Here is a 243,793-nt window from a genome sequence, read left to right as displayed (position 1 = left end):
TGCCTAGCACCCAGTAAGTATTTGTTGGATGAATTAATTCATTCAAAGGCTATTTTTAGAACCCCTACTATGTGCCACATACTGTTCTAAGTTCTTGATATACATCTGTGAACAAAACAGGACACAGATCCTACCCTCAGAAACCTAATACTTTAGTGGGAGAGATGGGCAATAATCAAGACAAGTAAATCAAGTAAAAATACAGTATGTTTAAAAGTGGTAAGTGCTAGAGAAGGAGAGTTTCTGGGTGCAAACTTAGGATAGTCTCATCTCTTTTTCCCTTTACAGTGGAAAAAACATTTGCTTTGCAGACACTTGAAATCCTGGCTTCTAAGGTAAACCATGGAATTGTGAGTGGTTTACCTCTTTGGGGTTTAGCTCCCTTATCTGTAAAATAGAATAATACCCACCTCACAAATTTGATGTGAGGAATAAATAAGGTAATATACATCAAATATTATCTCGTCCTTCCCAGCCACCCACCCTCACCCTATTATTCCAAGGGGACGAAGCACACGGTATTAGCATGTTCTCCCTCTCTGTAACCTTAATATGCAACCCAACTTTTTTTGCAAATACTCAACACATCCTTAGCGCATAAACATATGAACAAACAAGTGTATGGGTAATTTCAGAGCAAACAATCAAAGCTACTTTTATTCAGAAGCAATGCTTTTTTAAAGACAGTAGGAAACCCTCCCGTTTCTTTAATAATTTTCCCCTTCTCATTTCTTAAGTTAATTCCATTTTTATAGACCCCTATTGACAAAGAAGAAAGGATCTATCCATTTAGTCTTTCTTACCATATACAGGAGTAAAACTAAACAGATAATTATTTTATAGGAGGATAAAACATTTATTTAAATGGAAACACTAATCTTTATTTTCATCATGCTGAAGTGTGTTGTGGTTACAATTTCCAATAGAACGCTATATAATAAGCAAAAAATAAGTTAATACATAGTAAACTTACATACAGTTTCATCAATTAACAGGTTTAGGAACAAACAAGCCATTTTCCGACTCTGGAGCTACATTTAGTAAAAAACTGCGAACACTCAAACCTTATCAACCCCAAGTAAGACACTAAGGAGCTATTCAAGACTTCTTCAAACCAATTACACGAATACAGTTTTATTTTTGGTTACAGTCCCCTGCTGTGCACAAGACCACTGGAATGCTGTAACAATTACACATTTTAAAAGGGCACAAAGCAAAGCAAGGAGCTAACATGCCAGCCTTACAGAAGCTGTCCTGAAAGTGCAAACTCTGCATTTTCTCTTCCTGAACCACTAGGATAAGCACGGGTACCTCGGACGACACGGCAGGGTCAGGAGCATGCTTTCTCTACCACTGGTGGGACATTTAACTTGAACCACGTCTCCATGCCTTTGAAGATACCTCCAGTTTTAAACAGTGAACAGGTGTCAACTAAATATAGTGCAAATCAAATACCGAGGAGCAAAACGACAGACTAGAGACCGCCCCAGGTCGACCCGCTGTCTCCCCGCCGGGCAGCACGCCCCACGGGACAACTTGTCTTCAGGTTTTGCCGCGGGAGGCGCTGCGGCGGAGCGAATGCAGGGCGACCACACAGCAGCCCCGCAGCAGCGCGCCGATGTTGTAGACGGGATCGGTCGCCCCTCTCTGAGTACTGAATGCCCACAGAACCGTGGGCACCACCGGGGCAGCCACGGCCAGGAGATCCACCAGGAAGCTGCTGCTCCAGTACTGCCTCCCGACGGCCCCCCGGGGCAGCGGGCGGACGCCGTCCAGTCTCTCCTCCGTGGAGCCTGCAAAATCCAGCTCTCTCATGAGGCGGTTTGCAGGGGCTTCCGGACCCCCCGCGGCGGACGGGGTCTCCCCGGGAGACAAAAGGATGGCGGAGTTGGGATTTCTTGGCGTTAGATCAACCGGGAATGCGGAGATGCACTCGGGGAAGCTTTGTGTCGAGTCAGCCCCGGGCTCATCAGGGGAGGCTGAGCCCGAGGGACAGGGGTCCTGGAGCTTGAGCACATGCCGAATGAGCTCCGAGACCGCAGGGCTGTAGGGCACCACGTCGGTCTGCACGGCCCGCTCCACCAGCGCTCGGGCCGCTTCCTGGGCCCCGGCCAGGGGGAGGAGCCCGAGGGCCTGGGCCCCGGGGGCTGATCGAAGAAGCTCCGGGTCGGGGGCCTCGGTGGCGGCGGCGGCGGCCGTCACCATGCCATCAAACAGATCCGTGCCGTCGGCCATACCATCTCCCACCAGCAGCTCGCTGCCAGCCCCCTCCTCCATGCCCTGCGCCTCCAGAGACAGCCCATCCGCCATCTTGCCAAAAGGGGCGCTGGGGGGTAAGCTTTTCTGCGGGGAATCGCACGGGAAGTCCAGGCACAGTTCATCCCTCAGAGCGCCGCTGTGCGCCATCTCCATGCTCTGCAGCAGGGACTCCAACTTCTTGTTCTGGATGTTGATGTCCACAAAATACTTCTGAATGCCTTTATCTTTATCAGCCAAGCTGCTCCGCATCGTTTCGATGACCTGTCGGAGCTGTTTGATCTCTTTCCTGGCTTCCTTCAGGGCCAGCTGCGCTTCCACGCGGTGGCACTCTTCCTCAATCCAGTCCTCCCTCATGCGGGCCAGCTGGGACTTGAGCTCCGCGATCTCGCTTTCCCTGCGGCGAGAAGACACGCGCGGCTAAGGGCACGGCTCCTTCGACCGTGCAGACGGCCCTTCGGCCGCGCGGCCCAGAGCCCGTGCTCTTCCCCTTGAAACGCGGAGGCTAAATCACTTCGGAGTTGCCCCTCACACGTATTAGCCAGGAACTGCCCCCCTTAGTTGTAAAATAGCAAAAATGATAATAACTAGACTCAGAATCAAAAATGCGACTGTTTGTTTTCTTCCTGAGTGCTCACTATCTGCCAGGCAGCACGCTAAGTATAGGCATTATCCTCTGTTCAGTACTTAATATTTGAAATTTTGTTACGACATCGCATTAGAGCTTCTTTGCCTGCTTGTACATCCATAGCCTACCCTTTCCTATGTCTACACTTTGTGGAAGGAAAGTTCCTTTCACTTTTAATTACCCATCACAGACAGAAGGCAGGCGGGTTAAGTTATGGCCTGCAGCAGTGTTCTGATCATGTAATAATCTGAATTTTTTTTAAATTAGAAAATGCTGCATGTTGCAAAGACTGTGTGAAAAGTTGATTATTCTGTCTCTTCTCAAGGTAAGAGGATGTGGGATCCATCCTACACTGAAGAAAATCCATCCCACTGTTTTAGATCCCTCACGGGACCCTATCTCAAGATCTTTGTCGAAAAGTTCTTCCTGACATACCATTTCTTCATAGTCGATGTAAATACAAGTCCTCACATTCTCAGTGGATATGAAGACCAGGCAGTGAGGATCCTGATATATATGAAGGGATGGTGTCAGTTTTGCTTCTCTTAGTTTAGATCTGAGTGTTCTCCAGTTCAGTGCCTTCCCATGCTTCCCTGCCATGAGTGCTCAAACCCTCCCGTAGATTCTCAAATCATAAACAAAGACTTCCAGAAAGTAAGGTCTGACTCATGCTATCCTCACCCCGAGTTCACAGCTACCCTGGTCAGAGCTCTGTCCGCTATCCCAGAATGTTCCAGGGGAAAATCATTAAGCAGAAAATCTGGCCTGCCCCAAGATGTCAAAGGTCTTTTCTCTCCTAGATAAGATCTCAGAAGCATGGGCTGTTTTTTGGTTTTTGTTTTTTTACTTTAACACTTAGCCAAGAATAATGAACCTCTTCCTTCAGCACAGAAATAGCTTGCAGGAATCACACAATACACACGGCCATCCACGCTCTCAGAGAGATAAACAGGGCTTAATAGGGCCCCCGTGTGTGACCCTTTCTGCTGGAAGTATGGGATTGTTCCTGTGAGTGTTCCTGCCATTTAAAAATAGCCACGTACACACCCAACACTTCATGTCAAAGCCGTACACACCCAGAAAAAGTAGGCGGCCCGCTCTAACCTGAGAGGGTCCCCTGAACTCCTGAAACACCAAATCATGCAGGAATACGAAAGGGCTCTTTTGAAAGACCGGTTTAGGGAATTTGGCAAAAATTCAAGGAAATCATTTTTCTTCTTTTCTATTTCTCTAGAGTGTGGACTTGTATTTCACTTTATGGAAAAAGAAACCGCCCTAAATCAGGGTGAAAGGAGTGCAGGTTCACCTTTCATAAAGTCGGCGCTCAGATTCCTTCAGCTTGGTCTTCAGGTGCCTCACTGTGACCTCTTTCTGCTGCAGAGGAGTCAAATATTGCTCTGGATTTGGGGGCTTGACACCATGATTTTCACCACAGGACATGTACCTTCCAGAGCGCCTGAAATAATCCAAGCAATGAAATGTTACGTCTTCTGTAAAAAAAAAAAAGTTAAGGCGAAGCTAACAGCTTGAGAAGGGATGGCGGCCGCGCGCTGGGGTCTTACAGCTCGAGAACGCGTGCTTCCCTTGGGAAGGGCGACTGGACTCTACCTGCCATCTCAGGACTGCGCATTACTTGGGAGACTGTGGGGAGGGTGTTTGTGGAGAGGGTGGAGACAGTGGAGAGGGAGAATTTTCTATGGCTTAGGAATGACCTCATACAAAATAATGCACAATTGTGCATGGGCCTGCCTGTGGGTTCAGAGTACAACACTGTTAGATCAGAGGACAATGAGCCGGGCGGGCGCAAAGGAAGGCCAGCAGCGAGACGTCCTGACTTCCCACACAATGTGCCACTGCCTAACATTCTGATTGTTAGGAGCTGGATTCAAAAGGTTCCGAGATCAATCCCCGCTGTGAGGGGGCCCATCTGGAGGAAAGTTTCCTTCTTCCAAAGCGAAAAGGCTACTCCACCGTCACCAGAGTGCCCTGGGTTCGAGAAAACGTCCTGAGCTGGAATGTCAGCCCCGCTCAGGCCTGGCCAAGTGCTGGGCATCCCTGCTGTACGAGGGCTGACAAACGAGAATGGCCACCCAGGAGGAGGAAGACTGAGGAAGGAGGGCTGGCAGCTTCCTCCCTGACTCTGGAGCCAGCCCAGGCCGCTACACTCGCCCTGCTCCCCCATGAGCCTGCGCTCCATCCAAGATGGCCTGTGTCCAGCTCCCAACCTTCTAGTGCTCCTATTGGGCCCCCTTGGTTGCATAGGTCCTTTTTTCCAGAACCTCCCGCCCTTCCCCGCCCCCCACCGCCCCGGGACCAATAATTCCTTGCTTGACCTTCAGATTTTGTTTCAATGTCATTTCCTCACAGAGGCCTCCTCTGATCCCTCCAGACTGAGCTGGATCCCCTCCTGACCTCTTAAATATACATACAGCAACAGGTACTCGCAGAATAACCTGAAATGTGTTTTTGTCATTAGACGAGCAATGTCTTTGGTATCCTCCGGGCAGTAAGCACAGGGACCCTCTCTGCCGTTCACTGTCCCATTCCCAGTGCTCTACACGGTGCCTGGCACAACGTGGTACTCAACACATATCTGATGTTTGAATGAACGGTGAACACGAGAGTGAGTCTTTCCTGTTCTGAGGGAAAGGTGTAGGTCCCTCCTACTGCCCTGTGCCACTTTTCCTCCCTGGCCAGTCACTCCTCGGACTGCCGAGCCTTAGCAGAAACTGCTTTGTGTTCTTTCTGCAGCTGCCCTTGAAGGATTCGCTGAGTGCAGGAAAGGAAAGAGAAGTGACTTACTACAGAGTAAGGCAGGCGCTCGAGAGTTGCATACCTTTTTTTTTTTTTTTAAGTGTTTGAAAGAAAACTTACCGAGGAGGGCAAACTCTGAACTGGGAGCTGGAGATGAGCGGCACTCACCTCATGACTGGGCTGCCGTCGCTTCCTTTGTAGGAGCCGGAGTTGCTACTACTTGGGGAGGAAGGCGCGTAACTGGGATGGATGTTAACGGGACTCAGCTGATTCCTGCACAGCATGGACAGAAAGTCCTTCTCCCGTGGGGAGGGTGGGCTGTTGCCAGACTTGTATGACGAAGCTCCATTACTCCGCCCATGGGGACCTCGGCTGGGAGAAAAGCATGTAAAATGTTCACATGCTTGGGGCGACCAGGGCTCAAATGCTAATACTTGGCTCCGGCGTAAGGCTAGTTACAACTAAGGAAAGCCAATGTACAGAGTTGAAAGGGCAACATAATTACTTATTGCAAACTGTCCTTACCAGCAGCCATCTTCCCACCTGCCTGAGATTTCTTTCCTCTGCCATGAGCACAGGCAGCCTCACCCTCTGCCATTCGTGCACATGGTTTCTGACCATAAAGCTGGTTTTGGATTAATCTCAATGCTTGTTAAGAGCTCAACCCACATTGATTTGGTTGAGGTTCCCTTTGAAGGCTGTTCCAGTACACTTGTTTCAGCTTAAACATGTTTGGGTTCGGTTCATGTTGGGGTCAGAAAACTAGGATGGTTCATTTGGAGTATGAGGAAAAAGGGGTTGTTGCCCACAAAGGAGGAAGAGAAAAGAGGACAGATGAACATAACAAATGTCTCAAGCCTATAGTTTTAACCACCTCTTTTCTTTCCTTTTCTTTCCATGCTCCAATGACTGAACACAACCTTAATCATTTAACTGCTGAAATGTTGTAACAGCCCTCTCCTGGCTCCCTGGCCAGTCATCTTGCCCCCTCAGCAAGGAGGCTGATTTTCTGGCTGGAGTGGCCTTTCTAAAATGAAACCGGATATCACTGTCTTCAAAGCCATTCAATGGCTCCCCAGTGCCTCATGAGGTCCAATCCCACCTCCCAATCCAACCCATCCTTTACCACTCCTCCCTCTGTATTCCAGAATTCCAAACAACTTACAGTTTCCTGATGACTCACGCTCTCCAGCACCTTTATGTTTTTGAACTTATAATTTTCTCTGCCTAGAACATCCTCCTGCTCCCCACCCTAAGCCTTGGGATATTTCCAACTTCGAGACCAATGGGAGCCTACTCCAAGCAGCCTTCTCTGGCTTCTTCCTTCTCTAGGCTTGTGTGCATGTGGCTCCTCGGTGGTCCCTAGTACTCTCTGCAAAAGTCCATTCTGGAATTTATCTCGTGGCATCACAACCCCACACTGTGTGTCCTTCCTGCCAGATGAGGGCATTTCCAGGGCAGGAGCACAGTCTGTTCTGTCCCCACTGCTTCCTGGCACATGCTGGGAGCTCCCGAAACGATGACTAAATGGATAAACTGGGTCTGAGCCCTGGCACCACCACTTACTAGGAACTTAGGCAAGTAAGCTACTTAATACACAGGGACCCATAATAACCTTTCTTGTCTTCCTCACAGAGTTGATATGAATCAAAGAATGCATGTGAGTGCATCTGATAAGATGTGAAAGGCAATTCAGCTGTAGGATATTATTACAGGATCAACTGGTTTGGGCTTCCCTATCCATCTAGGTCCCGAGATTTGACACCCACTATGTAAGGAAGCCACCTGAGAATGTTGAAATTACTTAAATAGGATAAAAGTTCGGTGTCAGGAATATTTCTTGATGACATTACAAGAAAATAAAAGAGAACAAGATACGTGTCATACAGAAACACTGCTTTTTGACCATCCCCTCTTCGCAATTTCGATGACAGCTGCATCCGACAGACAATCTCAAGGAGAAACGCATGCAAATGTGAGCGTGCGTGTGGTATAGATGTACTTGGCTCCGAAACCGCACTCACTTAAAACCAAATGCAATTTCAACTAGCTGTCAACCCAGGAAATCACATATAAATGAAACATCACCAAATTCTAAAGTTAAAAAGTTCTTTCCTTTTGAAGTCACCCAGATAGACTCTGCCTCCTTTTTGTGAGAAGGGGACACTTTATATGGAACAGATGGGCTGATGGCTTTGTGACAGACCAACTCCAGCAGCCAGTGGTGCTGGGCTGAGCAGCAGAAAAGAACACGGGCTCTGGCTTCGATCTGCTTCTCCACACTTCACTTCTGAGCCTACTCCAGCCGGCCTCCCTATTTCTGAATGTGACAGTGAGACGTATGCAGGGTTAACCACCACAAGTCAGGACGGAGAGTAAAGAGCTAGCCCTGAGTTTGACCTGGGCAATTCTCTTCTGAGTCGACCTTCACCAACGACCTTCTGAGACCCCAGCCCTGTTCCAGATGCTTTAGGGGCACATACTTCATTTTGACCATCATGCTATAAAGCTGGTACAATTATTACCTCTCATTTACATTACGTGGACTAGTCAGTTATGTGACGTAACTGAGGTTCAGGGAAAAATCTGGTCCAAGAACACACAGCCGAACGAAGATCTAAATACAGAGGTTTTAATTCTACAGAAATGTCTCCTTCCTACTTTACACAAATAGGAGATATTATTCGGGGCTTGTAAACAGGTATGTTAGGTGCTGGCTATGGATGTGGTTATTACCTGAAGAATTCACCACTGACTTTTACTGCAGTGCAGTCACTAAGATACAAATGAAATTAGATGGGTATTTTGAAGAACTCATCTGCTATACTGAATAAAGCAAAATCTCTTCAAGTATTAAACATTACTAAAGTACAGTCAAATCTTCAAATATATTTCAGGAAATGAGTGGTTAGACCATAATAACTGACTTTTAAAAAAGAAACTACATGCTTAAAAGTATCAGTCCTGTTCCTTACATTTAGTTCAGTTCGAATGCTAGCACATAGGGGTAAAAAGTCATTGCAAAACATTTTCAAGAAGAGGCCAGGGTTCCATGTTTGCTGTGGCCATGGCCAGGCAAACCCCATGCTACCTTCCTCAGCCCACCCTAAACCCCTTGGTCTGGTGGACAAGAAGAATGCAGTCCACAAAGAAGAGACAGAATTCTGCTGACCCTGTCCCTTCCTGCACACTTGAACACAGTAAATGGAAATGAAGAGAAAGAGAAGGGAACCTTACAAGGGGTCCAGGTGAATTTCTATCTGCCCCCCCCCCCCCGCCCCCGACGTTGTCCTTTACTTCAAGGCAACATTACTATCATTGTCATCACCATGATTACTGTTATGGGCTCAATGGTGCCCCCCCCCAATTCATAATGTGGAAGTCCCAACCCCCAGTCCCTAAGAATGTGACTGTATTTGGAAACATGGCTTTTAAGAAAGGTAATTAAATCCAATTAAATCCTATTCCAATTTGACTAGTGTCCTTACAAGAAGAGGAAACGTGGACAGAGGCCCAGAGAAAGGTTCTGTTGTAGAAGCAGAGATAAGATGGCCATCACTAAGCCAAGGAGAGAGGCTTCCAAAGAAGCCAATCCTGCTGACACCTGGATCTTGGACTTCTAGCCTCCAGAATTGTGAGAAGGTGAATTCCTGCTGTGTGAGCCCCCCAGCCTGTGATATTTTGTGATGGCAGCCTGAGCAAACTAAGATGATCATCATCACCACAGTCATCATCTTCATTATTATGTCCATCGGTATTATTTTTATCAGTACTAATGAAAATATTCATTTATGACCCTTTTACAAAATTCTGGGCACCATGTTAAGCACTCATACATTAGCTCATTTAACTCAGTGAGGTGGATGACACTATAACCCCCATTTTCCAGAACAATAAGGCTCGGGGCTCTGGCTCATGTACATAATAAGTAATGGAGGATAAACTCAAGCCCATGTCTGACTCCACATTCCAAATTTTTTTTTTTCCTTCTCACTTCTATCTGCCCTTGGTCAGATTAGGATTTTAGTTTAAGAAAGAGAATTCCTCAGGGGTGCCTGGATGGCGCATTCGGTTAAGTGTCCAGCTCTTGGTTTTGGCTCAGGTCATGAACTCAGGGTATTGGGATTGAGCCCTCAGCTCAGTCTGGAGTCTGCTTAAGACTCTCCTTCCTCTGTCCCTCCCCTCTCTCTCTCTCTCTCTCTCTAAAATAAATAAATAAATCTTTAAAAAAGAGAGAGAGAGAGAATTCCTCAGAAATGTCAGCAGAGTTGGTCTTCTGTAAGAAGAGATCATTTGCAAATCTTTAAGTTTTGTTTTTAAAATCCAATCAAAAATATTCTCACCAACTCCACCTGTCATTTATTTTTCCCACCCCTTCACCAAATGTTCCTGCTCGCCTTCCTCCCAGGAGCTAATTCTCCACAGAGAAAATTCATTTATTATAGGAGGAGCAAGCCATTTAAAAGGATCAGAAGCTATTATACAGTTTGGCAAGGATACCCGACCCATCTCGAGGAGTCGCCCTCAATGCATCATCCTGTAGAACAAAAATTATGTGAAACGCCTGAGATATCCCATCACAGAAATCTACTGACTGTGCTCTGTGCCTGGGCCAGATTAAAAAAAAAAAAAGTGAGGATAATGGATAGAACACTGCCAATTCCAATTTTCCATCTATTATGCATGTATCTGATTTGCACATAATTCTATTTAGCTATTTTATGTTTAACATCAATTTTTAGTCACTTGGAGAAACCACGGATTCCAGACTAGATGATTTTCTCTAAGTCACTCAGTATTGTTGACATTACCTTGGAATTTAACCACAAACACAAATCCTTTTGAGATGCTTAATAAAATTGGCTTCTTTGACAGGCCATTTCTTTTTTCTCTTGCTCTCTGTTCTTTGGTACTTGTACTATAGGTATGTGCCAATTTTCTTGAATGGGTTAGAAAAATGGTTTATTCTCAGAGCAAGCCACAACTGATTTACACAGAAAATGTTTATATTCATATTCTGTGATCCCAGAGGTACTTTATATCCAAAGTAGATTGTGTTTGGGGATAGAAAAACTGTGCTTTTTCATTGTGGACTTCACTCTTTTGTCACAGGTTTGTCTGGCTTCAGCTTTATTTTTAACAATAAAACTGTGCACTAGGGTGTCTCAGAGGTCCCTTTATAAACATCAGCTGAATGTTCTGCTTATTGAAGAGACATGGAAAATATTTGCTTGTTGAATCCTGGGAATCCAAGTTTTTAGAAACTCATCAGTTTTTCTCCATGAAGGGACCTTAAAAATTATGTGGTCCAACCCTCTTTTTACAAACTTGGACACTGTGGCCCAGGAAAGTCAAGTGATTTGCCCAAAATCTAAAGACAAATCATCCTCAGAGGTCTTGCTTCTCACTCCTTTGAATTGTTCGGGTCCCTGGCTCAGAGCTCACTGTATCACACACGTCTCCTGGAACCACCCCATCCAAAACATACCGTACATCCCATTACTCTCAATATCCTTTCTCTCTGTGCTTTTGAAAGTAATTATATTATGTATTTATTGTCTTTCTTTTCCTGCTAGAATGAATATAATTTCCACGAAGTTTTGTTTACTGCCATATCTCCAGAACCTCATAGTAGATGCTCAATAAATACCTGTTGAATGAATAAAGTCACGGATAGCAGGAGAGAATCCTGGGCTTACCACCTTTCCCATCAAATGTGAATGACAGCTTATGATTTCCCACAGTCCCTCTCTTCTCCCAACCCAAATCCATGGTGAACATCTGTTGATACTTGCTAAGCTCCAAGCACGGACCCACACTTTATGCGTATTAGCTAATTTAATCCTAACAATAAACTCTCTGAAGTGGGTATGACTATAGCCCTATTTTAGAAATGAGGAAACTGAGGCACAGAGAAGTTAAGCAACTTGCTCAGGGCCACACAGCCTGTCGATGATAGAGCTGGCATTCACACCCAGGCAGCCGGGCTCTGGCATCTGCATCCGTAGCTATTCTGCTCTAATGCCTCCTATGGCCGTGGCCACCCGTCTATGAGCTTTATTCTCTTTTCACCCCTTCCCCAAGTGAATGCTGGGAGGAGTCAGGGCTCACTATCTCTTTCACGAGGATAAAAGGCAAACTCAGCTAGAGGAAAGAAATGGTGAAGTCAGAGGCTTCACGGCTAAGAGATGATAGATTCATGAAGGGGAGGCAGGTAGGAAGTGCAGACTGCTAGCCTGATACCAGGTGAGTACACAGGTGAGTGAGGGAAGGGGAAGGGAGAGAGGGATGACTGGCCACACAGCCAAGGACCGGATGAGAGAGGCCGGGCGGGCACACCCTGGCCAAGCGCTGTGAGCACCTTGGTAAGACAGTGAAAAGTTCCGATTGCAAATCATTACGAAAAGCAGAACCTGCTCACTGAATAATAACAAAATATGAACTGACAGACATCCAGGTGGTTCCGCAGAAGCATAGAGTACAGGTAAGTCACCTGTGTAAAGCCTCTGACTCATTACAGAGCAGGAAACGGTGCCTACTTGCGTGAAAAAGAGGACCGCTTGCTTCCCGCCGCAGACATATGGACCTCAGGGGCCGAAATGCTGCCCGTGCTGCTCGAGGAGCTAAAGTCCGCTTCACTACCTGAAAAACAAGGGGGGTGGGGGGAGAAAGGCATGAGGGAAAGGAACGTGACAACACGCTGGCCACTTCCCTGCCTGGCCGGGCCCCCCTTCCCGGCTCCCGCACGGGCACACTCTAGCTCGGCAAGTGGCAGGATTCCAGAGCCTCCTGGCTCTCAGCCCTGTCCTCAAAGCAAACAAGAGAAGGGGCGAGAACGACGACATCATTTCATAAACACAGCGCAGAAGCACAGCGAGGCTGATTTCATAAAGACCGATCCTCCGGCGGACAATCCACACGGGCCTCGGTGGGGGCAGAAGCGCGCGCCTCGCCCTGTGCGTCCGCGTCCGGGGCCCTCCCTCGGCGACAGGCGCGCGGCGACCCAAACTTCAGGCAGAAGGAAAAGCATGCTTGTCCGTCCCAAAGCCAGTCTTCCGGGAAAGCTTATCCTGGGGCTCCTGCAGTCGGCTCGCCGTGCTTGAATCTGGCCCGTTAGGGACGGGAGAGAATCAGCCAGTGAGAAGCGGGGGGGAAGAGCGCCTGGGCCCCAGGTAAGGGCTTGCACCCGCGCGGTCTGGTGAGCGGCTCTGACTGCGGCCGGTTTCTCTAGTAAGAACACAACCTTCACGAAGAGCCGGAATTGAACATTTCCAAACAGGCAGCGACAGAGATGGAAACTGCGGGTTATCCTGATATGTGACATTTTAGTTGCAGGGATGGGGAGGGAGGTTGTTCATTAGTTTACAAAAATCACATTACATTTTGAGTACAGACTACAGATTGTTATGTAATTAGAAACATGCTGTGTGGCAGAATAATTAATACAAATTCATTTCTAACAAAAAAATACATCGTTCTGAAATGGTAGTAACAGAACTATTCCATGGATTGCCTGGGGGAGTGAAGGAGTGTGGAAGAGGCCAAAGAGAACAAGTGGGAAGAAGGAAGAGAGGATTTTTTAAAAACGTAGAAGTCCATATGCTTTTGGAAAACTAATCTAGGTATACGATTTTATTTGACCTTCTCTCCCAACTCCTACAACAGTTTGTGACTTTTCTGGTCTAGAACCCAGAGCCAGCTCACATTTCTGGGTTGAGGGAAATAGGAACAATCTAAATCCTTTGAGTTTCTAACAAGCAGTGAACAATAATTATCATCACAATAATAACTATTTATTGAGTGCCTACTAGGCACCAGGCCCTCTAGGACATATTTTCTATTCTTTGTATCTGTTAATCTTGACAACTCTGTAAGGCAGACATTAATCTCGCTATTCTACTACTGAAGAAATCAAAACCAAGATGATAGATGTCCAAGGCTTGTGGGGGACAAATCCTGGTCAGGACCAAGTCTCCACGCCACTTCTCCCCGTACCATGCTGCATCCTCCGGAAAGCAGTGGGAAGAAAGAAGGGCACCAAGGAGGTTCCTGGATACACTATATACTCCCATCTCCCTAACGGCCAAGATGACCCATTGGTACAAGATGCAGCCAGACTGGCCCACTGGTGAACAGATCCTCTCACTGACAGGTTTTATTAGTTTTGCTAGAAGAAAAGACAATGGCGAGGCAGAGAGAGAAAAATCCCTTCCCCGGCTCCCAGGACCTCTCTGGAAGTTCAGCCTCTTCTGGGAAAGACACCAAAAATGACCCCTTAGCACATGACAGCAGTGAATCCTAATTCCCAGAAGAATTCCGGAAGAATTAGGGCGGCAGTTTATCAGGACTGAGAGTGGCTATTCCTTCTGGATTTCAGAGACTCTGTCTAATGTTGTAATGAACTCCCCAATTGTAATTAGTTGCCTCTGAGTAATGCACTGGCTAAACTTTAGTATTTTACAATCACAAGGATTCAAGATTGGTAGTGCTATCCAGCAATATGCTAGTCCTGACAGCCTAATTCCACCAGCCTCGTCTGTTAGTAAATTATCAGGTTGGTTATTAAGTGATAAAGGCAGCCAATTTTCAAAAAATAGATGCAGTGGTTGCAGCCACCAGGTTTGAGATATTATTTTCTAGCGTAAGATTATGACTCTGAAACACTCAATTTTCATTCCTTAAAAGAAACGCAAAACCCTGTCAATTATAACTTAACTGCCTGAATAAAAACAGAAATTCTAGAACAGAAACAGACCAGACAACTGCTGAAAATCCATCGTTTCCTCAGGACGCCTTTGATCTGTGCTAATTACGTACCCTGAACTGAAGGGACAAGTTTGCTCTACACTTTATTGCTACTGGAACTCGACGTATTGACTCTTACGTATGGGCTGGGCCCAAGTTTGTTCCTATACTTCTCCAACTCACCTTCTGAAAGAGGTTAGGAGACTCATTCAGGGTACCCAGCAGCGGCAATCAGGACTGAGTCATAGGAGAGAGAAAAACATCTGTGCTACTTAGGCCATTTCACTTTGCTATGTTTTATTTATTTTTTATTTTTTATTTTTTTAAGATTTTATTTCTTTATTTGAGAGAGAGACACAGAGAGAGAGGGAACACAAGCAGGGGGGGTGGGAGAGGGAGAAGCAGGCTTCCCGCGGAGCAGGGAGCCCAATGCGGGGCTCGATCCCAGGACCCTGGGATCATGACCTGAGCCAAAGGCAGACGCTTAACGACTGAGCCACCCAGGCCCCCCTCACTTTGCTATGTTTTAAAATATATTTCCAGTTTGGTTAATGCAAGGTAAAGTCAATACACTCTTTTTAGGGGATACACAGAAATGTCAATTGTACTACATCATCTGATATACATACTCTTACCATTTTTTTTTAAAGATTTTATTTATTTATTTGAGACAGAGAGAATGAGAGACAGAGAGCATGAGACGGAGGAGGGTGAGAGGGAGAAGCAGGCTTCCCGCCAAGCAGGGAGCCCGATGCGGGACTCGATCCCGGGACTCCAGGATCATGACCTGAGCCGAAGGCAGTCGCTTAACCAACTGAGCCACCCAGGCGCCCCTATCTATCTTTTTTTTTTTTTTTAAAGATTTTATTTATTTATTTGAGACAGAGAGAATGAGAGACAGAGAGCATGAGAGGGAGGAGGGTCAGAGGGAGAAGCAGACTCCCCGCCGAGCAGGGAGCCCGATGCGGGACTCGATCCCTGGACTCCAGGATCATGACCTGAGCCGAAGGCAGTCGCTTAACCAACTGAGCCACCCAGGCGCCCATACTCTTACCATTTACTAAGCATGGTAACTAAGAGGAAGACTGGAGGTCTGAAAGCCCCCCGTTCATCAGCTGGCAACAAAGACTCAAGGACGAAGAGGCACTCTCTATTCATCACCTTTAAACCGTGTGTGCAACTGGGTTATTGCTGTGGGGGCTGTAGCTCAACGCTCATCGGTATTATTCAAATCATACAAAGACAGTACCTAACCTAAAAACCTAAAAACACAGGCCCTGCATCAGACAGCACGGGTTCAAATCCCACCACTACCACTCACTAGATGGGGGGGGGGCCTTTAGGCAAGTTACTTCACCTTTCTGCACTTCTGTTTCTAAATCTGTTACATGGAGATGATAATCATGGATTCTGCCTCTTAACGTTATTGTAAGCAAGGAACGTGTGTGTGTGTGTGTGTGTACAAACACATGCATACACACACACAGACAAACATAAAGTACTTGATCCCTTGTAAGGTCTCAATAAATGTTAGCCATTACTCTTCTTCTGCAGGGGTTAAAAAGACTGTTATTACACATTTCCTTTGTAGAAAATTTAGAAAATAGCAGTGATCCGTAGGACAAAATGTAGTCTATTATTTCATAACCAAAAAATAACTAAAGTTAACCTTTTGGTATATAATTACTCAGCATTCCTAGTTAATACATTACTATGTAACTTAATTGCTTTTCTTTTAATATGTGAATATCTTCAAAAATATAGTACATTTGGGGTTTTTTTAGACATATATATTTTTAAGATTTATTTATTTGAGAGAGAGAGAGAGCAAGGGGAGGGGCAGAGGGAGAGGGAGAGAGAAACTCAAGCAGACTCTGCACTGAGTGTGGAGTATGAAGCAGAGCTGGATCTCACAACCCTGAGATCATGACCTGAGAGGAAACCAAGAGTTGGATGCTTAACCGACTGAGCCACCCAGGTGCCCCTACGTTGTGTTTTATTAAATCAATGAGTATATAGGCTATGTTCAATTTTTCTATTATTAGTAACAAACAGCATGTGCCAGAAAACATCCTAAGCATATTTACATATTAACTCATTTATTTCTTACGATAGTACAGACCCTGTGAGGTTGGGACAATTATCAGTCCCTGTTAGAGATGAGGCAGAGAAGTTGAGTGACATGCACAAGGTGATACAACTATCAAGAAGTGGAGGCAAGACTTGTACCAAGGCCAAGAAGACTCCCCGCTGACGGGAGCCCAACGCAGGGCTCGATGCAGGGCTCGATCCCAGGCCCCTGAGATCATGACCTGAGCCGAAGGCAGACGCTTAACGACTGAGCCACCCACGTGCCCCCTTGTCTGCTATTCTTTAGAATAAATGCCTCAAAGACTGTTTAAGCCAAAGGATATGCTCAATTTCAAGAAATTTAATATATATTGCATCATACATATTTTCGGATGGCATTAGCCTAAAACAGTTTTTGTGCTAAAGAACGTGTTTGCCTCTGTGTGCTGTGTGTAGATACCCGAATGCAAATCTCTGATGTCACCGAGAATATTCCGAAAGAGCACAGGACACGATATTTGGCCGTTGTAGACTTGTGTTTGAACAGCTGAAGGGAGTTTTAAATGCCTAAGTTATCCTCATCGATACTGTCTCCGATTAGCTGCTGGAGTTGGTGGAGCAGGATTCCAGGACTGAAAGGGGTGGATGAACTTGCTGACCTTTACCTCATGATGCCCATGTCTTGGTGACTACACGTCCTACAGCAAAAGGCATTCTCCAGCCAGTGAGCTCTGATCCCTGGCCTCCAGAAGCTCTGATGGCTTTTGTTTGTAGTACTGCTGGATTCTCTGGAGAGGCATGACTTTTTCATAACATTAGGGTAATAAGCATTCTGTGCATGTGATCGTAAGGCCAGGAATTAGAGAAGGAAGGAAAATTGGAAAGAACAAGGGTATGTGCAAAAACTGATAACTAGACTTATTTTTTTGAAACACTGCCTGCGATCTGGTCTCTTAGGACATTATTATTTTTTGCTTTCAGGAGACTATGGAGTCCTCAGACATCAGAACATGACAAGCCTCTGAAAACAAAGTCTACTAAGCTGTGTTAAGCCATTCTAAACCACTGACTGAAGCAACCCCAAACTTTCCTTTATTCTTTGTCACCACAAAGCTATCAAATTAATTCAGGCCGGCCACCTACATCCCCACCTCAAATAGAGGCAGCAAATTAAAAAAGGAAAAAACAAAAACAAAAACATAGTTCCCTATCCCTTCATCCTCCCCCCCTCCCCCAACACACACACACACACAGATACACAGATCTTTTATTTAAAGGCCTCTAGGGAGGAGAGGAGCCATTTCCACTGAAGCCAAGCAGAGCTATTAAGGAGCAGCTGGGGCAATGGACACATGTAATTACAGAAGACACTATTTACCAAAAAAAAAAAAAAAAAAAGCTTCTCTAAAGTAGATTTGGTGGAACAGACTCTTAGCTGCGAAGCTCTGGAGCACCCAGCCAGTGAATCCAATACATGCTTCACAAACTAAACAGGATTTTTGTTTTAGTTTCTGCAAACTATTCTCTAAAACCCCTATAGGTATTTATCTTAGAAAAGGAATATTTGATCAAAAGATCAATAAACTGATGGAAAATATATACACAGGTTTTCTCGCATTTCAGAACAGAGGTCTTTCTGAAAAACTGTAAATATCATTTTCATTTGTTTCGTAATTTCAGAAAGGATTTATCTTCATTATGATTGATGCTCAATGGATGGAGAACCACCATAAGCTTAAGAGCATATATATATATATATATATATATATATACACACACACACACACACACACAATTAAAAACAAAAGGAAGTTCATATTTAAAGTATTTGGAGAACAGTTTTGTATTGAAAAATCTGACTACATAACGGCAAAACTGCTTATGGGAAAATAGCAGTCAAAGAAAATAATAAACTGAAAGAAAATATTTATAACATATGACACACAAAGGGCCAATCTCCTTAATTTACCAAAAACTCATACAAATTAGAAAAAAAAAAAAACCTAACAGAAAAATGGGCAAAGGACATGAACAGGCAGATAAAGAAAAATAAATGACCAATACATATGAATAGCCATTCAATCTCATATATAGCACTAAAAATGTAAATGTAAACAAGGAGATTTTTTCAGTTACCAGATTGGCAAAAAATTTAAAAATCTAAGTTTGAGAATACTAGTTCTGTTGAAGGTTTGAGAAAAACACTCTGATAAAAGTCAGCAAGAGTGTGAGGAGAAATTTCTCCTGCACATGAGCATCGAACAAACAACCTAAATGCCCATCAACGACAACTGCTGAAGTCAGGTGGTACAGTCCACCTAGGAGAATACCTATCATGACAAGGAGTGACATTAACCTGTACGTGCTGGAGTGAAAACATCTCGAAGCCCTGTTGCTAGATAAGAAAAACAAGATGCAGGGGCGCCTGGGTGGCTCAGTTGGTTGGGCAACTGCCTTTGGCTCGGGTCGTGATCCTGGAGTCCCGGGATCGAGTCCTGCGTCGGGCTCCCTGCTCAGCAGGGAGTCTGCTTCTCTCTCTGACCCTCCCCCCTCTCATGCTCTCTCTCTCTATCTCATTCTCTCTCTCAAATAAATAAATAAAATCTTTAAAAAAAAAAAGAAAAACAAGATGCAGAATAGTGGGGTGTGGCATGTCGGCTTCTTCATAAATAAATCTTTAAATAATATATAACTGGCTCCATGCATAGGACACTTTTTATTGAGAGATAAAAAAAGATCTGTTAATAGTAGTTTCCGTTGGGAATGGGACAGTGGGGATCTAAAGAGACTCTCATCTTCATTTTATATCTTTCTGAGCCATTTGGCTTTTCTAACCATGTGCATATTACTCTTCTTATTAAAAAGTAATAGGATACACTAAAATTATGGACAATTGATTTTTTCTTTGAAAAAGATCTAAATTTTTTAAAGAAAAAGCATTTTATAGTAAAAGCAATCACATCATTTAATGTAGTATTAAGAGGGCTTTGGAGTCCAATCACTTGGGTTTGAATCATGCCTCTTCTACTAACTCTGTAAAGGCTTAGGCAAATTATTTACCCTCCCTCTGCCTTAGTTTCCATATCTGTGAAATGGAGATGAAGATATTAATAGTAAGTATTGTTAAGGGATGGCAGGAATTAGATGAAGCATGCAAAGAAGTTAGAACAGTGCTTGGCACATCGCAAGCACTCAGTCTATGTTAGCTGTTATAATTTCTAGTTAGAACTGCTGGTACAGTGGCTTGAAGGCCAGAGGAGAGCTTTTAAACATCCTTCCCTTAAAAAGCCCCACAATACAAAATGCCTTATCCTACGTCAAGTCAATCCTAAGTCAAACATTTTTACAAACACTCTTTACAAAAGAGTTTTCCTTCAGCCATTTGTCAGTGGAGAGTATGTTTCTATTTTTTACTCTGTGTGTGTGTGTGTGTGTGTGTGTACAACAGACTATGTCTAAAAAAAATCTGTGGTCCTAAAACAAACTCTCCACGGCCTCCTCCAAAAATCTCTTCTTACCAAAGGACACTCCCCTGAGCCAGGTAGCTTTGAAGGTCTGAGACAGGAAGGGAAGGAACATGGGAGAGGAGGCCCAAGAGGACTGAGAGGGTCAAAGATATCTCCATCTGTTCACTCCTTTATCTTGGGCTGGCTCAACTACCTGTCTTGGTAGAAATACAGGGAATACACCTGCCGACCAAGAAAGTAGATGAAAGAAATGATAAAGCAGGCATAAAGAAACTTCAAGAAAGCAGGGGGAAGTGAATGTATCTGACAGGAACCCAGGATACATCTAGTCTCCCTTTGCATCACCCCCAGGGAAAATTAAGACTATGCATTGGCCAACCTGAGTAGAGTACAGGAAAGACAACGGGTGCTGTTTGGTTTTGTGAATGACCACCCAACTTCCCTGGGCCTGTTCTTTTGAGCAGTAATAAATAAATACGTGTCCCTGTTAATTTACCAGAGATGGCCAAGAAGAGAACGCTAGACAAGAGATCTGTCAATTCAACCCAAGGCCAATCAGGTGCCTCTGGGATCTTCTATCACTGTTGCCACGCACTACCCAGCATCACCAGAAGGAGACGCCAGCCTGCAAAGTCACACACCAACAAGCTCTACCTAAAGAAGGCACTATAAACTCTGGCTTCATCTCTCAGCAGCTATGTGTTCTTGTCCAGGTGATTTTAACCTCGCTAAGCCTTAGTTTTCTTATTTATGTATATATGTATGTACATGTATATATGTTATGTGTGTGTGTGTATATATATATATATATATATTTAAATGATTAATTTGTTTAACAAAAATTTATTGAGCATCTGCCATGTGTTATGTGTCAGGCCCCGCTCTAGGTGGATAGCAGTTCCTATCTTGGAGGGTTGTTGTGAAGTTGAAATAAATAAAAAGTGAAATGCTTGGGAAGTGCTTGACCGGCTCATAAATACTCATTTTATAATTATTATTAACAACGCAATGATTCCTAAGCCTTACTGTGCCTAAAGATCATCAGGAAAGTTAAGTACTAGTGCAGATTTCTGGGTAACGCTCACAAAAATTCCAGTTCAGAAGGTGTGGGGGTAATCCAGGAATCTGCATTTTCAATAATTACCACAGATGACTATGTGGCCTGTGGTCACAGACCACACTAAGGAGGAGAGCGCCAAAGATAAAGAGCGCATGGAATCTTTCTCCAGGTCCAGTCAGATTGCAAGGACTTTTGTCAACGGGAAGTTGAAGGTGAGTGAGCAGAAGTTGAGGTGGACCAGCCATCACCTTTGTCAAGGACCAAGCACTCAGAAGAGAAGAGTCTAACTTTCAGAGTGGCTTGCCCCCTCACAGCTCTCCCTTCCTGGGCTAAATCCATCTTCAAAGCATTGGAAGGGGAGACAGGGACATAGAGAAGACAGGGACATAGAGAAGACACACGTTGTTTGAAAACTGGCCCAGGTCCCGCCAAACTCGGGCACACATGTTGTTTGTAAAGCTAGTGGGATACTTAGCATTTGGTCCATGGTTTGAAGTCCTCATAATCCCGTTTTAAAGAGGAGGGACTGGGGCGTCGGGGTGGCTCAGCTGGTTAAGCGTCTGCCTTCGGCTCAGATCATGATCCTGACGTTCTGGGATGGAGCCCCACGTCGGGCTCTCTGCTCAGCAGGGAGTCTCCTTCTCCCTCTCCCTCTGCCCTTCTCCCCAGCTTGTGCTCTCCCTCTTAAATAAATTAAATCTTAAAAAATATTAAAAAAAAAATAAAGAGGGGGGCCTGACCAATTTGAAGCCCGGGGTGTCAAATACCATTCAGCGGAAAGAATCACCTCACAATCTAGCACACTCCCCATCTAAGTTATCCCATCAGCCCTAACTTGCTGCTTTCAGTGTGGTCGATGTATCTCCATGGCTGACATGCTGAACGGCACCAAACAAACCACATAGGCATGCACCATCCCCCACGCGGAATCAGCATTGAGCACCCACCCTTTGGCAGGTGGGCTCAGGGACAACCGTCTCCCGTTGCCTCCCACTGAACAGGTCTGGGGAGGGTTACATCCATCGTGGCCGTGAACTTCATCCTAATTGATTGTTTTGGGAGCCTGGTAATAACAAAAGCAAATCCTCCCTGAAGAATTTTCCAGACTCTTACATATTCCTTATCTTTAATTTCTTGTCAAGTTCACTGAACTGAATTGACTTTCTGCCCCTTTAAAAAATCTAGCTGGAGAGCCTGCCATTTCTATTTAAGGAGAAGTGTTTATCCTGTGTTTACCAAAATGAAGTGCCTGCCCTCTGCTTCTGGCAGGAAAACCTAAATCAGGGAAAAGCAGCCCTCGAGGTGGCGGGGTGGGATCAGAGCAGGGGTGTCACTGTGTGGGAGTTAACAGGGGAGGAAGGAGGTGATGAAGTGGTGGGAGAGAGAAATGGGGACTGACAAGCCGCCAACACTAAAACGTCAGAGCAGGGCTAGCCCTGAGGTCTGTGACTTTAAGTCCAGAGGGTAAGAGAAAAGGAAAGGATGAGTCTTTTTTGAAGTCACCTCATCTTCCACTCCCAGTGAAGTGGTGTTGTCTGCAGGCAGTTCCAGACCACGAATGGAACAAAAACATCCACTTGCTAGGAAGAGATGACATAATCTACTACTTGCTGCAGAGACCTGCAACAATACTCTAAAACAGCATGGTTTTTCGTTTTTTTTTTTTTTTTTTTTTTTTTTTTTAAGATTTTGTTTATTTATTTGAGAGAGACAGAGAGAGGGAGAGAGTTCAACGGTGGGAGGGGCAGAGGGAGAGAATCTCAAGCAGACTCCAGGCTGAGCGCAGAACCCAACGGGGCGCTTGATCCCCGGACCCTGAGATCAAGAGTCGGACGCTTAACCGACTGAGCCACCCGGGGGCCCCTTGTTTTGTTTTTTTTTAAACCTCACTTCGGTCAGAAGCACCATTTTCCTAATTGACTCGAAGACCTAACAGCCTTGGCTGCCCCCCTCGTCCTCCCCACCCTGTGTGCCAGCCTCCAGTGCACACCACACGGCGTGTGTTCTCCACCCCCAGGCTCCCCCACCCAGGGCTGTGGCGACTGGGGTGCCACAATCCACATCTACACTGAAGCAGCGTCTCGCACTCGGACCCGCTCCCTTGACCTTCTCAGCAGCACTGACCTTCCCCTTTCCTGTACTGGAACAATCTGCCAGGGAGTTACATCACTGGACCTTGTCAGCACTCAGCCACGCTCCACTTCTAATATCTTGATGTCCTTTCCCCTTGGTTCATGGATGATGTATCCCCTCTCCGTTTCTCTCTTACATTTTCAATCTCTGTGAAGTTGTTTCTCTTTGCTTTTTATGAGGTGATATGTTTAGTAGCCTCGGTTACAGCTGTGTGACCTTGGCAAAGGCACATAACCTCTCTGTGCCTCGCTTTCTTCTAAAAAAGGGAAAAGATAATGGTGTCTATCTCATAGAGTTGTTGAAAAGATTATATAAGTTAATATATGAAAAAGTAGTGCCTGGCACTCAGTTAACACTTTAAAATACTGCCTTTATTTTTATTTTTCTTCTTATGACCACCCTCTCTGAACCACTTCTGGGTCCCAACACATGTGCGGCCAAAATCAGGGAAAAGGACTTGGAGCAGGAACGAGGAGCGAGGGAGAGGCTGTCATCTGGGATGTGAGCAACAGAACTAGCATGAAAATAGAAGATGGTTCTGAGAGAGGGTGGTAAGGGTTCTTCCTCCTCCCTTGAGATTATAAATTAACGAGTAAATCCTCAGCTCTGGGCTATGTTGACTGAACTCTCCTATTTCACAGGAAAGCCTGAATGAAGCACACTACATCATAGAGAGCTTCTCATACCGGACCTTCTCATAGAGGCTGTGGGCCACATACACAGTGGAAGACAAGTTCCACAAGGGCAAGATTTCATCTGTTCCTATTTGAATGCCCCGAAGCTCCTTGCACCCCTAGCAGATGTCCAGTTGAGATACTGATCCTGCCATGAGAAAGGGGCAAATGCCTTGGAGGGGGGGCGTACAAAACTTGGGTTCTAAAAGACATCAACAAAGGGAAATATTATTTCCTGTTGGAAGGATTAAGATTCCATGGAAGAGGCTCACAGAACTAGCTAGCTTTCAAAACTACCCATGACTATTCAAGCCCGTAGACGAGGAGCAGTGGAGACAGTCGTCCAGGGAGGGAGAAGTGACAGCAGGGAATGAGGCAATGAAGGCAGCTCAGGGGCCAGTTAATCGCACTTCCTTTTCTTTTTTATTTTTTTATTTGAGAGAGAGAGAGAACGTGAGCATAGGGGGAGGGGCAGAGGAAGAGGGAGATAGAGTCTCATGCAGACTCCCCGCTGAGTGTGGAGCCTGACTTGGGACTCGATCTCATGACCTGAGATCACGACCTGAGCGGAAATCAAGATCCAACACTTGCCCGACTGCGCCACCTAGGCTCCCCTAGTCGAACATCCCTCTAAGCCACGGGCCCCAAAGTTTGTGTCTAGCAACAAGTTTCTCATACTGGACACAGCCTTTTTTATTTTCTAAAATTCCTACCTTAGCTTCTCTGAGAAAACATGTCAACATGTTCCCTTCCTCAGAGAGGTGGAGATCAGAGAAGAGGAACCACACGTTTTTCCTACCCCAGGGATACCACAGCCATGGTTTCTTCTGAAGTGACTCTGCTGCGATCTTCAGCGGCCTACTGATACCCTCCCTCAGTGATCTTCGTGTATAAAGAACCAACTGGACCAATGGAGATGAGAGCTGGGAAAAGTGGCAAAGACTTCAGGTCACACTGCTGTGTGGGAACCAAGCAGGGGCCCAGAGAGTCACTTTTCATTATTTTCTCTGCAGAAAATCTATGAGTCACAGGTGCACTGAATTGGATTAATCAAATTCCTTGGTTCTTGACACACTCTCATCGTTGGTCCATGCAAGACTACCTTTATTTTAGTTCTTAACTGACTGGTTTGTATGAGCCAGTAGTCATGTTTATTTCGGATTTATTTATTGTACTTATGCTTTTGTTTATTTCCTTACATTTAAGCATAGAGTAAATGAAGAAACCACTACCCATTACAAAAACGAAAACGTCGACACTAATATCTACCTCCTCATTCTATTCTGTTTACCATTTCCTTGCTTTCATTTTTATGAAGAATGTTCACATCTATAAGTATTCCTAAAAAGTAGATTCTTTTTTTTCTGTTTTGTCTTTCATTTTTTAATAAGCAGGCTACCATGATATCTATAATCTTTTGGGATGATTTACATTCAAAATCATTTTGCTAAGATTCTCCACGTATCTGAAGTGCATTCATTTGACTGCTATATAATATTCCCTTGTATGACTTAATGCATAATTTATTTCTTCATTCTCCTGATGATGGAAAATGAACTGGGTTTATTCCAGTTACTCATCGAGCCAGAGTTTCCATTCTGATAAGCAACTATTTGTATTTCCAGAGGCACAAGTCTCCTTAGGGGAAAAAAGCAAAGGAGTAAATCCACTTTTAGGTAATATATTCCACAGACAAAAAGAAATGCTCTACGGATCATTTGTCTTTCCATACCTTTCCCTCTCATTGTCATGGAGAATCAAAAGAGAATCTCTGCTTTATCCTATCCCAGTTTTAGGATCCAACATGCCTAAGGTGATCCTTCATTCTTGGGTCATTCTGATATTTTGGGTTTTGCTTAAGTTACTCCATGACCTTGCCCCTTAGCCTCAACAATGAGACCAGCCCATGAACATGGGAAGCTGGCCCATATTTTATGAATATAACCTCACTAGGGAGAAAATTCTTGCTCCAGGGTGGGGAGTAATGGACACAAGGGGCTTCCTTGACGCAGCCCAGAACTTGGTCAAGTACCTAGTTCTAAAGCCAAATGCTGGGTTTGAGCCATAGGTAAGGGAAATACCTGGGTTTTTAAAAGACCCCACTGTTTTGGAGAAGGGGAAGAGACTGTGTAGGAGTTTCTAAATCAGAAAGCCACCGCCCTGCTTCGGAAATGTTAAGGCTAAAGTAAAGATTTCTATCTTTTGATTTTCATCTAAGTATCTCCATGGTAGAGCTGAAGATTTGGCACTTCCAAGTGTCTTTGTGAAGTTAGTAACTAGGTCTGTGAAGCAGGTCAGGCAATTATAGGGGTAGATTTTAAACCACCCTCTGCTCCCAAATTCACCAATCATCTCATTCCTCTAACATGGTGATTCTCAAAGTGTGGTCCCAAATCAGCAGCATCGGCGTCACCTGGGACCTTGTTAGGAATGCAGATTCTCAGACCACACCCCAGACCCATTGAGTCAGCAACTCTGAGGCAGGGGTGGAGCCCAGTAATCTGGGTTTTTAACAAGCCCTTGAGGTATCTGTACACTCAGGTTGGAGAAGCACTGCTCTAAGAGCCCCCCCGACCGAGATCCCTCCCAGAGTACCCAGTATAATACCTGCATGGCTACTTCGGAGAAACAGAGCACCGGGCTTGACTGTGACTTAAAACAGAGCTGTACAATACCACCGTACACATTTCGGGAATCACTTCCACACATTTCACATTCAAGATGAGTCAATTTCTTAATTTACTTGGCATACAAATGAATGTTCCTAACCATGCTTCACATAACTGACAATACCATATCTCCGAGCGGTGGGTAAGAACAGGGTCTGGCATTGGCAGCTTCTGAGTTCAAATAGCGGATCTTTTTCTTTAATGACAACATGACTGCAGGCAATCCCTTAATCTCTCTGCACCTGAGTTCCTCACTCCAAGAAGGGATTGAGCAAGCCTCGCTGATGGGATCGCTGTGAGAATTAAAGGACCGACTGGGAAAGACTAAGTGCACAAGAAATACTCGTCATTGTTGTGATTGGCCTACTTATCCATGTGTTTGGTATGTACTGCTGAACACTTATGCTGCTCTAAGAATTCTTGCATATGGGCACTATAGATGTGTTGGTTTTTAAAGTACCATGACAAATAAGAAGACAAAGTGTTTATTACATGACTAACTTCTAATACAGGTGACATAAGGTTTTTATAGACTACTGGGCTCCTGTCAGAAATGGTCAGAAATGGCCTACTAAGTTCACATGCTGTGCAAAGTAGTTTACATGCATTCTTTTTTTTTTTTTTTTAAGATTTTATTTATTTATTTGAGAGAGAGAATGAGAGAGCACATGAGAGGGGTGAGGGTCAGAGGGAGAAGCAGACTCCCCGCCGAGCAGGGAGCCCGATGCGGGACTCGATCCTGGGACTCCAGGATCATGACCTGAGCCGAAGGCAGCCGCTTAACCGACTGAGCCACCCAGGTGCCCTACATGCATTCTTATTTAATTCTCACAGCAAGCCCATGAGACAGGTACAGTTTTATTCTCATTTTACAGATGAGAGAAGGAAAGCACAGGTAACTTGCTTGTGGTCACACAGCTCATAAACGGTGCAGCTGGGATTTGAAACCAGGCATACTGGCTTGAGAAATATCACAATAATAAATGCATCAAAATATGCCTTAAACACTAAGAATGCACACCTGCAAGGAACTTCAAGAATTGGGGGAACTATGGTTTTCTCCATAAATGCTTGCTTGCTTACTCTTGCAAAGGGCATGCTGAAACCTTTGAAAATTCATTTACAAGCAATCTGCAGCAGAGGTTTTAACAAGATTATCACCATTCTGCTCTGCTCTGCATCCCTTACAGAGAGCAAACAATTAGTGAACACAGACCACACTAGCAAGGAGACTGCTCTTTTTTTATTTTTTTCCAGCACATTAACCCTTGGGGTGGAGCCATTCATGTATTTTCAACAGAGATAACAGGACTGAATCTTCATTCTTAAATGAAAAGTGAACATAATGTGAATGCACTTAAAAGAAGTATTGCCATTTGAAAACATCTAACAGGAAGGGGTTTTTCGTGGTGTGGTCTGAGGACACCTGCAACCGTGGCACCTAGGCTATTTACTGGAAATACACTTGCGGGCTGAAATTTCTTCACATCATTTCCATAATGATGTCAGGTCAAGGCTGGAGACCTGAAAAACAGGTTTTTCAAACTGTCCGCAGGTGATCTTTTACACACACTAAAGTATGAAAAGCACGATCATAAATGGCTCTTGTTTTTGATATTTAACTATAAACTGCAAGCCATCTGCTCAGAGCTGTTTAGTAACTCCGCGCTCTGTCTCCTTCTTCCCGTCCGGAAGGCTCCACACCAGGCCATCAGCATTTCTCGCCCGGAATTAACTGAAACAGCCCCACACCGTGTCCCAGCTGCTCGGCATGGCCCTGAGCACTCCATCTTCCACAATGCTCCAGAGCATAAATCTCATTAGGTGACTTCCCTGTTGAAACCCTCTAATGGCACCCCACATCCTTAAGATCAAGTCCAAACTCCCCGGCATGATTTACAAGCCCTTCAGAATCTCTTCAGCTGCCACTGCATCCCCCCCGCCCCGGTGCAAACACCACCATTTCCTGAAGGCAGCCCAACACTCTGCAGACTCCCTCTACCTGGATTGTTCTCCTGTCCCTCTGGGCCTGGCTAACTAGTACCTGTTTTTCAGGTCTCCAGCCTTGACCTTTAATTGCTTCGGGAAGAGAATTAGGTGCCCCTCCTTTATGCTCCTCACCCTACCCAGAATTTAAGAAGCATTCATCACATTGCAGTGCGATGCCTGCTTGCTATTTCCCAGCACGGCGTCATCTTCTTGAGGGCTTGTTCATCCTTGTATCCCAGTGTCTAATACAGCCTTTAGCACACAGTAGGTGCAGTAGCCTTGACAGAATTCACACTATTAAAGGTCCTCCACTCTTGTCATTCAGCAATGGTTCCTGGAAAGGCTCTCTGAGTTACCTTCCTCTTTCTCTCCCTTCAGTTGGATTGATGGGACTAGTATTATTTACAAGTAGGCAAAATATTCCCTCCAATCCTATCTCCATCCCACATGCCCAAATCTCTTAAAACCCAAGTTTTCAGCCCAAAACTTGGTATGCAAAAATCATGCAGCCTGGAAAGACCTTTGTCTTATTCATCCCTGTCTCCTCAAGGCCAAGCACAGTGCCTGACATGTATGTAGGCTCAGAAGAGCATTTACTGAACGAGGAGAAAAAAGGTACTGAAAAAACTTGTAGATTTGACTGTGGAAATAACCTCACTAATTTTTGAGAAATTGCAAAGGAAGAGAAGTAGCAGGTTGGAGATGGACAAAAAGTATACACGTGATTCAAAGCAGAGAAAAAGATAAATTCTGAAAATCACAAACTGCCAAGTTTGGTGTTGATCTGCAGTAAAACCGTAGGGGCAAGTAGGAGCCAGCAAGAGTTCATGAAGAACCAGGTACGAAAAATAGTTCTCTCTTCCTTTCCTGACAGAGTTAGGATTGCAGGCTGCCACATGAATCACAGATGTGGAATTCGGTAGGCATGTCGTCAAACACTCAGAGTCTTACGAACAAGGCTGACATGCACACTGGATGATGGCACAGTCCAGCACCCAGAGGATGTTGACTAATGGATTGCCTGTCAACCTCGAGGGAAATCTCCAGTAATGTGTCACCTGACTCCGTCCTTGTCCTTAACCTACTTAACATGCTTTATTAATGACATGAATGAAAACATGAAAGGTATGGCACTGACGGCAGACTACGGATTCCACGGGCCTTGAAGGGATAACTAATACAACAAAGGACAGAGTTGGATACTAACGTTACGAGCGGCTATTTGCCAAAAGCAGCATGTGTTAAAAACTCTATGTCTGCTATTTCGTTGAATTCTTCCTCTCAAAAACACAGGGTGTCGACAAGGAAACTGTCCTGAGCGTGATGAGATTTGCCCCAAGCCGTGAGCTAGCGAACAGCAGAGCTGGCTTGTCTGACTCCAGAGTCTGCTTTCTTTGTCACCCTCTCTGCTTGAATTCCCAAAGATCTAAGAACGGGAAACCAAGATGATAACATTCAATTTAGTCCATTTTGAATATGCGATAAACCTTGCACCTGCTAAGGCCCTGGGGGTGGTGCTGGGGAGGAGGGCCTGGAGAAGGAGAAGTCCACTGCTCAAAGATCCTTTCAGGTGATGAGCTCCACAGACAAACAACTAGGATGTGAGAGGACACGATGAGTGCAAAACAGACAGAGGGGTCCAGAGGGAACACAGAGGAAGAAGACATACTCCCAGCGAGGCCGAGGGGAAGCGGGGAGGGGATATGTCATGGACGAGAGGCTACTCTGGGCAGAATATGAAGAAGGAGCTGCAGAAGGAGCAGACCTCAGGTGAAAGGGATGGTGTGAACTGAAACATGGAGGGAGGAAAACACAAGGAATATTCAGAATATACTGAACCCCTTGTTCGGCAGGAGTACAGTGATCAGATGAGATAAAGCAGCCACAAAGGTGAACTGTACCTGGATGGCAGAAGAATGTGAACACTCTGCCAAGGGCACTTACTCTGAAGGCAAGAGGGAGGCATGAGGAGTTTGGAATGGGGTGTTGATATGAACACAGCGATGTTTTATGTGGCTATTGTGGTAGAGCAGGTGACTATTATAGGTAGGAGGTGGGTCATACGGTGAGTGGGGAGAGAGCCCGGGCGGCGGAGACACTTTCTAGTTCCAAACCGAGTTCTGAGGTCCAGAAAATTAACTGCACTGGGTCAAAATCATTTAAAACTCCAGGTGAATATAGAACAATTTAAAAGAGGAAAAATAGAAAGTAAATGAAATGTTAACAAGCACTTTCACCTTGTGTTCCGTGCTTGACTGCAGTATTACTGACATAAGAGAACAAGTGAATGAAGATATGTATGTTTTCTGCACAGAGTGGAAAAACAAATCAAATAGGAATTATCTCAGTCAAATGAAAGGGAAAAAGAAGTCTCTCATATTGCCTGAGGACTATGTGAAAAATTAAAGAATCTAATCAGAATGGATTGAGATGCTCCAAGACCAACGCTAGATTTTAATCTAGCACTGTGCAATCAATCTTTAATGCAAATACATTTTATTTGCAAGCACGCATGTCAGTAAAATAGAACAAATAAACTGGGTAAATTCTGGCCATTCCTGGCATCTGCACAGTGGTGAAACAGAAGCAAATGGGGGGTTTGTTTTAATTCAGACATGTGTTCAAGGAACTACAGTGAGACTCGGGCAGAGGGAGTAATAATGTCACATGGAAATGTTTCCAGGAGGAAGCCTGGCAGCACAACAGAGGGAATTCTGGATCAGGAGACTGACTTGGAGGAGAGCAGGTGCAGAGCAGGTGGGTAGCTCCCACGCTTCGCCCAGAGAGGGCTGTCCAAGGCCCCTGCTGAGCCGAGAACCTGCCCTGCGGAGGGGACTTCATCTTGGGAGGCAGTGCTCCCACTGTGACCTTTCAGAGCTGGGTGCAGGTTGGGGAGAGAGACAAGGCATTCTGCAAACCAGCTCAGCTTCCAGCCACAAGCTCCAGCATTTCACCTCGCACCATTGTTTATCAGTTAAAAATGATCTGCACTTTCAAGCCTCTGAACAAAATGCTTTTGAACGTCCCCCTGAGAAAGTTCTGTACTGATTCTTGTGTGTTTTTTTAGTACTTAAAAAGAATGAAGCGCACTCACAATTAGATTATGCTCTGCACACAAATTATGTTCTGAATTTCCATGGACTTGTTTAATGGAACCTTCCCCAGGATCTCAACTCAATGTGACATCTGGCACGGAACAGACATTCCCAGGCCAACACTTTGCTTGCCCTGCTATTCTGCCCCACCCCCAGCCCTCCACAAGTTAACTTTTAAATTCAAGTGTACTCAGTGTTCTCTCTTCTCTCCATCCCTTTCCTCCTCACCCCACAATGTTCTTTGAAAAACCAAAATGGAATGGAAAAGCAAAGCAGACTGTTAACAAAAATACTGAGGCCACTCTCTTTGGAACCACTGGAGAATAACTGCTTGCTGGTAAAACGGAGTGTATGATAAGTAGGAAATGGTAGTCTGAAAACATCCCCAAACAATTAAATTAGTATGTAATCAATTTCTGTAGTCTGTATCTATAAGCACCCCAAAGAGGTAAAACTAACAAGGCTCAAAAGGAACAAGCTCACGAAAGTTGAATTCCGGTATCTCCCTGACCTATAGCACCACAGGAATATCCTCTGGGCTCTGGGGCATATCCATTCATTCACAAACATCTAGGGAGGACTAAGTTCTAGGCACTGTGCTAATTATGGAGACCATAAAAGCAAAGAAAACATGGCTCCAGGACTTTTAAACTTTACCCTTGTGTCTCCAACATATTTTTAGGGACACATACTTAAGATGGTAAGGAAGATTGTTTTTAAAGTGCAAGGAAATGACAAAACCCATTTCAATATAGCGGTCACCTCTGGGGGAGGCAGAGAATGGGATGTGGGAGATCACCCAGGCAGCTTTGGGGGTGGTAATTATAAAAGTGGAAGGTGGATCACAAATATTTGCCTTATTATTATTATAGTGAACGGCTTACATGTGTGTAATATATTCTTGTATGCATCACATTGTATACATAATATTGAAAAGAAATAGGGAAGCAGCTAAAATGAATTTAAATAAAAGATAATAAAATAATAAGGAAAGAAAGAAAACATCGTCCATGTTCTAGAAAGGCTCACACCCCAGCAGAAGAAAGAGCCATCTAAAAAATAATTATTAAGTACAACATAACATAACCATAACAATAGAAATTTAAAAACTCTAAGGGAGTATATAGTATTTAAATTAACAGCAATGGCATGTGAAATTCAGATACCAAAGTGTCTTTGCATTTAAGAGCTTGGTTTAACCCTTTGTAAGTGTCAGTACAGTTTCCTGCCCCCCAACCCCATGCCTTCCAGACTCCCAAAGTCTGGGTTCCACAGTCCTCCTCTGCGCACTCATGGGACCCTGCACTTCCCCCGGGAACATGTTACACTTGTTACAGGGGGCACCATGTTTACTGTTACATTCCAGTACCTGGCTCACTTCCTGGCTTATCAATAACTACTTGTTGAAAAAACAAATGAGTGGCATTACTGGTTCAGTTCTGTTAAGTGGTGGCTGAGACTGAAGCGAAAAGGGAAGGGTGGAAATGAGAAGTTGGAGACTCCCATGGAAAATTCAAGAATGCCCCAGCTTCATACAGACAAAACTGCTTTACGATCCCTGGTAAGCGAGGCTTGGCAGGGTACGACACCTACAGATCCTAACCCACTGCTCTGTATGCCCTAGAGCTCCTCAGCCTGTGGCCTGGATCCTTCCCTTCTTCCCTTAACTGAGGGGGAAAGCATTGGATGTCAGGGCTGTATCAGGTTCAGGCACAGCCTTCATCTCTCAAGAACAGTCAAGCCCGCCCACAGTCCCGGCAGAAATCAGATCTTGCTGGCAGGGGCTTGCAGAGCCTGCCTATCTCAGCCACAGGGGTGAGTACAAGAAGCCAAACACTCAGGAAGATCCAGTTTCCCTGAACAGTGTTGCTGCCCCACCAGCCAAGGAAGCATCCCGCTCTCTGAAACCACCACCAACTCCCTCTGCTGAAAAAGGACTCAGCAAACAGAACCGGGAGCTCAAAATGCTCCTCAGAGGTCAACAAAAGGATGGGACCCACGACTCATGCCTGCAGCACCAAGTACCTCCCGAACACTCAACAAACTGTGCATCACAGAGCATGGGACTATATGACCGATAACAATGGAAAAGAAAGTGGGGCATTGTTTTTGTCACAGACCAGCACGGGACAGATAAAAGGTCACCATGTTAGCGGGGATGTTGCTATGGATTTACTGTTTGCCTTGAAGCATTACAACAAAAGGCTTATTCTAGCAACGTTATCTGAGTGATACTGCATATGAAATTGTGTTTAGCATAATATATTTAGCTATCTATTTGGACATACGTTGATTCCCAAGTTCCCAGACTCCAGAGAGCTCATTTTAAATCACATCGTAAAAATGTCTTCCCCTTTTTTCCATTCAAGTGAATTGGTATAGTCCTTGTTCCACACGCCACGTTCTTTCCAGGGCAAACAGATGGAAAGAGAGGATATGCCAGAAAGAAGAAATGGAAAATGAAAATGACATAAAAATAAAAATAAAGTTGCAAAATGTAATTTAGGTCAACTCCTCATGTGTTTTTAAAATCAGCACCAGCAGGCTCTGCGCATAGGGCTTTATATATATATATATATATATATATATATATATATTTTTTTTTTTTTGGCTCAGATGTCACACAGGATTAGTGCAAAAGGAAAAATCCCAGCATGGGGCCTATTTTTATACAGATTAATCAATCATTTCCTCTCCCATCACTCCCCAAACTTTCAACTTAATGAAACTGGTCTCTTTTCAAAGTATGTCATTTGCTGCACTCTGAACGGAAATCCTTTCAGGAAAGGAAGTGAGCTTAAACTTTGAACCTAGATTTTTAACTGTCATCACATTTTTAATTTATTATAAATATTAACTATTTATGCTACGGCTTAATCCCTTTTATCTACCATATCCATTGTGGAATGCCACCATATCCATTAGTGGCAGCAAAATGAATGGGTAAACATTTGATTATATGTATGTGTAACCATTTAACAAAAAAAAGAAAGGCATGCATTGGAAAAGAGAAAACTATTACATACATCTCACATTTTGTTAGGCACATCATTATGTATGCTGAATGCCATAATTCCCATCAGAATACCAAGCACATAGTTAGGTTCTTAGTAGTAAATATTTGATAGAAAATTTGATAGGCTGAATGGAACCTAACTGAAGAACTGTGCAGGCTCTGAGCTGTAGCCTTCCTTAACTACAGAGCATCACAAAAATGGTGCCGATGATGCTCCCAGGAACTGTAATACAACAGCTAGTATTGATTGTTTGCCATGTGCCATTGATTATATCGCTGAATTTTCAAAACAGCCTTATGTCGTAGGTACCATTATTATTCCACTCTACCGATGAGAAAACAGTTTTAGAGAGGGGATTCACCCATTTTGAGGTTGAAAAAAATCCTACATTATGCTGGTTTGCAGAGATGGGCAGGAGAATTTATCGCAGACATATCGAGATGGGGAAATGGGGCCTTACGCTACCAGTTGGCTGAAAAACACTGGGAAAAGTGTCATCAACATTGTTTCCATGTCTCCAAAACCATGATCACAACAGAGTTCATCATGCCCCTTATTTGTCTGTTGTTCCTTTGAAAGTTGGAAATTATATTTATAAAATATTGAGGCAATGACGAAGTCAGATGCAGACTAGTCACACAGTCCATTTCACATTCTAAAAGGGTGGTACCTTTTCACCATTTTGGGCAGTTAAAATTGAGGCATGACTAACAGTTGTCCTTTGCTGAATGGTCAGTCATAAGTATAGAAAAATAAGAGAAACTTACAATCTAGCATGATATTCTGTGCTCACTCTTATATGTGAATGAAACTGAATCTCTCTTATTCCACATAACACGTGTTGTGCTTTTTGTTTAGAGATGCCTGATGCTATCGACTGTGAATAGTCTAAAAATCTAAATTTCACACAATTTCAAAGCTATTGAACTACAGTTAGGCTTTCCATATGTATAGTCTTTCTTTGTTTCCACTAATTAATTTCAATACCACAGGCATTAATCATTTGCCCACCAGATGAAAATCGCTTTAAGATGACTCATATGTTTTACAACATTGCAAACCCAACCCGTATGTTCTTGGAATGTAGAGTAAAGAGGAAGTGTTAGATCAAATCAGTTAATAAAAAAAAAAGAACACTCTTCCACATCCCAATTCCATGAACATGAAGAGTTTCAGAATTTCTACTCGATGCCACGTGAGAAAAGTAAATTAAAACTGGTCAGAGATGTGCTCTGAATAATTTCCATGAACCGGCAGACATGAGCACATGAGCAAGCTCTCTCTTGATAATAAATACATCGCGTCTCGGCCTACACAGAGGCCCATTGCAACTCTGCACAGTGCCAATTAGCATTAATTGTGGTTGCGCTCATCTATTCCCATAGCACAGGACTGAGTAAAGGCCAGGCTTTGCATTTACAAACGCAGCACGCAACGCTCAGAGTTAGATGAGCATTCTAAAATGTAAAAGTCCACGGTCAATTTTTCTCGTTTTGGCTTTAAATTGCACAGACTCACAGGTGACAAGGGGTATTTAAAACAATAGATGTGTGTGTGTGTTTACAAAGTTTAGTTATAGACTTTGCATTCGGAATATCTGAGAGGCAGAGTTGAAAATGTGTTTTCAGTCTACATTTTTAGCCTGCCACAACTAACTTTACACCCGCATCCATACACAAAGAGCATACCCTCTGTGATTCGAGAGAATTATTTACTTACTGTGACTAATGCTACTTACTTAGAAGGTTAGCTCCGTAGACTTTCATGGCAAACACTCCTCTGCAAACAGCCTCCCGCCACAGGCTGGGGTATGTCTTGTGCAGAAATACAGTGTGAGCAGCTCATCTCTCCATGGAGTACAGTCTCAGAGTGGGGTATCCATGGAGACAGAACCTCCTCCATGTGCAGGGCAAGGAAGTTACTCTGCTGGGCACCATAGCAACAGGAGGCAGAGGGATGCCTGGCCTATCAGGGAAGAGCCGAGGAGCTTCTCCCTGAGTGACTGCAGCATTTCAAATGAAACCATCGCCCTCATGAATGGACACAAAGCATTTAAAGAAATACCAAACTGTCAAATAGAAGGAAATGCCTACACAACAGTCAGGGCTAATCCTCTGACAATGTTGGAGCGAAACGCTTAGGCTTTCTACAATGGTAATATCCCAATGGGCAAGGAAGAAATTACAGCAAAACCCCACACATTCCTAAATTTAATGGCAAGCATGTGAAGCTCTGAAAAAAAAAAAAAATGCTTGGTGTAGTCCATGAATTCCAGCTATTTAAATATGCAAGGCACTTCACAGTGCTGCCCGAGAGAGAAGAAGAGGAGAGATCTGTTGTTCTGAAGGGAGAAAAGGGACAACCTTTTCTGGGACAACCCTCAGCACAGTCCTTCCAAATGGGTTTGCTTAGAGTAAACACATTCATTAAGCTTCCACCAAAGCCCTCCATTATATAGAGGGCTTCTTACAAAAGAGGCATCTGTTATAAAACCAGACCAATGCAGAGGAGATGGTGAGTGGACATTCAAATGCCTTAATACGTGCTATATGTCAACTTTCCCCCATTTCTTATTTAATAGCAATGATGCCAGTGATCATTTATGGAGCACATACTGTATACCATGCAAACACCATCACTACAAACGCAGCTTCCTGCCAAATACTGACACCGGTTTTTGCAAAGATACATACATGATGGACATGTTTATCTCTGAAGCTGTGCTACTGGTAAAATTTCCCCACTTCTTATTTAATAGCAATGATGCCAGGGATCATTTATTGAACACGTACTGTCTACCAGGCAAACACCATCACTACAAACACAGTACTAACAATGATTTTTGCAAAGATACATGATGTGCACGTTGGCCTCCTAGTGTGTGCAGTATGCATATGCTCTGCTATCTACCCCACATTTTATGATTCTCACAAAAACCTGCAAAAGCTAAGTATTAATTATTCCTCCATATTACAAAGAAAAAGAAAAGATATTTTCTTATGTTGCAAAAGAAACTCTTCTGCCCACTGACTTCTCTTCCCCCACAGCTCTGCAGGTGGCCTGGTCCACCCTATTTAGTGTCTAAATATAAGGTGATGTAACCCTCCTCCCACAATTACCTCTCAGAAAAGAAGAAACCCCATATATTAGAGTCTTTCCAAAGCCTCTTATTACAGAGCTCTTGCTCATAATTACCTTCTTGGAACAAAAAGTGCCATGTGAAAAAGACACATCAGTCAGAATTGACCTCAATCTGTGCTAGTTTGGGTTGTCTTTGGAGGTCAACTGATGGGATTGTTTAAAATGAAGGAGGCCAAGAAATTAAAAAAAAAAACAGATTTTGTAACTCCTCGGACTCTTCTAGCCTTTAAAAGAACACTTGATATAGCAATATACTTGATGGATAAATTGTACCGGTCACAACAACCTGTATCCCTTGCTAACTGAACTCAAGAACCAAGTAGCTTCGGATAGTGAAGGATATTTATACAGACCCACAGGAAAACAGAAAAATCAGCTGTCCCCATGCTGTACAGCGGATGTTTTGACAACCTGCAGGTTATCCTCCAATGTCTACCTCCATTCTCCCCTTCTTCCGCCGTAACAGGTGCCTATTTGACTAAATGTCCTGGGATATAATTGCAAACGACTTCGTGTCCTGACCTTAAAATGACTGAGTGCCCCTTGGTCCCTTTCCCCCTTCCCACTGCCTGGTGGATGACAGCCGACCTGTCATAGCTGCCTACCAGCCGGGATCACCCAAATACCTAGGTTTTGTTTAGCAGGAGACAAATAAACTTCTGTCTGGTTTTAACCTCTGTATTTTAGAGTCTTTTTTTTTTTTTTTTACAGTAACTTAACTGATACCCTCACAATACTTGTAGGCTTAAGAAAATGTCCAATGAGAGCACCAGGCATGGATTCAAAATTGCTTCATATCAAACAAATTGGATGAAAGTGAAAATGATGTGCTCTAGAAAAGTCAGATGAGTTGAAAAGTAGCTCTACGGGTGAGAACAACTGAATAAAAAAATTTTGTATTAACCATGAATAAAAAAATCAACGTTTGTAGGGGCGCCTGGGTGGCTCAGTCGGTTAAGCGTCCGACTCTTGATTTCGGCTCAGGTCCTGAACTCGGGGTCGTGAGACAGAGCCCCCCATTGGGCTCTGCACTCAGTGGGGAGTCTGCTTGGGATTCTCTCCTCTCCCTCTCCCTCTGCCCCTCCTCCCACCACTCCCAAGCTCTCTATCTCAAATAAATGATTCTTAAAAAACAAATCAATGTCTCTAAATTAACAATATAGTATAAATAAGTACATTTAACTAAGATAACAAACTAAAAAACCCATCAGATACTATTTCATCCATATCGCCAAAGATTTACTCAAGCTAGCAAATGAAACAAAACTTTTTTATTATCATTAGGGAAATGGGGGGACATTATATTCGGTCATATACACTGTATCCCTATACTTTTCTCTGTCTCCGCTGCCTCCTTCTTAGGTTGGCCATCTAAATGCAGTGTACCTGCTTCCTGATAATCCAAGCTCCACAGAGTAGCCAGAAGGATCTTGAATATTTACCTTAAATTATGTCTCTCTTCTTAAAAACCCTCCAATGGCTTTCCAGTACTCTAACAATACAGACCTCATCTGCTACCGCTCTTTACCTTCCCAGCTCACTGCCCTACCCACCCCTTACAACCCTCCCTAAACATGAAGGAATATGCTAAGTTCTCAGCTCAAATGTCATCGCCCCAGGCACTCCCTTGCCCCGTCCCCAGTCACTGTCTATATAGCATTATCTTGCTTTGCTTTTCATTATCTGAACTCATCTTGTTTGTCTGCTTGTGTATCAGCTCTCTCCCCATGTTAAAAGCAGACTCCATAAGAACAGGTATCTTGTCTGTTTCTTCCCTCTATCCTTAATGCCTAGAACAACGGCGTCAGCATAGAGTAAATGCTTCATAACTGTTAGTTGAATGAATGAATGAATGAATGAAAGAAAGCAAGCAAGAAAGCAAGCTAGTCAAGGTACAGCCAGGATTCAAACCTAGGTTTAACAGAAACCTCTTATATGTGATAAAGTGAGGGTTTCCTTCCTTTCCTTTACTTAGACTAGGGCACGGACATCACCTTTCCACAATGCCATAAACATTCTAGTCTGTGCATCTCCAAGTGTAAGCCCACTGCAGCCGTGTTCCTGAAGCGTTACCTCAGTTAACCATGACCTGCATCCTTGGCTGCTATCAGATACAAGCTTAGGGGGTAGAGAATGTTAATGCAGTGAATTACCCAAACGAACACACTATGTGGTTCAACACATAACTTTTTGTCAATAACCCTGCTGTAAACCAAAAGGCCACCCAACAAATTATACCAGCAAAGAAGACAGAGAGGTCAGGGTATTTACCACTCTGGCTCTTTTCCTGTCCGGGGCTTCATTCGTCTACCAAGTGCACAGCTGCTTCGCACATGGCCTCAGAATTTTCTCCCTCTGTGTTCTGGGCAACTCTACCCTCCCCTCGGCCCTTCAGGATATGGGAATGGCTCCAAGCTGTTGCCAGGGCCAAGCATTTCACCATGCCTTGTTGGATCCCCTTTATTATGCCCATTGCATGCAGACAGTCTCTTCGATAAACCCACCTCAATTAGTACAAAAAAAAAGAGGTCCAATCTGAAGCATATGTCTGCATGATTTATAACTCTTGGTTTCCAAGTTTATGTATAAAATAAGTTTCTAGGTTTATTTCTCTTATGTTGGCAGTCGATAAATATGTTTCATGGTGGGTGTGTGGTCTGCTGGAACGTCTGCTGTTTATGGGAGACCAGTAATGCTTCGTTCTCAATACGTTAGAGCACTTAGTAAGCATTTGGCAGGCCCCCAAACCAGTGGCTAGAACACTGTACATGCAATAAATCCTACCAGACCCAGAATTTGGATGGCAGTCACCTGTGGGAAGAAGAGGATTATAATTCACTAATTCTTAGGGAAAAACCATTAACGGACCATTTGGCACCATTACATTGATTGGGTGCACCATGAAAAGCACAGATGGGAGAAAGGCACGGAGTAAATATGTAACCCTGCCTTAAAGGTAAACCCTTCAGTCCACTCATCACATTTAAGCTTTATTTTACTGGTCTGGTGTCTGTTGGGGAGAAGTGATAGATTGTACAATAGTCCACCACAAAATATTTTCTGCAATATCCTCGGTGAACATTCTTTCTCTCAGGGGGAAAGAAAGTTTCAGAGACCCATTTCAGTATAAACACAAAAGCTCTTGTTTAAATTGACAAAGTCTAATGATCTCTGCTTAGGAAACTATTCATGATATGCAGGGTAGCACAATAAACATCTTGACAAGTAGGAAACGACTAGTGTATGATTAAGTGGAGAATACTGAAGACTTTAACATTCCTCTGATGTTCATATCCTCAGAGTTTATTGATCTGCCCCGAAACAGTCTTATGTGTTCAATTCTGTGGACTTTATTGAAGTTACATTGAGGTTCATTGATTTTGTTATCAGCAACAGCCAGCATAATCTACATATGGGCTATATCAGCTAATTTATGAAAATTAATAAGAATTTTTAGGGCTCTACAGACATTAAAGAAAAATAATTTCTGTCTTATTCAACACATCTTTCTCAATTGTCACGCTCCCTTATTGTAATTAAAATTATTCCTTTGAAGGTGGACTTTACAACCAGTGCAATGGTTAAGAGTTAGTAGCAAGACTGCCCTGTTTATTTTTTTATTTTTTTAAAGATTTTATTTATTTATTTGAGAGAGAGAGAATGAGAGACAGAGAGCATGAGAGGGAGGAGGGTCAGAGGGAGAAGCAGACTCCCCGCCGAGCAGGGAGCCCGATGCGGGACTCGATCCCGGGACTCCAGGATCATGACCCGAGCCGCGGGCAGTTGCCCAACTAACTGAGCCACCCAGGCGCCCAAGACTGCCCTGTTTAAAATCTGCTTACAAGCTGTGCCACCTTGGATAAGTTACTTAACTTCTTTGTGCCTGAGGTTCTCCATCTGTAACACAGGGGACAAGGGTATCCTTTTCTCCCATGGATGTTAGGATTAAAGAGTAACATGCTTGGACTTTTGCTGGGGACCGTCAGCACTCCATAAATGTTTGCTAAAAAAGATTTTATTTTTTTAAATAATCTCTATACCCAACGTAGGGCTTGAACTCACAATCCTAAGATCAGTCATGCTCTACCGCGTGAGCCATCCAGGCACCTCTAGCTAAAAAATTTTTAAATCCAATTTCAGAGTTATTTAAGCCCCACAATTACATCCAATATACCCTTCCAGATATTTGCATAAGGTTTTCAGCATCGAAAATAGATTACAGCCTTTATTTGAGGCTGGGCTGTACTGCTGTAAGACCTTTGATTGTAACTATAAGCTGTTAGAAAAATAACACCTTGCCAAGAAGGCCGGAAGTTTCCATAGAACCAAAACCTTTTAGCACTAAAATTTTAATTTTTTCCACTCTATGAAAATATTTCTAAAATGCTTAAGACATTTTTCTGCCCTCAGACACATTGTTTTCTGCCGGCTCCACCATCACAATGACTCAGTCTGTTTCTAGAACATGAAATACTGCACAAAGTGCTACCAAGCACTTAAACGCTTCAGAGGCCGCTGTGCTTTTTGGCGGCCTTTTGTGTGCTCTTTCATATTTTCCCATCTCCTCATTGTCAAGGCATCAGCCGTCACTTCATACTTTCGTCAGTGCCCTCCTGGAGCAATCACTGCTCCCATTTTGTGTGGATTAGGAGCCCAGGACATGCTGGAATACAGTTTCAAATAAACACAGGTTCTGTATGAGAGTTTTAAAGGGCTTCCTTGTAAAGAAAGTGCACGGAATTTGTGATGTATATTTTAGGAGCTACAAATGACCACTACGAACATTTACTGAGGAATTATTCTGAGGTGGGTCTAACAATGGGTACTTTACATTCGTTAGTTTATTTGATCTTCGAAACAACCCATTTTACAGATGCTGCATACGAGGTTTCGGGAAGATAACAAGCAGTTGAAGAACACATGGTTATAAAGTGGCGGCATGAAGATTTGAACCTTGTATGTTCACGGTTCAAGGTACAACACACCGGAGTCTGGTGGTTCTGACACACACTTCTTCCCCCAAGGACAAGCCAAGCTGAGTAACCTGGGGAAGAAGCTGTGCATGTCTCCGCTCTCAACTCCCCTCTAGGTAGCTCAGGTTATTTTAAGAATGGTTTCTCACAGGTAAGTTGTCTAGCTCTCTTTGATCTCACACGACTAACTTTGAAGTGAAAGCAAGCTCGTGATAAGCACAAGAACATCTGCAGTTATCCGCTGTGTGAGAAAGAGCCTCTCTCTACAACGGGAACCCATGTTGATTAATCGCTAACCTGGTCGGTGCCTTCTGAGTCTTCCAGCATGTGCCTTTGAATGTGGGAAATAGTCTTTTTAAAGTAACCAGGCCTCTGTTATTGTTGTGAGGTTATTATAGTTCACCTGGCCAGGTCTCCAATTCCCTTAACCCGGTGGGGTTATGACAAGGGAATACTACCTTAGTTTGAATGCTGATGGCACACAGTGACATCTTTCAAATGCAGATTTCAACATTTCAGTTTCTAAAAGGGGATTTCTTTTAAATTATAGTGACCCTAACCATTTGCTCTTTATCTGTCTCCTCGATCAGCTGGTGTTTTTTTCCCTCCTTTTCTTGTCTTCTGATGATTTGTTTAAGTCACGTAATTGTTTCCCCAGCTCCCCCTCAAGCCTTGTGGAGAAAGGATTTAGTTTTTTTTTCTGTAAAATGATGCCACCAGGTCTTTTTCTTCCTTGGACTAAGCTACACCAAGTGGTAAATCCACATTAAAGGAGGCCCAGGAATGTCATTTAATGTACTGGTGCAGTAATGCGGTCAGGCCTTGCGGTTCTGGGTGGAAATGTCAGGAAGACTGCAGACCAAACCTGAGAGGAGCACCTGGGAGCAGGATTGTTTCCATTGCGGAGTCCTCAGAGCTCCCAGACGGAATGCCTTCATTCCTTTCCTTCTGATAGGCACCATAGGCCAAATTTATCACACGGTATTCTGCTTCAGTTATAAGCTCCCTAAACGCAGGGCTGTCACTGAGGTCTTCTTTGCCCTGTCTCTCCGATGCTCTTCCCATGCCAAACACAATTCCTTGTATATGGTGTACACTGTATTTCTCATTTAAGTATTTACTGGACACCGACTTTATGACAGGCACCGTATTAGGCTCTGGAGATTCTGTCTTGAGTGTTCCCTGAATTGACTGGTAGATAAAAGGAAACCATGAAAATGCAAAGCCATTATCCAGCTGGACCGTAGGGATGTTTTCTTCTGCTCTTTGGTGGCAATTTTTAATTGAATCTGCATAGGCATTAAGTGATGGAAGCCAAAGTGACAGAAGGTTCACCACCTCCGAGAAGCTCCTGAACAAGCCCTGCCTGAGGCCCTGCCTGAGGAAGGAAGATCTGGCAAGCTGTGTGCACACGGTGCCCAGTTGGCAAGGTGCAGGCTTGCTCAGCCCACCTTCCTAAGCTTTTCCCAGCATCCTGTGACAGATCTCCCTTCTCCTTCTGCATCAGATGCTCAGTGAGCATCTTAGCTCTTTATCTGAATGACTAAAGGGGCATTTCAAGAACTCCTTTTTGAGGTGAAGAGCAGTTTTCCAGAATCTAGAACAACAGACCTAAAATTAAATGGGCTTGGGTTATTTAACGTTAAAGAGGCCCAGAACATCCGTATGAGAGACACTAATTACTTGCTATTTTAATAAACTGGTATTGGTTCTAATGAGTTGATTTATTTTAAAAAAGTAGAGCACACACGGAGAGCTGAGGATGGGTTTGGGCTGAGGGGAGCCGGTCACTTGGGGCTGGGGAGGAGGGAGAACATTTTAAACTGAGAGCATTATCTTCTTGTGGCTTAACAGATGATGTCTCTGCATTTTATAAATTGTGGAGTCATCCAGGGGCCTCGTTTCCAGGATTTCCTCTCTTCATATTTATGAGACTGACAGGTCTATTCTGCTGAAAGTTCAGAGAACTATATGTCACAGTACAGATTTTTCTACAAAGAGCTTACTGTACAGAACTGGGTCCCCCTCAAAAGCTCAAGCAACTTTTTCATTGATGACATTCGGAATTTTAGACAACTAAGAAAGAAGCTTTAGGGATCCCTTCGACCTTGATTAAATGAAAATAAATAAAAACACTGTGTGGGAAGGGCTGCTGAGGTGATATGTATGCTTCTGAGCAAGGAAATCAGAATTCTGGTGACAAAAGTTGGTGTATGACAAAAGTGATGTTTCAGGTTCTGCCTCTGGGCAAAGGGTCATTAAGTTAGGATTCATAATTTCTAAGAAAGGAGGTCCAAGAAACCTCAGAAATAGTGATATTTTGTGTGTATGGGTATTTTTCCGGAGCATGGGTTCATGGCCTTCATGATTCTCAAAGGATCCATGAATTAAAACAACACAAAGAACTGTTCTTGTTTTCTCTCATTTGTCCATTCGTCCTTCCTTCTTTCTTCCTTCTTTCCTCCCCTCCCTTCATTTTTTTTCTTTTTTTGTCTACATTTTCTTCAGGATGACCTAAGGCCTTAAACATGCTCAGCAAGACAAGTGGCTGATCCTTAGCAAGTTGAGTACCTACTGTAGGATTAAGGACTTGCTCAGTGTGAATATTCTGCACACACACATAGGGTTTTAAGTCTTATGTTAACATTTGATTATTCCTCTTATGATTATTGAAACAAGGAAGGGCAATGATAGTCTTAACTTCCATTTAATCTTAGTTTGTTCTTGCTGCACCATACCTATCTCCTGTGTCCCTGTTTCCTTTGTATTGTCACCACTGTAAAATGTTTTTGGAATAAGGTGGGAGGTGGGGGGTGGGAAACCAAAATGAAATAATTTTAAGTTGCATTCAAACCCTACAATACCTGCACAGTGAAGTCACTCTTTCTTTGCAATTCATGAAGCTGGCATTCTTTCTTGCACCATTTTATCTTTTCAATCTCATAACCTACCTTTGCTGTCGAGCTGCCACAATGCACCGGACTCTGTGTGGCAGGAATAGAAAGAGGATGACAAGGCTCCTGCTCTTAAATACATCCCATATGTTAGAGAAACAGACTCTACTGGTGAGTACTCTCAGGTTAAAAGAAAACTGAGAAGATTTTTCCAAAGAACATGTACAAATGGCCCATAAGCACACGAAAAGATGCTCATTGTCATCAGCCATCGAGGAAATGTAAATCAAGACACTATGAAATACCACTTCACACTCACAAGAATGGAACCCTCATACGTTGCTGGTGGGAATGTAAAATGGTGCAGTCATTTTGGAAAAGTCTGGCAGTTCCTCAAAGAGTTCAACGTGGTTACCATATGACTCAGCAATCTCTTTCCTAGGCATATACCCAAGAGAACTGAAAGCATATTCACAAAAAACTTTTCCATGGATGCTCATAGCATCATTATTCATAAGAGCCAAGAAGCAGAAACAACAAAAATGTCCATCATCTCTGAATGGATAAACAAAACGGGGGGTATAACCACACCAAGACAAGATGTTAATAAAGAAAAAGTGGAGGTGGCAGTGGCGGAGAGGTACGTGAGAACTCTCTGTACTCTCCATTGTTTTCATGCAAACATAAAATTGCTCAAAAAAAAAAAAAGTCCATTTTAATGTGTGGTACAGCCATACAATGGAATAATATGGAGCCATAAAAATGAATGAAATTCTAATCCATGCTACACTGATGAACTATGAAAACGTTATGCTAAGTGAAAGAAGCCAAATACGAAAGGCCACATACAGTACGATTCCATGTTTATGGGATGTCCAGAATGGACAGGTCCACAGAGACAGAGCAGGTTAGTGGTTGCCAGGGGCTGGGAGGAAGGGAGAGTGGAGAGGGGCTAATGGGCAAGGGGGCTTCTTTGGTGGGATGATAAAAATGTTCTGAAATTAGATTTTTTGAATAAACTACTTTTTCAAAACTATAATTTTGAATATACTACAAACCAGTGAATTGTATACTTTAAAAGGGTAAATTTTATGGTATGTGAATTGTATCTCAATTTAAAAAAGAACCACTGAGCTGAAGAAGGGAGGGAGGCAGTTCTCGTTCTTATGTACACAAGGTAATGGTTTATTTGTTGGCTCTAATCACATGACATTCTTTAACTCACTGTCTCTGTCTTAGGTATTGAAGGTATCCAACACCCTTTTTACAATAACCATCTTTCTCTTTTATATGCTGTCTTCCCCACTGTGTATCATTCCCTTTCTTTTTCATATTATTTCAAAGCAAAGGACTGTTCACAAATTCATCATGACTACCATTTATCAGGAGCCTAGGAAAGAGGAGATTTCCTTCTCACACAGTTTAAGTTTTACTCTGACACTAGTCAACATTATCTTTGGTTGACCAAAAGCAAGATGAAGAATAATCTATTAAGATATGCTGTGCAAATCAATTATTCAGGAAAAACAAAAGCAGACAGAGATGGAAGAGGACATAGGACCAAGCCTTGGCCCCACTGAAAAAAAACATCTATAGCTCCTTGCACAATGATACCATCACCAAAAAAATGAGAAGACAAACGTAAGGAATGAAGACTCATGCAAGTCATTAATCTGTCTTTTCAGGCTCATAAATATGTACAGCATTAACTGTGGGTGTTGAAGAAAATAATGCAATATATAGGCTGTCTCTCAATGTTAACACTCAAGGCCTTTTACTTAGAAGTTATAACTTTAGTTTTATTAAAACTATACTTGTTCATATACTGCACATATTTCTGGGATATAACATATTTATTTATATATTGCAAATTCTGAGAATTGACCTTTTCTGGCGTTCATGGTATCTTATGCAATAAAAATCTCCATTTCGTCTTATATTTTGTAACTGTCGAACATCTATATGTATACATATAACATCATACTCATATTTAATTCTTTAAAAGCAAATAAAGTCACTAGGTTAGTCAGTCTGCTCACCTACAGATTCCCATCAAGATAACTTGTTCTTTTCATAAACTGTGGGCACTTTAGACGGTACCAAGTAATTTCTTAGTAAAATTTATGCTAGAATTACATAGTTTAAATGTCTGTTAGACCATCCACTTTACATGTCTCCAACTTTGCTCCTTTGTCTATGCCTCTATAACGCACACACATCCCTATATTTATTCAATTATTAACCATCAGTACAGAAAACATTCCACTCTCTGCCCTACCTCCCTAAAAAAAGGGAGATGTTTCTGGGTACTGCAACAGCATCAGTACTGTATTTCCCTGTCCTGATACACAGGTGTTTCATTTCAAATGTGAAATCACTCCAGTCCTACTGTTCTGAGAAAAGCATGCAGAGTAAGTGCATTTACCTGGCTTTACAAGGCCTGACTTTGGTTCCTTCTTATATCGAGATGACTGGACGCTTCCTTCACCAACCATTCCAACTGTGCATTTCTTTCTGGAAAAGTCTTCATCACTTCCAGGGCAAAAGCCAACAGGGCTGTTTCCAGTATCAGAGGGCGTCTTTACGGGAGACACCGACTGGCTGCTAGGACAGCCTGTGTCATCTGGAAGACAGGAATCAGCAAGTGTTTAATGAGGAGGAGGAAATCAATGATGGCAAAGAGAAGCCATGCAACACATGTACTCACACAAACGTACTCCGCTTATGAGGACCTGGGTGGACGCCTGCGGATGCCTCGCCTTTTATTTTCCATATTTTGGCCAATTTTGTTAACAAAGAAAATAACAGTTATCATAAAATATATCTTAAAGCAAAACCTTCTAAGCTTTTTGGACCACAAATATTTCTATAACTTTCATGTCAACACTTAAAGGTTTGTCTGTTTTAACACTTTAGGTAGTATATTTTTGGGTCAAAATTGTCCATAGATTTTTTGATGCAGTTAGTAATAAAGAGTTCACCACAGCAACCCAAGGGCATTACTGTGAACTCTTCAGAGTTGTTTGTGTTAGGAAAAAAAGTTACTTGAATATTATTGACCACACCCAGTTTTTGATCACTTGGCCCATCAACTGGTTAACAAAGTTTAATAGATAAGAGATCTGGCTTTTGGAGTTCAAAGGAGCAGGAAAAAAGGTGGGGTTTTTTTTTTGTTTGTTTTTTTTTGAAGTATCCTGTTTTATTAGCATACATACCCACACCAAAATATATCAATCCAGTATCTTGCTGTCTGGGATAAACTGGTAAAATGAAAATGATATTCAAATTGAAATATCCCCTTAGTTTTCAAGTTATAGGTTATTACTATGATCATTATTATAAGCTAATATGCATGATAGGAAGTGACCTGAGTAGATGCTTATGAGGCAAACAGGAAAGTCATACTGCTGACTCCTATAAATGCTTTTCATATTTATTAAATATTCATGATGGTTGGTTAATTCATTTATACTTTGATGAGAATTGTATGGGAATTTAAAGTATGTCTCCTCCAAACAGTCGATTAGTGGTAAATATTCATTACTAAATAATTCTTTATTATACAGAAATATTTTGATGGCAGAGCTACTTTAGTAACTCATTAGACAAAAAAAAAGAGTTTAGTACTAATACCTTTTGGACTATTACACTTTTATGAATATTAAAGGAACAAAAATAATTTGCCATCTGTGAAAGGCTCTCTTCAACTCCACAGCTTTAATAAAGACAGAAACAGAACTAGGCATGAATAAAATATACTGGTTGCCTGAATAAAGATGACTAGAATCCATCTAAAAAAATCAAGCCTTCATTTTTGGCTTTCATTTCAGATTTTATTATGAAATAGCCCCAGTTTCTGGAACAAAGTGAACTTGGCACTGGTAAAATGATTCATTTCTCCGAATATTCTTCTTCTTCTTCTTCTTCTTTTTTTTTTTTTTTGCCTCTTGGACATATTAGTATCCACAGGACCTCACTGGTACATTTCTGGAAGCAAGCAGTTTTTAGTGCCCTGCTCATGCCTTCTGCCTTTGCTGCTCACTTAGAGTCCCCTGTTCTTACCAAACTCTGGAAGAAACTCTGGCCGTGAAGGAGGGGGTTGAGAGCCCCTCCTGGTGGTTACTGCTCAGCTCTTTCATCGCTTATTGTCCCTGCCTTTCTGTGACATTTCCTTGTCCCATGCTGCAACCCTAAGAAAGCCCAGCTCCCCTCTAAAGGGGCAAAGCTGCTAATTACTCAGACAGATTCCAGCACTCTTACAAGGCTCAGCAGGCCTGCACATCGCCTCAGAAGGGGCTCCTTCTTGATTCCGATCCCCAAGCAGATAAACCCAGGCAAATGCAGTCTAATCATTTGAAATTACCCACTGCCTTTAGAATTATTTCCTTATGAGTCACTTCCATAAATTACCTCTTTTGAAAGAGAAATGGTCCAAATAAATAAAAGTCTGTGCTTCAGAGTCTCTAACCTAAAAAGCAATTTTTCTTGAAAACACTCAGACTCAAGGGGACAAAATCAAACAATTTCCAGTATTGAGAAACACTGTCAAGATTATAATTTAACTAAATAGAAAGCAAATGTGCTTTGTTGGTTCTACTATCATTTTGCCAGAGTTAAATGAGAAGGAATATCTATAAGCCAAGTTTTCAGTACTAATAATGTCAAGAATTAAGTGCTAGGGTCTGGTTAAAAATTAGGACCCAGAATTACTTAGAATAGTGGCAGTTTAGGGAAGGTAGCAGAAATTTTTTTTTTTTTACCTGAAATGTGTGTTTCACAAGTCATCAATATTTACAGCTAGTATCTCCAGGGGAAGGGATTGAGAAGATGAAGACCTAAATAAATCTTTAACTTTTGGTACCTTGCACAGCATCTGAATCACTACATAAACTGGTATTCCCCCAACATCTCTTAACTGTCTAGTATCGTGCTTCATATTGAGGGAGAAACAATGGGAAAACAGACATAATCTTTCATTGGTTAAGCTAAGTCTTGGCATTGACCCAGCCCCCAGGCATTATACCCAGCCCCCATACAGATGGAGCTTATAAATAAGCCAAAGGAGTTGGGTAAATATCACTTACAACGCAAACCAGCAAGCCTCTTAAAGCAAATCCATACTCAAGAAAATCGGTGAGTTATCAGAGAAGTTTGGGGTATTCAACTTATTTCGTCTGATGAGATCAACACTAACAAAGGTATCTAGTTTGGAAAGGAAAGGGCATTGATTTTCCTACTAGAGAGAACAAACTTTAACTTATGCAAAGTAAGACCCGAGCAAAGGCAACAAAGGTTCATGGACCAGGGAGTCATCTGGTAGCCTGTGACACCTGAGGTATTTTCCTCCGTGCAGCACTGAAAAAGTGGTCATTTTTCCAGCAAGTCTTGTTTAAGGCTTCTTTCCCCCTTTCCCTCCCCTTCCCTTCTCTTCTCCTCCTCCTTTTCAACTTCATGGTCACAGCTGGAAGCAAACTGCTAATCCAGATGAAAGTAATACTCCTCCCCAAAATTCTATGTAAAATATGTTTCCTTCACATTTACTCTAAGATTCTAAGAAGACTAAAGCCAAGTTGATGCTCCTTGGTTACTCATGTCTAATCTTACTATGTGCCAAACTACATGCGGATCAAGCACATATTAAACAGATTTATTGGGGCGCCTGGATGGCTTAGTCGGTTAAGTGTCTGCCTCCCGCTCAGGTCATGTTCCCAAGGGTCCTGGGATCGAGCCCCGCATCGGGCTCCCTGCTCAGCGGGAAGCCTGCCTCTCCCTCTCCTTCTGCCTGAAGCTCCCCCTGCTTGCTTTTTCTCTCTCTGTCAAATAAAATCTTTAAAAAAACAAAAACAAAAACAGATTTATTTATTAAACCCACTTCGGCTAAACCCTTTGGGTATGCCTTCTGTTTCCTGTCGCTACTAGCTGAATTTGTCCTGTGGGATCCATAGATTTATAACTACAATATTTATAATTATGGCTTTTATGATGTTAGTATAAAGAAATTATCAATTACAAAAAAATCTAATAGGACACCATGAGGAAACTATTTCAGGGCAGGAAATGACAAAAATCCTGAATGATCTACCCAAAAAGTGTGGAGTGTTTCAAATTTCCAGAAAAATGCCTGAGAAAAACATGAACATTTCAGCCTGGTTTTGGCAGAGGGAAGTTTTGCTGCAAGGCTTTAGGAAGAGCATGTGAAGACCGTCAGTCCCTGGAGAGGGAGGAGTTTTTCTTTTAAAATACACACACACACACACACACACACACACCCTCCTTCAGTGCTTACATAATTGAGCTTTTACACTTCTTCACTATTCATGGTCAGTATAACTTCATTAAAAAAAAACATAAAACAGGGGTGCCTGGGTGGCTCAGTCGGCTAAGCATCTACCTTAGGTTCTGGTCAGGATCTTGAGGCCCTGCTCAGCGGGGAGTCCACTTCTCCCTCTCCCTCTGCCCCTCCCCCTGCTTGTGATCTCTATCTCTCTCTCTTTCTCTCAAATAAATAAAAAAATTTTTAAAAAATAAATAAATAAATAAAATAAAAAAGGACCACGTTTCATGTTTTATACATTGTGATCCATCTGAAAATATAGGATAACTTCCTTCTGGGGTCAATAATTTTAAATCCCACTTCAATGGGCCCAGGATGGTCCCTGGTGGAACACGAGTAAAACTGACCCTTATTAAGGCTATTTTTGATCACCATCTATAGGGAAGGAGACTAATTTACATTTCCTCCTTGATTTACACCAAGGAATAGGTTATTTTGTTCTTGTTGTTCATTTGCTTTGAATCTGTCAACACACAGGATGAAGGATACAGAAAGAATATCACAGATCCAGGAAGTCTCAGAAGTTGTGGCCCATCTCAAGTGCTGTAAGAAATGTACCTACTAAATAGTTTCCAAATTGTTGTTAAGGAATAAAATGGTTAAGATCTATAAGGACAGATGAGAGAAATAGGCATCTATTATAACTTTGTAGCCTGGAGGTGGTTAAAAAAATGTTTTTTAATCTATTTTTCCTCTCTCTTTACATTACAAGCTCTTTGAGAATATGGGATATAGTTAATAACTGGACAATTACTCTACTTACAATTCTGAAAAAAGGTAAGTATCTTTTAAAATAATTTGTATCTTATTTTAAATGCACTAAAGAAACTTGCTAAATTAAAGGAAATCTGTTGGGGTTGTTAAAATTTTAACTTAATCTTTGTGATATTATCAGAGTAATAATTCTTAACGCAGAGGATCTAGATAGAGTGCAAAAGAGTATAAAGAAGGAAAGAGAAAATAAAAGGATAACAGTTTCCTAAAACTGTGGTAACCCAGAAAAAATATTGAACAATCTGGCCTATGTCTTATTGAATTTTTAATTATGCATATGGTTTACTTCCTCACTTGCTTTTTGCTTTGCTTCAACATATAGTATATTCAGTTTCATTACTCTGTTACTGAGCACTTTCCTGTGGAACTTGTTAGGCTATAAAGAAAGAAGCTATTAAAGACTGACAGGAGCCAACACAAAAGGGCCCACATTGGCCAAAGATGGAATAATTTGAGCATCAGAGAAAACAAACAATTAATGCAACTGACTGATAACCACTGGATATACAAAAAAAAAAAAAAAAATCTGTGAGCCATGGTCATACAAAAAAGTAAAACTAAAGAGGGAAAGAAAGACCCTTTCCACCTAAAAGAATCCCAAAGCACTGGAGATCATTGGCAGTGGCCCAGGGACCAATTCTTTGTATTGAAATTTGGTAATTAAAAGGAAAGAAAGAACTAGCATAAGTCCTGATTGAAAAACCATTCCTACACAAACTATATTTCCGTATAACTGAAATCCCTCATTGATGTTACAAAGTTCTTCCTTACAGAAGCATCTGGTTAATGAAAATAGATGGAATAATAGAAACAGGAAGTTACTATTTTGTTATTATTTCTAATGAAATAATTGATTTAGAGAACCACATAATGGGTGAAACCATTAGACAATAGTCTGATAGAGAATTTACAGTGAAGGGATCAGGCCTTACCCATCTGCACCCATTCTCAGCATCACCAATGGTGGGATAACAAACATTATGTACCTTCTGATGGGATGCCAGATGAAACACACAGCATTCCCCATGAAGTATTCTTGCCATAAAAATTTCCCCTGCATCTAACCAAGCTTTAAAGACAATGTCCACCTTCTAAAATATATAGAGAATAGAGAGTAATGAGTCAAATCAGGGGCTGGCAAGCTGCAACCTGCAGGAAAATTCTGCTTGCTGCCCACTTTTGTAAATAGAATGTTACTGGAACACAGCCATGCTGAATCCTTTAGATATTGTCCACTGTGGCTATCAAGTTACAATGGCAGAGTTGAATAATTGTGACACAGATCATTGGCTAGCAAAGTCGTAAATATTTACTATTTTGTTCTTTACCGAAAAAGTTTCTTGGCCTCTGGGTTAAATGCTATGAGGAAGCAAATGGACACCTTCAAGACAACTGGGGTTATTTCCATGTTCTCTATCATAACAAGGAATTATGTTAATTGCGTAGTAATGAAAATGGCACTATGATTGTGTAAGAAAATGTCCAGTTTTTAAAGAAATGCAGGCTGAGGTGTGTACGTAGACATGAAATGACATGATGTCTGGAGATGTGCTTTTTAAAATGCTTCAGCAAAGTAAAAAAATAAAAAAGGAATAGATGTAGCAAATATGATGATATCCTGTCATTACTTAATCTGGACAAAGTAGATAAGCAGTATATGGGAATTCATTGTAATATTCTGTTTTTGAGTATGTCTTAAAAAGATTCAAAATGTTTTATTTAATTTCTCAAAAAACATTTTAATGAGTAATTTTTAAAATAGATTATAAACATATCACTTAAAAATCAGTTCCATCTTGTAGCATTTCTTAGGTTGTTTCCAATTTTGTCACTATTATTGAAATTGTTTTAATAACATATTTTAAAAATAAATCTTTAGGTGCCTGGGTGGCTCAGTCAGTTAATTGATTTCAGTGCAGGTCATGATCTCAGTGTCATAAGATCAAGCCCCGGGCGCCTGGGTGGCTCAGTTGGTTAAGCGACTGCCTTCGGCTCAGGTCATGATCCTGGAGTCCCTGGATCGAGTCCCGCATCGGGCTCCCTGCTTGGCAGGGAGTCTGCTTCTCCCTCTCCCACTCCCCCTGCTTGTGTTCCCTCTCTCGCTGTGTCTTTCTCTGTCAAATAAATAAATAAAATCTTAAAAAAAAAAAAAAAAAGATCGAGCCCCACGTTGGTGTGAAGCCTGCTTCACAGCCTGCTTAAGATTCTCTCTCTCCCTTTCCCGCTACACCCCCCCCCGCCCCCGCTTACATGCATGCGAGCTCTCTCTCTCAAAAAATAAAAATAAAAAATAAAAAAACAAATCTTTGGTCAAATTTTTTATTATCTCATGGAATGTATATCAAAGTGGAATTACTAAGCCTTCAAAGAAGTTTGAGACAACTTAAATTCTTATTATTGAATGAGAGTATCCCACTCAGAAAAGTCCTGCCAATATTGAATACTATTTGTTTGCATTTTTGCCAACTTAATAATGAAAAATATATTTTTGATGTTTTAGTTTGCACATATTTAAGTATTAGTGAGGCTTAATGTCTTTCATAGGTTTGCTGGCCTTTTTTGCTTATTCTATGAATTGTTAGTTTGACAATTTTTCTACTAAGATATCTTATAGATAGATAAGAAATCCTTATATATGAAAAGCATTATATTTCACTGAGGTTGTTTTTTAATTTATAATGTTTTGACTTTTTTTATGTTTTTTAATGTTTTGACATTTAAACCTTTTTCTATTTCTAGTTGTCAAATCTCTCCATATTTTCCTTTATGATTTCTTCCAATGTTTTAATACTTAGAATATCCTTCACTCTAAAATCAATTAAATATTTACTTACACTTTCTTCTAGATATTTATAGTTTCACTCTTCATATAAATTTAATCCATCTCAGGCGCCTGGGTGGCTCAAATGGTTAAGTAGCTGCCTTCCGCTCAGGTCATGATCTCCAGGTCCTGGGATCAAGCCCCTCATCAGGCTCCCAGCTCAGCAGGGAGCCTGCTTCTCCCTCTCCCTCTGCCTGCTGCTCCCTCTGCTTGTGCTCTCTCTCTCTCTGTCTCTGTCTCTCTCGCAAATGAATAAATAAATACAATCTAAATAAATAAATAAATTTAATCCATCTGGAATTCATTTTAAAATGCAGTGTGAGGTTAAATACTAACTTTATTATTTTTTTTAATTTTAAGAAATCTATTCTTTCCACATTACTTTGCAATGTTTTGATAAAATTTTGAAAGCAATGAATAGTTTTTGCAAAGTGAATATATATATGCTTTTGTGTATATATACATTAAAAATCCACATTTTAAAATATTAAGGTTGGGGGCGCCTGGGTGGCTCAGATGGTTAAGCGTCTGCCTTCGGCTCGGGTCGTGATCCTGGAGTCCCGGGATCGAGCCCCGCATCAGGCTCCCTGCTCAGCGGGGAGTCTGCTTCTCCTCCCTCTGACCCTCCTCCCTCTCCTGCTCTCTGTCTCTCGTTCTCTCTCTCTCAAATAAATAAATAAAATCTTTAAAATATTAAGGTTGCCCAAAGTGTGTGTGTGTGTGCGTGTGCGTGTGTGTATTACATAATTTCCTTATACTTAAGTGCCTACCAACCAGTGTCATCAAACTTTTGGTGGCAATTATGATGACCAAGTCTCCACTTCAACATCCTTGCACCAATTATATACAAGAATAAAACACGAGGTTCTAAAGATTACAAATACAATATTTCTTCAAAGTCCAAGAAACATTTCTAAAACTTCTGGTTCATTTTTGAATTTAGATCTCAGAGCTCATTTGTTTTCCAAAATGCTGAACTAAACAATTCCAGAAGATGTACTTAAAAATAACATCATGCAGAAGAAAACGTGGTTTTGTGCCATAATGTCTTGAAACATTCAGTTATGGTTTGATGCTGTTCAGTGTTCAGTTGCATAATTTGGAGGACAAAATCATTGCTATTCTAAGGAAACATTACTTTAAACTATAGGGAAATCTAGTTGATTCTCATGAATGACCAAAGCATATACAGACTACTTATTCAACCATTCAACAAATATTTATTATCTACTATGTGCCAAACACTGGTTTGAGAGTGGTGTTCGTATTCTTTCTGCTCCAGATACTGACATGTCTCAAGACAGTCTGATAGAGACATAAAATGTCACAGCTTAAACTCATGGCTAATCTGAGTCCTGTGAAATTCTTACCACAAGCCATTCAAATGCACTGAAAGGATGTAGGTAAAATAGAAAAGTGATGTTTATTAGTAGCTATCGTTAAACACTAATTTTTATTTTTATTTTTTTAAATTTTTAAAAAATTTTATTTTAAAGATGTTATGTATTTATTTGAGAGAGAGGGAGAGAAACAGCATGAGAGGGGAGAAGGTCAGAGGGAGAAGCAGGCTCCCCACTGAGCTGGGAGCCCCAGGCGGGACTCAATCCCAGGACTCTGGGATCATGACCTGAGCCAAAGGCAGTCGCTTAACCAACTGAGCCACCCAGCCGTCCAACACTAATTTTTAATAATATCTTATTTTATAGGTGAGACAACTGAGGCTCAGAGAGGTTAAGGATTCCACAATCACATAGCTACTAAGTAACTGACTCAAGATTCAAACTCAGGTTTGCCTGACTCTAAAGTCCTTTTTTTTCACCACTGCAAGCTAGTTTCTTTCTAAAATTTTCTACCTATGTTTGTTCCAAGAGGAAACACCAGCAATTCTGGAATGGCTCAAATTAAAAACAGACAAAGGAAGCTGTTAGAAAGAAGCCATCCCATAATAAACAGGCCACAAAAATCTGAGGCAAGAAATTCTAGCTGGTTCTAGTTTTCCAATATTCTTGCTTCAACACAGTAACCATATAATGCTTGCCATTTAGAAAATTTTGTATTCTAGGTTTTGAACAGGAAAATTTGAACTTCTTACCCTTTACCTAATTTTAGCATCTTTTTGGAGCGAGAATTTACAAGTCTACAAGGCTCTACACTAATTTTGCTTCAGTATTGTGCAATGTGACACTACCCAATAGCCCATGTTGAAGTGCAAGAAGCCTATCCATCCATCCATCCATCCATCTGTCCATTCATCCAACCATCCATCCATCCATCCACCCCACCTGCCCCCCACCCATCAATTCTTTCCACAAATAATTACTAATTTCTTATTATGTACCAGATAGCCTTCTAGATATTAGGGATATTATGATGATCAAGACTCCCTAAGAGCCTTGTCTTGAAGAAGTTTACATTCTGGTGGTGGAAAGAGACAGTTAATAAGCAAGTAAAACAAGAAATACATACAGAAGATATTTGATTGTGATGTACTATTAATGAAACAAACTGGGTGATATTATATAGACTAGCTAGGTGGGAGGTGGGAAGGTACTTCTTCAGACAGGTTGTCATGGAAGGCCCTAAGGAGGTAATCTGAGCTGAGACCAAAAAAATGAGAAGGAACTGATCATGGAAAAGGCAAGGAAAAGAACTTCAGGCAGAGGGAACAACAAGGAGTTTGGTGCATTGAGGAAACTGAAAGGAGGCTGGGAAGGCTGAGAGGGAGAGAGGACTGATGATGAAGCTGAAGGGACATAGAAGCCCGAGCACATGCAGGACCTTAGACCAGGAATCCTAAGTTTATGTTAAGCATGATGGAAGCCATAATGTGCATTAAGCAGATGACAACAATTTGGTTTGTGGAGAACAGACTGTAGTAGTGACAGTATATCTGGCTAGTATTTACTGAGTGCCTACTGAGTACCAGGCATGTTCTAGACACTTAACACAAGTCTTAATTAACGGAGTCTAATACCCCCTCGGGACGGGCACTAGTATCATCTTGCTTTGCAGAGGGCATATAAAACTAGTACTCACGTTTATGCCACCCGCCTGAGGTGGCAGTAAGTGGTAGAGCCATGATAAGAATCCAAACAGCCTAACTCCAAAGCTTCCTTCTTAACCGCTATGCTGTGGTTTAGGAATGAACGAGCCGAAGCAAATAAATGTGCAGAGGCCCCTGCCATTGTGGAAATCAGAGATGACAGGGGTGTGACAGGGAAAACTGAAGAAAGTAGATGACGGATTTCGGATATATTTCAGAAAAATAATCCAAAGCATTTAACTCATGATAGTGAAAAGTAGGAAGAGATCAAGGATGTCTTTAAGGTTTCTTGCATAAGCAACTGGCCCATGGTGGTCATTTCAGAGTTGGAAAAAAAAGGGTTTATGAGTGTGTAGGGGCTGAAGCCAAGAATTCTGTTTCTGAGGGGCGCCTGGCTGGCTCCGTCAGTTAAGCGACTGACTCTTGACTTTAGTTCAGGTCATGATCTCGGGGTTGTAAGACCAAGCCCCGCATCAGGCTCTGTGCTGAGTGTGGACTCTGCTTGAGATTCTCTCTCTCTCTCTGCCCTTCCCCCACCTCACTCTCTCTAAAAAAATTGTTTTTGATATGTTAAATTTGAAGCACAAATTAACAATGACCTTGAAGATATCAAGTAGGCAGTTGGATATGAGAGATGGAAGCTCAGGGTACAGGCTGGGAACATCACCAACCGACAGCTGAGCAATTTAAAGATGGCTGTCCTTGGGGAGGACAGGAGGAAGAGAGGGTAATGTGACACTGTGGGGACAGGGAGAGCGTGGGAGCCAGCAACGGTGCCCAAGGAGTGACTTCAGAAGCAGGAGGAACGTCTAAGGGTTGGGACCACAGAAGCTGAGGAGGAAAATCCTTCCTAAGGTACGGGCCTGTTCAATTGTGTTGAGTGTGCTGAGAAGTCAAGGAAAATGAGGGCAGACAAGAGAAAGATCTGCCAGTTTGGTCACCCACATGCTTGACAAGGGCAAATGATGGAGTTTTGCCGTGAAGAGAAGCTGAGAAACATGATGGCAGGCACAAGGAGATGAGAGGTCAAAGGCAGCTTATTTTCTTTTAAGGGTATGTATACACGAGTGATTGCATGTGTGATCTGATGGAAATGAGCTGGGGAAGGAATGCAAATGAAGCCCTTCCACCAAGGCTTGTCACCTGCATATATAAAAATGGAGAGAGGAGTAATTATTTAATGAATGTCTCCCTGGTTTCTTGGAGACAAAATAATCATCTCACATGTAAACATTCCCAGGATTTCTGAGCTATTTTGGAGCTTCGAGTGCTCCCGTACGTCATTTTGGCATAGGCCTCAGCAGTAGAGGAAGATGAAGTGAAGGGAGGTAAGTGTCCATTTCTTTTTTATTTTTTTTTTATTTTATTTTTTTTAAAGATTTTATTTATTTATTTGAGAGAGAGAGAATGAGAGACAGAAAGCATGAGAGGGAGGAAGGTCAGAGGGAGAAGCAGACTCCCTGCCGAGCAGGGAGCCCGATGCGGGACTCGATCCCGGGACTCCAGGATCATGACCTGAGCCGAAGGCAGTCGCTTAACCAACTGAGCCACCCAGGCGCCCAAGTCTCCATTTCTTCATAGGACTCATGCTCTCTTGGAAACAAAGGCCTCTATTTGTGGTGTTTTTGTTTGTTTGTTTTTTTACCAAGCTTCAAGTTGTTTGATTTGTGTTAGCAGCCAGAGGGGAAGGAATTTGGAGAGGAAAACATCTTGGTTTACCTAGTGAATGTAGTGTGAGGAAAGAATCTCTGGGGGAGTTCTGGTGAGGGAGGAGCTGGTGTGGAAACTGGGGAAGAGGGTGGCTGTGTCTCTGCCCCAAGACAGGTGCGCCTGGCGGGGGCTGTGGGGAGGGAATCTGTCCTGCAAGCTTCCATTTCTCTTGCTCCATCCTTTGTAAGGTTATGATCTTTCCAAAATAGGCATGATACTAATACATCTGGCCTTCTCTCTCCTTAGCAATATGAGTTTACTTGCAATTTCTAAGCCACGCCTTCTTAAAGACTCAGTTATTTATTTATTTATTTATGAAGTTCCTTGGTTGGAGAAGATGGGAGAGAGGGAGATGGGGAGACAGAAGGAGAACTAGAAGGATCAGAAGGAAAGAGGAGAGAGACAAAGACAGACCAAGAAGCTATCTTGTAATCTCTTGAAAACTTTATAACAAGGACACTGCAAACCACTCTACGGACACTTGAACTAGTTAGCTGTCTTGTAGTAATGTAAATATTTTCCCTTCTGTTCTATTTTTCTCACATTGAGAATTTGAACATAGTGATAGTCAAGAAGGAATAAGGGATACAAATGGAAGAAAGTTAAGGAAAAAACAATACTCATAGTTCCTGCAATTGCTACATTTGGGTTTTTTCTATTTGAAAAAAATAATTGTTTTAGGTAATATATGTGTATCATGGTGTTTACTTTGTTTAAAAAAGGGAACAGAGAGAGAAATATGTTCATCTAACAGTCTAATTCCAGTGATATTCACAAAATAAGATTCTGAATTTTGAAGGTTAGCCCCATAGACAAAACGTCCATCTGCAGAAGAATGGCCAAATACATGATGTCCCTCTCCAGGGTGAACTACGTGCCGTCATCACAACAAGTGAGGGGGCCTCTCTGTGCTGACAAGCAAGGACACGTACAGGTACTACCTGGATACACATTCGTGGAGGGCAAAAGCTCTGTCACGATTGTCCATCTCTCTAGATCAGCTCCTGGGATAGTGCCCTGCCCACAACAGATGTTCAATAAATATTCACTTAAATAAACAGAAGGGATCACAGATCAATACAGCATGATCTCACCTTGGCAAAAAGCAAAACAAAATAAATCCTATAAGTGTGATTACATCCACTCAATGTGTTTGCATATTTTTATTACCTTTGAGTTTAAAAAGATACAATAATCAGCGTTAAAAATATAATCCTCACGGGGCGCCTGGGTGGCTCAGTCGTTAAGCGTCTGCCTTCGGCTCAGGTCATGATCCCAGGGTCCTGGGATCGAGCCCCACATTGGGCTCCCTGCTCCAGAGGAAGTCTGCTTCTCCCTCTCCCACTCCCCCTGCTTGTGTTCCTGTTCTCGCTGTCTCTCTCTGTCATATAAATAAATAAAATCTTTAAAATATATAATCCTCACAAACACCTCAGAATAAATAGAAGGGTGGGTTAGGGTCCACAGACTCAAGAATTCTGAGGGTTAGTTTGGTGTCTTCGAGGAATGCTAACTGTAAGAGCACCCACACAAAAGAAGACAGAATAAAGCCTGAGCCAGCCAGGAAAGAGGAGGAGCCCCAGGAAAATTCACACTGAGCAGGGAAAAACCTGAAGGATGAGTTTCTGCAGGGATGGGGGTGAGTGCTGGATGAGCCCACTGTGAGCACTGGTATGCACTGCAAAGCTTGGTCTGGGTTCCCTAAAAAGAGAGGGCCGTCATTCAGACTTACAAATACAGAGAACAAATTGGCGGTAGCCAGAGGGGAGGGCGTGGGGGGATGGGAAAAATGGGTGAAGGGCAGTGGGAGCTATAGGCTTCCAGTTATGGAATGAACAAGTCATGGGGATAAAAGGTCCGGCACAGGGAATATAATCGGTGGTATTGTAACAGCGCTGCATAGTGACCGATGGTAGCTACACTTGTGAGCATAGCATAAGGTACAGAGTTGCTTAACTACTATGTTGTAGGCCTGAAACCAATGTAACATGATATGTCAACCATATGCAAATAAAGATTAAAAAAAGAGAGCAGTCAGCCAGAGGCTGTAACCCCAGGCAGCGGAACCTGGGGTGCTCTGACTGCCCAGCCGTGTGAGGAGCAGCTGGGGCAGGTGTCTCTCTCCTGCTCTTATCCCCAAAGCAGGAGATGGCCAAGCTGAGCAGCAGGGCACGTGCGGAGCCGTTACTGTACCTGGGGCCCTGCAAAGCCACCTGCCAATACGGGCTTACTCAGCAGCCTTGCATACCTGAAGGGCACCTGGTCTCCCCTGGGTCAGTGGGAGGAGACTGGCGCTTTCTCAATAGCACCCCAGTAGGGTGGGGTGGTGGCTCCTGTCCAGTTGTAGTCCTGGGAAATGTGGGTGTGTGGCTTTGGGCTAAGTTCCTTCTTGACTCCAAACTGGGCAGCTGGTTTTTCTCAGGGCTTGCAAGTGCCAGTTTGTGAGTGGAGCATTTTCTGATTTTCCTAGCAAGAGATCTCTCTTCTAGCTACCCACAGCACTGGAGTCATGGTTCTATTATAGAGATTACTCCTTTTGACATTTAGAGACGCTGAACTCTCAAGGACAGGCATGTTTCTTTCATTTAATAAGCCCGTGAGTATCGGGTACTGTTCTAGTTGCTTTATTCTCCCAACTACTAACACAGTAGCTGCTCTCAATAAATTTTATTAAATGAATGAAAATACTTGTCCTGTTCTCATAATTATGCCTTCTACCAGATTTCAGTGAATACTTATTAAGCAACTGCTATATGTCTGGTATAGTTCAGGGAACTATACTGTTCCTGCCTTCATGAGGCTTACAGTCTACTGGGGATTCAGGTAACTATCAAATTTAAAAACCAGGTTGGTCATCTGGTATGACAGAGGAAGCATCAAGGGGCACCTAACCTAGCTTTGAAATGTATCCTTCAGCTACGTACCCTGACCTGGCACTTACCTATATTCACATCCAGCCTTTCTTTTCTTCCTATACAGGTCTTTTTGGGTCCACCCAAGTCTTGTTAAAAAGTTAACACTTTTCTATTCTCCCTTAATCTCTCTTTCTCTCTCTCCCTTGTGTGTGTGTATGTCCCCCATGTGTGTGTCTGTCGTTTTTCTTTCTTGTCTATTTCCCCTCAGCCTAAAAACTTTATCAAAATACCTGTCATTTGATAAATGCCCTATCTTTATTATAAATGCAACACTTGTTTTTTTTAATTTTTTGGTGTAGTGGTCAAGGATTTGTTAGTTGTGTATAACACCCAGTGCTCATCACATCACATACCCCCCTTAATGCCCATCACCCACTTACCCCATCCCCCTACCCACCTCCCTATCCACAACCCTCAGCTTGTTTCCCGAGTCAAGAGTCTCTTATGGTTTGGCTCCCTCTCTGATTTCTTCCCAGTTTTTCCTCCTTTCCCATATGATTCTCTGCTCTGTTTCTTATATTCCACATATGGGTGAAACCATATGATAATTGTCTTTCTCTGATTGACTTATTTCACTTAGCATAATCCCTTCCAGTTCCATCCATGTTGATGTAAATGGTAGGTATTCATCCTTTCTATTTCCTCTTTCCCACCCCAGTTAAGTTTGTTTTATAAAGTTGTCTACACTCTATTTAGTCACCTCCCATTCACATCTCAGCCTGATACAGTTTGGATTCCATCCCTATGATTTTCTTTTTTTTTTTTTTTAAAGATTTTATTTATTTATTCATGAGAGACAGAGAGAGAGAGAGAGAAGCAGGCTCCCAAGAAGCAGGGAGCCCGATGCGGGACTCGATCCCAGGACCCTGGGATCACGACCTGAGCCGAAGGCAGACGCTTAACCATCTGAGCCACCCAGGCGCCCCATCCCTATGATTTTCTGGTACTGTTTCTGCCTAAGATCACTGATAACCTGTGGTTTTTTCCTTGAACACTTTTTAGTGCACCCCATCCTTAATCTTGCTGTGACATCAGAAGCTGTTGGCTATTTTCGTCTTGAAACTCTTCCCTTAGGATTAGAGACACTGTCATTCCCGACTCTCCTCCTTTCTCTCTGAACTCTTTCTTGGGTGCCTTGGTTTCCTTTTTCTGTCTACTCTTGCTTTATCTTAGAGGTCTAGCCTTGGGCCTCTAATCTTTCTCCAGGCACTGCCCTTGGGTAATATTACCAACTCCCTGGACTTGAGCTACCAAAATCTCTGACTTCTCTTTGGAGCTCCAGACCTTTCTTTTTATCTCAAATGCAACACAGCTTAATCTGAGCTCGTTGACCTGACTCAGTGTCCTTCTCCCCAGCCCTGTTGCTCCATTTGTGTTCATCCAGTGGAGAAATTTAGATATAACTCTTTCCTGCCCCTTCTCCTTGCAACTGGTGACTAAGACCCATATGTTCTAGCCCCCAAATCCCCTCCCATATCATTTTATGGTCTTTAACTAGACTGCCACAATGGCCTTCAAACCAGGCAGGGACCTTGCCATCATGCCTGCTTCCTTCCATCTACTGTCCAACACATAATCAGAAAGATTTTTCTAAATTCTAAATCTAGTCACAACTCCTTGCTGAAAACCCTTCCATGACTCTGCAAGATCTTTAGGAATTGCAAAATGGCAGCCCATGAGCCACATTCGGCTATTTATGCATGGTACTTAGCTGGCAGAGTTAGTAAAAAACCTGAATTTTTAAAATTTTGAATATTGCTAGAAGGAGCACATGCTGTCCAGTTCCAAAGTCCCCTCTTTTGTCATCTATCCAGATGGCCTCACTCTCCATATTACTAGTCTAGTTTCTGTACAGATCCTTGATCTCATGGATTGGGTTAGCACAACATACAAAACCTTTGCTTATGTGGTCTGGCCTACCTTGCTAATCTCATTTCATGCTTTTAACTCAGGTCTCTGATGTCAAGACTCACGTTTATCCACTACACCACACTAATTAATGTTACTTCTTTGAATGCTTGGGTTTATGAAATGTGAGAGGCCAGTGTTGATAATAAATGGAGCAATAAACTCAAACTATAAGGAAGAAGTATGTGTAGTGTGGCCATAGATGAAAGGGACAGGGAGACAAAACAGGTGAGTAAAGGTAGTCGTGTGAGGGCGCCTGGGTGGCTCAGTTGGTTAAGCGACTGCCTTCGGCTCAGGTCATGATCCTGGAGTCCCAGGATCAAGTCCCGCATCGGGCTCCCTGCTTGGCAGGGAGTCTGCTTCTCCCTCTGACCCTCCTCCCTCTCATGCTCTCTGTCTCTCATTCTCTCTCTCTCTCAAATAAATAAATAAAATCTTAAAAAAAAAAAAGGTAGTCGTGTGGGAATCGCATCTAAAGATGTGTTATCCCACTTATTTTTTGGCACCAGGCTTAAGGCAGTAATTGATTTTTCAGTCTCTATGTTTTATTCATTCTCATGGCTTTAGCACAATTCTGATCCTCAGCAGGCATTTAATAAATGCTTACTGGATACTACATTTTTGTGGAAGCTTGCAAAAGGGCGAATTTCCTGTTACTCCCAGGCTACAGTTCCTCTTTTTTCTTTTTCAGTGAGTCCACTGGGTATTCACCAAGAGTGGACCCAGTACACCTGCTTCCAGTGTATCCCGAATCATCCTAATACCAAAGAGAGTAAATGCAAAAGAGAAGTATGCTAGGGATGGTAAATCCAGAGAGAGAGAGGATTATATAGGAAAATAAAGGAAGAAAATACTTTCTCCTCCCCTTTTACTTGTCTACCACTTGGACACAAGTTACATCAATAATGTAGATATAAAGAATATTAATGCTAAGACTAATGACATGGGAATTGTAAATACAGGGTGAGAAGCTATTATTTCCAGGGAATATGGAGGTAATTTCCTTGCCCCAGGCCATGAGTTTAAACACCTTGGCTGGCCATCACTTCTATCATCTTTGATCTTTCTTCATCTTGTGATGCTGCTGGGGCATACCCTTCACAACCCTCATCCCAAATTCCCAAACCCACACAGGCCACTGAGGCTCAGACTTCATGAGGCACAAGAGTCATCTGGAGTGCCTATAAAATACAGATTCCTGGGTCCTCCCATTCTGTGATAATAGGTTAGGTGGGGCCAAGGTATCTGCATTTTACACAAGTTTTCCTGAGGATTCAAAAGTAGACGAACACCATTCTCTGAAATTGAGAAACAATTCAGATTATTTTAGGACAATCTTAGTATTTTAGAACATAAAAGATTTTCATGTTAAGTACCATAATCTGCTCTCAGGCATGGTCCAATTCCATCATGATTACCATTCACTGTCCCTGCTAAGTATTTGTTATTAAATGGCAAAAAATTTTGCTCTTGCCCTCTTAATTGCAGTCACCACATCCTCCACAAAGAAATATTGCCCATGTATCCTTCATTTGTAACCCATATCATTAGGTACTTATTTCTGTGGCTGAGGCAGCTAAGCACTTGAAATATATATTACACAACAGTGCAGGGGTCCCCTACTCATTAAAATGATACTAAAGTCTTAGGGTTTTTTTTTTTTTTTTTCTTCACAGCAGGTTGGCAATCATTCAATTATAGTGTAATTCAGTATTACAGCTCACTTTAGTTGAAGCAGTTCATCTCCATCCTGATTATTATGTTCAAAGGTTTACTCTATCCAGATGCCAAGTTTTCGCAACTGGACAAAAGCAAAGAGGAAATATTTCTGTTTGGCAAGGCCTGGCAAATTTTTGGAGGTATTGTCATGTCGCAGCAGGGCACTGGTCAGGTTGTAATTTGCCTTAATTATTCTTCCCACAAACAGCAACAATGATTACCTCTAGGTCACTGGCACTCTAAGAAGGATTTCTTCCCAGCCACTGTAAAACCCAAAATACTTTCCACAAACACCTTGCTCAGGATTCAACTGAAGAGAATCTTAGAATCTGACCAGTTAGTGTATTGACCCGGTACATGTGTTTAATGGGTTAAGTCACAAACTTGCCTATGTATCTGTGTGTGCACGTTAGCATCATAGAAATAACTCTGAGAAATCACTGGTGTCCCATAAAAGCACCAGTGTTATCTACCCATAATTCATTCCACCTGCCATGTTTACAAGGCACCCCAAGGAGAACTAGAGTAAAACCCGGCAATCCATCTGCCTCGCAGCTGCAACGGGTAATTATTACCTCAGCTAAGGAGGGAGGAATGCACAGCATGCTGCTAACCATGTCAGGTGACTGATGGAGGGGACTGACTGACTTATCCAGGTCCTGGGCTTTTCCAAGAGTGGCTGGAGTCACGGTAGAATGACAAACAGAATTCACTACCAACAAAGAGAGGGGAGAAGAAAGGACAAGAGGACTAATTCAATGGGCCACACCCAGGACACAAATCACAAATATGGGTTTGATCACTTCTCATGGCGTGTTAAAACAAGAAACAAGGGGGCAGGAGGGTTGGGGGAAGGAAGATGCAGTGTTGGTATTCTGAGCCACTGGTTACAAAAACTGTTTAAAAATGAAAGTTGGGGGGGCGCACCTGGGTGCGTCAGTCATTTAAGTGTCCAACTTTCTGAATTCGGTTCAGGTCAGGATCGCAGCGTTGTGGGATGGAGCCCTGTAGTGGGCTCCGCGCTCAGCGGGCAGTCTGCTTGAAATTCTTTCCTTCTCCCTCTGCCCCTCCCCTCTGTTCGCTCTCTCTCTCCCCCTCTCTCTAAAAATAAATAAATAAACTTAAAAAATAAGATAAAGAGGGGACATGAAAGCATGTTTTGTTTCTATTGACTTACTGTTAACTGTACTTCCTTATGTATTATTCTTTTTTTTTAACTTTAGTTAATATTTACCAAGAATATATAATATTTTACTTGCCATGCACACAGAATAGGGCCTGGCTTCCAATACCATATAAACTTAACTGTGCCCAATAAAGGTCACAGTGACTAAGACTAAATACAAACTGTAAAGGATAGACTGTTTTATCAGGAGAATGATGTCAGAGTACAAAATGTACGTGCCGATGAAGTGCACAAAACACAGGGATATCTTCAAAGAAATCTGTTAATAAGAAGCTATTAAAAGAAATGCTCTTTGGGGATACACCCCAAATGAATTGCAAAAGGTCACACACAACTCCTTTCTCTGAAATGAGGGAGATACAACATACAAATTAGCATATAGAATATCAAGTCATTAAATGTTCCTTGTCAAGACTCCCCAGGGAAAATAAGGGGAAGGCAGTGAAGTGGGGGAAGGAATGGAGAGAGTAGGCAAAAATGGACAGGTCACTTTGAAAATACACAATTCCTGGTCTTTTAATTTCACAGATCAGTAAAATTAAAAGAAAAACATAAGGGAGATGTGGAGAACACATAGAATTGTCATTTGTGTTGCTCAAGTTTAACCACCATCCACCATCCTGACTTTTGCTATAACATTATAAGATAAAAATATAATATAAAGGATAAGAAAGCCAGACTCTCAAAGTAAAGGATAATTCTTTATATTACGTAAATTTAATTTCATGTAAACTCACATCCTTCTTCTATTTTTTTTTTTAAAGATTTTATTTATTTATTTGAGAGAGAGAGAATGAGAGAGAGCACTTGAGAGTGGGGAGGGTCAGAGGAAGAAGCAGACTCCCCGCCGAGCAGGGAGCCCGATGCGGGACTCGATCCTGGGACTCGATCCTGGGACTCGATCCCGGGACTCCAGGATCATGACCCGAGCTGAAGGCAGTCGCTTAACCAACTGAGCCACCCAGGCGCCCCTCACATCCTTCTTCTAAAAACTGAGTATCTGAGAACATACGATGCTCTTCACAATTAATGCCTTTGATACAAATTTGGGGAAAGAGTCTCCAGTTTGCAGTTGTGAAAATGTAATATTCAAATTAAATTGCATCATGTTCCTCCATAATTTCACTACCTGATTGTAAGACTCCCCTTAACTCTGCATGTCTCCTTTTGCATTAGTGAACATGATGATTTATAAAGAACACAAGATAGTGCAGAATGATCACTGTAAGGCTATGAAGCTACAGAAGATCTCTAAATTATTTTAGTTTAATCCTAGCAGAGGATGGCATTTTTAATGTGTGCATGTGCCTTGGTCTCTAACTTAAATGCCACGATTAAGCAGCCAACACATACTCTCACCTCAGTGTTAAAGTGGCTGGATTAAAACCAGCTATATCCCCCTGCTGGTTGGACATGTCGTACATTCTCTACCTCACTGCCTACAGCTTTAATGTACCCCATAGTCCCAAACCATTTATTTCCCATCCACCAACTGACCTCCTAAAGCATCATTAACACGCCCCCAAAGGGGGTTCCTGTCAATTTTAGTCAGCGCAGTACTCAAAGCTGTCGTGGGGTCTAGGGGGTGCTCCGTAGGAAAGGAAGGCAAAGAAGGAAAGGCACTGACCCAAACCTTGGGGAAGCACCAACACAGAAAGATGAGGCCTAGGAACAGAGGGACTCCTATCTGGAGACTGGATGCAAGGCTAAAGATGGAAAGACAGGTTTATGGACGTCCATAATTAGATGCTTCTGCCACTCAATTCTTAGCTAGTTAATGGCAGAAGGATCAATATCTACTTTCGATTTTCATGTACAGCATTATGGCCTTAGTGGGAGACAGGTCTCCTGGGAAGGAGAGATCATCCAGGAATGGGTCTTGGAAAGAGTGAGTCATAACCAAAATTAATAATTTTATTGGTTTGCCTAATGTATTTTCTAAAGTATATGTGGAATTTTTCTTTTGTTTTGACCATCTTTTTTTTTTTTTTTTCCTTCTAACACTACTCACCTTGAAGTCAGTCACAGAGAAAATGACTATGTGGAGAAAATATCGGGAATAAATGTGGAATGGAGTTATGTAAACAAAGCATGTCAGTTTGAAATGATATCCCCTGGGTTCATCCACACTCAAACAGAGCGATTCCTGAGCTCCAAAATGGAGTTAAAGCAAACAGCACTGCCTTCAGCAAACATGTTTCCAGGTTCTAGGTATCTTTGTGTTTTCTTCTTGCAAGAGTATCAAGCAAACCATCAGTGGGTCTCCATTTTAAACTAGATTCATATAATCCAAATGGCAAGAAACAAACTTAAAAATATAACATTTTGATAGAATTTTTTTTTTCAGAATCAAGCAGAAAATTTGAGGCTTTACAGAGAAAAATAATTAGCAGCATAGTATTTCTAATGTATAATTTATGCATGGGATAGTTATTCCATGAAATTATGTAAGAAATCCAAAGCTGCACTTAAAAGAACCCTGAAAAATATATTGATACTAAAAATAATGGGATATTGTATCCTGCTAAATTAGGAAATTAATCACAGCATCTTGATTCACATGTCCCTTCGCATACATGCGTTAACCTTCTAATTACATTTTCCCTAAATAAGCCCTAAAAATTATCCACTATGAAACATTCTTCATTACTCACAAGACAGTCACTCTTTTAAATTTTACCCAATTTTCTAATACTTCTCAAAGAATACAAGTCATTCCAAGTCATGTGCTTTAATGGGTTGTAATAGGCTCTGTCTTTGATAATGGTGGCACCTTCAGAAGCTATGAAGAGATTTGTGCCTTTGCCAAATGTCCTCACAACTTTAAGGAAACTTCCTTAATTGTGTGCCAAAACTGACATCCCTAGTTCATTTTTTTAAGAACCATCACGTATTAAGCGCCTCTATAAGTCAGGCACTATACTAGGAGTACCTTTGGGTCTCATTCAACACTACAGCAACTGTATAAGGTAGGTGTTATCATACCATTTTATGGATGTAACAACTGAGGCTGAAGGAGGTTAAGCCACTTGCCCAAGGTCTTTCAGCTTGTAAAGGCGAAAAGGTCAGGGGTTCCACCTCAGGTGTGGCGGATTAGAAAGCCTGTGCTCTTTTCCTCTAAACGACAAGGTCAGGCTTGCCCTGGGAGATAAGCCTCCTTGATCCTGACCTCATTCATTAGGAGTTGTTTTGTCTTTGGGGATTCTATAATCAGAAGTACACAGGTTTATAAAGGTTGCTATTATAAAAATGCAAGCTAACACATTTCCCAGATTTAACAAAGGATTCGTTTTCTAAACAGTCATAGAAACAAAAGTTAGATTTCATGTGGTAAATTATAAACTAGAATAACATAGAAAAACAGGTGCAAATTTCCATTAGGATTGAACCACGTGAAGGTCAAAAGGGCCAAAGAGGTGCAACTTCAGACAATTCATGCTAACAGTAGAAGTGTAGATCTAGGCTCTAAAGGGCACAGCCCAGTCCATTCATAATGCACCAGCAGAGCACGCACTTCGTGACTGTGTGGCTTCCAGGGGTACTTACTATACCTGAGCAGAAGCTGTTGCTGCTTATGGTCCTCGCTGAGCGCCCAGAGCTGCTGGCATTGAACTCTCTGCTCTCTTCCTCAGAGAAGGGAGACTCAGAAGCTGGGGACACTTTGTGCTGTTGCTGGGGCAGATGGGGCCGAAGAATCAAACGGGGAATTCGGCTTCGGGTAATCTCCTTCTCATGATGCTGCACTCTCTGCTCCTTCTCAAAATTGGACATTAAAAAGAAAACAAAAGGAAACGTGTTTCTCCCCTCTTAACTCCTGTTTGTTCCTCTTAACTCCTCCTGTTTGTTCCTCCCTTCCTAAGAAATCACATTTCTGAATATTGAATCTTCACAGAGCAGTCCTTATCTCAGTAGCTTAAATGAACATCGAAACTCTGCCACCAAGCTAATCCTTCCAATCTACTGAAGAGCACATACTTGAGCGTGGGTGAGCGTGTGCGCACACACACACACACACTTCCACCCATTAGCAGGAAAGCCATTCCATTCACCCATGCGATTCCTAACTCACCTTCCCACTCTGGCTTTTTCTATCACATTCAAGCTTCCGATGCTTCTCTTTATTACTCACAGCACACTCTGGCTTATTACTTGATTTCTTCTAGACTTCCATTTTGCTTTCCCTGAATGAGCTGTGACAATCTGATTTCTGCTTTCCGGTCTGCTCACAAAGTAGAACCCTATACCTGGAACAATTCTTTCCTGATAGATCATGCAGACTTATCTTTCAAATCCCTCCTCTTCCGGCCAGGATCTTAATTATTCATTAATATCCTGGTACACAAGGCTTGTTGCCAACAGAAAAGCAAACAAAAATCCAATACCCAGTAAGATGGCTCCACCTTTTACATCATGTTTAGCTTTTGTTTTCCTTACAGGACACCCAGGAGAAGAGAGTTTTCTCTCTCTCCTTAAAAACACAGCATTAAACACAGAGGGCGATGCCGTGGTTTTAAAAATGCATAGAAAATAATATTTTGGCAAGGTTTTCTAATTTTTAAAGTGCTTTCCCAACCATTATCCCATTTGACCTTTACAACCCAGGCCACAGAGAAGACACTAACTTAAATCCCTATTTACAGATGAGGAAACTGAGGCTAAAAGCTTAGGCAACAAGGCATATCGTCTAGAAGCAGAAAAAGCTTAAGTCATGTTTTTCGGGGTCACCACCACCCTGCCTTATTAAAATGGATTCCTAGGAGGAGCTCTTTGCAAAAAACTCACCGCTCCCTCCAACCTCTGCAATTGAAAAAGGCCTTTGGATTGGGTAACAAACACTATTTGGAAACATGACCTCCTGCCCATTTCGACGAGGCTTACCAGGAAGGGCCACTGCCAAAGTAAACACCTCAGGAGGTCTGCACAGTGCAGGAATTGAAGGGAAAGCCTCAGCCGCGGGGAGCTCCTAAGGTCGCCCAGGCATCCACCCCATCCAGGGCGAAAGCCGCACCCAGCCTCGGATTTGTTCTGCACACCAGTCACCCAGCAGGTATCCCACGTCAGCCACTCTCGGCACACTGCAGACCCTGAACCAATGCTGGGTCGCTGACATGCAGGGGGACCTTATTTCTCAGTCACCAGAACACCAAATCCTTTTTATTCACATCACACACTGGACATCATTTGAGAGCCAGATCCCAAATCCCCAACTTCAGGAGATGGATTAACCCTCCAAAGCCAATCTTTTAATCCTCATGTCAACCCCTCAAATCTTTTCCTCCGGTACCATCTTCCCATCTCCTGGGTCTCATCACCTGAGCAAATGCCCCTCTACCCTCCCAGCGTCCCCACCACCTCCCTGTCCCCATTCCCCGCGACTCTGAACGCCACCCCTCCAGCCCTCACCTGGCTCGCCCACTGCCCCGCCGTCTCCCCCCTCACCGTTCTCCCGCGCCCACGGACGCTGCCAGCCGCGCTCGCACGACGTGCCCTCCTTACCTTGGTCTCTCGAAGGGGTCCCATCGCTCTGCTGCCCACCGGGTCCCCGCGCCGCCGCTGCCGCCGTCCAGGAGGAGGCACCTGCGGGCACGAGAGCGAGGACACTGCGCTGAGCCGGCGCGGGCTGCGGGCGGCGGCTGCTGCGGGGCCGACACGCCGCCGCCGCCGCGCCCGCTGCCGCCCTCTCGGCTCCGAGGGCGCGCCCGGCCGCCCCGCCCCGGCCGGACACGTGGTGCCGCCGGCGCGGCCCGCCGCCGCTCCCCGGGCGCCGCCGCCTCCCCGCCACCTCCCTCACCTGCCGGAGCCCCGGGTGACTCGTCGGGCCCGCCCGCCCGGTCTCGCCGCCGGCACTTCCCGCTAGCGCCGCGCGCCCCCCCCCTCTGCTGAGCCCGACCCCGAGGGGGCAGGCCCGGGCTGCGAGCATCTCCAGCCGGCAAGTGCCGGACCCCTTCTCTTTGGCACCTGGGGTCCGATTTGAAGGAGTTGCACGTCTGATAGGAGAGCGGAGAAAAGCAGCGACATCACTGAGGGCCAAAAGGGATAAAGTTTTTCCCCCGCGGCCCCTCCCTGCCATCTCGGTTTTAAGTCAACAGACGGCTCCCCACAATTACCTCGCCTGAGAGAGATGAGGCGGGTTCCCCTGCACCCGGACCCCAGCCAAGCCAATGCTGCAGGACTGACACAGCATCTCGTTCAGGGATCTCAAAGGCCGATTCTCCTTGGGGGATTTGCATCAGAAGGGCCAGGAAAAGAACGATGAGGCTGCTTCCCAAGGGCTTGGGGAAGCCAGGCTGTTTTAAGATCCAGGGCAGCCTTTTCTCCATTTCTGCCCTGCCGCGGCTGGGAATGAGCTCCAGGCACACTGCTAGGGGAAGGGCACTACACTTGAACTCAGAAACCTGGGTACAAGGCAGCACTCTACTCCCTCCCAGCTGAGTGCCTTTACCATAAAGTTCTTGACCTCTGTGAACTTCAAGTTTATGCTTGTTAAACTGAGGGAAAATAATCATATTTACCTCAAGGGTACCTGTGAGGATTAAATGGGGAAAACAAAACACCTGTACCCAGTTTATTGAACAGAACTTTACAAGGGGTCGTTAAGTGACATCCAGGTCACCCCTTCAGTATTTGCTGAGGCCTCTTACGTGACAGGCAGAGAAAGCATTTGTGAGGCAGACAAATTTGTTCAAAAAAAGCTCAAAAACCCATGCAACTGAGAAGTTAAAATAGAGATCATCAGCTGGGTCATAAGGTTACTTATGACACCTGATATAATCTTACCTAATGATGGAACTCAACATATATAACTTAGATGCCCTTCATTCAGAATTGGAAGATATTCTAAGCAGCAATGTGGACAGGAAACAGTCTGATCCTTACACCCAGCGTTGTACGTGGGAGGACTGTAATCCTTGAAAATTGTATTTGAACCACCACCATCCCCATTTGTCCTCCAAACAGCATTTTTCTGCGTCCTCAAATCTCACATCTAGGAATAAGCAGCGTGAGTCAAGAGAGAGCCTGAAATCAGAGGATTAGTGAAATCAATTTGCCTTTTTCCTATATCCCTAAGGAAATTTTATCCCATACATCTTTATGCCTTTTCAATCTACTTAGAATTCTTAGCAGTGAGCTTGGTAATCTTAGAATTCTTTATTTGGAGGGAGGGGTGATTAATTCATATTTTCTATACCCACACCGTCTTAGATAAGGACTTCAGGAAAGTGATGGTCCAGGATGATTCCTACAGTCTATTATTTCTAGAATTATGAACCCAAGGACATATGACACAGGAATGGACTGTTAAGGGCCAAAAGGTGCTTCTGACTTACCTACTGAGAACTGAGAATTGAGTCTGGGGGCCTAAGAATAGAAACACCCAGTCAGAACCTCAGAGTTGGGGTGCCTGGGTGGCTCAGTCGTTAAGCGTCTGCCTTTGGCTCAGGTCATGATCCCAGGGTCCTGGGATCGAGCCCTGCTTGGGGCTCCCTGCTCAGCGGGAAGCCTGCTTCTCCCTCTCCCACTCCCTCTGCTTGTGTTCTCTCTTTCACTGTGTCTCTCTCTGTCAAATAAATAAATAAAACCTTACAAAAAAAAAAAAAAGAACCTCAGAGTCATTCTTGACTTTTTCATCTCCCTCATGTGGCCCCCACATAGCAGAAACCAACAAGTTATCTCCATGCTACTCTAGTAATATCTTGAATCTGATCACTTATGTCCACTGTTCAACAACTCTATGATCTTCCTTTAGAGTCTAAACCACAAACATCCCAGATTATTGCAATAGTGGTTTAACTGGAGTTGTCTTACTTCCAATCTTGCCTCTTCTTCCTTTCTTGCCAGTTTTTTAATTTTTCCACAAGGCCTTTCAGAATGGCCAAATCAAGCCAGGTTTCTTCATTAAAACTCATTAGTGACTTCTCAGTTGTCCTCCAAGTAGTATTCAAACTCCTGCATGTGGCACAGAGGCCTTTCATGATCTGGTCTTGTTTACCTCTCTGAGCTCATTTGTTACCACTCCTTGTCTACCCATCCCTCCCTCCACCCATACCTACCCTCCACCCCTTGGCTACTCTGCCTCCCCATACACATGGATAACACTCAAACTGTAGAACTTTCAGTTCTCTGGAGGTATCATGTTTTCTCTTTTTCCTCTAGACTGTTCACATGCTGGTCCCTCTGTCTAGAGCTTTTCTTGCACCTCACTCCCCTTAATCCTATTCCACTCCTAAAGATACATAAGTTTCATTTTAGAGACAGCTTCTTCCAGGAAACCTCCCTTGATGCCCCAAGGTCAGTCCTTACATATTTCCAGGACACCTGTTTTTAATGTACCCCAGGAGAGCTGTTATGATCTTGTATCAGAATTCCCTATTTATCTGTCTCCACCAGGGATCATAGGCAGCGCCTGGTACAGGTCCTGTCATACAGTAGGCACTCAATATACCACAGTCAAAGGAACGGATGCATGAATGACTGAATTCTATAACCCCATAAGGGGCCCATCAGTACAGGATAAAGGAGACACAACTTCTGTTTTGCAAATGACTCATAAAGCTGCTTCCAATATGTCTTTGTATTTGATGATGGGGTGTGTGCCTAAAAAATCCAACATGTGTTCAGTGAGAGCTTTTACTGCAGAAGTGCAGGCAGGGAGAGGCTGTGTGGTAGCCCTGCTGTCACCATAGCAACCCCTCGAGGGAAAGGCTGATGATTTAGTGCTCTAACGGCTCTTAGCTCTGTACTTTTGGAACCCAAGCCTGTTTTTCTGCTGTTCTAAAAGGCAAGTTTTACAAATGATAATATCTGTGCTGCCTTTAATTTCATTCAAGTGTTTCTCATGTCATTAAGAATAATGTCTTATAACGTTTGGATTATACCATCAAAGAGATATAATCTAATATAGTATATTATATTCATCTTTCATCTGCTTTAAAATATTCTCATGCATCATTTTCCATTTCTACTTACTTATTTTCCTGTCTTGTTTTGTAATTTTGCGGTTTTTCCTTTAGAAATGAATGTAATGCTGGTTTTTAGAGAATATCAACTGCTTTAGAAGGCTAGACCCTTCAAGATTATAAATAACATCCCTGCCCGTGCTTCGGAAGGAATGGGAGATAGGGTGTTATAGATTGGGGGAAAAGGAGTGTGTACAGGTAATTATGCCCCCAAATTTGGGATATATTATCTAATTCTTTGTTTATGTGAAATTTATAATTAAATGAATAATATCTTTCATTTACACAAAACTTTATATTTTCAGAGCTCTTTCACATATATAATTTCATTTGAGCCTCACAAAAATCCTGTGAGGTGCATGTGGCCAGTCCCTGAAATCAGATGTGATAAAGGATAGGTTTTTATCGATAGGAACCCCCCGCCCCCACAGGCAGACTGCAAACTTAACAGAAAAGATAATACATACGAATGCACTGCAAAGAGAAAACGTCTGCACCATACAACCGAGACCCATCACAGCCCCCCACATCCGCTCTCTCTCTCACAGCTCACCTGCGTATGCTGAGGGCTTCTCCCGACTCAGTCAAGGCTGACAAAGCACCATCTCCTAATCCTATCAGCTGTGCAAGCTAGCGCTGCCTTCTGTCTCAGTGACCCGATGTTGGGTGATCTGCACAGCAACAAGGAGCAGCTGACGTGCTTTACCACACGTCATGAGGAGAAGAAACTGCATTCTGGGGCATCCTGGGATTTTTTGTGGTGGGGTGGAGACCCATATTTTTCTTACCAGGGGGAGAGCTGCCCATTTTCCCTTAGAAGCGTGTGTGAGTGATCAATCCTCCTCTTCCTGTATGTGTGTTATTGTTACTATATGGTTAAGGGATTTTGATGTTGTAAAACTGTAATGAGTAGAATTCTGCAAGATCACTCCCCAAGGAGGGGACCCAGAGAGTAGGTGGGACAGAAAGGGGAGTGGGTAACCTGAGGCAAGGCCAGCTGGAACATCCAGTGGGTTCAGAGTGTGTCACTTATCTCTGCTCTCCAAATGAGTCTTCAGTCAGATGCATCTTTCAGGTGAAGAACAGGAATTAAGGGAAAGTCCATGTAAACAGGGAGAGGCTGAGGGTTGGGGCTTTAAAGGATGATATGGATACAGTCTTCCACTTGCCTGATGGGGGAGCAAACATGAAATGCCATCTGCTGTTTGTGGCCTTTTGCTCATTTTTGAGAATAGAGGGAGATACTAGCCGAAGACATAGGGATGGTGATTATATTAACAAGCTGGGAACACGTGGTTGAACAAGTACGTGTATACTTATTGGGACAGTAGATTAGAATGACTGAAACTAAGATACTCTGGAAAGTATGAGTGTAAAGGTTGCCATCTGGATAGGGGAAACTGAGTCTTGACATTTACCTAATGAAAAGCTTCAAATGACTAGACAAGACAGCAAGATGTGTGGGTCTTATGGACTTGTAGAATGGGCAAAGCAAGTTATCTGTAAGGTAGGCATAGGAAGGCCTAAATCTAGAGGCTGAATTCTGGGCTGAGGGCAAATCACCTTCCATTCTTAGGAGACCAAGAGACCAGAAGCATGAGAAGCATAGGGTGGTTGAAAGCTGCCTGACCCCAGTGGGAGAGCTACCTAAAGAGAAGATGAGGCTGAGACTCTTTTCGCATGCAGCAGGGGCACAGCAGTTAGCCCAGGTTAGAGGCTCTGAATGATTCATTCAGCATTCACACCAGTCTCGGTTTAGAAAAGAAATTTATAATGTGTTCCCAGAAAGATCTGTGGCTAGATTTGAGTTACATTAAAAGAATCTATTCTCCATTTTATCATTTATTTCCATGATTTTGTACTTGTTTTCTGATCATCTTTCTAGTAAATGTTCTTCTTATTTATTTATTTTTTGTAATTTCTAGTAAATGTTCTTCTTCTTATTTATTTATTTTTTGTAATTCTGCTTTTATTTCTACTAAAAGATGGGAGGAGGGAGGATTTTGAGATTGTCTACTCAAAGGGCAAGAGCAGTATTGCAAAATGGAACACAGCGCCCCTAGCGGCCAACTGCTATGATGCAGCTGCAGGAGTCCAAGGGAAACCAAGAAGCACCAAGCCCGTTGGACTTTGGGAGTGGGGTGGGGGGAGGGGTTGCTTTATTTCCACCTCCTAGGTCATTGCTGCGAACCCTCTTCCCTCATCACCTGAAATCCTGTGACCTAATGAGTAAATTTAGCCTCTGCTAAATTTCCAATACACTGCAGAAAAATCTGTGTAAGAATAAGTCCAGAATTTGGGATGTTCTTTCATCTGCCTGTGTCGTCTTTAGCTATTTTTAGAATACTGTTTCATCAAAGAAGAAAAAAAGTACTTTTAAAAAAGATAGCTTTAATATTTTCTCTTTAAAGAATACAAAAACCATGTCATCAAAATTTTGGGAAAAAAATACTAGTCATCATCTCATTGCCCTGACATCAATTATCCATACTCCTTCCGTTAGCATCTTTGTGTATTTGCTTTCAGGCTTATCTACTGTGCATCAAAAACAAGACTGTTAAAATGAGAATAAAATTCTCACTTGGGGCCTCTTGATGCCATCACATCTGGCTCTTTCTGGATGGCTGTGGTAAGCTCCCATGCCCATTGTTTTCCCAGAAGTTACCTCTGTTTTCCTCTGATTGGGCAAAGATATGAGGCTCTTGGTCCTCCTTACCACTGTTGACAAACAGCTGCGGCTGCAGCCAGAAACTCAGAAGCTCAAGGGTAGCTTCCCAGGTTCCTGGCCCTAGTGTTTACTGGACCAGCCAAATGTTTCAGAAGAGCTGCCAGTGGTATGCTAGAGAATAGCAAATTCAGTCTTGAGAAATGAGCTCAACTCAGAGGCTGGTAGAAAAACATCTGTGTCCCCTTCAAATAGAAGCTCAGCTAGTGGCCTGCTACAATGTGATGCTGATTCAAGGGACAACAAGAAAGTGAAACGAGTTCCCGGAAGTCTGCAAAGACATCTGTACTAAAAAAAAGTAGTTTAATAAAGAACATGGATTGTCATATCCCATAGGCCTGGTGAGTCCTTATTTGCCTCTTTCTGACTGGGTAGGCTTAGACAAATTTGTTTAATCCCTCTAGGATTCAGCATATGATAAGTGCATGTTAATTAAAAGGAGAAGGAAGGAAGAAAATATGGAAGGAAGGAACGAAGGAAGGAAGGGAGGGAGGGGGAAGGGAGGGAGGTTGGTTGGAAGGTTATTCTGTACCAGTTAATGTCTTTGGGAAAATTAACTTCTCTGATCCTCATTTTCTCACCTATAAAATGTACTTAATAACAGTAATTACCTCATAATACTGTTGTAAGGATTAGATAAGAATATATGCAAAGCCTATCGTTTATGTCGGCACATAGTAGAGCTTAATACATATCTTCTCTTTCTCAGGATCAACCACCATTTCTACCTCCTGCTTGCTTTTTTCATAATCTCCTTATCCCGAAGATTTTTATTTTAACTTTTATTAAAGGAAACATTAAGTTTTTCCCCAGGTGACTTATGAGATAGAAAGAAAGTGATCTTTTCATGGGAAAAGATATTGACAGGAATTTTCTTCCCAAAGTAAGATTAAAAAGGTAGAAGGCATGATAAATAGCCTGATACCTATCATCCATCCATCTATCCACTAGTGTTTATTTTGTTCCTATTCTGAGCCAAGTACCAGCTCAGGCACTGTTTCCAGAATATTAAAAGAGGAAGAGTATTTCCTGTCCTCAAGTATCTCACAGTCCAATATAGACAGGGGCATGGCCACTGCTGTTACACTACTCACTGTGTTAGAATCCTGACAGATGAATGCCCTGAGGGCTTGCCAATGTCCACATTAGTTTGGGGTCTGAGGCTTCCAGGGGTGAATTCTGAAATGAATTTCAAGGGATGAGTAGGTCCTTTTATAATTTTGGCTGCTTTAGAGTTCCTTTCTCTTTTTCTCTTCTCTCCTTCCCTCTCTCCTCTCTTCCCCTTCCCTCCCTTTCCTTGACCTTCTCCCTGCCACCCCCAACCCTTCTTTTTACTTTGAGAGACCTGCTGCCCTACATACTGGCCTATGATGGACTGATACAGAGAGAAGCTTTAGGTTTCCCCTTAAATCTTTACTGTTTGACTGTCACCATCTGGAAGAAAGGGGTTTGTCTCAGAGTTTTGATTACCTAATACAGCATCAAGCACATACCTGGTGCTTCAATCAATATTTTAATTAGCAGTATTATTTAAAATTTCAAGAACACCATGTTATACTGCCACCTATTGGTTCATTAGTGAATTTTTCTCCTGACAGGTAAAGTTCTTGTGGTTTGCAACAGTCAGTCTTCATAAAAAACCTTAACAGTGTCCTTATTCAAATTTTCATCACTTTCAGAAAATTTTCAAAGTTTAAGGCTACACATAACTGAATACCAATGACTAGCCTCAATATTCAATGGGTATGTGATAATATGTATGTGCTTTGTAGTGTGATAGACAATGGTTCAGGGTGCTTTTCTTCTTTTTATCTCCTGAGCCACTGTAGTAGACAAGCAAAGTTAGTCATATTTGTAAGTCATATTCAGATAGTCCCTACTGCCTGTATTTCCAGATCTATTTCTTAAATTATTAGACTCCATATTTTTTGAGTTTTAGGTTTACAGAAAAATTAAGCAGGAAGTATAGAGTTCCTATACCTCTTTCAAAGATAAAAAAATAGATCTTATAATTTTGGACACAACCCATTCCCTGTTTTTTTTTAGTCTTTGGACACAATCCATTCCTAATTAGACTCCAGTTCTGAAGAAGGTGCAAGTAAGTGCCTATCAAATGGATCTACACCCCTCACTTCTTCCCTGCCCTTCTCCATACACTCTACCTGCTTGGTTTGCCTCCAAGATCTTCTAACTTCATGGTGGACTCCAGGCCAAGACTTCTGGACCTTTCTTGGATACTCTGAACAGCACTACCTCTCCTCTGCCCTGAAGCTGAGCTTTAGGTAAGCCTCACATATCCTCAGGTGGATGACACACTAGCACTTGTTCTCCGGCTGGAGGGGGACCTCGGTGCTGTCTGGCAATCATTGTATGCCCCTTTGTTAGCATACTCTCCTATTCTCCACGGGGTCTACTTGAGACCCCCACACCTCCAATCTACCAGCCTACCACCTCCACCCTCATGCAACGCCATGCCCTTATCTCCTGATTGACAGATAAAATAAAAGCTATTAAGAGAACTCAATCTCTTGCCTCCAAACCTACAAATTCATCTGCTTCCAGGACCCCATCCTCTCTATTTCTGGTCCTTTAGAATGGAAGTTATCCCTCTTCTGTACAAGGGTAATTCCTTTACTTGGGCTTTGGATCTCACCCTTTCCACCTCTTAAAGAAAAGTTAAGTTTCTATTTCTTTATCTGTAAAATGGAATAATCACAGTACCTATCTCATAGGGTTATTGTGAACATCAGAAGAGTTAATATATGTGAAGAACTTGGAAGACTGTCTAGTGTATATTAAGCACTTAATAAATGTTCTCTGTGATTATTAGCTATTTCTTTTTTTGTTGTTGTTAATTTTAACTTACTTTTCTATCAGAGAGTTCACATCATCATTTAAACATGCTGAGTCCTTTCCCAACTAAATAAATGACTCTCTTAAACTCTCATATCTCTCTAGTACTACCCAGTTGCTTCTCTCCATTCATCATCAAACTTCTGAAAAAGAATCTATGTTCACATATCTTGCACTCTCCCTGCCCCTTCACCCAACCCAATCCACTCATATATGTGTACCCACCATCCTATCAAAAGCTCAGGCCCAAAGTAAAAAATTACCTTCATATGGTTTAATCTAATGGTTAGTTTTTATCTTAATCTTCACTCATCAACCTTTGAGATAAACATTCCTACACTTCTGAACATTGCTTTCCTTCTGTACCTCAGCCCTTCTGGTTTTTTTCCCCATTTCTCTGTATCCTTTCTGGCCATTCCTTAAATGTTCATGTTCCTCAGTTTCTAGCCTTGACCCTCTCGTGTTTTCATCCTCCCTTCCCTCCCTAGGTAATATCTTTCTTTCAATTGCTTCAATTACTACCTATAGGCAGATCTTCCATAGATTTTAGAAATTCACATCATCTCTATTCCATGACTATGCCATAATCCATTCAGATATCTTGACTTTCATATCCCATAGTGTCCACAAACTCACTATATTCCAAACTGAATCTATCATAGTTCCTCGAAAAGCTAATCTTCCTTCTGTGTTCTCTAAGTTAATAAATGCTATCGTCTTACAGATCTGGGAAGCTGGGTGACACTAGGAGATCGTCTCTCTCCTTCACCTTTACAACTAATTGGAACCTAAGTCAAATCTGTTCTACCTCTTAATTATCTCTAAAACATGTTCATTTCTCGGCATCTCTTCCTGCCTGGATTTCTAATCTGGCCTACAGATTTGTTCCCCTTGAGCACATTTTTAAACAGTAGTCAGAGTGATCTCTTTAAAGTGCAAATTCGACCACCCTCCACCCCATGGTGCAATTCCCTGCCCCAGAAGAAGCCATTCAATGTTCACCATTGCCCTGAAGATAACATTAATAACTAACATATGGTTTACAAGGTCTCTCATGATCGAATCCTTGTATTCTACCTTTGACTTTCACAAATGTTGTTTCTTCTATCTAGAACACTTCCTCATCTCCAACCTCCACCTCCCACCACAAATATCTGGTTCCCACTGCCTTCCAGACAGGCTTATTGGAAAATATAACTTGTAAGAGTCATGAATTTACTCCAGTCTCAAGTGTGAGATAGAAGACAATGAGTTCTGGCTTTGAAAATGCTTTGTGCTCTAACTGTAGGGAGGTATAGTATTAGGGAAAGATAAAGCAATATTAAAGATAAGATGAACACAGAAGCTGTGTAAGCTTTTGGGCTAATAACAGGAATTGAAGAGCTATTCAAAAGAATTTTTTAGTGATCAAGTGAAATAATGACTTCCAAATTGGTGTAAATTGAAAAGCTTCTGCCAGAGAAAATACATATGTTTCATCTTATTTATTATAAAATATTAATCTTAGCTTATTCTAATAGACTCACTTCTCTTGAGTGAGAATTCAAAGAACACTCTTTGAAAAAGTATTCCCATGACTCCTTGTTATAGTTTTTCCTCCTGTTTTCCCCTACCACTTATTTGACTTTTAGTATTAAAATAGAAAATAATTCTAGATGAGGATTTAATTTTTAAAAAGACACCGGCATTTATATTTTTAAATACACATACGGTTGCACTGTTGTATTTTTTGTTATAATAAACTCAGGAAAATGTGTAACTTTTTCAATTGTACATATGACTTCAGCAGATCTATTTTGAAACTTGGAAAATTTATAATAAGTAGTTACTGGGGCAAGATAATATTAGAACATTCCATACTCCTTCTTTTTTTTTTTTTAATATTTTATTTATTTATTTGAGAGAGAGCACAGAGGGAGAGTGAAGGGGAGAATCAGGCTCCTCGCTGAGCAGAGAGCCGGACTCAGGGCTCAATCCCAGGACCCTGAGATCATGACCTGAGCCGAAGGCAGACGCTCAACTGACTGAGCCACCCAGGCGCCCCACTACCAACCCTTTTTAAATACACTTGAGAGCAGCTGATTTCCTAATGCTTGAGATGCTAAGTATAGAAGTGTGAGTTGGTTAAAACCAATATGCTTGCATTTCTCATAGTAAACACCTGTAATTTCTGCATATATAAATTAATATTCTTTTTCTGCCTATGTTAAGGCTGTAGTTCCCTGTATAGAGTTCTGAATTCAGAAACACCTCTATGAAAGGACTACAAAATGTTGCAAATGGGGAATAAATACGGACTTAAGAATCTTCTGTTTTTCATTTTTGGCTCTTAATTATGCAATAACAGATATATGAAATGATATATTTTTTAAATATCACAATGGAGATAAAGCAAATAATAATTAGGCAGTTTCTATAATGCTCACCTAAGAACTGCCTTGCAGAATTATACTTTTATTGCCACAAATCCTATCCTGTGAATTTCAGACTATTTACAAATAACTGATTTTATTTATTCAACAAATATTAACTGAGCCTTTCCTTGGTAGGTACCAAGAACTCTGGTAAATATTAGGGGACATTTAAGTAGTTTGGCTTGGTAGTAGGAATAGGTGGGATTTTTAATTTTACTCTGTGCCCTCAGCAGTGTTTGGACATGTTTTATGGCCATGGGGAATAAAAGCGGAATAATGAACTCCACTCAACTATTAAGCCATGCTGGATCCTTTTGGGCAATTTCTAAATAATAACATAAAATATGGTCATCTTAACACTTACAGGATAATGGCAAGACCTACTTAATATTAATAACATCAAGGGGCACCTGGGTGGCTCAGTCGGTTAAACATCTGACTCTTGGTTTCAGCTCAGGTCAGGATCGCAGGGTCATGAGATTGAGCCCCAAGTTGGGCTCTGTGCTCAGTACAAAGCCCACCTGTCCCTCTACCTCTGCTCCCCCGCACACACACTCTGCTCTCTCGAATACATAAATAAAAAATGTTTTAAAAAATATTAAGTAACTTCAATTTCTTCCTTTAAACTATATTTGAAGATAAAGTGAAAATAAAAATGCAAACATAAACATGACAAAAGAATGCTATTTATTAATACAGGACATATGTGTATTTTTTTCTCCATAATTAAGAAATGTGGTCAAGTGAAAATCAAGCAAGTCTTTCTTTCCCTTGACTGAATTCCCTGAATTCCTTTTCCGTAGAGCACTGCTGTTTCTATAAACATTAAAAACTAAATAGACACACAACAACCCCTTAATGCCAAGAAATGTACTCACTTCTATATTCTATTTTGCCAGAGTAGCTCTATTATTACACTTTACTACAAACCAGTCACTTCTCCATAATTTACAAATAGAGATAATGGTGATTTACAGAGGGAGTTTGAGTGGAAAATTCTGCTTTTTCTTTTTTTTTAATTAGAAGAATATGGTTCTCCTTCAAAACTGAGGTTTTCTGAGGGTCTTTTGCCAAAAGGTAATTTGTTTGTTCTGGTGAGCTTTAGTAAGGAAAGGTTGACAGCAGGTCCATGGTTACATAGTCCTGACTCTCGGCCTTCTGCAGAAATGTGCATTAGATATTCAAGCTCCTTCTCAAGCATTTTAGTTCTGTAACCTGACTTCACCCCTCCTTCTCCACTGTTGCCATTGAAACTGGAAATGACTGCAGAATACAAATCATATGATAAATATTTGGGAATTTGTCTTTGTAGTTTTTCACTGTCACTGCCAAATTTCTGGCCTAGAGAGCTGTGGGAGGCTTTTCAACCTGAAACCTTTGAGCAATCCCGTTCTCTAGCCAACTGGGAAGCATCCACATGATTTAATTGTAGTGGCCCTTCAAAGGGATTAATAAACACTTCAAGTTCTTTGTATATTTAAGGCTTGCTCATTTGTGGGTCAGAGTTTTATATCCAATAATTTTAAACACTGAGGTACAGCTTCTTTATGGAACCCCCCAAAATGTGACACACACAATTTTGAATTGCATTATTATAAAATATTAATCTTTTTAGGGCTCTTTCCCTAAAATTTTTAATCACAATGCTATCCTCCATTTAGTCTGATCCTACTGAAAGATGCTATTTTTGTGTTTCTTACTGCATTCATGAGTAAATCACTGAGTGCACCATATAAGATCCCTTTCTTGATCCTTCTAGTTAAGGCAGCACTTCTCAAGAAATGATGTGACAAAAAGCCAATCACACTGTCCCTGTGGAAGGCAGCACTATTTGGAGAATAGGTCTAATATCTCAATGATAAGTAGAAAATGTAGGACAAATTTTAGACTAGTCAGTATCTTTAGGTAGCCCTGGATTCTCACTTGTAGGACTGGACTTGTGATCTTCTCATGCTTTTAAACTGGGCACAGGGGTGCCTGGGTGGCTCACTTGGTTAAGCATCTAACTCTTGGTTTCAGCTCAGGTCATGATCTCATGGGTCATGAGATCGAGCCCTGCATCAGGCTCAGCCGGGAGTCTGCTTGACATCCTCTCAACCCTCTTGCCCCTCTCCTCACTCACACGTGGGCTGTCTTTCTTTCTCTCAAAATAAATAAATAAATCCTAAAAAAATACAACCCCCCCCCAAAAAAAACCGAGGCACTAACACAGGAAATAAGGGCTCTGCCTGCCTGGTTTTTTATGTTGTAACTAGTGCATCTCATCCTCTTTCTTTAGTGTTGCTAGTCTTCCACAAATTCTGCTGAAGTCTTTAATTCACAAAGACAAACAGGGGCTGTTTGATGTAAGTTATAAAGAGAAGTGTGGCAAAAATGTCAACAAAGCCACTGTTTTCAATGTGTTCACAGCTGCTAGCTCTCTAAGTGGTAAAGACAAGGTATTAGAACTAGGAAAGGCATTTCCTGCTTGAGCAGGTCAGAAACTTCTCTCTTCATTTAGAAATTAGAGCTAATAGCATCACCCATTACATTAATATATTGTTTTTGTATCTACTCCAAGTTTTGAGACTGTGTTAAGAATTATTCTTCAAACCTTCTGTATTCATCTGCTTGGCCTCATTTAAGCTCAATAATTTAATACTTGGCAAGGGAGTCTTACCCATATAGAACATACACTTCATTTCATAGGCATTAACCCTTGTGTTTTCAGACCCATTAATAAGGATGGAAAAGTACTGGGTTTGCTGAACAGTGATCATTAGATCATGTTTGACGGCTTTTCCAATGATGTGGGTGAGCCTTATGTTTACTTTCAGCAGGGGAGTCTTGCCCCAAGTCTGCTCCATGAGGACTTCTAGTTGGACAATGAGAGAAAATTAGCCAAGGGAATTTCCAGTTCAGCTATTGTGTAGGCAACAGCAAACAACGTGACAATGTGCTGCCTCCTGTCTGCCCCAGCACCTGTAAGACTTCTATTCGTGACTGTCGAATTGAAGTTCTCCACTATAACAGGGTAGGGACTTTTCAAAGCTGATAGCTCTTTGTTGCATTTCACTGCCTACGTCCGTCCTTAACGCTGTCCTTTTTCAATGAGGAACTCAGAATGTTGTTGACAAAAGCAGCACTCTACTTCACAGTAGCCCAATTTGAATTTTTTCTTTTGTACACAGAGAACAATACATTTTACCAACCATAGCTCCATTGCCAGGTTCACAGGGGCTCTTGACTTCTGCCTGCCACGTTTAAACTCTTCCCACACACACACATACACACAAAATAAACTCTTCCCACACTAACTACCATTCTGTTGTTCTCTTCTGCTCTTCTTCACTTAGTTTTTCTTCCCCTCTCTTCCAAATCTTATAGCCCTTTTGCAGTTCCCTGTAAACAGGTGCAATCCAGTGACTGTCAGTAAAAGAAAGGAGAAATATATATATTTACTATTATTAAATTGTTTTAGAAACAGAGGTGAGTGTTCTTGTAAAATTGTTTCACAAGTCGGTTTAAAAAATAATACTGCTAAGATCCTAAGTACATCTGTCATGTGAAAATACAAATGCTGCATGGGAAGGACAAAGAAGTTAATTCTGCTCCTATATCAACTTGAATGTTTATGAATCAAGCAGCCAATTAGCCAAATAGCTCTGATGAAATGACTAAAATAGACCTAATTCTGAGCCATCCTGTGGCAATATCCATTTGGCTTCATTTATTTCAATAAGAAATAGGTAGATATCTTTCCACACTGATTTTGAGTTTAAAGTAAAACCAAAACCATATATTTTGTTTGCAAATAAAAAAGTAAAAGCTCTTTTTCTTGTTAGGCTAGGAAGAAATCTGGTCCATAGTTATTTATAAATTCTTTAACTTTCTTCCATTGACAGTTATAATAAATGGCTTCCATCAGAACTATGGTAGAAGTTACAAGTTATTTCAACATCTGTTTAATTATTTATATATATTGGAAAGATGAGTATATCAGACACTTTCTGGACTGTGTACCTTAACTATGTCAGGATTGTGTCTTATTTCAAATAATCCAATTGGGGTTCCCAGCTATTGTCTAACATCTGAATTTTCACACTTACCATTTTTCAATGTTAAGGTTTATTTTTTATGGCTCAAATGAGAATATATTTCCAAGTGTAGCATGGCCAGACTATCTGTGAGATTATCTGCCCAAGCATAGGAAAACCTTTAATTCAAAACTGAAGAAAACAATAAAATGATCAATAAGAAAAAACAGAAATTAAAAATAAGGTAAAAGCAATAACCTAAATAAAAATAAGACATATTAATCGATATTATTTTCTACTCACCTGACAAGGACTAGTAAATATTTTTAACATTATCATTTGACTCTAATCTCCAAATTATTTCTCACTGAGCAAATATTTATTGAGAAGTTCTGACTCTGTTACTACTTGAACTTTTGATAAATAAAGGGGAGGTACTCATTTCACAGTGAATGGAACTGAAAAAGACATGAATTTCTGGGTATTCTCAAAGGAAATTCTGAAAACGTACAAAGACTATAGATCCATCCACATACAAATCTATGGTGGCTTACTCTGAAAATAATTATGAAATTCTTGACATCATATTCCAAGAACCATAAGATAAAACAGAAGAAGGCTGAAGCTAAAGTGATTAAAAGGAGAAAGGGAAACAAAAATGGTAAAAAAAAAAAAAAAAAAAAAGTGAGGATGTTGCATGAAGTGACTAAATCTCCAAGGCCTCTAATTCGGGAAGGAAAAGCCCAAGCGCATTTTGGACAGAAGTGTGCAGTTACAGTGCTCTCATACCCGTCTACTCAGCAGGTGCTAGAAGAAGACTATGGAGGAAGCACCTGACCCTTGAGAAGTTAAGACAAAGTCAGTGGTCTCCAAGGTGCAGAGAAGTTCCCTGGTCAGGTGGAGGACAGCTAAAGAAATTATGGATGTGGAAATGCTAGCGTGGCAATTTGCAAATAAAAAAATAATGATATTTAATATGTGGAATGAAACCAGTGCCCTAATTTAGTTCCTAAATCAGATCTTTGGTGCCAACTATGTAAAAATGCAATATGAGTGAGAGATCTACAATCTAGAGTTGTAACAGAGTGCAGTTCACATGGGCCTGGATGATATAGAATAGTTTTAACTCAACAAAACAAATGGATTTAAAAACTAGTCTGCAGAAGAACTGCAGATTGAAGTTCCTGTTCATAGTGCAAGGAGAAACAAACAAGAAAAGAACACAGCTGCCTCTTCTCCCAGTATAAACTCATCATTAGCTACATTATCAAGTGAAAATAATGGAGAATTCATTACATACATAAGGGCGTAGGCTCAAAAATTGTGTCTTAGCTCTGGTAAGCGCTGTGAATTGTGCAAGACTGTTGAATCTCAGATCTGTACCTCTGAAACAAATAATGCAATATATGTTAAGAAAAAAAAAAAAGAAGAAGAAGAAGAAGAAGGTAGCGGGAGGGGAAGAATGAAGCGGGGGAAATCGGAGGGGTAGACGAACCATGAGAGACGATGGACTCTGAAAAACAAACAGGGTTTTAGAGGGGAGGGGGGTGGGAAGATGGGTTAGCCTGGTGGCGGGTATTGAGGAGGGCACATTCTGCATGGAGCACTGGGTGTTGTGCACAAACAATGAATCATGGAACACTTCAAAAAAATAAATTAATTAATTAATTAATTAATTAAAGGGAATGGAAAAAAAAAAATTGTGTCTTAGGGGTATGTGACCAAAGAAGTTTGTAGAGCACTGGTCTAGGGTCATAGAAAATTAAATAACCAATATGCATGCTTATCAAATTCATTACCTATGAGAAATAATATCTATGCAAAAATGCAGTCTTTGATATCTCTGATGTATTCTCTTATCTAGAGAACTTTTGAAATCTCTGTGACACGTACTGTCAAATTTAGATCTGAAAATTGAGGGCTTTCATCTCCAAATCTTACCTGGACACATCTACTTGCAAATATTGTTGTCCCAAGTCCAAACTTTATTTCAAATATAAGTCATTATTTCTTATTCTCTTCAAGTTAGCTCCTCATCCCAAACTTATCTATGTCACCCTCATTTCTTTAGGACATGAGACAGAGACTAGCCTAGATGTGAAGAGCATGGGATTTGAATCTAGGCTGCCTGGATTAAAATTTCCGCTCAAGTTATATTTCCTATATGAATTTGTTTCCTCACCTATAAAACAGGAGAAATATTAGTACTTACATCAATAAATGCATCACGAAACTCAGGAAAATCCATGCAAAGCACACAAAACACTGGCACAGAGCAAATGCTCAAAAATATTAACTTATTATTTTTTTATGTGTGCTCAAAACCCTGGGGTCATTTTTGACCATCTCACCCACATCTTTAAGTAAGTCACCAAATCCTACCTGTGTTCTTCTCAAAAGCTGCTCCTGGCCTACTTCCATGGTCACTGCCCTAGAAAGACACGCATTCTTCCAACTTAGGCTAAAACCAACAGTCTCTGATGTGGTCTTCCTTCTGCTGCCTCTTCCTGTTCTAATCTGTTCCCAGACTGGGCTGTGTGAGTCTCATCTTACCACAGGACTCATCTTGTGGACTCTCTTCTCAAAACTCCTCATGGGCTCTCTGATGTCTACCAGAACATAATGTAAAACATGCTTCTGGCTTTAACAGGCTTCAAAGTTGGCTTTACTTTGCCAAGTTCCTTGGTTATCAAGGCCTACTTTCAGTTCCCTTTTTCTGAACTGAAGTATATGTCCCACAGAACTTCACACTCATTCTCCATTTGTTTCCTACTACCTGTCTTTTCTTCTCAACCCTCAATTCAAAGGAAGCAGATAGTTTACTTTCTTTTTACCTTCACAAGGCATCTGGCCCCAAACATAGTAAACAGATTATAAATACACACTTGTTGATCAGTTGATTAAAATATTTACAATATAGAAAAAGTCATGGAAGATATTTCTCATGGGTTATTAAGGGAAACTTAGATCTTCACATATGCTCTTGACTTGTGAAGTGGAAATCAAGAAAACAGCAACCCTCTTCTTCAACACATTTAATGCCGATGTCAGGGATTCTGCAAATATTAAGTGAATTGTACCAGGCACCAGAAATATAGAAAGACCTAAGACAGTTTCTTCTCTGTCCCCTTCACTCATATTTTACTGGGGGAGTCAAGTTTAGAAAAGTATATGAATAAAAACAAGGGAATAGGGCAGAGATAGGACTGACTTTTATAGGGACAATAAAGGATGAAATAGGTAGGACTGTCTCTGGGTCAAACTTAACATGACATTTCCTAGGTACCATCTATCACATTTAACCCTTATAACTGGCTTAAATATTATCATTTTGATTTGCATGTACATATCCATTTTTTAATTTATTTTTTATTATATTAATCACCATACATTACATCATTAGTTTTTGATGTAGTGTTCCATGATGCATTGTTTGCATATAACACCCAGTGCTCCATGCAGAATGTGCCCTCTTTAATACCCATCACCAGGCTAACCCATCCTCCCACTCCCCTCCCTTCTAGAGCCCTCAGTTTGTTTTTCAGAGTCCATAGTCTCTAATGGTTCATCTCCCCCTCCGATTTCCCCCCTTTCATTCTTTCCCTCCTGCTATCTTCTTTTTTTTTTTTTTAACATATAATGTATTATTTGCTTCAGAGGTACAGATCTGTGATTCAACAGTCTTGCACACTTCACAGCACTCACCATAGCACATACCCTCCCCAATGTCTATCACCCAGCCACCCCATCCCTCCCACTGCCCACCACTCCAGCAACCCTCAGTTTGTTTCCTGAGATAAAGAATTCCTCATATCAGTGAGGTCATATGATACATGTCTTTTCTCTGATTGACTTATTTTGCTCAGCATAATACCCTCCAGTTCCATCCATGTCGTTGCAAATGGCAAGATTTCATTCTTTTTGATGGCTGCATAATATTCCATTGTGTATATATATATATATATATATATATATACCACATCTTCTTTATCCATTCATCTGTCGATGGACATCTTGGCTCTTTCCACAGTACATATACATTTTTAAAATTTATTTATTTTTGTCAGAGAGAGAGAGAGAGAGAACATGCACAGGGGGAGGGGTAGAGGGAGAAGCAGGCTCCCTGCTGAGCAGGGAGCCCAACTCGGGACTCTGTCTCAGGACCCTGGTATTATGACCTTGAGCCGAAGGCAGACACCTAACTGACTGAGACACCCACGCGCTGGATTTGAATGTACATATAATCGTAATAAATTAATTACACTTTTAGTCACTGAGTGCATATTTTTGAAAAAATAAATTAGAGTTAATATATGACTAAACCAATATTTGATAGAGGTTTTTATTTTTTAAGTGTCATTTAATTAAAATATTTCTGGTGGTACTTTATTATTCAACTTTGTCTTTCCTTCTCCCTAGTACATTTTTAAAATTCTCTTTTTCACTCTTGTTTTCTAGTCTTTCATTTGACTTCCAGTTTATATTTTATAATTTACCCCTTTTGCACTCAAAGAAATAACTGAGGTACTTATTGGCTCTGTTTAGTGTTGCTGATGGTTTTCCCTACTGAATATGTTGCAGATTGTCCTATACTCTTATCACTAATTAGAGTTTAAATTTGAAAGTAAGAACTATAGCATTTGGCTTAGTATAATGTCCACTTAGTATTGCTATTATCACAAACAGGACTAATACTGGACCAACATTAATATATTAAGCTAAATCAACAAGTAATTCATAATTTTGCATAGTGTTGACCAAAATTATTTCCGGCTTTGAAAAATCATATACAGTATATGTTAAGAAACAAGAAATAAAAATTTGAGCACTCAAGTAAAGGTATATAGTTTACATAATGGCTCAAATCAAGAGAAAAAACACAGAAGAGTATGTGCTTTGTCAAATGCTTTTTCTGCATCTGTTGAGAGGATCATATGGTTCTTGTTCTTTCTTTTATTAATATATTGTATCACATTGACTGATCTGCGGATGTTGAACCAACCTTGCAGCCCAGGGATAAATCCCACTTGGTTGTGGTGAATAATCCTTTTAATGTACTGTTGGGTCCTATTGGCTAGTATTTTGGTGAGAATTTTTGCATCCGTGTTCATCAAGGATATTGGTCTGTAATTCTCCTTTTTGATGGGGTCTTTGTCTGGTGTGGGGATCAAGGTAATGCTGGCCTCATAGAACGAGTTTGGAAGTTTTCCTTCCATTTCTATTTTTTGGAACAGTTTCAGAAGAATAGGTATTAATTCTCTTTAAATGTTTGGTAGAATTCCCCTAGGAAGCCATCTGGCCCTGGGCTTTTGTTTTTTGGGAGATTTTTGATGACTGCTTCAATTTCCTTAGTGGTTATAGGTCTGTTCAGGTTTTCTATTTCTTCCTGGTTCAGTTTTGGTAGTTGATGCACCTCTAGGAATGCATCCATTTCTTCCAGATTATCTAATTTGCTGGCATATAGTTGCTCATAATATGTTCTTATAATTGTTTGTATTTCTTTGGTGTTGGTTGTGATCTCTCCTCTTTCATTCATGATTTTATTTATTTGGGTCATTTCTCTTTTCTTTTTGATAAGTCTGGCCAGCGTTTTATCAATCTTGTTAATTCTTTCAAAGAGTCAGCTCCTAGTTTCGTTGATCTGTTCTACTGTTCTTTTGGTTTCTATTTCATTGATTTCTGTTCTGATCTTTATTATTTCTCTTCTCCTGCTGGGTTTAGGCTTTATTTGCTGTTCTTTCTCCAGCTCCTTTAGGTGTAGGGTTAGGTTATGTATTTGAGACCTTTCTTGTTTCTTGAGAAAGGCTTGTACCAGGCACCAGAAATATAGAAAGACCTAAGACAGTTTCTTCTCTGTCCCCTTCACTCATATTTTATTGGGGGAGTCAAGTTTAGAAAAGTATATGAATAAAAACAAGGGAATCCTCTTAGGACTGCCTTTGCTGTATCCCAAAGATTTTGAACAGTTGTGTTTTCATTTTCATTTGTTTCCATGAGTTTTTTAAATTCTCCTTTAATTTCCTGGCTGACCCATTCATTCTTTAGTAGGATGCTCTTTAGCCTCCATGTATTTGAGTTCTTTCTGACTTTCCTCTTGTGATTGAGTTCTAGTTTCAAAGCACTGTGGTCTGGAAATAGGCAGGGAATGATCCCAATCTTTGGTACTGGTTGAGACCTGATTTGTGATCTAGGATGTGATCTATTCTGGACAATGTTCGATGGGCACTAGAGAAGAATGTTTATTCTATTGCTTTGGGATGGAATGTTCTGAATATATCTGTGAAGTCCATTTGGTCCAGTGTGTCATTTAAAGTCTTTATTTCCTTGTTGATCTTTTGCTTAGATGATCTGTCCATTTCAGTGAGGGGGGTGTTAAAGTACCCTACTATTATTGTACTGTTGTCGATGTGTTTCTTTGATTTTGTTATTAATTGCCTTATATAATTGGCTGCTCCTATGTTAGGGGCACAGATATTTACAATTGTTAGATCTTCTTGTTGGATAGACCCTTTAAGTATGATGTAGTGTCCTTCCTCATCTCTTATTATAGTCTTCGGTTTAAAATCTAATTTGTCTGATATAAGGATTGCCACCCCAGCTTTCTTTTGGTGTCCATTAGCATGGTAAATGGTTTTCCACCCCCTCACTTTCAATCTGGAGGTGTCTTTGGGTCTAAAATGAGTCTCTTGCAGACAGCATATTAATGGGTCTTGTTTTTTAATCCAATCTGATAGCCTGTGTCTTTTGATTGGGGCATTTAGCCCATTTACATTCAGGGTAACTATTGAAAGATATGAATTTAGTGCCATCGTATTGCCTGTAAGGTGATTGTTACTGTACATTGTCTGTGTTCCTTTCTGGTCTATGTTACTTTTAGGCTCTCTCTTTGCTTAGAGGACCCCTTTCAATATTTCTTGTAGGGCTGGTTTCGTGTTTGCAAATTACTTTAGTTTTTGTTTGTCCTGGAAGCTTTTTATCTCTCCTTCTATTTTCAATGACAGCCTAGAGACTATGGACTCTGAGAAACAAACTGAGGGTTCTAGAGGGGAGGGGGGTAGGGGGATGGGTTAGCCTGGTGATGGGTATGGAAGAGGGACATATTGAATGGAGCACTGGGTGTTATACACAAACAATGAATCTTGGAACACTACATCAAAAACTAATGATGTAATGTATGGTGATTAACATAACATAATAAAATAAAATAAAAAAAAGAAGAGTATGTGCTGATCAATGGTATATGCATTATTTCTCAAGGTATGTTTCTAGTAACTCAGTCCTGTGAAATGCTTGGAGAAAAAAAATGCACTCCATTGTCAAAAAGGACTGGGAGGGTCAGTCGGTAAAGCGTCTGACTCTTGATCATGATATCAGGGTTGTTAAGATCCAGCCGAGCAGTGTGAGGCTCCATGCTCAGCAGGGAGTCTGCTTGAGATTCCTTCCCTCTGCTCTCTCTCTCTCCCTCTCTCTTTCTCTCTCATAAATAATCTCTAAAAAAAAAAAAGAAAAGAAAAGAAAAAAGGACTGGAAAATGCTATATATCAAGTGGCTCTTTAAAAGTTCTCAATCCAGATTAAACTATTAGGGGCCCCAAGAAATCCTGAAGTAAAGAGAATAATTTGACTGTTTAATTCAGTATTTCCCTAATTCATTTGACCATGGTAACTTTTTTTTCCTCAGAAAACACTACTACGGTAGTCCCAGAGTTAGAAGTAACACACTTCAGGAAAGGCCAGTACAGAGTAAGTGCTGAAGAATTTAGGAATGACACCACTCGCAGTTGGGAAAAACCATTATGAAAATGTAGTATTTTGAGTTAGGTCTTGAAGACTGAGGTGAGGATGAGAAGGGGAGGCATCCCAGACAATGGGCACATTGTGAGAGGAAAAACAGAGGAGAGAGCATTTGAGGTGTTCAAGGGAGGTTTGGAAGAACCTCTTTGCGGGAAGCAGAAGGTTCCTGCAGGGTAGGAATGAGGAAATGAGAGGTCAACACTATGTAAATGATGCTACATAGAATGATTAGCAAATTATGTATACATTTTCTCTCATATAACCATAATTTCTAAAATGCTTATTTGATCATGAAAGTGACTACTTAATTAAAACTTGAAGGGTCTAGGCCAGTGTTGTCCAATAAAAATAATGAGCTACAAACTACCTTTAAATTTTCTAGCAGTAACATTAAAGTAGTAAAAATAGGTTAACTTAACAATATATTTTATTCAACCCAACATACCCAAAATATTGTCATATTAACATATAATCAACATATAAATTATTTGGATTTTTCTCTTTTTGGCCACATATCTAACATTACAATATTGGCTAGAACAGATCTACCTATTAGGATAAATTAGTTGGATAAAACAGTCAATTTGGATAGTTTTCTAATAACACTGACCATGACTGAAAGTTTTAAACTCTTTAAATTAGTAAGACACATTTGCTTTCTTGGTTTTTGAAATTTGTTTTATTTTTTAGCTGGACTTGATATAGGCAATTTAGGTGTAATTATAGATTAAAAGTGAAAAGCTCTATGTTCTCTCCAAATCAGCTAATTAATGTAAATAAATTACCTTCTTGCTCTCTTTTGGCTCTCTTTGAACTATTAATAAGTCAAGAAAAGTTAGTGGATTCATGACAGTTAAATGCAAAGTCTCTACTATACATGCCAGCTGATTTGTAACCATATACATGTTCTATGAAACTATTTTTCAGGTTTTTAGAATTTTAAATGATTCCTCCTGCTGGTACAATTTCTTCACACTTCATCACATTTCTAAATAAGTGATTGTGTAACTTAAGATTTCATGTCCTGAAGGCATTATACCAATACTTCCAAATGCTTCAACTTAAAATACAAAGCAGTGTTATTCACACTTCCCATTTTTGAATCCACTAAGGCCATTTGGGGGAAGAAAAACTAGAAACCTGCTCTTCTGTTTTTGTTTTCTACAAATTCTCTTTACTGAGAGCTTGTACATTTCTTGCTAAGTTTCCAAAAGCACATTTAATCCCCGTCAGACACTGAGTGAATATGGCACATCCTTTAAATGGAAGCTCTGGAAAATCTGCTGCTTTAAAAAGGGAAGATGAGCGCCTAGGCAACTGCTGTGCTTCTGAGCCCAGAGCTCTTCTTTAAACAACCAATGTGGACACGGAAGAGAAATGGAAAATAGCCAACAGCATAGTCTTTGAAAGTTCATGGCTTTATTCCAGGGTTTCTGAGCATCAGCACTATCAACATATTGGGCCGGATAATTCTTTGTTGTGGGGGGCTGTCCTGTGCACTGTGCCCTGCATCTCCAGCCTCCACTCACCAGATGCTAGCAGCACAACCCCACACCTGCCCTCACCCTGGTCTTGACAAATCAAAAATTTCTCCAGACATTGCCAAATGTCCCCTGGGGTACAAAACTATCCCTGATTGAGAACCACTGTGCTCTTCCAAGTCTAAAAATTATAGATTTAAAATTATACTGGAGCTCTAGCTTCAGAGTACAAACCCATTAATATATTATTATCTACATCTGCTTTTCTTAAGAGCTTGCAACTTTGGAAAATAGATTAGTTTCATATACTATTCTCTTGTGTCCCACCTTCTCAATCTCAATGATCTTGTTGTAGCCTACCCTCTAATTTAAATTTAAATACCCAACATCATTTTTACCAGGAATTGGTATATCTTCATAATATCATATTGGTATATATATCATTATGATATGTTGACTTTCATATATAATCAATTGCTATGTGCAACAGTGAAAAAAATGTAGCAGCTTAAAACTCCTTAGATGTATTTCAAGGGTGTATATTGAAATTGTTTTTATAATGACCTGTACTCCTTAAATAAACAAGAAGAGCACTAAAACTTCACTACCATCAATTTGGTATTCTTCAGTAGTACCACAAAGAAGATGCAATAATTCATGTTTTAATTAGTACCTAAAACATTTCCAACTACATAAAATACCATGTATGAATAAAACACTTCAATGCAAGATGTATATTTCTTTTCTTTTTTTTTTTTTAAAGATTTTATTTTATTTATTTGACAGACAGAGAGAGCAGGAACACAAGCAGGGGGAGTGGGAGAGGGAGAAGCAGGCTTTCCGCCGAGCAGGGAGCCCGATGTGGGACGCGATCCCAGGACCCTGGGATCATGACCTGAGCTGAAGGCAGACGCTTAATGACTGAGCCACCCAGGCGCCCAAGATGTATATTTCTCTATCTCCTTTAAAATAGTTCAGGAATGAAGCATCTTAGAGTACAACCTATTCCTTGTCATATGTAAAATTTGGCTATTTAAGATAGTAAAAACATATTTCATGTTTTCAAGCTTTTACATTTACTTTGAAATGACAGAACAGGCAGGCAGATATATTATGAGGACAAGAACACGGTAATTTCATAGCGACAGCACCTGGAACAATGTATACAAACTATTTGCTCTCTACTACCCTCTGCTGGTTTGTTAGGGAAAAAAAAAGTAATAGTTTAAAAAAAACCCCAACCTTAAAGAACCCTCCTAATCACTGATAATATCAATAGCTACGATTTATTGGTAGACATTGTAGTAGGCTTAATTCTTTCATTTAACCCTTAATAGTGGCTTGAGGTGGGTATTATGACCTACAACTGATAATTAAGGAAACTGAAGCTCAAAGTGTTGAAGTAACTTGTCCAAACTGATGTACCTGGTAGAAATGGCATTCAAATTCACCTCTTTTTAATGCCAAAGCTCAAGTTCATTGTGTGTGTGTTGCTGTTTCCTGGGCAACTCTTAATGAGAGCTGGCCTGACACCATAAGCCTTATAATTCCAGAAGGCTAATGGACTTTTTGGCAAAACAGTCAAGTCTTGTCATATTCTCATTTAATCAAATTCAACTATTCGATTTGAGAGAGAGGGAGAGAGGGAGACTTTTAATGTGAAGCATTTTCCAGCTTAGGCCTGGGAGTCAATTTAGGCCTAAAAATATAAACAACATGTTGTTTAATATTACTTGTTTTTGAGCTTTATAAAAATGGTATCAAACTGTAAAAAATTTTTTTTTTAAATAGGAGATGTGAATCTGTTATTTTTCTCATTCTCACATCTCACTGAGCTACATGCATTTCTAGTGTTTAGAGATACAAATACTTCTATACGAGGGTTCTAATTATAAGCCAATAAGTCACCTGGTTTTTAACTAACGGAAAGTGACTTGTTCTGATGTTAGAAGGAAATTGGATGAATAGTGAACTTACGAACATTTTAAAGAATTTTCAAAGATAACTTGAATTTTATTATTATTGTTGTTGCTGTTATTTACCTTGCATGCTTTCTTTCAAACTTCAACCCAGCAGACAGTGTGATCATGCCCCTTTTGTATGTATGTACAAGTGTGAAGAGAATAGGGGGTAAGAGGTGATTTTGAGGGGGTATCACTCCATAATTTTTGACAAGAAAAGTGAAGCCAAAACACATATTCTTCAAGGTATCATTTTAAACAGCAAAATAGTATCCTGGTCTTTCAGACCATTGCTGGGCAAAGATGAATATATTTTAGAGGTTCTCAAGATGACTGAGTCAGGGCAACACTGAATGATAAATGTTGTTTTATTTTCAAATAGGAGAGTCCTTCAAAAGAGTCACAGTGAAAAAGATTGTGCTGGTAGCTCAAGCTCAATAATTTATAACTTGAAATTCCCCTTCATTTTGATTATGTGTATTTTGTGAGGAAATAATAAATCTGTGTATTCAACTCAATTACATTAGATTTTAGGTACAAATGGACTGAGATCCATCTACATGTCAAATATTTGAGTGCCTATAAAAGGGGAGACATTGAAAACAGCAAAATTTTTAGCAGGCAGGAGAAATGCAGGCTTATTTCCCTGACTTATTTAATTTCTCTATAAAGCAACTGGTCTCTGAGATTGATGATAATTATTGGCCCTGGCATAAATACCTGTAAAATCTGATTCAGTCAATTACATTCATAAAGTATTATTATATAAAACATATCAATGTGTTGAATTTCAAGTGGAAAACATCTTATTGTCATTTCTGATTTAATACCATGTGAGGTTTTTATTCAAACACTGTGTTTTAATTTCTGGAGTGCAAGTTAGAAATTCTACCAATGAAAAGTTTCTTTGGTTATTCTCTCCTCATCCCACTCCTCTTCCCCAACCTGTTCAAGAGAATGCAAGGCAGCCAGAGACTATATTATTCATAACAGAGGAGAGTACATCCATTGATTTTAAAGTTTCTTTTTTAAAAAAAAAAAAAGATGTTATTTATTTATCTGAAACAGAGAGAATGAGAGAGACAGAGAGCACATGAGAGGGGGGAGGGTCAGAGGGAGAAGCAGGCTCCCTGCCGAGCAGGGAGCCCGATGCGGGACTCGATCCAGGGACTCCAGGATCATGACCTGAGCCGAAAGCAGTCGCTTAACCAACTGAGCCACCCAGGCACCCAATTTTAAAGTTTCTATACGAAGGACATGCATTTGTTAGCTTAAATCAGTGCTTATGCCTTAATTACAACTGTCTTTTTGTAAGTACTATTGACTGAGCCTGGATTCTAGTTATACATGTAAAACATGGGAAATTCATGCATGCTTATGCTGTCCAAGTCCTTAATAATGATGGACTGTTCATCACAGGTACTTTTATTTGCAGTATAAATGCAGAGAATTAATGGGCTTAGGCCAAATGAAGGAAAGATTAGTGATAATAGAATTTTGAACAGAACCCTAATAAATACATTAATTTCTAAGATGTAGAAATTAGATTGTTATTATCTATGACATATATATGTTTGCACCAATGTACCAATAAAAACATCAAAACTGAACCTGAAAAAGGTAACATTTTGCTTTAAGGAAATTTTAAAATTCAGACTTCATGTTTACAAAAAGAAAATCCCAGAAAAATACAACTTTAAACACATTATCTTATATATCTTAATTAATCTTATATCTTAATTAATTATTTCCATGTATACTGGCTCATTTAATTTCTAAATGCCTTTTGACCCTTATGATGATGTTTTTCCTATAATACTGTTTTAAATGAGCCTATTGTGTATCTTTTGGTTTTGTGAGTACTACTGAATGAGTATATAAATGGTGGTTCACTTCTATCATCAGTGTTTAAATACATCTTTTTTAAAAGATTTATTTATTTGAGAGAGAGAGTGGGGGGGGCAGAGGAAGAGGGAGACAACCAGGCTCCCCTCTGAGTGGGGACCCTGATTTGAGGCTGGATCCCAGACCCTGAGATCATGACCTGAGCCAAAATCAAGAGTCCGATGCTTAACTGACTGAGCCACCAAGGTGCCCCTAAATATATCTTTAAATAATATTTTAAATTAAAAGACATTGGCCTTATCTCTGCCAGGATATCAGTTTTTACCAAACAACACTGATTCCTTCCTTCCTTTTCTTCTCCCTTCCTCCTTCCCTCTCTCCCTTTCTTATATATAATATCATTCTGGGTATAACATAATTTTCTTTGTTTCTATTTTTCTCTAAGGAAATGAGAGACAGAGAGAGAGAGAGACGGGGGGAGAGAGACATAGAGAAAGAGAGAGAGATTGGTTTAGTTTATGTAGGTATCAAAGGGTATCTCAATACAGAATTGTTCTTCTTTGTGTTCTAAGGGATAAAAAAATCTACAGGTTCTTTTTAAAGGACTGACTGAGATAACACCTCTCAAATTATAAATCTTCTAGATGAAGCTACTTGCTCTTTGCAATTCATAGCATAGTAATTAGGCATGAAATTCCTGACTTCAAATATGTAGTGTTGGGTTTTTTCCCCCCATAATAATTCTTTCTGATAGAGTGGATTCAAATTCATATGCAGAAAACCATTCTTTATGGTGAAGTCATATAAGTTCAAGACAAATTTTATCTCAGGTTTCTTAGGTTTTCTCCTCATTATGGATATGGCATAGTATTTTTTTTTAAAAAAGAGAGGAAGTCTATGTGAGTGCATATTTCATAAGCTTCTTATTCATTATTCATAGCATTAGAGATAGAAGGAATATATACACATGGAGAATTCTCTCAGATGTGTCCTCTGAGGAGTACACTCAGCCTAAACCTCAAGGGTCTCTTTCAGTGGGGGCTGGAGGGAAGCTCAAGAAGACAGCAGAGGGCCTTCCTAGATATATTCTTACAGCAATGTTCCGGTGCATTCCTGTTCCACTGGAATTTAATTTTTGGCCACATCGATTAGGCCAACAGCACTTTACCCTAAAATACTTTGAATAATTACAGCATTTGAAAAGTTTCAAACTAGTTTTGTTCTATGTGTTTCAGAAATATGAAAATAAAACAATCTCTCATGTATTTTGGAAGGATTAATGTCATTTATTTTCCTTCTATAAATTGGACTCATTCTTCTTGTTTAGGCCTGTGAGATAATTAATATGCACTGAAGATGGTGTGGGTACTTTATAAATATTTCATCATAAAAATAAGCATACCGTGTTCCTCCTCTGATTGAATTACAAAGGAGTTATTAGTGTAAACCTTTTGAAAAACTCATTTATAAAGTCAAAATGAACTAATAAAGTGGGTGCTAAAATATACTATGTAATTTAAGAAGAGGAATGAAAATTTTTTTCCTTAATATCAGATTATATTTTCCCTGAATCATCTACATAATCTCAGTAATAAATGAAATATTAAAAAGAAAACAAAGAAATAAAAATGAATTTTAGAAGCAACCTTTTCCTGCACCTCACTTCTGCACATACTTGATATAGATTCTCAGTTATTTTCTCAGGAAAACATTTGCTGACATTAATAAATTATCATGTAGTTGATTATCATTATTAGAAAGAACATAACAAACACAAGTAGTTTTAAGGTTGCTGTGCATTTCATAAACTGTAGTTGAGCAACTCAGAATCTGGGGTCTCAATATCAATGGGAATTGCCTAACTCCAAGTTCACGGCACAGCATCAGGTTTTTTACACATAAAATATAAATTAGCAAGAATTCAACTGAAATAGGAAAAGCATAAGTAATTTCTGTATTGAGATTTATAGCTTGATGTCCAGAGGTTGTCTGACTAAAAATGATTTAAATATTTTCTTAATAAATTGAGCTTCGACATGGCACCCAACAGGGAATGGGATTTTTTGTATAATTAAGAATGTGTCAGTTTGGCATTCAGTGGATTGCTTTGGCAGCAGTCAGTTATCAACATTTAAACTGGCTAAGATCCTAGAGTGTACATTGTGGAAAAATCTCTCTCTCTCTCTCTCGTTCTATCTCTCTCTGTTAAGGGAGATAAAAAAAAGAGCAAGAAATATGTATTTGGTTGGAAAGAAGCAAATGGTATACATAAATATGAGTTAAGATTTGAGTTGGAAGCTTTTTAAAGAACTTGAGTCAATAAATGACACCGTTCATAAAACTAAAAGAATTTAAGACACTTTAAAGATACTATCTACAAATTAATCCCTGACAACTTTTCAATTAACAATATGAGACAACTTCATTTTAAATGATTTCTGCAGCATTTAAAAATAAGGATTTTTTTTAGTCATTTCTCCTAACATTTAGGCAAATTAATAAACCTTGCATATTCTGCATGATTTCTTAGTTACTTTGAATTTCTTAAATTATTTTGAAATGAATTACAAAGAAATACACATCATATTCCAGGCAAAGCTCCAAATTAATCCATTTTAAAAAACAAAAGAGGAATTAACATAATATATGGGACATAATAGCTTGTTCATACCCATTGCCTGAAGGTTAACCTGGATTATTTTAATGTTAAAATTAATTAGCTGAAGAAGAAAGGAGAAAACTAACTTAGATCAAGCATTAACTGTGCATCCGGCATCATGCTAGACATCTTAACATGCATTATCCCATTAACCCGTCTCAGGGACAGGAGAAGTGTGATAAGCATTGCTGAATAACTCAAACACTACTTTTTATATTTAGTTATAGATATGTTGAGATATAGAAAAGTAAAATTAAACACCCTTTTACACTTTACTTTTCCATACCTGACTCCATATACATCAGCATTTAGATAAAACATCTTGCTTTACATCTTAAAGCTAAATATGTTTTTTTTAAAGATTTTATTTATTTATTTGACATAGAGGGAGAGTGAGCAAGAGAGAGAGAGAGAAAGAGAGAGAGCATGAGCAGGGGGAGGGGCAGAGGCAGAGGGAGAAGCAGGTTCTCCACTGAGTAGGGAGCCTGATGCAGGCTCCATCCCAGGACCCTGAGATCATGACCTGACCGAAGGCAGATGCTTAACCAACTGAGCCCCAATTGAGCCACCCAGGTGCCCCTAAAGCTAAATATGTTTGCCTACCCCTATGAATTTCATTCATCATTCCCTGCAACTCAAGATTGCTGGATTAATCTTGATACCTCCCTACTTCTCTCCTAAGTAGATAACCCACTCTAGTATCTGATATTGTTGTCTGGGGCAGAGGGGAGAGCAGCTGGAAAGGACTCGTAAAAATTATGCAGGGAAATAATTCTTTCTAAGGCAGTGGTTCTGAACCTTGACTAAACCTTAAAATTACCTGGGAAGCTAAAAAATATTGATGCCTGGGACCCATCATCTGATTGTAATGTGAAGCTCAGGTTAGAAAACATTGCTCTTAGTTTCCATCCACAACAAGGGCACTGTTCTTTTACAATTGCTTTGCTCTTTCACCCATGTGACCTCAAATAAGATGAGTTTGGGGGCACCAGGTGAGTGTGGGGAATTAGGGGCATCTCTCTGTTATTAGTTAGCAATGAGATCCCTCGGCTAGTAACATTAATAACCATCACTTTGGGATAGCTTTCTGAACTTCTGCAAAAACAGTATACACCTTAATGGAGAGAAAACTGCCATAGGGCAGCAGGCAACAACACTTTTCCAACCCTTGCTGAGGTGGGAGTTTAACTGGCATCCACTTAATGGCTCCATCCACTCAACATGGATCAGAGCCCCTAAGAAAGGAGCTACATTTAAACCCAGTTTCACCTGCAAGAGTCTCCATCAGGTTGTAAACTAGACTATTAAGTTCATGGCAGCTACTTTTGAAAATCTTCACACTAGATAGTTTAGCAATAAATAATACAGCACTTCTACTTAACGGCAGACAGGACATTTTAGTCCTAATTTGTGCATGTATAAAGTCTCACAGGCTTCAGAAGCATTCGATTTGAACAACCTCTAAACAACTAACAAATCACTCTCAATTTAATTAAAATGCTTCTAGATCAAGAGCATTATTTTTCAGTTACACTCTAAAGCAAAGCCTGCAGTATAAAATTATCGAGTCTGGAATAAACTCTGGATAGAAACTCACTGACACTCAATTACTCACTCAACAGCTATCTAGTTGGCAAGTGTGGGAATGGCCAAATGCCACTGTAGTTAGCAGTTCTCTCCTTGTCAACCACATCAGAGATACTCGTAGTGAATAACACAGAAGTATGGCTTTATATGGCTTGATAAAAGGAATGCTACCTTCTACCAAAATGACAAATTAAATTTTTATAATACATGATTTGTAATTTTTTTTGCAGTAATCATAAATCAAGATATAAATCTTTGCTGTTTAAATGCTCACTTGGAAACTTAAATTTCCTCCAGATGCCTTCCACCTCCAAAACTAGGCTTTTCTGGAAAAATCAGTGACATTTTATAAAATGTGGTTTAGCTAACCACATCTTCCTTAATTTTTATGACAACTCTCTGACAAAAATATAACCCCTTCGCAAAACCAATATTCCTCCCTCATCACCAAAAGCAAACTTACCTACTGAGAAGGGGAAGTAATAAAAAAAATCACTGGCTCAGGCAAATATAAAGAGCTATATCAGGCTTCAGTTCTGGAGCCAATGGTTGGAGACTTGTTTAAATGAATGCAAGAATTAAAATGACTGTAGCTACCCCCTAAAGGGAAACTAGAGACTGACAGGTGGTGCTTCTGGTCACCTCCCTTTGTTCTAGGCAGATGCTAATGCTAAAGTTGCACTTTATATTCCTGCTTATTCAGGGAATGCCAATGTAGTCTGACAAAGATTCCAGTTTAAATATCCTGAGGAGGAAAAATAAGTCCCAGAGATGGAACCTCCCTTGTGGACTAGTAAATCTGAACAGTTGGAAATCTGGGGTAACATGAACGTTACCTCAGCTCCTTAAAAGATATACTGGGGACATTGAGAAAAGAAATTTTCCACTTTTTGTAAATGTCCACTAAGGAAGCAAAGGATGTGCCTTTGAATTTTTTTACCTCTTTCCTCTCCTTGGTGTGCAAAATTTTTACTGGCAGATAAAAGCAGGTAGTGTAAAAAGAAAAACTCCTTAGGGCAGTGAAATATAGATCAAGGCATAGCATAATGGATAAAAAAAGGTTTTAAGAAAGTTAAGGCCATGAAGAGGAAACAAAACCTAACGATGTAACTTATTCATGAATGTGTTAACATATGTTTAAAGTAAGAAGTTTAATTTCAAATCATTTTTAATGCTGTTTTTCATTTTACTGGAGGAATATAAAGCAAATCAACGAGAAAGCATTATTATTATAATAGGGCCTAAGAAAAGCCAAAATGAAGAGTGTTGGGAAGACAAATAGAAATTGACAACTGTTAAATATTACCGATGTTGGTATATCTTAATGAATAAGGAAGTGTAGGAGCAAAATGATGAAAATTCCCAAGCTGTATTTCAAATGGGTTAAAAACAAATATTTGCTACTTCAGCCTCCACGTTGCACATTATTCAAATACACAAACTTGTCGTGTGTGCAAATTTTCTTGCTAAGCTGATTATAAAGTTGAACAATACATTAATTTCTAATCCTTATTTGTATTCTTATAAGTCATTAATTGGGACAAACATCAATTCCCCCCCCCCCCGCCCCCGCTCTATCTGACCCTGTAGTGGGGCCACAGAGGGAAGAGCCAATTTCAGCACCATGGACAAAGGACCCAAAGCACTCAGCCTTACTCTTGGGACCTACAGGAAACGTTCCCCTTAGGTTAAAATGTAAGAAATAACTTTATAGTAGCCATCTTCCATCTTAATATGTTTTAAGGATCAAATGAATACAAAAGAATGTTCAGCTAGATAATATAAAGTTGATACTTTCAAACCCCTTCTATCTTATGGAAAAACATAATGGCCTTCCTAAAGACATGCATCACTGTGATAAATGCATTTAAGTGTCATTAGGTTTAATGGCTCCTACTCACTCAGACTATTATACTTTACCTTTTAGAGTTAACTTAATGCGTATTAATGGTGTGAAATTGAAGAAATTATGAATTGAGTTTCCCTGGGCACAGGTTAAACCAAGGAAGAAGGGAGAGGACAGGTTAATATTACCTTCTACCCCATTCTTCATTTGTACTACAAAAGATGTCAGCTATGCCCTTGGGAAAGAAATGCTCACTATTAGTAAGTTGAACTTAAATTGACTTTTATGGTTTTAAACTCAGGTAACTGTCTTTGGTTGGGTCACCAACGGTTTGCAGTTTTCTTCAGGGAATAAGAAAATATGTGCACTTCTGCGATTAAGTTAATATTTTATTCCATAGTTTCAGACAAGTAGATAATTTGTCATTTTCTTCCCCTTCTGTATTCATCTTACAAATTCAACTTAGGAGTGTTTTTTCAGGATATTTTTGTATGTATTTTTATATATACATTATTTTGTAATCTCACCATGCATCACACAAAATAATGGTGTTTAATTAATTTAAAACCCGAGTTAGATATTATGATAACAAGTACTATTATTAATGTGAAAAATTGAAAAATCCACAGCTCTGGTCCCAGGAACATCTGATATAGCAAAACTATGGTTCATAATATCAGGAAGATCAGAATCTAATTTTGAACTCTGACTTCCAAAAATATTAAGAATGAAAACAATATTCATCATTTCAATTATGCTTGGAGAAAGAAAAGTATAAAATCACTACTTATTGGAGTTCATTTATTAATAATGGGTGACTAAGAGAAGACAGAACTTTGTACCTACTCTTCTACTTCTCTATCATGCAAAATGATCTCCAAACTAAAAAGGATAGAATAAAACTTGGCAAAGGAGACCAAAGCTCAGGCCAAGTGATGTTACTAGTTTCTCTGAAGGTATTTAGTTCATTTGACAGACAAATTATGTCCTAGGCTTTATAATCTTACTTTTTACAAACAGGATTATGATAACACTATTAATGTCTTTCAAGAATCTTGGAGATAAGGAGAGATGCCAAAAGGGTACAAATCTAGAAAAGAAGCATATAGTTCTGAGTTTCAAAAATTAAAGAGTCTCTAAAACATTGGTGAGACTGAATGAAATATCAGGCAATATTCTGGCAAAAATTAATAAAAAGGTGGTCTGTGAGCTCTTAGGACAGCAAATATATTACTTAGAAATCAGCTTGGGCTCCAAAGTGGGGCAAGCCTAGCTTCATTTTTTTTTGTTTTTGTTTTGTTTTGTTTTGTTTTGATGGGGTTAAGACTAGTAAACCTGAGAAATAGTTAGGACAGAAGTCACAAACTTAGAAGCTTATTTAGTCAAAGTAATTAACATAAATAAACTAAATGGCCCAGTGTACTATCAAGTAGAATGGTAATGGTCACTGTGAAGAAAAGAAATTGTGCTCAGCTACCACTACTCAACTCTAACTTTATTATTTATTTTCCAGGGAAAACAGAAATATGGGATTTCTTTGTACATCCTCTTGATTAAGAAAAATTCTAACTGCAACTTTTTATTAGTGAATACTCCCCTGGTTTTTAAAACAAAACGAAATGTATCTGCAGACTGAATCTGGCCCATAAACTGCCAACTTGGGACACGTGGCAAAACATATGGACCTCAGTGAGGAATCTGGCAAGGTTTTGCATGATATCATTATTAAGAATTTCTGGATGGGTGACAATAAAGACATTCCAATTAGTTGAGTTCAAATTTAATCTCAATATAAGGATAATTAGATCTTCCCAAGGATGAAATGGACGGCCCTTATCCTAGAAGAATTCACCTTAACCACAATTTGGCAATTCACACGATCATATGGAAAAATAACCTAGAGATGAATTTTGAATTTAATGCTAATAATTTCTCATAAATGTAAATATGCTTATGTGTATATATACATGTATTCTTTTATTCACTCATTCGTTTGAAAATATTTATTAAAAACCTAATATTGCCAAGCATTGCTCTAGGTGCTGGGAATACAATAGAAACAAAAATCTCTGTTCTGGGGAGTTTGCATTCTATATTTGTCCCAGTATGGACATTATATTATATAAGCACTCTATAAATGTGTGCTCTTTGTGGACTAACTTTATTTTATTTTATTTTTTAAGATTTTATTTATTTATTTGAGAGAGAGAAAGAGTGAGAGAGAGAGCCCAAGAGGGGATAGGGTCAGAGGGAGAAGCAGACTCCCTGCTGAGCAGGGAGCCTGACGTGGTACTCGATCCCGGAACTCTGGGATCATGACCTGAGCCGAAGGCAGTCGCTTAACCAACTGAGTCACCCAGGCACCCTGTGGGCTAACTTTATACTGGAGTTTTCCTATGCATTCAGCATAGGACATGAAGTTACTTTGGGTGAACAGCACATTACACTGTGACAAATAGGTATTGTTACCTAATGCATTTATTCATTCATTTACATTTTCTTTCTAAAATATTCATTACACAATTGACACTTTGCTGGGGCAAAATGCTAAACCAGATGGAATACAGAGTCAATAGGTATGTATATATACATAGTTGTATTCCACATTCACCAACATGTTGAATACTTTGCTGACTCAGCAGCCCCAACGTCCTACATTATCTTTGATTAGCTTTTCATAAACTTAAATAAGTTAAAGAGGATGAAATCATCTGTCACCTGGCAGTGATTGTTCCAACAACAGTATCATCCTCCTTGAGGAAAAACATCTTGTCTTTGTTTTTAAATCTCTTCATGCTGTGGCCGACTGTAATTCCAAAATGAGGTGGTCTAGTGATAGACCTATGAATGATTCTGTTCTAATCCAACCTCTTGCTTTTCTATTTGTATTGATAAGAGGATAAAGAAAATATTTTTTTAAAGATTTTTCTTTTAAAGTAATCTCTACACCCAATGTGGGGCTTGAACCTACAACCCTGAGATCAAGAGTCACGTGCTCCACCTACTGAGCCAACCAGACACCCCAAGAAAATATTTTTTTAAATTACCATGTATTAAAAATAATCTGATTTGATTTTGTAAATAACTTAGATTTTTTTGAAACAAAGGGTCAGAAATAACTGGGGGATTTAGGTTGTGACTCAGTTAATTTCCCCTTATATCAGTTCAGTCATAGTAAAAAAATGAACTTTTTTTTTCTCTCAAATATGGATTTTGTGGTAGGTAAGGTCTAGGAAGATATTTTTCAACTGTCCATGAGGCATGCTAATATTTCTTGAGAAACAAAGTTAAAAACAAAGCAACCAATCCTTTTAATGCTTGCAAATAGATTCTTTAAATAAAAAGGAATCACAGCTCTGAAGAATGCCTTTGTAAACCACATGTTGTTACAGTAAATGTTTGTCTTTTCCTTTTTTTTCTTTAAGATTTTAGTTTTAAGTAATCTCTACATTCAACGGGGGGCTCAAACCCACAACCCAGAAATCAAGAGCTGCATGCTCCACCAACTCAGCCAGCCAGGCGCTCCTGTCTTCTCTTTTGATGAGTGGATATTCTCACTTAAGTTTGATGGCTGTAAAAGTTCATTTTGGAACCAGCAGAAGCCCAAGGAGTTAAAGCTCCTTGAAAGCATTTTTAGGAATGCTGTTTTGGTCCTTTCATACTCATCCACCCTTCTTTTCTCATATGGTTTTTAGAATTCACTTGAAGAATGCAAAGGTTTTCTCATCCATGATGTTTTTCAAGGGGATTTCTATGCCAAATCAAATGCCTTATAGTTCAAGTAAACTGAGTTAACCTACTCTGAGAGAGACTGAAAAAGCCCACATTCATATGACTTGGTGATTAAGCCTGAGAGACAACTTGTAAAGTCATTACCATAAATTATAGAAAGAAAAACCAAATATTGCTTTTAGTTTCTACAGAGCTTTATAAATATACTTGCTGAGATGCTCCACTCCAATGAAGAATGAGAGTACTTTTAGGAATAGTATATAATTTAAAAAGCTTAATGAAAATTGTTTATTTTCTAGAAGGGATAATAGGCCATTTTTGAAATGGCTCCTAGGATATGGAAGCAACCTAGTTCTCTCTCCATTATACCACTGATCACGAGCTGCTCTGTGGAGCTGGGCTTGCCTCCCTCACTACCACCTGGGCGCCTCCTGAAGCTTTGTCATTGTACAGCACTCCTGCGTCCTGAGGTGTACCACTGGTAGTACCAGGATGATGGCTAGGTCTCTTTCAAATCTTTACATTTATTTGTACGTGTTGGAAGAAATATAACTAACACATAAAACTTGGTATTTCGTGGATATTATTCCCTAGATGAAGGCTAAGTAAAAAAAAAAAAAAATAGTGTGTCAATATAAATTTTGGTAAATTAAGTAAATAGTAGTACAATTTGTATTTAGAAATGGTAGAAATTGTGAAGTGTACTAGAGTAACTGAAGTTCTGGAAATATTTCCTCCTCTCACGGAGAATGATATTTCTTTCTTTTTTTTTTTAAGATTTATTTATTTATTTGAGAGAGAGAGAGCACGAGTGAGCATGCACAGAGGGAGGGGCAGAGGGAGGGACAGAGAGAAAATCTCAAGCACACTCCCCTCTGAGCCCTATGCAGGGCTCGATCTCACCACCTGAGATCATGACCAGAGCTGAAATCAAGAGTCAGTCGCTCAACCAAGTGAGCTACTCAGGCACCTCAGAGAATGATATTTCTTTGGTCGGAAGTGTGTATACAAGAAACTTCCTTTCCTTTGCCATGATCTACAAGGACCTCAGTCTACAGGACCACCAAAGCTTTAGTTTTCCATCTCCTTTGGAATGTGTTCTAGGGCTTCTGCCATTGGTGGCGAACCCCATAAGAGAAACCTCACCCTGGAATTGATGAGGGAGCTCTAAAAATCCACAAAAAAACTTTTCAAATATTTTAATAAATTTACATTCCTAAATTCTCATAAAGAAAAAAGTCATTATGACTAACAGTTTCTTTCTAAAGGAAGCCTATGTCCTCCCATCACTTCTGCGTAGTGATTATCTATCCATTTAATCACCTGAAACACAGAAAACATCCTTCTAAGAAGAGGAAAGACCAACTGTAGACCTAAGACCTCAGTATTTTCATGCAAGGAAAAAAAAAGGAAAGAAAAACACCTGACTGTTATTTTAGCACAATAACTAAAGGAGACACTTTCTTCTATTTTCCAAAATTTTAAATAAATTACCTTAAATTGCTATCTCTTGCTAAGATGCTGTTTCGTATCTCCAGGATATACTGATATCCTAGCATGAGCAGATACACCTTAGGAGTGCACATGTTTTTTAAAATATCAAATGAACAAATATGCAGGCATTAGTTTGTATGACATACTTAAAATAGCATATACAGCAAAGCAAGGTATTTTGTGTACAACTCAGAGTTAGCAAAATAGTCAGCTGGATTTTGAAGTACTTACAAAATTACTTTAAAAAGAGACTTTTTATTTTGAGATAATTATAGATTCATAGGAAGTTGCTAAGATAGTATAGAAGTCCATATATCCTTCACCCAGTTTCCCCCAATGACTGTATTTTACATAACTACAGTATAATATGAAATCTAGTAGGCTGACATTAGTCCAATGTGTGTGCATAACTCTGATATTTTATCACATGTGCAGATTCATATAACTATCATCACAGTCAAGATACACAGCTATTCCATCATCCCAAAGATCTCCTTCATGACACCTCTTTATAATCACAGACCTCTTCACTCCATCTCTAAGACCTGCCAATCACTAGTTTGTAAAATTACTCATTTATGCTTAGCTCTTACATATTTTTACTAAAATATGGGAAAACCACAGGGCTAGGTGTTAGGAGGTGGCTGGTTCTAAGTTTGCCTCTGGCTAATTCATGTCCTTGGACAACTCACTCTCTACAGTCTCAGTAACTCATCTGTAAAAATGAAGGTTTGGACTCTAATTTTTTTTTTTTTTTTAGGGTACCAGCATTTAAGAACTCCTGTAATTGTTGTTCTCAATCATGATATTACTTTAAAGATTATTAAATGCAAAGCAAGTTAAGAAAGTATGATTTAAATATGTGGAGATCAATAAGGATTGAATATATTTAAATGTATTCTGCATTAAAATAGTGTCATTGTCAAACAATTTAAGTAACCAAAAGCTGCATTATGAAAATATATTGCTGCTCTAAAATCTGAAGCAAATAAAAACATGATCTGACTTGGACCCATCTCTCAAGGGCACAGGGGCTACTGTTCTTCCAAATGTACAGGTGGAGAAAACTTGGCACTAAGATTACTTGACTCCCTTTGCTCCCAAGGGCACCCTTTGGAGAAGATGAAGCAAACATCCCTAAAATGTGCTTAGCCATGCATCTGGGTGGGCAGTGCTGCAGCAGAAACTTTAAGTTGAAGATTCTGGACCTTGGGGTTCACATTTGGCCCTTTTCGGAGAAAGGAGATTGAGACACAAGCAGCTCTTTGCTTCTGCTGCCCTGGGTCTGGGGTCAGGGCCAGAAGACCTGCAAAGAACTTAGCAGTGGAGTTTCCTGCTTTCTTAGAGATCACTCCTTCCTTGCTCCACACTATAGAACAGGATAAAAACAACAGGAAAAGCAGTTTTTCCCAAGTGACTCCTTCCATTTAAAGCTTTAAGAATCTCTTCCCATGCACCATTTTAAGCTTACCGATCTCTTTGTCTACAATTTATTCATCTTAAATCGCACCTGTCGATGCCACCCTGTTTGAGGACGTTTTGAGCGCATGAGCTGAGCCCTTCAACAACATACTGAAGAAAATTCGGTCCTCCCTCTTCACCTCGAATAATCTGTATGAAAAATCCCCAAGGAAGCAGAAACTTGAAAAGTGTCGTCTGGGGACTTTGGGCCATCCACGTCTTTGGAGAGATCTACCGAGGCTGGCTTTCTTTTTCGGTAACACCAATTCTTTACCGAACCTTCCTTATCAAAAGGCACCATTTCCAAGCTCAACGCCCGAGGACAATAAGTAAAGGGAGATCCAAACCTATGGCCTGGTCAGCCTTGCCTGCTGTGACAAGGAGTCTAGCCCACCCACCTCAATGACCAATCAACCTGGGACACTGTCACCTCTATTCTTCTGCCGAGAGTCCCCATTTTCCACGACCTCCTTCTGTGGGCCCCCCGAGCATCCTGACACACCACCTCACCCACGCTGGTCTGGAGTATCCTTCTCCGCTCTCCTTGGACCCAGGAGAGCTGGTCGCCCTCCTGTGCCCGCGGGTTCTGACGCTGGACCCCGCACAGACGCCCGCTCTTACCCTCTCTCTCCCAGAAGGGGCCCATCGCGCCATCCAGGAGGAGGCGTCCGCGCGCGCCCGGGAGGCCGGGGCCCGGCTGGGCCGGGGTCGGGTGCGCACGCGACCCGGCTGCGGCGCGGGCGGGCGCTCAGGCTCCGGGAGCCAGGCCCGGCCCGCTCCGCCCGCGCCAGCCCGGGCGGGACACGTGGTGCTCTGGCCGCCCGCGCTCTCTGTGCCCGCGGCCTCCGGGCCTCAGCAGCCCGCTCGGCCGCCGCGGCAGCGGCGCACGTCGCGAGGAGAAGGGCGGGGACCAAAAGGGTGGGCGCCGGGAGGTGGGGCGCCGCGCCGTGAGCGCCGTGAGGGCCGGCGCGGGGGGCGCAGGGGGCCTGCTTCCGGGGTTCGCGGCCTGCGCGCTCCGTCCGGGTCTGCGGAGACGAGCGGATTGCGTCGCACCTCTTTCCCGGAGCCACTTGGGGCGGGCGCGGCGCACTGCAGAGGCCCGGGTTCCCGCGGCTTGAGGGAAACGGCTGAGGGCCGGAGGATCTGCTTGCACAACCCCCTTCTCGCGCCCGCCGGGATCCCAGATCTTCACCCACCCCAGGAAACCATACCCTGTCCCCGTGTGGAGATGCAAACCGCTGAAAACCGCAGCGTGGACCCGAGCTGCCCTTTAGGACAGTCTCTCCCTGGGAAGATCCCTCTCGCGACCACAGCCTGTCGTCTGGGGACAGCTAAGGAGACGCTGCTCAAAACTGGGGACGAAGACTTACCTGAAGCCGCAAGCTCATTCCGACTTCGCCAGTGACCTTGGACGCCTCTTCTGAACAAGGTGTCTCTGTTGAACTTCCTGATTCTGGGGATAAAGGTGGCTATTCACTTTCTAACTCTAAGGAGGTAATAGCGACTGGGTTTAAGAAAAAAAAAAAAATAACACTCCAGACATGTTTAATAACAAGTGCAATATAAATATAATTTGTATTGACTTTAGGTAAGGTTGAAGGAAACCTTAAGACTGGGAAGAAACCCGTTTTAATTTGTTAGTACAAATGCAAAACTAATTCATCAGCCCCTCTACCTGTTTTTCTGGGAAGGTAGGTTTGAAGAAAGTGGTGGGAAGACACTTTCCTCAGAATTGCCAGAGCCCCATGTAGCCCCATCCAGAACGTTCAGTTTACTGAAGAGTCTCCTGATGAAACTGATTTCATCATTCTGTCCTACCATAGCTGAGGGTCAAAGGGCAGCCCCTCAGTTTGGCTAAGGGCTTTTCTTGGTGAGTTTCTTGTTACGTTATGTACTTACTCTTAGATCAGTCTTCCTTTTTACCCCTAAAGGGAGCTTTCTTCACAGAAGAGTGCTTCTGGAGAGTAGCATCCGGCGGTCCTTACCCTGACTGCTCTCTCCTTTCCCGGGCTCCCTTTCTCACCATTTTCACTGGGGTTTAGCACACACAGTTTAAAGTGTAACAGACTTCTATTTAAGCGCAGTCTCACATTACTTGGCAAATGTGAAATGCAGGAAACATTTTATTCAGTTGTCTCAGCTCATTTTCCTTTGGTTTATCTTCTATTTCTGTCTGATCATAAGGCTCAGACTTTAAGATTCCTTCTCTCTTACATTTTCTAAGTCTTGGAAAGCCCCTTCTTCTTGAAAAATGAAGCTTCATAACATAATGGAACCCCATCACAACAGAAATTCTTCTTTTGCCAAATCTTGACTTTACTAGATGGTAGTTTGTACCCTGTGACCCCACCCTCTTCACCTCCATTCAAGGTCCTATCAGTGGTGTAAGCCTCCTTCGACCTTCAACAAAGATAAATCTGCCCCTATGGCTTCTTGTCAAAACTGCTGTCTGTACCAGCATATTCTTCACCTGATGGCTTATGGTCTTTTGGGACAGTATCCTGGAAATTTGTTTTGTTCTCTTCCTTCTCCTCATAATCCAGGCTTCCAGGCCTTCTGCATCAGACATTCCTGCATTCTTCCCATTGAATTCCTCTTAGTTCTTTATAAGATTGTTGTGAAGCTAAAAAGAGAAGTGCCTGGAAAGTGCCATGGAAATATATCTTTGTTTAGAGGCGCCTGGGTGGCTCAGTCCATTAAGCGTCTGCCTTCGGCTTGGGTCATGATCCCAGGGTCCTGGGATCGAGTCCCGCATCAGGCTCCCTGCTCCTTGGGAGCCTGCTTCTCCCTCTGCCTCTCTCTCTCTCTCTCATGAATAAATAAATAAAATCTTAAAAAAAATAGACTAGAGAAAATTCTCCTTTTATTTCTCTAGACCTGAGAATATTAAATAATCAGCTCACAGGTGGGAAAATTCAGTGGGTGCCCAGAAGCCACATGGTCCCATAAGAAACTCCCAAGTTATAGGAAAATAGATTCAGTTAAAGTATTGACAAAGAAATGCAAGCTTTTCTTTTCCGGGGGCTAAAGTGTAATTTTCTTGTGCTAAGAATATTTGAAGTCTAGTTTTTTGCTGCTTTTATCAAAATATGTATAGCTAGTACCTGACTATAATTAATTTAGTCATTTGCAACCTTTACCCAATACTGTATTCTCGACCTATCTTAGTTTTCCTTTTCCTCTTTCCATTTCCTTAAGGCTTGTTTGTGAAAGTGTGATTAGATTGATATGTCACTCCTCCAAGTTCCCAGGATGAGGAGGAGTTCTCATTTGCTGAGTGTATACTGTATACCTGGCACAAATTTACATCATTTAATTTAATTTTACACTTTTCTTAAGAAGTAGTTAATCTTAGTACACTTTACTGATGGAGAAAAGGAGGCCCATGAGTCACAGAGGTGGTAAATGGTATTGAGTACCTACTGCATGTCAGACACTATTTTAGATGCTGGGAATGTAGTGGTGAACAAAACAGATTGCATTCCTGCCCTGGAAGAACTGCTACTCTAATGGAGAGAGTCCGATGAAAGGTGTGTGAACAAACAGGCACTGACAAATGTTTAAAAGAAGTTAAAATAGGCAATGTGGTAATGATGCCAAGGTTTTTAATCTGAATAACTGAGTGGATGGGGGTGGATGGGGCAGGATGTGGTTGTGATGGAGATGGGAGAAATGATTAATTCTGTTTTGGGCATATGAAATGTCAAATAGTGATCAGGCATCCACACGGAGCTGTGGAATGGAAGTCTGAGCTCAAAGGAGAGATCCAAGCTGGAGATAAACATTTGATAGTCTTCACCACATAGACTGCCTCCAAGCCATGGGGTTAAAAAAAAAAAAGTGGATAATTTGTTTTTATATAAAGGGCTTTTTGGTCAGGTTGCTGTGTGAGCAAGGTGATTCAAACATGTCTTAGCTTGTCCACTCAAACTAAAGCCATCCAAAGCTGCTCAGCCACAGGCTAGTGGACTGTTACCATAGCAACAGTGTCCTGTCAAAGGGGATAGGGAATCTTTTCTCATTTTGAGGCTAGAGTCATGTCTACCATTTTAAAATGAAAGTGTTCATGACTACACTGTTACTCCTTTTATTAAGGCCCAAATGTATGCCTCAAATCCGTTTCAGGAACTGTTGTGATGAGACTACCAGCTCCTCTGCAGAAGTGGATTTTCATTAGTGTGTTAGGTATCCAAATAACCCCAACTTCTGAGCTGAACTTAAATGATGATGGCTTCATATTTCTATTTTAAGATATATACATAAAACCATCACTCAGTTTAGATTTTCTTATCAAAATTCTTTTGATAGCCTATTTTTGCTTATTTTAAAATTTTTATGGGGTGTTAGAAAATTTATCTTTCGTTGCTTTCACAATACTCTGTATTTATTATACTGGTAACAGTTGCTATAATGTGCCAAAGGAAGTTGTTTTTGGGTAAAAATTCTTTTAGAGGAGGAAATAATGAGGCTAGAGATGATTGATTTCAGGTAAAGCGTTTCTCAAGGTGAAGTCTGTAATAAGAAAAGGCCCTTAATGCCCCCAAATATCCAGGTTTTACAATGACTTAATGTTCTACCTTTTGAGGATAATTTCTGTTAATCCAGCTCTGGATTTTTTTTGTAGTTCTGTTTTACTTTTAAAAGTAAAACCATACATGCATGTCATAGAAAATTAAAAATGAAGAAAGGCACCAAGAAGAAAAAAATCATTTGTAATCTCTCACTCAAAGATAAGTACTAATAATATTTGTGTGCATGTTATTCCTGCATAACTTTTAAAATAAAATAGAAGCATACTGAATATACTGTCTTGCTAAATAATACCTTTTTCTGATCACAAAGTAACACATTGTAGAAAATTTAGAAAATATATAAATGCAAAAAACCCAGAAAAATAATAATTACTTATTATCTTATTATCTGAGGTAGCCATTATGAGAAATATTCCTACATTTTCAAGGAATACATGTATTTTATTTTTTTATTTTAATTTTTTAAAATGATTTTATTTATTTATTTGAGACAGCACATGTGTGCAACTGGGGTAGGGGGGAGGTCGGGGGTGGAGGGTCAGAGGGAGAGGGAGAAGCAGGCTCCCAACCAAGCAGGGAGCCCGACATGGGGCTCAGTCCCAGGACCTTGAGTGACTTTAACATGATGCTGAGCCATGACAGATGTTTAACAGACTGAGCCACCCAGGTGCCCCTTAAAGAATACATGTATTACATATGTACACATATGTATGATAGATGTATAGATATTTTATGTTAAAGTGGGATTTCTTATTTTGCAACTTAATTTTTCCACAGAATATCATTCATAATTTTGTCTATTATTCTGCTACACAATTATTTTAACAGCTTTATAGTATTACATCATATGGCCACATGATGTAATTGTTTGCTAAAAATATAGATACTTATGCACAGTGCCATGATTTCATGCAAGGGCGTAGGTTCATATCAAATTAAAATGAATGTCTTCAACAATTTTATGCAAGGTAAATCAGGACAGTAGGGTATCAAGATAATTTGTAAGGGGAAAATATGTAGCAAATGAGCAAGTTTCTAAGATATGGGTCTGAAAAGATTAGGGTAGCTCCCCAGCATGCTGATGATGCATTTTTGAGCATAGGGTTGTGATTGGGGCATTTTATTTTCATTCAGCTATACTTAGAAAGGTTATTCAAAAGCTACTGAGCAATGTTAAAGTACCAGTGTGTTTTGCACAGTATGCTTATATACACCTGCATAGATAGAGATACAGGAGCAGATACAGAACATCATCACCAACTTGATGAGGTTTATGGAATTCATGTTTTCAGTGTACAGAATATTTCAAACCGGCACTGAACATGGAGGCCTGGATGGAAGAACACCTCAGGTATTCATTCTTTGGAGACTAGCAGACCAGAAACCAGGTTCCTACATTTTATGCAGCCTCTGTGGCTCTTTGGAAGGGTTAGTAATGAATTTCATAGTGAATAGTACTTGCATCAGGGATATTTTGGGACTTATTAAAAATTCAGGTTCTTGGAGCCCACTCGACAAAAATTCTCCGGTTTAACACATTAACACAGGTGATTTGTACGGAAATCAAATTATTAGAATGATTGGGAATTAATTTAGGGAACTAAGAAAAAAATGCCTGTGAGCTCCTTAGCATTAGGGATTTTTTTTTAAGATTTTATTTATTTATTTATTTGACAGATTGAGAGAGAGAGAACAAGCAGGGGGAGGGGCAGAGAGAGAGAGAGAAGCAGGCTCCCCGATGAGCAGGCAGCCCGATGTGGGGCTCGATCCCAGGGTGCTGGGATCTTGACCTGAGCCGAAGGCAGACGCTTAACCGACTGAGCCATCAAGACATCCCACATTAGGGACTTTTTGGTTCTTATTTGTATCTCTGGCACCTAGCACAGTGCCTGTCCCATGGGAGGTGATAGATATATATTTATTACATTGACTATTTGTTTTAACACTTATAATGTTGTAGTAAGTTCTTGCCTTGTATATAACATTTTTCTTCAGAACAGCTTGTCATAACTTTTCAAACCACTCTCATAATCTTCGTGATTGTGTCCTGCATACAGTAAGAATTTAATTGTTGTTGACTACATGAATGAGTAAAATAATGTGTGGTAACACCTACTCACTCTTACCTCAGAGCAGTGTGCTACCTCCAATTACCTGGGATGCTGCCTTTTGTCCCTGAAAGTATCACAGCTGGGAGTCAAACCTTCTGTGTTAAGTTTCTGCCAAAATTTCCACATGACCATGAATGAGCAACTGCTGAGCTCTACTGACTTGGGCTTTGTAATCTATAAATAAAGAAAATTGCAGAGATTCAATGAGATAGCACCCATGAGGATACTTTGAAATCAGTAAAGTGCTTTGCAGAAGTAAGTTATTATTATTCTTACTTTCTCCATCAAGGTCATCCCCATCAAGAACTTTTCCACCTGCCTCAGTTCTTGGGAGAGCCAGTCACTGTCCATTTACATGTGGTAAGCTTGGGGCAAGAGTATATTTAAGAACTTTATGAATATGACATCCTTAAGTGTCAGGGGTGGCAAATAAGTTGACCCATGTCCACCATTTCACCTCTGGTATCCAAGACCAATGTCACTGAAGAATTATAGTCCTCTACTTCTTATGTGCTCAGAAGTTGCCTCCAAAATTTCTCAACCTAGTGCAGCCTCTGTGATTGTCACTGACCTTTCAGTAGAATCTATTTGCCATCTCTGATGTAGGATAAATTTATATATAAGTATGGATGTATTAGATTTGAGTTCTGCACATATTTTTTTAGAGATATGAGATTCCATTGTATGTATGAAAGATGTGTGGGCTGTGTGTATATATGTATTGTATGTGTATGTGTATAGATACAGATGTATGTATTATTTGTGAAACAATATTGAGTGTAACATAAGACTGTGAGTGTATGTGTATATGTAAAATAAACAGAAACAAGAGGATATTAAGGTCATCTTTTTAGCTAGGCTTTAACATTAAAAAGTCACAATAAAGTCTTGGGAAAGAAGTTGAAAGAACAATATAAAGACTACGTAGGTCTCCCAGCCATTAGCAAGCGTTACAGTCAGCCCCGCAGACTGGACACCAGAATCAGATTTTTTATTTTATTGCTTGGGGGGCCCCAGCTGGAGTCTTACCTCTTTGGAACAGGATACAAGTCTGAAAGATTTGGATAATTTAGGTTTTACAATGTGATAATTGAGAGTTTAGTTCCCTGTAGTAGAAATACCAGTAGTCTTTTGGAAGAGTGTCTCAACTGTATCTCTTAGCATCTTGCTCAAGTATTTCATGTCCTAAATAAATTCTTCCCTTCAACAAAAATCAGTTCACTTATAGAGCATCTACTAGCATGCCAACCAGTGTTAGTGCAAAAACCCTGATCCCCCAAAGTTTAGATTAAAACATAAGTGCTCCAATAGCAATTTTAATTCCTACTATCAAAATACATGTAATATTGCATGATAATTGCTTGTGTCTCCCACTGAAGTATAGATTCCTATGACACAGGGTTAATTTACTATTGTATTTCTATTGGTTAAACCAGGGGCTGGCAAACTTTCTGTAAAGGGTCAGATAATGAACATTTTAGGCTCTGTAGACCATATATTCTCTGTCTCAACTACTCAATTTGCCAATGTAGTGAGAAAGCAGCCATAGACAATATAAAAATGAATGGGTGTGGCTGTGTTCCAATAAAACTTTATTCACAAAAGCAGGTGGGTTGAAATTCGTTCTCTATTGCTTGGCATTTGGTCAGAGATCAATAGATTTTTATTAGTAGTAGTAGTGCTATGTTAATTTTGTTGAATTCATAAATGAAAGTCTAATGTTTGCTTTCATGGATCTTAAATTCTACTGGAGATTAAAACGATTACAACATGTATGAAAAGTCTTGTGATGGACCATGAGTGTGTATTATGGAAGCCCAGAGAATAGGCATCCTATGAAACTAGGGGAGTGGATTAGAAAAGTCTTCCTGGAAGACTTTTTTTTTTTCTATTTTTTTAAGAAAAAATAGAATATAGAGAGGACAAGAGGTAGAAAGGATGTTCTAGGCTAAGGGAATAGCTCCAGTACAAAGGCAGAGCAGCATACAAGTCCATGACACACTTGGAGAACTGCAGGCGGTTCATTATGGGAACCTTAACTATGGAAGATAGCGTTGCAGTTCGGTTCTTCCACTTGTGCTCTAACCTCCTTGTCTATTTTCCTTTGGGACCTACTCCATCCTTTTTTTTTCTTTATTCTCTTTCTCTTACTGCTTCTTTCACCTTCGTGGATAAACATGCTCAAGTATTCTCTTTATTTAAAACTACTGTTTCCATTTCTACAATCACCACTACCACCACCATCACCGCCTGCACCATCACTTAAACTGCCACCTCCCACCAGCATCTTCACCAGCACCTTCGCTGTCTCTGCCACCACTACCATCTTCATCACCTCCGAGACCACCACCACCTTCATATCTGTCATCTGTACCATCCCTTCTGCCACCTCCTCCACTACCCCACCATCATCACCACCATTGCCATAGCCACAATGAAACCTTCTTTCGTCCTCCAGCCCTCTATAGCAGTCATGACACATCCCTATTTCACAGATGACCCTCTTGAGAGAGTAGTATGCACTTGCTTTTTCCTTTTTTTTTTTTTTTAAAGATTTTATTTATTTATTTGAGAGAGAGAGAATGAGAGAGAGCACATGAGAGGGGCGAGGGTCAGAGGGAGAAGCAGACCCCCAGCTGAGCAGGGAGCCTGATGCGGGACTCGATCCCGGGACTCCAGGATCATGACCTGAGCCGAAGGCAGTCGCCTAACCAACTGAGCCACCCAGGCGCCCAGCTTTTTCCTTTTTAACACTCTCATTTGCTGTTCGGCCCACTACAACCTGGTTTCAATTCTTGTCACCCCGTTGAAATTATTTGAGATAAAGTCATTACTTACCATGATCATCGTATTGCCATACTCAGTGGACTTTTTGGCCCTTAACATATTTGACCTCTCAGTGGCCTTTGATTCTGTTCGAATTTCGTAATGCTAAAACCTCTGGTCACCTCCTGATTTTTTTGTCCTCTTCTTTTCAGTCCTCTCTAAGACCATCATCCAGTTACCTCTTAAATGTGGGTGTTTTCTTGCCTGTCCACTGATCTCACAATCGTAAGTCAACTGTGTATGTAACCTCTCCTACTCAGTTCCTACATCCAGTGAGTAGTAACAAGGAAGTTTGTTGCAAGTGAGTGAGAAAACTTAGGCAAAGATGTGTTTGGCATAGCTGCTGAGGGGAGAGAAAGGGAGTTGGCTAAGATGTGCTGGTCAGGGCAGGGAGCCCAGTGGAATTTGCACATCTTAAATTTGTAATGTTTTGAAACCGCTCAGTGGTATATTATTTCCATCACGCTAAGAATAGGAAAAAAATTGATTTAGTGGATATTTGGGAAGAAAAAGGTATAAAATCTCTCTACATAAATTTCCTTAAGGTCTTCACTGGGACTGCTCCCTACACTGACATCATATCCTCAGATGGTTGAGAGTGTATGGTTATCAAAAAACGGGAATCTCTAACCACTTTGTATTTAAATCAACACATCCTTCTTGTTTGATGCGATAACTCTTTATTCTACCCTTCCTTCATTTTCAGAGATGTAAGTTTATATTTATTTTTAAAAAATTCATATGTAATAAAGTTAGATTTGTCTATAGACCTTGATGTAATCTTTATAGACTTTAAGATGATTTTTTAAATACCAAATCCTGGAACAGACACAATAAATTTTGATGTAAACATTTGGAGCTATCCCCCTAAAAAGGGGCTCCCTTGTATTTTTAGAACTGGTCTGAACCAGCTCTTTCTTAACTAGAATCCTTATCTGACAATGCATGGATAATTGCATGTCTGAATTCATATGTGTTATTTGGTTTTCTACTTCATGTTCCATTTTCTGTTGCAGATACTTGAACATATTACATAAAATTATTAGAAGTCAGAGAGAATTATATTTTGGATAAAATCCAAATATTTTACTGTGGCCTTTCATTTAGAGGTCCCCAGTCTGTCTCTCCAGCTGCAGCTTCCCCAGCCTCACAACATATGCTCTAGCCATATTGAATTACTTCTGAATCTTCAAACATGCCTTGCCCTCTCTTGCCAGCTTGTCCTTGCTTGTGCTACTCATTCACAGTAGATTACATTCTCTCTAACTAATTCCTGTGAACTTTTCAAAGCTTCTCCTTGGGATGTCTTTCCTGGCACCCTAATGTTAACTCTATCATAGGACTTCATGCATCACACTGTAATAATTCTATCTTTGTTACTCCTGCTAGACAGTAAGATCCTTGGAGACTGTTTTTGTCCTGATATCCAGTGCCTAGCACAGGGCTTGACAATTGAAGGCATTCAATAATTGATATTCAGCTGAATGAATGAATGAATGGATGAAAGAAGTTACTCTTTGTGTTTCATTTTTCTTTTTAAGTCACATTACTCTTTTTCATATTTTCAGTCATTTGTCACAGTTTTTTGAATATAAAATCATGTTTTAGTAGTACTTAATATAAATATTGTTTGTGAGTGTTTTTGCATTTTTGTAGTTATCTAGTATTATTCACCAGAGATCTTGTGCTATTCCTGCTCCCCTAGGAGCTTCACCTCCTCTGTTTTTATGCATTTACTTGCTTCCACCTGCAGTCCTGGACTGGTTCGTACTGCAGCAGAAAGTATAAAAGCCTTCCTGCCAGGGACTGGAGGTTGCCTTAAAATCAAACTCTCCTTTTTGTTGGTACCTGGCATCTTTTCTTCTCTTCTTACTTGTAGGTCACCTGGTTCCTACTGACCTGCCTGAGCTTTTGCCTTGCCTTCCAGCTTTGGGAATCTTCAGTTCTTCTAAATCTTCTTGTCTCTGCACTCACCTGCTGTTTGCTCTGACCTTCCTTGCAGGCATTGATTTTTCCTTTTCTTCTTGGTTTCTGACTTACTGCAATGTCTGACCTCTGACTTATCTGTGTGTTTGAATTATGGACTAAGCAATATGGTTGCTGTTTTTTTTAATCACTTCACCTGGATCCCTTCATTTGAATATACCTTGGCTTTCCTGGTCTTAGATGAATGCATTATTATCTTTAGGTAAAGTCCTGGCTCTATATAAGAATGCTATTCCTATTTCTTCATATTGTAACTTTGGAAACTGAGGCACAGAGATTTATAAACTCCAAGTTAACTACTATGTTATTTATGATATATAAGCAAAACATATATTCTAATGAACCTGAAAGTAGTGTTTAATCTATGATATACTAAATAAGTATTCTTAATTGTGGCTGTGCATGAGAATTACTTGTGGAACCTACAGTATATGCAGGTGCTTGGGCCCTCCGACTGAATCAGAATCTTGTGTGGTGTGGCCTCAGCATATATACTTTCCAAAGTGTCTTGATTCATTTTGATGGACAACATGGGCTGAAGTTGAGAAGCACTGCCGCACCAATGATTACCCTAGATGTTGTACATTGGATATGACAACGAGGATCTCAAATCTTAGAGGACTAATAAAAACCAACATTATTCATTGCTTACTGTATGCATCTAATTTTTCATTTAATTAACCTTCAAATCAACACTATGAGCTAGGTACTGTCCACATAGACGGTGATTAAACTTAAATTGAAAGATGTTCGGTTACTGGGCCAAGGTTACGTAGTTAACTGCAGAGCAGGTATTTAAACCCAAGTCTTTCTTATGCTTAGATGTTGTGCTGTATAGCATACCAATAACTCATTGATTCTTTGTCATCATAAACAGTATATTGGATCTGTTACTAATCCATCATTTTACTACTAGAGTTAATATGTTCAAAAGAAATCTGATCCTCTTATTACCTTGCTTGAGGATTCCTGTAGTCTCCTAATTGCTGACAAGATAAAGTAAATTTTCCTTGCCATGATATAAAATATCCCTCACAATCTGTTTTCCAACTCCCTCTCCAATTCTATCTTCCCCATCATTTCCTCTATCCATTTCCCACCATTTTTGTTACACATCAAACTCAGAAACAATGAAATACCTTTGTATTGGGATTTGAGAGTCATTTGAAGAGGAAATCAATTCTCCTTTCCAGATTCTGAAACAATTGAAGAGTCATAAGAGGCAAGGATCAATAAATCAACTTTAGTATGAGTAAAGCAGACTAGGAAGAGGCAGCTTGGATCCAGGGTCCTGAGCCTACCTAGTTGGTCATGGATGAAGCAACTGGATAACTGCAGGCCTCCCACAGAGGCCTGGGAAACCTGGAGCTGGCATACCTTGGTGGAATATTCTTGCTGCCTGTGGGAAGTAAGCACAAGAACTGAGGCTTCTCAGTCTTATCAATCCCATCATCTCTGTTTCATCTAGGGTGGAATGAGTGAGAGATCAAAGGAATCTTCCCAAGATCTCTAAGAGGATTGAAGTCCCAATTTATGAATTGAAATATGAACTTGGAAAGAGGGAGTGGATGAGTCTCTCTACACTTTTCATATGTAGTTTCCTTGCCTTCACCACCAACTCACCTATTGCTTCTTTGAAACTCTGATTTTTATAATGCAGAACACGTGGCTTCCTCTCCAGCCATAACATTCAGTTCACACCTCTTTTCGGATATACTTATCCTCCAGCATATGCACTTATATGCTTCTCACTTCCAAGGACTGTGAGCTTTTCTGAGGTAGGAGCCTTGTCTCATTCATTCTTACGACACCTAGTGCTAAGCACAGTGCCTGGAACATTGTGTTCATTCTTCACAGGTATGAGTATTCCAAGGTATGACCACTCCAAGCTGCCCTGCTCGCTCCTATAGAGTGGCCTACGGTTATTCAGCTGCTTTCTCTGTGCGTAGCACAGTGCCTGGAACACAGCACCTGCAACATGACCCAATAAAGTTTGAGTGAATGATTTAGTTACAGCAGATAATTTCATATGGTGAGATTTACTGGCTGCCATTCTGTTTCAAGGTGTTGGACTAAGCCAATAATAAGAGATGTCTGTTTTGAGAATGGACCAAATATGGATAAAGTCAACAAAATGTTACCATGGAACAAATTAAAAAAAAAACAAAAACGTAAAATGTCAAACAAAAGCTACTGAATTGGGAATCTGTAAAATTCCATAGGTTGTACAGGATTAATCCTGTAAGATAGATTCACATGCTCTCAAAAGTGCTATTTATCATGCTATGTCACTGATACGAAGTGTCACATATATTCCTAGACATGAACTCGTGGGAGATTTATTCATTTGTAAAGCCCACATTCTATGAATTGGAAGCATTAAACTTTTCTTGGAAATACTTACGCCAGCTTATCTTTACAGCCCACCATTAAAGCTTTGCTCATATTTCTTTCAGACTGGTACTTTATTTGAAATGTTTAAGCTTCTTAGGTTTCAGGAAATAAATTTAAATTAATACACAGTCCCTCTTAGATGTTGCCATGTAAAATAATCAAAGGAAACAAATATTGGCATGGAATTTGTAGTTATATTTCTGTGCCTGTGAATCAATTTAATTCATCCTCTGGTCCTCTGAACTAGTTGATGAAATCACTGAAGAGAGCAGGTCAGCATGCTTATACTTTACATTTGCCCCTCTAGACATGGACTCTGGGAGCAAATTTCTTTTCTTTTCCCAGAAAATCTCATTATAGTTTCCTTCATACAATACTAAATCTTTACAGAAGAAAATAAATACAATATTAGAATATTTTCTTGAAGTTGTTAAATGTGAGATAATGTAGGTAATACATAGTGCCTAGTATGCAGGAGATGATAAACTATTGCTGCTAATTTTGCCTCACAATGTATTTCTCTTCAAATTTTTAGTCCTGTAAGCTCCCAGAGGCCAATAACCATGTCTTAGTAGCCTCTGTATTGCTTGCACCACCTAGCACAGCCCCTTGCACATATAAGATATAATAAATTTTGGTGAATAAATGAGTCAGTTAATTAAAGAGAGAATTGAGTGGGACAACATGTGAAAACAGCTTGCAAATTATAAAATGCTGTCCTAATAAGAGATTACTATTTTTTTTAGGATTTTATTTATTTATTTATTTTAGAGAGGTAGTGGGGGGAAGAGAGAAAGAGAGTGTGCATGTGCAAGCAGGGGAGGGGCAGATGAGGAGGGAGAGGGACTCTAGAGGAGACTCCACACTGAGCGTGGAGCCCATTGCGGGGCTTGATCCCAGAATCCTGAGATCATGACCTGAGCCGAAACCAAGATTTGGATCCTCAATTGACTGAGCCACCCAGGTACCCCTATTATTTTTGATGTTGAGTAAATTAAAAAATGTTTGAAATGTGACTACAGTCAGAAAGTATAAGATCATTAGTGTGAATTTCCAAAAAGTGAACAAACTCAGGTGACCAGCCCCCAAATAAAAACACCCCAACATCTCAGGAGCCCCTTTATGCTCACTTCCAGTCACTATCTCTCTCCCCAGACGTAACTACTATCCTGACTTCTAACACTGTTGATGCACTTTGCCTGTTTATGCATTTCATAAAATTGAATTATACAGATTATATTCACTTTGTACCTTACTTTGGCTCAACATTGTGAGATGCATTCATATTTTGGGAGGTAGCAATAGTTTTTGCATTCCTGTTGCTATATAGTATCCCTTTGTGTGAATATATTTTAGTTTATTTAGCCTTTCTACTGCTGAGGGACTTGGTTGTTTCCGGTTTTTGACTAGTATGAATAGTAGAATAATATTCTACATGTCTTATGGTGCAGATACGTACATATTTCTTTTGAATGTAGTGTACCTAGAAGAGGAACTGCCTCTGGGTATAGATATATTCAGCTTTAGCTGATGCTGCCAAACCACCTGTCAAAGAATTTATACCTAGTTACACAGCCATCGGCAGCATAGGAGAATTCCAGTTGCTCTTCATCCTAGACAAGACTTGATATTGTCTGGCTTGCTCATGTTAGCCATTATGGTGGGTGTCTGGTGTCTGGTATTACACTGTGTTTAATTTACATTCCTGTGATGACTAATGAAAACAAAGACCCTTTTTTAATTTGTCATTTGGATATTCTCTTTTATGAAGTGCCTGTCCAAGATTTTGCACATTTTTAATGGGGTTTCCTTCTTTAAAAAAAGCCTGTAATCGTTCTTTGTATACTCTCGTTATGTGTTCTTTGTCAGGTATAGGTATTTCAAATGTCTTGTGGGTGAACAGTTTTAACCTGCATTTCATTCAGAGTGACTATCACCAATGACTGGTGGTTGTCAACTTGATCTACAATAAAATCCTTTGAGTAGATTTCACAAGATATCAGCAGTAGAGCCTCATTCTTGAACAACTGAATCAGCATCTCTGGGGGTGGAGACTGGCTCTACAGATTCTTCATCTTCTACATATTCTTCATCTCCAGTGCCTAGTAAACAATATTCTTGATATTAAAACAGATACTTAAGATTTAATCTTCAGTTCAAGATGCATTCTTTTGCAAACTACATACAGTATAACTTGAATGCATTTTTTCACATGATTAAAGTAGATTACATCATTTATACAACTTGATAAATAGGGAAAAATAAAAATTTATCTTTGCATGTTTGCTCTGTATACTTGATTATAATAAAACAAACTTTCTAACAGAATGTTTAATAATATCCTCATATAAAATGGAAGTCATTTAAAATTACTTATTCCTCATTAAGTGATGTCATGATTTAAAACATTTTTAAGGGGGATCATACAATTTTATATTTTAGCAAGGAAGGTTTGTGGTACAAAATCAGATGTTTCTCTGGAGGGGGAAATGGGTAGAAATAAAAATGAAACAAGAGGAAACCGGAGAGGGAGACAAACCATAAGAGACTATTAATCTTAGGAAACAAACTGAGGGTTGCTGGAGCGGAGGGGGATGAGGGATGGGGTAACTGGGTGATGGACATTGGGGAGGGTATGTGTTGTAATGAGCACTGGGTATTATATAAGACTGATGAATCACAGACTTGTACCCCTGAAACAAATAATACATTATATTTTTAATATGAAAAAAATAGAAAAAAAGTCTATAGGTTGTGGCTCATGATTAAGAACTTGGGGAGGGAGCTGCCCAGCAATGCAAAGGATTCCTTTCAGGAGACCTTGAATGACCCAGTATGAAGAGTAATCCCATGGAGTTTGAATTTCCACTTGAATGGAAATTTCCACAGTGGGTCAGATTAGATGACTTTTAACAATGCATTGCAGCTTCATATTCTATATATTTTTGCAACGTAAGGCACTTGATATGGCGCAGACACAAGTCTTCCCAACCCTATTCCTCTTGATACTCTTGCTGTGGATGCAGAGGCACACACTGATCTCAGGGTTTTGGAAGTCACCCTTTGTGGGAGTTTTCACCAAAAAATACCTAACCGTTATTGACTTAGCAGAGAGGTTCTTATTAGACTTCTTCCTTGTGCATTTATTTTTGCTCTATATTTTTAGGGACCTCCCTCAGCTAGATTCAAGATGTTCTGTGAAATGGAAATGTAGCTGGATGGAAAGCAAGATTGACAGTGAGAATCCTCAATCTGCCATTTATGAAGGATAATTTGTTCAACATTAAATATAAAAAGCTCTGCCTGATGGTTGCATTATAACCAGTGGGGTGTCTTGTCAACCAACGTGCTGGGAAACAGGTTTATACAACTCACTCTTTTCAGTAATTATTGCCTTTTAAGAGAGAGCGGCCAAGCATGTTAAATGAGACTTAGTTCATAATTGTCAGATATTAGTATAATGGATTCAACTAAAAGGATTTTAGACATTTGGGCCAATTTGGCCCTCTGTTCTAGAAGCCGCACGTGGCATGGTATGAACCAGCCTCTTGAAATTGGAGAGAGGATGATGTGAGTGACTGAATGCCTGGCTTTCATTTTGAACATTTCCTGACTCATTTGCCACCCAACCCCACATCACTGCATTGAAGCAAGCCTACCTCTAACAAACAGAAACATATGGAGGAAGTTACTGATTCCAGGGTGCACTAGAACCAGAGCTTAATGCTCAGGCTGAAAACCCACAATCAAAAATATTTTCATTTGGCTTCTTGGCTTGCATTTCCAAGTGTTATATGAGATTTGTTAGGCAGTTTTTAGTCTTATGTTAGGAAGTGAGCTGTTCCCGAATTCCCAGGATGTGTCCTGAACTACAGCATATTGTGCCAGTCCTTAGGCTTGTAAACGTTTTGGTATGAAAAAAACCATGACATTTCAATTTACTTTTTTTTTTCAGTCTCTAATATATAGGGTGTGCACCCACAACAGGGAGATCACACCAGTTCTGGTGGTAACTCAATCAGTATGTCAAGGTTGGGCCTCAGTTTTCACACTTTGGCGGGGTTGTCATGTTACTTACAGAGTTAGGAACCATGTGAAGAGCTCTTGTAATACCGTGTCAGGAACATTTTGGGGGATTCCAGGGAAGACACATTATTTTGATAAACACATATCTAAGACCTGTGACCTTCAAGCACTTAGCGGTCTCTGACCTAACCTCAAAGAACATTTTGTTGGGGACAGACCCTCCCTGGTGTGAATATTCATTTTAGAATATCCTTCGGTTATAGTTGTGTCTGGAAATCCTTGAATTTATGATAAAATTTTATTCCACATCCATGTCCAGATCTAATCATAGACCAACCACATTCCCTGCCCCCCGATCTTTTGAAAAGTACTCATTAGTTTACACAGGTAACACATGAATGCATTCCTGTGGGAATATTCCTAACATTGAAGAACTGTGTTCATGATTAAAGAGTTGATCTCTTTTCACTCTTGCCTCTAATCCCACTGACACCCTAGAAATAGTTACCATTAATAGCAGAGTATAATTTTCTGTTTCTTTTAATGCATTTACATTCATATGTAAAGAAAATATACAAGTATATACATTAGCAAATATTAAAGGAATCACAAAGTACACGTTTTTGTGCTATTTGCCTTTTCATTAAAAAAATATAAATTAATCGTGTTTAAACCAGAAATCATCATGATTTGGGAATGCGTCCCTGTTTACAAACCCAGAGTTGGGGTTTTCCAAAGGCCTCCCTCACTTGTGGCCCCGACTATACTATTTCCTTTCACTACCCACCCCCACCCCCGCCATTGTCCTTCCCATTGTCTCACATTCCAGCTGCATCGAGGGAAAACGTTCCATTCAGTGCCTTCAGATTAAAATATACCTAAGATTTTTGAGCCAACAGAGTGAGAAAATGGAAAGACTAACAAAGATTCTAATTAGAGCTAAACAGTATACATAGATAGGCTGCTTAGGCAGCAATAGAATATTTCTCCTAGCCTCAGAGATGGAAATAGGATAATTGCTAAGAAAAATGGGTCCATCCAACCTATTATCCCTTATGTCTGCCAAATTCTAGCAGCTTCCTTAACCCTTCCTTTATGACCACTTGACAACTGAGCAGAAGGCAAGAGCTCTTCCCTGCAACATTGAGCTTGATTGCTTACAATCTTCTGCCCCCAGGGGTTCTTGCGCCCCCCCCCCCCCCCCCCCCCCCCGCCCCACGCCTTGATTAGGAGAAATGGCCCCCTGCTCATCCTGTCAAGGCTCCCCGGCTGCACAGTGAATGAGGGAGAAATCTCATTTTGGAGACAAGCATTTTCTGTGAACTCTATTAAGCAACAAAGCAGCCAGGCTTTCACGGGGGTCACATTTCCAGGATATAATCACCAACTTCTTGGGTGCAATATAAGGCCCCTGCCGGAGTCCACTCTTTCCATGTTCGTCAATGTGATTATTTCACGATAACAGCTTTCTCGAGGGAGTCAGAGATGCTTTCCGCACATTTTAATGAGCCTGTCATCCGGCCTCAATTTTTTTCCCTTACTCTTTATTTCTTTTCTGATTCCTTTCTTTCATGTTGTGAGTCACATGTATTTGGAAGGCAGAGAGGACACAGACATTTTAAATGTCATCCAGCATAGACAAAAATCCATTGTCTTCCCTTCTTGAAATTTAGCAGTATTGCAGGGGTTCTTGGGTTCAGCAGGGTTAAAATATTCTGTATCTGTGTTCTGAGAAAAAATAATGTATAATTAATTAGTCATGGAATTTCAGTATGTTCCTATGTAAAGAATAATCTTATTTTTCATGAAGAATTGAAACATATGTTAAGTACCATTATAGTAAAGAACATTACAACAAATATCCCTGTGTAATAAAAGATTTTAGAGTCCTACCCAAAGACCCAGCAAATTCAAGATTCCATAGTTATGGTTTTACTAGAGTTTATTAAAAGAGCTAGGTGAGACACAGTGGTTTTCATGCTGACACGTTAATTTTTAGGTTTTACTTAACAGCAAATACTGAATTTGGGATACATAAGAATTTGGTTTTTATTTTTAAGAACAGGAAAAAAAAGAATAGATAAAGAGTGGTCAGAATATTTGATTTCATTTCTGTTACTCATACTACTTAATACTTTCTAAACTTATACTTAATTTTCAATATGTTTAATTATTTTTTCCTTCACTAGACTTTGTTTTTTAAAACTAAATCTACCCTGAGATTTTCTGTGAAAGGACAGCAGAATAAGATTTGATTTTATAAATAAATTTACCTTGAGATTTGCTAAGTAACAAGTATGGATCAGAGTATATCTTACTGAATTTCAGCTAGCCATTGATGATTTTTTATTCTAGTTTTTTCAGATGGCTTTTGTTAATGAATGATGTGTGTGACTAATGTTCCCTGTAGCTTTACCTACTTAAATTAATCTGGGTCTTTATCCTTTGTAAACATATGTATGATCTGCTTCAATCAGATTTTCTGAAGACAAAGGCAAGTATTCTCCATCTTTTCTCAGGAGGCTTACAAATGATATGCATTGGACTAATCCAATTGGACTAATATGATTATTTTTGTGTGTATATGCAAAAAGGGCATAGATTGCTCAATAATACATGAGAAAAAAGACGTGATTATTTCCTTGCCAGGTTCGTTGTGTCTGGATCCAGGGGAGAAGGTGTCTGTGGGCCAAGAACCCATGTGGCTGCTAGCTCCAAGACTTTTCCTTAGGAACAGTGTTCTTTCTTCCTCTGGAACCAAGGATACATTCCCCAACTCAGACAAAGAAGATGCACTGGCTCACCTTCACTTACACCGTTTTTCTAGCAGTGATGGGGGGGCTGGTAGGCACAGACTTAGGCTCCCACTTGACCACCAGGGTGACAGAACTGAGGCCTTGGTATCCAGGCCAGTTAGCTGAGGGAAGGACATGCCTTCTGTCTGAGCCTGGGTGTGGGTCCATGAAGTCACCTCTCAAGCACCTCCATGGTGTGTGTCTTGGTCTGTTTGGGCTACTACAATAAAATATCTTAGACTGGGTGGCTTATAAACACAGAAACTTACTTCTCACAGTCCTGGAAGCTAGAGGTCCAAGATCAAGGTGCTGGCATTGTTGCACTCTGTTGAGAGTCTTCTTCCTGATCCATAGCATTTACCTTCTTGCTTTGTCCTCAAATGGTAGAAGACGCTAGGATCTCTGTGGGGTTTCTTATAAGAGTGCTAATTCCATTCAAGAGGGCTCCACCCTCATGACCCAGTCACCTTTCAAAGACCCCACCTCCTAACACCATCACCTTTGGGGGTTAGGATTCAATGTTTGAACTTGGGGGGACACAAATATTCAAACCATAGCAGTGTGCTTCCTTCCTCTGCTCTCCCTTTACTCACTGGTATTCTCAAAGCTCCTGTCTTGGTTCTCCTCTCTTCATGATACATAAATTCCTGGTAATTTCACCAAAGCCAGGTTTTCACCATCTCCTGTTGACTCTGAAAAATATATTATCAGCCTGGATACTCTCCTGAGATCCAGACTCAAATATTCAAAAGTTTTATTGGATATTTTCATTTGAGCATACCATTGGTTCCTCAAAACTATCAGGTCCCAAAATGAACTAATTATCTTTATTCTCAAACATTCTTTTGTGTTTCTTATCTGAGGGAATGATACCACCGAACTGTCCAAAATGGAACAGTAATGTATTCTTTCCTCTTGTTACCTCCCACATACCAGGTCACTAAAATCTATAAATTTATTCTCTTAAATATCTCAGATTTCTCCTCTGTTTTCCCTGACCACCTCCACTACATTAGATCAGTTAGCGGAATTATTATTTTGTGGAGGAGGGAAGTAGTGAGTTGTGTTTTTCATAAATGTGGTACACACTCTATTGGTTGGGTTAGGCACTAAACATATTAACATCCCTGTTCTTCTTCTTCTTTTACAGATTTTGTGAATATAATTTTAAGACTGTAAATTACTTTGAGTAAGACAAGCCATTTACCATTGATGGTATATTCCCTGCATCAGTTTATTGTTCCACATTATATGACATTATATGAAAGTGTTCTTTTATGCACACTCTAACTCTAAATATTATCAGTTTTTAACAATCTGATAGGCAAAATGCTGTACTTCATTCTCTTAAAGTCATATTTTCATGATCATCAATAACTTTCAGTGTTTTCATACATTGGTTAGGCTTTTCTGTTTTTCTGTGAATTAAAACGTGTTTTATGTGAATTACCTATTCTCATGATTTTTTCATGATAATGTAATAAAATTTAAATAATTTCTATTGAGTTGGGGTTGCTCTTTATGTATTAAGCATATGAACTTTTTTGATGGTAAAAGGTTTTCCTTTTACTCTACCACTTGCCTTTTAAGGATGTTTATCTTACCCTTGTCATTCAGAAATATTTTGCATGTAGTTTTTTTTCTTATTGAAGTATAGTTGAAATATGTTGTATTAGTTTCAGGTGTATAGCATACTCGACCTTACTTACACATTACACCATGCTCACCATGACAAATAGTCACCATCTGTCACCACACGGTATTATTTCATTGACTGTATTCCCTTTGCTGTACTTTCTATTCCCGTGACTTGTTTATCTTACAACTGGAATATGGAGTTTGAGTGTGGTCTCCTGGCCTTTTCCTTTATGCCTCCACAGCATTGTCTAACAAATCTCTCTCATGGTCTCCTTGCCTTCCTCTGGCTTCCAAGCTATTCCAGAGCTCTCTTTTACAACACAAATCAGCCTGTACCTTCTCACTTAAAATCCGTCAGTGGATTCCCATTGTCTACATTAATTTTAAAGTGCATATTAATTTTAGTACAGCAAAGTAGGTCTTCTGTGATTTGCTACCTTGCTGCCTCTCTGCCTCACAGGCTTTCATTCATCCCCACCAGCCACATGAACCCACCAGCGCTCACATATACCAAAGGTAGAGCTCATGTCAGGGTCTTTGTACATAGTCCCCTTTTTCTGGAATGCCTTTCCTCTTTCCTTGTCCTCTTAGGGAATTCCCTCGGAGAGAATTCATTTCAGGCTCAAGCACAGTTGATTATTCCTTTCTTTATGCCTCCAAACAGTGTATATTCCTCTTTTGTACCATTTTCCCAGTTTTTGCTGTAACTGTACCTATAATCTTATTTACTTAATAGATTTCTTTCACACATATCCATTCTAAACTTAAATAAAACTATTCAAAAAGGAAATGTTCTATTTCTGCTATAAATGGAGATGCAGTGTTATTTGCAATAGATATGAGAAAAACATAAAAATAAAAATATAACTATTATAAAAATCTAACAATTGCCCATGTAAAATCATCTTGCACATCAGTAACAATACACATGCTACCTTTTGGAGCATGCTGCTCAATTGTACCACTTATCAAATTATCCAAAGATTTATAGACCATAGTACAATTATGGCATATAAAAAAGATATAAATTTAAAAGTGTTTAAACAAATCTTTAAATAATCACATTTATTTCTAGTTATCACCACAGTAAAAAGCATTACTCTTGTGGAAATGGAGTAAGTGTTGGTTGACTATACACTGCCTGAATTCTAAACAGAGTGTGGTGGAAAGCCTTAAAAGTGTTTCTTAGCCCATCTTTCCTATGGCCTTTGTTTTAATTCAGGAGGGAAAGTCTTAAATACAGATAAAAGGAAATGAGATCAGCAGGACAATGAAAACGGGATGTTGGGCCTCAGGGGGGGATGTCGTGCCTCAGCGGGAGATGTCGTTATGGAAAACTCTGTCAGGCTGAATTTGTTAGATTATATGGTAGGATGAATATGAATTTAGAATAAAACACTGAATTATATTTAGATTTGGGAATGGTCAAGGACTATTACTAGGCTAGACTTAATTACATGTGTCATTTGACTTTGTGGCACTCTATATTACAAAAATCTCAAAGGGATCCATTATTTATCTTAAAAGTTTAAATACACAATTCACACGGCTTTTCATTGTTCTCTCTCTTGTTCTTTTCATCGGTAGGTGCTGATTTATACCTTTATTAGAAATGCGGTAGCAATAGTCTACACTTAAATGCTTTTATTATTTGAATTTGTTGAGAATAAGTCAACATAGAAGCTGAATATTTAATCACTGAGAGCTAGACACAAACAAAATTATTATTTAAAACTTTTTGAATTTGTTACACTTTACATCCCAGGATTATGAAGTACCAATTTTTACTAAACGCATAGAAGTGCTGCCAATACAAGAAATTTCAGAGAATAGTAAGCCTTAACTAGTAATGTAAAAATAGAACTTTGTGACCAGTAATGAAAGGGTGTTTATTTCTCTGAAATGTATAATTGTAGTTGTTCCTTCCAAATTACAACCGGATACAAAAACCTCTTTTCATTCAGAAAGGATGTTATTAAGTTTTCCTTAAAAAAAAAAACAAAAACCAAAAAACAAAACCCAAAAGATGAATGCAATAGCTTATTAACATGATTCTATATTTTAATGAGTGAGGTCATACTGTTTAATTCTTTATCCTTTGTACTGATTTTATTACCATTCACCATTCGTGATCTGAGGTTGTTAGAAAGGCATTTAGTTTAGACAGTACTGAATTGCTCTCATGGGTCCATGAGCTTTTGGACTGATAATGGTGTCCTTTTGTTCTATTATTCCATATGTGATTTCAGAGTTTTTCTAGACCTGTAGCTGAAGTTGGAGATACCATGCCAGTGAGATTTCCCTTCCTTCAGTGAAAAGCATCTGACATCCTCAGAAGGGGGCCTTAGACTCTTGTTGAGTCTCCAGTGACTGTGGTGTCATGGAGGTACATAATCCCTGTCCCTCAAATTGTACACAACAGTGTGGTTTTTTTTTTTTTCCTTATGGGTTCCATAGCTTCCAGAAGATTCTTCAAGAGTCCATTAATTTTATTTTATTTTTTAAAGATTTTATTTATTTGACGGAGAGAGACACAGTGAGAGAGGGAACACAAGCAGAGGGAGTGGGAGAGGGAGAAGCAGGCTTCCCACGGAGCAGGGAGCCCGATGTGGGACTCGATCCCAGGACCCTGGGATCATGACCTGAGCCGAAGGCAGACACTTAACGACTGAGCCATCGAGGCGCCCCTCCATTAATTTTAAAACGTTTGAAAACTCCTGTAATACCTCATTTTGTTGTAATTTATAGTCCTAGATTAACTGTCTCCACGTTATATAGACTCTAAATCTTTTTATGGTGATATTGATAAAATTTCTTTTTTAAAACACATTATGGTATAATATATACAATATAATATTTATCACTTTAACCATTTGTAAGTGCATAATTCAGTGGCATTAAATATATTCACAATGTTTTATAACTATCATTACTATCTATATCCAAAACATTTTCATCTTCCTGAATAAAAACTCTGTACCCATTAAACAGTAACTTCTCCACCCCCCAGCCCCTGTTAACTTCCATTATACTTTCTGTCTCTGTGAATTTGCCAGTTCTAGCTAGGCACCTCATATAAAGTGAAATCATGCAATATTTGTCTTTCTGTGTCTGGCGTATTTCACTAAACATGATATTTTTAAGGTCCAGCTATGTTGTAGCATCTATAAAAATTTCATCTTTTTATGGCTGAATAATATCCTATTATGTGTATATACCACATTTTGTAATCCATTCATCCATTGATGGACATTTGGGTTGTTTCCACCTTTTGGCTATTGTGAATAATGCTGCTGTGAACATGGGTGTACAAATATCTGTTCGAGTTTCTGCTTTCAGTTGTTTTGGATTTATTACTAGGAGTGGAATTTCAGGGTAAACCTCTCTGTATTAGATTAAAAATCTAGTTTCTTCTTTTCACCATCAAGAGAGGTTTTTGCCACTGAAGCATTCAAAGTCCATTGTTACTCCCCAGTCAGTTTGCTATATGTAAGTTCTCTGATAGAATCCACCTGGGTGGTCTTCCTGATCACCCCATTGTTGTCTTGTGAAACACTTGGAAACAAAATTCATCAACAAAGAAGATAGTTTCTTTAAAGTTTATAGTTTCCCTTGAGTATAAATTCCATAGATGCTCTTCTCATTCACCATTCATGACACAGAGAACTTATTTCATGAAAAAGATATCCTAGACATATTCCATACAATTTTCAGAATTTATTTTGCAAGTTACTTGGAATGGCACCTGTCACCAATGAACAGGGATGGAAAATAAGGACATGTCATTCCCCTTTGAAAATGATTATTCTGGACACGGTGCTAATTTGCCAACCCTGAAAAAGTCAGTTTTGTTTATAAAGACCTTGACATATCCACAGAACTGAGAATTTTAAGTAAATATCATGCGTTTGTGTTTGCTGGTCCTTGGGGTAATTGCTGAATACAAGTTCCTCCAGGCTTTTTTATCCTTATAAATCGTATAAGACAATGACTTTAGCAAGGTATGGGAGGATAGAAGAAAAAAATTAAATATGGATTTATAGTTGGAGCTCAGATCAAGGGACTCATTTTCATAGAGGTATTTTGTCATTTCTCCTGACCTCATCCTTATGTCCATCAGAGAGGCAATAGAGAGGGAAGGGACATATTCCTTTGAGACTTACAGTTAATTATCCTAAATAATGTGGTAGATGCTGCCCATTAATGGGAATGGAAATCAAGTAATCTCAGGAACCTGTGGTGCCCACATTACTTCTCTCACTCCCTGCTGTCAGATTTGCTCTGGATTATTTCAGATTCTGTGGGTTTGCTTCTAGTCTGGAGAACAATGGGAGCACAGAATTGAAGGTTTTGGAGGTGTTTGTACTTATGTGTTTGAATTCCATCTGTATCTCTGCCAAGTGGATTTCTGGATCCCAGAATTGTTCAGACAGTGAGCAATATGGGCTGATGTTTCAAAGTGCCCCAATTTGGGAGTCAGACCAATTTGGAGCTGGTTTTCAACTGTGCCATTTACAAGCTGCCACTTTAGGTAAATCTCTTAAACATCCTGAGCCTTGGTTTCCTCACTGTAATACATTTTTAATAACACCTTGTGTGATTGTTAAGAGAACCAAATAGAGTAAGGTTTGTATGTTCCTCTCATTATTGAGTGGCTGCTTTGTTCTCATCGCAGTAGTGAGTACTTCACGTGTGTGTCATCCCTTGTTAGAACAATAAGTAGGTGAGTGGCACCTAGGCCTTGAGTTACCATTCAGGCAGATTACTCTAAGAGTTTCTCAACAGCATCAAATCACACCTCACCCCCACCTTCAGTTTACTCTCCAAAATATGTTTGTAGTGACACTTGAAGAAGTTTGATCATATTATTTCCCTTCTTGAAATATGTCGGTATCATCTTATCACCATCAGGACTATGTTTACATACTTCTGGCGAGACTCAAATGTCACTTCTGCTAAACAGCTTCCTGAATACCTTCACATAACATCACTGTAGGCTTACTTACAAAGGTCTGGCTCCCAGTGAACAAGGACTGCCTTTCATTTTCTGTATGAAAACACCAAGTATCAGGGTGCCTGCGTGGCTCAGATGGTTAAGAATCTGTCTTTGGCTCAGGTCATGATCTCCAGGGCCTGGGATCGGGCCTGCATCAGGCTCCCCTCTTCATGCCTCTCCCCTCCACTCATGTTCTGTCTCTCTCAAATGAATAAATAAAATCTTAAAAAAAACAAAACAAAAACAAAAACACCAAGCATCTTTCCTAGCCTTTAGTAGCTCTCAACTACTATTTGCTGAATTGATAAATAAATGCCTGTCAGTCCTTTGAAAGTAATTAGCATGTCATGTCGTCCCATGTCTTCTGTTCTTAACTTTTTCTTCACACGAAACCAGAGACACATATCTAGTTATACTTATTAATATACCTGGGCGGACACAGCTGCCCACAGGATCAGTCCAAGCTTGGCTTATGATTCAGCTGGTAAATTGAACACATGGGTTCATCTCTCTTCCTAAAAAACCCACTGAAATGATGATAGAAAGTACAAAGGGTAATGCAGTCTCACAAATACAGAGACCTGGAGTAGGGATATCAGCAAACCAAAAATTTTAACCAATTTCTGGGATACTAAAAATAGATGGGTTCACATTGCTAGTTAAAGTGGAAAGGAGGGACTCATGGCTCAATATATGTAGAGTGAAACTAGTATAAGGTGAACCAGTTTTTTCCATGATAAATCTGTTAGACTGAGCAGTGGGGAGAGGGGCAGAATCCGATGACCCAGGTCGCTAAGAACTGAGGACCAGCAGCTCCGGTTGGTTTATCCCACCCTCTTCGTCTGCTGCTGTGTGTGCTGTGCTGACCTTTGCCCATTGATTAAAGCCAGATAGGTATTCTCCAAAGAAATAGTACCACTCTTCCTGGGAAGAATAAGGCCTCTCAGATGGGGGAGTAGTGCTTCTGACCAGGATCCTCCTTCTCTATCTTATCCTTAACTCTTTTTTCAGTTTTGTCTCCTGCTGCCCTTCTGTCTCCCCCTCCCCTGGCCCTAGACCTGAATCATACAGAAACATTTGCTGTTTGAATGCTGCTTGTCTTTGTGTCTTTCCCAAATGATTTCCCTGCCTTAATGTTTTATCCAGATTCTCCCCAGTCAACTCCTCATCATTCTTGAAGATTCCACTTCCACATCTGGGAATTCTGGAGTGACTGCATCACTCCAAGCTCTGCCTCTGTGGTCACAATGCCTCTTTCTCCTCAGTGTCAAATCTCCCTCGGCTTCCCTCTTGTAAGGATATATGTGATTTCATGTGGGGCCCACCTGGGTCATCTCCCAATCTCAAAACCCTTAATCCTATCTGCAGAGCCGTACAAGGTAAAAATTATAGCTCCAGGGATTAGGACACAGATATCTCTTTGTGCAGGAAATATTTTTCAGCGCATTAAAGCATACTTTACAGATTTAGAAACAAAGGGATTAAGTTCACTTGCCCAAGTACACACAGGCATTAAGCAGCAGTCTGGATTTGAATTTGCATCTATTTGATCTCAGAGTCTGTCCTTTCTCCTCTTCCTCTATCCCTAAATAATGAGTAACACCTCAAGACATTTGCATTGTTGCTTTACTCAGACTCACATTTAAATGTAAAACCCCTGTGTTCAGAATTCAGAGGGTAGGCCATACCAAGAGAAATCACTGATGACCCAGACACACACTCTAGGTTAGCTCAACACTTGCATTTATTTCCTTCATTGTTGAAGCAGGCAGGGAGGTGATGAGGAGGGAAGGCTGATGGGGGGCACTCCTCGCGCCTCACGGGTATGGGTCAATGTCTCATTACCTTGGCTGCTGCTGGCTATCAGTGGTTGTGTCAGGGGCCTCTGCTAGCAAGATTCTTTCTATCTAAGAGGTTGGAGTCATTTCCTAGTCTGTGTGTTGCAGTTTGCACAGAACCCAATCCAGTGTCCTCCTTCAGAGATGCAGAGAGGGGGATGCCCAGGCTCAGGGATGGTGTGGCAGCCCAGCCTCTATGCTACAATTTGTACTAGGGGACTGAGGACTACAGCTGCAAGGACTATCAGCTCCACTGCATTTTATTTAAATTCCAACAGCTTTTTACATAACTCATTTTTCAGGTATAAATATGGTTTCTCCCTTTCAAAAAGTGTTTGTTAAAAACATTATGCTCAAAACTAAATTTTATATAAAATTTTATATAAAAATATTTATAATATTTCTTAAGAACAAGTGTTTAAATTTAACAAAATGTGGTGAAAACACTCTGCCAAAACAAGTTTTCACTTGAGGGGAGTGCCGAAGTATCTTTGCAAAATATTTAAATTATACAAGTCATAATTGTACACATTCAAACAATACAGATGCAGATAGGGCACTCCTTCCTTAGAGGTAATCACTGTGAATGGTGAATAATTTGGGGTGCATCCTTCCAGTCCTCTGTTTATGCATTTTTACATAAATATCTAATATACTTATTTTTATTTTCAATACATGGAATCATATTTTGACTACTTGCTTTTTAAAATTAACAATGAACTTTAGAGGTGTTTACAGATCTGAACTTACAAAAAGTTGTATAGTATCCCAAAGTGTGTGTATTTAATACCATAATTTATTTACTCCCTTATCGGGCATTTAAATGTTGCTCTTTCTGTTACTAAGACAGTGCTATAAGAAGCATTATTTTACATGTAGCGGGAGTGTTTGTGCAACTATACAATTAGGGGTGGATTTTTAAAATTGGCTTACCCTTTCCATTACACCCAAAATGGAAAGATTGGTACCAAGCCAGATTTGAGTCAGAGAGCTCCTCTGAGAGTTCAAGCGTTAAAGTCTGCAGCCAGAGTTCCTGTTATGACACAGATGACGTCTTCTGGTAACTGTACTTTATCAAGGGTCTCCTTGAGGGATGTCTCAAAGAATTCATCTTCTAATCCTCCTGACGTGCCTATCGCTGCCCTGGAAGCTGACTGTGGTTCTCTTCATGTTACTAGGATAACTTCATATTTCCATTGTTTCCTTTCATGGTGCATCAATTAAGATTTTGTTTGGCTGCAACATAGCCGCCTTGACTGTAGTGACTTTCCCAAATAGGCTCAGTTTGCTTACACAACAAGAAATCGGAAGCCATTGTACACGTGTGACATGACACCTCCATTACACCAGTAGAGCCTGGGCTCCCTCCGTCTTCCTGCTCCGCCATGCTTTGCATGTCTCTTATCCCCATGGCTGCAAAGTAGCTGCTCTGCCTCTAGACGTCGTATCTGCGTCCTGTACTAGGACATGGGAAAGGCTGTGGGCAAAGGACAAGGACAAAAACTGTATGCCAGCTGAGGCTGTCCCTTTTTAAAGAGCTTTCCCAGAAGCCCCAACCAGTGACCTCTGCTTACGTCTCACTTTCCAGAACTGAGACGGTTGTGCTGCTTGCAAAGTTTCAGGGGAGATGAGCGTATTTAACAGGGTTCTTTGTGACCAAACTGTGTATTTGGTTAATAAGAACCAAAGGGATGGGGTGGCTGCGTGATAGACACTGGGGAGGGTATGTGCTATGGTGAGCGCTGTGAATTGTGTAAGACTGTTGAATCACAGACCTGCACCTCTGAAACAAATAATACATTATATGTTAAAAAAAAAAAAAAAAGAAGAGGGGCGCCTGGGTGGCTCAGTTGGTTAAGCCACTGCCTTCGGCTCAGGTCATGATCCTGGAGTCCCGGGATCGAGTCCTGCATCGGGCCCCCCGCTTGGCGGGGAGCCTGCTTCTCCCTCTGACCCTCCCCCCTCTCATGTGCTTTCTCTCTCTCATTCAATAAATAAATAAAATCTTTAAAAAGAAGATAGCAGGAGGGGAAGAATGAAGGGGGGGCAATCGGAGGGGGAGACGAACCATGAGAGACTATGGACTCTGAGAAACAAACTGAGGGTTTTAGAGGGGAGGGAGGTGGGGGGATGGGTTAGCCTGGTGATGGGTATTAAAGAGGGCACATATTGAATGGAGCACTGGGTGTTATATGCAAACAATGAATCATGGAACATTACATCAAAAACTAATGATGTAATGTATGGTGATTAACATAACATAAAAAACAAAGAATGGAGGGAAGAATGGAGATTGGGTAGAAACTACTGGTTTCTGCCATACTTGGCAATTCAGGTGAAAATGTCTCAAAGAAAGCTCTAAAGATATGGAATAGTCGCCACTGATTCTGTTATAAGTAAAAGCATGAAAAGGCATGGCATATATAACACTGTAACAATCACATTGCAAATAAGAAGTTACCTGTCTTACCTTCCTAAATAAAAGAATGGTTTTCATTTTGCTAGACTTTATTCTGGTCCCACTGAATATGCACTTGTGATTTTTTTTGTTACATACCTTCTACATACATACCATCTAGAATAAATTAAATTTAATATTCTTTGCCTTTTCACTTAATATAAGTATTTTAATACTTTGCTGTCCAATTTTCTAAATATTCATTTAAAGAGCTGCAGTAGATGCCACCATTTTGATATTTATTTATTATTTATTTAAATTTACAATGTTATACATTTAGATTTTTTCAATTTTTAGAAGATAATGTAGAAAATGTTATAAGGACTTTTTTTTGTATATTGCTTTTATTTCTTTAGGACTCATGCTTTATGGACACATGTCAATAAAATGAATTATGGGTTGAAGCCTATGAGCATTTTTGTGGTTGTTGGGAAAGGAACCATGCTATTTTTGGGAAAAGTTTTTACCAATTTATATTCCCATCATCACTGCATCTGTGTATCCCTTTTAACACATTAAATAAAAAGAATAAAAGAAGGAGAAACAAAGAAGGGGAAAAAAAAAAAAAAAGCAGGAGAGTTATCCAGGATTGAATCAGCCCTGCCCTCTTGTGGTAAATCTTAAAACTTCAGAGCAGGCTTTTTCTTTGTCAAGGGCTTGTTTTTAGAATGTTGTGTCTAATGCTGTTGTCAGCCACTGATCTTTTCAAATAGAAAGTGGGGACCTCAGTATTAGTCTTACAGACTCAAAGAATAGGAATGATTTGGGCTTGAAATCCACAACATTGCCAAAGAAATGACCTACAACAGATCTGTATATTCTTGTATATGTAAATTCAGGTACTTGCAGGTAAATTCTTGTTCTGGGGATTAGGAATTGGTGGTATTGCTTGGGAATCAGTCTTCTGAAGGGGCCAGTCCTTAAATGATGATTTAAAGGAGAGGGGAATATTTGGTTGAAGACTGATACATATATATGATATATATATACACATATGATATACATATCACATATATGATTTAATACCATAATTTACTTACTTTATGTGATATATATACATATCATATGTGTGTGTGTGTATATATATATGATATACGATATACATATCATGTACGTATATGATGAGAGAAGAAGAGAGAGAGAGAAATAGCCAGAGGAAACAATAAAGATTGTCTAGCCTAATAATTTTATTTTGCAAGTGAAGAGACTGAGAATCAGAGCAATTATGTGGCTTTCACAAATAAAAACTCCAATAAATAACACAGAGCCTGTAGTTACACTTCTAGCCCTGGCTTTTGCTACTGGCCTCCATGGTCTTTCCGTTAGATTTCTTCTTAAAAAGTGTGAGCACCAAATGAGATAATACACAGGAAGTGCTTTGAGAAATATTCAGTACAAATACAAGGAAGCAGAATTATTAGATGATATAGCAGAGAAGCTATAGCAGAGTGTGATTTATATCTGTGGCATAATTGGTCTGCTTAAAATCACTGAAATGGCAGAACTCAAAAGACTCTTAAAAAATTCATTTTGGTCCACTCAACTTACTGGTGGAATAAATGCATCTGAACTAATACACATGTAGTACTTAGCATAGTGCTGGAGCATAGCATTGGTCTAAAACTGTTAAATAATAATCATTACCACTATATGCTTGACCTGTCCCAAGTGTTTTATGTATATTAATTTTTTCAGTGTTTTATGTATATTAATTCTTTCAGTCGTCACAACCACCGTATGAAGTATATTCTATTTTTAATCCCATCTTATGAAGAACCTGAGGCCTGGAGAGGTTAAGTAACCTGCTGTGATCACACAGCTTTAAGTGGCAGATCCAGGATTTGACTACAGGCAACTTTACTGTCTCCCTAAACTACCTTTAATGACATCTAGTGCTCAGGCGAGAAGCCCATTTTCTGGCTACTGTATAACACACTGTATCTTCTCTGTTTTGCTTGATTGTATCTTATGCTGGAAAACATGAGATCTCCTCAGATCTCTTTAGACAGGTAACAATGTAACTTTATTCAGAGACTATGACCCCAGTAAGGAACTAAGAGATAACTGTAGCAGGAGCACCTGAGAGCAGGAGGATCCAGGTGAGATGAAATGTAGGTAATGGACAGATCATACAAAGCTTTTTTGGATCTGTGAATGGTTTTGATCCTTCTCCCAAGATCAGTGGGGAATGGTTAAAGGGCTTCAAGCTGATGTGTGTGGAGGGTGGGGAGGGGGGATGTTTTAATCTTGCAACAGTCTGAAGAAGGATTGAAAAGAAACATCAGTGAGAGTGTGGTTAGGAGGTGCCCTTTCAGTACTGGATGGGGAGATAATGTTTTGAATCGAAATAGAGGCAAGGCAAAAAAAGCAAGTGGATTTAGTAGATATTTAGGAGGTAAACTCGACAAAATTTGGTAATGGATCAGATATGGCAGATGACAGAAGGAGATTGTCAAGGAAGCTTCAAATTTCTTGTGCAGTTCAATAGATGGTGTCATTGAAATAATGAATATTGTGAGGATGGGGAATGGGGTGGCAGAGCTCCTTTTTGGACTTCAAATGTTAAATCCAAGGAGGTATTTGGGTTCATGAAACTATAGTTTAAAAGAGATAGCAGGGAATAAAAACTTCAGCATCAGTGAAGTACAAATGGTCATAGACGAGATTGCCTAGGGAGAGAATGTATAGTAAGAAGAGGGTCTGGATGGGTCTGGAAGAACTCTACTATTTAATGGCCAGAAAAAGGAAGGTGAGCTTGCAAAAGAGACAGAGAAAGAGTTGAAAGGTAGAGAGAAACTAAGGAGTGGTGTCACAAAGGATGCAGAACAAACATTTTCAAAAGGAAGTAAGTAATCAGTTATCAAATATGCTAAAAGGCCAAGAGAAGTAAAATTGAGAATGTCCGTTGGATTAGCTACATGAAGGTCTTAAATGATCTTAGCATAATGGAAGCCAGATAAGACTTCATTAAAGAGAATAGGTAAGGAAATGGAGATGGGCGAATAGAAAGGTTGCTGAGCTAGTCAAGGTTCTCCAGAGAAACAGAACTAATTATATATAAATAATTCATATATATATATGACGAGATTTATTATAAGGAATTGGCTCATGTAACTATGGAGGCTGACAAGTTCCAAGGTCTGCAGGATGAGTCAGCAAGCTGGAGAGCCAGGAGAGCCAAATGCTGAAGGGCTCAAGACCCAGGAAATGCTAATGTTTCAGTAGAATCTAGAGGCAGGACAAAGCCAAGATCCAGCTCAGAGGCAGTCAGGCAGGAGGAATTCTTCCTTGTTCAGGGAAGGATCAACCTTTATTGTTCTATTCAGGCCTTCAACTAATTGTGTGAGGCCCACTCACATTAGGGAAAGCAATCTGCTTTCCTCAGTCTACTGATTGAAATGTTAACCTCTTCCAAAAACACCCTGACAGACACACCCAGAATAATGTTTGACTAAATATCTGGGCACCCCATGGCCCAGTCAAGTGGACACAAAAAATTCAGTTGCTACTGAGAGACCAAATAGGAGGAGACTGAAAAATACCCGCTAGATTCATTGACATGGTAGAGAAATGGAACTGAAGTTGTCCAGAGATGACTCAAAGAGTGCGTGAGAGGTGGTGACCTATAGATGTTTCATTTGGGAAGTTTTGCTGTGAAGGAGAAGAAAGTAGAATGTCTCTCTTTCTCTCTTTCTTTCTTTCCTTCTCAGTGGCAGAGAATTAAAAATATTTTGAAGGGGAAGATCAACCAAAACTAAAAGAAATAATAAATATTATCAAGTTCTTGAGAAGTAGGAGAAGATGAGATCCTTACCTTTCCTTTACCATCTTCCTGTCAAATCTCAATTCATAATACCAATGGGAACATCTAGGACCCTCACTGGATTAAACAGTATTGTCTTGATTTCATCACCACCATTATTAACATCATCAAGAAACATTGTAAATTTCCAAATGGCATAAAGTGCACTAGAAATACACATCATTTTTGCCCTGTCTGCTCTATCTCAAACCCTCACTGGAAGGGATAGTGCAGCCTGGTCTGCCTTAGACAGAATGCACACAGCTGAAGGAAGTACAGAGTTTTTTTGCTCATCTGGGAAAATTTCTGTTCTTATTCCACGTACCAAGTTGACAACATGTTCAGGAATAATGAAGATCATAAAAACCCATTCTGAAGATGTTTCAATTTAAAATATGAAGGGTTGAACCATTAGGGTTTTCTGAACCTTTGTGCTCAATGTTAAAAATATGTATAAATGGTAAAATTTGCCTTTATTTTGTTTAATCTGTTTGCTTTCAACATTTATTGAAGAAGCACTTATGAAGCATTTACCAGATGCTAACAGTGTGCCTGGCACTAGAATAGAACGGCGAACAAGAAATGCTTCCTGCTTTCAAAGGATTTGCAGTCTGGTATGACTAAGATAAATACAGACAAGTCAAGAAGTCACTTGCAAGTAATAGCATTAGTCGTGCTGAGAACATGGTGTCACAGAAGCACATAGAAGGGCTCTGGTCTTGGAGGGTCTGGGAAGTCTTCTTGTAAGATGTAATTTGGAAGCTGTGACCTGAAAATGACTAGAGTCTAGGTGAAGTGAAAAGGGAGAGGAAAGAGATTTTTTTTTTTCTTTTTCTTCTTTTCTTCTTTCTTTCTTTCTTTCTTTCTTTCTTTCTTTCTTTCTTTCTTTCTTTCTTTCTTTCTTTTTCTTTCTTTAATTCTCTCTCTCTTTCTTTCTTTCTTACAGAGAGAACAACCTGTCATGGGGGAAATAAATCTTGCTCCATTCAGAGTCACCTCAAGTTGTTTTTTATGGCGGTAGCACAGAATGTAGGGGGAAATGGCAAAAGATGAGCCAGAAGTAAGTAGAAGATAGTTCAGGAAGGGAAGATGGAGGCAGTAACACCAACAAGTATTTCACTAGTGCTTAGTTGAGACAGGCTTAATGTATCACAATTCATCCATGTAAATACTGTAAGGTAGGAAATATCGTAGTCTTCACCACATGGAAGAGAAGTATGGTAAGATGCAGTAACTTACCCAAAGTCACCATGGTGACTAGTCAAGCTAGTAAGGGTGGGAGAGGAACTCAAGTGGTCTGTGCACAGAGTGTGCTCTGACCACTACCCAGTACAGCCTCTCAGGGACGAAGATTTGGGAGAGAATCAGACTGTCCCAAAGCACATCACTGATGGTGCTGGGAAAACTCGATGTCCACATGCAAAAGAATGAAATTGGACCTTTATCTTACACCATATACAAAAATCAACTCAAATGGATTAAAGACTTAAGTATAAGACCCCCAAACTGTAATGCGTAGCCAGAATTGTGTTTTGGAAAGATTAGTGGGCATACTCTGGAGAACAAATGTATATGGGCAGGTCTGGAAGCAAGGGTAGAAGTGAAAATCAAAGCCAGTTGGGAGGAGAGGAGAATTTAATCTTGAGTAACAAAGAAAATTGTGAAATCTCAAATATTCTGTTGGATATTTGGATGGTTAAGTGTGCAAGTCCAAAGAAGATGACTCTTGGAGAGTGATGAGAGCAAGATGGCCAAATAAGACATCCTTCATTGGTATCCCCTCAACAACATTTGGCATCCATCCACAGACAAAAGTGCCGTTGAAGGGGGCCGTGGGATCCAGGTGGGAGACTGTGAAACCCTGGTGCAGTCCAAGAATGAGGAGAGATGTTTTGTGAAGACAAGTCCATACCCAAGCAGTTGGCTTACTGACTGTGGTCTTAGCTATAGAACCAGAAACATCTTTGTACTCCTGAGGACTCACCTACAGCTCTGTTTAGCTTTGGTTCTGTCACCAGCGCCTTATGCCAAGGAACCTAGGAGGAGTCTCACCCACCTGTAATAGGCAAACAGATCTTGGGCCCAGCTGTGGACTCCAAAATGACCCATGAACCAGCTCTAGCCCTTCTCAGCTGCAGTCTGGGAGCCCCTGGAGAACACTTGACTTAGTCAATCATCCACAGATGAGAAAGCCTTTGTGGAAGTCCAGGAGTCTAGTGGAGAAGTTTGAGTATATTGCTGGACCAAAAAATCTGAGATTGGATTTACTGGAGAAGGTAAGAGGAAAAGAATCTTAACGACCCCACCAAAAAACTATTAGAACTAATCAACAAATTCAGTAAAGTTAAAGGATAAAATGTCAACATATAGAAATCAGTTTTGTTTCTATACACCAACAATGAAATATCTGAAAAAGAAACAAAGAAAGCAATCTTATTAGTAGCCTCAAAACAATAAAATATGTAGGAATAAATTTAACCAAGGAGGTGGCCATCTATACACTGAAATCTATGACTTTGATGGAAGTAATTGAAGAAGATACAAATAAATGGAAAGAAATCCAATGTTCATGGATTGAAAGAATTAATAATATTAAAATGTCCATATTGTCTAAAGCCATCTGTAAATTCAGTGCAATCCCTATCAAAATTCCATGGCGTTTTTCACAGAAATGGGAAAAATCAATTGTAATATTTGTATGGAACCACACAAGACTCCGAATATCCAAAGCTGATATATATCCTGAGAAATAACAAAGCTGGAAGCATCACACTTCCTGATTTCAAGCTGTATTACAAAGTGATAGTAATTAAAACATTATGGCACTGGCATAAAATCAGACACATAGATCAATAAAACAGAATAGAGAATCCAGAAATAAACCCACATGTATATAGTCAATTAATTTCGACAAAGGTACCAAGAATGTACAATGGGGAAGGAATAGTCTCTTTAATAAATGGTGCTGGGAAAACTCGATGTCCACATGCAAAAGAATGAAATTGGACCTTTATCTTACACCATATACAAAAATCAACTCAAATGGATTAAAGACTTAAGTATAAGACCCCCAAATTGTAAAGCTCTTTGAAGAAAACACAGGGGGTAATTTCCTTGACACTGGTCTTGGCAATGGTTTTTTGGATTTGACACCAAATGCAAACAACAAAAGCAAAAATAAATAAATGGGACTATATGAAACTAAGAAATCTCTGCACAGCAGAAGAAGTAATCAACAAAATGTAAAGATAATCTATGGAATGGGAAAAAATATTTGTAAGCCATACATCTGATAGGGGGTTAGTATCTAAAATATATAAAGAACTAGTATGACTCAGTAGCAGAAAAAACTCAGACAACCCAATTAAAAAATGGACAGAAGACCTGAATAAACACTCCTTCAAAGACGACATTAAAATGGTCAACCAGTACATGTAAAGATGCTCAACATCAATTATCATCAGAAAAATGCAAATTAAAATTACAATTACATATTACCTTATACCTGTTAGAATGGTTATTATCAAATAGGCAAGAGATAACACGTATTCTTGAGGATGTGGAGAAAAGGGAACACTTGTGTACTGTTGGTGGGAATGTAAATTGTTACAGCTACTATGGAAAACAATATGGAGGTTCCTCAAGAAATTAAAAATAGAACTATCATATGATCCAGCATTCCCACTTCTGAGTATATATCCAAAGGAAATGAAATCAGAGTGTCAAAGATGTATCTGCACACCCATGTTCATTGCATCGTTATTCACAATAGCCAAGATATAGAAACAACCTAAGTTTCCATTGATGGATAAATGGATAAAGAAGATGTGGTACACACACACTGGAATATTGTTCAGTCATGAGAAAGAAGGAAATCCTGTCATTCATGACACCTTACATGGACCTCAAGGACATTATGCTAAGTGAAATAAAAAGTCAGACAGAAAAAGACAAACACTGTATGACCTCACTTATGTTTGAAATCTAAAAAAACCAAACTCATAGAAACAGTGAATAGAATGGTGATTGCCAGGGGTTGGGGGGTGGGGGAAATGGGGAGATGTTAGTCAAATGGTGCAGAATTCCAGTTATAAGACAAAAAAGTTGTGAGGATCTAATTGCTAAGAGAGTAAATATTAAATGTTCTAACCACACACACAAAATAATGGTAATTATGGCAGGTGATGGAGGTGTTATCTAGCTTGATTGTAATCATTTCACAATATCTACATGTATCGAATCACATGTTGTACACCTTAAACTTACACAATGCTGTATGTCATTATATCTCAATAAAGTTGGAAAACACTCCAATAAAGTAGTTGTGTCTTTGTTTAGCTTTAATAACTTTTGGGGTCTATAAGCATAGACTTAGAGCTTTGGTTAGAGTGGGAAGAGTGTAGTAAGTAAATTGTCACTGTTCTGAATGACAACACTGTGGGAATAGGGAGGTGTGTACATAAACAGCAGGGTAATGGTGAGGGGCAGACAGGTACATGAGACTGATGATATTAGGGACCAGAAAGAGGAACAAGGCCAGTGAGGAATTGCCTATAGAGATGGGGAAAGAGCCAATACATTTTTTTTTTCTTTTTAGGATTCATTTTCTTTTCTTTTTTTTTAATTTTATTTTATTATGTTATGTTAATCACCATACATTACATCATTAGTTTTTGATGTAGTGTTCCATGATTCATTGTTTGTGTATAACACCCAGTGCTCCATTCGATACATGCCCTCTTTAATACCCATCACCAGGCTAACCCATCCCCCCACCCCCTCCCCTCTAGAACCCTCAGCTTGTTTCTCAGAGTCCATAGTCTCTCATGGTTCGTCTCCCCCTCTGATTTCCCCTCCTTTATTTTTTCATTCCTACTATCTTCTTTTTTCTTTCTTTCTTTTTTTTTTTTTACATATAATGTATTATTTGTTTCAGAGGTACAGATCTGTGATTCAACAGTCTTACACAATTCACAGCGCTCACCATAGCACATACCCTCCCCAATGTCGATCACCCAGCCACCCCATCCCTCTCACCCCCGCCACTCCAGCAACCCTCAGTTTGTTTCCTGAGATTAAGAATTTCTCATATCAGCGAGATCATATGATACATGTCTTTCTCTGATTGACTTATTTCGCTTAGCATAATACCCTCTAGTTCCATCTACATCATTGCAAATGGCAAGATCTCATTCTTTTTGATGGCTGCATAATATTCCATGGTATATATATACACACCACATCTTCTTTATCCATTCATCTGTCGATGGACATCTTGGTTCTTTCCATAGTTTGGCTATTGTGGACATTGCTGCTATAAACATTGGGGTGCACATACCCCTTCGGATCACTACATTTGTATCTTTGGGGTAAATACCAGGAGTGCAATCAGCCGATACATTTTGGGAACTCCAATGCCCACTTTAAATTTGAAGTTGGTGTATCTTCTGTGGTATCTTCTCCTAAACTCTCAGAACTGGTCTGGCCCATTCTCCTGCCTTAGATTAGTAATGCTTGGGAAAAGGAAGGAAGTGGGGGAGGACAGGGGCTGGCGTGAGGCTGAATATGGCCCTGGGGGTAGGTAAAGCAGAGACGTAAGGTGCAGGGAGCCCTGACTCAGGGTGGCACAGAGATAGTACGTACTGGAGGAAGGGACCCTGGAAAGATGGGAGACAGGCACTTGGGTGACTTAACAGTCAGAAGTTGATAATTATTCTGGTAGAGGAAGTGAGAGTTTCTTTGGCAGAACATAGCAGCAGCAGATAGATTATTTTAGGACATAGTTGTTTTGAATATGTACACTGGCTTAAAAATCTTCATAGTCTAACGAGAGGCAGAAACAAATGAAAATGGGAACTAACATCAAAGAGACACAGAAGCAACCATTGTGGCAAAGCGCAGCTGGGACATGTTGAATGACAAACACTGGGTGTGATCAGGGAAAGCTTCAGGAACTGAGAAGCATGGTGTTCTGCTCCATGTGGCGGTTTCAGTTTTCATTGAAGTTTTAGGCTTTCTTCCACTTTCTCGCTTAGGGCTCACTTGTTTATTCCTTTGTTCCCGCTCTCTCTCTCTCTCTTTTTTTCTAAAAGATTTATTTACTTATTAGAGAGAGAGAGCATGTGCATGAGCGAGGGGGTGGGTGGGGGAGAGAATCTCAAGCTGACTCCTCACTGAGCGTGGAACCCAATGCAGGGCTCCGTCTCCCAACCCTGAGATCATAATCTGAGCCGAAATCAAGAGTCAGACGCTTAACCGACTGAGCCCCACAGGTAGCCCCTTTGTTCCCACTCTTTTATCTGCAAAACCCTAAAGGGTGCACAAGGATGGAGGACAGTGAGTCTTCCAGGTGCCTATGCAACCTCTACCTGAAAACTCGTGGAAGAAGTAGGGTATAAACAGTGATTTAGGGCAGAGCAAGTGGTGAGTGGAGAAGAGAGAGCAGAACATTCCAAGTGGCAGGATAGGGTTGTTTGTAGTCATGGAGAAGTCACGCAGGAGAAGGGTAAGCTTGGCTCACCCCTCTGAGTGTGGTGGGAGAAATATCCAGCTATGTGCTCTTGGGACCTATTACGTGTCAGGCTCTGAACTACAGCTTTTACCCACATTCTCTCATTCTCTCCTATCTCACCCAATGAGCCAAGAACTATTAATTACATTCTTTTTACAGATGAAGAGATTGAGGCCCAGGGATGATTAATAAGTGAGGTTTTTTTTTTTTTTTTTTGTAGTTTCAAGTTTTTATTTAAATTCCAGTTAACATATAATGTAACATTAGTTTCAGGTGTAGAATTTAGTGATATCAGTCCCATTGAGTCCATCCCTCTGCCCACCTCCCTCCGGCCCTTCCAGTAGCCCCTCAGTTTGTTCTCTATAGTTAAGAGTCTGTTTTATGGTTGCCTCCTTCTTTTTTTTCCCCTTATGCTCATTTGTTTTGTTTCTTAAGTTCCATATATGAGTGAAATCATATGGTATTTGTCTTTCTCTGACTGACTTATTTCGCTTAGCATAATACACTCTAGTTCCAGAAATAAAAATTTTAAATCACACAGCTGGTAATTGGCAGAGGCATTTAATCCCAAATCCTGCTCAGATCCAAAGTTATTCCTAGAGCTGTCATACCAGTTAGATGCTCACACCAGGACAGGGGAACAACAAAATTTCTAGTATCAGCACCTGGAAGGTCTGTGTCAATCTATTGGGCCCATAGTTCAGTCTGCAAGTCCTGCTTGAGATATAGAACATTGTGGTAAATCAAGTCATTCTCATTTAGTAGACTGGGGAGGCTGAGGTACAAAGGTTCAGTCTGTATTGTAAAGACAGTGAGCAGACAAACCAGTATTAGGGTTTTACTCATTTCTGGGGTAGATTATTTATTTCTGTGGCATACTCTGCAGAAGTAGGTTTCTGTGCACTTAATTGTTTTTGGTCTCAGAAGAAACTTATCTATGAATAACAACTACGGAATGCAGCTTGTGAATAATAAAGCGAGAGGGTTCATTTTCCAGTTGTTTTATCCCATTGCTGTTCAGTTTACACAGAGAGCAAGGGGGCAAGGATTTCAGATTAATTGCAGTAGAGCACATTGAATAATGCAGGTCAGCACTTGCATTGCTCATGGGGAAACACTTCTAATGGATCCTTTCAAAAGTAGATTTTAAACAATGTCCTGAAAGATTTACCTCCAGAATTTTAAGAAAGCGCATTTTAATAAAGCTATTTTGGGTAGATTTTTTTTCATTACTCTTCGGTATAAGCCACAGCAATGCCTTTCACTGATGGCTTATCATTTGAGTATCTCTCATATACCCACAAGCCCGATGTAGTGAAATTGGTGTCTGGAAGTCTAATGCAAGCAGTTCAGGACTGACTGAGACTACTCTGAAGATCATATTTTAATTGTTGTGGCTAAGAACATGGCTCATTGGCACTGCTTTCAAAATCTCCAAGAATACCATACCCCTTGTTTCCTTTCTTGTTCAGGTTTTCTAGAACTGTTCCTGGGCTTCCTTACATCTGCAGAGAGGCAGATTGGAGTGCTAAAAGTCATCCATATTAAAGGCTAACCACTTTTATTGCTAGTAAGAATATTCTTCCTTCCTTCTACAACTCTATATGAAAAATAACATTCTGACTTTATGGCAAACTAACAAGGAAAGAGATTAAATCTATTACCAGGTGAATAAATATAAATAGTTAAAAATGAGTTTTTGTTTCATTGTTTGGCCTCTGCTAGTTCAGAATTCTACTATCTGGGAAGATTTAATATTGGAGAAGTAAAAGCCCTGTTTGCTCACTATTTCATGGGGATTGCTGTCACTTAAAATGAATTTTTTGTACCTTTCCTTCTCTTTCCCTGCCAAGATTTAGGTTGCAGAAAGGAGAGCAATGGTTTTAGAGGCAACTTGATCATCTCTGTGTCATTTCTGTAGGCTTTGTATTATTCAGACAGATTATCCAGATTCTTGATTTTTTTTCCTTCATACTGTCTGTTTTATACCATTTTTGCTTCACAGACTAATATACTTGGTGTAAAGACTTCCACAAACGTAGGCAATTACTGCAATTAAGTAGGGTAGCAATTGACTAAAACTCTTGATCAGATTGGGTCTTTCCTCAAGCTCCCCCAGCCTAATCGCTCGTATCTTTTAAAGGATTTTTTTTTTTTTAACCCAAAAGTTTCCTTTTTCCTTCTCTGTATTTGAATATGTGTTCTGGCCAGCTGTATGACCTTGGACAAGATACTGAACTTTGCTAAGGCGGACTTTCCTCATCTATAAAATGAGGACATAGTTTGCTACCTGATAGAGTCTTTAAGGCTTGAATAAGGCAGCATATGCAGAGCTCTTTGTGAGCTGTGAAACCTCCCATAGATGCCTATAAAATATTAATGAACTGCCTCTTCTACTCTTATGTATGTGCTTTTACCTCTTCCAGTTTTGATGTCCCACAATCCAATATCTCAGATAGGCTTCCATTATTTCTTTCATGCACTGTACAACCAAACATTTGTCCCTGGCATACTAGTTAGTCTGGCTTCTTCCTGCCTTCCTGGACAGTGGGTCTGTTTAGTCTGCTGCTGGCTGAAGGCTGTCTTCAGAGAAAGCACAACTTGCTTTTTCTGAAACCAAACACCATTCAGTTTTGAATTCCTAGTCATTATGCTCTCCGCGGATTGCACACGTTATTACTGTGTCTGTTCTGTCAGGCTCTCTTCTCAGCACCGATGTATGGCCCCTTGCTGGATGTCTTCTGTTTGCGCCTGCAGATCTGGTCTCCAGCCTTCTCCACTCTGCTCTGTGCCCCCAAAGACACTGATCTGTAGGGACTGCTGGATTCCTTTTGGGCTCAGTTCCAGAAAGCATCAGCAGGCAGTCTGAGGGATGGATGGAGGGAGGGAAGTTGAGACATGTATTTTCCAGGCTCCTTTCTAAAGGGAGACTTTGGTGGGGAGCCTGGGTTGCTCAGTCGTTAAGCGTCTACCTTAGGCTCAGGTCATGATCCCAGGGTCCTGCTCAGGCGGAAGCCTACTTCTCCCTCTCCTAGTCCCTCTGTTTGTGTTCCCTCTCTCGCTGTGTCTCTCTCTGTCAAATAAATAAATAAAATCTTTAAAAAAAAATAAAGGGAGACTGTGAGCTGGCTGTGCCTCTCCACGACAGGTCCTTGCTCCTCTCCAACAGCCTCTCCATTCCCTGGGCTCCAGTAATGCTTCCATTATGCCCTTCAGGCCTGGGAGTGCCAATGGCATGCCCCCCTCTCACTAGCCCCTATTACTGCACAGAAGTCATGCAGTGGTCCTTTGGTAAATAGTCTCTTATTAAACTTTCTCCAGTTAGTCCTCTGCTTCCTGTTGGGGCCCTGGTGCATTTAAGCAATAAACAAGACATATTAAGACCTTGTTCTTTATGGAGCTTACATCCTAGAGGGGAAGAGAGAGAATTAACAAAAATAAGCAAAATCATAATAAATAGTGATAGTACCTTTGTGGGGAAAAAAATGGTTACTTGATTGAAAGAAAGCAGGGTGTTGGGCCAGGTACAACATTAGATAGGTTAGCAGGGAAAACTTTTTAGGAGGTGATATGTAATTTGAGATCAGATTGATAAAGTGAAGAGGGAGAATAATGTGCAGGCAGAGGAAAACCACTGGCACAAGGGGCCTGAGGTAGGAATGAGAAGAGGATGAAGAACATAGAGAAGGTCAGGGTGGTGGACATCATGAATTCAGAGTGTAAGGGAGGGAAATAAGGAAGGCCTGAAAGTGACAAGTGTCAAGGCGCCCAGCCTAACAATGATGAAAATATGGCCGTCTACGAGATCTGGTTAGTAACGAACATGCTCTAAGATGTTTTGTTACATATACCAGATTTTTCTGCCTACTGTGGTGTCTAAATGGGGTGCCTCTTGATCGGATGGGGGTCCCCAAATGTGGGGTGATGACTGGGGGGAAGCCAGTGGCGCAGGAGGTGAAGGAATTCACCTGAGGCAGGACAAAAGAGAAAAGTTTATTGAATACGCCACAAAGGAGTGGTGGGCAGGACAGCAGAGGAGAAATTGTCTGCCATGAGGCAGTGGGCGGGGGCTATTTTTAAAGGGGGAAGGTGAGGAGGTATGGGATGCATGGAATTCTCCCCTTTTTGGGAACTGTGCCTAGTTGTAAATAGCCCATTGGTCAGTTAGGGCCTATGGATATTTCGGGGTGGGTCACCTGATGGGCCTGTTTCTATTCAGCCAGGTGGTCCCTTTCTACATTCCATTGCTCAAGCCTGTTCTCCTACCTACCTAGAGATTCCAGAAAGACAACGTATCAATAATATTTCCCCCCCCCCCCACTGGAAAATATAAGGCTTGTTTGTATGTTTGAGTTTTATTTTCCAGAAGTTGCATTGTGTTTTTTAAAGGTCAAGGTCAAACATTCCGCACCCCCCCCCCTTCTCTTTTTAAAAACATGTCTCGGGCTTCTGTTTCAGCCTGCCATTTTCCATCTCTGTGCTTGTCATCCAAATGCCCAGACGTGGGAATGTTTTACGCTTTTTCAAAACTCTCTTCCAGAGAGCAAGCCAGTCATGCTTGCAGCTCATTACTTCTCAGATCAAGCTTCCCTTGTGATTTTCTCCCTTTAAAAATCAGAACCAGTTCCTCTGATAACATGTTTGTGAAGATCGGCCCCTCACTACAGGTGTCCAACTCTTGTAAAACTTTCTTATCTCACAGCCCTGCTAGCCTCACGTGTCTTCACTGGAAAGCCTCCAACACAGCCGCTGAGTCTACAGTCCTGGACCGCCTACAACCCCCTGATGATCACAGATACGGGGAAGGGGAGCAGAACAGATCACCCCAAGATGTGCCTTTTTGGCATATTGATTATTTTGAGCTGGTTATTTTTAAGAGCCTGCAGACATGGGAGAAGCACTGAAAACTAAGCAGAGGTTGCCCTTTTGTAAGAGACATTTACATTTATAAGGGGAATCTTTATTTGTTCCAAGTGGAGAAGAAGGACTAAATCTCTAGAAACTCTTATCAAAGAAAAAGGCAAGGGCTTAAAATCTGCATGACAACCCTACCTTGTTTGCCTTGCTTTTCCTGATAATTTAAAATAACTGCCCTCCCTCTCCCCAACATATTTTTTTTATTTGTTTTTAGCTGGAGATGTTATTTAAGGTGTGGGCTGGGGCCCTTCCCTGGGGCGTTACTCAGTTTTCCTGGGTCTCTCATATGTATACGGGAGGAATATATGTTATTAAACTTCTGTTTGTATTTGTCCTGTTAATCTGTCTTTTATCACAGTGGGGTCTCAGCCAAGAACCTACAAGGGCAGAGGACACATTATTTTTCCTCCTATATGCTGGAAAACGCTTGTCTTTGAGAAAAAGTTTTGAAGCAAATTCTTTAAAACTGTAAAGCAAAGAAATTTAAAACTGACACTATATCAAGTGTAATCGAGTCTTTTTACATCAAGCCTAAAAAAGGCAGGTGATGTTTGTGATTATTGAATCAGTACCCAGAGACTACAGTTATTATTTGGTTAGTCTATTTAACTCTTGGGTTTAATAGTATCTTCAAGAAACAAAATTATAATTGGTTCATTCAGTATTTAGGAAAAGGACCTTGTGAAATGTTAGAATTTCAAGATAATTTTCTGGGAACTTGCTCAATGTGGGATGTGGTGAGTGGAACCTTGGAACTTCTTAAAATTCATTCCATACTTGGAGCCTTGATTCTCCGTTGAAATGCTGTGGACATTAACACACGTGGAACATTCGCAATACTGTCTAGACCGGAGAGGGAACTTGTTGACGGGGTAAACATTTGGGTGACTGACATCACATTTAAAAACTTACATTGTGATTTCCAACAATTCTGACTTCAGCACTTCTGTATGATAACCACTAGATGGCAGGAGTGAACAACATAAAAAATACAACATGGCTTCTAACCGAAAAAACTAGTTTTATGTATCTCCCGTTTTTAACTCCCTCCCCACTTCTCATAAGCTCTTGTCTTTTCTCGGTTTTTCATTTTTCCTCTTTCTGTCCCTCACTGTATTTGTGTTTCTAGTTATAATTTTAAATAATAGATCCTCAAGAATCACATAGCTGTTTCTAAGGAATCAGAGCTGAAAACTAGTGGCATGTACTTGTAATTTGAATAATAAAGCAGAAATTATTTTCTCTAATTCAAGAGGTCTTGTATAACTGCTTTCTACTTGAGCTGAGGATAAAGCTTCAGAGACTATTGAGACTCAGAAAGCCTCATGTTTCAGTCCCATACTCATGCCTGCAGGTTGTGTGTGTGTGTGTGAGGGGGGTGTTGTGTGTGCAGATGAGCAGGACTGAACCAGAGAGAATGAAGAAGACCTTTGGAGCTCTGTGTAAATGATAAGCTGTATTACTTCTCTGTGATACTATCAAAGGGTGGTTTGATAATGATCAAGGCGCTGTGCTGTAGTTATTCCTAAAAAAATCCACCCCCGTACCCAACCAAAAAAACAAACCCTCAACCCCACAAGACAACTTGGCTGCAGGCAGCACTTGAGAGAAGAGCTACCATTTTACTAATCCATTCAAAGAAGTCATTAGTGTGAATAACAGCCATGCAATTGAGCCCCATGCTTGAGAGGTGTGATTTAGGCTCTCCGTGTTTCTCTTTCGTGGAGTCATTGTTCTCTGTGCAGTAAATCTTCCTTTCATCTTCTTTTGAAGACTAGGGTTCCAGTTTCGGAAGCGTAGAATTTGAATTCTGTCCCCCGATCCCTTAATAACTCAAAGGCAGGCTTCAGAGAGCTTCTTAGATATTAGCAATACCTCTTGGGGGTGCTCCAGGAGCACTGTTGGTGTGCCAGGGGTTTTGCAAGATCTAGCTGTCATATATTTCCAGACTCTGGGAATTAAGGAATTGAGGAAGAGCCAACTCTTCCTCCCTGTCTCCCTCTCTCTCTCTCCTTGCATCTTTCTCTCTCTGTTTTTTGGTTTCTCTCTCTCTCTCTCACATACACACACACTGTACTCACAAACATATAAACAAGAGAAGGAAAAATGCTTATTCCAGTTTGAAATTAAACCTGACTAAAACGAATGAGATTATGAAAATCCCCTTTGTGATTGTCATCATCCTGTTGATTCAGTTTTCCCCTGTTGTAGAAGTTAAATATCAGGACTTGATGGGAGGTTAAGAGAGAGGAATAGGCTATAAAATGAAGTAATTTCTGGGATCATTAAAGCTCACTGATAAAAGCTACATTAGCTCCAAAACTCAGAATTCAGGGTATAATTGTTCGTTCCAACTGTTCTATCTCTGAATTGGAAAGCAGCACAAGCATAGTTAATATGACTGCTTTATCCGAATTGACTAGTTCTCGCTCTGATACTGTCACTTACTAGGTGTAGGTTGTTAGTCAAGGTATTTAACACTCTGAGCTAGTTTTCTCATTGGTAAAACAAGATTGATAATATCTACCCCACAGTGTTGTTCTGAGGGTGAACTGAGATAACATGTTTTAAATGTCTGGTAGTGTGCGTGGCTCACAGTAGGTGCTTAATGAATAGAACTTATTAATTTTGGGGTAGTGATTAAGGAGTAGTAGAATGTGGACAACGGAGTTAAATAGACCTTGGTTTAAATGATATACACAATTAAAGGCTGCAAGATCTTGGGTGAACTACTCCATTATCACCTGTAAAAGGTGATACTGTTTACTGAGATACTGTGCCTGCTATATGGTAATAATTCTGTAAATGGTTACTAGTATTATGGATGTTACCTGTTCATTCCTTAAAATCTTAATTGAAACCAAACCATGGTATATGTTTAGCACTATGTTGAGTGCTAAGAGAGAATATACGAAAGAATCGTGTAATGGCATTTGCTTTCAAGAGGTAAACAGGTGAAAGCATGGCCACTTAATGTAACAATATGAAATAATCAAATGTCAGCAGTAAGCGATATGGTATATAATCAAGTCTGGTGCGTTTTAGAAAAACGAGAGAATTTGGGAGCTGCCATTGTAGGGGAGGACATAGAGGAATAGTCAAGTCCTGGAGGGCTTTGAAGGATAAGTAGGGTTTGCAGATGTGGGGACTGGGATGCACAAATATAAAGTATATCAGATAGTGACACGTGTTATGGAGAAAATAACAGGGAAGGGGCAGAGGGAGTGCTGGGATGGGTTACAACTTCAAATAGTATAGACAGGGGAAGGCCTCACTGAGAAGTCCTTAGGAGATATTGCTAGCCAAGCAAAGAAGATGAAGGAGTGAGCCATGTGGATATCTGGAAAGATAGTATTCCAGGCTGAGGGAACTCCAGGTACAGAGGTCCTAAAGCAGATACATGCTTGAAATGTTGGAGAACTGGCAAGGAGACCAGTGTGGCTGGAATGCAGATATTAATGGGGAAAGTCAAAGGAGATGAGGTTGGAGAGGTAGCACTGAGGGGCTGATGGTTGAAGAGAGTGAGCAGATCACATAGGGGGCCTTGTGAGCCATTTTAAAGACTTTGGCTTAACTTTGAGTGAGATGGAAAATCTTCGAAGTATTCAAGCAGAGAAATGGCAAAACCTGATTTCTATTTGCAAAGGATTGTCTGCCGGCTGTTTTGAGAAATAGGCTATAGGGAGCCAAGGATGGAAGCAGGAAAATCATTTAGGGGAAATTTTCAATAATACAGGTGAGAGATGACAATGTCTTGAATCAAAATATCAGATGTGACAAGTGCTTAGATTCTGAAATTCTGGATATGTTTTGAAGTAGCTGGAAGAATCACACAAGAACAATGATCTCATGAGGTACTTTTGAGATAGTTAATCTTTGAGCCCTTTGATTTAGATTTATTACAGTTTAGAGATGAGGAGGGACATTATAGTTTTTCAAAGCCTCTTTCCTTTACTTCTACAACACTGTTCTGATTTGATCTCTCTCTCTCTCACCCTCCAATCTGTCTCCTTCACTATACATCCATCCCTCATCTTTCCATCCATCCATCCATCCATCCATCCATCCATCCATCCATCCACTAATATCTCCATCCTTTAGGAACCCATGATGTGCTAATTTTAGGAACTGATGCTGATGATTGACAGATGAATATAGCTCAAGACCCAGCCCTTAAAATGCTTATAGTCTAATAATGGGGATAGGCAGGTAAACAAAAAAGAAGGGAAACAGTCTGACAGGAATTATATTAGAGAGACTGAAGACATGATGGGGCACAAGAAAATGTTTAGCACTTATCTGCATGTCAAAGAAAACTTCACGGTTGAGATTTCCCCCGGTTCCCTTAAATTTAAGTATTCACTGAAGTTCTGTCCTTCAACCCTTCTTTTCTTTCTCCTTTTGAGATCTCATCCATTCCCACCACTTTATTACCCCCATTAGTATGTCTTCCAATTCTTATTCTCTAGTCTTGACCTTTCTTTCAATGCCGTCAATTAAGTTTGAAATTTTATCTTTCCTGAATCTGTGGACCCTCACCCTGATGCCTACTGTTCTTCCAGTGGGCGAGGTCTAGACTTCAGTCAACTTTGGCCCTTCTTTGTTTCCTATACCCAAACAACTACCAAATCATGTAGAATCTACCTCTGCAGTGTCTTTCTTACCCATTCTCTCTTTCTCCAATCCTCTTGCCACCAAGACATTACTTCTTAGCTTGACTGTTGTGATAGCCACATGTGATGACCATGGCTGGTTTCTCGAATCTATCCTATACTTGGCTACCAGACTTATTTTCAGAAAAACTCACCTCAACAGCTATCCACTGCCTGTGTGAGTATGAACTCTGGAAAAACATAGCACACAGTCAAACCTTATTTCACTGTTGATATTTGTTCTTCTGTTCCCGCCAAATTGAGTGTCTCTTCCTTTCTTGCTTCTAGGCCATTTCTTAATTTCTTATATTTTTCTGAATGTATAGAATTCTCTCCCTTCCCATCTCTGCTTTTTAAAATCCTACCCATACTTCAAAGCCCATTTCCAGTTATCATCTATAGGTTGCTTTTTCTGCCTCTCTCAATCAAATAAATATATATAACTATGTAATAGATAAATCATACAATTGTAATATTTACATGTAAATTCAGCAAGCATGTATCTGCTATGTGTTAGGGTATATCTAGATTGATGATGTTGGAGATTATCTTTCTATCTATCTATCTATCTATCTATCTATCTATCTATCTATCTATCTATCTATCTATCATCTCTCTCCTCTATACACTTATACTGGTAGGCACATGTTGTTAATTCAGATATGGGAGTACATTGGAAGGTCCTTCACCTGGCCTAGATGGAGGTCTGGAGAGCCAGAGAAGATTTCTTAAGAGTAGGAGAAAATGGGTTCCTAGGGCTCTTTCCTTCTCTGTTTTGGAGGTAAGATTTATTGAAATGAGAAAACTTTAAGACCAGATTCTTGTAGTTTTCCAGGGTCATGTTCTTGTGTAAGTTCTTTGCAAATTCTTCCTTCCCGAATGAAGTCCTAGTCATATCTTAGAAGTTTGGTGTGATGAAGCCTGCAGTGATTCCCACTTTCTTTGTGCTTCTTGAGGAGGTAAGAGTCCTGGGAATGTACATTTCTCACATATGGCAATTTGTGTTGATGATGGGAGTGTGTGTGAGTGACCTCTTACAGGACTGTTTACATTGCTCATGGTTTTCAGATCTTATTCTGCCTTATGGATTTACCTTATCACCTCTAGTTGAAAGGGCATGCATGAGTTGGGCTCCACTTAGAAAGCTCATTTTTTCAGGGTTATTGTGATATTGCATGAGGTCCCCTTTTCCAAAAACATAGCACAGTCCCTGGTCCATAATAGGCACTCAGTGTGATGATATTGCTGATCTCTCTCCAGCATTTTCACTCTCCCACTGCTATAAGCTTCTTTTTTTTTTTTTTTTAAGATTTTATTTATTTGACCAAGAGAGACACAGCGAGAGAGGGAACACAAGCAGGGGGAGTGGGAGAGGGAGAAGCAGGCTTCCTGCGGAGCAGGGAGCCTGATGCGGGGCTCGATCCCAGGACCCCGGGATCATGACCTAAGCCGAAGGCAGATGCTTAACGACTGAGCCACCCAGGTGCCCCATACTACTGTAAGCTTCTTAAGGGCAAGAATTGGACCTGATATCCCCTTAATCACTTAGCACAGAATAAAGTGCTTATTAGATGCTCAATAGCTACTTTAAACATAAAATCGTTTATCTTTTGGAAAACCAAATGGAAATCCAAATGCTCGTTCTCAATTTTGCAGTTCATAAGAATTATCCAAGAAAGTTTGTAAAAAAAATCAGTTTTATAGGGCTACTCTGCAAATATTCAGTAGGTCTGGGGTGGAACCCATAAATCTTCATTTTTAATAAGCATTCTAAGTAATTGTGTTGTAGGTAGTCTGAAATTGAGAAACAACACCCTAAAATATGAGATGATTTGCCTAAGCTCACCGAACACACTCAGAAGTCAAGCTTAAATCTGACTTTATTTGTATATTGGGAGATCTGCCTGAAATATCGGTAAGTAATGATGCTGCCTTGGTAGATATTTTTCTCCTCTCTTACCTATTGAAACTTCAAACACCTGGGAGGTTTTCTGTTTTTTCTGGTTACTCAAATCTTAACTAAGAGACCTCATATCTTAGATACATTTGGCTCTTTGAGTAGGGTTTGTTTGGCCAATTTCAGTTGATACGTCAATTTTGAAAATAGACAAACCCTTATGCACTGTTGGTAGGAATGTAAATTGGTACAGACACCATGGAAAATACTATAGGGGTTCCTTGAAAAGTTAAAAATAGAACTATCATAAAATCTAGTGATCAAACTTCTTGTTATATATCTGAAGGAAATGAAATCAATACCTCAAAGAGAAATTAGCACTCCCATGTTCATTGCAGCATTATTCACAATAGCCAAGATATGGAAACTGAGTGTCTGTCAATGGATGAATAGATAAAGGAAGATATGGGGTATGTGTGTGTGTGTGTGTGTGCAATGGAATATTGTTCAGCCATGCAAAAGAAGGAAATTTTGTCATTTGTGACAACATGGATGGATCTTGAGGGCATTATGCTAAGTGAAATAAGTCAGACGGAGAAAGACAAGGACTTTATGATCTCATATGTGGAATCTAGAAAGCTGAACTCATAGAAACAGAAAGTAGAATGGTGGTAAAAAGGAGCTGGGGATAGGAGAAATGGGGAGATGCTGGTCAAAGGGTACAAACTTCTAGTTATAAGATGAATAAGTTCTGAGGGTGTGATGTATGGCATGGTGATTATCATTAATAATACTGTATTACATACTGACAAGTTGCTAAGAGATAAATCTTAAATGTTCTTATCACAAAAAACAAATGGTAACTATGTGATGTGATGGAGGTGTTAGTTAATGCTATGGTAGTAATCATTTTGTAATATATGAGTGTATCAAATTAATACTTTGTATACCTTAAACTTACACAATGTTATATATCAATTATATCTCAATAAAGTCGGAGGAAAGAAAGAAAACAGAATCACTTAAGGATTCCAGCATATCCTTTTTGATTTCTGCATTTTTCAGAGCACTGATATAGAGTTGCTTTGTTTTGAAAATGAAGTATATTGGCACAATGTTTTTTATTTGAGATGTTAATTGTTCAAATGAATATGTACTGATGTTTCTGTCTACAGAACTCCATCAACCAGACAGAAATGATTTTGTTTTCATTTTTTATCTCTTGTCAACAGTAATGACAATTCTTAAAAAAGAAAATGATGAGACTGGAACAGATTTTTATTATTTCAAAAAGGAAACAAACCCCGCACATTTCAGTAAAAATACTCGTTAGTTTAGAGGCTCTCATTTGGTAAGAGAACAGATATTCCCTCTCATTCTCTCTCTCTCTCTCTGTGTGTGTGTGTGAGAGAGAGAGTGAGTTTTCAAAATATATGAGATGCCAAGTGCATATGACTCATGCCTTGTTGAATAGAATTGATACATGCTTTTTTCCCCCAATAAAAGTTCTGTTGCTTGTATCTGTGTTCACCATCTTTTCTAGGCACCAGTGTCTCCTTGGTCTAACAATTGAAAATCCCAGTCTGTATTGAATGGAGATTATGACAATTTTAATCTTCACAGCCTTGTCTTAACTTGCCTTTCATCTCTTCTTCATCCAGTGTCCCAACAGGTACTCAATATGAGAATACATATTTACTTTCTCATTTTTGAATATATACTTTTTCAAATCTCTTTCACCTGCTGTTTCTTTTGTCTAATATACACGTCCCTCTCTTGTTGGTTAGGTAAAATCCCATACATTCTTCAGAGCCCAGCACTACTGAAACATTACCACTTCCACCACTAACAGTAGCAATAAAAACAACAACAATTATTTACAGAGAGGTTACCTTGTGCCAGGGAATGTTTCATGATCAAATCAACCCTACAAGGTAGTTGTTCTTAAATTCTTATTTTTCACATGAAGAAATTTCATAGACCAGAGAGGTTAAGCAACCTGCTAGGTCACACAGAGAGTAAGACTAAGAATCTGTGTTTGAACCCATACAAGTCAGTGGTTTTAATCATAGTTCTGTGATGCACAGATGTTGTTCAAATATGATTATACATACTTAATCATCAGTTTTAATTATCACACTAGGTAGTATGCTCTTTGAAACTGGAAACCATACTGTAGCTTAATGCCTGGGTATAATAGGTATCAAATAAATATTTACTAAAAGAATCGGATAGGTGACCATCCCTTACATTTTTTTTTGAAACTTACAAATAAAGAACATTTTTAATTTCTAGAAGCGTTTTGTTCAGCAACATTTATAGTTTGAAAATAGATTCTTATATCCAGAGTTTTCATATACCCTACAAAGCCACAGATTTGAGAATAAAGTTGGTTGGTGGGAAAATAATTGGTATCACTAATACTTCTTTATAATAACTACTCTACTACTGCATGTGATTACAACTGCAATGTAGGGCTTTTAATTATTCCTGAGATGTATACTCATTTTATTTCACACAGAAATTAGGAAGCAATAATTGTTATATGCAAAGACACTAAAATTTTCTTTGTTGTTTGATATACCTGATACCCTTTTCTAATAAATATTTCTGTTTTAGAATTCTAAGTGATTCAACACTGAACATTCTCTTGCTTGTTGAGTGAGTTCTAAAGGTTTTTATTTCTGACCTGATTGTAATTTTACATTTGGTATAAAAGGTCCCAAACTTTCCACATCATGAGATCTGATATAGTATAACCTTATGCAGAATTTTGGGGGAAATTTCACCTCTATCCCTGTCTTCACTTTCTCTGTTTTATAGATTTCCATTTTTATTGATCGACAGTTTCTAGAATAAGAATAATTCCAATTTCCTAGCACTCTTGATAAATAAAATCTACTTCACAATGATTTTTTATAGCAACTGTTAGGTAAAAAATTAAGTTAAAAAAGAGAGACATACATATAGAGAAATAAGGGAATGAATATATAAGGAACTTTCTATCTATACCAGGATCCACAATAGATCCCCTTTAAATCAAATTAGTGAATATAACATGATTTTACTGATGAAAACTTAAATACAAGTTTTCAGGAACACTAATATCTAGCACAATTTTTCGCTACTAATAGGCATTGAGTAAATTCTTGTTGCTGAACAAATATGGTGAAGTGGGCATCTCAGAGTATGTTTGCAGACTGATGCAAGAACATGGCATCTGAAAGAACATTGGTTAAATGGGGGAAGGGAGACAAGAAACCTGGCTGGATGAGTAATGTGTCTTGAATGCCGGATACGGAGTTTTGGACTTCATTTGCCAGAGGATAAGGAGCTATGCTAGATTTCTCTGCAGAGAATTAACCTGATTAAAGCAATATTGGAGAAGATGGATTCAGTGCCAGTATGTGGTCCTGAGGATAGAAAAACTCTGGGCTCTTAATTAGAGGACAATTGCAATAGTCTAATTGAGAGGTACTGAGGGATAGACTAGAATGAAAGTTGACATTTATGGCTCTCAGGTCACAATCAAACAAAATAAAAATGGAATTCTTTAAGGTAATAGAATGGAAAAGCTTGCATGCATTAACTAATTTCCATTTATTCCTTGAGCCATTTTTGAAAAGTGACCATGTCCCACACCCTGTGTCTACCAAGGTTTGAGAGATGAATGAGATGGTATTTTTTGCCTCCAAGGAGCTCATGGTCTAAGAAGGGCAACCAAAAAATATAACCCAATAGTTACATAAATTTAGCAGATTATTTTTCTCCTAATAGTGACATAAGTTTTCTCTATAATCCTCATATGCCCTTTGGGTTTGTGCTTAATAGTGTTTAGTTAGACTGACCAGGATTAAGGTAAAGTCTGTGGTGTGCCATCTGTGAAAGGGAGTCAGCCTCCAGTTGATTTAAGGGTGTTTTTCAGATCCTATTTACTGCCTCAGGCTCCTTGGCTGCTGTTTAGCTAAGGATAAAAGAACTCAGACAGCTGAGGATAAAAGAAGTGGAAGAGAAAGGGGGAAAGCATCAAACTCTGCAGACACACCTAATTGGCTGACTTCCAAAAACATCCTCAGGTTTCCTCAGCTTTGATGCAGTGTTAAGATCTTGTTTTCATGGGCTGAATGTCTTTCAAATGGGTGATAGATCCTCTTGCCAGGAGTCAAAAAAAGAATAGAATGAGCCTTCTTAGTCTACTACTGCCATCATTTCACTTTATTTGAACAGCAATCAACTGATGAAGAGGGCTCAGACTTCTAAAACGAAGGGAAAAAAATGCTTCTTTATTACTTACCAGTCTTGGGGCTCTGTCAGCAGTACTGAGAGCACTTGCCAAGTGAAATGATTTAGCAGGTGGAAAGTAGTTTATACGTGCAATTTCCACCCCTTTCTCCCTGAAAGTAGATGACGACATAGACACCAGCAATATCACATAGTGTAAAAGAAATTCTCTGGGTGTTTCTTGCTGGCTCGCTCACTGGCCCAAGATGGAACCGAGTGTTGCATTGCCTGGGTTTTGGGGATGTGCTGAAGTGTGTAAGAAGGACGTGGATGATTGCCGGGCACCTAGTAGGTGCTCAGTTAGCTCTTATGAAAGGCTGCAGTGTATTTTCATCTTTCACATCCCTTTGGGTTCTCTTCTCAACCACTTTAGATTGCAGATACACAAAAGGTGACATTTAGGACAAAAAAGAAGTTGTATTGGAAATGAAGCAAAACTGATCACATGCGGTTTTCAAGGGTTATGAATGCGACTGAAAAATAAGTAATGATGTGTGTGTGTGTGTGTGTGTGTGTAAATATACAAATTGAACAAGGAACAGACCGTGGTGGCTTTAATGCTGTGGCTAAGTAAGCAAACCCAAACCTAAGCCTATAAATGTCTTAGGGTTATGAAACCAAAAAGCTATGACCACCAATCACAAACAGCCAACTAGCCTTTGAACTCTAACCAATCAAATAATTTCCTTTCTTTGTTTCTAAATCTTTTCTATGTAAGTCTTTCCCCAGACTCCTGTTGGTGGGGTGCTTCTAACCACTTCTGCTTTGGTGTTGCCCGATTCCAATAGATACTTGCTCAACTTAACTCTTAAAATTTTTAATATGCTTCAGTTTATCTTTTAACTATATATATATACTATTATATATTGTGTATATTGTGTAGTATATATTTTGTATATAAAATTAAACCTTCTGTGAAAACATTTTAGCCTGAAAAAAATAGAGTCACCTTTCTCCAAATTCAAGTGCATTCTCTGCATATCTGCATAATAGTCACTAGACAAGATCAACTGTATAAATTAAATAGATCCACCTTCTTTCTCTTTCTGTTTGCTATTTGATCAAACACTAGATAAAATTGGAGGCTTAATTTTAGACTTATACATGTTAACTCAAGTAAAAATCTTATTTTTTTTCTTCTTTTTAAATAATAGATTAGTGTTTCAAAATTAGATGCCCTGGGACACCTGGGTGGCTCAGTTGGTTAAGCAGCTGCCTTCAGCTCAGGTCTTGATCCCAGGATCCTGGGATCCAGCCCCGTATCGGGTTCCTTGCTCAGCAGGGAGTCTGCTTCTTCCTCTCCCTCTGTGCTCTCTCTCTCTCCCCCTCTCTCTCCAACAAATAAATAAATAAAATCTTTAAAAAAATTAGATGCCTTTTTAAAAAATAATATTCATGGGGGGAGGGGCAGAGAGAGACTCTTAATCAGACACCATGCTGAGCGCAGAGTCCAACACAGAGCTCCGTCTCATGACCCTGAGATCACGATCTGAGCCAAAACCAAGAGTTGGAGCCTTAACCAACTGTGCCACCCAGGCACCCCTAGATGCCCTTTCTAATTGTTAATATTTACCTATGGTTTTAATTCCTTAGACATACCTTTTAGCCCGGACTTTTTTCAGTTTGATCTTTAAAGTTAAAGAATTGCACAGTAGTAAAAGAGAGGATGTAAGATGGTAAGACTAAAAATGATCTTCAGATTTTTTTACCCCAATTTCATTTATCCAAAAGGATCACATAATTGGGTGTGCAGATTATATAGCTCTGAAGCAGAGTGTAGGATATTCTGACTTTCTAATTATAATTAAAACTAAAGTTATTATCCTTTTTTCCAAAGAGAAGAACAAGGACATTTAATGATACCTGCTTTATAAGGGGCCCTTTCATAGCTGGTATGAAACTTCCATGGCCAGAACAGCTAATTATTTCTGCAGATATTTCACCAAACGTATGAACCTTCAAATAGATTTCAGCATTCACATTCCCCTCAAATTTTAGTGGACAGGAGAATTACCCAACGAGTCCTTTAAGAAAAGGCAACTTCCAGTATTCCATCCACGCAGATTCTGGTTTTGTAGCTTTGAGGTGGGATTCTGGAGTCTGCATTTTTCTCTGCTATTTTTTGGGATATTCACACTTTGAGAAATACTCTGGGCTTTTGAAACTGCTCCAAAGGCAAATCTCAGTCAAATGCTCACTGTCACCGTCCTGCCTCTCATAATATTCATTCTCCTCAGTACAAATATAAACTTCATCAAAGCATATTCTTGCTCAGAAATAAAGTGATGCATTTTTGTGGTTTTCATATGTTATGTAATTCTTTGTGAATTTAGGAACAGCCTTAATAACTTTAATTTCTTGCTTTAAAATTTGCATATGGGTGAAGGAATTACTCATGGATAATTCAACATTTAGATGAAATGCGAAATAATTACCTGCCATTCACAGACCTGACCGCAGTGTTTTAGAAATGGAGGAAGAATCTACAGCGTTTCTTCAGGAAAGGAGAGTTTTTGGAATAAATTAGAATTTATACTGGGCCATTTTAGGTTGTTCAGAAATGTTACTCATTTATTTTAATGTGTCTTGATTGTTTTTTTGGTCTTTCAGAAGTCAAGGTTAGCCTCACTTGAATGAAGTTGAAAAATGGCAAGGGAAATTTTGAAAGGAGTTTTTGTTTGTTTGTTTGTTTTTGCCAAACAATATATGAGGTGTTTGTAGTTGAAATGAGCTACGACCTGCTGTATTTTATAATTTGAGAGAGTTACAAAACTGAGCTCCCTCAAACTTCAGGTGGAAGTAGCTACCTGATTTCTAGAATATTCTGGATCGGCATTGTCCAAATGAACTTTGTGCAGTGACAAAACTATTTTGTATCTGTACTGTCAAATAGGGTAGCCACTAATCACATGTGTACTTGAAATGGGGCTAATGCAATTTAGGCTGAATTTTCAATTTTTTAATCTTACTGAATTTTAGTAATTTAAATTAAAATAGGTACATGTGGCTAGTGGCTACCAAATTGGACAGCACAGGTCTAAATAGTATATTCAGAATTCATCTATAGCCATATATTTAGAACTTACATATGCCAAGCCCATACCAAATTCAAAGTCCTGAAAAAAAATTCATGTTTCTTTAAAGCATGATAACTAGGGTAGTGGCTATTAAATTAACCATTCAAGGAAAATACACTCAACTTTTATAGGCTTTTATTTTCCTCAGTGGAATAAAGAGGATTGTGGCCCGAAAAGGTTTCTCCAACTTCAACACTTTTACGATTTGCATTTAGATAGTTTCTAGATACTTAGGGAAGAACACAGAGAAATCAAGAATACATTTTTCTTGTCTAGCTGCTGTTTTCTCTATAGATTTTTCTTTCTGTGGGCTTTTTCACTTTCATGATTTCAGTTACCATCTCAGCTCTAAATCTCTGCACGTGTCCACTTACCCATACTCTTATCCTACAATTACAGAGAGGTAAGGCTATCTCTTTTTGGATATTCTACTTTTAAACTCAGTGTAAACATATGTACATGTTATGTGCTGAATTGAGTGCCCCTTTCCCCATTTATGTGTTAGAATCCTAACCCCCAGGACCTCAGAATGTGACCATATTTGGACATAGGGTCTTTAAGAAGGTAACTAAGTTAGAATGAGGTCATTAGGGTGAGCCCTAATAGAATATGGCTGGTCTCATAAGAAGAGGAGGACATTGGGACATGGATACACACAGAGGAAGACCCTGCAGAGACACAGGGAGATGATGTCCATCTATGAACCAGAGGAGCCTCAGAAGAGACCGGTCCTGCCGACATCTTGATCTTGGACCTCTGGCCTCCAGAACTGGGAGAAAACCAATGTCTGTTGTTCAAGCCGTCCAGTCTGTGGGACTTTGTTATGGCAACCCTAGCAAAATATATCCCAAACACCAAACTTAATGTTTTTCATCAGATTTGCACATTATCTCAAGCTTTTTAATTTTTTTTTTCCCTTAAAGGATACAAATATTCTATCCATTCCACATTAAGGAAACAAACAAACAGTAGTGGAATTAATGTGTTACAGTTTTTTTTTTTTTTTAAGATTTTATTTATTTATTTGACAGAGAGAGACACAGTGAGAGAGGGAACACAAGCAGGGAGAGTGGGACAGGGAGAAGCAGGCTCCCTGCTCAGGATGCGAGGCTCAATCCCAGAACCCTGGGATCATGACCTGAGCCAAAGGCAGACGCTTAACCAACTGAGCCACCCAGGCGCCCCTGTGTTACAGTTTTTAAAGCTTTGGACTTTGGTGTTTCTATTATTTCTTACCTCCTGTTTTTGACAACTCTTGTTTTTCCTTGCTTTGCTGCTGAGATTCCACCTTAGAATCTCTGTATCTCGTCCTTTTATGCTCATTCTAATTCTCATTAACTTCTAAGACCTCCTCCAGGTGATCTTTAAATTCAGGGTGAGCTACCACTGTTCTCAACTTCTATTGCATTTCACATAACACTCCATTTAGCTTATTGACTTGAGTACAGGGTCCCTGCCGTATTGATTAAAAAAAAAAAATCCAGCTTTCCACTACTATGGGAGCTCTTGGTATCTAATAGGCACTCCAGAAACATTTTTGGGAATAAACATGTAATAATCTTAATTCTTTAGATCCTAAGTTCCTTGATAGTTATTCTTTCTCATTTTCTTTTTTTTTTTTTTTTTTACATTTTTACTGATTTATTTTTTTTTTAATTGTGGTAAAATATATATAACATTTACCATCTTAACCATCTGTAAGTATACAATTCAGTGGCTTTAAGTACATTTGTTTTTTTTTTGGTTTTGTTTTTGTTTTTTTGTAGTTTTTAATTTTATTATGTTATGTTAGTCACCATACAATACATCATTAGTTTTTGATGTAGTGATCCACGATCCATTGTTTTCATATAACACCCAGTGCTCCATGCAGTACGTGCCCTCCTTAATACCCATCACCAGGTTAACCAATCCCCACCTCCCCCCTCCCCTCTAAAACCCTGTTTGTTTCTCAGGTCCATAGTCTCTCAGGGTTCATCTCTCCCTCCAATTCCCCCCGCCCATTTCTCCCTTCCTTCTCCTAATGTCCTCCATGTTATTCCTTATGTTCCGCAAATAAGTGAAACCATATGATAATTGACTTTCTCTGCTTGACTTTTTTCACTTAACATAATCTCCTCCAGTCCCATCCATGTTGATGTAAAAGTTGGGTATTCATCTTTTCTGATGGCTGAGTAATATTCCATTGTATATATGGACCACATCTTCTTTATCCCTTCATCTGTTGAAGGGCATCTCGGCTCTTTCCACAGTTTGGCTATTGCGGACATTGCTGCTATGAACATTGGGGTGCATATGGCCCTTCTTTTGGTGCATATGGGTGAATCCCCAGGAGTGCAATTTCTGGGTCATAGGGTAGCTCTATTTTTAAATTTTTGAGGAACCTCCACACTGTTTTCCAAAGTGGCTGTACCAACTTGCATTCCCACCAACAGTGTAAGAGGGTTCCCCTCTCTCCACAACCTCTCCAACATTTGTTGTTTCTTTCCCTGTCCATTTTTGCCATTCTAACTGGTGTAAGGTGGTATCTCAGTGTGGTTTTGATTTGGATTTCCCTGATGGCTAATGATGATGAACATTTTTTCATGTGTCTGTTAGCCACTTTCTCATTTTCTTTAGATATGCAGGGTTCACTGAGCATTTACTGTATGCAAGCCACTGTAATTATTAACCTTTTACTTCATTGGGGCTGTATGAAAAGGTTTATTCAAGGTGTATTTTCTTTTTGCTAGATTGCTTAACTGGGTAACCATTCAAGCATAAGAAATGTCTGCTTGATTGTGCCATGCTATTTAATACTGATTTAAAGTGAACTAGTTGTACAAAAAGTGGGTAACTGTGTGATTTGTAGTGAAATAACATGCTCTTGAATGTATCTTTGCTCTTAAATGCATCTGTGCTCTTAAGTGTATCTTTCCTTCTTGGAAGATATCCAGTAGTTGATTAAATTCAAAGAAATCCTAAATCAGTATGAAAAATCAGAAATTCATATCATTTTCAGGCAGGCTGAGTTCAATCTATTAAAGTTGGTTTTTATTTTAATCACAAATGACCATTTTGGCCTTATCATACATACATCAGGTCTCTGGGCCAAATGTTCTAAGAAATTTAATAGAAGAAGTATTGAGGGACATATGCAGTAGTGGTCTCCTTTTATTTCATAATACAGTTTTTTTTTAAATTATTTTACTTGTGTACATTTCTGAAAAGAAGAGTTCAAAGTGGCAATGAAGGCAAGCCTGACAAGTAATGGTCCCTCAGTCTGCAGCTTCTATAAATTGAAAAACATATGGGAATTTCCCCAGGAAATAAAAGAGAAAATTGGAAACAATAACAAAAGGAGAGCTAAACTTCATCTCTCTGTTCAGTTCACAAAGGACATAAGACCATAGACACCATCTGCTTAAAATTCTGTTGACTTGGTGTATACTTCAAAAAAATCCTGAGGTATACCTGTTCCTAACTCTATCTTTTGCATCCTCCCTCCATAGAGGGAGCAGAATATTCCTGATGGATTCAGAGTTAGGATTAGGGCAGGAGTGGGGAATTAGTTGAATTTATTCTCCATTTCTGTCTTCACCACATAATATCATCAAGACATAAGAGCCTTACGAGGACTTCTAGTTCGGTTCTCTTCACACATGAGAGAAATGAGGCCCAAAGGAGTTAAGATCTGGGACAAAACCAGACGTTTTCTAATTCACCGGAGTGTCATTTTCACCAGTTAGAGAATGCTAACGATTAACGTTCATTTGAACTGAGCTACTGTTATAAGAAAAGTGGACAACTGTGGTTTCTAAATATCTAGGTACAGATTGGGGCAGTCCTAATTTTCACACATATCCAGAGAGAAATGTCAGGCAATTTGATCTTACAATATAAAGGTTATTCATCATTAACCTGGTTGAACACCAGAAAAGGAAATTTTGATGAATAAAATAAAGCAACTGACACCCAAGTTTCAGAAGCTTAGATAATTTAAATGAAGATGAACTTTCTCTTTTTTTCTGATGACATTTACTGACTGGAAAGTCTGTGTTGTTATCTGGAGGACTGATATAAAATGGGATTGCGTTGTTAAAAGTACTGTTTTTCATGTGACTCATAACTGGAAAAAAGTCAGTTCAATATTACAAATGTATAAGTTGATTAATGTCCAGTTATCTCAGCATATAAACTACTTCCTGGAGGAAAGCATTCATTCATTTTCTTAACTATTATTATAAAAACAAAAAATTGCCGTGTTTTTAAATTATGGAAAAACACACCCATACATTTATTCTGTACTAGCACAACTATTATTATTTTGTGTATCCCCTTAAAGTTATTTTAAATGGCACTCTTTAAAAAAAAGAATCTTAATTTTAGTCCTCAGGGACAGAGATTTGAGTTTATTATACTCTTTGTCATAGCAGAGTACATTATGGTCTGAGCAAGACCATTCTCATTTTGTTTTATTTTTCTCCTTCATTTTCATCCGCACTCCAATTTCATATGTCCATTAGTCATTTATTCTTTAATCTGTGTTCATTGTGATGTATGCATATACACATTCTGGAAAGATCTATCATGCTATTTTGTGTATCTGTGCTGTTATTTTATATAAATGGTCTCATACAAACCTCATTCAGCTCATCCTACATTTTTAAGGTGCTTTCTTCATAATACTATTATTTCTGCTCTTCAACTCCTTTTTAGAGGTTTGTATTTCAACTATTACATTTTTCATATTCGCAATCTCCAGATTCTGCCTCCTCATGACTCTGTTGCTGGTTCATGTTTATAATATTTTCCTTGCTTCTTTGAGGCTATATATTTTATTTTAAAACTTTTGCCTAAAATTTTTATTTTAGCCATTCCATTAATTTGGCTTCTTCTACTACAAAGTGTTGAGCTTGTTGTCTTCCTTCTATAGAACTTGTGCTGCTCTTGTTCAATTTAGGGAGTAGGCTCTGGGGAGATAGAGTAAAGTGCACAGCCTCTGATGTTTCTACCTGGGCTGGGCCATGACCTCTTTCCATGGCCGTACCTCTGAGTGATCCAGTCTTTCCCTCTTTAGGGTATTATACTGCTCTGATATTTGCTTCTCTTGAATTAAATCACCTAGACCACTGGTTCTAGAACTTTAGCATGCATCAGAGTAATCAGACATGCTTGTTAAAGCACAGAATACTGGGCTGCCCAGACTTTCTGATAAAATTAAGTCTGGAGTAGAGAAGAGTATTTGGATTTCTCACAAGCTACCCGTTGATGCTGATGCCGCTGATCAGAAATAACATTTTGAGAGCTACTGACTTAAATAATGGCATAGAAAGAGGAAAAGTAAACAAATAATTGGGTGTTGGCTCATCTACCTCCACCTACTGTTTTTTGCTCCTCCTTACTAGTTCCAGGATCCATCCCTGAGTGGAAGCCTCTGTTTAGCTCTGACTGGCCCTGGCTGGTCCTCCTGTTACTTCACTGGCTGGAGCTAATTAGGTAGACAGTGTTCCAGGGCCCCTTGAGGCAAGATCAAAGACAATGGAAGGAAGTTCTTCTTAGTCTATTCTCGTGATCATGATTTGGGGCCGTTTTCTACTCTAGGCTGTCCTTCTCCAGTTCCCTCATTACTCCCACCTGATTGGGACCTAACCAAAATCTGTTTCATCAGAGCTTTCTCACAGTTTTGTGTTCTTTTTTTTTTTTTAAGATTTTATTTATTGATTTGAGACAGAGAAAGAGAGAGAGAGAGAGCATGAGCAGGGAGGAGAGGCAGAGGGAGAGGGAGAAGCAGGCTCCCTGCTGAGCCAGACGTGGGGCTTGATCCCAGGACCCTGAGATCATGACCTGACTGAAGGCAGACACTTAACCATCTGAGCCACCCAGGAGCCCCAGTTTTGTGTTCTTTTAAAAATTTTTTTGATTTATTTACTTTTGGCTAATAAAAATTGTGTATATTTAAGGTTTACAGTATAATGTTTTGATATATGTATACATTGTCAAATGATAACTGCAATCAAGCTAATTAACATATTCATCACATTTCATAGTTACTGTTTGTGTGTGTGTTTGTGTTGAGAACACCTGAGATTTACTCTTAGTAAATTTCAATTAAACAATCAATTATTATAGTCACCACACAGCATAGTACATCTCCAGACTTATTCATCTTATGACTGAAAGTGTATGTTTCAGTCAATATCTCCCCTTTTCCACCCCCCCTCCTCTGGTTACCACTGTTCTACTCTCTATTACTATGAATTTGACTTTTTTTTTTTTTTTTTGAGATCATATATAAGTGAGGTCATACAATATTTGTCTTTCTGTGTCTGGATTATTTCACTTAGTATGTCCTCCAGGTTCATCCATGCTGTCACAAATGGCAGAATTTCCTTCTATTTCAAGGTTGAATAATATCCCACTGTATATATATACCGTATTTTCTTTTTTTTAAAATTAATTAATTAATTATTTTATGTAGTGTTCCATGATTCATTGTTTGCGTATAACACCCAGTGCTCTATGAGATACGTGCCTTCCTTAATACCCATCACCGGGCTAACCCATTCCCCCCACCCCCTCCCCTCTAAAACTCTCAGTTTGTTTCTCAGAGTCCATAGTCTCTCATGGTTCGTCTCCCCCTCTGTTTTCCCCCCCTTCATTAGTGCTCACCATAGCACATAGCCTCCCCAATGTCTATCACCTAACCACCCCATCCCTCCCCCCCGCCACCACTCCAGCAACCCTCAGTTTGTTTCCTGAGATTAAGAATTCCTCATATCAGTGAGATCATATGATACTTGTCTTTCTTTGATTGACTTATTTTGCTTAGCATAATACCTTCTAGTTCTATCCACGTCATTGCAAATGGCAAGATTTCATTTTTTTGATGGCTGCATAATATTCCATTGTGTATATATATATATACCACATCTTCTTTATCCATTCATCTATTGATGGACATCTTGGCTCTTTCCATAGTTTGGCTATTGTGGACATTGCTGCTATAAACATTGGGGTGCACATACCCTTTCAGATCACTACATTTGTATCTTTGGGGTAAATACCCAGTAGTGTAATTGCTGGGTCATAGGGTAGCTCTATTTTCAACTTTTTGAGGAACCTCCATACTGTTTTCCAGAGTGGCTGCACCAGCTTGCATTCCCACCAACAGTGTAGGAGGGTTCCCCTTTCTCTGCATCCTCTCCAACATCTGTCGTTTCCTGACTTGTTAATTTTAGCCATTCTGACTGGTGTGAGGTGGTATCTCGGTTGAGGTTTTGATTTGGATTTCCCTGATGCCGAGTGATGTTGAGCACTTTTTCATGTGTCTGTTGGCCATTTGGATGTCTTCTTTGCAAAAATGTCTGTTCATGTCTTCTGCCCATTTCTTGATTGGATTATTTGTTCTTTAGGTGTTGAGTTTGCTAAGTTCTTTATACATTTTGGATAGTAGCCCTTTATCTGATATGTCATTTGCAAATATCTTCTCCCATGCTGTCGGTTGTCTTTTGGTTTTGTTGACTGTTTCTTTTGCTGTGCAAAAGCTTTTTATCTTGATGAAGTCCCAATAGTTCATTTTGGCCCTTGTTTCCCTTACCTTTGGCGATGTTTCTAGGAAGAAGTTGCTTCGGCTGAGGTCAAGGAGGTTGCTGCCCGTGTTCTCCTTTAGGATTTTGATGGACTCCTGTCTCACATTGAGGTCTTTCAACCATTTGGAGTCTATTTTTGTGTGTGGTGTAAGGAAATGGTCCAGTTTCATTCTTCTGCATGTGGCTATCCAATTTTCCCAACACCATTTGTTGAAGAGACTGTCTTTTTTCCATTGGACATTCTTTCCTGTTTTGTTGAAGTTTAGTACCATAGAGTTGAGGGTCTATTTCTGGGCTCTCTGTTCTGTTCCATTGATCTATGTGTCTGTTTTTGTGCCAGTACCATACTGTCTTGATGATGACAGCTTTGTAATAGAGCTTGAAGTCCGGAATTGTGATACCACCAGGTTTGCTTTTCTTTTTCAACATTCCTCTGGCTACTTGGGGTCTTTCCTGGTTCCATACAAATTTTAGGATTATTTGTTCCACTTCTTTGAAAAAAGTTGATGGTATTTTTTTTTAAAGATTTTTTTAAATTTATTTGTTTGACAGAGAGATACACAGCGAGAGAGGGAACACAAAACACAAGCAGGGGGAGTGGGAGAGGGAGAAGCAGGCTTCCCGCGGAGCAGGGAGCCCGTTGTGGGCTCCATCACAGGACCCTGGGATCATGACCTGAACCGAAGGCAGATGCTTAATGATTGAGCCACCCAGGCACCCCAGTTGATGGTATTTTGATAGGGATTGCATTAAATGTGTAGATTGCTCTAGGTAGCATTGACATTTTCACAATATTTGTTCTTCCAGTCCATGAGCATGGAACGTTTTTCTGTTTCTTTGTGTCTTTCTCAGTTTCTTTCATGAGGATTCTATAGTTTTCTGAGTACAGATTCTTTGCCTCTTTGGTTAGATTTATTCCTAGTATCTTATGGTTTTGGGTGCAATTGTAAATGGGATCGACTCCTTAAATTCTTTTCCTTCTGTCTTGTTGTTGGTGTATAGAAATGCAACTGATTTCTGTGCACTGATTTTATATCCTGCCACTTTACTGAATTCCTGTATGAGTTCTAGCAGTTTTGGGGTGGAGTCTTTTGGGTTTTCCACATAAAGTATCATATCATCTGCAAAGAATGAGAGTTTGACTTCTTATATACCATATTTTCTTTATCCATTTGTCTGGTGATGGACCCTTAGGTTGTTTCATGCCTTAGTTATTTTGAACAATGCTGCAGTGAACATGGGCATGCAGATGTCTCTTTGAGACATATATCTTTTGGATATATACCCACAATGGGATTGCTGGATCATATGGTAGTTCCCTTTACTGTTTTCCATAGTGGCTGTACTAGTTTACATTCTCACCAAGTAGCATTCCCTTTTCTCCACATCCTTGCTAATGCTTGTTATTTCTTGTCTTTTTGGTAATAACTATCCTAACAGATATGAGGTGATATCTCATTGTGGTTTTGATTTGTACCCCTGATGATTAGTGATGTTGAGCTTTTCATGTAGTTGTTGGCTAATTGATGTCTTCTTTGGAAAAATGTCTATTCAGGGTCCTTTGTACATTTTTAAATTGGGTTGTTGGTTTTTTTTATATTGAGTTGTATGAGTTTCTTATGTATTTTGGATATTAGCTCATCCACAGATATATAGTTTATTAATATTTCCCCCCCATTTCATAGGTTATTCTTTCATTTTGTTGATTGTTTCTTTTACTGCAAAGAAGCTTTTTAGTTTGAATTAGTCTCACTTGTTCATTTTTGCTTTTGTTGCCTATGCTTTTGGTGTTGAATTCAGGAAATCATTGCCAAGACTAATGTCAAAGAGCTTATTCCCTATATTTTCCTCTAGGAGTTTATGGCTTCAGGTCTTCCATTTAAGTCTTTAACCCTTTTTGAATTGATTTTTGTATATGGTGTAAGATGAGAATCCAATTTTATTCTTTTGCATGTGGATATCCATTTTTCCCAGCACTATTTATTGAAGAAACTATCCTTTACCCATTGTATATTCTTGGTTCTTTTGTCAAAAATTAGTTGACTATGTATGTCTGAATTTATTTCTGGGATCTCTATTCTGTTCCATTAGTCCATATGTCTATTTTTTTTGCCAGTACCATCCTGTTTTGATTACTATAGATTTGTGGTATAGTTTAAAGGCAGAAAATGTGATGTCTCTAGTCTTGGTCTTCTTGCTCAAGATTGTTTTGCTATTTGGGGTCTTTTTCATATGAATTTTAGGATTGTTTTTTCTATTTCTCTGAAAAATCCCGTTGGAATTTTGATAGGGATTGCACTGAATCTGTAGATTGCTTTGAATAGAATGGATATTTTAACAATGTTAAATCTTCCAATCTATGGACATGAAATATCTTTCCATTTATTTGTGCCTTCAGTGTCTTTCATCTATGTTTTTTTTAATGTACAAATCTTTCACCTCCTTAATTAAGTATATCTAAGTATTTTATTCTTTTTTTGCTATTGTAAATGGGATTGTTTTCTTAGTGTCTTTTTTGAATAGCTTTTTTGATAGTATGTAGACATACAACTGAATTTTGTATGTTGATTTTATATACTGAACTATACTGAATTCATTCATTAGTTGTAATGGTATTTTAGTATTCTTTAAGATTTACTACATAAGGTCATGTCATCTGCATAGTTTTATGTTCTGAGATCCACTGATTTCCCTCTCATTTGTGCAGCTTCTCCAGGGTCAAGCACAGGGACAGAGCCAACATCTTATGTTAGTTTGTCATCTTGTCCAGCTTCCTGATATTTGTATGTATTTTCTTAAGAAACATAATACATGTATACTTTTACAATGTTTTATTGTCTATCTAGCACCTATAATTGTTATTTTGAAGTTTATAATTATGACATATAATAATTTTAATGATTATGGAATACTGTAATAATGCATTACTTGGGTAAACTATATTTTATTTTATTTTTAAAAGATTTTATTTATTTAAGAGAGAGAGAGAGCACATGCAGGGGAGGGGGAGAGGGAGAGGGCTAAGCAGACTCCCTGCTGAATGGGGAGCCTGACATGGGGCTTGATCCCAGGACCCCGAGATCATGACCTGAGCCGACATCAGATGCTTAACCAACTGAGCCACCCAGGTGCCCCAGTAAACTATATTTTATTTCACTATTCCTTACTTGTGGACAGTTGAGATGCTTTCCACTGCCTCAACATTAGTAGTTGCATTAAATGTATTATCTTTTTACAGCTACACAGGTATTTTTGGATACTTTCCTTTTTTTTGTTGTTTTCCAGTAGTCTGAAAGAGTTAAGGCAGCTTTCAGAAGTGCTTTAAAGTTCTGGGAGAATCTGGCTCTTTGTGTCTGATTCATTTTCTGAGTGGGTGGTGTATGGCTCTAACCTTGTCACTGACAGGAAAGTTCAGATTTCACACTGTAAAGAAAGAAGAAGTCTGTCCTTATAGCTCTCTTTGACTGAAGTATTTGCCTTCAGACAGTGATTATACATACTCTTCATCATCACACTGGTACTTGCCAGTGTCAGTTCTTCTTTGAATTGAAATTGCAGTTTCCTTTGTTCATCTGGGCTATTTTTAAACCTTGGCAGCTCACTTAAAAGGCACAAGTTGTGTTCCAGGTTTATCCTGTCCAAATTTAGTAATAATCATATACCATTGAGTGCAACCAAAACAATCAAATGAAAGAAAAACATGTATTTTCTAATTTATTTGGCCAAAATGAATGTTCAGATGGCATGACTTTAGTTTTTATATAAACATAGCATTTTGGTAAGCAACATCTGAGAATAGGTTAATGAATCATCATGGGAGGAAACTAGAGAATCTTTGATTTTCAAAAGGATGTTTGCAGTCAAGTATGTCAACCTACCACCCAGAAAGCAAAACTCATCTACAGTGTGCCTGATGGTCTATCCGTTTTTGACTAAACCCCTTCCATGGCTGGATTACCACCTCATCAGAAAGCCCATTTATTCTTGGATGGCTGTAATTTAAAAATTTCTCCTTTTCATTTTTTCTTGAATTGAAACCTGTCATTTTTTTTTAAGATATTCAGTTGTTTCTTCTGTTTTTATCTCTACCTTTATACCCATTCTCAGAAATATTACCAATTGTTAAATATATGGTCTTCAGAAACCACTTTCTCAGACCTCTGGTTAGGGTTAGGGTAAGGGCCAGGGTGAATGCAAGGGTACGTGCCTGGCATCCTGAAGTTCGGACACCTCTCCAGAGAATAAAACCCCAGACTTCTGCTGGGGTGAGATGAAAATTTTCTTTTTAACATCTACTTAATGGTACACTGACTTCCTTTGGGAGCCATACAGAAAAAGGGGTGTTTCTCCTTATCATAATCCTTTATTTATTTTTATTTTTTATTAACATATAACGTATTATTTGTTTCAGGGGTACAGGTCTGTGATTCATCAGTCTTACACAATTCATAGTGTTCACCATAACACATACCCTCCCCAGTGTTCATCACATAATCCTTTAAATATTTGAAGACATCTATATGGTTTCCTTGTAGTCTTTCTTCTTTGAGATAAGTATCCTTAGGCCATGCAGCCTTTTTGTTTTATTTTGTTTTTTTCACAAGATGATGCTCTCTATATTCCTAATCATCTCAAGCACTTTCCTGGATATTTTCCAATCTGTCCATGTTCTCAGAATAAGGGTTGTAGAGCAGAAAATATTGGCTCACAGATACAGTGGAACCACTTTGCTTTCCTGAAATCTTGACTTGAGATATTTTGCTTTACAAATATTTTAGAGACTTTCTTCAGTTTGTTATCATTTAAGAGTTCCCTGTAATATACCTATAGGTACCTATTATTTCCAACAGTCTTCTCCTAGAACATTGTTGTTGAGAGATGGCACCTCACTCACAGAGTTAGGTATAAAATTGATAATTATTAAGCTCTTTTGTAAGGGCTCTGTCATAAAGACATGGTGCTTTTGATAGGAAGTATGGTTCATAATAGATAAAAACATTATCATTTATACCTGAGAGCTAATCTTTAATTGCAGCTTGAATTTCATGGCCCATAATGGGAGAAAATAAAATCAAAAAAAGAATTTGTCAACACACCACAACTAGTAATAGGCAGTTTTGTATGCCTAGAGGATTTGTGGTCTAATTATTTGTAGAGCATATCAGACTTAGATGAAAAGGGGTCTTTCACTTCATACCCTTCTAATTGCTCAGGTCATTGACCACTTCTTATTCGTCTCAACAACCTAGGAATCATTTATATTTTGAAAGATTATTTGAGAGTTGATTTCACTTTTTTACTTTTTGTTTTCTTTTTTTTTTTTTTTTTTAAGATTTTATGTATTTATTTGTCAGAGAAAGAGAGAGAGCAAGAGAGAGAGCACAAGCAGGGGGACCGGCAGGCAGAAGGAGAAGCAGGCTCCCTGCTGAGCACAGAGCCTGCTGCGGGGCTCAATCCCAGGACCCTGGGATCATGACCTGAGCCGAAGGCAGATGCTTAACCGACTGAGCCACCCAGGCATCCCTTTTCTTTTCTTTTCTTTTTTTTCCTAGTTTCTATTCTATACAGATAATTACTTTGATCATTTTGAACATCTTGATTGTATCCAGTCAGTTAATGTTTAATGACATTTATTATTCAAGTTAGCCACAAGTGTCAATCTGGCAATCCCTTCAAGTTATAAGAATAAAAAATATGTGGTATACTTAGCAGTTTGTCTTTTTTTATATAATGAATTAGATTTTGAGACTTTTTCAATTGTGAAATTTGTGTACAAATATAATATGTACATAATATGTAGTATATATGTAATATGTATATATAATACATATACAAATAAATGTATATATCTCATATAACTCATTTGAAGAAATAGACATTATTAATGCCAGAAACACCCTAACAAGCTCTCCCTTCCCCCACTGTGTGCACTTCCTGATTCAGACCTCCTCCCAACAGACATCCTGTCCAAAAACAATCTTAGCTTTTGTGATAATTACTTTCTTACTTTTTTTTTTAAGATTTTATTTATTTGCGAGAGAGAGAATGAGAGACAGAGAGCATGAGAGGGAGGAGGGTCAGAGGGAGAAGCAGACTCCCGATGAGCAGGGAGCCCGATGTGGGACTCGATCCCGGGACTCCAGGATCATGACCTGAGACAAAGGCAGTCGCTTAACCAACTGAGCCACCCAGGCGCCCCTTTCTTACTTTTTTAAAAAATGGTTTTATTATCTAAGTATGTATCCATGATCAATACATTGCTTAGGTTTGCCTGTTTGGGACCTTAGTGTAAGTACCATTATATTTTGTATCTTTTTCTATGGCTTGCTGCTTTTGTTCAATGCTATGTTTGTATAATATATCCACATGCATATGTGTAGTGTGTTTCATTTATTTTAACCGCTGTATGGCTACATTATAATTTATTCAATTTACTGTCAGTATACAATTAGTTTATTTCTAGTTTTTACTCGTTCGTTTTTGTTTTTATCTATTAAAGGTACTGCTGCTAGTAATACTTTTTATATGTCAACTGGTACACAGGTGCAAAAGATTTCCCATCATTTACATCTAAAAATGGAGGTGCTGGGTTGTAATGTATGTGAATATTTAACTTTACTACATTGGACCAAACCATTTTCAAAGTAATTATATCAGCTATATATGAAAGTTCCTCTTATCCCATATCCATGCAAATACTTGATATTGTCAGACTTGAAAACTTTTGCCAATCTGGAAGATATATTAAGTACGTCATTGTGACTGTAATTTGCAAATCTCTGATTACTAATAAACTGAGCTTCTTTGCAAATGTTTATTGGGCATTTGAAGTGCCTGATTAGGTTGTCTTTTTCCTTTCTGATTCATAGACTTCAAAGTAATATTCTTTTTTTTTTTTAAAGATTTTATTTTATTAATTTGACAGAGAGAGAGACAGCGAGAGCAGGAACACAAGCAGGGGGGAGTGGGAGAGGGAGAAGCAGGCTTCCCGCAGAGCAGGGAGCCCGTTGTGGGGCTCCATCCCAGGACCCTGGGATCATGATCTGAGCCAAAGGCAGACGCTTAACGACTGAGCCACCCAGGTGCCCTCAAAGTAATATTCTTGATATTGGTCATTAAGTGCCATGAATGTTGCAACTATCCTCTACTAATAGAATTTTTTACTACATTTAATATATATTTTTTGAATTGACATCTTGATTTTAATGCAGTTGAATATATCAGTCTTTTACTTTTTTGTCAGGATGCTTTTGAATTTTGAGTTCTGTTTAAAATATTTTCTTCTCGGGGCGCCTGGGTGGCTCAGTTGGTTAAGCGACTGCCTTCGGCTCAGGTCATGATCCTGGAGTCCCAGGATCGAGTCCCGCATCGGGCTCCCTGCTCGGCGGGGAGTCTGCTTCTCCCTCTGACCCTACCCCCTCTCATGTGCTTTCTCTCTCTCATTCAATAAATAAATAAAATCTTTAAAAAAAATAAATAAAATAAAATATTTTCTTCTCTTTGTTGAGAGCATGAAAATAATTTTTGTGAAAAGGTTTATTGCTTTGCTTTCAATTATTATGTTTTTGAGTGGCAGGAAACATCTATCTGTGTTACATATGGACAAATTAAAAACAAAGAAAGATTTCCATTTCTTTGTCCTAATCATAGGACATTTGGTATTTATGGAAGAGACTTAGTGTTCTATTTAGTGCTTAAAAACCAACTTTATAAATAACCAGTTTCTGAGTTGTTGTTTTTTTTTCACCCATGTATTTAACAGTTTAGCATCAAACTAAAACAAAAGTCTGATTCTTCTAGAACCTATTGTTATATTTCACACTACCAAATAATTTCTGGAAAGTGCTAGGAAATGGCAGCAGCAAACTGTGCAGAACACTTGTTTCTCTGAAGATTCCGGAAGCTATCACTTAGTCAGGTGTAGACAAATACTAAATACTAAAGTCACATTGACAGCCGCTCTGAGAATGGAGTGTAGCTATTGGAGGGGAATTTCTTATTGTTTTAATCTTTCTATTTAGGTGATGATAAATAACCCCTTTTAGCATAAAAAAAGTAAGATTAACATTTAAGTTCATGAAAGCATTCCTCAAAAGAGGTAAACTATAGTTTAGGATGTTCTCTTGCTTTTTGGTTATGTCTGAGACTTTGCTTAACCCAAGGTCACAAATATTTCTGTTTTCTTCATAGAGTTTTATAGTTTTAGCTTAGAGTCAGTCTGTGATCCATTTTCAGTTCATTTTTATGTATGATGTAAAGAAAGGGTCCAGCTTCATTCTTTTGCATACGTGGAGATCCAGCTAGTTGTTCCAGCATCACTTGTTGAAAAGACTGTTCTTGCCTATTGAATTGTCCTAGCACATTTGTTGAAAATCACCAGACCATGAATTTAGGGTTTATTTTTGAACTCTTACTGATGTTTCGTTGATCTATATGTCTATCTTTGTTACCACATTGTCTCAATTACTATAGCTTCGATGTAAGTTTGAAATCGGGAAGTATGCTCTAACTTTGTTCTTATTTTCCAAGATTGTTTTACTTATTTTAAGTAACTTGTATTTTCACATTTATTTTAAGATAGCCTTGTGAATTTTCATAAGAAAGTTAGCTGGGATTTTGACAGGGATTACATCGAGCCTATAGATAAATTTGGGGAGTATTGTCATCTTAACTATTAAGCCTTCTGATTCATAAATATGGATTTCTTTCCATTTATTTAGGTCTTTAATTTTCCTCAGTAATATTTTATAGTTTTTGAGTATAAATTTTACACTTTTTTTGATAAATTTGTTCCCAAATATATTATTCTTTTTGACACCAATAAAAATGGAATTGTTTTCTTAATTTCAATTTTTGGATTGTTCACTGATGGTGTATAGAAGTACAATTGTTTTTTGTGTATTGATCTTGTATCCTGCAATCTTGTTAGATTTATTTATTAGTTCTAAAAATTTTTATAGGTACCTTAGAGTTTTCTGTATACAAGATCATGTCTTCTATAAATATAGTTTTAAGTTACCTTTTCAATCTGGATGCCTTTTTTTTTTTTTCTTGTCCAACTGCCCTGGCTAGAACCTTTAGTACAGTGTTGAATAGAAGTAGCAAAAGTGGACAGTCTTGTCTTATTGCTGTTCTTGGAGGGAAAATATTCAGTCTCTCACTATTAAGTATGATGTTAGCTGTGGGTTTTTGTTGATGACCTTAATCAGATTGAGGAAGTTTCCTTCTATCCCTAATTTGCTGAGTGTTCTTATCATGAAAGGGTATTGGATTTTGTCAAATGCCTTCTCTGCATTATTGATGCCCTTTATGAGGTTGAAGAAGTTTCCTTTTCTTCCTACTTTGTTGAGTGTTTTTATCATGAAAGGAGATTGCATCTTGTCAAATGCTTTTTCTGCATTATGGAGATGATAATACATTTTCTTTCACTTTATTATATTGATGGGGTTTATTACATTAATTTGTTTTCAGATGTTAAAGCAAACTTGCATTCTTGGGATAAATTCCACTTAGGCATTGTATAGAATTTTTTTAATGTTTTAGGTTCAGTTTTTTAGTATTTTGTTGAGGAGATTTATGTCTATATAAGAAATATTGGTTTATAATTTTCTTATGATGTCTTTGTCTGGTTTTGGTATCAGGGTAATACTGACCTCAAAGAATGAGTTGGGAAGTATTCTCTTCTTTTTTTTTTTTTAGAAGAGTTGTTGAATTTATTCTTCTTTAAATGTTTGATAGAATTAACCAATGAAGCCATCTGAGCATGGGTTATATTATTTGAGAAATTTTAAAATTGTTAATTCAGTATCTTTGCCTGTCATAGATTTATGCAGATTAAAAAAATTTTTTTCTTGAGTCAATTTTGGTAGTTTGTGCTTTATTAGGAATTTTTCCATTTCATCCAAGTTATTTGTCAGTGGATTAGCTCTTTGTTCATGATATTTTGCAATTAAAGGAAGGTTCTCAACAGTTTACTTAATGTTTGGGATGGAGTTTTAATAAAAAACACCAAGTCCATCCCAAAGCTTGTAAACTAATCTGGTATAATTCCATAAAGGCTATGGATCACACTTTTTCTTTAGGAGGTGAAGTCCCTATTACTTCAAGCTATAGAGGGGAAAACCAAGGGGGAAGAAGAAATGCTTAATTCAGTCTCTTCTATCAGGATTTTTTTTTTCCTGAGACTTCTGTTTCAAGGATTTCCTAATTTCCGTGATTGTACAAGGCTCTATGGAACCAGTTTATTTTATGACTAGATTGGGCTGGGCGAAGATAAGAAAGAGCTATGGTGCTGTTTTTATGGAGGAAGGCCTCTTTTATTTTTTTAAAAAGATTATTTATTTATTTAGAGAGAGCAAGTGGGGGACGGGCAGAAGGAAAGAGAGAGAGAGAGAATCTCAAGCAGACTCCACGCTGAGCGCTGAACCCAATGTGGGGCTCCATCTTATGACCATGAGATCATGACCTGAACTGAAATCAAGAGTAGGGCGCTTAAGGGACTGAGCCACCCAGGATCCCTGAAAGAAGGCCTCTTTTTAAACATCCTTTTCATGCAGAGTATACATAACTCTTAGGTCACAAGAGGGCATTTTACCCAGGACTAGCTCCCTGTATGGCTTAGGGCTATGGAGTTGGGAACCCTCACAGGGAGTAAGTACCATGATATCAAAGCCACTCACTTCTACCAGGGCAACTTACAATCAGACGTGCTGTTTAAGGGGTTATCTTGGAACCTCAAAAAACTCTACGATCATGCAGAAAAAAGGTACAGCTATCTGAAAAGGTGTGAGGGAAAGAAGCTATCTCACAGCCAGACACTGTGTTGGGAAAACAGAAGGCTGCTGGTGGCTTCCTCTACTTTCAGAGCCTGTGCAGCCTCAGGGGAAATTCAAAGGGGCCCTGAGCCAGCTGGTTCTGGAGAACTTGTGTCTCTGTCTTTCCTGTGCCCATCTGACCCAAGCCAGTCCTCCACAGAGGGAGAGTCCCCGAGAGAGGCTCTTGGTGTCTCCCAGACCTCCACCTCTTCCACATTTGGTTCTCCCTCGTGAGTGTGCACATCCTGAGGAAAACCAGCTCACGGCAGTACAGGCCAGCAGGCATCTTCAACTTGACTCTTTTCAACATGTGAGTACCCGAGTCTAGGCTGAGCTCCAGAAAGAGAAGCTGACTCCAGAGATGGCCATCCGCAGTGATAGAAGCCAGGAGCCAAAGACTAGGGAGGAGCAACAAGACTTTCAGCCCCCTCTGTTGGGCCCCACCACAGCATATGTCAGAAAAGCCACAGGTTGTCTTATGTTTCTAGTGAAGGTTACAACTTGGAAGCCAGTTTACCTTCTCACTGTGACTCGGATGAGACTGATGAAGGTGAACATACCTCCTTGAGCTCACAGGTCTGCTCAGAAACAACTAGAAACTTCTTTAGATACAACTGATGAAGAAGAGTAGCTCCCTGAATCCAGAAGCAATGCAGCAAAGTGGGTCATATCCAAATAGAACTGCCCATCCCAAAGATAAGTTGAAGACATGTAAACCACCCAGTAGTCTCAGATCTCTTAAAAACAACTATTTCTCCTATCCTGCCAGTTCCATTGGGCCAAAAGCTCCAAGTAAAACATGGCTTCCACTTGGCTCCTGTGTTCAATCACAGTATTCTGATGCCTCCATCTGAGCTGAGCTCTACCTCCAGCAATGCATTTGGCACAGAGGATGAGATGAGCAGCTTTTCTGAGAGAGAGTTTCTTGCTGGCTCCTACTTGGGGCAGAATGCTTCCATTGGCAAGTCTTGCAACGATCTACAGGCCATTCCAAAAAAATTGGAGGTCCTTTCTGCAGAAGAGCTGCTGCCTACCATCAGGGTGGTCCTGGGCTGGCTCTGCACCAACCACAGCTTCCTCACACACATTGGCAGGGTCCACTGGATCTGTGAGATCACCAGTCTGTGCTGCTGAACCTGCCGCCCTCAGTGGGAGACCTTCAGAAACCAGGCCTGGGCATGGTTTCTGAAACCATGACCTGCTGCAGAGCTATAAGGGCCAGATCTTCCCAAGTTCCTGCAACTCCTTGGTTATGTCTTCACCTTATTTTTTGCCCCGTTCAGGTTTTCACTCTTGGCTAGCGCTGGGTTGGTGGCCAGACCGCCATCCTATGATTTCATTTGTTCCATCAAAACTAAGCATGATCACAATAGCCCAAGAATTAGCAGATTCGGTTGTGCTTCTAATAATCTGAGAATAGGTATTTTATGGTGCAATATTGGTATTTTTTCCTGCATCTACTGCTCAAATTTTCCAATTTTGGCTTCTATGACATTGTCTCTTGCCTTCTTTTTTTTTTTTTCCCCTGGCTTCCAGATGTCTTTTGGGACCTCTTGTCAATCTCTTATGTGGCATGTACTCCGGGGGATAGCTCTTTTTCTGCCATTAGTAGACCTCAAATGTGCACTCTGTAATTACTGGACGTTAGTTAAAATTCCCAACTGTGCTCAGATTGGCATGTGTTAAAACTAATAACATTAGTTTCCTCCTCACCACCCATTCCCAACAGTCTTCCCTGAAAAACCATCATATTTCAAGGCCAACTTTAATATTCTTTCAGGATCCCAAGTTCTGGAGGCATTGGAGTCCTCCTCTGTCCGGTGCACTCCGTACTAACTCAGCCTCAGATCCAGTTGCTCTCAGAAGCAAGAAATTCCATTCCTGGCTTTCTTTCACTCCTGGGTTCTCATTTCTCAGTTGTCCTAAGCTGAACCTTTGTGTTTCAGTTACACTTCCTGTTACTTCCCTTTCTCCATGCTTTTAAAAGCATATTATTATATTTATTAGAAACATTTTGACAAACTAAAGAAAAACAGAAAAAAAGAGAAAACTCAAAGGTGGTTTAACCCAAACATTGCCACTTTTGTTGTTTTGAATTATTTATAACCTGCCATGCTTCTTCTGCATACGTGTTTTTTAGTTGTAATTATAGTCTATAAACATTTTTTCAGCCTATTTTTTTAGAACTACAAATGCTTCTTATATTATTGCATTATCTTTGTTGGCCCTTTAGTAGCCGTTTCCTAGCATCATTTGCTTAAGTATTCATCTTGCTTTTCTAATATTTTTAGCATTAAATCATTAATAATTATATGATAAAAATCTTTGATCCATTAGGATTAATTCCTTAGGATAGATGACCAGAAATTGATTTACTGAGTTAAAAGGTCTATACCTTTATATATGTATATGTACATATATTTTATATTTCATTACGTTTATATATGCATAGAGATACGTACATATGCATATAAATATAACTTTTCATGAGACATTGCCAAATGGCTTTCCAAGGAGGAATTTATTTCCCAAAGGAGAATAAACATTTTATATACTTTTATAGCCTATATTTTTCATTGAGTATATTATGATCATTTTCTTATGTATTTATTTTTTTAATGATGATTTAAAAAGTGACCATCATATGAGTATACTGTAATTTACTTAACAATAGTCTTATTTTTGGGCATTTGTTTCTATATTTTTTTCTCTTATAAATAATGTAAATAAATTTTTGTGGTGTCTTTGGTTATTAGAATAAATTTCTGGAAGTAGAATTACTGAGACCCTTAATGATACTAGAGGACTAGAACACATAAGGCTCTTAATGATACTAAATAATAAAGATAATGATACTAAATTAGCCTCCAAAAAGGTTGTAACAATTCTTACTCCCAAGAGTATGAGTGTACATATTTCACTGCATTCAATTCAGAGAATTTTAATTATTTTCTTGCCAAGTAGATAAGTAAAATTATCATTGTATTATTGACTACAGGAGATTGAAATTAATAGCTTAGTGGTTAAATTATTAATTTTAATGTTTTGTTCATGTCTCTTTTTACATTAAAATAGGATTTTTTTCATATTTTTAAAATTTTATTATGTTATGTTAATCACCATACAGTACATCATTAGTTTTTGATGTAGTGTTCCATGATTCATTGTTTGCGTATGACACCCAGTGCTCCATTCAATATATACACTCTTCAATACCCATCACCAGGCTAGCCCATCCCCCCCACCCCCTCCCCTCTAGAACCCTCAGCTTGTTTCTCAGAGTCCATAGTCTCTCATGGTTCGTCTTCCCCTCTGATTCCCCCCTTCATTTTTCCCTTCCTATTATCTTCTTCTTTTTTTAACATATAATGTATTATTTGTTTCAGAGGTACAGGTCTGTGATTCAACAGTCTTACACAATTCACAGTGCTCACCATAGCACATACCCTCCCCAATGCCTATCACCCAGCCACCCCATCCCTCCCACGCCCCACCACTCCAGCAACCCTCAGTTTGTTTCCTGAGATTAAGAATTCTTCATATCAGTGAGATCATATGATACATGTCTTTCTCTGATTGACTTATTTCGCTCAGCATAATACCCTCCAGTTCCATCCACATCGTTGCAAATGGCAAGATTTAATTCCTTTTGATGGCTGCATAATATTCCATTGTATATATATACCACATCTTCTTTTTTTTTTTTAAAGATTTTATTTACTTGAGAGAGAGAATGAGAGAGAGAGAGCAGGGGAGGGTCAGAGGGAGAAGCAGACTCCCCGCTGAGCAGGGAGCCTGACGCAGGACTCGATCCAGGGACTCCAGGATCATGACCTGAGCCAAAGGCAGTTGCCTAACCAACTGAGCCACCCAGGCACCCTATACCACATCTTCTTTATCCATTCATCTGTTGATGGACAGCTTGGCTCTTTCCATAGTTTGGCTATTGTGGACATTGCAGCTATAAACATCAGGGTGAACATACCCCTTCAGATCCCTACATCTGTATCTTTGGGGTAAATACCCAGTAGTGCAATTGCTGGGTCGTGTGGTAGCTCTATTTTCAACCTTATACCATCCACTTTTTTCAAAGAAATGCAACAAATAATCCTAAAATTTGTATGGAACCAGAAAAGACCCCGCATAGCCAGAGGAATATTGAAAAAGAAAAGCAAAGCTGGCGGCATCACAATTCCGGACTTCAAGCTCTATTACAAAGCTGTAATCATCAAGACAGTATGGTACTGGCACAAAAACAGACACATAGATGAATGGAACAGAATAGAGAACCCAGAAATTGACCCTCAACTCTATGGTCAACTAATCTTCGACAAAGCAGGAAAGAATATTCAATGGAAAAAAGACAGTCTTTTCAACAAATGGCATTGGGAAAATTGGACAGCCACAGGTAGAAGAATGAAACTGGACCATTTCCTTACACCACATGCAAAAATAGACTCAAAATGGTTGAAAGGCCTAAAATAGGATTTTTTTTTTGTTTTTTCTTATTTCTTACTGTTATAACCTGCAACCAATTAAAAACATAGGAGCATGCAAATTTAATTGGACCCTAAATACAATTGCCTAAGTCAGATAGCTGACTATCCCCCATGTTCTTTGCCTTGCTGCTGCAACCTGCCAAATACAGTGGTACATTCAGATAAGAGAACTGGTAATACTGGTGGCTTGAGAGGGGATAAGGTGACTCAGAACATGCAGTGGAGCAGAAGAGAATAAAAGAAAAAGAATAAACTATCTTTTTTTAAGATTTTATTTATTTGAGAGAGAGAATGAATGGGGGGAGGGGCAGAGGGAGAAGGAGAGAAAGAAAGAGAATCTGGAGCAGACTCTCCGCTAAGCACAGAGTTCGACATGGGGCTTGATCCCACGACCTGTGAGATCATGACCTGAGCTGAAACCAAGAGTTAGAGGCTTAACTGACTGAGCCACCCAGGCGTCCCTAAACTATTTTAAAAAACACAACCAGAATTGTTTTTCTGGTGGGAGATATTTGGTTGTTTTCACATATGGAAAAAAATGCATTCATCACTATGGAAGATTCTCCCCTCAAGAAGCTTAGGTGGGAGGTTCCAAATTGCATTTGGGAGGTTCTAGGCTAAATAATATGAATAGAGTGAGAGCAAGGAAAGCTCAGGCAGTGCTTACTGTCAACACAGTAGAAATTGGAATTGTGTCTCATGGTGGGTTTTGGTCCTTTTAAGCCCAGGACCCAGTCCCATTCTTCAACTTACTGCTAAAAAGGAGTAATTCAGCATGTCTTGTCAGCTGTGCATGCTAGTGCCAGGGCATGCTCTGAGCAAGCAGCAATGGTGATACCAGCCAACCACCATCATTCTGCCAATTTTTTTTATATGTCGGAGTCATGCTCCCTAAGAAAGCCTCCTGTTGTGTTCTGGGGTATTTTCTTGCTTTCCCTTGTAGGAGTTTTGGAACTTCAGGTGTTCAGCTACCATCAGCAGATACCCTGCTCTGGACTTACGAAAACACTGAGAGGCACCAGTGGACTGCCTTGAAGATGTTATTGTTGTGAATTCACGACATGTCACAGATGTCTCTTGCATGGCTTGCTGGTTCCTGGATGCCACACAAAGAATCTTGCTCAATCTATGGACAAACTATGAGGCAAAGAGCAAGAGAGTATTGTCAGTAAATTGTTGAACTTCATTGGGTTTACTTGGAGGGTAAGCACCATTGAGGTCAGCCTCTGCCAATAGGATCACTCAGGTAAAGCCCTTCAATGAAAAGCCCTTACATTACTTATTGTTTCTACTCATCCTAAAAGTGTTTGTCTTCTAAAAGTATGGTCTTTTGGCTTAGGCCAATGGGATTGTGGACAAAATTTTATATACTAGGAGACTTAATTTTCTCTTTGTATAGTTTTTTCTTCTCTCCATCAAGGCATATCAGGAATGATATACAGGACAACAGGTAAAATCTTAAACAGAATAAGTGCCTAAACCTTAATATTTGTATGGAGGCTCAGCTGAGGAAAATAACTGTTAGAAGCTTCATGATCAGCAGGGATTCTGATAATGAAAGCACTGTGTAATGCACAGGAGCTTATAACTGGGTGTGCATATTGTTTAAATGGCTGTAGTGGGAAAGGGACCTTCTATGGGCAATTGTTTTTTAACTCCTTTTACTCTGGAATGTAGGAAAGAACCCTATTTCACAAATGAGTAAGGTAAAATCAGTCAAGTTAAGCCACTTTCTCAAAGACATGCCACTATGAAGTGACTTATCTGAGATTTGGTTCCAGGTATACTCAGCTCCAAATTTGTCCCAAGAAGATTTGGCTCACTTATAAGCACACAAAAGCATAGGGTATTCAGTAACTAGCAGGAAAAGGACTCTTAGTGGGGGTCAGTGACGAACTACAGGGCAGCTTGTGGGACACAGAAACCCTTCGTCTTCCCCCGTCTGACTGCCCAGGTGATATGCAAACTTTCACTTTTATCTAGATGCCCCTGGGGAAGGAAAAGTTAGTGGAGGGGAGAAACAGCCCTGACAGAGTCTCAACTCTGACTTGAGAGGGTATTTACCCAGGAAGAAACTTCTTTAGATGAAAAGACACTGAGCTTATAGATAAGCTTTACGTTTTGAGTGGGATAGGTTAGAAGGTAAGATATATTCAGACAATAACTAGAGCTAGGTATTTCTTTTCTATGTATGAGTTACAGTGTATAAATTTCAACCTCACTATAAATGTTTGTTATATGTGCTTTTCAAGCAGCTAGAAACTATATTTATTCTGCTTGAGTAATATATTTTGACAATAATAATTTCTCTTATGAACCTAAGAGTCATATTTCCATATGCCTCCTCTACATAGTCTGCTGGAACTTACCATATATCTGAAATTCAACATGTCACACAGGGAAGTTATTACTTCTGCCTGAACTGGCCTTTTTCCTTGTAGGCGTTATCTTGATAAGTGGCATTTAGGTAGGTTTGAAATACTGGTTCTATTCTCTTCTAACTGTCCATCCTCTCCCTCAACCAAAACATTTACTCCTAAGCATATATGTATATACACACACAGACATATTGACTTATGCAATTGGGAGGGGGTTTCTGGCAAGTCTGAAATTTGTAGAGCCGGCTGGCGGGCTGAAAACTCTTGGGCAGGGTCTGATGCTTGCTGTCTTGAGGCAGAATTTCTTTTTCCTCAGGGAAATTACAGTTTCGTTCTTAAGGCCTTTATGATCTTTTAACTGATTGGGTGAAGCCCACCTCATTATGCTCATTATTGAGATAATCTCCTTTACCTAAAGTCGACTGACTGTAGATGTTTGCCACATCTAAATACCTCTACAGCAAGGCTAGGGGAGTTCTGTTCAGTAACTACTACTGGATACTGTTAGTCTAGCCAAACTGAGACATAAAAGTAACCATTGTACACATGCAATTTCTCAACAATTTTCTGAGCATTTCAGTAAACACTTACCAACAACTTCCTGAGTTATTAGTTAACTTATTAGTTCCAGGTGTTTGCTGCTGTGGATACATGAAAAGTAAGATATATTTTCTGTCCTTGAAGGAATCACAGCTGAGACTAGAAATTGACATCTAATCAAATACATTATAATCACTGTAGTGTGAACAAAGGGGTAGGACACTGGAGAGGAGATAGTGACAATGCCTTGTGGGGAGTTTACAAAAGAGAGATTTCAGTCAAAGCACCTCTAAATCTACTCTTTCGAAATATTGTCACCACTGTACCGCAAACTCTCTTCAGCATGAGCTGGAACGTTGCCACATCCTCCTACCTCCTCTTCCCACTGGTACTCCTGCCTCCAGCTTGCCACCAGAATTACTGTGCTCTTATATATCTGATTAGGTCTCTGTCTTGGTTAAAATGCAATGGCTCCTCATTGCATCGAGAGTCCAAATTCCTTAGCATAGTGTAAATAGTTTAGGACTAGATGGCTACAATCTATTCTTTCCAGATTTATTCAGCATTTCCTTTCTCTCAAACATAAATACTCCATTCCCCAGCCACAACAGCAGCTTGGCATTCTCTGAACCTACATTTCTTTTTCTTCTCCTTCCTTTTTTTTCCCCCACATCCAAACATTTCACAGACAATTCCCTTTCTTGGAAATGCCCCCATTCCCACTTTATCTAGCAAGATTTTATTTATTCTTCTAGACTCAACATAAATATCTCCTCTTCTGTGAGGGAGTCTTCATTTCTGAGTGCAGTTAGTTGCTCTTCCCTTTGTACTTTTACTGTTATAATTCATATTTGGATTGTTTGTCTTCCTCTCTTACTAAACTGTGAGCTCCATAGTGGCAAGACCTATATTATTAATTTTGCATCATCCTCTCTCTTATAGCTAGCATCAAACCTGGAACATGTTAGATATTTAATATATATTTGTTGACCAAAAATTGCACATTTTTCTAAACTAGTGCCTCAATGTTTCTCCAAGTTAATGTGAACGTTAAAAATAAAGCCTGTTTAGAATCATTCTAGATAATTAGGTATTATTTCTTGCCTATTAGGTTGAGGCTGCACTCAAGTTGTGAAGATCTGAGTTCAAGTTTTTACTTTATCACTTACTATGTAAACTTGATCAAGCTAGTTCATTGCTCTGCATTTTGTTTCCTCAAATAGTATCTGCTCCATACTATTAAGAGAATGAAATTAAATCACATGAAAGCTCTGTAAATGGATGCCCTACATAAACGTCACTGCTGCTTATGAAGCTGCTTCCTATGAAGTTATCTTGTGGACTCTGCATCCATGGAAGATAACTTATTCCATTATCAAATGATTTTTATATCAATATCAGGGAAATTTTTTCTTCTCTCTTTATCTTGGTCTGAAGAGTAGAAGAAATTACATTCCGCCTTTAGTAAGAGACTTAGGAAAACATGTACATTTCTTTCTTGTTTGGGTTTGTTGAATCAAGACCAGGGGACATAAAACCCTAGTGGTTTCCTATTTGGTATCTTATTACATTTATCATCTTTTTCTTTTTATCACTGTGTGTATGAAGTTGGTTTAAAGGGCAATGTGAGAGCAACAGTGTACCTATCAAGAAATGCCAAGATGAAATCTTTAATCTTATGGATAAATTTATTTAAATGGCAAAATTCATAAAACATATTGATACTCATACTATCTGAGGTCTCTTCACACAGGAGAATATATTAATGTTAACCTATCACAAATTTAAAGGAAATTAATATAACTGTGATTCTCAAAATAAGTCATATCTATAAAAATAAATTGATCCTACCAGAAATTCTGGTTTCTAGCTACAAGCTTTATGGCAAATATTTTTCATTGCTGTTTCATTGTTGCCTGATCCTTTTTTTTTTAATTGAGATTTAATTGACATGTAACATTATTAGTTTTCAGGCATACAACACATGATTCAATATTTGTGTATATCGCGATATTACCTGATCTAAACACAACATATGCTTTTATCATTCTCAAAGAAAATCTGAGATTAATCAATACAAATGTGTATTCCTGAAGTTATAAAATCAATGAATCTTAAAGTACCAGGTAGAACTGTTTGTCTTTTCAAACAATTCATGTCTTAAGTGACTATTTCAAATGTATTGTTTACAATCTGCCTTTGGATTTTATACTTTGTGAAGCAGGAGAATACTACATAGTAGTTCATCTAGAGGATGTCTGTCTTGATTTGGCTGCACACCTGTTAGTAATTCCTGGCTCCTTTGGAAATACCAACACACACCTTTCCAAACAAACTTCTGGATCTTCCTACTGTAAGTAAGTTTTTTTTTTTCTTTTCTTTAATTAAGTCACTGTAATGCTGTGCTGAAGGGTATGCGCTTTGAGCCAACCATTCCTGCCTCAGTCACTTTACTTTCGAAAGCCAAGAAAATAGGTAAGTTTTTTATTTTTTTCCCGAGTTGATTTGCTCAGAGTTGTCATGCAGATCAAATGAGCCAATGTATGTAAAGCAGTTTGTGGATGCTGAGCATGGAGTGGCACAAACACAGTGATCAGTTACGCCTCTCTTCAATTATAGCTAACTGGAAAATCTGAATAGTTTGTTCTGTACCGAAACCAAATGGAGAGAATCCTGGGCAGAGTATTTATGGGTGAACATTTAATTTTATGTTTTCAGTTTTATAAAGAAACTCTTGCCTCTGTCTTGGAAAAAATGAAATAATCTGAAATCTGATGTCAAAATAGAACAATTTGTGATCATTGAATGACACTGAATATTAGAGCTGGATTGATCTAGGACAATATTTTTTCTTTAAAAATAAGGCATCTGAGACCTAGAGGGGCAAAACAACTTTTGCATAACTGGTTATATACTAAGGGGTAGCAAGGTAGGAAAATCTACTTTGGCTCCTTCTTGGAAAGAAACATGGCTCACAACTTTTTTCCTCTTTAACCTATTCATGCAGCAGGTTTATCTAATAGAGGAAACTATATTTTTCAAATGTGTTGGTATCTATACAATATTTAAAGTAAGGCTCATAAGGGTGAATAAAATATTTTACAGAACAGAACTCCACTGCTAATTTGTTTTCATTCTTTATTTTCTAATAAAATGGAGATGTATCAGATTGGATGAGTTTATTTGTAACTAGCTGACTCTGATTAATTTATATGGTACCCATTTTAAGCCCTCGCACTTTCTGCTCTCTGAGGGCTTAGTGTGAGGATCGGAGGCTGGCATTAAAGTCAGAGCAGATGTGCATTCACTTCCTCCTCTCTAGCTTGGCTCAAGCTGTTGGTGTAATCACTAGTCAACTCTAACACTCAATTTTTGGATCACTGCCTTAAAAAATAATAACATTCTGAATGAGACTCTGGTTCAGAAATCTTGCCCCAGATAGAATGATCCTTCTTGTATTTGCTTGACTGGAAATTCTGGAAGGAGCAGATAGGTTGGGCAAGCATGTAGTTAATATATTTCTTCTTTGTGTGGAATTGTGAGTGCAGGCTCCATAAGGAAGTATCCTTACTGGTGACAAACACCTTGCACATAACATTTGTTCCATGGGTCCAACCCTGATTTCATTTTCTTTTCTGGGGGTATAATACCATTTCTTTTTTTTTTTATAAGGCTTTTTTTTTTAATAAAGATTTTATTTATTCGACAGAGAGAGACACAGCAAGAGAGGGAACACAAGCAGGGGGAGTGGAAGAGGGAGAAGCAGGCTTCCCGTGGAGCAGGGAGCCTGATGCGGGGCTCGATCGCAGGACCCTGGGATCATGACCTGAGCCGAAGGCAGACGCTTAACGACTGACCCACCCGGCGCCCCTATAATACCATTTCTTAACAGGGGTGGCTATTCATTGTGTATGTTCTTCTTCTTCTTTTTTTTTTTCTGGGTCTCCCAGGCAAGTTTAGCAAGCAGCAAATGCTAAAATAGGTTTTCCCGAAGTTTAAACATGCTAATGGTTCACAGCATCTTAACTCGGTGGAGCAATGTTTTCATTCTAGCTGAACAGATTCTGAAGAGTCTTCTTACAGTTTTTAGTTTGATTTCTCTGTTGTCATTATGTTTTAAGAGAGGAAGGGATGCAGATTCAACAGCAAAAACTGTAGATGGTACTCTGGAGGAGCCACAGGAAGTCATATAAAAGTCAAAATGCTGAGTTGTAAACCTGATTAAGTCTATTTGAAGTAGGGATAGAATAAATCTAAATTCATTCTAAATTTCTAAATTTAGTCGTTTTAATTTATGAAGTGAAATCTTGGCACTTTAACATTGGAAGGTGGTTCAAATAATCTAGAAATTGATGAAAGGATCACTCATTTGAGCTATTTATGGAATAACAATTGTCAAATTTTTTGAGAGAAAGATGCCCTAGGATTTTTTTTTTTACAATGTTCTATCCTAGTACAAACTAGCTTCTTTCCATCTTGATGAAGTGCCTCCAACTTTTTACTGGGTTTCTTCTGTAGCAGGAACTCTGGATCTGAAATGAGATCAGATTTTTAAGTTGCCACTAAGTGAAGATCATTTAGCATTTTCATTCTTCTAAGAGCTCATCGAGTAATTGCCCTCTAATAGCAGGCAAGCAGGATAAGGCATCATGAAGCTAATGAAAATTTAAAGTGGTCTCCATTTTCCATTGGCTTCAGAAAAGCTTATCAGGGCAACGACATACCCTACAGAAAATGACACACCTCTTAAAAGACATGCAGAAAGCAAGATAAGTCTTCTGGTTCCCCAAAGCATAGCAGTGGCTTAACTTGACAAATTCAAAGGCAAAAAGTCAGAAACTAAGACCCCTATAACTGAAAAGAACTGAGCTTGTCTATAACCAGGCATCTGCACAAAGATGTCTATGAAACTTTCACTTAAAGCTATCTCCTTTTAGGTACTGTATCAAGCCTACATATTTCTGTGAATCTGTCCCAGATGATTTTTCTTAACTCTAACTTCTAGTCCTAAAAAATACTTAACTTTGTATTAATGACGGAAGAGCAGTTTTTTTTGTTTGGATTTACCCAAAATCAGACTCTGAAACAGGGGAATAACTATATATATTTTACTTGGGAGGTGATCCCAGAAAGCATGAGAGAAGCTGTGGGGAAATTGAGAGAGAAAAATGGGAAAGCCAATGAAATGAGCATGAGTGAGTGGACTACCAGTGTGGACAGTTGGGGTTTGGTTCCTCTGGGGATCTTCTGAGAAACCATGTAGAATGTACTTCAGTATTGTATCACCAATGGGAGAGGAAACTGGGTAATTTATCCACCAACTCTCATTCCCCATTGGTGTAGTGTTACCTGACATCTTGGGCTACTTCCATATAAGTTGAACCAGCTCCTGTGGCTCTAGTAAAAGCCCTCAGACAGAGAAACAGAATCGCACTTGAGAGCGCCACCTTCATGACTTAATCACCTCCAAAGGGCCCCATCTCCAAACACCATCACATTGGGGTTTAGGTTTCAACATAAGAATTTCTTTGTTGGGGGGCATAAACATTCTATAGCATTCTGCCCCTGGGCCCCCCAAACTTGTGACCTCACATACAAAATACATTTATTTCACTCCCAAACTCCAAAAGTCTTAACATGTTCCAGTATCAACTCTAAAGTCTGAAGTCCAAAATCTTACTTAAATATCATCTAAATCAGATATGGGGAAGACTCAGATATGACTTGTGATATGATTTATCTTGAGGAAAAATTCCTCTCCCGCTATGAACTTTTAAAACCACACAAGTTAGATGCTTCCAAAATACATTCGTGGGACAGACATTCCCATTACACAAGGCAGAAGTAGGAAACAAGTGTTAAATTCATTTTAAAAGGGGGCTATTACACTGGGGTGGCTTTAATGCCTTAGTAGCTTACATAAGCAAACCAAAACCTAAACCTGTAATGCCTCATGGTTCAGAAATCGCAACCTAAAGACAACCAATCTCAAGCAGCCCAACTAGGCTTTACTAAAAAAGGCAACTTCTTAAGCTATAGCCAATCAAATAATTTTCTTGTTTTGCTTGTTTCCAAACTTCTCTGTACAAGGTTTTCCTCTAGCCCCCATTGGCGGAGCAATCCTAACCACTTCCAGTTTAGTGCTGCTGGCTTCAGACTGGTTTTTGTTCAAACAAACTCTTTAAATTTTAATATGTCTCAGCATATCTTTCAACAGAAGAAAGGAATGACAGGTCCCAAGCAAGTCCAAAACTTAATGGGACAAATTTCATTTGACCATAAGGCTCAAGAAGAATTCTCTTTGACTCAGTGTTTTGCTTTTCAGACCCACAGGGGTTGGCAATGTCCCTCCCACATCTTGATGGCCCCACTCATGCCAAGGATCTCTGCTGGGATCCAGTGGTTCTGCCAGGTAGAACTGTCCTTAGAAACCTGGGTGAAGGCATCATTGATTCCTCAAAGCTATCAAGTCCCAAGATGAGTTAATTATCTTTATTCTCAAACATGCCTTCTTTTGTGTTTCCTATCTGAAGGAGTAACACCATCCAGTCACCAAAAATAGAGTCATAATGAATTTTTTCCTCTTGTCATTTTCCACATTCCAGGTCACAAATTCTATAAATTTCATCTCAGTGGAGTTGGTATTCCTCACTAGTACATTTCTTATTTCTTTAGTGATGGGAATGACATTTAGGCCTTCCCAGGGTACATAGCTGGTGGCCTTCTGATTTCATTCTGACTTGCTCACCCCTCTGTTCCTTCTGATCTTTTCCTCATTACTTTGTCAAGGCAGTTCTGCATCTCAGTCTTGATGACATCAGGCCATTATGTCCAAGCTTTAGGGTCATCATAATATCAAGAGAGAATACTACTATACCAATAAACTTTCACCTCCCCAGTCCAAAACCCTAACTATTCACACCCATGTCCCCATTTCTTGCTAGTATGTATTTGCCAGATGCTGCAGCTTTTTTGGTGGATAAGTTCTTTCTTTCTTTTTTCTTTTTTTTTTAAGATTTTTAAATTATTTATTTATTTGACAGAGAGAGAGAGAGCAAGCAGGGGGAGCAGGAGGAGAAGCAGGCTCCCCGCTGAGCAGGGAGCCTGATGCAGAGCTCGATCCCAGGACCCTGTGATCATGACCTGAGCCAAAGGCAGCTGTTTAACCGACTGAGCCACCCAGGCACCCCTGGATAAGCTATTTCTTCACATAAGACTATACTTGTCTGATCAGGACAAGTACTATGAGTACTATGAGATAGTACTTATCTCATAGAATTATTTTGAGGATTAAATGAAATAAGGCTGAGAACAGCCAGAACAAAAGCCCTGCAGTAGGGAGTATGCTCAGTTTGGTCAGGGTATAGCAGGGAGATCAGTGGCTGAAGCAGAGTGAAAAAGGAGGAATGTAAAGTAGATGAATTAACAGCAGTAGCAAGGTGCCATACCATGCAGAGCATATTGACTACAGTAAGGCTTTAAATTTAACTCAGAGTGATCAAGACCCACTGGAATATTTTAACAGACAAGTGGCATGATCTGACTTACATGAGAAGGTTGACCCTGTTTGCTGTGTGGAGTGTGGACTGAATGGAAGCAATAGGAGAAGCAAGAATACTAGTTAAGAGGTGATTGCAACTCAGGAAGAAATGTTGGGGTTTGGATTTAGTGAGGAATTGGGAGAAAGTACCAGATTATGGAAAATTTCCAAGTAAGTGTTGGCAAGATATGGTGATGGATTACAAAGGCATGAGAGAAAGACAGGAGTCAAGGGTCAAGAATGTCCCCAAGGATTTTGGCCTGAACTGGAATATGCAGTTACCATTTACTGAATTTGAGAATAATGAGGAAAGGGGACGTTTTTGGGGAGAAGATTAGGCATTTAGTTTTGAACATGTTAAGTTTGAGGTATCTCCAATGGTGATATTGAGTAAATGATTAGATATATGAATCTGGAGTTCAGGAACAGGTCGGGACTAGAAATACAAATGCCCACTTATATTTAGACAGGTGATGTTTAAAGTTTTGACATTGTAAGAGATTACATAAGAATGAGAGCAGATAGAAAAGAGATTGAGATCTGGGGGCTGAAACCTGTTGAGCTAAAAAAAAATTAGTGTAATTGGAAACTAAGGTTATTATTAATAAAATTGGTTATGAAGAATTATTTTGCAAAACTTTACAAGTAAGGTGATTGAAAAACAATCCCAATCAAATGTCCCCTAGTAAGATAATTGGGGCAAAAGCCAAAGAAAGTTATTATCCTTGGTCTTTGGAGTTCAGGGTAGGGTAGGTTTATTGAAAAATTGAATTTGCATGTATATCCATGGGCTATAATAATTACCTCTGGAAACCAATTATAGGAATTAGGAATAGTCTAACACAGTTATTATTTTACTTGAAAAGGAGTACTGAAATTTGTTTTATGCTGCATAAAGAACTTGTTTGATATATATTTCATGAGCCCTGGTTGAGAGAGAACATTTGATATTGGAATATATGAAAGCTTCTAATCAAACATTTATGTCAGCAAGAGTTTTCTTTTGTGGAAAAAAGTTAATGTGATAAAAAAGTAAAAAGGGCATAATAATGCCCTGAAGATGCTAATCCATATTAGGCAAGATAGAGGGCAGGAAGGAGCCTTGCTAATGGGCAAATCTTCACAACTGGACTGAAGTCAGGAGCTTGGGCCATAGACATGGCTTTTGACCTCTGTTTCTGCAAGGTGCCTCTTAACCTTCTGTTCTCTTAGCTAACTCTGAGCCCATTCTGTTACACTGCCTTAATAACACAGCAGTGGTGAGTGGTGACCTTTAACTCCCTTCAGACTTTTACATTTGAATGGGAGGAAACAATGAAGTTTAGTTTAAATGAATCTAGGATCTAATGCGAACAATTTTTGAAGGGGAGATAAGCTGCTTTAAAATGTGTTTAGAATATATTTCTTGTCAACTTCTCTCTTTTCCAGCTATTCCAAGCTGAGACCCCTGACGCTTTTGGCTATAGAATCATACTCTCTCCATAAAGTGAATGAATTTTCATAGGCCTGTGCATGACTTACACATTGTCACCAAGCCTCCCCTTTCTCTGTCCTCCTTCACCTTTTACTTGGCTGATTGGAGACTGGAATAAATCTGGTATTCTAGTCACGACCATTGGGCTCTTGACTTCAACTTCTTTATCCCTGAACCATGCTCCCTCCTCTACCCCAGTAAGTTTTTTTCTACCCATAGACTTGGGATCTGGTATACAAGGGAAGAACGTGGGGGTGCATGAGTAGCTCAGAAGACCAAACATCTTTTCTCGCTTTTTTGGTCCAGTTCCAGGTCTGAGTATTGACCCAGGTTCCCATCTCATTCATTCTAAGTAGTGTCCCTGTATGGCATTCCCCTCCTCTCTAGAACTCGGATCCTGACTTTAGCTGTGTATTATTTGACTAGCTGGACCAGTTCCCCTGAGACTGGACCATCTTTCTGCTTGGGGTTAGCTTATTTTTACAGATGTTTTGTAAATCAGCTATTTCTTGCTTGATAGTCAAGTGTACAGCTATCTTCTGGTTGTTTTTTTTATCCTTCTTGATTGTAGATCACAATGCTAAGTAGTTCCACAACTTCTGTTGTGAGAGTTGGGTCCTAAAACATTCTGTCTTGACCATGTGGGCTTCTTCTCTGGAATGATCTGGGAATCTATTCCCCAGACTCCCTCATTATTGTTTGGGTCTCAGCCTTCCCCTTTGCTCTCTCTCTCTCTACCTCCCTTCTGGCATGCTGTAGGTTTTCAATCATCTGTTCAGTAATTAGATAACTTGAGTTAATGAAGTATTAACACAGTAACATTCATATATATTATAAGAATTTGGTTTTATCTAACACTGAATTTCAACTTCCAGACTTAAATGGAACACAATTTCAAATCCCTGTCTGAGACTCAGATTTCCTTTCACTGAAGTTGTGTCAATTTCACGAGCCTTTCTGAAGTCAGAAGCATCTTTTTAGGATTGAAGTGAGAACAACGATAGATCTTCCGTGTATTCCCAATGACGATCAATGCTCATTTCCATGTACTTTCTTCCGATCAGAAGTGAGCAATTTTTCTCATGTTTTGTTTTGTTTTGTTTTTCTTTAGCTTAGGTTAAAAACTGATTTTTACTGGTAAATTTAATTTTACATAACCTTAGTTCTATTACTGTCTCTGATCTGATCACTTTCAAGAGAGAATTGAAACTACTCTAATGACAGCCTATTCGAATGCCTGACATCTGACCATTACATGATGATATTTTAAAACAGAATAATAATTCCTTGACATCCTACTCCCAAAGTTATGCGCTTCAAAAGCACAGGTACATTTGTTATTCCTGGAAGTGAGAAAAGCTCTGAGCATATTGTGGCTCTGTTTTCTGATCCCCAGAGCCTTTAACATAATAATGATGCTTGTTGCATTTATGTGTCATTTTATGCATTAAAAAATGCTTCCACATATGCTTCTTGTAGCAGCCTAGCAAAATAAAAGAGCATGAATTTTGGATTAGGCAACCTTAGACTTAAATTCCAGCTAGCATCCTACCATCTGTGGTCTTGGTCAAGTTCCTTAATCTGTCTGCACTCATTTTTTCAATTCAAAAAATGGGGGCGATGCTACTTATTTAGGGAAGTTGGGAGGATTAAATCATATAATGTATGCACTGCTTCTGGCACATGTAGGCTTTCAGTACATCCTGGTTTGATAGCAACCTTGGGAGATTGAAATGATAACCAACATAAATAACTTGCAAGGACTTTTTATGTGGGTAATAGGTAAGTATTTCCTCCTCACACATCAGTACAAGAAATGTTATTTTGGTTTAATTTTCTAAGTCAAATAAGATCTATGTGCCTCTACTCTCTATGAAGTTGAGAAATTAAATCTCAGTCATGTGTTTTAGTGTCTTCTCACTCCTTGGATTCCAAATTTGGAGGGGGAAAAGAAGGATGCTTGTGTGTATATAGAAAGATGTAGGAAGTAGAATGGCCCTCTCAGTTCTTATAGCTCCTCTTTCTGCAAAAGCTACTTTCCATGTTTCCCTCCAGAGAGCACTGATGTTCTCTGTAAAGCTCAGAAGTGCATTCCTTAGAAATCCTGTCCATGGACCATAGGCTTGGTTACTGAAGACCTTTGCTGATCAGTGCATGGCCTCCATCAGTAGCAAGGAACTACTATTAGAGATATTACCTGCACTCATGGAATCTCCCCAGACTCTAGAGCCTACCCTGTCAGGGAGAACTTCTCTTTCACTGGTCTCTGTTCCCAGCACCAGCCTTTATCCCTGTTCACACCATGGGTCTCCACCTCACATTAAACCTGTGAGGGAGTTATTCTTTATACACAGCAGATTTTACTTTCAAATCTCAGATTCTTTGAGGCAGTGGAGCCTAGAAGCAGAGTACCAAGTTTTGGTTACTTTTGGGAGAAAGGGAAGGAAATAGTAACACTCATTCCTTTGAACTTATATTAGTGAAAATAATATATACGTAAATACAGTAGATCATTCTGCAATAATTGAGGTCTTCCATCACTTTCATGATGTAAGTTCTTCAGCCACCACACCATGCCCAATAAAGAAAGACGTAAATCCTGGCTTCCCACCCCATGAGGATTTGCCCCTTCCTCAACTGCAATACTGCCCCACTGTTAAGAGGGAAGAGGTCGTTCAGTGACTGGTAGTTCCGATCAGAGTCCTCTGAGAGGGTGTTCACTCATCCCTTGGCCTCAAAACATCCAACATGAACATGCCTGATGTCTCGCTAGACCTTCTCAGGACTGATCCCCATCATGACTTACATACCTCTTCTTATTAGTCACCACTAGAAACTCAGCTGCCTGTGTTATCGATTACCCGTCTGCCTCCATTTCTGACCCAAACTGACCCTCCTCACAGGCTTCCCAAACCCTTCCACTGTGCCTTCTGCCCTTTATCCTCATCCTACTTTTGCCCATTTTCATTCCCTTCATCTTTTTTTCTAATAGAAATGAGGTTTTCTTTGATGTCACTTACCTCCTTCAATCCTTTCAAATGGAGGATGTGTTTTCTCCTAACTTTCTTACCTCAGAACCTAGAAGTGGTATATATGTTCCCCTTTACCTCCATTTTTTTCCCTATTGACTCCAATGAAATAAAGTCTGGAAAATGTCATCCAGTTTTTAGTTATCACTTGCACTTCACCACTCCAGTCCATGGGCTGTGGGGAACAAAGATATAGCCACACAAGATGCCCCAGCACCCGTTTCAGTGGCAGGAGAAGGAAGGGCATTGTGCTTAGGTTGTCATAGGGCCAGAGTTTCTTTAAACAAAGAAGTGGTATCATAGGTCAAAAGAATATTTGGCAACCAACATGACTTTGGAGTAGAGTAAAAACCCAAATGTGTTTCAATGAGCTTTTTAGATTAAAAAATATTACATTTTCTATAAATTTACTTCTTGTTAATTACATATGTTTATGGATAAACACAGGAAACAAAAGGAACAAAGGAACAAAACAGGAGAAGAAGATAAAAGGAAACAAATGATGTTCCCATATGCCCCATATTATATACAGGACTGAGGCCTGGTACTGAAGGGTATATTTTCACTAGTAATTGCTATACGCTGACTACATATTTTGCTAAATGTTGTCTAAGTACACACTCAACATGGCTTTATATAAATTGAGCTTATGGGCGCCTGGATGACTGTCAGTTAAACATCTCACTTCAGCTCAGGTCATGATCCCAGGAGTTCTGGGATTGAGCCCCACATTGGGCTCCCTGCTTGGCGGGGAGTCTGCTTCTCTCTCTCCCTTTGCCCCTCCCATGCTCTTGCTCTCTCTCTTAAATAAATAAATAAAATCTTTAAAAATAAAATAAAATAAAATAAATTGAGCTTATACCCTGAATAGCAAAAGAATAGTTTCCAAATGCAATTTTAGAAGCAGTTCTGTTTTCTTGCTTGATAAGTTAAAATTTTTTTTTTAAAAATTGGTCATTGCTTATTGTTGTGATTGACAACAAAGACATTTTTTACCTTGTCTTGTTCTGAGAGGTCATGGTTTTGGTGGATTGATTATTTTCAAGACAGTTTCCCAAGAGACACTGGCTTAAGATCTCAGCCTAAGTAAGATGAACAAGGAACACGTTTTGCCACCAGATGGAAACCTGTGGTAATCAAAGAAGTCAGGTTTCCGTCACCAGGCACATGTCACCCAGATGATGAAAGCCCCTTTTGTACACTGAGCATCATTTCCAGAAAGCATTAGGTAAAATTGGCTAATCTTTGCTCTGCATATATTCTCTCAACCTGATTATGTTATTTTCGTGGAACAAGATGAGGTCTAGGATCAAAATGTTAGACTCAAAATGAGATGTTTTCCATATTCATAATCCTTAGGTCATTGCCATATCAGAACTATATTAGATAATAAAATTTAAAAGCCCATTTTCATTCTGAGCTGCTCAATTTTAGTAACTGTTGAATTTCATCCCACCTCTTATCCCTGCACTAACTGCCTGCAAGAAACACAGAAAGTTAATTATTGGCAGTCCAAATATTTGCATCCTATGGAAACCAGAGTATTCCATAATTTAAGAATGTAGCAAATATTTTTCCCAAAGCCAGATTTTGCGCTTAGTTGTGGGTTACATTTAAAACTAGCAGCATAACTTCTTGAACTGCAATTGGGATCTTTTATCTAATTTGAGGTCTGAACATAGGTTATTAGCTCTTCTTCCTTTTTAAAATTTTACTCTGCTTGCTTCTGCCATTTCTTCATTCATGAGCTATAAAATATCAGCTTACAAGTTGGTAAGCCTCTATCTACTGTTTTCTTTCAATGTGACATCTATCCACCAATTAAGGTTTTTCTGTGTAAGAGAATCTCGCTTCAGAATGTCCATCATCAGATTTTATTTTCTCTTGCTTAACCTGCAGTTTTCTGCAAAAGTTGTACTTGATAAGCGTCTCATTTGGTGTAAATAAGTTAGTTTACTTTACAGGGCCAGTTCTCGGGAAGTACAAACTATCATATGCAAGTGCTTGAGAAATGTAAAGTGCTATGAAAATAAAAAACATTATTGTTATTATTTTCTTAGAGCTTATAAATGACTTACATTTTAAGAATGACCTTTGGCAAATCCTCCAAGTTATTAGTATCATAGAAACAGCTATGCTTCATGGAGACCTTCCAATCTGGTTTTTGTATATCAAAATAAGGCTGTTGAAGATGGTTGCTATCCCCAAGAGGGGCAGAAGCTGGAGTCCTTTCTATGCTTTCCCAATTGTCAGTCCATTTCATAGCAGAGCTGTGAAAAGGAAACAGAATTAAAGAAAGGGACATAAGATTAAGAAACAGTCTCCGCTGTTACTTTTCTCCAACATAACTCTGGGCAAATCATTGAGCCTGTTTGAGACTCAGTTTCTGTATCTGTAAAATAAGGATGACTATACTTGCTATACCTAGCTTTCAGAATTAAAAATAATCATGAATTTCAAAGTACTACACACAGTTGGTTATTACTAAGATTTAATTATTAGTGTATTGTTTCTCATCAGAGAGCCATGCACCCAAGCTGCACTGTTTTAAAATTACTTTCACTAAACTCCATTTCTATTAGCCAAATTTGAGGGCTATCATAAGATAATCAAAACTCTTTTTTATTTGCTTTGCTGTAAGAAAGTAATTGAGGAAATTGTTTACACCTCACATAGTATCTTTTTTATAAGGTCCAAGTGAGGTGACACATTTTTTCTCAGACTATTTGGGTTTCTTTTAAACATGGCTTTCAGAGCGCCTGGGTGGCTCAGTCAGTTAAGTGGGTGCCATCAGCTCAGGTCATGATCCCTGGGTCCTGGGATTGAGCCCCATGTCTGGTTCTCTGCTAGAAGGTCAGCCTGTGTCTCCCTCTACCACTTGTCCTCTCTCATGTGAGCACACACTCTCTTTCTCAAATAAATAAATAAAATCTTAAAAGAAATAAACACGGCTTTCTATTTTTATTTTTTAAGTCATGTATCTGATTGCGTGTTCTCTTCACACTAGCTTCTAGGCAGCTCTAAGTCCATGATTCATATCTAGCAAAGTATGTACGACTTCATGACATCTCACAACTGTCTTTAACTTATTATTTCTAGCTGTATTCTTTTCTTCATGATCTCCTCACTTTACCCTCCTCATATGCTGCATATATTTTGAAAACAACATGAGTTTTGGAATGAGGTGTTATCTAAATAAGGAAAGTAATTTCTTCTATAAGATAGAATAGTAATTGCCAGCATATATTGAACACTTACTATGTGTTAGGCCCTATGAAAAACACTATATAAATAGGATGTCATTTATTCCTCACCATGAAAATGGTTTTATTATTTCCTATATTTTACCAATGAAGAAATTGAGGCTTACAGAGTTTAATGGACTCATCCAGTGGGTCTCCACTGATGAATGGAGGGTGCTAAATTCCAACATAGGTTTATCTGGCTCCAATATTCATGCTGATTAGTCATTACACTATACTGCCTTTTCATGCTAATTATAATAATGTGACAAATGACTAATATTATTGTAGAATTACCAAAGATTTTTGATATAGTAGGATGTTTAATCTTTATCAAAAGCATCCACAATTTAAAAAAAATTAGGTGTTTTAAGACTCTCTTATTCATATCTTTGCTTGAAAATTTGATAGAGCAGATCTTTTACCACTCCTTGCCTTTACTGCCAAAAATGGTATCGATGTCTGTCTCCTTTTGTGAGTTGGTATGATACCCAAGAGAAATGTATGCCTCATAATGACATATGGAGAAACATATCCAACAGTCCTTTTTTAGAATGTAACAAATACCTTCTGGCACTTTCTAGCAATCTTTTGCCACAGTTTGTTCCTTCAAGGTATACTTCAAATACCTTTGCTACTCTCTTTCTTTTCATAACTTCAAATGTTTTTATTCATTGCAATATCTTCCTGTTCAGATTTGTTTAAGCAGAAAGGTTCTGTTTAGTCCCCTTTCTTTTTGCTATATGGTAATTGTCCTTAAGGACAAAATTTTTTAATTTTGTAGACATGGTTATAAAAAATGGTTGAGAAAATGTAGGTCACACAGTTAATAAAAATTGGTTAACAGCAAGATCCTGGCTGGGTTAGTGGGAAGGTGATGTTTGATATCACAACAAGGAAAGCATTGTGGAGTAAATGACTTCTGAACTAGCTTCGTATTGAAGAATTGGGCATCTTGAAGCTGGAGTGCTCAGGACTTGTAGGCTTGTTCCTCCTCAGCAAACCATACAAAAACCCTCCTCCTGCCGCAGGACAGATTCTTCTCAGGAGAGAGAAGAGCAGTGTTCAGAAAGCCTGGAAGATGCAGTGAAGTTAGGGAAGTCATTTCCAGAAAAATTGGTAACTGAGGCAGTCATTTTTAAGAGAATCGAAGGAGACAAGATATCTATCACTTTAACTTTTGAACAGGGTCTGTGTATTAACTAATAGGACTGGGAACAGCTGGAACTGGAAGCATATAGTTCATTAAAACTCTTAGAGAGGTGATTTTTGAGCATCATATTCAGAAAGAATGAAATGCCTTTACAACTGTGCCATCATCCTAGTACAAACCTGCGTGGGACAAAGATCAAGCGGGAACACAAGAGATCTGCCAAGGACACCAAATTAGGCCGTGAAAAAAAGAGGATAAGAACAAAACCAGCAGGGAAATTTTTTGCTCAACGTTTGCTAGAAGTTTCATTAAATGCTTACTGAAGTAGAATTAGAATTGAATTTCTCAAATTCGTCTCTTTTTTTTTTTTGTAATTTGTTTTTGTGCAGGGCCATTTTGTCTATTATGTAACATAGGCATAATTCCAAGGGCTATAAACTTTCAGAAGATCTACAGATAAATGTGCCACCTAAAAAATGACCTATTAGCTCTAGAATATGAAAGAAACCCCTGCAAGTCAAAAGGAATTAATACTTAATGAGATATCCACAAAACATAACATTACATTACTTGTTTGCAACTTCACTTAATGCTTATATCTTAGGATAGTGGTTAAATAATAAGAAGAAAATGAAATATTTGCCCTCAAATAAATAAAATTATGAAAATACTTTCCACAATTTTCACAGCAAAAATATTCTTGATATATGATGTGGGTGTTTTAAAAACATGCTTGATAGGATATGCAGGGAGTTCTTTAAGAAGATTAAAATGTAAAAGGTTGTCATAAAATAATTCAGGATGAATTTATGTACATATATGTTTGTTTTAGTCTTCTATTGCTAAGTAACAAATTACCACAAATTTAGTAGATAAAAACAACACGCATTTAACATTTCACAGTTTTCCTGTGTAGGACTCAGAAATGTGTTATCTGGGTCCTTTGTTGAGGGTCTAATCAGATTGAAATCAAAGTGTTGGTTGGACCTATGATCTTATTTGGAGACTTAAGTAATTCGGTTGGCTAAGAGTCATCATAGGAGTGACATCCATCAACTTGGTCACATGATGTAATGTAGTTATAAGAATGGCATCCATTACTTTTGCTATATTGTATTGGTAAGAAGCAAGTGGCAGGTTCCACCCACACACGAGAGGAAGGGATTATGCAAGTGGGGAGTGGACAATACATCCTAAAATGACTTTTTGGGGGTTACTTTTGTGGTGTCTGCCATAGTGTTTAAAGTTAACTTTTCTCTTTAAAAAAAAAAAAGATTTTGAAATAATTGACAATAACTGAACCTATATTAGTGTGTTTGTGTGTCTGTATAAACGCATGCTTGTATGTCTGTATAGAAACTTGGTGTATTACAATAGATTATATTTGGTAGTAATTACAATTAGTTCATACATTTTTGTGTTTGAGTATATGTATTCTTCTACTCCAAGATGGAGGAGTCAGGATCACCTGACTCACAGTTGGAGTAAGTGATTCTTGGGACCTACCTATTTTTGGAAGGAGCCTGGTAACTGGAATAGGAGCCTTATTGGAGAGGCCTTGCTTGTAGTTAGGACTCACAGATGGAACAGGATTTCTGAAGATGAAGTGAAACTTGGTAAGTCTCAGAAACAATGGAAGTTTGTTTTCTTGGATTTGATTCTTAGATTTTTGGAAGCCACACAGTTTGAGGGACAGAAATATACATCTAACAGCAGTAGCAAAATTTTAAGATGATGATGAGGACAGCTGGAAGGGAGGGTCTCTGGGTGATATTATTAGTTTTTAACCTATCACATTTGAAGTCAAGCTGTGAAGGAACCCTAGAAGATAGGTAGTTTCGTTTGCCAGCACCATAAAACGTTAAGATGGCTGTGTACATTCATAGCTCCCAGTTAAAATTCCTACTCTGAACAAATAAGCAATGTATATTTGGAAAATCGTTGCTTCTCTGTAGGAGCGCTTTACACCACAACCATTTGAAGAACTTTCAAATTCAGTATATTTTATGTCAGAGCGAATAAAACCACATTTTTAATGAGTAAAAATGTCTAGTCTTCTCCATTTTTTATTTTCTCTTCTACCAATTATTGCAGATGCTTGAACTAGCCTCCTCAGCTGCAAATTGATGGATACAGAGAACCAGCCACATGGAGTGTTCATATGATTGTTGCCATCTGTCTTTAAATATAACACTCTAACACGCGTCTCTAAGTAACATAACAAGAAAATCTCCACCTGGAACCACAATTCAAGCTTAAGTCTACATTTCCCAAACATATAGATTATGGAAAGATCAAGAACTAAAGAGAACAAGATAACTTATGTGAAGAAAAAATATGAGTATTATAAAAGAAGAAAGGAGAAATGAAAGAAAGTAGGGAATTAATTGAACAGCAGGAAGGAGATGGACAATTTCCAAGAACAATATATTCCTCCTACTTGAAAGCTGGGGAGCTTAATTTCTTCTCTTTCTTTCATAATTACTGGGAGAGCTTCTTCAGAACTAATAAATTTTATTGGTTCAGTTAAAAAATATTTATTATACAGGACCTACAGAAATCTCAGTATAGTTGTTTTGACTCTTTATTAAAATTTTGTATTTTTAGATACTATATAAGTTAAGGTATACTATATTTTAAATAGGTTAGAATTGCTCTACTTTTGTCGCAGAATTTGGAGTGAATTAGAAGAGCTTTAGAATGCACTAAAATTAACTTTATGCATATAAAATCACCTTTTGAATTTTTTTATAAAACTCGTTTAACCAATTTAAGCTAAAGGAAACTCTATGAACTGATTTGAGAAAAGCAATTGCATCCTGGAACATCATAAAATGAGAAGGATTCAAAATAATTAAGCCCACTCTTACTTATAGGGAGATTTCTAATTAGAAATTTCTCTTAGAGAGTATAACATTGCGTCATCAAACTTTAGTCCCTTTTTAATATGTCCTGGATATAGACCTTCAGTTAGGGAAATTCATATCCATAATCTCCATTTAAGAGAGTAGATTTGTACTGACTACATCTCAAACTAAGTGGGATTTTGGAAACTCCCCAATTCTGTTTCAGTTCCCACGGGAACATTACAATTTACAGGCTAGATAATACTTTTTAAAGACAGAAAGTGCTTCCTCTATACTGATACTTTATTATTTTTTTTTCCAAAAAACATTAGAGGCCATAAAGGGTGAATCTTTATACTACCTACAGAGAAGTTGGTAGATATGTAGAGATAAAGATATTATCTAATCTTGGTCGTCTTCATATTTTGAAACATCTTGTCTATGACGAGGGAATGAATGCAAGTGCTTAGGTTGACTCAGAGTCTTAGCTGGAATGAGAGGATATGCAAAACCAAGTCTGAGAACAATACTTCCCCCGTTGTGGAAAGAAGAAAACCACCCACATGAAGTTGGTAGAGTTTGATATTGAAGATAAATCCAGATTTGGAAGATTCTAAGTTGGAAGACTAATATCTATCAAGACTAGAAGTCAACTACTCAATGACTAGGTGTCCCTGAGAGAAATATTCCTGGCCCTAGAAAATACACAGGAAAAAGTATTTCATGGAAAAGCCCTATATAATACCAAAAATGAGTCATTAATGGCATCAGGAGCAAATGGAAACTTGTGATGAGTTTCTTTACTAAATTAAACTGACCTAAAAAATTAATTAACTTCTTAATATCAAAGTAGAGTTCATAATTAAGAAACTGGAAAGCACTAGAGTACTGGTTGGGGGAATAATCTAAAATCACAGATGAGAGCCAATTTAAATAAACTACATGAAGCCTCTTATTGGGCATTTTCAAAATTTAGAATATTATTACAGTTTTTATGTTTGCTATGAAAAGAGCTAAGTCCAGTTTTTGTTATTTCCTAGAGTGTTTCTGATTGATGTTACAAAGGTGAGGGGCTGGGCTTCTTCTGTTTCCAAAAGCTGTGATTAGGAATATGCTTTTCAATTCATTGATTCAGTAAGGGAGAAGGAGAAATAACTCAGTAAATGAAGGGAGTCATTATGTTGCTCAAATGAGACAGTATTATGAAAGGGAAATAATAAAGATTTTGGGGTGAGATTAAATTAGCTGTGTGGCTTTACAAGTAATTTGAGTTTTCTGATTCTCAATTTTGTTAATTTGTAAAATGAGGATAATGGCACCTAATTGGACATGTGGTCATGATCCATATAGAGTTTGCAGAAATCATCCTGTGAAAAATGATATTGATTTTTTATTATTGAGATATCCAGTATTCTGGAGTTTATTGGAAAAAAATGAAAGATGATTCTCCTAAATACCTTGAAATTATAGACAAAGAAGGTCCACAGTAGATTTTATTCTCTGTATAAATAAAGATGAACTTGATAATAGAAAAAAGCCTACATGGTTAGGTTTTACAGTGAGCAATAAAGTCTAGGACATCTTGTTTTATAGGCATTCTGTTATTTGGGCCATTCTGACATCTGGCTTACATTGTATTGCCCTGTTTGCTAAGCTTGGTTGGGCAAGTTAGTTGAGCTTTTTTTCTAGCAGGGAAGTAGAATATGAGGTGAATTCTCAACCTAATAGAATGATCTTGGGATAGACTTAATGGAATTATTCTGTCTTGGCATGTTTTGGGAAATTCTGCTCTGTTATAAAAGAGATATAAATAAAGTCTTGGAAGATGGTACTTCACATTTCATTTGTCCCAGTGACTATATAAGAGCAATAATAACATAAGAAGGCAGTCTAACACACACTGCCATCAAATGTAAGATCTAAGATTTGGGTGTAAATTCAGCGATAACAGGATGAAGGAGGATGTTTAGTCTGATTTAGTTTCCAGCAGTGGGTCTACCTTCAGCTACAGCAAATGTAGTTTTCTCTGTGGCCCAGCTAATAGATTAGGGAACTAAATTAGTGTGGAATTAAAGCCCCAGCTAATAAGTATTTCTCTACCTATCCTTGTTCTTTATGGATACATAGCACTGAGGGGTGTTTTATGGAGGGATGCGCAGTTAAAGACAGAATGTGGATTTGAGATCTTAGGTTCCTTATATCTCTGTCTGTATATTTATATAGATACATTATTACTTACCTGCAAAAAAAGGTTTATAATATCTACCTAACTTCTTTTCTTCTATAATAGAGTGAGACTTGTATGTTGAAGAGGTTTTGGAAAAAAGCTGATTATTCGATACAAGCCTAAGGTCATGAGCAAGAAGTTCTGTGAAAATTGTACAAAGAATGAGACAGAAAGAAGCCCTCTTTCATCTTTCTCTAGCTCTTTGCTTACCCCTTTTGCTTTTTTTCAGAATAAGAGGAATAGGAAATGAAGTTGTATTAAATATTTTTTTATTTTCAAAGCTTGCTTGCATTGTGACTTCAATGACAGTAATTCAACTGAAGAGTTGAAAGACAACGCATGTCATGGTTAAGAACAGGGATTCTGGAACCGGGCTGTTGGGTTTGAATCTTGTCTCTACCACTCACTTTGACCTTTGACAGGTCATTTAGCATCTCTGCTCCACAATTTCCTTTATGTCAAATGGGGATAATTCCACACAGTTGTTGTGAGGATTAACTGAATTATTTCATGTATAGTACTGAGAATAGTGGTTAACACTTCCTAAATTCTCAGAAAGTGTCAGCTATTTTTCTTCTTAATCGTATTACTGCAAAGGTGGCCATTATTTTTTCCAGGAAATTTGTGACAGCCCCATGCTGATCCACTGATTTTTGAACTTGTAAGGAGAATGTGAAAGGGTATTTGCAATTAGTTGCTTTATTTTTGGGGGTCCCAGGGCCCTGTTTTCCAGAATTGTGGCATTCTGACTCAGAATAAATTAAGACTTTTCTCCATGTTATTATTATTATATGGGGAGATGAGTTCAGCTTTGGTGGGTGGTATAAGGGTTATGTTAGAATTTGTTCTCTGTGACAAACTGAAATCAGATTAATCAAAGGATCCTGTCGTACCAAGGGATTGCAACAGCTTGTGTGGTATTGGTTGCTGACCGTGACCAAGCAGTATAGGACTCCATGATACTCTTGCTCCTTCTGGTGCCTGTGTCCATTGTGTATAAGTATGCCTAAATCTCTACAGGTAGGAATTAAACACTCTTCCTTTCAGCTAGAAAAGTCAGAGCTTTAGGTCCCTTATTGATATTGTGTCTGGCAGAAAGAATTAAAGCTTTAAAATTAAGCAAATCAGGGGCGCCTGGGTGGCTCAGTCGTTAAGCGTCTGCCTTCGGCTCAGGTCATGATCCCAGGGTTCTGGGATCGAGCCCCGCATCGGGCTCCCTGCTCTGCGGGAAGCCTGCTTCTCCCTCTCCCACTCCCCCTGCTTGTGTTCCCTCTCTCACTGTGTCTCTCTCTGTCAAATAAATAAAAAATAAATAAAATAAAATTAAGCAAATCAGTTGCACTTTTGATTGGCAGATTGCACCTCGGGAGAGAAATCTTCCTGTACCTATCTTTTTGTCTTCCCTACCTTCTTTTCCCTGATGACGTGCATGCCTCACAAATGATACACATAGTTTAGAGACAATAATTACTCAATAAGCAAGAAATTCACATTAATTTGTACAGAGGAGACACCTGCCTAAGCAGAAAGGAGCCCCTCGTTTCCTTGTTCTCATTTACAATGTAGGTGTCACCAAGCATCGAGTAGAAAATATATTTTGAGTTGTTGGACTGGGTAGGAATTGAACGTCGTGTTTCTGCCTCCTACGCTTTATCCCTGATGAACAAGCCAGAAGCACTGATTGGGAGCTCCATCTCCGGACATTATTTTGAGATATAAACGCTCCCCTGAAGGTGACAGCCATTATAGGGGCAGTCTGCATTGAAAGACCAACCTTATTTCCTCTCCTCTCGTACTTAAAACAACAACAACAACAACACTGTTAAATAAGAAATGGCACACACACAGAAATGTGTACAAATTATAAGTATATAGTTCAGTGAATTACCATAGTGTGAACCATAACAGTGCAAGTATCCCCAAGTCTTTCTGTGACCTCTTCCATTCTCTCCTTCCCCAAATGCAACCACTATTCTGACTTCTAACACAGTTAGTTTGACTGGCTTTGAACTCTATACAAAGGGAAACACACAGTATGTACTTTTCTGTGTCTGGCTTTTATTTTCTCAACATAATATTTGTGAGATTCTGGCAGAAGTATGGCAGACTCTGTCATGACTACTCTGCCCACATTCTCTAAGACTTAACCATTGTCGTGAAGAAGGCAGAATCCCATCTGCCTGAAGGCTTTTTTTTTTTTTTTTTTTTTGGCATCTGAGAGCCTGAAGTCCAGAGAGATTAATAACTCTCCGGCAGATCTCTCTCAATGACTGACAGGAGCTTGTGCATAAAAAAGCTCCCTCACTCCTTGGGTGGAATAACTCTGGGGCATGTATATTTTACCGATTCTTAGAGTTCAGCCGGGGGGATTAAGCTTTACCTACTCACAATGCTAACTGGCTTGCCAGTGTATACTTTATTGGCTAGACTTCCTTCCCCGTCTCCTTTCCTCACTTCTCTAGTAATGTTTCCTGAGCTCAACTTCCAAATAAATGAATTGGGCTTGGATTCTCATCTCAGGTTCTGTTTCTGGGAAACCTGATCTAATAACAAGTAATTTGATCCGTTCCATTGCCTGCAGTACACTATTATATGAATATACCTTAATAATTTATATGTTATTATGTCAATGGACATTTGGGTTATTTCCAAATATGGCTATTGTTAATGATATTGCTATGAACATTTTTCAAATCTTTTGGTAAATGTATGATTGTGGAATTTCTGGGTCAGAGTATATGGAATATATTCAACGTTAGTAGATGATACCAAAATATTTTTCAAAGTGGTTGTAAAAATTTATAACATAAAGAGAATTCCAGTTGCTTGTAGTGCTGGAGAATTTCAGTTGCTGCATATCTTTGTCAGTATTTGTTATTGTCTGTCCTTTTCATTTTAGGCATTTTACTAGGTAAATAGTAATTAATATTCATTATGTTTTTATTTCTATCACCCTGAAGATAAAGTATGTTGATTACATTTTCATATGTGTATTTGCCATTTGGGTATTCTCTTTTGAAGTGTCCTTGTTATGGACTGGATGTTTGTTCCCCTCCAGACTCCTGTATTGAAGCCTCAATCCCCAATGTGACTCTATTTGGACATAGGGCCTTTATGGATGTAAAGTTAAATGAGGTCGTAAGTGTGGGGCCCTGATCTGATGGATTAGTGTCCTTATAAAAAGAAACAAGAAAGTTGTCTGGCTCTCTCTCACCTTCTCACATGCACTGAGGAAAGGCCATATGAAGGTACAACAAAAAGGTGGTGGTCCACAAGCCAGGGAGACAGTTTCATCAGAAACTGGATCAACTGGCACCTTGATCATGGGCTTCTAGCCTCTAGAACTGTGAGGAAATGAATTTCTTTTGTTTAAGCTACCTGATTTCTGGTGTTTGACAGGGCAGCCTTAGCTGACTAATACAGATTTTGGTACTGAGAAGAGAGGTGCCACGAGAACAAATACACCTAAAAATATGGAAGTGGATTTTGACGGGCACACTAGAAAAATTGGAGATTGTCGTGAAGGGATTGCTGGTAGAAATACGGATGTTAAAGGCAATTCTGGTGAGAGCTCAGAAAGAAAGAAAGAAAAGAGGAGAGCTGGAGAGAAAACCTCCATCTTTTTAGAGAAAAAATAAATAATCCTGAACAGAATGTTGGTAGAAATATAGACATTAAAGGTCATTCTGGCAAGGTTTCAGACGGAAATGAGGAACAGGCTGGGAAACTGCAGGAAAGACAGTCCTTTTGACAAAGTGGCAAAGAACTTGACTGACGTGTTCTACTGTTCTGTGGAAGATAGAACTTGTGAACAATGAGACTGGATATTTATCTGAGGTGATTTTTGAGCAAAATGTTGAAGGTGCAGCCTGGGTCCTTCTGACTGCTTACAACGAAAAGTAGGAATAGAGAAATGAATCGAGGAAGGAATGGTTGAGCAAAAAGGAACCAAACTGAAAGATTTAGAAAATTCTCTGCACCTCTCCATATTGCAGAAACCAAGGAGGCTTGTTCTGATGAACACAGTAAAGGTGTGGACGAAGCCATTTGATGAGGACATCATGGGTGTGACTCATGGACTTACTCAGCCATCTCAGCAGAAGCCAGAAATAGAGATGCAGTTATACCAGCCGAGACGCTGCCAATTGGAACTGAAGGGGAGAGAGAAAGCGGGATGGAGTGAAGGAGAGCCGTCAGGCTTCTTGGATTCTATAGGCCTGGACCGCAGAGCTATTTGGCTGTGAACATGCCTGCTCTGTTCCTCAGGGAAAGGGACCAATGACCCCCAGAGTGATTCAGAGATCATCGGGACTGCCACTCACCACAGGCCCAGGGAGCTGGCTGTTTCCTGCTTCAGAAAACCCTACTGACAGGCCTCTCACATTGCCTAAAGTGCCCCACTGAGCCAAAGAAATAGTGCTGCCCCCCCCAGGGCCAGGAAGGCAGGACATTGAGCCAAAGGGATTATTCTAAAGCCTTAAGATCTAATGGAATTTGCTTTTTTTTTTTTTAAGTGCTTGTTCAATAAATTTATTGTCCTTAGCTGAAAAATCTTCATAGAAAATTATGTTTGGTTATTTAGCTTTTAGCGGCCCAGTCCAGAGCTCTGAGGAAGTTTGTCTTCTGAGCTACTCAGTCTTTCTTCTGGGCAAGAGACATTTTGGGATGATTCTACCTCTGTTTTTTTTTTTTTTTTCTTTTTTAAAGATTTTATTTATTTATTTGAAAGAGAGAGAGAGCACGAAGCAGGGTGAGGAGCAGAGGGAGAAGCAGACTCCCTGCTAAGCAGGGAGCCCGATGTAGGGCTCGATCCCAGGACTCCGGGATCTGAGCAGAAGGCAGACGTTTAACCGACTGAGCCACCCAGGTACCCCCCACCTCTGTTTTTTAACATCTTTCTTAGGCTTCGTCTCATAGACTGGATTCTCTTGTATAGCAGCCTGAGCTTTCTTCTACATTTCCTCCTTTATGTCTGGAGCTACACTGTTCTTTATATATTGAGAGAATTGTTTCTTGTAAGCATCTGCAACTTCTTCCATTAGGTAATGAATATGATCTGCAACCTTCTGACCCATGATGTAATTCTGATGTACTTCTGCATTGAATTCCTTGTTTTCTGAATCATAACCAAGGAATCATTTTGTACTGTGAGTGGCAAACAAGCCTCTGTCCACAGCTTACCTTCAGGGCCCCATTCCATTCTAATGGAATTGGCTGGGACCTGTCACCCTTTCTTTGTTCTTATTTCTCCCTTTTGGAAAGGGCATGTCTATCCTGTGCCTGTCTCAAGATCGTATTTTGGAAATACATAGTTTGGCTGGTTTCACAGGTTCATAGTGTGGAAGAATATTGCCTTAGAAGGAATTATATAGTGAGTCTCACCCATATCTGATTTACATGATACTGAGACAAGACTGATTAAACTTGAGAGTTGATGCTGGGATGAGTTAAGAATTTGGGAGCTGTTAGGATAGAATGAGTGTATTTGCATGTGAGAAGGACATGAACTTTGAGGGGCCAGAGTTAGAATGCTATGGACCAAATTGTGTCTCCCCCCAAATTCATCTGTTTAAGTTCCAACCCCCAGTGTGACTGCATTTGGAGAATTTATGGAGGTAATCAAGGTAAGATGAGGTCATAAAGGTAGGCCTGACCCAATGGGATTAGTGTCCTTATAGGAAGAGACAAAAGTTAGCTATGTGAGGAGATGGTGTGTTAATTAGCTCGAACTGGTACATGTTCCTCCTCTCTTTTTCATTCTCATTTTCCCTACCGTGAGAAGGCAACTGTCAGCAAGCCAGGAAGAGAGCCCCTACCAGGAATAGAATTGGCCAACACCCTGATCTTAAACTTCTCAGTCTCCAGGACTGTAAGAAAATAAATTTCTCTTTCTTAGTCCATACAGTCTATAGTATTTTGTTAATGGCAACTCTAGTAGACTAATATAGTCCTTCTAAATCTTGACTTTTTCTTTTGTATTGAGAGATTATATTTTTTTGTTTGTTTTTCTTATTGATTTGTAGGTTCTTTATATAATCTGGAGAACACTTGATTGTAAGTGTTTCATATACCTTCTCCCACTCCATGACTTATCTTTTAACTCTCCTATGGTTAATTTTGATCAACAAAAATTAATAATTTAAATGTAATTTAAGTAGCTTTATATCATGATTAGTTATTTTGGAGTCTGTTTAAGAAGTGTCTTTCACCCTACAGTCATCATGGCAGTTTCTTATGTTGTGATCTATGTGCTGACATGTGGTTATTTAGCATTTGAAATGTGGCTAATCTGAACTGAGATGTACTGTAAGTATAAAATACACATTTCAAAGACTTCTGATTACATAAATTACATTTTGAGTGTATTATGTACACAAAATATTATATATATTGAATGTATTAAGTATATATAATATTATATGTATACATAATTATTAACACCTCCTATAACTCTGTTTGGTGTGGAATTCTTGGTCAATGAAATTTTCCATTCAAAATCTTTGGTCATTGGCATTTAGTGCTGCAGTTTGGAAATCTGAGGTCAGTCTGACTTTTGTTCTATTATGTTTTTCCTGGATGCAAAGATTTTCCTTGATCTTAGAATTAAATTTTTTCTCAAGTGTATTTCTTTTCATTAATTTTCCTTGGTAATTACTTACATGCATTACTTGAAATTCAAGTACCTCCTCTGTTATAATTTCCATTTTTTCTCTCATACCTCTCTTTTTGTAATTAATATTATGAATTTATCTTTTCTTATTTTTTTGTCTTTTTATTTTTTGCTTATTTTAATATTGCATACTTTTCTTTTGACCTCGGAGTGAATCATTCTGGCTTATCTTCTGTCAGTAAGTTCATTTTCTACCGCATCCAAGATGTTCATTGACTTAATTTAGAGTTTCGGGTTTTAATTTTTTTAGCTTTTTTATTTCAGTCATTTCATTTTAAAATAATTTTAGATTACAGAAGTGTTGCAAAGATAGTAACAGAGAGTTCCTGTACAGCCTTCACTGAGTTTCCACTAACGTTAACAGCTTACATAGCCATAGTATATTTATCAAAACTAAGAAGTTAATGTTGCTAAAATACTATTAACGAGGTATAGACTTAATTTGGATTTCTCTAGTTTTTAAACTAATGTTCTTTTTCTGTTCCAAGGTTCAATTCAGGATACTGCATTACATTTAGTTGTTATGTCTTTTTAGGCACCTCAAATCTGTGACAATTTCCTGGTTTTTACTTGTCTTTTGTGACCTCGACAGTTTTGAAGAGTACTTTGTAGGACAGTAGTTTGCAGAATGTCCCGCAATTTGGATTTTTCTGATGATTTCTTGTTTTACATGTAGCCGGGTTTGTTTTAATCAGGTGTGGTAAGACATGCAGACATGGAAATGCCTGCTATGAAGGAAGAGGTTTATTATTAGATTCCTGGAAATAGAATGTGTGGCATGCCAGGGAGTGCTGGCTACACGACGCAGGAAGCCGCAGTTGGTCAGGAGGCAGGGGAAGCAAGTCTGAGAGGTGGGGGTTGGGGAGAAACATGGGCAAGAGAATTTATTGTGGTTTCCGTGGAAAGGAACAGGGGATGCAGGATTGGCTGTTTTGAATAATTTCAGTGGACTCGGGGACATAGGGACTGTCTAGTTTTCTGGTACTGGCTCTGGCATGAGTGGGCAGGTGGGCAGTGGTCCAGAGTGTGAGAGCCTGATAAAGGAGGTGGTGGGGATATGAGCTCTGGATTGGTTAGTTTTCATATGAAAGGTGCACTAGGAGGTGAGTCCTTTATTTATCTCTAGGAATTGACCAGCCCTGGAAGGGTTGCCCTTGAGGGTCAGTTAGACCCCCAAATATCAAAGCATCAAAAAATATGAAATCAAAAGACATGATTGATACATTTCTCATGACTGGATGGGGAGGGTGTCTCAATTTAGATTTAGAATTAGCAATCATGCTTTTCATGTTGAAAAAAATCTTTCCTGAGTTTAGAATACTCTGCTTTCATTATTTCCTAGTTTGAGTGTTTCCTGTATCTTTTTGATAAGTTGGAACTTTGAATAGTTGTCTCTTATTCTTGCTGCAACTTTGTTTTGTAAGAGAAGTTTACTTTCATTCTTCCACCATTGTCTTTGTTGAAACAATGTGTCTTTCCAATGACTGGTATCTTCCTTTCACTACCTGGTGATCCATACATGAAGTTGTTTGTTTTGTATTGAAGACACGATGACTCCAATCTAGGGTGTGTGGGTCTTCAACCAAATCTTTTCTTCACAGGTAGAGGGAAAATGGAAATGCTTCTATTTAACTTGGGTTTGTTTGTTTGTCTTCAGATTTCAGAAGCAGCATCATGTTGGCCATGGCCTGCTGGTAAATTTACCTGCAATGGTTTCCATTTCTTCCCTCCTCTTTTTCTACAAACTGAGTTTTTTTTCCTAGGACTATATTGCTGGTAAATTTACCATGTTGTTTAAAAGAAAGTGTGGATCATATGTAATGCTCATGGAATTATTAAAATTATCATATTATGTGCTGTGTTAGGTTTGGTTCCCCAGACGCAGTCGGAGATGGCAAGTGATTTATTGAGGGAGCACTGGGGCATGAATTGCATCACAGAGATTGTCCTGCTTTGAAGAAAAGAGATAAGAAGTTTGTACCCCTGCATTAGTCACTGTCTGTGGGTTTTCCATAGGGGGTGGGAAGTGGGGAGGCAAAGTGTAACTCTCGGGGTGAGTCTGCTCCCATTGGTTGAGGACAAGTTTCCAGAGAAGGGCACAGTTGGAAACCCTGAGCAGACAGCACTCACAGCTGCTGCAGGATGGGTAAAGGGCCTCAGTGTTTCCTGCATGTACACATAGCTCCAAGTGTCAACCAAAAAGATGTAGTTTCCCTTTATATTTCTGGTCACTGGATCTTAAATATAAGTAAGTGAGCATCTAAGGTTAGAAAGGAGAAGGTATCTGACAAATCAAAAATCCTCAATAGCTATGTTTCCCATGACGTGAGTTAATTTTAAGTTTAGCAGAAAATAAGTACTAAGCATATACCGCCTGTACTTAGAAGTGTTTATCAAAAATATACCTTCTTCCCAGAGGTAGTATAGTATGCTAATTATCCATCAGAGTTCCTTTTATATTCAAATCCCCAACAACCTAAGCTGTAATGGACGTTGTCAATCTAGAAACAGAAGCCGGTTTAAAAAGCATTAATAGGAAAAACAACAGCTGTTATAAATAGTGCTTCCTATGCCATTTAAGTATATAGGATAAGCTGCTCCCTGAGACTGAAAAGAATTGGGAATATAGAAAAATTTGGTAATGCATCCATTCAAAATTCAAATACAAATTTCACTTCAATATATTAATTCAATAAGGCGATCAATTAGTGCTCAATGATGAACAGTGATCTGGGTTTGGTGGGGGATCAACATAAAGGAAGCCCTCAGTGGATCTTGCAGACTTCTCCCATTGTTAGAAAATCAATATAACAAATTATCTTTTTGTTCTAGAAAACTTTTTGTTCTTTTATAACATGTCCTGAGTCCTAACATGTACAGTAAATATCCATTCATCTTATAATTAAGCTATGGTTAACTTCTATAATTCAAAACATAATCAGGATTAAATGTATTCAGAGGAGAGAAAAATTGCTGCCATAAAACACAGAAATTTTATTCTTAAGGAGAGATATGAAGTTGTGCTTTAAGTCTGATGACCTAGAGTCCTGTCTTAAAGATTCAATCAAGCATACTTGTTTATCTGTTTGTTTGTTTTTTTTTAATTAGGAATCTTAAACTTTTCATAGACTGTAGTAGAGTAGAATTACAGATGTGGCAGCCATGAAAATTTGCTGCTTAGGTCTCCAGGTGCAGGGAGCAGAACTGACTGATGGCTTCATCTGATGTCCCAATGGACCCAACATTGCCTTTGTGCTGAGGCCCTATTTCTTGTGGGATGCTCTCAGCCAGTGACTGAGCAAGGTGAAGGTCCTACATCAAACCCATTCTTGAGAGATGCTGGACTCCTCCTATATGTTTCTGGATCAAGAATTCCCCATTGGCGCAGTTCAATCTTCCTTGAAACTGTTCTGCTGTCAATGACTCCTCCTACCCCATCCTTCTTACTTCCCTACCTCTTTTCACAGGACTTGTGGTCTAAAGGCTCCCTCCCCAAAAAAATCTCTTGCATGTATGATCTCATGTTGGCAGATGGTTCTCAGTGGACCTAAAGTAACATAAGTTGTTATGAGAGTGGTTCAAGAAAACAGGTAGTAGGATGAGGATGTGGGACTAGCTCACTAAGCACTTAGTGGGCAAAGAAGATGCCACCCTAAGCAGATCAATCCTGGCACAACTTGCTGGCCCAACTACTCAGTGTTCTACCAGTGGTAACCTGGTAAAATGTTCCAGTGCAGGGAAATGCCCTCATGGAGGTGTGATGATTAAGACATTTGAGAGCTATGGGGGTGAACTTTAAGATGATGGCATTGGATTGTTAGTACTAGGTGGTATTGCCATCCTGCCAAGGGATAATGAGAAACTGAGGGCTGCTAAAAGCTAAGTGTGGGAATGAGGGGTCTCTTTGGTAGCTTACAAAGGGTTACATCTTCTGAGTAGATCAAAGACAGATGTACAATAAAATGAAGATTTGAGAGTCACAGAGCTCCAGAGACATTTGAATGCTCATCATCTAAGACAGGTCTGTTATGATAAGTTCGATGTTCTGCATTGGAACGCTGGAACCCTGAAGCATAACATTCAATACTCTTAAGAGGGTTAGCTCTGCACATTCTCTAGAATCCTCATAGTTTGGGAAATAGTCTATCCTTTGCTAGAAGAGCCTGTAGAGGCCACATGTAAGGTGACAAGTGTTCCGCTTAGGAATGGTTCCTAGTTCCTCTCCTGGCTTCCAGGCTAATTAAAGTTAAGTCCCAGCAAATCCCAGCTGGTAAGCCTGATAAGGAAGAGACTATACACCAAATGCATTATAAGACTTCCCTATAACGTACTGGCAGGAGCCAGAGTATTATACCTGGGATTGGATTTCCAGGGTAATTTGTCAAGGAGCTGGAATATAAGCTAGAACCAGCAGGAATTCATTTATTTGGTGGTACATGCTCTGGGCAAGTCTTTTGTCCAGACCATAGAGGATGAGACAAACTCACTGATAAGGTGGCTCTTAGAAGCTTGGAAGAATTGAGGGTCAATGCTCAGCCCCCAGTATGACATGATTCTAAAAGGAAACCAACAAGTTACTTCATGGCAATTATCTACATTAGGCCCTCCTTCTGTCCTAGAATGATCAGCAGTTTGCCTTTATAGGGATAGATATATATTCTGGTCATAAATTGCCCTTCTTGCCTGCAGGGCCTCAGCTACTACCTACCACTACTATCTTAGGCCTAGGGGGTGATCCATAGGCATTGAATCCCACACAACATGGTGTCTGACCAGGGACCCACTTTCCAGTGAAGTGAAGGAATAGGTCCATGGAATATACAGTTTGTGTCATATATTACACCATGGAGAAGCAGCTAGAATATCCTTCCAAAGGCACAGTTTCAGAAGTAACACTCTGAAAGAATGGGATACCATCTTTCAGCATACAGTACATATATTAAACCTCCATATGGTGCTGTATCCCTAGTAAGAATACGTGGGTCCTGGAATAAAGGCCACCATTTCCAGTGGCCCACTGGGGAACTTTGTACTTTCTGTCCCTGTATTTCCAGGGTTCATTGAAGATCTTAGTCCCCAAATCAGGCATACTCTTGCAGGGGACACAGCAAGGGTCTCATTGAACTGCAAGCTTCATCTGCTGTTAAGGGCACTTTGGACTTTTCATGCCCAGAGACCAGAGACAAGGGATCACCATTATGGCATGGGGCTAACAACACTGAGCAGTGGGAAGATATAGGACACTTTTCTACAGTGGGATAGGAAGGAATATGTGTGGCTCTCAGGTGATCCTTTGGGCACATGCTGGTACTCCTTTGACCCACTGGGACCATGACTGGACATGTTGTAGCAGTGTGACCTGAAGAAAGCACGACTGGTAAGGGGTCACACCCCTCAGGAAGCAGATCCTGGATCACACTGCCAGGCAAGGCACCCACACCTCCTGAGATACGAGGTGAAGGTACAGGGAATTTTGAACGGAAAGTGGAGGAGGACAAGGATGAGTGCCATTTATGGCCCTATGCCAAACTGCAGTGATAAAGTTCTAGTTTATCCCACTCACCTTCCTCAGGGAGAGACCCATAGGAGCCTTCATGGAGAAGCAGATCTGGAAGATACACAGGTGGACTGTGGTAGCTCTAGAATATACTGCTGAGATCTCCTGTAGGGAACATAGCTGACTGATGGCCCTGGTTGCTACCCCTAGAGTCTACACTGTGTTTGCACTGAGCTCCTACTTAGTGACTGAGCATGGCGGGGCTCCTAAGGCAGGCTCATTCTAGTGAAGTATGGGACAACTCATATGGGTGACATACGACATACTAAAAATATTTTATACGTAAATACACACACATACTTACATACATATGGATATGAAAGAAACCTCTTAGTTTCTATTATTTCTTTAGTAAGAGTTTTTAAATAATGTGAAACCCCAGTTTCTTGGTTTAGTGATTGTGGTGGTAATTTTGCAATATATACAGATTGTGGTGATCATTATGTTATGCCATTATGTTATCATTATGTATCAAATCACCTGAAAGTAAAATAATATTATATGTCAGTTATATCTCAACAAAAGAAAGAAGTGTCAGGAATGTCACAATTAGAAATGAACAGAATAGACACCAAATAAATATAGTCATGACATCAAAAACAAAATAAAAATAAAAATGAGCAGAAGACATGAAAATAGAGAGGCACAGATAGCCAATGTTCTTCCCTCATAAATAAAGGAATTTTAAAGGAATCTCCTGTGGTTAAAGGAATCATAAAAACAATGAGATTTTTTTTTTCACCTTTTAGATTTTCAAAATTTGGTTGAATTTACCCAGTGCTTTGAGGATATTGGTAAGATGGTGAGCTCATATACCATTTTGGGGGGAGTTAATTGTTAATTATTAATTATTAACAATTTGGAGGACATTTCTACTATTTATCTAAATCTCCTTTGACCAAATAATCTTACTTCTAGGAAGTACTCATATTTGCATACATACAAGCACATTGAACTCTACAGCGTTGTTTCTAATAGTAAAAACTTTCTGGAGGCTAATATTCATTGAGTGCTTACTTTGTGTTAAACACAGTTTTAAGGGGTGCCTGGGTGGCTCAGTCGTTAAGCATCTGCCTTCGGCTCGGGTCATGATCCCAGAGTCCTGGGATCGAGCCCCGCATCGGGCTCCCTGCTCGGTGGGAAGCCTGCTTCTCCCTCTCCTGCTACCCTTGCTTGTGTTCCCTCTCTGGCTGTCTCTTTCTCTGTGTCAAGTAAATAAAAAAAAAATCTTAAAAAACAAACAAACAAAACCCCACAGTTTTAAGATTTTTACATGTATTAGCTTATTTAATCTCCATAGCAGTCCTAGGAGATAGGTAATTTGTTATTCCATTTTATAGATGAGGAAACTAAGGCACAAGAAGTTAAGTCACTGGTCTGAGGTCTGCTTATTAGTAGAAATGAAATTGAACCCAGACAGTCTGGCTTCACTGTCTGTGCTCTTAACCACTATCTACATTACTTCTTGATAAATGGTGGCACAGATTCACAATTGCTTAGCCACAGTTTTGATATTCAGCTCTGATAGCTGAAAGTGCTAATTATAGAACACTTGATGGAAAATCTGACCTAACCCAGTTCAAATGGCAGCAACGCCTGAAATGAACTGACATGAAGCTATTTATAGTTATTATCTATCCCATTTAGTGACACATTAATTCATGTTTCACTGCAAAAATATTATTGTGTTTGATTGTAGGGTGATGTTCCATACCCTGTTGGGGATTCCATAATATATGGCATATACCATGTATATGGAGGACTAGATGTTTAGGAGATAAAATTAGTAGTAGTGGAAAATTGGGGTGGAAGGAAGGAGAGGGAGGCTTGAAGAGTGACTCATAGATTAATACTTGCAAACCTATGGATCGTTGAGCCATTCACTCAGAGAAAATTACAATGGAATGGGTTTGGAGGAAGCATGAGTTTAGCTTGATGTGCCTTTGAGAAAGCAGCTGGGACATCAGGTAGGTAGTTGTGTATATTGATATGGAAGTCAAGGAAAGCTCCCTGCGGGAGATTGAAGTTTGTGTTTCAGAAGTAGGGTGTGTGAGGGGCACCTGGGTGGCTCAGTCATTTGAGCTTCCGCCTCTTGATTTCAGCTCAGGTCATGATCTCAAGGTTGTGAGATTGAGCCCTGAGTCAGGTTCTGCACTCAGCGGGGAGTCTGCTTGAGATTCCCTCTCTCCCTCTGTCCCCCCCCACTCTGTCTCTCTCTTTCTCAAATAAATAAATAAATAATAAATAAATAAATAAGATGTGTGAAATGCTGCTAACAAGTAAGACAGGACTCAATTTAGCCATTTATAGATTATCAACAACTTTAGTAAGAGCTGTTTCCATGGAATGTTATTAGTGGAATCCTGGACTGAAGAGCGAGTGGTAGGTGGAAATGGAGATAAAAAATACAGGCAACACTCTCAAGAAGGTTGGCTCTTAAGGGTGGAGAGGAAGAAAAGTGCTAATTGGAGGACGCTGTGAGGTTAGAGAGAAGATTATTGAAATTTGAGCATGCTTAAGAACACAAGATGGAAAAGGCATAATCAATATGCAGGTTTTCTGAGTAAATGGGATGGTGTAGGAGCCAGAAGGCTGGTGGAGGAAGAGGCCTTAGACAGGAGGAGGAATAGGTGTTCACTTGTTTAGGAGAGAAGGAGGATGGAACATGTGCTAATTCTGTGTACACATAGAATGTTTGGAGTCAAGAAGAGGAAGAGGTCCCATTAGATAACCTCAAGTTAGTGCCTCATCCTGTGGGCAGGGGATGCACATGTAGATTTCATGATAGGAGAAGAGATCTATTAATTGTGGCAGATCATTAAAGAGACCAATAGAACACTGTCTTGTGGTTTTAATTAAGAGTCTGTTGAGATGAAAGTTAATTGCTTATTTTGGTATCAAACTAGCATTTTCTCCAGCAAGGCTTTCTCCTAATAAAGCTGTTAGGGTATAGGTATAAAAATATCCCCCACAGAGAGCGTTATGCCCCTTCAAGCAGACCCCTCTCTGCTTAAAGAACATGGGTTGTTGGTCCCAAAAAGTATAATTGTCCATTTCTAAATAATTACTGTTTCCAAAGTAATAATATGAAAGTTATAATGTAAAGTTTAAATCAAGTTGGGGCTCAGAGTTAAGTGGTTTTGCTTGGAGTTCCAGCTCTGCATTTACTCAGCTGGGTGTCCTTGGGCAAATTATTTCATTTTCTGCAACTAAGTGCCTCTTCTCTTATAATTGGTTAATTAATGGAGAACAGAATAGTCCTTGCACCCAAGAAGTACTCAACAGATGTGAGACCCTGCCCAGGCCCTGATAGATAGTAAGTGAAGGAGTCAATAAACCAGGAAGTATAGCTTCAGAGTCTAGGGCTCTTAAATAGTATGTAAGAATAGTATGCTCCTTCTCAAGGAGCCCACATATTAGTTGCCATTTTTTTAATTTATAAATATCATCTAAACAAATATGGCCTTTTGAAGTATGCTCTTACATTTTCAGTTTGTTCACTAAAAGTCAATGAAGAATAAGTAGTTCATAAAATATGCTCTGCAAGACTGTTTTGGGTGATTTAATGACTATGGCTAGATCCCTCTCAATGTGTTGGCATTAAGAGGGGGAGAGTGAGGGAGGGAGGGAGAAAGAAAGAGAGAGAAAGGCTGAGAGAGACAGAGAGACAGCAGACAAGGAGAAGGCTCTCTGGTGTTTGTGTCTTTTCTTATAAGGGCACCAATCCCATTCATGAGAGCTCCACCTTCATGACCTAATCATCTCCCAAAGGTCCCACCTCTTAATACCATCACATTGAGGGTTAGGGGCAACATGAGCATTTAGTCCCCGACACTCCTGGATACTATTTGTGAATTTAAAATATTTGTTAAATGAATCACTCATAGTCTTGTATCAGGGTTAACTATATTCTTTATTTCTTGTGGATTTCAGCATCAGTGTTCCTTGGCTTCTTGGTTTCTTAGTTTCTCTTAGATTTTTTTTTTCTATATAGGTATTATTTTAGCTCTTTCTGTTCCTCTGCATCACTGTTTTCCCCCAAAAGTGTTTCTTGCCATTTCTTCTGTGTCCCTCAGTTCTCGGTATTTATGCGTATTGCTACTTAATCCTTGGACCTTTTAAACCTGATATATGGAGATCTGTGTTTCCCTGTAAGATAGCTGCCTACTTTTCAAATGGTGATACGGAATAAAACCTTGGTTTCTTAGAATAATTGGAATGAGTCACTCTATTCCGCTTACCAGAGTCTTCTATGGACATCTCGTAAACAGTTTGGGTATTTCATGTTCTGTGTTTTAATTATTTTGGAACAAAATATTTCATTAGTTTGCTTTACTTGTAAAAGTATAATGTCCGTTTACCATATAGACAATATGATCTCTACCAGTAATCATAAAGATTCTGATTGTTTCGTAACTTGTTACATTAATATAATTTTAAATGGTCTTTTGAAAATGGTGATACAAAAAAAGAAAGAAAGAAAATGGTGATACATTTACCTCTTGAGAAAAAGTCAGTATTTGACTTTGTATAAGCACAATAAATTATATTTTCCTTATCCTTCTTTTATTCCATAGTTCATAACCCATGTTTATATATCCAGAAATGTGTTTCTTTACAATGTGATACTTCATTTTGTTGTGTGTCAGAAAAGATAATTTAAAATGTATCTTTAGTGTCACAGAAGAAGTATTATTCATTTAATATCAATGATTTGAAACAAATAAAAATGCATTCAATTTAGAATCATTTGGCTTTTAAACTTTGCTACTTTGTGCTTAATTTCAGTCATGCCTTTCTCCATTCGCCCTCCACCTTCCCCCCAAAAAGACTAGGATTAAAATCACAGATTATATTAAAAGCTATTGAGGAACAGTGTTTCATCTTAATGTTTGGTGCCATGCCCAGTATGTGGCAAGACTCTGCAGATCATGAAAATCAACATTATCATTAATGTCTTAACACCAATAATTTGAAGGAAGAACAACCCTTAATTTAAAAATAAAAGTGAATCAGCACTAAAGATGTTGCTGCCACCAGAAGTCTTATTCGTCAGAATACTTTTAACATAATATTTTAACTATAAATTATGGAAAATTGTCTTCACAAGAAACAATAAAAGAAAGAAAAATGGAAAGAACATTTATGAAGTTATTGTAGGGTGAACATGGGTAAAGTTTGAATATTTCTCCACTTGAGGAATTGCTATGGCTTTAATAAAAAGGACATTTTTTCATACCTATACTTACTATTATGGACAAAATTGAAATTGTTTTCTGGTGACTATATTAATCACCATAAAAGTAATTTACTCAGTTTTCATTGCATTTTAGTGCTTTCCTAGGCATATATAGAGAAGTACATGGGTTTTGATTTTTATAGGAAAAAATACATATATTCACTCTATCAGGGAAGATTATACCTTTTCTAATACAGTGATATAAGCATCCATTGTTTAGTGTAGAATACTGCATCTGATTTCACCAAATCCTCTTCCTAATTTCCACAACTTTGACTGACACCATTAATCACCTCCTCAGTCTGGAATCCTGAAGTTCTCATGATTTTTATTACAATAACCTTCCCATTTCTCTTTTTATGTCCTCTCAGATTGTGCCTCTTTCTCTTTTGCTTTAAATGTGGCTGCCTCCTAGGGATACACTTTGGTGTTTTATTTTTTTCTGCACGTTTCTTCTCAATAATTGTTCCAGTGTAAATTCCATAGTTTTAAGGTATACTAAACTACCCAAGAAGCATTTTAGCGATTCTTGAATTTATTCTTTTATCAAAAATTATAATTTCTATGTATCCATCATAGGTGTTAGGGAAGTAAAGATGAAAAAGATACAATCCCTGCTCATTATTATCTCAGAGCCTAGAGATATGGAAACAAACACTCTTCTACAGTGTTTCTTTTTTTTTTTTTTTTTTTTTTTTTAAAGATTTTATTTATTTATTTGAGAGAGAGAGAATGAGAGACAGAGAGCACGAGAGGGGGAAGGGTCAGAGGGAGAAGCAGACTCCCTGCCGAGCAGGGAGCCCGATGCGGGACTCGATCCAGGGACTCCAGGATCATGACCTGAGCCGAAGGCAGTCGCTTAACCAACTGAGCCACCCAGGCGCCCTCTTCTACAGTGTTTCTTAAGGACTGTATTAGGAGAACAAAAAAAGTGCCATAGTGGAACAGAGGAGAGAGTGACCGATTCCACTCTTAGGGGAAAAGCACCAGCAACCAACCAGCTTCCCATCAAGGCAAGCATTTTCAACAAACTGCTAGCTACTTGTACCCAGGAGTTCCAAACAAATGCATATTTTACTTCATACTCACTTTCCTCAGTCTTCTTGATGTGCCAGTCTGAACCAAGAACCATGAAAGGAATAAAGTTCAAAAATTATAATGACCCGCAGAAGATCCTAGTCTTGAAATTTTTCTAAGTCAGCACCTGCTCTTCTCACATTCAGGAGAACCTCGAGTAACTCAGAAAACATGTGATAAGGAAACTCCTATTTTGACTGTCTTTGTTATGGTGTGTGTGTGAGCGTGTGCATGTGCACGCGCAGTAGGTGGGGAGGATTGGTGTTTTAGCAAGTGTGGACAGATGGTGAGCTTGCCTGGTACTTAAATAAGAAATTTGGATATTGGGATGGGTTGTGAGCTTCCAAGTGAGAAAGCAAATTGAAGCAAAAGATCTGGGCTGCTAAGTGCTCTAGGGGATTCCCTATGAGTTTAAGAAATTTCTCCCTGAGGCATTTCTCTCAGATTCTCCCCCACCTTCTGTTTTGCTGTTTTGCCTTTTTTACTCTTAATTAACTTCTTCTTTAATTTTCATATTGTTTTGGTTGTGTTAAATTTTAGTCTCTTTCATTTAAAAAATATTATTTTGACAGTTCTTAGTATATTTTTAATTTTCTTCAAAAAATTAATGATTATTATTCATTTTAATCAGTGATTTTTAATTGGTCCTTTCCAGATCTATTTCTTATGTCATTTTTAAATGCATATTTCATAATTTCTTATTGCATTTTATGAGTGTTATTCCTTGATTTTCTCCTTGTTAATTCCTAGGACAAAACTTCTTTTTCCTTATTCTTCCATTATTTTTTATTTTATCTGGATTGAATTCTTCTGTATATCTAGGTAATTTGTGGACACACATATACACACACACACACATCAATGATAGCACCACTAATGGATGACAAATACATGTTTTACAAAGAAACTGCCTAACTATATAAAAAATTCAATCACATAAGAAGGATCTCTATTTGGGTGACATTTATTTATTTATTTATTTATTTATTTATTTATTAATTATTTTTATTTTTTTAAGATTTTATTTATTTATTTGACAGAGAGAGACACAAGCAGGGGGAGTAGGGGAGGGAGAAGCAGGCTTCCCGCCAAGCAGGGAGCCGGATGCGGGGCTCAATCCCAGGACCCTGGGGCCACGACCTGAGCCTAAGGCTTAACAACTGAGCCACCCTGGTGCCCCTCTCTTTGGGTTAAATTTAGTTGTGAAAGGTAAAACAATAAGAGTTAATAGAAAAAAATAGTCACCTGTATTACAAAGAAAAACCCCTTAAATTTTCAAAGTGTAAACCAGAAGGCAAAGAAATTGATGAATTACATCTAAATAAAATATTTGTTATGTTAACTAACTGGACTTTAAATAAAAACAAAACGAAACAATAGGGAGACCATAAACAAAGTTAATGGATGACACAATGGGAGAAGAGATTTGCAATGTTTAAACCTACCAAGATTTTATTTCTTTGTCATTTAAAATATCATATCTTTAAAAGAAATCCTATTTATCTTACCAAGTTTTTTAAAAATGAATTTTCTTTTCATATATATGTGTATATTTTTTTAAATAAAGATTTATTTATTTATTTTAGAGAGAGAGAGAGAGAGCACATGAGCAGGGGGAGGGGCAGAGGGAAAGGGAGAAAAGTAGACTTCCCACTGAACGCAGAGCCCAGTGAGGGGCTGGATCCCAGGAACCTGAGATCATGACCTGAGCTGAAACCAAGAGTTGGCCTTTCAACTGACTGAGCCACCCAGGTGCCCCGTGTGTATTGTTTTTGTAATTTTAAAAATGATTAGTGTTTCGGTGTGTGTGCAAAATGTATAGTAACAGTGGAGAAAATAAACACTGTGTTTCTCAAGGCATGATTCAAAAATTGTCTCTGTTGGAACTTGGTTGATTGGTTTTAAATGCAGATTCCTGGTCTCATACTAGCTCTATTTAAACTCACTCTGGCTTTGGGTGATTCTTTTCCACACTGTAAGAGGTAGAAATAGTTTTTTTCTTCTAGCTACCTCTGTAGTGAAGAAGTAGGATTTATTTCTTCCCAGCAATCCCCATAGAGACCCATAATTCCTTTAACAGGTTGATTCTACAATTTGTTCTCCAGAAATCCTTACTACCCTTTGTCTACTGGCACTTACATACATGGTAATTTCATTGTAATTTTCTCTGTATCAGAGGTACAAAAGATTTAATGGAGTTGTTTTTCCTTTGGATAGGTTGGTTTAATTTTTATATGAGTGGCTATATGTTTTAAAATCCATACTCTGAAGAAATTGCTTCTTTTCTCACAATATGCCCTGCCATCAGTGGTATTGCTAGAGGAAGGTTAAGTGGAAAAGTGGGTAAAGTAAAACAAGAAATTAAGAATTTGGGGGGAATAAAGATTGTCATTTTCCCACA

The 243,793-nt window shown here is 39.5% G+C and overlaps 1 protein-coding gene and 1 long non-coding RNA gene across 8 annotated transcripts; one reads left to right on the top strand and one right to left on the bottom strand.

The window, feature by feature from the left end:
- Window positions 1-629: 629 nt before the first annotated feature.
- Window positions 630-115,626, bottom strand: SYBU (syntabulin). 7 transcript variants are annotated; one of them, XM_045896026.3, is made up of 8 exons: window positions 115,421-115,626; window positions 73,472-73,552; window positions 71,527-71,731; window positions 47,991-48,188; window positions 12,178-12,280; window positions 5,807-6,010; window positions 4,191-4,340; window positions 630-2,653 (listed from the first exon to the last, which is right to left on the bottom strand). In XM_045896026.3, the coding sequence occupies exons 1-8, from the start codon at window positions 115,451-115,453 to the stop codon at window positions 1,543-1,545; spliced, it is 2,085 nt and encodes a 694-aa protein (XP_045751982.1). In that variant the 5' UTR covers window positions 115,454-115,626; the 3' UTR covers window positions 630-1,542. The 7 variants fall into 7 exon arrangements, with proteins under 7 accessions (XP_045751982.1, XP_045751983.1, XP_045751984.1 ...); XM_045896027.3 differs by having other exon boundaries at window positions 71,527-71,728; XM_045896028.3 differs by lacking the exon at window positions 115,421-115,626 and adding an exon at window positions 74,083-74,101 and having other exon boundaries at window positions 71,527-71,728.
- Window positions 115,627-115,846: 220 nt separating this feature from the next.
- Window positions 115,847-127,471, top strand: LOC135364075 (uncharacterized). The gene is made up of 3 exons (XR_010410544.1): window positions 115,847-116,293; window positions 121,732-121,802; window positions 124,421-127,471. It is a non-coding gene; the product is annotated as an uncharacterized LOC135364075 (long non-coding RNA).
- Window positions 127,472-243,793: the final 116,322 nt, after the last annotated feature.

Source organism: Mirounga angustirostris, unplaced genomic scaffold (genome assembly GCF_029215605.1).
Source record: "Mirounga angustirostris isolate CCGP_5_RB_7025 unplaced genomic scaffold, mMirAng1.0.hap1 SCAF_4, whole genome shotgun sequence".
In the NCBI taxonomy this organism is placed as follows: Eukaryota; Metazoa; Chordata; class Mammalia; order Carnivora; family Phocidae; genus Mirounga; species Mirounga angustirostris.
Note: the sequence above shows the minus strand (reverse complement) of the source record. Positions and strands in the feature narration are given on the sequence as shown.

What these genes read in the sequence shown, in the direction of transcription:
- SYBU (XM_045896026.3), bottom strand. Translation starts at nt 115,453, where the DNA reads ATGGCGCGATGGGCCCCTTCTGGGAGAGAGAGG. An exon ending in GACGGCAGCCCAGTCATGAG is followed by an intron (nt 4,341 to 5,806) that starts GTGAGTGCCGCT and finishes GGATTATTTCAG; the next exon opens with GCGCTCTGGAAGGTACATGT. An exon ending in GAGCGCCGACTTTATGAAAG is followed by an intron (nt 2,654 to 4,190) that starts GTGAACCTGCAC and finishes TTCTCGCCGCAG; the next exon opens with GGAAAGCGAGATCGCGGAGC.